The sequence below is a fragment of the Pristiophorus japonicus genome, chromosome 17 (assembly GCF_044704955.1).
Source record: "Pristiophorus japonicus isolate sPriJap1 chromosome 17, sPriJap1.hap1, whole genome shotgun sequence".
Classification (NCBI taxonomy): Eukaryota; Metazoa; Chordata; class Chondrichthyes; family Pristiophoridae; genus Pristiophorus; species Pristiophorus japonicus.
In genome coordinates, this window is record NC_091993.1 from 25,969,512 (window position 1) to 26,257,869 (window position 288,358).

At 44.9% G+C, this 288,358-nt stretch overlaps 1 protein-coding gene and 1 long non-coding RNA gene across 3 annotated transcripts; one reads left to right on the plus strand and one right to left on the minus strand.

The window, feature by feature from the left end:
* Positions 1-10,469: 10,469 nt before the first annotated feature.
* On the minus strand, positions 10,470-157,993 carry LOC139227620 (D-glucuronyl C5-epimerase-like). Of its 2 annotated transcripts, XM_070858502.1 has the most exons (5): positions 157,789-157,993; positions 98,751-98,889; positions 60,457-61,082; positions 14,738-14,983; positions 10,470-13,745 (listed from the first exon to the last, which is right to left on the minus strand). In XM_070858502.1, the coding sequence occupies exons 3-5, from the start codon at positions 61,067-61,069 to the stop codon at positions 12,721-12,723; spliced, it is 1,884 nt and encodes a 627-aa protein (XP_070714603.1). In that variant the 5' UTR covers positions 61,070-61,082; positions 98,751-98,889; positions 157,789-157,993; the 3' UTR covers positions 10,470-12,720. The 2 variants fall into 2 exon arrangements, with proteins under 2 accessions (XP_070714603.1, XP_070714604.1); XM_070858503.1 differs by lacking the exons at positions 98,751-98,889; positions 157,789-157,993 and adding an exon at positions 67,695-67,785.
* Positions 157,633-189,122, plus strand: LOC139227621 (uncharacterized). The gene is made up of 3 exons (XR_011587444.1): positions 157,633-157,736; positions 163,304-163,544; positions 189,097-189,122. It is a non-coding gene; the product is annotated as an uncharacterized lncRNA (long non-coding RNA).
* The last annotated feature ends 99,236 nt before the right edge of the window (positions 189,123-288,358 follow it).

Below are 288,358 nucleotides of genomic sequence, written 5' to 3' on the forward strand. Positions count from 1 at the left end.
TCTCCACCTCCGACACCCTGGTTATGTTATTGACACGTGCTCAGCACCTCTCCTGAATAAAATCCATATTTTCCCCCCTGCAGAGTTATATTTTCTAGGCTGCACAGCAGTCGACCAATGATCATATTCCCTGCATTCATTCCTATTGAAAATGCATAAGCAAGTCATGGCTTCTGACAGGCATATTATAAAAAGGCAGGGGTTTTGTGATAAGGTTTTGCATGAGTGCATGTGGAACCAATGGGCGAAAGGTCTTCGCTGGCTTGTTAAAGAGGTCTGGGTAATGTGCAATCATTTTGCAGTTGACGTTAGAACACTTTATAGAAGGCTAAAGAACTTGGACTGATTTTATACCTGGTCAAAATGATTAGGAAGAAAAACAGGTCTCAATGAAAATTGTGCAGACAGAAAACTGAGGTGATTGCAGACATCTGTGAAAGATTTGATTTTTAAAAAAACGGATAGTACATAGTACATTGGGCCTCATTATATAATGTGGGTTTCAGGCCATGGTTCATTACATGGTCGGTCCTTCATCTCAGTCATCCCATCATGAGAACATGCAGAGAAAAGGTCAGCCTTGAACCACAGACGGAACAGAAAGGTTCAGAGAGATAATCACAGGGGTGGCCACTTTTACTCACCTCCTTATTTCAGTTGTAGAGCGGTGCTTGTAATAAAAGACTTGCATTTATATAACACCTTTCATGACATCTCCAAGCACTTTACAGCCAATGAAGTACTTTTGGAGTGTAGTCACTGTTGTAATGTAGGAAACGCGGCAGCCAATTCGCGCACAACCATCTCCCACAAACAGCAATGTGATAATAACCAGATAATCTGTATTTGTTATGTTGAGTGAGGGATAAATATTGGCCCAGGCCAGCGGGGATAACTCCCCTACTCTTCTTCGAAATAGTGCCGTGGGATCTTTCACATCCACTTGAGAGAGCAGACTGGACTTCGGTTTAACATCTCATCTGAAAGACGGCACCTCCGATAGTGCAGTGCTCCCTCAGCACGGCACTGGAGTGTCAGCCGAGATATTTTTTTAAAACGGATAGTACATGGTACATTGGGCTTCATTATATAATGTGGGTTTCAGGTCATGGTTCATTACATGGTCGGTCCTTCATCTCAGTCATCCCATCATGAGGACATGCTGTACAACTGAAATAAGGAGGTGAGTAAAAGTGGCCACCCCTGTTATTAACTCTCCGAACCTTTCTGTTCCGTCTGTGGTTCAAGGCTGACCTTTTCTCTGCATGTCCTCATGATGGGATGACTGAGATGAAGGACCGACCATGGCCTGAAACCCACAACCTTCTGACTCCGAGACGGGAGTGCTACCCAGAGCCACAGCTGACACTGTAAGAGTAAGTCAGCCAGGTAGAATTGCAAGTATTGTGATGATTACTAGGCCAGAATACTGGTAAATTTTAAATTGGATTAAATCATACTCCAGCCATTCGCAAGATACAGGCCCAGCAGTGAGGTGCTGGCTAATCTGTGAATGGAATGTTAATTGCTGCACCAACACCAGAGCGTCTGGGAATCAGGAAGGAAGTGTGAAAGGAGAATGTGCCTCTCTGTAATAAATATCTAAAGGCAGTGAAGGCTGTGAAGGACATTTGTACTCATTTATGTGAAGAATGTCCGGAGAGCAATAAACAGATAGTGACATGAATGAGCCTGTGTGGGAGTAAAAAGTGGTCTATCTGACGACTGACACAGCAATGTATTAATCTTGTGTACTTGCACACTAACCGCACATAACACAAATCCACTTACATAATCTTCTCTTAGGCCGTCCCTCGGAGTCGAGGATGACTTGCTTCAACATGAATATGAGTGTTCAGGTGACGGATGAGACCAATACGAGACCCACAGTCTCTGTCACAGCTGGGGCAGGTGGTGGTTGGAGGGACGGGTGGGTGGGGGGGCACGAGTTGTCGTGTGCAACCTTCCGCTGTTTGTGCTTGGCTTCCGCGTGCTCCCAATGAAGAGACTCGAGGTGTTCGGTGTCTTCCCGGATGCTTCTCCTCCACTTTGAGCGGTCTTGGGCCAGGGACTCCCAAGTGTGGGGATGTTGCACTTCTTCGAGGAGTACATAATTAACCACATAAAAGTACTGCATACGTTAGGAACTCTACCTAGTCTTGCATAGGGCTAGCGTGATTGGTCAGGGATCGCAACTTACAAACCCCCGATGAGTTCTTTGTGTGTGTTATCGTTGTTGTTCTTGTGAGCACTGCATTAAGTTTGCTTATCAATAAAGTTGCTTAATCAGACGTCTCTCTCTAATCGCTCCAGTTTGGGTGTATATATTAAAAGTAAAGGATAGGGAATATCCTAAACTCAACCGTGCTGGCAAAGGCCTTGGAGCAGATCTCCAACTTATCCTTGTATCCAGATAAGATGCTGCACAGGGAAACTACAACAACTTGTATTTATATTGCACCTTTACCATAGTAAATTGTTTCAAGGTGCTTCACAGGAGTGTTAGAAGACAAAATTTGACACCGAGCCACATAAGAAGGAATAACGGCAGGTGACCAAAAGCTTGGTCAATGAGGTAGGTTTTAAGGAGCATGTTAAAGGAGGAAATAGAGGTAGAGAGGTGGAGAGGTTTAGGGAGGGAGTTCCAGAGCTTGGGGCCCAGGCAGCTGAAGGCACGGCCACCAATGGTGGAGCGATTATAATCAGGGATGCTCAAGAGGGCAGAATTAGAGGAGTGCAGACATCTTGGGGGTTGAGGGGCTGGAGGAGATTACAGAGAGAGGGAGGGGCAAGGCCATGGAGGGATTTGTAAACAAGGATGAGAATTTTGAAATCGAGATGTTGCTTAACCGAGAGCCAATGTAGGTCAGCAAGCACAGGGGGTGATGAGTGAGCAGGACTTGGTGCGAGTTAGGACATGGGCTGCCGAGTTTTGGAGAGGGGAATAAAGCAAGTTTAAAAATATTTTAAAAATAAAATTGATCAAATTTCAGCTCTAGTGTAGTGCCCTTTCGAAAGTCAATTACCATGAAGTATGACCATCATATTTTTCGCTGTATCCAATTTTCACTGATCTGGTATCAATCGTAGGCAGCTTGCAGCGAGGACGTCAGAATCAGGATGGGCTATACTTGGATTGTTCCAGAAAGCTATTTTCCTTCATTCATTACTCCTGCAGACTGAACTTTAGGAAACAATCTTTCAGTGAGCGAGTGGTCAATCTCTGGAACCGGGTCCCCAGGGAGATGCTGGAAGCAAAAGCAAAATGCTGCGGATGCTGGAATCTGAAATAAAAACAGAAAATGCTGAAATCTCAGCGGGTCAAGCGGCATCTGCGGAGAAACAGAGTTAACGTTTCAGGTCGATGACCCTTCATTAGAACTGGCAAATGTTCAAAATGAACATATTCTTTAGGAGCACTGAAAGGGGGAGGGGAGGAAAGAACAAAAGGGAAGGTCTGTGCTTGGGTGGAAGACAGGAGAGATTTGAGAGACAAAAGGGATGATGGGCCACAATGAGATGGTAATGGCACAAGTTAATCGTCAGCTCCATTATGGTTGTATCATGTGACTAGCAGATTTGTAGAAAGCAAACTAGATGGACTTTGATGCACTGAATTAAGTGCACAGTCCTTTCATCTCTGGGATCTTGGTTTTTGATTCAGTGCCAATCAATGGGATTAGTTTCCTTTCATAATGGCTTTAAACATACATCGGAGTTGGGCTGCCCCCTCAATTCTTGGTAAACATGGCCCGAGAGCACAAAATTACCCATAATGTAGCAAAAAAACTGGCAATCTCACTCACAGGTTGTAAGCCGCCTGCAGTGGCAAATAGAATCAGACTGAGATTGTAGGGAGTATCCTTCAGTGCTCGAGCTTAATGCCCATCAGAATAATATATCGGGTGGTTTGGTTTGCAGGTGATTGCAATATATCTTACGTGGTCTCCAGGAAAAAAGACTTGCATTTATATAGCGCCTTTCACGACCACCGGAAGTCTCAAAGCACTTTACAGCCAATGAAGTACTTTTGTAGTCACTGTTGTAATGTGGAAAACACGGCAGCCATTATGTGCACAGCAAGCTCCCACACACAGCAATGTGATAATGACCAGATAGTCTGTTTTGTTATGTTGGTTGAGGGATAAATATTGGCCCCAGGACAAATGAGAGCCTCTCCCATCAGTGGACAGTTGATGTAGGTCCAGGAGAATCTGGCTTCCGTGGCTATGTTCGTGCCCGAGTGTCCCTGGAGATGGAGCTCGCGGCCTTCTGCGAACGGTGGGACTGGAGTGCTCCATCATCCCCGAAAACAAAATTCTAATTTGATTTGTTAAGTTCCATTTAAAATTAGTTAATTTACAGTGTTTATTTGTTGTTCACCATTAAAACAACTTGGGTATTGACGAAGGATGGGGTAATTTGGTGCCCAAATTTGCATCTGCACTCGACCAAAAGGAAATAATGGCCTGATTAATGTTTTCCTTCAGTACGAGACTACCTCAAGGGATTTCTACTCTCTCAGTCTCAGTACTGAAGGTTCCTGTTGTTATCTGAAGCTTTGCAGGCTCTTTGTTGGAGCACGAGAATGTCAAAGGCAATAGAAATGTAGCTGGAAAATCAGCCATTACATCAGAATGCTTTAAATTGAACTGGGCTTGTTCTTTGATTGTACAGCTTTATACAGCTAAAACATACACAACTGAAGTTGCAGACGAGCATCCCAAACATTCAGACATTGGAGAATTTCAGACTCGTTGAAAGAATTTCCATTTAAATACAGGAAATGATGGGTCTCAAAGACATCACAAATTCAGATGTGTCACAAATTTATGCAGCTGAAAATTCTAATTCATCACCAAGACAACACACATATATTTTTCCCTGCCTTAACTCAAGACAATGTAAACAAATGTCACTGCGGAAGGGGATTTTTTTTTTAAAGCAAGCAAATCAACATTTGTTCTTGGTTGCCAAAAGGCATCTGTCACTGTAGCATTCATTTTTCTGCTGGCTTCACAGTACAAGAAATGCAGCCATATTGCCAGTATTATTAAAGGATAAATTGCCTGTTGAAGGATATTGTTTCCCCTTAATAGCATTGAACATTGGCTTGTCACTTTCCAGAGTCAAGAAAGTTACAATTTTATTTTACTTTACCGTTGAGAAGGGATGTGCTATGTAGTCCTCTCCATCACTGTTCTGTCTTCTCACAGGTCCCCTCCTTATACAGCGTACATTAGGTGCCGTCAATCAGTTTCTCCATACTTCGTAAAGAATAAAGCCTTCTACTAGTGCCCATTGCTTTGCCTAGAAAAACTAAATGGTTTAAACCTGCAAGTGTTAGATTCCTTTGGAGTCAGAAGATTGTGGGATCAAGTCCGATTATAGACTTAGAATGCAATCTAGTGCAGCACTGGAGGGAGAGCTGAATTGTTGAAGGATAAATCTTTTCAGATGAGACATTAAACAAAAAGCTCAGTTTGCTTGCGCAAGTGAATGGTAAAGATCCCATGGCACTATTTGAAAAGCAGTAATTTCATCTGCTGTCCTGGCCAACATTCTTCCCTCAACCTACATAACATATTTTCAAAAGGTCATTCATTTGCTGTGTCGTATCTTGGGTGTGAATAATTGGTTGTCCATTTGCCTACATAACAAGCAACTGTATATGAAAAAAAATTCATTTATGGGATGTGTGCAGTCGATGGCAAACCCAGCATTTATTGCCCATCCCTAATTGCCGTTTAGAAGGTGGCGGTGAGCCACCTTCTTGAACCGCTGCAGTCCGTATGGTGAAGGTGCTCCCACAGTGCTGTTAGGGAGGGGTTCCAAGATTTTCACCCACCGACAATGAAGGAACGTTCCATGGCACGTTGGACTACCCCGAGATAACTTTTGACAAATACTAAAACATCAGCCTGCATGTGAGTGATCAGAAAAAAACATACTTTGCCCAACCGTCCATAAAACACTGACATTGGCCATCCGGCCAAGGATGTCTCTGATCTGCCTCAGTACCACACTGGGCAGTGCATGCAGCACTCAAAATTCAGAAGTGCAAATTAAATGGATGCTCTACCTTGATCAAAAAGCATTTTGCAAAACTAATTTTCTGCAGAAAAGGAGCCTGGTCAGAAGAACAGTGTGCCATTTTAATCACGATGATGCCAGAGACATAGCACAGCAGCATTGTTGCATTAAAAGCTATTTATAACACTGCATCACATTTATAACAGAATAAGTGTTTTTGCTACTTGTACAAAGACAAGCATTTTTATCCTATACTACTATGCTTGGAGATTTATTGGAATAAGGATCAACTGTGGAGTTGCGAAGGGTTGGGGAAGCTAAGATCAGGAAACGTTTAGAAGAATGCAAGGTGATCTCATTGAAACATACAAGATTCTTACAGGGCTTGACAGGGTTAGATGCAAGGAAGATGTTTCCCCTGGCTGGAGAGTTTAGAACCAGGGGTCACAGTCTCAGAATAAGGGGTTGGCCATTTAGGACTGAGATGAGGAGAAATTTCTTCACTCAGAGGGTGGTGAGTCTTTGGAATTCTCTACCCCAGAGGGCTGCGGATGCCCAGTCTTTTGAGTATATTCAGGCACGGCGAGAGATTGTAGAGTGACGTGATCGGGGCCCAGGAGACGCAAATTCAGGGCCCAGGAGAAGCGAGAGCACAGGGGCAGCCCATACTGCGATATGTATGCGCACTAGGTCGTGCAGCTGAGCTGGGCTCCAGTCATCTTGGTTAATCTTTGCCACTGGACCAAGACCTAGCTCTGGCAAGCCCATGTGGTGGCTGGTTTGCAACGGCCACCACACGTTAAAAAAATCCAAGCACAGGCATCTTCCACCCTTCAATATGTAGTTCGGGACCTGGACTATCAGGACCCTTATTGTAACACCTGTGAACTTTTTGGTTGGAAGCAAGTCATCCTCGATATGAGGGACCGCCTAAGAAGATATTCAGGTCAGATTTTGATAGATTTTTGAACATTAAGGACATCAGGGGATATGGGGATAATGCAGGAAAGTGGAGTTGAAGTAGTTCAGCCAGATCTTATTGAATGGCGGAGCAAGCTCGAGGGGCCGAATGACCTAGTCCTGCTCCTAATTTTTATGTTCTTGAACCATGCTATACAAAGGATAAAAGTAATGTACATGCCGTCACTATAACAAACAATTACTCCTTTCCAAAGAAAGGGGACATTTTGTATTACTTTTAATACACCGCTCCATTATTCAATTACAGGGGTGCTTTGTTATTTTAAATGTAGTGGGATCCAGGTGGCAAACATTAGTTGTTCATACAAATCAGGCAATCAGAATAATCATGGTCAGTCCAAACCCAGTGAGGTAAAATACACCGATTAGTTTCTCTCAACAGTCGGTTTGGGTGGGAAAGTGTGTTAGGGAAATTGATGGGATTGAAGGCCGATAAATCCCCGGAGCCTGATAGTCTGCATCCCAGAGTACTTAAGGAAGTAGCCCTAGAAATAGTGGATGCATTGGTGATCATTTTACAACAGTCTATAGACTCTGGATCAGTTCCTATGGACTGGAGGGTAGCTAATGTAACACCACTTTTTAAGAAAGGAGGGAAGAGAGAAAAATTATAGACCGGTTAGCCTGACATCAGTAATGGGGAAAATGTTGGAATCAATTATTAAATATGAAATAGCAGCGCATTTGGAAAGCAGTGACAGGATCGGTCCAAGTCAGCATGGATTTATGAAAGGGAAATCATGCTTGACAAATCTTATAGAATTTTTTGAGGATGTAACTAGTAGAGTGGACAAGGGAGAACCAGTGGATGTGATGTATTTGGACTTTCAAAAGGCTTTTGACAAGGTCCCACACAAGAGATTGGTGTGCAAAATCAAAGCACATGGTATTGGGGGTAATGTACTGACGTGGATAGAAAACTGGTTGGCAGACAGGAAGCAGAGAGTCGGGATAAACGAGTCCTTTTCAGAATGGCAGGCAGTGACTAGTGGGCTGCCGCAGGGCTCAGTGCTGGGACCCCAGCTCTTTAATGTATATTGTAAAGATTTGAATGAGGGAATTGAGTGAAATATCTCAAAGTTTGCAGATGACACCAAGTTGGGTGGCGGTGAGAGCTGTGAGGGGGACGCTAAAAGGGTGCAGGGTGACTTGGACAGGTTAGGTGAGTGGGCAAACGCATGGCAGATGCAGTATAATGTGGATAAACGTGAGGTTATCCACTTGTGGCAAAAACGCGAAGGCAGAATATTATCTGAATGGCGGCAGATTAGGAAAAGGGGCGATGCAACGGGACCTGGGTGTCATGGTACATCAGTCATTGAAAGTTGGCATGCAGGTACAGCAGGCGGTAAATGGTATGTTGACCTTCATAGCTAGGGGATTTGAGTATAGGAGCAGGGAGGTCTTACTGCAGTTGTACAGGGCCTTAGTGAGGCCTCACCTGGAATATTGTGTTCAGTTTTGGTCTCCTAATCTGAGGAAGGATGTTCTTGCTATTGATGGAGTGCAGCGAAGGTTCACCAGACTGATTCCCGGGATGGCAGGACTGACATATGAGGAGAGACTGGATCGGCTGGGCCTATATTCACTGGAGTTTAGAAGGATGAGAGGGGATCACATAGAAACATATAAAATTCTGACAGGACTGGACAGGTTAGATGCAGGAAGAATGTTCCTGATGTTGGGGAAGTCCAGAACCAGGGGACATAGTGTAAGGATAAGGGGTAAGCCATTTAGGACTGAGATTAGGAGAAACTTCTTCACTCAAGAGTTGTTAACCTGTGGAATTCCCTACCGCAGAGAGTTGTTGATGCCAGTTCATTGGATATATTCAATTTAGATATGGCCCTTACGGCTAAAGGGATCAAGGGGTATGGAGAGAAAGCAGGAAAGGGGTACTGAGGGAATGATCAGCCATGATCTTATTGAATGGTGGTGCAGGCTCGAAGGGGCAAAGGGCCTACTCCTGCACCTATTTTCTATGTTTCTATGACTTTTCTCTACTTGCAGCACTGTGCTAGTGTTATTTTTCCTTGCATGAGAATATAATCCTCAATCCACGTTCATGCTAAAAGATTCTAGACCAGTAATCATCCTGTGACCTATTCAAATCGTGGAGCCATTTCTGGAAAGTGGCAAGGCTGATTGTGCTATTTTGCTTTAATTATTATTTTTTTTGCTAGTAACATTTTAGGAAACTGAAGGTTATTGCCCGGGAACAATGAACATAGAATTTTAGACACGCAGGAATAGGATTCAAAGCCAGTAACTGCAGATTTAACAGTAGTGTGAACACTCTACATTTATGTAACAGTGGCTTAACAAAACAAACCCAACTAGGAAGCCCCTTTTTAGAAAATGTTTTATTGTACAACTTCAGTAAGCAAAGATACTCAGCACAGCAAAGATTGATCCAATCAATATTTTATATAAACATAGTAGTATATAGTCACTTTATTTGAAAAAATTATGAATTCTTGCCGTGTACAAAATGGCAAAGCTGTACTGCTGTGTGCACATTGTGCTTAACAAATGCAAATCGGTACAGCTCTACAACACTGCCTCGCCCCGTCAACAGGCAACAGTGTTCAGTAAACAGTTTATTGCATATCCAACATATGGTTCAAATCCACATGTAAAAATACAAGTTAAAATGATAAAAAATACAGTGTGAATGAAAATAGCAGCTTTCAGTGAAAGTCTTGCACATTGTCCAGACCGGGTACATCGGCACAAAGTCTACTATTGTGCTTATGTGTCATCCGTTTGCATATACCCACCTGCAGCTTACATTCTAATGCAACCAACTGACCAGAATGATTTGTAATATTATGAATTATCAGCAAGGCCTGCTCAAGTGCAGAGCAGTCTGAAAGTTGTTTTTTGAATGCTTTGGTATTGACAACACTTAAGCTCAGAAAAGATGATGTAGGACTATGAAGAGAATTCCCTTGACATTGAGGAAAAGAAACAGAATACATGTTTTAATACAACACCTTCACCAATTTCTTTACAAATAGGGAATTGAACCAGGGTGCGGCGGTAAGAAAAAAAGAAAATGTGAGTCTGCTTAACGAGAACAGTTCAGCAACAAAAAAGCTTGGATAACAAATGACAAATTATTACCCTTTAATATTTCTATCCCATCTAATTGCCAAAGTGAACACCTCTCAAATATATACTGTATAGTCAGATCAAATAGATAGCAGTTTTGCAGCGAAAAGAAATTATACACTGGTTGGACAACATACTATCCAATATAACCTGCAGCTCGACTTGCAAATAATTTGTTTTCTGCATGTTTTTCCTTTTAAAGAAGAATCGGATTTGAGCAACATACCTATAAATATTGCACGACTGATCTTATTAACATCAGCCCGTATATTTTTGGCCACTGTCTTCCACACTTCTGGCTGAAGATTGGATAATCCTTAGTAGGGAGAGGTCAATGTAAAGGGGGGGGGGGGGGGAATTGTCTAGTTTCTTTTAACTCAGTCACTAACTGTACAGAAATTTGTTCCATGTTGGTTTCACTGACTTGGATCAACTACAATTACTCGGGAATAGCAAATATCAGATCTTATAAAGCCTGCTCCATTTGTGACTAGAAATAGGATTTGGCGAACTATTAGGAGAGCTGGAAGGTGCGACTTCCAAACAATCTCATCTGTGATTGAATCAAATGGCCAACACTGAAGCAAACTCTTCATTCTATGCATCAATGTTTGTCACATCCAAACATCGGTCTGGTCCCATATATGAAAAAAGTCACTGCAAAAATTAGGCTTAAAAAGAAATCTGGACAAGATTGCCATCACCTTAATTTAGTCCATTATCAAATGGCCAAATAGTAAGGAAATCCAATTCAAGCAGTTTCCTGGATTCTAAATATACTATCCCCTTTATCCCACACCCCAGTAACTATTTTGGATCTATTTCGAGAAGGCTATAATCAATGATAAATGCTAGGGGGGGAAAAAGTCACACGTTTTGAGCAGGGGAGATACTCTAGCAACCAAAATAGTTATGAAAATATCCTTAGGTGCCTTTCACATTATCCAAATGATTTTGGCATTCAAATCCATTTCTGGGCTGGTGATATTTTATTGTTGAATGCACACTACTTTAAAATACAGTAACAATATAGCTTCAACCTCCTCCCCCACCCCTTGCTGTTTTAGTCAAGCAGTCCAGCTTTCAAATAAAGAAAATAGAACGGACAATGCAAATCTAAAAATACGAATATAATATACTTGCAATACAAACAGGCCAGTCAGCACCTAGAGATAGTTATGCGATTACTGGCCTAAAGTAGCATTCATCAAAACCAACCCAAAATCAAAGCCAAAAATCTGCCTTTTCTCTTTAAGGATGCTGACCCACTTGCTGGGCATTTTCTGTTTTTAGTCCAGGCTGAGAATGTTTGCAAACTGCAAAAAGTGGACTAGGTCCCATACAGTTGTCTCCTTAAATCAACATTCCCATTACAAGATTATTTTATCACTAGTTATCGTGGGGTGGGTGGGAAGCAATGTCCAAATCACAAATTAATTGCAATCAAACAAGACCTAAAAAGAAAAATATCCTAATTGTATGAACATAAATCACAGTAATTATTACAATGTGCCCTCAAAACAAGGTTCAATCCTAGGTTGTTACTTCACAAATGAGCCACAAATGGAGAAAGAATTCTTTATGAAGGGGGTGGGGTAAAAAGTGGTGGGGAGGCAAAAGGGTGGAAATGGCACCAACCACCATTTTAAACTTAGTGATTCCATTGGAAACCAAATTCACCCCTTGCACTGTGTTACAAGATCCACTATACATATATATTACTATACTTGTGCAGTTACATTTGAACCTTTTTGTGTGTTGTGCTTTGCTTGTGCATCAAAAGCTAAATGAGCAATAAGCTTTGAAGGACTTTTTAAAAATATACAATGGAAAAATATTCTGTGCCAGTTACAGATGAACATTTAAATGGATAAATTTTACAAAGCTCGTGCTACTCGATGTAATGTAAAAAAAAAAAGAACAGCCTCACCCCTAAATGGAAAACAACATAAAAAAACATGCCCAAACCACCTTAGGGGTCATTCACAATTTTCAACATTTCATTACGCGCAGAAATCAATATATTAGTTAGTTGCTGGGGCTAGGGAGATGGACAAGGATACAGAGTCTGTTGAGACTGGTGCCATACTCGGAATACTAAGTGAATGTTAACATCTAAAAAAAAACAAGCAACAGTACTTTTCCTACTGTTGAAAAGGTACATGATTTGATATCATCACACGGTTGCAAAAAATAAAATCAATATGATAGAAAAAAAGATCATAAAAATCACAAAGGCAGAAATAAAAGCATATACCTGTAATGCAGAGAATACCGATGACATGGATGGACTGTTGGAAAGGGGTTGAATTGGCACACAGAATTGAAAGCTTACATCACCTCCAGTTAATGACAATGTCTCCACTCACAGAAAGGCAAAGACAAACAAACGGATGTTTAGGCAGGAATAATTCTTCGCAACCATTTGATTCTTTTTATATAGTCACTGATTGTTACACTCTTAAAGTGTGCCACTAGGGAGATGGCAGGGATACAAAAGGTACTATTTGTACACTTATAAAAATGTTTAAATTAAGGAACCTTCCCTTATATATTATATGTATGATTCATATTATAATTTGGCTTTCAGCTCTAGTTGTGCTTTGCCCTCCCTCCTTTTAAATAGGACTTCCATCTCTTTAAAAATTCCTTAAAGATAGGGGCATCTTCGAATGTGCTCAGCAGTTGTAGCTGGTTGATGTGGGTGGTGTGGTAGTCCCAACGTGCCAAGTTTGGAGCTGTACCGAGCATGAAATGGCGGAGATCATAGATTGTACCTGAGCCAGTGTCATACAATGGAAGCATGGCTTTCAAAGACTCCATGCCTCGCCCATACAGTCTTTTAGCTTCTTGTCCTCGTTTCTCACCTGCAGTTTCTTTCAGGTCATATAGACCCAGTAGAGAGTATATGAAACCATTCAGAACAAAAGAGCTGGGAACAGTTGGGTATTCTTCATACCAATCATATTTATTCATAAACACTGCTTTTACCCCATGATCCTCTGACTTGAGCGTATAGGGCACTACCGCCCGTAAGGCTGAATTGAGGTACACCTGTTCCTTTGTAAGCAGATAGGCCCTTACAAGTGTAGACATGGCTTGACCTTGTGCCATGGCTGAATACCAGCCAGGCTCCAAAGACTTAAAACCCTCACCTAGCTTACGTGTCACCATAATTGGCCAGCCACCCTTTTCATCCTGATTTTTTACCAGCCAATCGCTGGCAGCAAAGAAGGCAGGCATGTGTGCCGTGGTTGTTATTGTGATGTTGTCAATGAAGCCTTTTCCCTTGGCAACCATCTTTATTACTTTCTTGGGCATTATTTTAGTCTGCTTTACAGCCTTGGTGTTGGACAAGCCAACTCCTTTCTTCAGATCAGTTACTAGATCTCTAGTAATAGTACTCCAGCTAGTCCGTGGGCCTATGCCATAGTAAATGTCTTTGTCTTTGAAGGCTATAAGTTGTGTGTTTGTGACGTAGTGAATTGTAAATAGTTGGTTCTTTTCGGTTGTCTCCAGTACCACTGAAACACTCCCATTTGTTGAGAATTTAATATCAAATGAAATGATGAAATCTTTCGCATTACCGAGCATCAGGAAAACTCCTTCCGAAGATTCTGAAAAGAAAAAAAAAATTGATTTAGTATTCAGCTGAAACTTTTATATGATACTTGAAGTGTGACGAGAGAGTGCAGCAGCTGGCTTTCTATTGGAAAGTAAAATTAGATTTGTGAAATATTCATACTATCCGTTCTACTCTTAACTCCGATCTTCAGAGAACTATCACAGCAAATGCCATACCGATGCCACATTTTACACCAGCATTTTAATATACACAGCCCAATCATTGCACATTACAGCAAACAGATTGGATTGTGTTGGAAGGCTTAACTTTGATCTCAGTGCTCAGGGCTTTCTGTAGAGTTAGATGAGGGAGATGTAGGATTTTGTAGATGCCTGGTGTTTAAAATTATTTTATCTTTAAACACCTAGGCAATTTTCAATGTGGGGGATTCCAATTTCAAATACTGGATCATCCCAATCTCCTAATTACTGTGCGAGACCCTACATTATCAAATGACTCCAGCTTTCATGATTTACATCAATGGAAAGAACCTACATACTGCAATACAGCCTTGCAACAGATTCCAACCCAACATTTACTGCACGAGTCATTGTGAATTTAAAGCATGCAGTTGGAAATTATTTTGCTTTTAAGAAAAAAATCTTAGGTTTTTCAGGTCAGATAGCTTTGAGATGTTGCCCAACAAGGGAATTAGTCTTAAAATTTTCTTAAATTAAAAAAAAAAAATCAATGCATAAATCACTTGTAAATCCATTAGTTAAGACATCCCAAGTATAAGTGGATTTGTCTGTGGCCTGCAGGGTCTGGAAATTACTTTGCCATCAATACGAGGGGAGTCTGGAATACATTACAGACTTCATAACACAGTTTGTCCTCCCTCTCTACAATGTCAAAAGCTGGAAACCTTTTCACAGCTTTGCTATGAAGATCTGAGGCTTTGGTGCTGACAATAATTACTTCATTGTCTTTCTTCTGTAACAGACACATTAATTCTAACAAGTATCGACCAGTAAGATAAAATACCTGGGGTGGTGAACTGCTTTACGCTGCTGGATCTTGTTTTGTCAAAGACTGTAGAGACTGTGCAACCCTTTGGCACAATCCAGTCATTTTGCCTTGAGCTTTTGTCTCTCTTCTCTGCAATTTCATACACTTCGGCATGTGGTGGTTTTTCAGTGAGGTTTTTGCTGTAGTGACTTAGCCCGTATTGTGCTATCTGAATAGGGTAGAAATAACCCTGAGGTCCCCACTGAGTGGACAAAGGAACACCTAAAGAAAAGAAAAATGATTAGGTTTAAAAAGTTTAAAATAACCCATGGACGAAAAGTGTTTCTGAAATACAAAAGTCAAAAGGACCTGAACATTACAGCTATATCATACCTACTTGCAGCCTGCAACAGACTTAAAAAGTAAAAGCAAGTTGATATTAAATTAAAAAGAACCAAATAAGATGCAAAAAATGCAATTTTTCCTCAATTGTTGGTTTGAATTAGATATGGCATACTTCAACAGTCAAACAAGAGTTCTGTGGGACCCATTTTTAGGTTATTGTAATTTTCTCCTTTTACAAGGCCTTCAAGCCGCAATGTCACTAAGTCACCCACTCGGCGTGCAAGCATGTTCGGTAAACATCGCCTCAGTTTGTTCAACCCTGGAATGAGAGCGAGCAAAAGTGCTAGACCTCCACTCTCAACCTTTCCCACATTTGAGTGGCTGCACTCAAAGTACTTCGTTGGCTGTAAAGCACTTTGAGAGGTCGGTAGTCGTGAAAGGCGCTATATAAATGAAAGTCTTTCTTTCTATTGGCACTGTTAATATTACAGAGTTGATTCTAGGAAACTCACCTGCATTAACTTGGCATGCTGCGCCACATGACAATTTTTATCCAAAGTTTTGATAGTATAGTTAATTTTTCTCTCTGATAGATTAACGTCTTACAAAATCTCAATGTCTATTTAGTAATTGGTCATGTAGCCAACAGAAACTAGATGCTAGAATCAGATACCAGTGACACATAATTACTCTACAACCATTTGTAACATTCTGTACAGCAATCAAAAAGGAATTTAAAGCTGGCTGCTTAATCCATATTCAATTAATATAACAAAGAATGTTGGTACCATTACTTTACTTGGAAAACATGCACTTAAGTCAATAAGCTCTAATGTGCGATTTGCTTTGAGATTTAAGATTTTTTTTATAAATGAAGTGAACTTGGTAAAGCGCCCTGGGTTGTAGCATATTACTGGTTATATTACATGGTATTTTCAGTTCCACACTGGAGAGCTTAGAGTTTAGTACACTTTATTGAATAAAGAGCTTCCATCTATATAGAGATTTTTACAACCTCAGGATGTCCCAAAATGTTTCAAAGCCAATGACTGTTATACTATAGGTACAAGGCACCGAGAGTTGACAGGATTAGAGCCTTGGAACAGACAAGAAGTTTTTCTTGCTCTTAATTAATCATCTCAAAATTGCTCCCGCCAGCAGTGACAGATTTGTAACCAACAGCAGATCACACTAGTATTATACACCTCAAAATGCTCTCAAGATACAATCCCAGGTTTTGGAAAGTCAAAATCCATAACTGTACTACTGATTGTTCTTGGAAGTGGAAAAGTTACAAAAATTTCACATCACTGTGCATTACTAAAATCCTACTGACAATGCTGTTCTATGGAATCAAGAACCTGTGGATTACGACAAGAAATAGCTTTTTTGGTGAAGTTACCTGAAGTAAGGAATCAGCTGGTTAAGGCAATGGGTAGCTGAGTCATGGTCTCAGGTCTGCACTTAAGTTAGATGATCCCAGCAGGTGCGACAACAACAACAACTTTTATTTATATAGCTCCTTTAACGTAGTAAAACATCCCAAGGCGCTTCACTGTAGTGTTATAAGTGTTACAATCCCCTGGGAGGACAGACACACCAATGTTAGCGTCCTCAGAATCGAAGCACTGATCACACTCGACCAGCTCCATTGGGCGGACCACATTGGGAGCTTTGTCAGGCATACGACCAAACAAAGTGCTCTACTCGGAACTCCTATACGGCAAGCGAGCCCAAGGTGGGCAGAGGAAATGTTTCAAAGCCTATTTGATAAAATGGAACATCCCCACCAGCACCTGGGAGTCCCTGGCCAAAGACCGCCCCAAGTGGAGGAAGTGCATCCAGGAGGGTGCTGAGCACCTCGAGTCTCATCGCCAAGAGCATGCAGAAACCAAGCGCAGGCAGCAGAAGGAGCGTGCGGCAAACCAGTCCCACCCACCCTTTCCTTCAACAAGTGTGACAGAGACTGTAATTCCCGTATTGGACTGTTCAGTCACCTTTTGGAATGGAAGTCTTCCTCGATTTCAAGGGACTGCCTATGATGATAAGACAAAATAAATTTGACACCGAGTCACATAAGAAATTATAGCAGAAGAGTTGGGTTTTAAGGAGCGTCTTAAAGGACGAGAGAGAGGTAGAGAGGCGGGGAGGTTTAGGGAGTGAGTTTCAAAGCTTAGGCCCAGGCAGCTGAAGGCACAGCCACCAATGGTTGAACAGTTAGAATCAGGGATGCTCAAGGGGGCAGAATTTGAGGAACGCAAACATCTCGTGGGATTGTGAGAACATAAGAACACAAGTAGGAGGAGCTGGATTAGGCCATATGGCCCCGTGAGCCTGCTCCGCCATTTACTATCATGGCTGATCTGATCATGGACTCAGTTCCACTTCCCCACCCGGTCCCCATAACCCTTTACTCCCTTATCGCTCAAGGGTGAGGCTGAACGAGATTACAGAGATAGGGAGGGGTCGAGGCCATGGAGGAATTTGTAAACAAGGGTGAGAATTTTGAAATTGAGGCATTGCTTAGCCGGGAGCCAATGTAGGTCAGCGAGCACAGGGGTGATGGGTGATCAGGATTTGGTGCGAGTTAAGACACTGGCAGCCTGACTGGGGGGGGGGGGGGGGAGGAGGAGGAGAGAAAGAGTTACAATTGACTGACACCTGTGTTATGAACATGAAGGACGAAGGTCATCTCAGGTCCTAACTCCGAATCACAATACAACATTCCATGCTGGAAGCGCATGTGCATTGGATGAGAACAGACTGGGCTGGACTGCAATGTTGGCAATTATTGCATCACGCATGAAGAATGGCCACTTGGGTTATTTGAGCATTTCTGAGCCTCAAGCAACAACCCAACTCGGGAGCTGTAAAGCAACATTACAGACGGCTCAAGGCTGAGGTCCAACAAAAAACCCGGGATCTAAAGAACAGGTGGCGGATAGAGAAAGTACAGGAGGTACAACAACTGGCCGACAGCCACAATATGCGAGCGCACAATGCGCATGGGCTGAAAACCGGCTTTTCCGATCTGTCAAGGACAGATCTCACGCATATCGGGAGCGAGAGCAAGGGCAAGATTGCGGTATTTACCCATATCTTGCCCAGCAAATGTCCTCAAGATTCTTATGCCTGATAAAAGCATATAAAGGCGTATAGCTTACTTTTACAGGCATAAGAGTTTAAAAACATACAAAAATGTAATTAAATTAAATTTAAAAAACACATTTTTAAAAACCCTGCCCACCACATTACATTTATTTTTAACTATAATTAAAAAAACATTTTAAAAACTTGCAAATCTTTTTTTTCTCCAAGATATTTATTAATTAAAATTAATTGAAATTAAAGTTACGTGAGGTGTGTTTTTTTTTTGTGTTTAGTGCGTTTGTTTCTTCCCCTCATTAATAGCAATGAGAACTGGTGAATACGGAGCCCTCAATACTATTAATGAGAAAGTTGTGGAATACAGTAGCTGATTGGTTGAGCAGTCACGTGACTGCATCTTCTGCGTGGGAACCTGGAGGACGGGAGCGTGCTTCACGGCGCGGGAAGAGAAGGCCTCCCCAACGGAAACCCACGCTCCTCCCGGACCACCAGATAAATGTTTCAGGTCGGAGGCAATTGCCTGCAGGAAGCCTCCGACCACAATTTCAGCCCCAAAGATACAGGTTGAACCTCCCTTATCTGGAACCCTCGGGACCTGGCCTGTTCTGGATAAGGGATTTTTCCGGACGAGGGGTGGTCATGTTAAATTGGATGGTACAGGTACTGAGCAAGAGGATATCGGGGCTGGCTGGCTGGCTTGGGACTGGGAGTGCGGCAGAGAGATCATGGGGGGGGTGGCGGGGGCGGTGGATTGAGGGGTAAGGCCAGCGATTGCGGGAGTTGGCAGCGAGGAAGGACTTCAATATGTTGGAGTTCTGCGCATGCGCCACCGGGTGGCCGGGAATGGTTCTGGGCGAGGGGTGGTTCTGGATAAGGGAGATTCAACCTGTACCATGTTTGTAAGTCAGAAGAGTCTGTCAGAATAGTATTTAACCATGTTAGATTTCTTTTGAAATTATAGGCAGAACTAACGCCCAGTTTTTTTTCTAACACTATTCATTATATTTGCTGTGGATGCTAGATACAACACATGAATACATATATTCACTAGAAACTGTCACAAAATAAATCCATGAGTACACCAACTGCATGCTCCTGATGTTGACGACTGTGGCAAACACTAGCATATTTGTAATAAATGGCACTTGGCAGAACTTGTCAAAATACAGAATGGAGTAAGCATCTTTATCGAATTTCTGTATTGAGAAATGAAGTACCAACAACTGCTTCAACAGGACTTTAACTATGAAACAGTATCTAAACCCTCAAGAGGATCTAACCGGACCCAATCAATAGCTTTGTTTCATAACACTAATTCCAAACTCAATGTTGTTTATTACAGCACTTCTACAGAACATGCTGCATTTTTCAGTCAACCTGTTTTATCATTAGCCACAACAAGCAATTATACATGACAAATGGCTATGCTCCAAAAGAACTAAATTACTATTATAATAGATACAGAGAAGCCAAGAGGTGGTGGCACTCACTGTTGGTGTAGGAATTTAAAATGAGAATTTATTTGGATTCCCGGTCCAAAGTTCAGGAATCTAATATTGGCATCATAGAATCACAAGGAGAGAAAATGTCCATCGAGAAATGTCGTTTGCCCTCAGAACTGCTGCACACTGTCAGTTGAACAGAATGTCGGACTTAATAAATGCACATACTAGTGACCTCTAGTATTAGATAGGGCAGATCAAAGAAATAATGAAAATGGCACTTTCTTGGCCATTGAGTGAATGAGCATCAAAGAGCAGCCTCCAACTTGAAAAGGCCTACAACATACATGCAGGCAATGACCTGACATCAGAAATCACAGTGCAAGTGCATCCCTCCCCCAGCCAAAGTTCCTTCCTTACCCCAGTGAAGTGTTGCCTCACCCAGCGAAGTCCCTTACTGCACCCGGGGAGAGAGAGAGGAAAGAGTTGGGCGGAAGCATGCGCAGAAAGCTTTAATACAAATTTCGGGTGAGGGGGGTGGAGTCAGGAGGACGTATACGCAGAAAGCGCCAATACAAATAGTCACTTTGAATATTTATCCCTCAATCAACACAACAAAAAACAGATTATCCGGTCATTATCACATTGCTGTGTGTGGGAGCTTGCTGTGGGCACATTGGCTGTCGTGTTTCCCACATTACAACAGTGACTACACTCCAAAAGTACTTCATTGGCTGTAAAGCACATTGAGATGCCAAGTGGTCGTGAAAGGCACTATATAAATCCAAGTCTTTCTTTCTTACTTGTTGGTACCCTAAGCTCGCTTTCATGGATACGTGGCTTGTTTGTACACTTAACGTAAAAAAAATAGGTTTGTATTTATACACTAACTGTTCACAAGCCCATCTGTATAATACCTGCACAGATTGAGTGTCCGAAATCCGTAGTTCCGAAATTCAGAATGTTCTGGATTCCGGACCGATCCATGGTGGGGCCGTCCAGAAACCGAAAAATGTTCTGAAATCTGGACTCTCCCACTTCGGCCGCTCCACTCCCCCCCACCCCCCGTTACCTCAGCCGCCCAACCCCCCCCCCCCCAGCCCCGTCCAGGCAAAGACATTCCAAAATCTGGAAATACCCGGGATCCGGAACAGACTCGGTCCCGAGGTTTCCGGATTTCGGATGTCACACCTGTAGTTGTAATAAATGGCAGTCATCAGCTCCGGTCATGGCCCAAAGCAGAGGGGACAGCAGAAGTAGTTCCGCAAAAAAGTTAATGCCAGGGCACTTAGAGACCCAGCTAAGAGAGCCCGATGCAGCCAGCGCCTCACAGCCAATTTGCCATGCCTTGATGACTCTGAGATGCTGAATGCTCAGAGCGCTTGGTCTGCCCTCCAGGGCTCTATAACCAGTGCCTGTGAAGAGACACTTGGTCACTCAACCAGAAAACACCAGGGCTGGTTTGATGAAAATGATCAAGAGAGTGAAGAACTAATAGAAACATAGAAAATAGGTGCAGGAGTAGGCCATTCGGCCCTTCTAGCCTGCACCGCCATTCAATGAGGCTGAACATGCAACTTCAGTACCCCATTCCTGCTTTCTCGCCATACCCCTTGATCCCCCTAGTAGTAAGGACTACATCTAACTCCTTTTTGAATATATTTAGTGAATTGGCCTCAACAACTTTCTGTGGTAGAGAATTCCACAGGTTCACCACTCTCTGGGTGAAGAAGTTTCTCCTCATCTCGGTCCTAAATTGCTTACCCCTTATCCTTAGACTGTGACCCCTGGTTCTGGACTTCCCCAACATTGGGAACATTCTTTCTGCATCTAACCTGTCTAGACCAGTCAGAATTTTAAACGTTTCTATGAGATCCCCTCTCATTCTTCTGAACTCCAGTGAATACAAGCCCAGTTGATCCAGTCTTTCTTGATATGTCAGTCCCGCCATCCCGGGAATCAGTCTGGTGAACCTTCGCTGCACTCCCTGAATAGCAAGAATGTCCTTCCTCAGGTTAGGAGACCAAAACTGAACACAATACTCCAGGTGTGGCCTCACCAAGGCCCTGTACAATTGTAGTAACCACCTCCCTGCCCCTGTACTCAAATCCCCTCGCTATGAAGGCCAACATGCCATTTTCTTTCTTAACCGCCTGCTGTACCTGCATGCCAACCTTCAATGACTGATGTACCATGACACCCAGGTCTCTTTGCACCTCCCCTTTTCCAAATCTGTCATATTCAGATAATAGTCTGTCTCTCTGTTTTTACCACCAAAGTGGATAACCTCACATTTATCCACATTATACTTCATCTGCCATGCATTTGCCCACTCACCTAACCTATCCAAGTCACTCTGCAGCCTCATAGCATCCTCCTCGCAACTCACACTGCCGCCCAACTTAGTGTCATCCGCAAATTTGGAGATATTACATTTAATCCCCTCGTTTAAATCATTAATGTATAGTGTAAACAGCTGGGGCCCCAGCACAGAACCTTGCGGCACCCCACTAGTCACTGCCTGCCATTCTGAAAAGTACCCATTTACTCCTACTCTTTGCTTCCTGTCTGACAACCAGTTCTCAATCCACGTCAGCACACTACCCCCAATCCCATGTTCATTAACATTGCACATTAATCTCTTGAGTGGGACCTTGTCGAAAGCCTTCTGAAAGTCCAAATACATCACATCAACTGGTTCTCCCTTGTCCACTCTACTGGAAACATCCTCAAAAAATTCCAGAAGATTTGTCAAGCACGATTTCCCTTTCACAAATCCATGCTGACTTGGACCTATCATGTCACCTCTTTCCAAATGCGCTGCTAGGACACCCTTAATAATTGATTCCATCATTTTACCCACTACCGATGTCAGGCTGACTGGTCTATAATTCCCTGTTTTCTTTCTCCCTCCTTTTAAAAAAAAAAGTGGGGTTACATTGGCTACTCTCCACTCCGTGGGAACTGATCCAGAGACAATGGAATGTTGGAAAATGACTGTCGATGCATCCGCTATTTCCAAGGCCACCTCCTTAAGTACTCTGGAATGCAGTCCATCAGGTCCTGGGGATTTATCGGCCTTCAATCCCATCAATTTCTTCAACACAATTTCCCGACTAATAAGGATTTCCCTCAGTTCCTCCTTCTTACTAGACCCTCTGACCCCTTTTATATCTGAAAGGTCGTCTGTGTCATCCTTAGTGAATACCGAACCAAAGTACTTGTTCAATTGGTCCGCCATTTCTTTGTTCCCCGTTATGACTTCCCCTGATTCTGACTGCAGGGGACCTGCGTTTGTCTTCACTAACTGTTTTCTCTTTACATATCTATAGAAGCTTTTGCAGTCCATCTTAATGTTTCCTGTAAGCTTCCTCCCGTACTCTATTTTTCCTGCCCTAATTAAATCCTTTGTCCTCCTCTGCTGAGTTCTAAATTTCTCCCAGTCCCCGGGTTCGCTGCTATTTCTGGCCAATTTGTATGCCACTTCCTTGGCTTTAATACTATCCCTGATTTCCCTTGATAGCCACGGTTGACCCACCTTCCCTTTTTTATTTTTACGCCAGACAGCGATGTACAATTGTTGTAGTTTACCCATGCGGTCTCTAAATGTCTGCCATTGCCCTTCCACTGTCAACCCCTTAAGTATCATTTGCCAATCTATCCTAGCCAATTCACGCTCCTTCAACGTTACCCTTCTTTAAGTTCTGGACCATGGTCTCTGAATTAACTGTTTCACTCTCCATCCTAATGTAGAATTCCACCATATTATGGTCACTCTTCCCCAAGGGACTCGAGATTGCTAATTAATTCTCTCTCATTACACAACACCCAGTCTAAGATGGCCTCCTCCCTAGTTGGTTCCTCGACATATTGGTCTAGAAAACCATCCCTTATGCACTCCAGGAAATCCTCCTCCACCATATTGCTTCCAGTTTGGTTAGTCCAATCTATATGCATATTAAAGTCACCCATGATAACTGCTACACCTTTATTGCATGCACCCCTAATTTCCTGTTTGATGCTCTCCCTAACATCACTACTACTGTTTGAAGGTCTGTACACAACTTCCACTAATGTTTTTTGCCCTTTGGTGTTCTGCAGCTCTACCCATATAGATTCCACATTATCCAATAGATCGCAAGCGCAAAGCATTTCTGAGCATCAAGCAACAGCCCAACTTGGGAGCTGCAAAACAACATTACAGATGGCTCAAGGCTCAGGTCCAACAAAAAACTCGGGACCTAAAGAACAGGTGATGGATGGAGAAAGCACAGGAGATACAACAACTGGTCGACAGCCACGATATGAGAGGATTCTTCGCTGCAGTCAAGGCCACCTATGGGTCAAACTCCCAAGGTCTCACCCCACTCCTGGCCAAGAACAAGGAAACACTCATCAAGGACACCGAGGCTGTCAGGGCCCGATGGAAGGAGCATTTTGAAGATCTCCTCAATCGACACTCTGCCTTTGACTCGAGTGTTCTCGATTCCATCTCACAGCATGCGACCCGCCATCAACTCAGTGAAACTCCAACGTTGCACAAGGTAGGCAAAGCCATAAAATAACTTAACAAGGTGCGGATGGAATCCCTTCTGAGGCGCTAAAATATGGCGGAGTGGTGCTGTTGGCGCGGATACATGACCTCATCTCTCTCATCTGGAGGGAGGAGAGCATGCCGGGAGATCTGAGAGATCCAGTGATTGTGATCATTTTTAAAAAGGGGGACAAGTCCGACTGCGGCAACTGCAGGGGAATCGCCCTGCTTTCAGCCACTGGGAAAGTTGTCGCTCAAGTTCTACTCAATCGTCCTCTCCCTGTGGCCGAGGAGCTCCTCCTGGAATCACAATGCGGATTTCGTCCCCTACGGGACACAACAGACATGAATCTTTGCAGCACGCCAATTGCAGGAAAAATGCAGGGAGCAGTGCCAACCCTTATACATGTCTTTTTTCGATCTTACAAAGGCCTTTGACACTGTCAACCGTGAGGGTTTATGGAGCATCCTCCTCCGTTTCGGATGCCCCCAAAAGTTTGTCAACATCCTTCGCCTGCTTCACAATGACATGCAGGCCGTGATCCTTACCAACGGTTCCATTACAGACGCAATCCACATCCGGACCGGGGTCAAAGAGGGCTGCGTTATCGCTCCAACCCTCTTCTCAATCTTCCTCGTCGCTGTGCTCCACCTCACAATCAACAAGCTCCCCACTGGAGTGGAACTAAACTACAGAACCAGTGGGAAGCTGTTTAACCTACGCCGCCTCCAGGCCAGATCCAAGATCACCCCAACCTCTGTCGTTGAGCTGCAGTATGCGGACGACGCCTTACTCTGCACATTCAGAGGCTGAACTCCAGGATATAGTCAATGTATTCACTGAGGCATATGAAAGCATGGGTCTTGCACTTAACATCCGTAAAACAAAGGTTCTCCAGCAGCCTGTCATCGCCGCACAGCACTGCCCTCCAATCATCAAGATCCACGGAGCGGCCCTGGACAACGTGGACCATTTCTCATATCTCGGGAGTCTCTCATCAACAAAGGCAGACAGTGATGCGGAGATTCAGCATCGTCTCCAGTGCACCAGCGCAGCCTTCGGCCGTCTGAGGAAAAGAGTGTTTGAAGACCAGGCCCTCAAATCTACCACCAAGCTCATGGTCTACAGGGCTGTAGTAATACCCGCCCTCTTGTATGTAGCTGAGGCATGGATGATGTATAGAAGGCACCTCAAGTTGCTGGAGATATATCACCAACGATGTCTCCGCATGATCCTGCAAATCCCCTGGGAGGGCAGGCGCACCAACATCAGTGTCCTTGACCAGGCTAAGATCCCCAGTATTGAAGCACTGACCACATTCGATCAGCTTCGCTGGGCAGGCCACATAGTACGCATGCCAGATACGAGACTCCCTAAGCAAATGCTTTATGCGGAGCTCCTTCATGGTAAACAAGCCAAAGGAGGACAGCGGAAACGTTATAAGGACACCCTCAAAGCCTCGCTGGTAAAGTGCGACATCACCATTGACACCTAGGAAACCCTGGCCGCAGACCGCCCGAGGTGAAGAAAGTCCATCCAGGAGGGCGTTGAGCTCTTTGAGTCTCAACGCAAAGAGCATGAAGAGGCCAAGCGCAGGCAGTGGAAGGTGCGCACGGCAAACCAGCCCCACTGACCCCTTCCCTCGACGAATGTCTGTCCCACCTGTAACAGGGTCTGTGGCTCTCGTATCGGACTGTTCAGCCATCAAAGAACTCAGTTTGGGAGTGGAAGCAAGTCTTCCTCGATTCCGAGGGTCTGCCTATGATGATGAATAAATGCCAGTTTAATCTCCACATCCATCACAGTAAATACTGGAACTGCATTCTAAACATGCGCTACAATTCAGTCAAATTATACAAATGCGTTCCTTTTCTGATTACTTCAAAATCATGGTTTATCCTACTTGGCTGACTAGATTCAAATTTTTAGCATGTCCGTGTAATTGATATCATGTTTACTGACTTCATGGGGTCTAGTGTTTTATCAACGCATGAAGATTTTAGTCACAGATTGGCCAACCAATGTAGAGTTGATTTAGTTCTGGAATTGGTGTTTAAGTTTGGTTTCTTGTATAAATTAATGATGAAACATCTGCGTGTTGCTCAGTTTCCATAATTATAACCATGTTCAGTCAACAAAACTCAGCTAGGTTTGGCCACACTTCAGAATTTCGTTTAGAAAAATCCTCGATTTTATAGAATAAATGGTTGGGAGAGAGCAATTACATCATAAAAAAAGAGGTTCAGAAAACATTAAACTGCAAGTGAAGTTCCAATGGTTTGTCATTGTTGCTGTTTTGAAGTTTTTTTTAACCCCGACTGTTGTGTCACAGGGAGCATTAGCACCCAGGATGCTCCATTCAACTGATGCCCAATGACACATATACAGAAGGACCAAGTATGTCACAATCTCAGTGCAAGATAAGAATATAATCTACAGAGCAAGCTTTTGGGAAACAAGGTATTAAAAAATAACCACTCTGTATAACAAACCAACCCATGTTCCACCATTGCATAATTGAAACTACAAACCCAAGCAGTAAATCGGTTGCTATTTTGCAAATTCATGGTAATTGGGACAATGCAGTGCTTAGACCATATTGCAATTGCAATTAGTAAAACACTAATATTTGCACAAATTAGTCAGAGCTAACCTAGCAGCTGTAGTACTCACAATATGCATCCCTGCAATAAAATTATAAAAGTAAAGCCCAAGTAGGGGATGTTTGAGAGCCAGTTTAAAAACATGGATCAGTTTCTTTACAAAAGATTTACCATTCACAAAATCCTGGGAGTAGACGTTCAAAAATGCAGAATATTTGAATATAAGTGATTACACCAATTTGAGGTCACCAACAAACATGCAACTGCATTTATTCAATAAATTCATGCCTTAAACTCTCATTAATGTTTATTCTTTCAGTGAGACAGCTCAGCTTCATTATCCTACCTAGTAATTCCTAGTAATGCCATTTACAGAAAATAAATCAAAATGCACAAAGTGCTCAAAAAAACCCCCTTGAAAATACGAATAGGAATTGTAGATTTTTTTTAAAACTTCATTTTCTGACAAGTCTCAGAGGCAACTGTGCAAGCCTTTCCAGCTTTGGCACGCTTAAAAAAGATGGCAACGAACAGGTATGCATGCAACAAAGGGGGTCATTTTAACCCCCAAAAGCAGGTGGGTTTGGGTTGGGTGGGAGGTAAAAACGTTAAAAATTTCAAACAGCAACCCAACCCACACTCTTGTGGTTTTAGCTGAGACAGGACTTGCAAGGGCCAGGCAACAATCCGTTCTTGCGCTGGTCAGTCGTTGAAACCTTTTAAGGAGGCTGCATGCCTTCATTTTAACAAGGTTTGTATTTTTTTTTACTGCTGTTAAAGAATCATAGAATAGTACAACACAGAAAGAGGCCATTCGGCCCATCAAGTCTGCACCGGCTCTTTCGAAGAGCAACCCAATTAGTCCCACTCCCCCGCTCTTTCCCCATATCCCTGCAATCAAGTATTTATCGAATTCCCTTTGAAGCCTACTATTGAATCTTCATCCGCCACCCTATCAGGCAGTGCATTCCAAATCCTAACCACTCATTGTGTTTTTCCTCATGTCGCCTTTGTTTTTCTTGCCAATCACCACAAGTCTGTGCCCTCTGGTTAGCGACCCTTCAGCCATTGGAAATAGTTTTTTTTTTTATTTACTCTATCTAAAGCCTTCATGATTTTAAACACCTCTATCAAGTCTCCTCTTGGCCTTCTCTGCTCCAAGGAGAACAACCCTAGCATCTCCAGGTTATCCACATAACTTTAACCCCTCATCCCTGGAACCATTCTAGTAAATCTCTTCTGTACCCTCGCCAAAGACTTCACTACCGTCCTAAAGTTCATTTCTATCTTCCTCGGTGTTTACTACAGAGTCATCTGCAAATTTTGAAACGGTGTCCTATATCCCCAAGTCATTAATGTATATCAAAAACAGCTGTGGTTCGAGTACTGAACCCCGAGGAACTTCATTGTATACTGTTGTAAGGCTGACTTGCTCTTTTCGCTTCGTTGCTTTAAACATCGAATTGCACACACACTCAGTTGTAGTAAAGGCAGGATCGGGTCTTTTATTTAGACATTCATACTAAACAAACTCTCTGCTTGCAAAGGTAGCTCTCCAAGCAGCACCTTTCGAGATTCCAGTGTCACTGGTGTCCGTGTGTGTGTGTGTGAGAGAGATAAAAGCCAGTTCCATCCCTTTATACCTAAAAAGCCTTTCAACTCTTATTTCTTTGCATTTAGACAATCATGGCTAACTGATTTCTGAATTACTTTACACAAAACAGATTATTTAACATACAGATGTCATCAAATAGTAACAAGGTACTCAAATACAGAATGTCATGAATTCATCATCATATCATCACCATAGGCAGTCTCTCGGAATCGAGGAAGACTTGCTTCCACTCCTGAAGTGAGTTCTTTGGTGGCTGAACAGTCCAATACGAGAGCCACAGACTCTGTCACAGGTGGGACAGTCGTTGAGGGAAGGGGTGGGTGGGACTGGTTTGCCGCACGCTCTTTCCGTTGTCTGCTCTCGATTTCTGCATGTTCATGGCGTTGAGACTCGAGGTGCTCAGCGCCCTCCCGGATAAACTTCCTCCACTTAGGGCGGTCTTGGGCCAGGGACTCCCAGGTGTGAATGGGGATGTCGCACTTTATCAGGGAGGCTTTGAGGGTGTCCTTATAACCTTTCCTCTGCCCACCCGTGGCTCGTTTGCCGTGAAGGAGTTCCGAGTAGAGCACTTGCTTTGGGAGTCTCGTGTCTGGCATGTGGAATATGTGGCCTGCCCAGCGGAGCTGATTGAGTGTGGTCAGTGCTTCAATGCTGGGGATGTTAGCCTGAATGAGGACGCTGATTACTATTATAGTAACAAGGTACACTCAAATACACATCGTTTAACATACAGAGGATGCCATCAAATAGCAACAAGGTACTCAAATAATTAACATACAACTACTCATTTCAATGGCTAAAAGGCACCATATATTCTAGCAGCCTGTTTTAATCCAATCTTGAATCTTCCAACTTTTAACCCTTTCGATCTCCAGACCGCGCTGAAGCGAAGAGTTCAGAAATGCAGGCTTGTGCTCCCACATATACCTCCCTCCAATCCGAAAAACCAATTACAACTCTTTGTTTTCTATCCCTTAGCCAGTTTTGTACTCACACTGCTACTGTCCTTTTTATTCCATGGGCTTCAATTTTGCTAACAAGCCTAATATGAGAGACTTAAAAAAAAAAGCACCTTAATAAAGTCCATATACACAACATAACTGCACAGCACTTATCCACCATCTCTGTTACCTCAGCAGAAAAGTTAGTCAAATACAATTTGCCCGTAACAAATTTGTGCTGGCTCTCCTTTATTAGTCCATACTTGTCCAAGTGGCTGTTAATTTTCTCCTGGATTATTATTTCTCAAAGCTTCCCCACCAGACGTTAAACTGACTGGCCTGTAATTGGCAGGTTTATCCTTCTCCCTTCTTTGAACAAGGGTGTAGCATTTGCAATCCTCTAGTCTTTTGTATCCAAGGAGGATTGGAAGATTGTGGCCAGCACCTCCGCAATTTCTACCCTTACTTCCCTCAGCAACCTAGGGTGTATCCAATCCAGACCAGGTGACTTATCCACTTTAAATACCGTCTGCCTTCCTAGTACCTCCCGTCTAATCTTAATCTTATCCAGTATCCCGACAATCTTCTCGTTTACCATGGGCCTGAAATTGTGCTCCCCACGGGTGCGTACGAAGTGAGCAGGCGCCCGTGGGATCCCCGCAAGTTCCGGGTTTAAGCGCATGCGAAGCACATGTGCCTAAACCTGGCATTTGTGATCTGTCAATTTTTGACAGATCGCACGCATGCAAGAGAAAACTGCCTCCGCGGGCGGAGAGTTGAGCTATTTGCCCAACTCCTGTCCAACGAATGTTCTTCAAATTCTTACGCTGGTAAAAGCAGGCTTGCTTTTATACAAATGCTTGCTTTTGTCAGCGTACGAGTTTAAAAAAAAATAGAAAAATAAAATTTTATATTAAAAATCCTGTCCATTACGGAAAGTTTATTTTTAGCCGTTAAAACATTTACATTTTTTTCAAAAAAATACATTTGTATAAAATATTTAATTAAATTACATTTTAATTAATTTTAAATATGTAATGTGTATTTTCAGTGTTTGTGTTTTTGGAGGTATTCCCATTTATACTTATAGTAATTCCATATGTACGGAGCTGCCATAAGTATGAATGGGGATCCCCCTACTCCGATAGGTTGGGCCGGCCCACGTGATCCCAGAGATCCGTACGATCCTGGGATACGTGGGCCCCTATGCTGGCACTTTGCGTCGAGCCCCAGGAGCGCAAGTCACCGAACCTCCAGGTACTTTCGTAGAAATTATTGTGGTCGAAGGCATGCGATTCTGGGCCCATATCTTTGGCAAAAACCTCTTTCTTGGTAAACACTGATGCAAAGCACTCATTGAATACCTCGTCCAGGTTTCCCGGGCCTTTGGAAACCCGGAAGGCAAAAGGAGGCGAGAAGGACCGGATCCATAGGCAAGTGTCTTTACAGCATTGCTTATGGGCCTGGAGGAGGAATGTTTCTTCCAGCCCAACAAGCTTACCCTGCAAACCCCCAATCATCTGTCAGCTTCCCCGACTTCCACTGGTGCGTCAGCATTTCAGTTTTCATGGGCCCAAGTTTCAGCCTCAGTTGCTCCTGATTTTTTGGAGCAACTGATGTCGAACGGAGTATCTTAGGAATTCAAATTCTCGGTATTTAGTTTGCTCCAGTTCTAGTCAGTTAGAACAGTTTCAGTTTGGAACAGAATTTTTTTTTCAAAAGGGGGCATGTCCGGCCACTTACGCCTGTTTTCAAAGTTTTGGCAGTGAAAACTTACTCCAAACAAACTTAGAATGGAGTAAGTGAAGATTTTTGTATGCTCGAAAAAACCTTGTCTACACTTTAGAAAATCAGGCGTAGGTTACGGGGGGGGGGGGTTTAAAAGGGAAGTTTACAAAAATTAAACACTTCAGTTTTACAAATAAAGAGCCATCATCAATAATAAATGATAAAAACATCAATAAATCAACCAATAAATCAATAAAAAAAAATTAATAAGAAATAATTTATTTTTCAAATCAATAAATAAAACATTTTCTACTTACCGACTGCAGCACTGGGAGCTCTCCAAGTGTGCTGGGATGTCTCCCCCCTCCCCCCCCCAGTGTGTCTCTATCTCTGTCTGTGTTTCTGTCAGCGAGGGGAGGGGGGAGCAGGGGGATGGGAGGGGAGGGAGGGAGGCAGAAGGGGAGGGAGGGATGGGGGTGAGAAGGGGAAAGGAGAAGTGGGGGGAAAGGAGAAGGAGGGGGAGGGAAAAGGAGAAGGAGGGGGAGGGAAAAGGAGAAGGAGGGGGAGGGAAAAGGAGAAGGAGGGGGAGGGAAAAGGAGAAGGAGGGGGAGGGAAAAGGAGAAGGAGGGGGAGGGAAAAGGAGAAGGAGGGGGAGGGAAAAGGAGAAGGAGGGGGAGGGAAAAGGAGAAGGAGGGGGAGGGAAAAGGAGAAGGAGGGGGAGGGAAAAGGAGAAGGAGGGGGAGGGAAAAAGAGAAGGAGGGGGAGGGAAAAGGAGAAGGAGGGGGAGGGAAAAGGAGAAGGAGGGGGGGGGGGGGAGAGAAGAGAGGAGGCTGAACGGAGCGGGCCCAAGACTTCGGGCAGGGCCCGTCCCCAGCATCAGATTTACAGGTAGGTGGCGTTGGGTCAGGTCGGGTCCGGGGTCGGGAGCGCGGGTCGGGGTCGGGGCGGAGGGAGGTCGGTTCGGGTCGGGGGGGGAGGGGAGAGGGAGCGCGGGTCGGGTCCAGTCCGGGGGATCGGGTCCGGTCCAGTCCTGGGGCGGGCGAAGCGGGAGTCGGGTCGGTGTCGGGTCCGGTCCGGGGGAGCGGCAGTCGAGTCGGGTCGGGAGGAAGCAGGAGCTGGGCGTGGAAGGAGCCTTATGCACGCAGCCCCAGTGAGGCCATTCGGCCAGGCTAGGGGCTGCATGCTTCGGGCCCCTCCCACACAATTTTGGGCGCCTGGAGCTACTGTACATGCGCGCCCACTGTAGCACGCATGTGCAGAGGTCCCGGCACTGTTTTCAGCGCAGGGACCTAGCTCCGCCCCCCACAGCTCGTGCTGCGCCACGCTCGACTCAAGAGGACCAGCAGGGAGCCGGAGAATCTGTAAGTTTTTTTTGGCGCTCTTTGTGACGCGAAAAACGGGCGTCCAGGTCGGGGCTGTGCCGTTCTAGGCGCGGCCCGAAACTTGGGCCCATAGTTTATCATTTTCTTCAGTTCGAAAGGGTCCCGTTGAAATATCTTCTCTCTTCAGATGCTGCCTGACCTGCAGAGTATTAACAGCAGTTTCTGCTTTTATTGCGCTAAGTAGATTTCCTATTAGATAACACCCTCAGAGATCTGCTGGACCTTAACAGTGTCGAAAAGCAGCCTGAGGAGTAGTGAAGCAATGCATTTTAATACTATTTAACCAGAAGAAATTAATCTTTAAAAGCTCAACCAAGTTTCTGCCACCAGTCTAAAAAAATCTAAATTAATACTCAAGTAATTTTATATTTTTCCAGCAATGAGTCAGTTTGAAAATTAAAATTTTTCTAGATATGATTTAGAATAAATCTAATTATTCTGATTTATTTGTTTAAATGACTAATAATTAAATTCAAGATGTTGGCATGGAGAATTTCCCTTAGTAAGTATTTTGCCCATCTTTTGGGATTTGCTGCTAAAAAGTTTCAACCCGCTGAGCAAAATTGCAACATTTTTACATCAGGTATTCTCAACATCCCTATGGATATGAACCAATTAATTAGTTGATGCCAAATTATTCCTTTCAAGGCTTTAAAACGTTATATTTGGAATTGTGCAACATCGACTTCTATAAAACATTAACTGGAGTAATTGAAACTGAAGAAGAATGGATTGAAAAATAGGTTATGACTATATATTGCTTTAATTATTTCAAAATTATGCACTATTATTTTCAAATCTAGCTACAGGTTGAACCTCCCTTATCAGGAACCCTCAGGACCTGGCCTGTTCTGGATAAGGGACTTTTCTGGATGAGGGGTGGTCACGTTAAATTGGATGGTACAGGTTCTGAGCAAGGGGATATCAGGGCTGGCTGGCTTGGGGCTGGGAGTGCGACAGAGAGATCATGGGCGGGGGCGCGTTGGATCAGGCCAGCGATTTTGGGAGTCGGCAGCGAGGAAGGACTTCAATTTGTTCATGTCGGAGTTCTGCGCATTCGCCACCCGGTGGCTGGGAATGGTTCCGGATGAGAGATAAGGGAGTTCTGGATAAGGGACGTTCAACTTGTATTATAAAATGGGAGTTCAGAGTCATAGCCCTTTGAAATTATTTATATAAGGAACACGTTTTAGATGAAATGACTAACTTAAAAATAATTTATCTTGGGGCATAGGACATACACATGCAGAATTTAAATATTACTTGATGGAGAAAATTAGCAAATGTTGCCACTACCCAGGACTCGGGATATACATTACTGAGAATGGATTAGATTTGTTAATTAACCAGCCATATTAGGTTATATACACAAGATACTGCCATACAATACACTTAACTCAAGCTCATAATATTGTAAAATCAAACATAGAAAATAGGTGCAGGAGTAGGCCATTCGGCCCTTCGAGCCTGCACCACCATTCAATAAGATCATGGCTGATCATTCACCTCAGTACCCCTTTCCTGCTTTCTCTACATACCCCTTGACCCTTTTAGCCATAAGGGCCATATCTAACCTTTCTTTTTTAAATAAGATTTGCATTTATACATACAATCATTCAGCACAGAAGGTCATTCAGCCCATCATGCCTGTGCTGGCTTTCAGAAGGAGATAGCCGATTAGTCTCAGTCAACATTCTCTTTAAGCTGCGCAGTGTCTCAAAGTCCCGCGTAACTAGTGAGCCGGTTTGTATGTTTGAATGGGCTGCGCAGCCTTTAATAGCCCCCCCAAAAAAGGGGGAACATTGGTCTCACTCCTCTGTTCTTTCCCCATAGCCCTGCAAATATTTCCTTTTCAAGTATTTATCCAATTCTCTTTTGAAAGTTACTACTGAATCTGCTTTCACCACCCTTTCAGGCAGTGCGTTCCAGATCATCAATGGTTGCGTTAAAAAGAAATTCTTCTTGTTGGATAACAGATTTGGAAAGCCAAAGACCACGGGGGAGAAATTCGGCTGCTTAGCGCCTCCAGTTAGCGCCTTGGGTGGGGTGTGCTAAGGGCTCAGCGGCCGGGCTCAGCAAATTCAGTGACGCCCGTGAACTTCAGTGCCGGGTTAACGTTGGCGCCCACACTTACCGCCTGGGCCTCTAGCGCCTCGCAGATCGTGATGTCATGAAGTGCGCAGCTCCCCGTTACCGCCCCGGATGTGAAATTGCCTCCCATCCCTTGCTGTATCACCGGATGTCAACAACGGCAGGAACTGACTGCTTGGGGAGTGATAATTAAAAGGGATTGGTTTTCAGGTAGGGCAACCTTTATTATCTGGTGCCTGCTGAAAGTTTTTGCTGTTTCATTTCTGAGAGATGTCCGAGCCCTCCACTTGCTGATTGTGTTTGGGGCTGTAATGGCAGTCGCGCAGGTCGCGTGCCAATGCAGAACTGCTGAAAAGTAGGTTGTGCGCCATCATAGGGCCTTCCCTTAAAGCGAGGGAAGCAGCCTCTGATGCAGTTTGCATTGCACTCCACATTGTGCAGCGTTCTGTCACTACTGCCCCGCTCTCGGACTTTAGCGCTCTAAGAGAAGTGGTTAGCGCTCGATTTAGTGCTCCACTTCCCTCTTGGAGAGCTAAAGCAGAGTTTCTTGGCAGGAGAGAATCATTAGCACCTGTTACTTTTTCAAGTTTTCAAAAGTTGGCGCCCCAATTTCTAGCCCAATATGTCTGACAATTGCTTTTGCATCATTTATTATACGAGAGAGGCCTCATGTCCTGGTTAATATCTTGCTCTATATCCTGTTACATTGTCATTTTGACAATCTCAATCCCACTCTGACCTTGGCCTCCTAAACTGTTCCAATGAAACTCAACGCAAGCTCGAAGATCAGCACCTCATCTTTCGAGTAAGCACTTTACAGCCTTCCTGACTCATCACTGAGTTCAACAATTTCAGATCATAACCTCTGCCCCATTTTTTGTTTCAGGAAAAAAATATATTCCTTATCCCATCCTCAGGCCAACCTAAAGTCATATCCAAAGAATTATTTTGAACTGCAGTCACTGTTGATATAGGTAAACATGGCAGCAAATTTGGATATGTGACAAAAAAACAAAGCGATGAATGGCCAGTTAATCAGTTCTTGGTACAAAAGCAAAATACTGGGGATGCTGGAAGTCTGAAATAACAGAAAATACTCAGCAGGTCAAGAAAAATCTGTGGGCAGAGGAGGAGAGTTAACTTTTTCAAGGAGATGAAGTCAGCGACGGTCTGGGAAGCGATAGCTTGATGTTGGGTGGTGGGGTCATGGTCCGGGGGGAGGTAGGAGGTGTCAGCCTCCGCAACGAAGAGGCCCGGTCGCCAAACAACAAAAGCACCACCCTTGCCAGCAGGTTTAATGACAATGTCAGAGTTGGACTTGAAAGGACAGGGTGCAGCAAGTTCAGAGGGAAGTAGGTTGGAGTGAACGAGGGGATGAGAAAAATTATGGGCGATGTCACAGCTGATCATAGATTTCCTATATTATTGTGGGATATAGTACGAGTAATTCGAGACATGCCATATGGTAAGTGCAGCATGCTTGGAAGAAACAGATGACTTTGGTTGAAGGCCCAAATGTAAAAGCAATAGTATTGCTGATAGGAAAATCAGAACACAGAACACAGGACTAATTTGGGGCAATGGCTCTTGCAAGACTACAGGGATACTGCTCCTGTGATTGTCCCCCTGAAGAATGCCAAATGCAAATAAATTTACAGAACAAATGTTTTAAAAAAAGGACAGTACTAGATGAGTGCAATAGATTATGGATTACCCTCAAGCTTGCATGGTGAAAACAACATCTACAGCAGTGATGGAAGGTGTAATATTACTGTAAATCAAAATCTTAATTTCCTGCTATCCCAATCTTAGGATCTCAAGAGCTTGCGACTATATATTCCATAACCCTAATACTAATTGAGGTCACATTTTGGGCTATTTTTAATCTGAATGCTAATAAACCTCTACATATCACCTTTCTTGCTGAACAAAGACAGATATCTTTATTGCATTGATCTCTTACTAGGTCATCGAGATACAAAGTTAATGATAATTTATTATTTAAAAATTCTGAAAATGCAAGGAGCCAAAAATTCTCACTAAGTGCACAGCTACAAATTTAAAAGGCACAAGTACTAATGTTGGTTGTAATGATGTTTTATGGATTAATGTTACGACAATTAATACATCAACTTCCATTCATATTAAAAGTCGCTCATATACTCAGAATACAGAGTATTTGCACAGCCAAGTTTATAGCGGCACGCCAAAGAGAACATATGTAATTTGGAGTCCAACGACCCAAACTACATGCACCTCACCATAAGGCGTCAGTTTATTTTTCAAGAGCAGAACCACATTTTCTGGTGAGGTCCTGCCAATTCGCTTGACTGATGAGACTTTAAAAAAGAAGCTGTGATGTACATGTTTGTCTATTTGCGGCTTTTAGAATTTGGCACTGATTGAGCAATCCATTACTTTGAGAATACTACAGGAGCCGAGCTAGAAATAGAATGAGGGACAAGGTTCTATGGGAGGAATAGCCTTTTATCAACCTTGACTTTTCTTATGCTTATCACACATCAGAAAGTGGGATTAACATGATGAGGTACATTAAGCAAAACAGAAGTGCAACTTCCTTGTCTGAAAGTACCAATTACTTTCTGACAAATGCACCAATTTTTAATTAATTAGTGACTGAAATCCATAAAATGCTTACTACATCCAACCAAATGCTGATCTCCTGCATCACAGCACCAGACACAATCAGCAGTGAATACAAAATGTTTCTGCAGTAATATTTTCACATCAAAGTTTAACAGGCACTGCATGTTAATCCGCAGGTGCCAGTTTAAACTTCGTATTAAGAATATATAAATAGAAGCAATTAGATTAGTCTGACTTTCTGAAAGAACTGAAAAAAATAATTCCAGGAGGCCAGTTACATGAATCGTGCAGAATTGAGAAAGCTGCTTTGATGTTATACCATCCGTGGGACAATTTGGTTTAATAATTTTATTGCAGTCAAGCTAGTTCAGATCCCATGCTAAAGATTCAAAATCAAATTGAATCGAACTACATGCAGCAAAGCATAAATTCTAAACTAGATTTGAACAATCGGCTAAAATAGAAGATAGATGTTCTAGGGCACCCAAACTCAATTAGAGACAATTCAAAATACTTACTAGACCCTTTAGTGAATGAAAAATACCGCAACCCTTGCCATTGATTCCATTCTCCTCCCTGGCAATAGTCTGAGGTTGAACAAGACTGGTCACAGCCTTGGAGGCTGAAATTGCCCACCCCTGGGAAATGTGGCGCACCTACCCGGTTTCAGTTGTTTTTAACTGATGCGGTGGCCTCTTGAGCGAAATTCCACACTTTGAGGCTTTTTTTGCAGCGGACTGGAAGTCGGTCGTCATGGGGACGGATGTGTGGCGGTGAACTTAAGTTCGCACACGAGAGGAGCGGATGTTGGGGCGGGGGGAGTGTCCGCCACGGTCACTCATCAGCGTAGCGCTGATGACATCATCATGGTGCTGTACCATCACGTCTCTCCCCTTCACTTAAAGGGGAGAGCCTGCGTGATTCTTGAGGTTAGGTCCACTAAGCCACCAGGGAGGGTTTCAGCCAAGAGAGGCCGCCAGGCTGCCTGTTGGCGACCTGACCGAACCCGGGGGCATAATTGTTGGCCCGACACGGCAGTTGGCTATCAGAAAAAGATGGCGGTTCCGGTATTAGGTCCTCCCCTTCAATGGCAGCCGCACTGCCATTTTGCAAGTACGCCAAGCACAGTGCACCGGCAGAAAAAGTTGCCGGTGGCACCAAGTGGTGGGAGCAAAGATTTTCTCGCCGTAATTTTGCGATCGGGAGGGGAGGTGGAAACATCGGCGGTGCGTGCTCTAATGAAGCGCTTAGGACGGATCGGCAACAACGGAGCGGTAGTGGGGGGGTGGAGCGGAAGGAGCAGCGTGGCGGCCTGGCCCAGCAGTCTGCGCGGCCCCCAGCCTGCGAGCATCATCGGAGCAGGCCGGGGAGTGGAAGGAGCAGCGTGGCGGCATACCATTCCAGGGAGCAGTACGTGCAGGAACAGGAGAGCAATGGCAGTGAAAAGGGACGTCAAGGTCCAGGTCGGTGATTGGAGCGTGGGCAGGTACAGCAGGAGCGGAGGGGTCAGGTCGAAGAAGCAGCGAGAGATTGTAGAGGGACGTGATCGGGGCCCAGGCGAGGCGTGAGTTTGGGGCCCAGAAGAGGCAAGGGCCCAGGGGCAAGCCCACACTGCTATGTGTGCGCACTAGGTCCGTGCAGCAGAACTGGTCTCCAGTCGTCTTGTTAATCCTTGCTACTGGGCCAAGACCTAGCTCTGTCAAGCCTGTGTGGTGGCTGGTGTGCAACGGACACCACATGTTAAAAAAATCCAAGCACAGGTATCTTCCATCCTTCAAGATTTAGTTCGGACCTGGAATTTTAGGTCCTTCATTGAAATACCTGTGAACTTTTTGACGTGGAAGCAAGTCATCCTCGATTGAAGGGTTTGCCTATGATGATGAGTGGGGGGGGAGCGGATCACCACCAGGAAACCACAGGAGTGGATTTTTCAAAATGGCGCCCATTCCACAAAAAAAAAAATCGGCACCCATTGTACTCTGCAGCGTGGCCGCCGACAGGCCTTAAGGGAAGGGGCAATTTCGGCCCCTTGTGTCTTATCTGATCCCAAATTGTTCTTCCAAACCCATATTCTCTATCAAAGACTGCCGATATCCATCACCGTGACACTGTCTTCCTTGACACATGCCTCATCTCATCTGCTGCCAATTTTGCGATCGGGAAGGGAGGTGGAAACATCGGCGGTGCGTGCTCTAATGAAGCACTTAGGACGGATCGGCAACAATGGAGCGGTAGTGGGGGGGGTGGAGCGGAAGGAGCAGCGTGGCGGCCTGGCCCAGCAGTCTGCGCGGCCCCCAGCCTGCGAGCATCATCGGAGCAATCTCATCCATGGCTTTGCCACCACCAGACTCGACTATTCCCATTCTTTCCTGGCTAGCCTCCCTTCCTCCATGTTCCATAAACTTCAGCTTATCCATAACTCTGCTGTCCACATCCTTTCCTTCACCACATCCCACTCATCCATCACTCCTGTGCTCGCTGACCTACAATGGATCCCTGTCCCCGGATACCTCCAATTTAAAACTCTCATCCCAGTGTTTAAATCCCTTCATGACCTCAAGCCCTTCTATTTCTAAACTCCTCCAGCCCTACAACCTACCAGGAGTCTGTTCCCGACTCTGCCCTCTTGTAAATCTCCACCCCTCCCACCACCCCACTCCTTTGCCTCACCCACGGTGGCTGTGCCTGCAGCCATCTAGGCCCCATGCTCTGGAATTCCCTTCCAAAACTCCACCACTTCCCAGCTATTCTTCTCCTTTAAGAGAACCTTTAAAATTCACCTAGGTTTGTCTTGATTACGCCTTGGAAGTGCCTCGAGATTGTCTTCTACATTAAAGGCGCCATATAAATGCAAGTTATTGTATGTGAGCCAATACCAATCTGTGAGCCAGGACTTGGATTTGCTTGTGAATCATTACTACATGCACCACTCGGGTTGAATTTTCAGTAAAACAAAATTGTAGAAGATTACCACAAATAGTTTTGGCTGACAAGACAACGGACTCAATTTTCTCCAGGAATTTGCGCCTTTTTTTTGGCGTGCGCTGCTTTTTTTGTTCTGTTAAAAAATACAAGTTTCCCCAATCAATATACGCTAGCATAACTCAGTTACGATTTTTTTAGGTTAGTTTTTTGTGTGTCATAGGGGCCACCCATGCCAATTCTGGCTATTTAAGCAGGTTTGGCCAGCTCCAAATTACTCCAAAATGCCTGAAGTTTTCTGATTATAAACTTTCCATTTTATTGATTTTAAAAATGCACAGGGTTGGTTATGGTTATTTTCACCTGTTTTTAAATGCTGTTTCATGGAAATATAATGCTAATAGATAATCAGAAGGCCTAAAATAAGCATCTCTTCATGCATTTAAAAAAAACTTTAACATTCTCTATTTTTTTGATAAATCTAATTACTTACATTTGGTTAGAGGTTAGAGGCAGGAAGAATGTTCCTGTAGCTGGGGAGTTCCAGAACCAGGGGTCACAGTCTAAGAATAAGGGGTAAGCCATTTAGGATCGAGATGAGGAGAAACTTCTTCACTCAGAGTGGTTAACCTGTGGAATTCTCTACCACAGAAAGTCGTTGAGGCCAGTTCGTTAGATATATTCAAAAGGGAGTTAGATACAGCCCTTACGGCCAAAGGGATCAAGGGGTATGGAGAGAAAGCAGGAAAGCGTTACTGAGGTTGGATGATCAGCCATGTTCTTATTGGATGGTGGTGCAGGCTCAAAGGGCCGAATAGCCTGCTCCTGCATTTAATTTCTATGTTTCTGTGTTAGGATGGCTTATGTAGTGGCCTCTGTGGAAAAACCTTCTGGTGAGTAAATCAGTGCAGCAGATGCAGTTCCAGGGCCCGGACAGCAGAAGCAAAGAGGTTGGGAGGGGGAAGCCTTCTGGGCATAGTTCGGAGCGGGGACCAGGGAGGAAGGAGGCCGTTCAGATAGGGTTAGGAGCAGGGACTGGCATCAGGATGGGGGGGGGGGGGGGGGGGGGGAAGGAGGGAGGGAAGGGAAGATAGACTTTTGTTATTACACTCTAATAATTTAATTGCTGCAATGTGTAATCTGTTGTGCAGGTTGCTGTGAACTGGCTGTATGTTTTCACTTTCCAGCCTCAGCCCGCATTGTGTCCCTGGTTACTGTGGTAACCCGATCTTTTTGGCACAGATCTTGGGTTCCACCCCCAAAACTAAACGACAGGCTAGGCGGCGCCAAAATGAAGAATTCAAACGGGGAAACTTGGATGTATTTTTTTGGGCATATTTGGACTCCCAAAAAATCCGGCGTAACTCCAAGTTAACTTTGATTAAAATTGAGCCTAAAATATCAACATGTGCAACAGGAAAAAGCAGAACAACAGCATGCTTTCTCAGAACTTCAACATGTGCAAATTAATTTTTGTCAAGAATTTATTTTCCTTAATGCGGTGGTAATTCAGTCTCGATAAATGCAACACAATCAAGTTAATATGATGTGGTGTAACATGAGAGATTCTCATCATTAAAGTTGTTATATACACATTAGTTTTGAGGCAATGGAAAGTCAATAAACATACTTCACAGCTGTTTGCACATTTAATGCAAGAATGGTTTTCATTCCAAAGCTTAGCTAAGCAGATGTGGTTTTATTTCCATTCAAGATGGTAGCTGAGTGGCAACTTGCCAAACCAACCTGACACGGAGTGCTGTCGGAAAGGTCAGAGGTCAGTTATTGTCTGGAAGAGATAGTCTTGGGCAGTTTAAGTCTGGAACAGTCAGAGCGAGATAGCGAGGTCTCACTTTCCAAGGTTAGTGCCAGTCTGTTCAGGAACTGCTGACTTGTGACGTGAGTTTAGCTCATAATAAGGAGCAAAATGGAGTAGACAATTATTTTGATGGTACAAGGAGCGATACGAAAATGGACAAATCTTGCGGTGAACATTATTCTATTCATTCTTGTATTTAGTGTTTAAAAAAGTTTAATTTACAAACTTACTTTGTCTCAAGAGTGCTTTTCAGTCTGCCTTCTAAAAAGATAGAACACACATGGCTCGTGAACAATTGCAACATCTAGTACACACTGCAAGGAACCGTACTGTTACAATCCTCAGATTACTATTGTTTAACTAGATATCAGGCTGTAAAGGCACGCTCCAGACTGTAGAGTGGCAAGGTGCACTAACAGAAGTGAGCGGGGACAAAGTCTGAGAAAATATCTTGTAGACCTGAAACTTGTAGCACTTGGATATAATAATAAAAGGGCAAAATTATATCTTACAACATGATTAAAGTTACCAAGTCCTGAACATTGGGACAGTAGAACCACAATTGGAGCTTATTTCTTCCTGAGCTGTAATTCTCTTATTAAGCAGAAGTGCTGGAGCCCATTTTGCGTGCGAGATCAGCAAGGAAAGAGTCGAGAATAGTCTGGAGGTGTCAAAGGGGTGTACAGGTATAAAGATTTCAGCAGCAGCCGGGCTAAGGTAGGATCGAATGCAAAAATAAATGATGCCAGGTGGAAGCAAGTGGTCTCAATGAGATAGGATATTTGGTTTGTAGTTTAGTTCAGGGTCGAATAGGCTGTGCATGGTATGGTTCAAGCTGAGACCATGACTGGGAGGGGGCTGGAGATAATGGGGTCAATTTTCTTGGCGCTCCACTCCCGGGTACTGGACAAGAGCAACATAACTGGAGTGTGCAGTGCCTGTCCAGGTGGCACCCTAAGCACAGGCCTGTCCCTTGGCAGGACCTAGTGCGAGCGGTGGGATAGGGAGAAATTAGGACAAAAAAAAATTACATCCAGGATAGCTACTCCCTGCCTGATCCCAATTCCCAGCTCCAATATCATGTTGTGGACCCTGGCCGTTGAAAAAAATCAAATTCAGAGTACTTGGGTAAAAGAACATACTATATCAAAGCCACTGATGTAGTTTTCACAGAAGAAAAATGGTTAGCGATCACTGAATTGAACCCCCAAAACACCAGTGAAATACCTTGCAATAAAAAACATCTTGATTTATACATTCACTATAAAATCAGTGACCTTCGAAATGCTTTGGGTGTTACAAGGCATAACACCATTATAAAACCTATGCGGCAACTCATCATGATCAGCTAGTCTATATTAAAGGTCTTGAGAATAAAATGGTTACACTACTCCAAATGTGGGTGCAGTGCAACATATTTGTTAAACTTTTCTGATTGGCTCTCTCGAATGTCGCCAAGATCAGTACAAGTAGATTTTTTTTTTGGTTTAATTGATTTTTGGACTTCCAAAAAAAATCAATAACCGTGGAATTCTTGCCAGATTACCTTCAGGGTTCAAGAATGACCTGCTTCACAAAATGTGGAAAAGAATCCCTACCATTGCAAATGTCCAGGGGAATGAGTGGGCTTGATGCACCAAACAGCCCCGTTGAGTCTTTCATCCAGTTGTTGAACCTTAGCTTTCAACACAGTACGGTGTTGTAAAATATTTCAACTTTCAAATTACAAGGCTCCGCTGCCATTTATCTACAAGACAGCTCAAGGTAAGTACTCAGAGCAGTGAAAAGAAAAATAAATGAAACCCAATCCACGGTCAATGCAGTCATTTATCTTCAAATGCGATAAGCACACAGCACCATGTGAATGCACAACTGTACAAATGAAAGGGTACGTTATTCAGCCTGGCAGTAAGGAACACGCCCAGTTGCCTACAGATACCACTGGTAAACACTGCAGCATTTGAAGGAGGAAACTATTATTTTAAAAGAAGATGAATTGAAAATGTACTTGAATCTTCTGAACTACGCATTACATTTTGCTCAATCCAGCACTGTAACTGGGAGCATTGCTACTTCGGCTTCGTCTGATATTTGCTGGAGAATATTGATTGAGATGAAGAATTTGATATCCTTCCAAAAGCACCAACCCCACAGTCTGCAGATTAAAGTTTTTAAACATCTACCTGGACAGTACCTCAGTTTAACATCTCAATGAGATAGCACCTGCAACACTCCTAGATCTGGAGTGCCATCCTAGATTGTGCACTGAAGTCACAGTGTGGGATCATAAATATGCTGAGTCAGAGCTGAGAATGCTACAAACTCTGTCAATCAGATATCTGGCTAAAAACCGGATGGTTTAAAATCAATCGTGCGCCTCATGTACAAATAAAGTAACTTATTCCAATGAGAGTGAAAACACAGTTAAATCTCTCACACAAATTAAAAAAAAACAGCAGGCATCATTCAGGGGGCTTTAAAAATAGTTATGTGGTAGTTTAAATTTTAGAATTTTAACTGCACTAATTGTATGAATCACCATCAGCACGAGACAGGTTTTCTTTGCGCTGATTTGGAACCATGGAGAGCATTTAGTCAGAGATGTGAAATATGTGGGGCTGTGTAGAAGAAACTTTACTGAACGTCTAAATAGGAATATATTAATTCATGAAAAGTATAAGGGTTTCTACAGCAGTCATTCCACATCATTCAACTGCCCAGAAAGTGGATTGTGTTGAAGTCCAGAGAATTTCTTTATAGAAAGTGGAAATACCAACAGTCTGTCCATCACAGGCCAAAAACATTAACTTTAAAACTCACCTATGCTTAACTGTTCAGTTGATTTACTGAATTGTCAGACTTGACTAAGCTGTATTAAAAATTCACATTTTCCACTTTTTTCAGAAACATGGTCATCTCTGCCATTTTTAAGCCAGTTTGAGACTGATAAATTTTTGGTGAATTCAACTGCAAAACAGTACTCTATATAATCGGAGGGCTTTTGGAACCGAAGAAAGGCGCGGCTGGGATCTTAAGTGTAGTCTCTTCCTCCTTTTCCAACAATTTTGAAAGTTTTACACTCCAAATAAATTTAAGTTCTGCTACTGTGTGTATGCAGAAATCGACACTCCAGTGCAACAATAAACTTAGCAGGAAAAGCTGCCACTAATCAATACAGTGGAGCAGGACAGCTGAGCAAATGTTATGCAGCAACTCAATCCTTAATGACTATTTGGACCAGCATGACATTTCCAGTGGAATGTTCCATTTCTTGGCCATTAAAAGCCCTACCATACGATTGACAAGAGCAATGCACAACCTGTCCTTTGGGCACATTTTTTAAAGTTAAATTTTCAGAGATAAGCAAGAACTATGAAACACTCAAACAACAAAAGGTATGGGTAGCCCCAAGAGTCTCGCAAATTGCTGATGGTAGGATTACCAGTACAGGTTGAGCGTCTGAAATACGGAGTTCTGAAATTTGGAATGTTCCGGAATCCGGGTCGATCTATGGCGGGGTCGGCTGGAATCCGGAAAATGTTCTGAAATCTGGACCCATCGCCGCCGCCCCCACCCCACCCCTTTACCTTGGCCCGGGAGTTTCCAGATTCTGGACCTCAAAGACATTCTGAAATCCGGAAATAGCCCAACTCCGGAACAGCCTCAGTCCCGAGGTTTCCACATCTTGGATGCTCTACCAGTATTAGCGATTAACACAAGTATGGAACAAGAGAAGATAATTTAACTCATTGTGCAAGCTCCTTCGAGAGCCATCCGTTTAGTTCAGATGATTACGACTCTTCCTAATTTAATACGAGTGGTATGACTAACCACAGCCAAGTCTTACAAAAATAGAAATAAAAGTTCTTCCCAAACCACAAAGTTAATAAAAAGGACATTGGAGCTGAATAACAGATTATAATGTTGCACTGATGGCTGTCATTCTTACGGCCCCAAGAGATCGGGAGTTGCCCGTGTCCTGACTCGTTCATCTAACCCCCACCGTGCTCACTGACCTACATTGGCTCCTGGTTAAGCAACACCTTGATTTTAAAATTCTCATCCTGGTTTTCAATTCCATCCATGGCCTCGACCCTTCCCTATCTCTAATCTCCTCCAGCCCCATAACCCTCCGAGATATCCGCGCTCCTCTAATTCTGGCTTTTTAAACAACCTCAATTTTAATCGCTCCATTATTGGTGGCCGGGCCGTCACCTACGAAGACTCTAAGCGCTGGAATTCCCTCCCTAAACCTCTCCACCTCTCCTTCCTCCTTTAAGACGCTTCTTAAAACCTACCTCTTTGAATTAAGTTTTTAATCTGCCCCAATTTCTCCTTATGCGGCTCGATGTCAAATTTTGTTTTATAACACTACTGTGGAGCACCTGGGGCCATTTTACTATGTTAAAGGTGCTATATAAATACAAGTTATTGTTGTTGTAGTCCTAAAAATTACAGCATAGGAAGAGGACATCAGATCTGTGCTGGTGCCAGCTCTATTGGAGCCTAGATCTTTAATCTAATTTCCTTGCTATTTCCCCCTATCTTTTAATATTCTGAACATGTTAAATCCCTCATAACCTTTCCCCGCCCCCTGCAGTGAAAATATAAATTGTCATGCCTTTTTAAAAAACTATAACCTCTTATTCCAGTGAGTTTTCACTGTACCCTTCCCTTGGCTCCAATATCCTTCCTACAACATAATTGATAACAGTTGATCAGAAGTGTCCAAATACGATAGTCTTTAGCCAGATACTTTTGCAAAACTAAAAGTAGCTAATCAAGGCAGTAATAACTACTTTTGATGATATTTCTCTCCAAATATCCCATCTCTAGGTTTGCCAAGTTGCACTCATTAAAAGTGCCAATCACACATTTTGCTTTATAAATTGGAGCTATTTTGATGTACGACACTCAAATACACACAGTGAAAAAAAATTCTTCTGCTGAATGCCAAAGACTACCTCTGGCAATGTAGTGAGCCGCAACTCAATTATAATTTGCCTCCTGGATAGGTCAAGAGTCCCCTCACAATCTGCTAGATTTTGGGAAGCAGTAGAATAAAAATTCTATCAAACCATGATGCAGGCCACAAACTATGGATCAGGTTTATTAATAAAAGCAGTACGGTACCAATAAACAGTTCAGTATTCATGGAACTTTGCCGACACAACCTCAATATAAAAACAAATGGCATGACCCTATCAAGATTGGTTCAGAGTTGTAACACAACATATGGGTGGATTTTTGTCAGACCTACCAATTCTCCAGCTCCTAATGAACTCGAGCAAGATGGTCCAACACATATTTCTGTCCCCTTTTAAATTCAACCAACAACAAAGGAAATCATATATTCATCTTTTACAATTACATTCCTATAATATGCTTGATCTGTCTGGTTGAGCCACGAGGGAAGTCCTGCTTTTAGTGTCCTACTGTATTCTTCTAAGCTAATTGAGGATGACTTGCGTCCACGCCAAAAAGGAACGAGTTCACAGGTGTTTCCATGAAGGACCTAATATTCCAGGTCCTGAACTGCATGTTGAAGGGTGGAAGATGCCTGTGCGTGGATTTTTTTTTTTTTTTTTTTTTAAAAAGCGTGTGGTGGCCTTTGCACACCAGCCACCACATGGGCTTGACAGAGCTAGGTCTTGGTCCAGTGACAAGGATTAACCAAGACGACTGGAGACCAGCTCTGCTGCACGGACCTAGTGCGCACACATATTGCAGTGTGGGCTGGCCAGTGCTGCCCAAGCCCTCGCCTCTTCCGGCCCCGACCTGCAAGGACCATCGGCAGGTCCTTCAAAGGAGCATCCCACTTCAAGGTACAGCACGTGCTGGAGAGCGATAGGATTGGACGTCACCATAATCCAGGTTGCTGATTGGAGCGTGGGCAGGTATAGCAGGAGCGGCGAGTGATCGTGGAGCGATGTGATCGGGCCCAGGAGAGGCGTGAGTATAGTGTGCACAGTTTCGAAGACTATGCCACTCGGATCCTCACAGTTAAGGCAATACGCACTCTAACTCGGAGGCTGAGCAACCATAAACAAAACTACTTTCAACGGTTTGGAATGAGATGGAAATTTTTCCAAGTACATTTTATGGAGCCGAAAATGCTAATTTCTTTAAAATAATGAATGTTCATATTTTCTAATTAAGGCAGCGGTGTCATCACTGCATCAAAAGAACTCAAAGACGATCCTTAATTGAAGTGATTATAGGCAGTGGGTTTTGCAATTTCATATTTCCCTTATCACATTACCACTTCAGAAGTAAATGGTACCTCAGGGAGCCCTGTATAGAAGGAATGTTAGTGAAACCCATGGAACTATACAGCCTCACCGCAACAAATATTTTTGAATCCATGCCAATGAAATTAGTTGATACCATTACAAATTGCAAAGTACAAGTTCCTCCACTACTTAATATTCATGTTGTTATCCAGTACAGTCCGTTTGTGTGAAGAAACTCGCAATTCCATTTTAAGAGCAAGTACTTTACTGCAATTGTCATCTGTTCATTACAATTCAGTGAATTGTTGAGAATGCACAATTTATTTACTTCAATTTTAATGTTCCACAACTTACAAAGAAGTGCATCCCACATTATTCTTGGAATTAAAAACTTCATTATAACGACATTAAACAAAGTTCAGTGGTATTCTAGCTAACATAATCAGTCTTAAAACTTGCAAAATCACTGCTCACTTTGGAACAGAGATTTAAAATTTTTTATTTATTCTGGGATGTGGGTATCGATGGCAAGGCCAGCATTTTATTGCCCATCCCTAATTGCCCTCAAGAAGGTGGTGGTGGCCTTGGAGCTATCCAATCTTCACAGGCCGCAAGCGGGCTCCAGACGGAATGGACAGCTGGCCAATGAGATGTTAATGAGGCCCAGCAGTTAAATGGATCCGGTCCCCCCCCAGTGCAGCTCCTGGGCGGGTGGCCTGTGCGTCACACAAGCTCCCCATCCGGGAGTTAAAATTTTCCCAATAAAATCGATGTTGCAAAATCATTGAGTTGTTTGAAAGCAATAGCAAGATGTCTTCCTTTTTGATTTATGATAGGAGTTTGAACCAGTCTCCTGCAAGAAAAATTGCTTTGGAATGATGGCAGGAGGGACAAGGAGTTGGGACGTGGTCAACATGGTGACAATTCATTTTGTTCAGGATTGCAATGTAAAATTTTCAAGGCAGTCCTACAGTCTTTTCATTTCAACTGGAGTCTGCATGACAAGAAACAAGTCAGTTGCAGTTCAAAAGAAATGGTTGTGAAATCTACATTGAGGGTCGTATTATTTTCCAGTGCTTGGCTAGCATCCCTTTACTTTGCTATAACGTTCAACAAAGCAATATATTTCCACAAATAGATACATTAAGCATATCTGTTCCAAGTATGTGATAGAATACCGCAGTGCTTCAGCTTGACCAATTGATTCTACAGTTACATATTCAATATAAACTGTGATGACTTTCCCACAACACACTGTACATTTAATTGTACAAAGATCAAGCTGAATTAAATGATGCACATCATACTTCTCTTGAAATTAGATTAATATTTTAAAGAAACTGCAACCACTCATTCGTGGGGGAAGTTGGATAAGTCACTGAATCGGCTCCACAAACCCTACCTGAATCGCAACGGGAACAAAGCACATTTTTGTAATCTCTCAAAATCCAATCCCAGAATCATACAGAAACCAGGAATAGACATGATACACAACCAATTATTTCTACACGAGCAGTTTCCTAAAACCCAGATTAACAACGGCACATGATTATTTCTGCTTTTGCAGCATAAAGACAGGTTATGGAAAATGAGCAAGCTTCACATAACTAACTTAGTATCAGTCCCCACTTATTAGATTTTCACCCTCAACTTTGCTTTCTCAAAACATCCGAATAAAGCAACCAAATCACTGATCATATAAATCAACATTATACACTGATTTCACGGTGGCCAAGTTTGGATTAAAGCTTGCATGATAGTCATGTGGAACTCAAAACCACCATTGACATGTCAGTATATCAATTTAATGCCACTAACAGTACACTTGTTTTACATTTTTTTTTACAAAAACAGTATGTTAAATTACTGGTGCCATCATATATAGCCCTTTAATATTTTTATTGTTTCCCATTTTGTGTGATTATACTTGTGTGAAGCACTTTGGACCATTTTTCTATGTTAAAGACACTACAGAAATGCAAGTACAGGTAGTAGTTGCTTAAAAAGAGGGAAGCAATCAGTTTCTGTTTTAAAAGTAAAAAATGGTGGATGTAAATGGAGAAACTGGAGCTCAATACATAGTTGAGGCTGAACATCTTGGGTGACTGAGCACCACGGAGATCAAAGAAGTTCCCTTGCTCTAGCAGCCTTCCTAACCAGACCTGTATGAAGCCACCCGACCCTACTAGTGCTCCAGCAGGTTAACCAAGTTTAATTTTATTTTCAGTGAGGTACTGATAATTTGCAGTTAGTTCTGGCCATTCTGAACATTCACTTCCAGCTAAGGAAAACTTTAGGGTGAGAAAATGGCATGTGGCACCTTGAAGCTTGGCCCTCTAGTACCTTAGCGGTTCCATGATTGCATCCAGTTGCATTCTAAACATCTACATTTTTTGTCTCAATCATCCTGCCTGCCAGATTATTCCAAAAAATTATGTTTCCTCATATCTGATTTCCATTATTTCAAATTTACATCCCCATGTCATACTTGCCGAGCTTGCATTCCCTTGCCCCTTAAACCACCTTCTTTCTAGACTATACGGGCCCAAGTTTCGGGCCGCGCCGTTCCCTGGATGCCCGTTTCTCGCGCCACAAAGTGCGCCTAAAAAAAAAACTCACCTATTCTCCGGCTCCCTGCAGCTGAGCGCGGCACAGCACGAGCTGTGGGGAGCGGAGCCAGGTCCCTGCGCTGAAAACAGTGCCGGGACCTCTGCACATGCGCGCTACAGTGGGCACGCATGTGCAGTAGCTCCAGGCGCCCAAAACTGTGTGGGAGGGGTCCGAAACACGCAGCCCCTAGCCCTGGCCGAATGGCCTCACTGGGGCTGCGTGGATAAGGCTCACCTCCCACGCCCAGCTCCTGCTTCCTCCCGACTGGACCGGACTCGACTTGACTCCCGACCTCCGCTCCCCCGGACCGGACCCGAACCTGACCTCACACCACCCCCGAACTCGACCTGATCTCTCTCTCTCTCTCCCTCCCTCCCTCCCCCCCTCCCCCAGGCGACCCGACCTCCGCGGCCCCCCCACCCAGACGCCACCTACCTGTAAACCCGGTGCTGGAATCTTGTAAATCCAACCCGAAGTCTTGGGCCCGGCCCGTTCAGCCTCCTTCTCCCTTCCTCCCTCCCCTCTCCCCCACCCCCCCGCCCTCCTTCTTCTCTCCTCTACCCCCCCCTCCCGCTGTCAGAAACACAGACACTGACAGAGAGTGAGAGACACACACACACAGACAGAGAGATAGGGACACTTGCAGAGACACAACAGGGGGGGGGGGGTGTCCCAGCACACTGTTGGAGGACTCCCGGTGCTGCAGTTGGTAAGTAGAAAATGTTTTATTTATTGATTTTTAAATGTAAAAAATTTTTTAATTAATTTTTTTTGATTGATTTATTGGTTGATTTATTGATGTATTTATCATTTATTATTGATGATGGCTCTTTATTTGTAAAACTGAAGTGTTTAATGTTTGTAAACTTCCCTTTAAACCCCCCCATTCCCTACGCCTGATTTATAACCTACGCCTGATTTTCTAAGTGTAGACAAGGTTTTTCTGAGCGTACAAAAATCTACTTACTCCATTCTAAGTTAGTTTGGAGTAAGTTTTCACTGCCTAAACTTTCAAAACGGGCGTAAATGGCCAGACACGCCCCCTTTTGAAAAAAAAATCTGTTCCAAACTGAAACTGTTCCAACAGTTCTGAGTAGAACTGGAGCAAACTAAATGTCGAGAATTGCAATTTCTAAGATACTCCATTCTAAACCAGTTGCTCCAAAAAAACAGGAGCAACTCAGGCCGAAACTTGGCCCCTACGAGTTTGAGCTACTCCAAATCTTTCTCACGGCTTATCCCTTTTACACTTGGGATCAGTACTGACCTGCTCCAGAGCCCAACTCAGTTCTCCAAACATGGTTTAACTAGCGCATTGTAAGTCAGAAACACAGACACTGACAGAGAGTGAGAGACACACACACACAGACAGAGAGATAGGGACACTTGCAGCGCGAGTCCTGGGTCGGCGAGAGGCCTATAAAGGCCAGCGGGAGTCGAGCAGTTCGAGCAGTCAGTCGAGGAGGCGGGAGCTCGGAGCAGCGCGAGTCCGGGGTCGGCGAGAGGCGTACCGGTGCAGCTACAGGGAGAAGGCAAAGAAAGAAACAAAGGTGATGTCACAGCCTAGGGGGTAAGTGATTGGCTGGTGATTGGTGAGTAGTTTTTCTTTTTCTTCTTATATTAGTCAGTAACTTTTAACATTGTTGTTGCCAATTTAAGTGTATCTAAGGGTTAAGTCATGGCAGGAGAGCTCGGTCGGGTGTTATGCTCCTCCTGTACCATGTGGGAACTCAGGGACACTTCCGGTGTCCCCGACGACTACGTGTGCAGGAAGTGTATCCACCTCCAGCTCCTGACTGTCCGCGTTGCGGAGTTGGAGCCGAGGGTGGATTCGCTCTGGAGCATCCACGATGCTGAGAATGACGTGAGTATCACGTGTAGTGAGTTGGTCTTACCGCAGGGAAAGGGTCCACAGCCAGCTAGGGAATGGAAGACCAGCAGGAAGAGTAGTGCAAGGAAAGTAGTGCAGGGGTCCCCTGTGGTCATCCCCCTGCAAAACAGATACACTGTTTTGAGTACTGTTGAGGGGGATGACTCATCAGGGGAGAGCAGCAGCAGCCAAGTTCATGGCACCGTGGCTGGCTCTGCTGCACAGGAGGGCAAGAAAAAGAGTGGGACAGCAATAGTGATAGGGGATTCAATGGTGAGGGGAATAGATAGGCGTTTCTGCGGCCACGACCGAGACTCCAGGATGGTATGTTGCCTCCATGGTGCAAGGGTCAAGGATGTCTCGGAGCGGGTGCAGGACATTCTGAAATGGGAGGGAGAACAGCAGTTGTCGTGGTGCACATTGGTACCAACGACATAGGTACAAAAAGGGATGAGGTCCTACGAAACGAATTTAAGGAGTAAGGAGCTAAATTAAAAAGTAGGACCTCAAAAGTAGTAATCTCGGGATTGCTATCAGTGCCACGTGATAGTCAGAGTAGGAGTCGCAGGATAGCGCAGATGAATACGTGGCTTGAGCAGTGGTGCAGCAGGGAGGGATTCAAATTCCTGGGGCATTGGGACCAGTTATGGGGGAGGTGGGACCAGTACAAACCGGACGGTCTGCACCTGGGCAGGACCGGAACCAATGTCCTAGGGGGAGTGTTTGCTAGTGCTGTTGGGGAGGATTTAAACTAATATGGCAGGGGGATGGGAACCAATGCAGGGAGACAGAGGGAAACAAAAAGGAGGCAAAAGCAAAAGACAGAAAGGAGATGAGGAAAAGTGGAGGGCGGAGAAACCCAAGGCAAAGAACAAAAAGGGCCACTGTACAGCAAAATTCTAAAAGGACAAAGGGTGTTTAAAAAAAACAAGCCTGAAGGTGACTTTGTGTCTTAATGCAAGGAGTATCCGCAATAAGGTGGATGAATTAATTGTGCAAATAGATGTTAATAAATATGATGTGATTGGGATTACGGAGACGTGGCTCCAGGATGATCAGGGCTGGGAACTCAACATTCAGGGGTATTCAACATTCAGGAAGGATAGAATAAAAGGAAAAGGAGGTGGGGTAGCATTGTTGGTTAAAGAGGAGATTTATGCAATAGTTAGGAAAGACATTAGCTTGGATGATGTGGAATCTATATGGGTAGAGCTGCAGAACACCAAAGGGCAAAAAACATTAGTAGGAGTTGTGTACAGACCTCCAAACAGTAATAGGGATGTTGGGGAGGGCATCAAACAGGAAATTAGGGGTGCATGCAATAAAGGTGTAGCAGTTATAATGGGTGACTTTAATATGCACATAGATTGGGCTAGCCAAACTGGAAGCAATACGGTGGAGGAGGATTTCCTGGAGTGCATAAGGGATGGTTTTCTAGACCAATATGTTGAGGAACCAACTAGGGGGGAGGCCATCTTAGACTGGGTGTTGTGTAATGAGAGAGGATTAATTAGCAATCTCATTGTGCGAGGCCCCTTGGGGAAGAGTGACCATAATATGGTGGAATTCTGCATTAGGATGGAGAATGAAACAGTAAATTCAGAGACCATGGTCCAGAACTTAAAGAAGGGTAACTTTGAAGGTATGAAGCGTGAATTGGCTAGGATAGATTGGCGAATGATACTTAGGGGGTTGACTGTGGATGGGCAATGGCAGACATTTAGAGACCGCATGGATGAATTACAACAATTGTACATTCCTGTCTGGCGTAAAAATAAAAAAGGGAAGATGGCTCAACCGTGGCTATCTAGGGAAATCAGGGATAGTATTAAAGCTAAGGAAGTGGCATACAAATTGGTCAGAAATAGCAGTGAACCTGGGGACTGGGAGAAATTTAGAACTCAGCAGAGGAGGACAAAGGGTTTGATTAGGGCAGGGAAAATGGAGTACGAGAAGAAGCTTGCAGGGAACATTAAGGTGGATTGCAAAAGTTTCTATAGGCATGTAAAGAGAAAAAGGTTAGTAAAGACAAACGTAGGTCCCCTGCAGTCAGAATCAGGGGAAGTCATAACGGGGAACAAAGAAACGGCAGACCAATTGAACAAGTACTTTAGTTCGGTATTCACTAAGGAGGATACAAACAACCTTCCGGATATAAAAGGGGTCAGAGGGTCTAGTAAGGAGGGGGAACTGAGGGAAATCTTTATTAGTCGGGAAATTGTGTTGGGGAAATTGATGGGATTGAAGGCCGATAAATCCCCAGGGCCTGATGGACTGCATCCCAGAGTACTTAAGGAGGTGGCCTTGGAAATAGCGGATGCATTGACAGTCATTTTCCAACATTCCATTGACTCTGGATCAGTTCCTATGGAGTGGAGGGTAGCCAATGTAACCCCACTTTTTAAAAAAGGAGGGAGAGAGAAAACAGGGAATTATCGACTGGTCAGCCTGACCTCAGTAGTGGGTAAAATGATGGAATCAATTATTAAGGATGTCATAGCAGTGCATCTGGAAATGGTGACATGATAGGTCCAAGTCAGCATGGATTTGTGAAAGGGAAATCATGCTTGACAAATCTTCTGGAATTTTTTGAGGATGTTTCCAGTAAAGTGGACAAAGAAGAACCAGTTGATGTGGTATATTTGGACTTTCAGAAGGCTTTCGACAAGGTCCCACACAAGAGATTAATGTGCAAAGTTAAAGCACATGGGATTGGGGGTAGTGTGCTGACGTGGATTGAGAACTGGTTGTCAGACAGGAAACAAAGAGTAGGAGTAAATGGGTACTTTTCAGAATGGCAGGCAGTGACTAGTGGGGTGCCGCAAGGTTCTGTGCTGGGGCCCCAGCTGTTTACATTGTACATTCATGATTTAGACGAGGGGATTAAATGCAGTATCTCCAAATTTGCGGATGACACTAAGTTGGGTGGCAGTGTGAGCTGCGAGGAGGATGCTATGAGGCTGCAGAGTGACTTGGATAGGTTAGGTGAGTGGGCAAATGCATGGCAGATGAAGTATAATGTGGATAAATGTGAGGTTATCCACTTTGGTGGTAAAAACAGAGAGACAGACTATTATCTGAATGGTGACAGATTAGGAAAAGGGAAGGTGCAACGAGACCTGGGTGTCATGGTACATCAGTCATTGAAGGTTAGCATGCAGGTACAGCAGGCGGTTAAGAAAGCAAATGGCATGTTGGCCTTCATAGCGAGGTGATTTGAATACAGGGGCAGGGAGGTGTTGCTACAGTTGTACAGGGCCTTGGTGAGGCCACACCTGGAGTATTGTGTACAGTTTTGGTCTCCTAACTTGAGGAAGGACATTCTTGCTATTGAGGGAGTGCAGCGAAGATTCACCAGACTGATTCCCGGGATGGCGGGACTGACCTATCAAGAAAGACTGGATCAACTGGGCTTGTATTCACTGGAGTTCAGAAGAATGAGAGGGGACCTCATAGAAACGTTTAAAATTCTGACGGGTTTAGACAGGTTAGATGCAGGAAGAATGTTCCCAATGTTGGGGAAGTCCAGAACCAGGGGTCACAGTCTGAGGATAAGGGGTAAGCCATTTAGGACCGAGATGAGGAGAAGCTTCTTCACCCAGAGAGTGGTGAACCTGTGGAATTCTCTACCACAGAAAGTAGTTGAGGCCAATTCACTAAATATATTCAAAAGGGAGTTAGATGAAGTCCTTACTACTCGGAGGATCAAGGGTTATGGCGAGAAAGCAGGAAGGGGGTACTGAAGTTTCATGTTCAGCCATGAACTCATTGAATGGCGGTGCAGGCTAGAAGGGCTGAATGGCCTGCTCCTGCACCTATTTTCTATGTTTCTATGTTTCTATAACCTCAAGACCTGTATTCTACTGTTCTGATTATGTATTCGAGCATTCCAATAGCTTTAAAAATTGTTTTGCCATGTTGTCTAGTAAATGAAAGGGAGTCTATTCCTCTCCGGTTCTTTTCAAAGACTGCTTGTGATAAATTCAATTCCTTTCACAAAATTTTTAGATATGTTTTGAACAGCATGCTGTACTTTACATTTACTGTGGTTAAATTGCATTTACCATTTCTATGTATCCTCAGACTCTACTTCTTACTTGCGTTGTCAGCAAATTTGACAAGTTTTTGTTGGTTTCAGTATCCAAGTCGCTAATATAGATTAAAAACTGTGGTTTAAGCAATGATGCCGTAGGACACAACACCTCCCACACAATCTGACATTTCATTTTATGAGTATTTGGTCTCCCAAAATGTTTTTTTAATTCAACTTGTGATATGTTCTACACTAGATTCCTGTGGCTCTTTGTATAATTAGAGTCCTCCAGCGGGAATTTAGTCAGAAGCTTTCCTGAAAGCCCAAATAAATTGAATCGCAGGGAGTTCTGCTATCTACTTCATTTGCAATGACCTTAAAAAGTTTGCCAGGGATGAATTCCCCTTCTGAATCCAAGCTATTTATCAAGCTATATTGTACGAGTGCTCCTCCAGGGAACCCCTCAAGTACAGTTTCCATTATTTTACTTATAATGGTTATGCTAATAGGCATGCAATTACCTGGGTCAAATTTGTTTTCGCTTCTTAAATATATCGCTACTATATTTGCTCATTTCCCATTCTGCAGAACCTTATCAGTGTCTAATGAGTCCTTTATGAGAATAGTCAACGACCTAGAAATGTCCTCCCTAGTTTTCAAAACCCCTAGTCTATATGCCAATTGCCTCCAGGGCTTGGTTAGTCTCAATGCCCTTTACATTCATCAAATATTTCCACCATATTGACTTCAAAATTCTCTATTACTGGATAGCAAAGCAGCATTTTCTTATTTTAAAATATTAACCATTTTTCTTCTTCAGTTGCCGCACGGTTCCAACAAAGTAATCAAGTTGATCAATGTAACATATAACCCGAGGTTTTAATCACAGACCACTCAGGAAAACTTCTGTTTCCATGTTTCCATGGCCAGTTTCATATTTCTATTCACTGCACTAGCTCTCTAAGAGACAAGTATGCCAGATAAATCTGATCTACGTTTAAAGGTCACAAAATGCAGTACAATTTGGAGTTACAAAAGCTTTTAGGAAATGGGAACAGATAAATGCTTTTTGAAGTAAGACAGAAAATGCTGGAGATACAGGTAGGTTAACATTTTGGATTGAGACCTGTCATCAGTTCCAATTATAACTGAGCTTGATTCGTGTCTTTACCAGCTGCATTTCACACTTGTCAACCATGTAGTAGGAGTAATTGGGACAGAGGTTATAGTATGGAAACTCTAGCTGATATTTTTCTCTCCAGAGACAAACGAGTCCCCAATGAGATTGACTAACTGCAAATTCATCTGGGCATCACAATAAAGCCCCAATTTTAACTCTGGTGGGAGAGAGGAGAGTCCCTGCTGCTCCAAAAACATAAGTAATTTAACTCCTGGACCTCTTAACTCCCGCTGGCTAACTTCCCAGCCTTCCTGGGTGGAACTTGGCGTAAATGCGCAGCCCGGAGGTATAAGCTTCCCTTGTGGGGTTTTGAACATCCTGCTCTTCCTGGCCCGACAAAGAAAGTTAAAAGAAAAAGGAACTGTTTGGGGTTCTTCTGGCCCTGGCTCCTCCTCTTGCTGTCTTCACTCGGCGACAAAGTCACAGCAGCTTCCACACTCAGCTCACCAGTTAAACTTGCTATCGGGTCCCACTGTCATCAGGACCCGACCTACAAATGTAAAGAACGACCCTGCTGGCTCTGACCGGGTGTCCTAGTCAGCTGCTCAGTAAAGCAGATTAAAATTCAGAACAGTGGGCTCCTGGATGCTTTCCAGCAGGTAAGTAACCTGGGCAAATTTAACTGTCCATCTGCCCGGGTATGTATGGTTAAAATTAGCCAAGATTTCAGCTGGACAGATATCGGAGGTATCTGAACTTGTACACAATAGGAAACTTTTTGTTGGGCATTATAGCAGATATTAGTCGTGAAAAAATGGCCATTGTAAATCGTAAAAATGACCGAAAATTGGTATGTTTATTCAGGCCAAGGTGGTCCTAGGTTCCGTCTTTAAACAGCAGCAAGTTATATTAGGTGCACATTGGAACGGGAATCCTAGCCAGATTGCAATCCAGCGATCTTTCCTGGCAGGGCACATGTGGAGACGGGGACGAGGGCTGGATGATGCTAGTCTATGAAGCCCCCCCCTGAACTACTCCCAGAGGTTCAATAGCTTGCTGACACTTGCTGTCACGACTCACACATTGGTCATTGGGGCAAGATTCTGGAAGTCAACCGGCAGCTGCAGCACACCACCCCATCAAGGACTCAACACCTTTAGAAAATGAGGGAAAGAAATTAGAGCAGGGGTGGGGGAGAAACTAGTCCGATGATTGATTCACATTAAGCATGCAATATACAGAATAACTGTCACAAAAATTTAGACAGCATTACTATGAAAAATATGCATTTCCTGCATATTGTAAGTGCTTTCTTCACAATATTTGAATTGTTCAAATGTAAACAGCTTGTTGGAGGATTTCATGCATGAAGAACTTAGACTAACAATCATCTCCTGTTGTATTAGATAAAGACTTTTTCCACCTCCAAATCAAATTCTAACACTTATGAAAATGTCAAGTGTCCGGAAGTGTTGCATTCCAATCTTATGATGAAGATAATTGTGAGCAGAAGGCTCCACAAATTGGCTGCTGTTTTCCTACATTACAACACCCGACTACACTTCAAAAATACTTCATTGCATATAACGCACTTTAGGATGTCCGGAGCTCATGAAAGCATGTCCTTTGCTTCTTTTTCTTAAGCCCCCAACTCTTAGACAATTTGAATACATTCCAACCATCCGTTATTATACATGTAAAACCAATCTCCCGATCACAAGTGATCATGTATAGTCAAGAAATATATTAGAGCCGTACATAAAAATTATTCACAAATATATCATAAGCCTTTTGAAGCTATATTCAGGTGTCACAGCAATTGCATACTTGCAAATGTTCAACATTTTACAAAAAGCAACACATTTGGAGCTTGAATTAACAAGTCTAATGTTCAAAATTCTGTAATTTAAAAAGAAAATTACATAGAGCATGTCAAAATGAAGATTACTTGCAACACTGCAATTCTGAGCATACGAAAAGTCCAATGTTTTAAGAAAATAGCAGGTAGGGGGAAATCTATGTTTTAAGAATCAATGTTTTAAGAAAATAGCAGGTAATGGCAACCACTGGACTATAATTCATTCGTGATAAAAATCAGAGAGCAGGTCACAACTTCTCATTCTGGCAATCAAGCTAAATTATGGGGCCGAAATTGGGTTACGCCCCGTTTGGGGCGGTAACAGAGTCGGGGCAGGACTTTCCGGTCACGAAATTGGGGTTACCGCTCCTCACAGGAAGTATCCGGGGCACTATGCGAGTGGGATCGGCGGCGTTACGCTGCTTCTCCGTGTGTGGTACCGTGGCCGCATGATTGCGGCCTGGACCACATGACATCGAAGGAGCACGGGCCGACGGGCGAGTTGGTCGAAGAAACAAATGGCGGCACACGGCGCAGCACACCTCCTCTTCAACATCTGCTCCGGGAGCGGAGGTCGGCCCGGTTCGCGACCTGCGAGGAATTTCTGCCACATGGCGATGACGTCATCAGCAGAGGCGCTGTGGCCCAGGGAGCTACTAGCGGAGTGCAGCGCTACTGTGTTCGCGCCTCCGCTAACTTCCGCCGGAGTCAGTAGCACTCCTTCCCCCACCCCCTGGCGAAAATAGTTTCGCGCCAGTTAGCTCCCCCCCCCCGGAGGTGCAGAACAGGGCAATTTCGCCCCCTATGTATGTTGGTAAAAAATGGGTGGAATTTCTATTTGGGGTAGGGAAGAAGAGAAATTAGTGTAAATAATTTTGTATAGCAAGACCAACCTTCAACACCACTGATGCACTTCACACGGTCTCGGACTTCCACATTGTAGCCTTCAAAGGACATGAATACCCCATCTGGCCGATAAGTACCCCGTGGGGTATAGACTTTTGAATAACTGTGGGAAAACTCAAACCTGTCATAGCCGTCATATTGGGCAATCTTTCCATAAACCTCAAAATATTTCTCAATCCAGGTGAAAGGCAGATAAATTTCATTGCCTTCCTTCCGCCCTTTTATTGTGTAGTCATCATTTATTAAGCAATCCATCTCCTCATATTTAAGACCCAACAGTTTGTTGGCATTGTAATTTGGAAGACTGGCTACAGGAGGCGCTTTCTGCTGCTCTTGATGGAATGCATCTGCCGACGGCTGTTTTGGTGGAGACTTTCCCACTTGTAAAAGGCTATTCACATCGTTGTTACCTTCAGAGTCAACTTCCCGCTTTTCCAAACCTTCTCCCCTGAACAGGTCCTCCAGGTGGCTCAGATCTCTTGGAAATTGGATTGTTTTATCACTGGAGCACTTGTTCCACAAAAGTACAGTGACCAGTGTAAAGAGAGCGGAGATGACGATAAGAGTCTTGTAGTTAACTCGAGCTGCCAAGCAACGCATATTCACATCATACCTATAAACAAAAAACATAAAATACAATCAATCAACCTACAGCATTTCAGTATAGAACTATTTTATCGGCCTTCACATTCAAAATAATGGGTTTTCTTCAAATAGTGTTAAAATAGCATTACCCATACACTTTGTGTGCAAGCTATGCCCTCAAAATTACAGCAATCTAGAGGTTGTACTCCCTTAAAGAGATAAGATCCTACAATAATCACTGAGTGTTGATCTCCAAAATCATCTCGACATTTTCTGAAGCTGGGCACAGAAACAGAATATTACTGCATGGACTTGGTGCTCAGCATCTTCCCATTGCTCCATGGAAAACAATCAGCAGTAAGATGCAGGTGTCAGGACCTAAAACCAAATGATGAAAAGTCGCATTTCTGCACCAAGTTTCAAAAAAAATGCTGGCAAGATGTCAGCTTAACCACCACATCGCGAGATTGGGGTGGGGGGGAAAGATGATGACATTTTTTGCGCTCAATGGGACAGTTGTCAGCACTGGCGAATGGAAGATTTCTTCCATTTCAAGCATTCCCACATCAAGTATGGTATTGCCATATGCACAAGAATCCCTTTGCTTTGACCCAACCACATGCCTCAAAAGCTCAACCTCTATTTCACCCACTGAGGAATTTTCCCCCTTTGCCCAATAGCTGTCCTTATGGGCTCTGATACAAGACTACCAATTTAGCACTGAATTATGGGTGATTTGTTTGCATCATGTTCACTAGGAACTTGGATTAAGATCAATGTAAATCTTATTTTATGTTGGACCCTTATGGGTTGATGAGTTTAACAAAACCCACAATCTGGCATTAAAATGACATACAAGATGTACAAGCGATATGGGGTAATTCCACTGTAGGTAATTGTCAAAATAGTACTTTAAAGTAGGTTCAGCATAAACACAAAGATTTTTGCAATTCAAAGCAAAATAATGAACACCAGCCAATTATTCTTTCTAGAACCTTGAGCATTCTTCCTCATAGGACACAAACCATGCAAATTATGGATGCCAACAATACTGATGCAGTTTATGCAAATATTAGAATGCCACAATTTGAATTACAAAAGCAAGGATTTGAACTGTTACTGCTAACTGTGATTAAAGCTTATAATTATCTCTACAATACACTGTGGGTTTAATCATATACAAATCCCTGCACAAAAACAGGGTCCTCGAAAAGCACCATCATCATTTTATCAGCTTACACCACCCCTACTTCAGAAGACATGGATCATTGAACACTGTATTTAATCAATAAACACTGAAAACTGTTTGGAATATGTACAGTACTTCAGTACACAATGCTGCCATATCCATCAGGAATTCTGGGTTATGGAAAGTTAATGACACAGAACTTCAATGTATTAAGTATCAGAATTTTGCTTTGGAAGCTTAGAGACAAACAGGAAAGTCCGAACTTCAATCTATGTTGAGTTAATTCATCTCAGCTGGTGTCGTGACAGGGATGCTACAATTGGCCACAGTCCCCCAAGGTTCGGGATTAGAATTTTTCAGTGATTCTCGCTTGTTGTGTAGTGCCTCCTATTGGAAATATTTGCTTTATGGACATTGGAGGAAAAAGGAAAACAGGATCAGGCTGGCAGTAAAGCCTCTTGCAGCCAAATAGCTGGCACATACATGAATTAAAGGCAACTTGTGCAAGGTACTGGAGGGCAACCAGTACCCAAGGAATGAGTCAATGGTTCTAAAGAGAAAATAGGCAAATTATATTTCATATAGTAATGAAACATTTAGTTTAAAAAATACAATACAACGGAATTTCTTTGTAAAAAAATAAATGGCAATCACAATAAATAACAATCAGTTGTGATAGAGCACACATGCATCTGACCTTTTTATAAACGAATAAAATATTTTTTTTTATGTTTCTTCATGGGCATTTGTAGCCGGTCAATAACAGAATCTCTTTAGCTGGATTACTGAATGGCTAGAGAAGCCAGTCATAGGGGAGTATCTGGACCAGAATTCCTACCATCTCTTGGTCATAACTGAAGAGCGTGACTTACACACGATGGAAAAAGTATAAACAAGCTACGGAAGGAGGAAGTTTTTTCATCTTGTTTGCAGGAGAAAGAGGAGATAGAAGTAGCTACAACCAACAAGCTAGATTGCTTGATCTAGCATTTAAATCGGATAAGGGATATAGAACCAATAGGTAGCTGTTTCACACACACTTTCCCCAGAAAGATGTGATTGTTTGAAATAACTGATTGGATGCATTAATGCATTCCTCCCCACAGTACCATGCAATCAAAATGTACAAAAGCTTCATAAAATATGTATTAATGTACTTTCGTGAGAAGCCAATTTAAAAAAAAGCAATAAAAAATACTTGATTACCCGCTACAAGGAAAGCAAGCATATCCTTTGGGATTGCTGAGCCACCAGGAATGACGAGCCTGTTGGGTCAGGCGCCTCAGCTAGAATATGTGACCAACACTTCCATCCATATAGCTTCTCTGACAGAAAAATAAATCCTGGATCCTTGTCCCAGTTTGGCAGCTCTCAGTACAAGTGGAGGGAGGATATTTGGTTAATTCCAATTCATCCATCCAGATAGATCCTAATGTCCCCTGACTTTAGCATCCAATTGTTTCTTCAATGATTTCAGGGTTTTTTAACCTCCACTGCCCTATCCGGAAGTAATTCTTTGTGAAGAATTTCTCATCGGTGCGAAAATTACATTTTACTAGTTTGAACCCATGTGCCCGAGTCACACCCTAACCCTAAATGCACTGTAATGCAAACTTGGTGCACTCATGTCTTGGGCCAGACTGTTCTAGAACGATTCACTAAAAAGAAAGCAAAGTTTAACTGCAAAAACCTTCAAGGAAGCAAATGCTGATCTGTGAAGACCAAAGTACATGTCCATCAAGAGAACACAGCAAACTACATTTTACCAGAATTCTTGGCTAGCCTGGAACATAAGCAGTGTCAAATCAAGGTACCAATACATCACTTAAAGAAACAAAATAATTTAGATTAATCCATTCCCATCATAACCCCTAGACAGTCTAAACTGGTACACAGCAACACTTCCTTTTTGGAGAAATTGCTCCCCCCACCAAAAAAAAAATCAAAAATGGAAATAGACCTCCACCGATTTCAAACACACACACAAATTAATCTATGGGAGCATATGTTGATCTTGTTGCTTGTCCAAGCAATTATTCACTCAAGTACAATAAAGACAAAAAAATAGTGCATTGTTACAGTTCTCCAGATGTCAGCTTCAAACAGCATTCCAGAACCTGTTTATATCTGTACATTTGTCTCAAAGACGGAAGTAGAATGGTGAATGGTTTAGTTTGATGTTAAAAAACACCACTTACAGAAGCAAATAAAAATATTTGTCACTATCAATGGAACGAAAGGCTCCTTGCAATGCCCCAGTGGGCAAGTTCACTGCCTGGAACGGATCCACAAAGACCAGGAAATTTCCAGTTATGTTTCAACAATTGTGCCAAAAATCAGTGCAAATGCTAAGAAAAGACCATGGTACCTACACAGGTTGTTGCTAACACAATTATATATTTAAGGTAACATTGACTCAGAATGCAGAAGAGATGCTAGAGGATATACAAAAGCAAAATACTGCGGATGCTGGAATCTGGAATAAAAACAGAAAATGCTGGAAATCTCAGCGGGTCAGGCAGCATCGGTGGAGAGGAAGCAGAGTTAAAGTTTCGGGCCAACGACCCTTCGTCAGAACTGGAGAGTGGTTGGAAAGAACACATTCTTAACAAGCACTGAAAGGGGGAAGGGAAGAACGAACAAAAATGGGAAGGTCTGTGATCGGGTGGAAGGCAGAAGGGATTAGAGAGACAAAAGGGATGATGGGCCAAATTGAAATGGTAATGCCAGGAGTTAGAAAAACATTAGTCAAACTAGGGTGTGAATGGCGGGATAATGACCAGCTGCCATTAGAGACAAGGAGAAAAAAAGGAACGAGCGCGGGGGTGGGGGGGGGGGGGAACCAAAGATTGGCAGCGGTTACGGTCTGAAATTGTTGAACTCGATGTTGAGTGCAGAAGGCTGTAAAGTGTCTAAACGAAAGATAAGATGCTGTTCCGCGAGCTTGTATTGAGCTTCGTTGGAACAGTGTAGGAGATCGAGGACGGAGAGGTCAGAGTGGGAATGGAGCGGAGAATTAAAGTGACAGGCGGCCAGAAGCTCAGGGTCACAGTTACGGACTGAACGCTTTGTGGAGCACCTCCGGTCACCCAATCTACACTTGGTCTCCCCAATGTAGAGACCACCACATCGTGAGCAGCAAATATAGAAAACAGGTTGAACCTCCCTTATCCGGAACCACGCCCCAGCCGCCGGGTGGTGCGTGCACACAATGCAGCCAGTCAAAATCCTCGAAAAATATCAATGTTAAATAAATTTACCCAACTTCGGAGCAGACACCTCCAGGCCCGCCGGCCCATCAACACCACACTGACTGATTGGCTGACTGTCGTTCCAGCCAATCGGCGCACACACACACTGACCGGAAATATCCCTCATTCGGAACAGGTCAGGTCCCAAGGGTTCCGGATAAGGGAGGTTCAACCTGTACTAAATTGAATTAAGTACAAGTAAATCGCTGTTTCACCTGGAAGGAGTTTTTGGGGCCCTGGATAGTGGGTAGGGAGGAAGTTAAAGGGCAGGTGTTGCATCTCCTGCGCTTGCACGGAAAGGTGCCATGGGAAGGGGTGATTGTGGAATGAACCAGGGTGTCACGGATGGAGCTGTCCCTTCGGAATGCTGAGAGGGGAAGGGAGGGGAAGATGTGATTGGTGGTGGGATGACGCTGGAGGTGGCGGAAATGGTGGAGGATGATCCGCTGAACGTAGAGGCTGGTGGGGTGAAAGTTGAGGACAAGGGGAACCCTATCATGGTCCTGAGAGGAAGATGAAGGGGTGAGAGCAGAGGTGTGGGAAATAGAACGGACATGGTCATGTTAACCATGGCAGAGGGGAGTCCTCTGTTGAGGAAAAAGGAAGACATGTCAGAGGCACTAGTGTGAAAGGTGGCGTCGTCGCAGCAGATGCGCCGGAGACGGAGAAACTGGGAGAATGGAATGGAGTCCTTGCAGTATGCTGGGTGGGAGGACGTGTAGTCCAGGTAACTGTGGGCTTAGGTGAATACTATAGTGGTTCCCCTTGTCCTCACCTTTCACCCTACCAGCCTCCACGTTCAATGGATCCTCCTCTGCCATCTCCAGCACAATCCCACCAACAATCACATTCCCCCCCCCCCCTCTCAGCATTCCGAAGGGACCGTTCCCTCCGTGACACCCTGGTGCATTACGCTGTCGCCCCCAGCCCCCACACCCCTCCCCTTCCAACAGCACCTTTCCAAGCAAGCGCAGGAGATGCAACACCTGCCCTTTTCACTCTTCCCTTCTCACGATCCAGGGCCCCAAATACTCCTTTCAGGTGAAACAACGATTTACTTGTACTACTTTCAATTTAGTATACTGTATTCACTGCTCATGATGTGGTCTCCTCTACATTGGGGAGACCAAGTGTAGATTGGGTGACCGCTTTGCAGAGCACCTCCGTTCAATCCGCAAGTGTGACCCTGAGCTTCCGGTCACTTTAATTCTCCACTGCATTCCCGCTCTAACCTCTCCGTCCTCTATCTCCTACACTGTTCCATCGAAGCTCAATGCACGCTCGAGGAACAGCACATTATCTTTTGTTTAGGCACTTTACAGCCTTCTGGACTCAACATTGAGTTCCAACTATTTCAGAGCGCAACCGCTGCCAATCTTTAGTCCCCCCCCCGTGCGCTCGTTTCTTCTTTTCTCCTAGTCTCTAATGGCAGCTGGTCATTATCCTGCCATTCACACCCTAGTTTGACTAATGTTTTTCTAACTACTGGCACATTTCAATTCGGCCCATCATCCCTTTTGTTTCTCTAATCTCTTCTGTCTTCCACCCGATCGCAGACCTTCCCTTTTGTTCTTTCTTCCCCCTCCCCCTTTCAGTTAGTGCTTCTTAAGAATGTGTTCTTTCCAAACACTCTCCAGTTCTGACGAAGGGTCGTTGACCCGCAACGTTAACTCTGCTTCCTCTCCACAGATGCTGCCTGACCCGCTGAGATTTCCAACATTTTCTGCTAGAGGATATGCTACCCAAAACAGTTCTGCATTTGACAAAGGAGCCAAAAGACTATACAGGGAAAGAACTGCCTTTAAAAATAGCTATTTAAGGGTTAAACACGTTAATAGATTAATTACGATACATCTGTACACGTCTGAACAGCTTTGATTTTTTTTTACATTTCATGCAAGATTTAAGTGCTACTTCTTGCCCCACTGCCCAACAGTAAGTGGTTAGACTGGGGGGGGGTTAATTATACAAAAAACAAAAGCTCGAACTGGCATTTTGATCTGCATTTACAAAATACAATAAAAACACATGCCAAAATGACCTCTCACCATCGACCCCATCCCAAAATGCAGAAACAGATCGAACTAATGTGGTGAGCTAACTGCTATAAAGAAGCATTATCTTTATGAAATTATTTGGCAAGCCTTTTTAATTTGCAAACACAAGATTCAAAATCAAATATTTACAAAATGATAAATACCTGCTCTGCCGACTCCTTCCTGGTTTCAATTTTTTTTTAAGTTGCTCTGAGAGTTTTCATTTAGACATTTCGACAGCTCTATTTTACTTACAAGTAAAATGTTGTCTGGGAGCCAGCAATAGTGGACATTTCTGTTATCGCCACAAGACAGGATGAAAAATGTAATGTTATTCTGATTTGACAACACAACCAAGACTATGTAGTTTGATCAGTTATCAGTGCCAATCTGTTAGCTGTGGACTCATTTCAGTGAGCTAGTCATTCCATTAGACTTTGAAATCAATACATGATCACTGCTAAGGCTTTGCTACATGGCTAATTATACAGTGCAAAGAGTTCAGAAGCGGTCAATTCATATGCAGTTCAAAGATCAGGGATACCATAAAGAATTTTTGGTTTGAAATCTGCAACACTGCTAAATTATTTGCTTTTACTAACAGCAATCTACATGTCTAATCACAATTAGATACAGAAATGACAGGAAATGGTCCTGTACCAAGGTTAGCTCTTCAACTAGAGCTATCTACTCTAATTCTATTTCCCTGCTCTTGCTCACATCCTTTTCAAACACTTATCCAATTCCCTTTTAAATTATATTAGAGGCCCTGTCTCAATAACCATTTGCAGCAAAATAATCTTGTTCTTCTGGTCAGTAAAAGCCCATGGGATCCAGGGCAAAGAGGCAAGTTGGATCCAAAATTGGCCGAGGCAGAAAGCAAAGAGTAATGGGTGTTTTTGTGACTGGAAGGCTGTTTCCAGTATGGTTCCTCAGGGCTCAGTACAAGATCCCTTGCTTTTTGTGGTGTGTATCAATGATTTAGACTTGAATGTAGGGGGTCACCATCATTATGATGACCCCCTACATCTCTAATCACAATTAGATACAGAAATGACAGGAAATGGGCTTGAACTGAGATTAACTCTTCAACTAGAGCTATCTACTCTAATTCTATTTCCCTGCTCTTGCCTTTGATCAATGATTTAGATTTGAATGTAGGGGGTATGATTAAGAAGTTTGCAGAGGATACTAAAATCGGCTATGTGGTTGATAATGAAGAAGAAAACTGTAGAGTGCAGGGAGATATTAATGAACTGGTCAGGTGGGCAGAACATTGGCAAATGGAATTCAATTCGTAGACGTGTGAGGTAATGCATTTGGGAAGGGCTAACAAGGCAAGTGAATACACATTAAATGGTAGGACACTGAGAAGTGTAGAGGAGTGCATGTACACAGATAGCAAGTCAGGTAGATAAGGTGGTTAACAAGGCCTACGGACTACTGACCTTTATTAGGCGAAGCACAGAATACAAGAGCAGGGAGGTTATGCTTGAACTGTATAAAACACTAGTTAGGCCACAGCTAGAGTACTGCGCACACTCCAGGTTACATTATAGAAAAGATGTGATTGCACTAGAGAGGGTACAAAGCAGATTTAAGAGGATGTTGCCTAGACTGGAGAATTTTAGCTATGAGGATAGTTTGGATAGCAACATAGAAATTTACAGCGCAGAAGGCCACCATTTCAGCCCATCGTGTCCGCGCCGGCCGACAAATAGCTGCACGGCCCTCGGTCAGCAGCCCTAAAGGTTACATATAAACCTATGAACAATGACGGAAAGGCAAAGAGCACCCAGCCCAACCAGTCTGCCTCACACACCTGCGACACCCCTTATACTGAAACATTCTACACTAACTGGAGTCGTGTGATCTCCTGGGAGAGGCTGGGGTTGTTTTCTTTGGAACAGAGGAGGCTGATGGGAGATCTTATTGAGCTGTATAAACTTATGAGGGAGCGAGATAGAGTGGAAAGGAGAGACCTATTTCCCTTAGCAGAGGGGTTAACAACCAGGGGTTAAGGTAATTGGTGGGAGGCTTAGAGGGGATTTGAGGGGACATTTTTTCACCCAGAGTGTGGTGTGGTTCTGGAACTCACTGCCTCAAAGAGTGGTAGAGGCAGAAACCCTCACCACATTTAAAACGTACTTGGATGTGCACTTGAATTGCCGTAACCTACAGGGCTACAGACCAAGAACTGGAATGTGGGATTAGGCTAGATAGCTCTTGGTTGGCCGGCGGGGACACGATATGCCGAAATAAGAACATAAGAAAGAGGAGCAGGAGGTGGTCATAAGGCCCCTCGAGCCTGCTCCACCATTCACTAAGATCATGGCTGATCTGATCATGGACTCAGTTCCATTTCCCTGCCCGCTCCCCATAACTCCTTATCATTTAAAAAACTGTCTTTTTCTGTCTTAAATTTATTTAATGTCCCAGCTTCCACAGCTCTCTGGGGCAGTGAATTCCAGATTCACAACCCTCAGAGAAGAAATTTCTCCTCATCTCAGTTCTAAATGGGTGGCTCCTTATCCGAAGATCATGCCCTCTAGTTCTAGTCTCCCTCACCAGTGGAAACATCCTCTTTGCATCCATCTTGTCCAGCCCCCTTATAATCTTATATATTTCGATAAGGTCACCTCTCATTCTTCTGAATTCCAATGAGTAGAGGCCCAATCTACTCAACCTTTCCTCGTAAGTCAACCCCCTCATCCCCAGGATCAACCTAGTGAACCTTCTCTGAACTGTCTCCACAGCAAGTATATCCTTTCGTAAATATAGAAACCAAAACTGCACGCAGTATTCCAGGTGTGGCCTCACCAATACCCTGTACAGCTGTAACGAGACTTCCCTGCTTTTATACTCCATCCCCTTTGCAATAAAGGCCAAGATTCCATTGGCCTGCCTGATCACTTGCTGTACTTGCATACTATCCTTTTGTGTTTCATGCACAAGTACCCTCAGATCCCGCTGTACTGCAGCACTTTGCAATCTTTCTCCATTTAAATAACTTGCTCTTGGATATTTTTCTGCCAAAGTGCATGACCTCACATTTTCCAACATTATACTCCATCTGCCAAATTCTTGCCCACTCAGTTAGCCTGTCTATATCCTCCTGCAGCCTCTATGTCCACCTCACACATTACCTTTCCTTTACCCTTCCTCCCATCTTTGTATCGTCAGCAAACTTGGCTATGTTACACGCAGTCCCTTCTTCCAAGTTGTTAATATAGATTGTAAATAGTTGGGGTCCCAGCACTGATCCTTGCGGCACCCCACTTGTTACTGATTGCCAACCAGAGAATGAACCAATTATCCTGACTCTCTGTTTTCTGTTTGTCAGCCAATCTTCTATCCATGCTAATATATTACCCCCAACCCCGTGAACTTTTATCTTGTGCAGTAACCTTTTATGTGGCACCTTGTCAAATGCTTTCTGGAAGTCCAAATACACCACATCCACTGGTTCTCCTTTATCCACCCTGTTCGTTACATCCTCAAAGAATTCCAGCAAATTTGTCAAACATGACTTCCCCTTCATAAATCCATGCAGACTTTGCCTGACCAAATTTTGCTTTTCCAAATGTCCTGTTACCGCTTCTTTAATAATGGACTCCAACATCTTCCCAACCACAGATGTTAGGCTAACTGGTCTATAGTTTCCTGCTTTTTGTCTGCCTACTTTTTTTAAATAGGGGAGTCCCATTTGCAGTTTTCCAATCTGCTGGGACCTCCCGAGAATCCAGGGAATTTTGGTAAAATACAACCAATGCATTCACAATCCCTGCCGTCACTTCTCTTAAGATCCTAGGATGCAAGCCATTAGGATCAGGGGATTTATCTGCCTTTAGTCAGTCAGTCGAGGAGGCGGGAGCTCTGAGCAGCGCGAGTCCGGGGTCAGCGAGAGGCCTATAAAGGCCAGCGGGAGTCGAGCACTTCGAGCAGTCAGTCGAGGAGGCGGGAGCTTGGAGCAGCGCGAGTCCGGGGTCGGCGAGAGGCTTACCGGTGCAGCTGCAGGGAGAAGGCAAAAAAGAAACAGAAGGGTGACGTCACAGCCAAGGGGGTAAGTGATTGGCTTCTATAACAGTGAGTAACTTTTAACATTGTTGTTGCCAATTTAAGTATATCTAAGGGTTAAGTCATGGTACAGGAGGAGCATATCACGTGACCAAGCTCCCATGCCATGTGGGAATTCAGGGACGCTTCCGGTGTCCCTGACGACTACATCTGCAGGAAGTGTATCCGCCTCCAGCTCCTGACGGACCGCGTTGTGGAATTGGAGCTGAGGGTGGATTCACTCTGGAGCAACCACGATGCTGAGAACGACGTGAGTAGCACGTGTAGCGAGTTGGTCTTACCGCAGGAGAAGGGTCCACAGCCAGCTAGGGAATGGAAGACCAGCAGGAAGAGTAGTGCAAGGAAGGTAGTGCAGGCGTCCCCTGTGGTCATCCCCCTGCAAAACAGATACACTGCTTTGAATGCTGTTGAGGGGGATGACTCATCAGGGGAGGGCAGTAGCAGCCAAGTTCATGGCACCGTGGCTGGCTCTGTTGCACAGGAGGGCAGGAAAATGAGTGGGAGAGCGATAGTGATAGGGGATTCAATTGTAAAGGGAATAGATAGGCGTTTCTCCGGCCGCAACAGAGACTCCAGGATGGTATGTTGCCTCCCTGGTGCAAGGGTCAAGGATGTCTCTGAGCGGGTGCAGGACATTCTAAAAAGGGAGGGAGAACAGCCAGTTGTCGTGGTGCACATTGGTACCAACGACGTTGGTTAAAAAAAAGGGATGAGGTCCTACGAAACGATTTTAAGGAGCTAGGAGCTAAATTAAAAAGTAGGACCTCAAAAGTAGTAATCTCGGGATTGCTACCAGTGCCATGTGCTAGTCAGAGTAGGATAGCGCAGATAAATACGTGGCTTGAGCAGTGGTGCAGCAGGGAGTGATTCAAATTCCTGGGGCATTGGAACCGGTTCTGGGGGAGGTGGGACCAGTACAAACCGGACAGTCTGCACCTGGGCAGGACCGGAACCAATGTCCAAGGGGGAGTGTTTGCTAGTGCTGTTGGGGAGGAGTTAAACTAATATGGCAGGGGGATGGGAACCAATGCAGGGAGACAGAGGGAAAAAAAAAAGGAGACAAAAGCAAAAGACAGAAAGGAGATGAGGAAAAGTGGAGGGCAGAGAAACCCAAGAAAAAGAACAAAAAGGGCCACTGTACAGCAAAATTCTAAAAGGACAAAGGGAGTTAAAAAAACAAGCCTGAAGGCTTTGTGTCTTAATCAAAGAGTATCCGTAATAAGGTGGATGAATTAACTGTGCAAATAGATGTTAACAAATATGATGTGATTGGGATTACGGAGACGTGGTTCCAGGATGATCAGGGCTGGGAACTCAACATCCAGGGGTATTCAACATTTAGGAAGGATAGAATAAAAGGAAAAGGAGGTGGGGTAGCATTGCTGGTTAAAGAGGAGATTTATGCAATAGTTAGGAAGGACATTAGCTTGGATGATGTGGAATCTATATGGGTAGAGCTGCAGAACACCAAAGGGCAAAAAACGTTAGTGGGAGTTATGTACAGACCTCCAAACAGTAATAGTGATGTTGGGGAGGGCATCAAACAGGAAATTAGGGGTGCATGCAATAAAGGTGCAGCAGTTATAATGGGTGACTTTAATATGGGCTAGCCAAACTGGAAGCAATATGGTGGAGGAGGATTTCCTGGAGTGCATAAGGGATGGTTTTCTGGACCAATATGTCGAGGAACCAACTAGGGGGGAGGCCATCTTTGACTGGGTGTTGTGTAATGAGAGAGGATTAATTAGCAATCTCGGTGTGCGAGGCCCCTTGGGGAAGAGTGACCATAATATGATGGAATTCTGCATTAGGATGGAGAATGAAACAGTTAATTCAGAGACCATGGTCCAGAACTTAAAGAAGGGTAACTTTGAAGGTATGAGGCGTGAATTGGCTAGGATAGATTGGCAAATGATACTGAAGGGGTTGACTGTGGATGGGCAATGGCAGACATTTAGAGACCGCATGGATGAACTACAACAATTGTACATTCCTGTCTGGCGTAAAAATAAAAAAGGGAAGGTGGCTCAACCGTGGCTATCTAGGGAAATCAGGGATAGTATTAAAGCCAAGGAAGTGGCATACAAATTGGCCAGAAATAGCAGCGAACCCGGGGACTGGGAGAAATTTAGAACTCAGCAGAGGAAGACAAAGGGTTTGATTAGGGCAGGGAAAATGGAGTACGAGAAGAAGCTTGCAGGGAACATTAAAGGCGGATTGCAAAAGTTTCTATAGATATGTAAAGAGAAAAAGATTAGTAAAGACAAACGTAGGTCCCCTGCAGTCAGAATCAGGGGAAGTCATAACGGGGAACAAAGAAATGGCAGACCAATTGAACAAGTACTTTGGTTTGGTATTCACTAAGGAGGACACAAACAACCTTCCGGATATAAAAGGGGTCAGAGGGTCTAGTAAGGAGGAGGAACAGAGGGAAATCCTTATTAGTCGGGAAATTGTGTTGGGGAAATTGATGGAATTGAAGGCCGATAAATCCCCAGGGCCTGATGGACTGCATCCCAGAGTACTTAAAGCGGTGGCCTTGGAAATAGCGGATGCATTGACAGTCATTTTCCAACATTCTATTGACTCTGGATCAGTTTCTATTGAGTGGAGGGTAGCCAATGTAACCCCACTTTTTAAAAAAGGAAGGAGAGAAAGCAGGGAATTATAGACCAGTCAGCCTGACCTCAGTAGTGGGTAAAGTGATGGAATCAATTATTAAGGATGTCATAGCAGCGCATTTGGAAAGAAGTGACATGATAGATCCAAGTCAGCATGGATTTGTGAAAGGGAAATCATGCTTGACAAATCTTCTGGAATTTTTTGAGGATGTTTCCAGTAGAGTGGACAAGGGAGAACCAGTTGATATGGTATATTTGGACTTTCAGAAGGCTTTCGACAAGGTCCCACACAAGAGATTAATGTGCAAAGTTAAAGCACATGGGATTGGGGGTAGTGTGCTGACGTGGATTGAGAACTGGTTGTCAGATAGGAAGCAAAGAGTAGGAGTAAATGGGTACTTTTCAGAATGGCAGGCAGTGACTAGTGGGGTACCGCAAGATTCTGTGCTGGGGCCACAGCTGTTTACACTGTACATTAATGATTTAGACGAGGGGATTAAATGTAGTATCTCCAAATTTGCAGATGACACTAAGTTGGGTGGCAGTGTGAGCTGCGAGGAGGATGCTATGAGGCTGCAGAGTGACTTGGATAGGTTAGGTGAGTGGGCAAATGCATGGCAGATGAAGTATAATGTGGATAAATGTGAGGTTATCCACTTTGGTGGTAAAAACAGAGAGATAGACTATTATCTGAATGGTGACAGATTAGGAAAAGGGGAGATGCAACGAGACCTGGGTGTCATGGTACATCAGTCATTGAAGGTTGGCATGTAGGTACAGCAGGCGGTTAAGAAAGCAAATGGCATGTTGGCCTTCATAGCGAGGGGATGAGAGTACAGGGGCAGGGAGGTGTTGCTACAGTTGTACAGGGCCTTGGTGAGGCCACACCTGGAGTATTGTGTACAGTTTTGGTCTCCTAACTTGAGGAAGGACATTCTTGCTATTGAGGGAGTGCAGCGAAGGTTCACCAGACTGATTCCCGGGATGGTGGGACTGACCTACCAAGAAAGACTGGATCAACTGGGCTTGTATTCACTGGAGTTCAGAAGAATGAGAGGGGACCTCATAGAAACGTTTAAAATTCTGACGGGTTTAGACAGGTTAGATGCAGGAAGAATGTTCCCAATGTTGGGGAAGTCCAGAACCAGGGGTCACAGTCTAAGGATAAGGGGTAAGCCATTTAGGACTGAGATGAGGAGAAACTGCTTCACCCAGAGAGTGGTGAACCTGTGGAATTCTCTCCCACAGAAAGTTGTTGAGGCCAATTCACTAAATATATTCAAAAGGGAGTTAGATGAAGTCCTTACTACTAGGGGGTTCAAGAGGTATGGCGAGAAAGCAGGAAGGGGGTACTGAAGTTGCACGTTCAGCCATGAACTCATTAAATGGCGGTGCAGGCTAGAAGGGCCGAATGGCCTACTCCTGCAGCTATTTTCTATGTTTGTATGTTAGTCCCATTATCTTACTGAGCACTGCCTCCTGCCGTGTTGTAAATTTTTATGATTTTAACCCTCTGGGGGGGAAAAAAAAGAACTTTTCCCTTCCTCCTGTTAATAAGAATTTGGAGGCTATACCCAAGTTACTATTCATCAAAATTTGGAAGCAATTCTTTGTTATCTACCCTCTCAAAAATCAAATTATTAAATCAAGAGTGATTCAGCAATTATGCCATCTCATCAGTGTACACATGATCCTTCTGGCCTGTGTGCTCAAGAACTACACCTGCATCCACCTACTGAGCAACCAGGGGAGCCAACCAGTGACCAATTTCGAACGACTGTTCAAAGACACTGGACTGGATTTCCAATCTGGTGGGAAGAATAATCAGTGGCTGAGCAAGCTCTGCACACGCTCGTCTGCTGGAGTGTAGACTCTGGGATAGCACTGTTTGCACAATTTTGGCGATATTCCTATTTGCTCTTAATTATTAGACTTGACTGTATGTATAGAGTTTAATGGGCAATTAATGTGCAAATCCAGTACTTTAAAAAAAAAACATGGAGGTTTAGGGAGAGATGCTGTTTGTGAAAAGCAAACGGCGGAGCTGCGTAAACTAACCAGCAAGTTCTGAAGATTTGTAACTCACAGCACATCTCTTACTCCCAGAATTTGCTGGCCGAGTTGCATATTAATAATGGCATGCTTTGTTAACACACTGTTATTTTCCAAGTACGATCCGGCCCAATAGCTCTGCAATGGTCAAATTTCTTGGAGAGGCATATCACAGAGGTACATACACCATTTATATTCATCCATTGTCTTTCTATGGACAGACTAATCCATGACTTAAGTGCAACTCAATTCCTTGAAGGAAACATGTCTGTCCATTTGCATCTTGCTTATCCCTTTGTAAGCCACAGCACTTCCCATTTCCAGTGCAAACTGGGTTGGAAATTAGAGTAAATAAGTTCACACTTTTCCCTAATACTGGCTGCAGTTACATCTTTTGGTGTCCCATTATCTGTTTTCTTTTTTGGGGGGGTGGGGGGGGGGGGGGGAAGGGTTTAGCTTTTAATATTCTGATTTGTGCTTCATCTGTAAATAAAATGCCCAGAAATAAGACTAACTTGTGTAGGATGATCGGTTTTACACAAACATTTTCAAGGATCATAGTAATTAGAAAACGTTATTTATAAAATGGAGCATCATTGCCTAACTACATCACACAGGAAACCTACTTACAACAGGAATCCATTCATGTACGGGATTCATATCAGGATGAGTGAGTAAATGGCCAGCAAACTTGGCACCTAGTCAACAATCCACTCAATGCAAATCAGGACAGAATCAAATTTATCTCAAGTCACCCACTGCTGGAACAAACAACTACAGTACTGGATTAAAAAAATATATAGGCAAGGTGAATTAGTTCAAAATGTTGACAGTGCCTCTAAAGCCCCTCTCCGCATCCTAACTTTCAAAAGAATTTCAGCTGCACAAAAGTAGAATGGTGCCATCACAGCATTGAGATGAGTTAATCAGCAAGCACAGGAAAGACACATTATAGTATTTGGCACACTATGTTTGTAGCAGTCTGTCTGCCTGGGTCCATACATGTAGAAATCACACAATACTACAAAAGGACGCCAGTTGGAAAAGCAATGCATTAAACTACTCCTCGTGAGGTCCTCTACTGGCAGAAAGCAGAAACTCCAACATTGTGACCTACTGTTTAACTTCGGTTAAACATTTTCCACAGGTCCAAATGCCTTTTTCAGACGTACACAAAAAAAATCAAAGTATTTGTCTTTCAGTTCCATGTAAATCAATGAGACAGCAAGCTGTAGTGATGCATAAAATGCATTAAAAACAGACAGTAAGCTACATAATTAATGAGCAAGTTGTAGATAATTTATGCTAGTTATGCAGCATTGTCCATGTAAGGCTATGGTTGAGTGAAGTTACATATATATGCAAATGCTTAATTGCAAAGTGATGCAACTCGAGTTTTTTTCAGTATTAGGCAGGTTTTGAAAACAAAAAAAATAACCATCTGTGATGTAAGTTATCAGTTCAATCATATTTATATTTTTCTGTCCGATGAAAGGTTATCGACCTGAAATATTAACTGTTTCTCTCTCCACAGATATTGCCTGATCTGCTGAGGGTTTCGGTTTTTATTTATATTTTTTCTCATCCAATAGTCGATCACCCATGATATCACACATGGTGGGGTGTCAATTCAGTGCAGTCTTCAGGTGAACACAGAAGTAATTCAGTCATTACATTCAGAAATTGTGCCTTTTTCCACATACAGCAACTTAATTTAATGCCATTTATATTTAAATATACAGGGGGAGAAATTGGGTGCCTTTGTACCTCCTGTTAGTGCGATGGCATTGACTCCCGCCATATTTGGCAGGAGTTTAGCAGCGATGCTACAGCGTCGCATCCTGATCTTCTGCGCCCGGAGATCAGGACGTCATCACCATGCGCGTCGCCCTGTTAGCACCTCAGATCCAAAATTGATTTCCGCCCCCTGCAGCAGCGCGGACAAAAGTAGTAGGTGTAGGTCAGGCGGCCGGCCGCTTCGGGGGCGATAATTAAAGGCGAGGTGTCCGAGGTAAGGTAAAACTTACCTTTCTTGTTGCCGTTGAGTGCCTGGCTGATCGCGTTGCCTTGGTGGTCCAGGTAGGTGCCTTTTACATGGCAGAGCCTGCAACGATGGCCCTTCCCTTTCAGGGAGGGAAGGAGCCATTGAAAGCGGCAGCTCTGCATGGCCCAGTGTGCAGCACTGCTCCACTCATTGGCCCCACCTGCTGCCGTTAGCATTCCAAGAAGTGAAGTGCGTGATTTCGCACTTCATTTCCTTCTTGGAGTGCAAATGGTGATTTTTAAAAAAAGATTGAAATCATTAGCGCCTGGTGCTAGTTTTTCAAACTTTTAGAAATTAGCACCCCAAACAGGAAGATAGTGAATTTCTACCCCATAAACTTGTGGCAATTTCAGAATCGGACAAGTGGAGTTGGCTGGAAAGTAGTGTAATACAGACTGGGAAGCTGGGAGACGCAAGACTGATGTGCTGTAGCGCCACATTGGAGAGTGTAATTACAGTGTGACCAGTTCACATGGGCAGCTTCCATTATAAACGTGGACACAGGAATTTACAATGGAAAAAAAAACAGGACAGGAATTGCGAGATTTCCAACATATTATAGGTGGAGATAATGTCATAATTAAGAATAGGAAATGCCAAAATACTTTGCCATGACATCACAGGAATCACTCTGCAATCAGGGCATCATTTTAGCTCTCAATTAAAATTTACATCTTGTATCACTTCCTCAATCTGATCAAATGCCAAGCAATGTAGTCTACAATCCAACTCGGGGCACTGACCCAAGTAATAAAGTTATGAACAAAGAGGAACTTCAGCTGCATACTTAACGGCAGCTCCATTCCCCATAATCATATAAATAGGGTATGTAGGGCTTTATGCTGATGTTTAAAATTAGACGCTCATGATTGCAATTCATTTTAAGAGAGGGAAAGTTTCTATAAGTGACCTGAGCTTCACTCAGTTTAGAGCATCATCCAAATTACTCAATTGTTTACTTTCTTGCATTTTGTTCCAGGCAATTCATACTCTCCATCTATAATGCATTTACTAAATTTTTGTCTGCACTTCTACCATTCTTCTCCATGTAAAATCAGTTTACAAGTTGCTAAACAATTGTTTTGATGGTGGTAGTAGAGGGGGAACGAATTGACAGCAATCATGAAAGGTATTATGCTTAAAATAACCAAGCAGAGTTCAAAAGCAAGAAAGTTATGATGAACTTTTATAAAACACTGGGTTTGGTCTCAACTGTAGTATTGTATCTAATTCTGGACACCGCACTTTAGGAAGGATACGAAGTCCTTGGAGAGGGTGAGAAAAGATTTCCAAGAATGGTTCCAGGGATGAGGGACTTCAGCTGCATGGATACACTGGAGAAGGAGGGGCGGTTCTCCTTAGAGCAGAGAAGGTTGAGAGGTGATTTGATAGAGGTGTTCAAAATCATGAGGGGTCCAGACAGAGTAGATAGAGAGAAACTGTTCCATTGGCGGAAGGGTGGAGAACCAGAGGACACAGATTTAAGGTGATTGGCAGAAGAACCAAAGGTGACATGAGGAAAAACTTTACGCAGCGAGTGGTTAGAATCTGGAATTCACTGCCTGAGGGTGGTCTAGGCAGATTCAATCATGGCTTTCAAAAGGAAATTTGATAAGTACCTGAAGGAAAAAATTTGCAGAGCTACGGAGAAAGAGCGGGGGAGTGGGACTGACTGAAGTGCTCTTGCAGAGAGCCGGCACGGGCTCGACGGGCCGAATGGCCTCCTTCTGTGCTGTAACCATTCAATGATTTTATTCTATGATTCATTATCCCTTCGCCTATAGCCAGAACTGAAGAAAACGCAAGTTTTAAAATTCATTACATGCAACAAGGATCGGGTAGAGTTTAAGGGACAACAGAGGCTCTGGACTCAGTGCATCTCCAGCTTTAAAACAAATTTATAGGACTCATTTTTAATCCTGGTTAGCCATAGCCTTAGTTTGTTTAGCCAAATGTGGTCAGGTTCTGAGGGCCGCAGGAGCCGCCGCCTCAGCTTGTGGGACGTCGCCCGGTATCGGAGCAGAGAGTCTCCCTCTGCCGCCATCTTGCTTCTGGGCAGTAAGTACTCTCAGTAGAGCTGAGTTTTACGCATCATATATTAACTATTTGAATATTTACATTTTGTGCTCAACTGTCTGAAAAAGTCCTTAAAAAATTGGTGTTTAAATAATGGAAAATAACTGCTCACTTCCAAAATAAAACAGAATTAGGAGGAAGATAGAGCGCAGCTTTAAATGTTATTTCTATAAAAACTAGGAATTGAAAAAAAAATAGGTTACAAAAATGTTAGGATTGCAAACAAGTTGAGAAAAAGAATGGGGAAGAAACTACAAAGTAAGCAGCATTGAAATATATATATTTTTTAATTGCAATTAAAATTGTATTTAGTCCAAGGATATTACAGTAATGTTTCTATATGATTAATTTATTACGGTAAAATATTGCATTACATAACTAATAATCCTAAAACCAATAAAATTAATACTGTATTATTAACATGCGTGTCTGTGTATAAAGTAAAGCTTAAAATCACCTGGCATGGGAGACATGCATTTCCTTCAAGCTGGTGGCAGTCTACAAGAGTTTTTTTTAAATGATATCAAATTCTGGAGAATATCGTGGTACAATAGGATATCCATTAGCCTTCACCTCAAGTGTAGTAGCCCTTTTATTTTCAATCTGTCATGAGCTGAAGAAACACGTTCTTGGGTGACAGCTGCTAAACTATTGATTGCACAGTTGAATAATGAATGTCATCCAAATGCTGACCATTATTCTGGTTTCATGCAGTGGTAGGCAGACACCAGTAGCACTTGAAACTAATCACTGACATAATGTGAACAGAAATATCTCATATACATACATCATCTCCACTTCAGCTCCATATCCCCATATCCCTCAATTCCTAATAAAAACTCAATCTCAGTTTTGAATATATTCAACGACTGAGCATCTACATCCCTCTGGGGTAGAGAATTCCAAAGATTCACAACGCTCCAATTGAAGACATTTCTCCTCATCTCAGTTTTAAATTATCCCAAGTTGGTTACTCCTAGTTCTAGACTCTCCAGCCAGGGGAAACAGCCTCCCAGCATCTACCATCAAGCCCTCTAAGAATCTTATATGTTTCAATTAGATCACCCCTCATTCTCTAAACTCGAGAATATAGGCCCATTTGACTCAATCTCTCCTCATAGTACAGCCCTTTCATCCCAGGAATCAATCTAGTGAACCCCCTCTAAGGCAAGTATATCTTTCCTTAGAAAATTGTACACAGTTTTACATCTATCCTCTTATGCATAATATGATTTACTTTTATTAGTATTACTAACTTCTCATTTAAAATTGTACCATCCCACAATCTTTAGAAGAACTAGTTCCCCAGATGGACCAGCAAGTAGCTGAGCCAGATAGACCAGGAGGGACTCCAGATTCAACCTCGGATCCATAATGAATTAGCCAGCGTTTGGTAGGACACTGCAATTGACCCAACTATCCCTGGGTTAGGGAATGGGGAAGAAAAGTAGACAGACAGATTCCCCCAGATTGCAAGCCAGTCATCCCTGCTGGAAGTCTGCGTGTGTGTGTTAATGTTGGGCAAGGACAGAACGGGGCTTTGCTTTGATGCCCTGTGCATTCAATTAACCTGCCTTTACACATGAATACTTGAGGAAGGTACCAGATGACAACCCATGCCTGTGGAACTATAGCAAACTGTCAATACCTGCAGGATAAGAAGGAACTTTAAAAACAATTCTAAATAATTGCTATCTAGACTCATCTTTTGTTTCTTAACTTGTCCTATTACCATCTCCTTTTGCCTCGCACCATCATCCCTTTTGTCTCTTAATCTCTTCTGCCTTTCATCCAATCACAGACCTTCCCATTTGTTCGCTCCTCCCCTTCCCCTTTTCCCTGCCCCTACACTTGCTTACAGGTTATATCTAAATTTTTCCAGTTCTGACGAAGGGTCATCGACCTGAAACATTAACTCTGTTTCTTTCTCCACAGACGCTGCCTGACCTGCTGAGTATTTCCAGCATTTCCTGTTTTTATTTCAGATTCCAGCATCCACAGTATTTTGCTTTTGTCTAAGTAACTGCAGTTTGGAACAAACAACTCCAACACTTTATGCAATATTAGAAAGGAATGGAATTGTTTACATTTGAAGCTCTCCAACCAATATTCATGACTCGGGTCACAGGCTCCAGTCAAGTGCCAATCCCATACTGTTGGCTTGTCATTTCTAAATGGAAAAATAATCAAATATAACTAGATTCATTTTAGGCTTATTTTACCAAGTAGTTCAAGAAAATTGTGAAATGATGCAACTTTGATGTCAGCAATAAAAGACAGAATTAATGTTGCACTAAATTGTCAAATCTCGTTAATGACTGAAATACACAAGCTGATTTAAGGTTCTAATCCAACTACTCTATTTCAAAAGCTGATAGTAGGATACTGGACCAGAGATATCAACATGGAAAAACAATGCACTGATGATATCCTGCACTAATGATATCCTGCCCCGAGAAACCTTCAGCATAGTTTTAAACAGAATTAGCATTTCCTAAATGTTGACCTCCAGTGACAGAGCATTATCATTTTTATTGATTTGTTTAGGTCAGAAATTATTTTCATTAATGTGCCAAAAATTCAAGGTAAAAATGATATGGACTATATCATTATGAAGCTATGGTCTCAATAATTAAGTATTTTGGATTTTGCTTCATCGGAAACAGCTGCAATGTCCGAAATTGGATCCTTGCACGGTATATATTATAAAACTGTTCAATCATTTTTCTTTGTGCATCTCGTAACACTTGTGCACTCTACTATACATCAAGAACAAATCATGGATCTAGCTTAAGACTTGGAAGCATTGCATAAGGAGTTATAATTTCGCATTTTGTTAGATGAAACAAGATGGTCATCCAGCATGTTTTTTTGTGCACATATGTCCTACACACACACACACACACACACACACACACACGCTCTGTGACTTTACTTACTAAATTGGATTATGAACAAGTGCAATATTATAAGCCTCAAACAAACACTGCAATTATTCATAAAATGCTGAACCGAAATGCAGTGGTCTGCCACCATATGGCTTTTACTGACAATTAAGAGTTCTAACAGCGAACGAATTTCATGGGATTCAGTCTGTTTCCCACAGCTAGCTACTTGGCACATCACTCAAATAGTGAACAGCCTCTGTGAAAATTGCTGTCATAATTACAAGTCCATTTAAGGTACGGTCCAATAAATCTAACTAATCACCAGATGGGTACCCTTATTAAAATCTTTGCTAATGGCACAAATAATAACTTCAAACTGTGGCAGCTGCTGACAAGTGTGCAATAATATTTTTTCAACCAATGCCATGCAGTTGAGTGATCGTTATTGTGGAAGTTTGGAGCACAGCCTACATAAAATGATTTTATATATCTTATAAAAGCATGGTGCTTTTCTCTGAAGTTTTACAATTTTAATCGAAAGCTACTGACTAGATGAATCAACTAGAGCTTTTAAATTAAATTTCTATTGTTTAGCCTTATGCTTGAATATTACCACTAAAAAGTAAGCAACGTCGGGTCATCACAAACAATGCTATGAATGGAAGAAACTAAATAGTTCAGAGTTCCCCCCCCCCCCCCCCCACACTCTCAGTCAGACTGCTTAATCAAACATCATTCGTAAGGCTCTCAAGTTTTAAAATCACTGCAGACTCTTTACAGCCAAGGACACCTCGTTAACAGCAAGTTTTGCGAGCATGCCCATTCTAATAACAGCCGTCTGTGGTGTGTGCCCATTCTCAATTCAATTAGTGTACCAACCAGGAATGAAAGAATCAAACACTGAAGGCCTATAATTATTATCTACCCTTTTTTTGCTCCCATCACCCCACCAGCATTTTTCTTTAATGGGTTAGAATACTGAGCCAAAACTACATTAATTTAATTTGGTCACTCCCATTTGATTGTTTTGGCAGTAATCACAATAAATTCACACGTGTTAAAACATGGTACATCATTTTGCACATGAATGCATTACTAACTATTGGATGCATTGCTTATTGGAAATTTTATGCAAGAAAAATCAATGCCAGTTTGAGACTGTTAAACACACTGCCACAAGTGTGACAACAATTTGCATTTAAAAATAATTTACTTTAGCAGTGGGAATGAGATTTATTTTAATTTTTCAACTGCCTTTCCTATTTTGGTCCTGAGAATTTTGTTGGTCCCTTATGAGTACTGTTGAGTTTTACTGAAGAAAACTTGTAGGGAAATACAACTTTGAAATTAGTGTCTTGGGACGCATTTTTCAAACATGAAAAAAATAGATGCAACCCAAAAATACTTTAAATTCTCAGCTATAAAATTGATTTGAAGGTGCGAATTACAAATGTATGCTTCAATATTAATACTATAAAAGGAAATGAAAGTACAGGTATGAGAGAGAGAACTTTCAGTTCAGTGTATAGTACTCGTCCATCCCATATAAAATTTCAAGTTTCCACATGATTCGCGCCTGATTTTTAGGAGCAACTGGTGGAGAACGGGCTATTTTAGAAATCGCAATTCTCCACATTTTTTTTTCTGCAGTTCTAGTCAGGTAGAACAGTTCTAGTTTAGAACAGAATTTTTCTTCAAAAGGGGGCGTGTCCGGCCACTGACGCCTGATTTGAAAGTTTCCACAGTGAAAATGTACTCCAAACTAAAGTAGAATGGAGCCAGTGAAGATTTTTGTAGAACTGAAAAAACCTGTTCTACACATTAAAAAATCAGGCGCAGGTTACAAATTAGGCGTCCAGAACGAGGTGGGGGGGGGAGGGAAGGGAACTCATTAAATTTGACAATAAATCCTTATTTATACTTCTACAAATATTATACAAATAAATCCAACCTGAATAAACATTTATAAGCCAAGAAAAGATTAAATAAACCATCTTCCTACCTGTGTGAAAGTGCTTCAGCCAGGGAGAATTCTGCAGCCGTTCGTGCCGCTGAGCGGGAGGGGGAGAGAGAGAGAGAGAGAGAGAGGGAGGGAGAGAGAGAGGGAGGGAGAGAGAGAGGGAGGGAGAGAGAGAGGGAGGGAGATAGAGAGGGAGGGAGATAGAGAGGGAGGGAGATAGAGAGGGAGGGAGATAGAGAGGGAGGGAGATAGAGAGGGAGGGAGATAGAGAGGGAGGGAGGGAGGGAGGGAGGGAGGGAGGGAGGGAGAGAGGGAGATAGAGAGAGAGGGAGGGAGGGAGATAGAGAGAGAGGGAGGGAGGGAGGGAGATAGAGAGAGAGGGAGGGAGGGAGATAGTGAGAGAGGGAGAGAGAGAGGGAGAGGGGGAGGGGGGGAGGGAGGGAGGGAGAGAGGGGGGCGTCGGGTCGGGGAACAGGAGCGCGGGTCGGGTCAGTCGGGGGTGGGGGGGGAGCGGGTCTCGGGTCGGGTCGGAGCGGGTGTCGGGTCGGGGCGGGGGGAGAGCAGGTGTCGGGTGGGGTCGGGGAGCGGGTGTCGGGTGGGGTCGGGGAGCGGGTGTCGGGTCGGGTCTGGTCGGCGGGGGGGGGGGGGGGGGCGGGGGGAGCGAGTGTCGGGTCTGGTCGGGCGGGGAGCAGGAGCTGGCCGTGGGAGGAGCCTCATTCACGCAGCCCCAGTGAGGCCATTGGGCCAGGGCTAGGGGCTGCGTGCTTCGGGCCCCTCCCACACAGTTCGGCGCCTGGAGCTACTGCACTTGCGTGCCGACTGTAGCGCGCATGTGCAGAGGTCCCGGCACTGTTTTCAGCGCCGGGACCTGGCTCCGCCCCCCCACAACTCGTGCTGACTGCGCCGAGGGCCAGAGGACCTGTAAGTAGGTGGAGAATACCGAGGATTTTTTTAGGCGCCGTTTTAGGCGCGAAAAACGGGCGCCCAGCTCGGAGGGGCGCCCGTTATTTTTCTTGTGGAAACTTGGGCCCATGGTGTCATGGTTAGAAATTTTGTGCGAGACCAACAATATAGTTTCCCATGAGCTAAGTTACGCTGTGCAGCCTATGCAGATGTTTTACTTAGCTGGTGGGGGTGGAGGAGGGAGAGGGAGATAGTTAAGTATTTCACACCAAAAGTCCTTTTCCAGCACTTCAGTATCCGGTCTCAAATTATAGTAGATTTGACTTCAAATTATATATTCATACACTGACAAGATTAGAACAAATTTAATTTCAATTCAAATCCCCATGGCTGTAGGTTGTATAGTTTTGAATTTCTTTCAAAAAAAATCTTTTGTCCAAAACAAAGTCATGTTTGCCCAACTCAATTTGCTGCCATGTTGACTGCCCAACTATAGCAACAGCTGGCTATCACATTCATGCATGATCTACCTACAGCATGCAAGCTTTTTGTCTTCAAGGGCCATCTATATGGATGCCGTGGAACCACAAGGCCATATACGGCTGTGTATTTGCCCAGTCCTGGTTCTCTGGCTACAGACAGCAGGCTGCGAGCTTTGCACCTGTCCACTCACTGGCCCTAAGTTTTGGGCCCCGAGCTGCACGCCTGTTCTTCGCGCCTAAAAGTGCGCAGGAAAAAAAAGTTTAATTCTCTGGCTCCTCGGAGCTCGAACTCAGCTTGGCGCGGCGCGCACATCACAGCGGGGGGCGGAGCCAGACACTCGCGCCGATTCTTTAAGCAGTGGGAGGCGGGTCTAATTCAAATGAGCCAATGTCGTGGCGGCATGTGTGCGCGCAGTGTGAAACAAACATTGGCACTCGGCTGCCGGACAGCCACTGACGCTGCTCCTATCCCATGGCCGAATGGCCTCAACCCCCTTGGAAAGCTGCTTGCGTCCGGTGTTGATTCTTCGGCTGCCGGCCAGCCACTAACAGAATGAAGGCCTGCATGAAGCACCGCAGCTCAGCTCGAAGGCTGCTTGATGCCGCTGCCGTCGAGACACTGACGCCACACCCCTGCCTGTCTCCAACATGAAAGGCCTGCCTGAAGCACAGCAGCTTCACACAGGTAGGAACATGAATTATTTAATCTTTTCTTTGCTTATAATTTTTTATTCAGGTTAGATTTAATTGTATAATATTTGTATAAGTATGACTAAGGATTGATTGTAGAATTTAATGACATCCCTTCCCCCCCCCCCCCCCCCCCCCACCTCGTTCCCTACGCCTAATTTGTAACCTACGCCTGATTTTCTAAAGTGTAGACAAGGTTTTTTCGAATGTACAAAAATCTTCACTTACTCCATTCTAAGTTAGTTTGGAGTAAGTTTTCACTGCCTAAACTTTGAAAATAGGCGTAAGTGGCTGGACATGCCCCCTTTTGAAAAAAAATTCTGTTCCAAAGTGAAACTGTTCTAACTGACTAGAACTGGAGCAAACTAAATGCCGAGAATTTAAATTTCTAAGATACTCCGTTCTAAACCAGTTGCTCCAAAAAAAACAGGAGCAACCCAGGCCGAAACTTGGCCCCTCAGAACGGTTGATCCCGCTATAAATTCCAGGGTCGGGTCAATTATTTACACAGCCTGAGCTAACGGTGCGAGATGTGGGAAGAAAGAGACACTGTTGTCTTCACGTATATGCCTAAAACATCCATTTAATGGGGAAATGACCTATATGAAAGGAAAAAGATTGTTGGCAGCCAAAACTAATGAGGACTGCAAAAACAAAGGCTGGCAGAACCCTCTGGCTGACCAGAGGGAAAAAAAATTGCAGGAAGGAAAAATTATAGAGGCATCAACCAAGTTTTGGATTGGCAAAACCATCTCTTCCTCCCATTTGATGGATAGAAAATGGTGGATGGGGTGGTGGGCTGCTCTAGTTGACTAGAGATCACTCTCACCAGAGGAAAACAGTTTGCCTTGCAGGAGTTTGTGATCAAGGTCAATGTGACCACTGCCTGCAGGATCTCAGTGATGCTGAAGATGATGATAGCAGTCCCCAAGAAAGCTATCCAATTCAGGCAGTTTCTGAAAATGGCTTTGCATAGCATCACTGCAACAGAACTTACCTGTATGCTTAAGTACTGATGCATTGCTGTCTGTCTTTCACTGTGAATGCTTCTTCAACCTCTATCTCAAGATAGCACATCATACAAGGGAGCAGATCCAAACTAGAGGGTGGCCCAGAAATACAAGTTCATGACTCCCATGAGGGAATCTACCTTTGAGATCCTTGCCTAGAAGATCATAGAGTTGAAAGTTGAAAGCAAGAGGCCTCCCTCTAACATAGGCTAGTATCATCCTAATTTTATGTACTCCGCAACCTGCTCACACACATCATAGGCGGTCCCTCGAACAAGAATGACTTGCTTCCACACCAAAAGGGAGGAGTTCAGATACTTCAATGAAGGATCCGACGTTCCAGTCCTGAACTCCAGGGGTGGAAAATGCATCTGCGTGAATTTTTTTTAACGTGTGGTGACCATTGCACATCAGCCACCACACGGGCTTGACAGAGCTAGGCCTTTATCCAGTGGCAAGGGTTAACCAGGACGACTAGAGACCTGCTCTGCTGCACGGACCTAGTGCGCACACATATCGCAATGTGGGCTGGCCCGTGCTGCTCCTGGGTCCTCGACTCTTCTGGGCCCCATACCCCCATATGCCACACCTCTGCTACGACTTCCCCGCTCCTCCGCTGTGCCTGGGCTCCGCCGATGTTCCAGTCCATGCTCTAGCCTGCGACCTGGGTCTTGATCACGTCACCCAGTCACCCACCTCAAAAGTCATCACACACTTGGGACGACTCGTGCTGGAAGCCGCAGTGGCATGCTCCAGCTCTTTATACTCCCGACCTGTGGTGGGGCCCTCTCGCAGGTCGGTGTGGTACCTGTTCTATCGCCCTGGGAAATACTGGCATTTTCCTGTGCGGATGTCATATAAAGCCATTGAGCCATGTCGAGCTCCGATTGCTATTCTGTTACTCCGCTCACAGTAGCTTGCCATGTAGATGGGAAACATTCTTGAAGTTCCTTTTTCTTGACCAAGGATCCTTCTAGGCAACACATGATGTCCATAACCTCTACTAGAAGGTTCACTACATCTGTGGGCATCTTTTCGACCAGTATCTCAACGACTCGCAGAATTTCACTCTTTGCACGAGCCAAGGTGCTGTGTGCACATTTGGCTGGGACTGCGTATTGGCTGCCAAAGCTGTGTCTGTGGACCTCACGTGCTGTGCTGATGGGACTTCTAGAGCTCTGTGCTGATGCTGAAAAACATCTCACTAGCATTACAATGGGGCTGCCGCTCAGCCCAGCAGCTGACTCTGCCCGCTCAGCACGTCACGCTCTTTCACTCATTGCCACAGCTAGACCACCAGTCTTCACACACATCATCATAGGCGGTCCCTCGAACGAGGCTGACGGGCTTCCAGACTATTATAAGTTGGAGAACTTGCAGAATAGAGCGTGTGAAATAATACAAACCTAAGGGGGTGATGATATATTAAGCCCAATATCCCACCAGTGTGAGTTGCCCCTATGCTATCTGTTCTCGAGTTGTCTTGCTCCAAAACATAAAAATACTTTAGGGAGGAGTTCAGTTGCATCACCAGCTCACTGAAGCCCTCAGACAACAGGGGAATAATCGTAACCAATTGCAGCTCATACTCAAGTATCTCATACACTGTTGGTTTCACTTGAGCGTAGGTTTTGATGTGGAGTAAAACGTGTTGGTTGATGGTTGTGGGTGGATGTGGTGTGAAGCAGAAACTGGGGCTATTAATGGGACAGGTCCTGTTAGACCTGTAAAGCATGGTAGTTGTGACACGGGAGGCTCCACCAAAACCGCCTCATACTGGGTTCGCACTGGCTTTCCCCAGGCTCGGTTATCTTTTTGCTAAGCGCACATGGTGAGATGTTCCGACATGCTGCGTCAGTGGCTGGTCAAACACAGGTTTTCTCCGTGAATCCCCGGAGGGCGGGCGGGGGGGGGGGGAAAAGAGGAGACGGGACGGCGACCAACATACATACATACACACCAACCAACAACTTGCATTTATATAGCACCTTTTAAATAGAAAAAACATCCCAAGGTGCTTCAGAGAGGTGTAATCATACAGAAATGGATGTCGAGCCAAAGAAGCAGATATTAGGAGGGGTGATCGATTGCTTAATTAAGAGATGGGGTTTTTTTTTTTTAAAAAGGTGTGGGGGTGGTTCAGGGAGAGAATTCTAGAGCATGGGGCCTAGATGGCTAAAGAGATTGAAATGACCCATCACTTTGGCTCTCATCTCCTTCAGATAACTCGGGGTAAAATTACTGGCAGGAAAATGCCAGGAGGCAGCCAATGCACCCTGGAGCGAAAATTTATTGGAATGTGAGCCGTGATTTCAGACTGTCTTGGCAGTTGAATCCGAGCTGTTGGATTACAGGAAAACAGGTTATTGGCTCAGTCGATATGCTCTCCACAGTTGAATAGCTTGCTGACACACAGAGCAAGTACTCAAGGTATAAGGCAGTCAGAAGTCCTTGGGACTGTATCTCAACATTCCAATACCCGTAGAAGGGTGAAAGTGGTTCAAGAGGAAATTTCTTTTAAAAATGTACGGTGTATAAATGTTAATTTTAATGAATTTGAAGGCTACACTTTGCAGAATGTTCTGCAAATACAAGTGCAGCTTCTAAAGTTTTTTTACTTGCTCTATATTTACAGCAAATTATAGATCACTGTAAGCTTGTTCTCGACTCCAACACACAGATTTAGAAGTCAATTAAATCTATTTAAAATCCCGAGAGAGCAAGGCATATACACTAGTTGTACTCTTCCAGAGTTGGTGAATTCTGCAGAAAATGCAAGCCAATGTGTCAAGGGACTGTATTTTGTCAGAAGTACAATATATACACAGATTGGATTTGATTTTCTGTAAACTCACAAAAGCATCCGAGGGAACACAAAGCCATTCAATATACTGCTCAAGTGAAAGAGCGCACACACAGGGTTGACAACAAACCAAATTAGCCAAAGGGAGGCAAAATGCGAACTAAATGCTGCCTTATACCTTATGTACTCAGTGTGTGTCATTGTCACATTGCTGTTTATTGCAGCTTTTGGTGTGTAAACTGGTTGTCGTGTTTCCTACATTGCAACGGTGCCTACACTTCAGATGTACTTCATTGGCTGTAAAGCGCTTTGGGATGTCCTGAAATCCTATATAAAATGCAAGTTTTTCTTCCTTTCTTTGTTTAGATGAAAAGCTTGATTAAAGTCATCATCATCATAGGCAGTCCCTTGGAATCAAGGAAGGCTTGCTTCCACTCTTAACATGAGTCCTTAAGATGGCTGTACAGTCCAATACGAGAACCACAGTCTCTGTCACAGGTGGGACATATAGTCGTTGAGGGAAGGGGTGGGTAATTTGCCACAGGCTCTTTCCGCTGCCTGCTCTCGGCGACAAGACTCGAGCTGCTCAGCGCCCTCCCGGATGCACTTCCTCCACTTAGGGCGGTCTTTGGCCAGGGACTCCCAGGTGTCAGTGGGGATGTTGCACTTTATCAGGGAGGCTCCCCAGTCTCTTCCCCACTCCCCAACCCTTCATGAAGTGATTCAAAGCCACAGTTAGTGCCTCCTCAAAATAAACCAATAAACTCCATTCTTTCTAACTACCATCCCACCTCCAACCATCCATTTCCCTAACGTTCTGGCCATCACTTGTATTCCACCATTCTTGTTTGAGTTGGTCTGATCAGCCTTTCCACTCCACCAAAAGCACGGAGACTACATTAGTCAAAATCACTAAAGGTTAAAGACACGGCTCACTGTCACTCATTCTGTTGCAAAAATATTTTCTTCCACCTCCATGGCACTGCTCCCTCATAGTTTAACTAACACCTGTTATTTCATTGGCATTATATGGCCAACTGTTTCTTCCTCCTGTGCTTCCACAAGGGTTTTCACTGCTGATCACGCTCCAGGAATCCCTCTGAGGACATCAGGGGAGAACAGGATCTGTCTCAGCTGATGACTGCGAACGTTCACTTGTCAAGGCTCAGAGATGAACAGCCAGTCATTTGGATTCGGTACCCGATGAGGCAGCAGATCACGAGTAAACCTGTACTCGGCCCAACAGCATTGTGGGAGCACCTTCACCACAGGAACTGCATCGGTTCAAGAATAAGGCCCATCAAGTTCTCAAAGGCAACTTACAATCAACAGTGAGCACAAGCAGGTTATTTGACTTGAGACCATCACAACTTAGCCCAAATTGGTCAGCAGCCAGCAGCAAACATGTATACATTCAACAGGGTAAATGGCAAACAGGTGCTGGAATCTTAGTTGATTATACCTCTCTTAACAACCCAAAGGACACAGAGGTCAATTGCTGGCATCCTGCTCATCGTGGATTTATTAACGCCAAAGATTAAGACTAACTCAGGACCTTCCTGCTCTGTTACACTAGACAGGCAAATTCCCATGGAGCAGAGAAGTAAAGAGCTTTACTCTGTTTTTAATCTACCAGCAGGTGACATAAAAATGTTTTTTTTCCTGCTAACATTTAGTTGTCTTTGATTGTAGATAGGTGGCTTGCTGCAGCAAAATCGTATACCAGTTGCTACATTGTGTGCATAAATAAGCCAGAATAATTCTTCAAAAATTAAAACACAGCAGATGCTGGAAATCTGAAATAAAAAACAAACAGAAAATAGCTCTTCAGGCAACATCTGTGGAGAGTGTATAGGGTTAATCCCAGATATGTGTTTTTATTTCAGAATAATTCTTCACGTTTTCCTCTTGTGGCCTCTAATCAGCACCTACCCTACAGCATAGCCGAGACTGGAATTCCTGCGTATAACCCACAGTTTTCATTTTGCCAACATGAAAATTTCTCTATCTTAAGATGCAAGCCCACAGCTGGAAATGTTAAGATAAGCAATGCCAAGCATATATTATAAAATCAAAAGGCAGGGATTTTGAGATAGTAATCTTATCTAGGTTCAAGTGACATTCATAAATTGCTATAGCTTTGTTCTTGTGCTTTATGATGCCGCCTGAACACCTCAATCAGATTACAGCTTTACAACACGATCAATTGTGAAATTGTTGTTCTACAATTGAGGGAAGAATTGAAACCAACTATCCGCCAAACTGGAATTTTTTTTCTCCTCATAAGGAATTCTCGGAAGATTAAACTCCGAAAACAGCTACAGAAGAAACTATACTGAAGCAGCAGATTTTGCACCCTCCAAAGCAAAAAGTATTATCCTTTGCCATCACAGACCTCTGCACTTCAATTTATTACCAGATTGAATTGCGCAGTGACATTTCACTCTTTGAAGTGATGATCTGACTCAAAGGTTTTACCTTTGGCAACAGTTCAGCTGAGAAGATAAATGTACAGTTTACTTATTTATTCTTACTATCTAAGAAAACCTTAAATAGGTTTGGACGAACTGTACTGCAAACTACTGTAAAAACCCAAGTAAAATCAGGCAATAGTTCCCAAGACTACAATTTTTTTAGCAGCACACAACTCATTTTAATAAAGAATTTGCAAGGTAAAAGTACCCCCCATCAGATCAAAAGGTACAATTACAACTTGCAAAATGGGGGGGGGGGGGGAGAACATGTAAAAAGATAAAAAGGGAATAAAGTAGCAGACATCATGTCAAGATTTCCTACTTCTTTCTTCTTCCTCTTAGGCGGTCCCTCATATCGAGGATGACTTGCTTCCACGCCAAAAAGGGACGAGTTCACAGGTGTTTCGATGAAGGACCTGATATTCCTGGCCCCATTACAACAGTGACTATACGCCAAAAAGTACTTCATTGGCTGTAAAGCATTTGGAGATGTCTGGTGGTCGTGAAAGGTGCTATATAAATCCAAGTCTTTCTTTTTATAGGAGGTGAGTGAAAACTGCATCAAAAAGATGGGTTTTGAGCAGGTTTTGTTTTATAAATGGCTGTAGGATTTAGGGATGGAGTTTAGAGTATGGGCTGAGGCAGCTGAAGGCATTGCCACCAATTGGTGGGCAAAAAGCAAGGGAGATGGGGGTTGTAAGAGTATTTGTGGGGAATGCACATATAGCAGAGTCAGCAGACTGGAGAGCACAGGAGAGAACACAAAGCTGCCAGAGGTTGCAGAAGGCTTTGCAGATAAAGATTTTTAATTCAGTGTATTGAGTCAATGTAGATTAGCGAGGGCAGTGATGAAAGGTGAGCGGGACTTAATGCAGAGCATGATATGCGTGGTTGAGCTTTTGAACAAGTTGGGAGCTTACAGAGGGTGGAAAATGGTTTCCTGACTAGGATGATGCTGGAGAATGAATCTAATGGTTTCAGCAGCAGTGCTGATGGAAGCAAAGTAGTGGTGGAATTGAACAATCTTGGTAATGGATAGGATGTGGGTTTTGAATCTCAGCGCTGGGTCGTACAGTACACCAAGAAAAAAATAACGCGTATTTATAATAGCACCTTTCATGATCTCAGGGTGCCCCAAAGCGATTTACAGTCAATGAAGTACTTTTTGAAGCGTTGAAAAGTAGTAAACATAATAGCCAATTTGTACATATCATGTCCCCACAAACAGCAATGAGGTCATGGTCAAATTGGTTTTGTGATGTTGGTTGAGAGATAAATATTGGCCAGGACAATCAGGTGAACTCCCCTGCTCTACTTCGAATAGTGCCATAGAATTATTTACATCTACCTGAGGGGGCAGACAGGGCCTCGGTTTCACATCTCATCTGAATGACTGCACCTCCCTATACTCTGGCATTCCTCACTTTAAAAAAAAAACTACCAGCCACTTTCTTAAAGAGCACACCTTCAATGTCTCTAAATTATCTAATTACCAATCTCTTTGCAAGGTTCTTGAATAAGTGGTTGCCGCCAAACTCACCATTCCCTGCTCCATCTGGTTTCTACCCCACTTACAGCCTGGTCAAAAACACCAATGATATCCTGCAAGACGGATTGTGGCTCATTGTACCTTCTCTGCCATCATAACCACCGTTATCCACACCAAGCTCCTTCACAATCCATCTCTATCATAGCATGCTCTCATGCTCATCTCTTAAAAACAGAAAAGGCTGGAAACACTCAGCAAGTCAGGCACCATCTGTGGGAAATAGCAGTCAACATTTCAGGGCTTTGGCCCCTTGACAATACTAATCTTGAGGAAGGGCCAAAGGCCTAAAGCATCAACTGCTATTTTCCCCACAGATGTTCCCCACAGAGTATTTCCAGCTTTTTCTTGTTTATATTTTCAGATTCCTGGCATCTGTATTTTGTTTTTTTAATTTTTGCAACAGTCTCTTTGCCACCCTCCCCACTTCCAAATGTCAGCTACCCCAGAACTTCGCAGCACATGTCCTCTGCAACAAACCCATTACCCCAGTTCTTCTAGCTCCTGATGACTTAAAGATCCTAACCTTCATGCTCAAATCCTTCTATGGCTTTGCTCCAACCCATCAGAGCAACTGCTCCAAGTCACATATCCACATCAACAAATTCCACTGCACTGCAACTCGATTCTTTCACTATTGGAGACCAGTCATCACTTGACTACTATGCAATACTTTCACCATACTAAGGGCCCAAATTTCCCCAGCCGCCTAGAGCGGCATAGTTAGCCACGGTACGCCGACTTTGTGGGGCAAAAATCGCGCTGAAAGTTTACCTCGTAATTTGGCCGCTCCTTCATCATTCTGGTCCTGTGGCATGGCGCTGCACAGCCTGCGGGGAGCGGAGCTTCGGCTGTGCTGCGGGGCTTGGGCTCAGCGCAGCCGGCATAGGGGCAGGGCTTGGGCCCAGCGTCTCCGAGTGCCAGCAAGGGGACGCATGTCCGTTTCAGCTTGAATGCGCAATGTACGTTTAAGCGTGCACGCATGCGCAATGGAGCAGGAAGCTTGGCGATCGGTCAATTAAAGGGAGAGTGTCCTCAGTGCCTCGGCAGCATTGGCAATGGGCCATATATAAAGATACGGTGTGAATAGTGATGTTTGGGTGGCTGAGGGAGTGGAAAGGAGTGCTGCATAGGCGCAAGAAAGGTGAGAACTGTGATTTTTGAACATTACCTGAGTGTAAGTCCAATACACCAATGACACAAGAGTGTGCAACAAGAACAAAGAATTTCTTCCATGAGGAAGTGGAGAAACTAGTCACTGTCATCGAGGACAAATGGCTGGAGCTGGATATCAGTAAGAGTGGTCCCACAAAAGTCCCACCAAAGAAATGGCAAGACGATGGAACCTAGTTGCAGAAGAATACTGCGCAGGGGTGAATACCGCAAGATCTGGAAGCCAGTGCAAAAAGAAATGGCAGGACATTGGTCAAGTAGTGAGTGTAGTAATATCACCAACTTTAAATGGAATTGCAATTGTAAATGTGACCATCTGTATTTGTCCCACCCATCAGAAGCGCACCATGTGTGAAAAGTTATATTTTCATCTTTGCAGAAGAAATTGGCTCACAACAAAAGGGAAAGACAGAACAGGAGGAGGGCCGCCAAATCTGCACCAACTATCACCCCTGGAACAGAGGGTTGCTGAGTCGCACCTGCAGAAAAAGAATCAGCTCTGCACAAGCTGGACCCACATGTGAAGGCGAGTCAATAAAATGCATCGTTGCCCTTCAAATCAACCTGCTGACTGGCCTGCTACGCGTGAGACTACTCATGCCACCCATCCTGCCCCCTCCTGTGCTGCTAACCATTTGATTGTTCTGCTGTATTTTGCAGAAGACGACGACAATCCTGAACATCCTGAAGATCCACCAGAAGATCCAGATGCGTGCGCTCCAGACCAAGGCGGGTGGGAGGAGGAGGGGTCCATGGAAATGTGTTCACGGAAATGTGTTCACGGGAGAATGCTGATCGTGATATGGATCCATAGTGCAGGGCATCACATGGCCAGAAACTTTCATGAGCTCCACGGTAACATTCCATGGTTTCACACCTTCCAAGATTGTGGGTCCCAGTGGCGGTGGTTAAATGCATGTTGGAACACCTAGTGCCCCACCATCCCAGCCTACGCCTCGCATTGGAGGGGTGCCACTAGGCAGACCAACGCCAAGGGGAAGGAGAAGCCGACGAGTCTCTCCTGAGATGCAGCCTTCATCAGATGTTAACCAGGTTATGTCATTGGGTGAGGAGACCAATGCCCTTACAAGATCACTCATGGCGACCGTCAGTGGGGTGTGTGATGAGGGAGGTAGCGACACTGTCGGGAGAAATATCAGCACTGAGACGGGAACTGAGGGCGGGCATTTCATTGGGTGTGCAAATGACGGCAGATCCCATGAGGGAGCTAGCTGCTGCAATAAGGGTACAAAGGTCGGATACTCAAATGCCACTCCCACTTCAATCCACGCACCAGCCACCGGTGAGACCCAAGCCGGGCCCCCCAATCCCTCCCCCACCAACATCACCGACCCTATGAGAGAAAGTGCACTTTCCCCGAGATGTGGGTGAGGGATGGGTGCAGCCTTTCTTTGTTGTTGTTGAAGTGTATTGTAAACTTTCCAATAAAATATATTTTGCATTAAGGCTGAATCATATTCCATTTTCACCGCAAAACATTTAGGAACTGTTTTTAAAAAAAAAAACATCCCTCACCCCTACAGTCATGCGTGCCTGCCGCCCCTAGCCGAAGGGCTAGCCGGTGCATTCTGCAGTCGGCAAGATTGGACTGCTCTATTTTCAGTCGCTGATTTATCTTTCCTTTATTTTTGATGTTGTGGTGAAAATATTGTGCTGAAGATGTTGTGCTGATGCTGTGAAGGTGTTTAGTGCTTTAGAATCCTCTAACTCACCTTCCCCCCACCCCATCTTTGGCTACCTGCGTTGATTTCTTAAATGTAGGTCAGGTTTTTCTGTGCCTACAAAGTGGCCACATATACTGGCCTAAGCTAGTTTGGAGTAACTTTTAGCTGGCCAAATTTGCTTCTATGGCCAAAAGAGGTGTAAGTGGCTGGTAACGCCCCCTTTTGGAGAAAAAAAAACCTAAAAAAAAACCTAAGTGACTTACATTGGAGCAAGTTAAATGGGAAATTTGCGATTTTTAAGTTACTCCAAAAAATGCTACTTGCTCCAAAAAAAGCGGGGCAACTCCTGGGGAAATTTGAACCCTAACTCTCTCCCTGCCTTTAAAGACCTCCCAAAAATTGTGCAGTCTTTTTCTCCACACCTGAATAAATTCCTTCCCTTCAATGACCACGATTGACTCCGGTATATTCAATCACTGCAGAAATTAGAGATAAATATAAATCAAAATGAACTCAGTACTCATGGTTTTATGAAGGTATGCCAAGTTTAGAATTGTACTACTGTACATGGTCCATTCAAGTCTCATACGGTTATCTGCATATTGTATGGTCTCTTATTCCACCCTGAATCAAGAGTTTAGACTCAAATTACAAGAGGGGTATTTGTAAATTCAATTTTCTACCAATGGTTTCTCTTTTAGCTTTGTGCTAGAGACGAGAGGAAACTTGAACTCACCTTTTTCACTTTATTGATAGATCAGCTCCATAAATCGTCATTAAGCTTCACTGATGACCTCCAAAGCAATATTCATCTTCTACTGCAGAAAAAGGATGTCTAAACTTGGTTTAGTATCCTGATGTCTGACAGGTGAACACTGGAATAAAAGAAAAAGAATGATCACATTCAATAACAATTCTGAGATTTTGTGTTTGACATGTCAGAATGAACAAAGTCCTCTTCCCAATAATAGAATAAAACCGTGTGCGTGCCAAAATTGGAGGAGCGCAGAGGTTGGCAACCAGTAAGTGGGGTGCCACAGGGATCAGTGCTGGGACCCCAACTGTTTACAATCTATATTAACGACTTGGAAGAAGGGACAGAGTGTAACATAGCCAAGCTTGTTGACGATACAAAGATGGGAGGAAAAGCAATGTGTGAGGAGGACACAAAAAATCTGCAAAAGGACTAAGTGAGTGGGCAAAGATTTGGTAGATGGAGTATAATGTTGGAAAGTGTGAGGTCATGCACTTTGGCAGAAAAAAAATCAAAGAGCAAGTTATTATTTAAATGGAGAAAGATTGCAAAGTGCCGCAGTACAGCGGGACCTGGGGGTACTTGTGCATGAAATACAAAAGGATAGTATGCAGGTACAGCAAGTGATCACCATTGGCCTTTATTGCAAAAGGGATGGAGTATAAAAGCAGGGAAGTCTTGCTACAGCTATACAGGGTATTGGTGAGGCCACACCCGGAATACTGCATGCAGTTTTGGTTTCCATCTTTACAAAAGGATATACTTGCTTTGGAGGGGTTGACTTATGAGGAAAGGTTGAGTAGGTTGGGCCTCTACTCATTGGAATTCAGAAGAATGAGAGGTGATCTTATCGAAACGTATAAGATTATGAGGGGGCTTGACAAAGTGGATGCAGAGAGGATGTTTCCACTGACTGGGGAGATTAGAACTAGAGGGCGTGATTTTAGAATAAGGGGCCGCCCATTTAAAACTGAGATGAGGAGAAATTTCTTCTGAGGGTTGTAAATCTGTGGAACTTGCTGCCTCAGAGAGCTGTGGAAGCTGGGATACTGAATAAATTTAAGACAGAAATAGACAGTTTCTTAAACGATAAGAGGTTATGGGGAGCGGGCGGAGAAGTGGAGCTGAGTCCATGATCAGGTCAGCCATGATCTTATTGAATGTCGGAGCAGGCTCGAGGGGCCGTATGGCCTACTCCTGGTTCCTATTTCTTATGTTCTTATCTCTGGGGGGGGGGGGGGGGTTGGGTTGTAAGGCTGGAGGTGATTACAGACAGAGACAGAGGCCATGGAGAGATTTGAAAATGAGGATGAGAATTTTAAAATTGAAGAGTTGCTGAACCAGAAACCAACGTCTGTCAGCGAGCACAGGGGTGATGGCTGAAGGGTGAATGGGACTTGGTGCAAGGTGGGATACGGGCATCAACAAGGTAACATGGTTAATAGTTTTATAGAACTGCAATTATCTGTAGGTTTGTTGCATTGATTGGTATTTCAAAGGCCTTTAATTTGATTGGCAGGGAAAGGGGAAGAACATTTTCATGATGCAAGACAGAAAAAAGTTTAGACTAGTACAATCAAATCGCATCTGATGAATTCAATAATTACCAGTATACCACAACATTAATGCCATAAAACACGAGCGGCATATAAATCATACATACCAACTGCAATGAGCAATTATTTCATAACTGTGGCTGTGTAGTCAATTTGTCAGACCTATAATCTAGCATGCCTGCTAATTCATCAGGATTTGAATTCACACACAGTAATTTGATTATAACCACCAACAGAAAATACAATCACAGATTCCAAGTTATTTGATACATCATGCAGCCACACAGAAACACATGTACTGGCTTTATAAGACATTAAATTACGGGGGTGGTTACTGGAATTGACTTCCAATATTATAGATTTGCACTAAGGCCATAAATAATAGGCAGCGACAATACATATTTAAAATTCTTGAAGGCACGGTCGCACCTAATCAGCAACACTGTATTCCCATCAGTGATGTAATAAATGGAAGAAAACCTTGCTAAAACAAAAGTAAAGTGCTATGCAGTCTTCATCAATTCCCGTACCCTGAAAAAAAGTTACTGTAGGCAATAACGATAAGCGTCATGGAGACAAGGCGTGCGTTAAATCAAACTACAAATGGAGCTCAATCGATCACTTTCACAATGCTTTATCGACAAAGCACTTTAAATAGCTATCTGAAACTTTACATTTCATAAAAAATCTACTGCGCCCATTATAATGGAGTTTAATGGACACATGGGGCTGCCTCAGGCATTAGAATATTAAAAAATGATGGCAAGGAAAGGAAAAAAAGAGTTCCATTTATGTAGTACCTTTTACAACCTCAGAACATCCCAAAGCCCTTTACGGTCAAGGAAATACATTTGAAGTGTAGTCACTGTTGTAATGTAGGAAATGCGGCAGCCAATTTGTGCACAGCAAGCTCCCACAAACAGCAAGGAGATGCAGGACCAGATATCTGTTTTAACGATGTTGGTTGAGGTATAAATATTGGTCAGCACAACGGGAGGGTCCCCTGGCTCTTCTGCAAATAGCGCATGGGATCTTTTATGTTCACCCGAGGGGGAAGACAGGGCTTCAGTTTAACAGCTCATCCGAAAAAAAGGCAGCAACAGTGCAGCAGTGAAGTGGAAATTATCCTTGCGTGCTTTAATTGTGGCCCAGGGCCAGTCTGCTCTCATGGTGTTTGGAGGATGCACAAATCATTACTGTTCAAATAGTATAGGATGCTAAAGCCAGACATTCCAGTATATCCAAGGCATGGTAAACAGCTAAAGTTATGAAAATTTTATATTGAAAAATTCTTCACGTGCACCTAGTTGATCACATTTATACTACATTTAAATGCCCTAGAATATTTGTCAAGGTTTTACTGAATTGGAACAGATTTATTGTTACAGACGTTGACTGATCTACAAGATATGATCCCTTGCACTGCTTGAGTGATGTTGAGATAATGATACAGATCACAGAAGAGGGTTACAACAGTATGCCAGTTTGAGGAGCTGGGTTTGTGAACAACAAACAAGATCTGCATGGTTCTCGAATTTATCAGGCACATTGGTAACATGCAAAAGCTACCAGCTGTTCCATTTGGCTAGGGCTTTAAACTGTTCCAAAGATGTGTAAGTGTTGCACTAATATTTTCTGACCCTCTCAATAGCAATGTTCATCATAGGTCGCTAATAAAAATTAAGTGAAAAATCACTTTTCCCATTCAAGAAATTCAAATAGATATTCTTTTGCTGAAATCAGTCCCAAAATCCACCACACCTCAGAGGTGCGGGCCTCAATTTTAACTCCCCTCCACACTGGTGTGTGTGTGGGGGGGGGGGGGGGGGGGGCGGAGGTTTAAAATATCACAATCGAGCAACCAGACCCCCGTAATATTTACCTCGGCTATTCAGGCCCTGGATAAGGCTCCTGCTAAAAGCAGGCAGGGGCCTACTTATCATGCACTCCGATGATGTCATCAGCAGCGACTTATTTTTAATCTCAACATTGGGGGGGGGGGGGGTGGGGGGAGGGGAGGGGGGGGGTAGTAGTTTTGGAGTGTAGTCACTGTTGTAATGTAGGAAACACGGCAGCCAATTTGTGCACAACATGCTCCCACAAACAGCAATGTGATAATGACCAGATAATCTATTTTCATTATAAGAACATAAGAACATAGAATTAGGAACAGGAGTAGGCCATCTGGCCCATCGAGCCTGCTCCGCCATTCAACAAGATCATGGCTGATCTGGCCGTGGACTCAGCTCCACTTACCCGCCCGCTCCACGTAACCCTTAATTCCCTTATTGGTTAAAAATCTATCGATCTGTGACTTGAATACATTCAATGAGCTAGCCTCAACTGCTTCCTTGGGCAGAGAATTCCACAGATTCACAACTCTCTGGGAGAAGAAATTCCTTCTCAACTCGGTTTTAAATTGGCTCCCCCGCATTTTGAGGCTGTGCCCCCTAGTTCTAGTCTCCCCGACCAGTGGAAACAACCTCTCTGCCTCTATCCTGTCTATCCCCTTCATTATTTTAAATGTTTCTATAAGATCACCCCTCATTCTTCTGAACTCCAACGAGTAAAGACCCAGTCTACTCAATCTATCATAAGGTAACCCCCTCATCTCCGGAATCAGCCTAGGGAATCGTCTCTGTACCCCCTCCAAAGCTAGTATATCCTTCCTTAAGTAAGGTGCCCAAAACTGCACGCAGTACTCCAGGTGCGGCCTCACCAATACCCTATACATTTGCAGCAGGACTTCCCTGCTTTTGTACTCCATCCCTCTCACAATGAAGGCCAACATTCCATTTGCCTTCCTGATTATCTGCTGCACCTGCAAACTAAATTTTGGGATTCATGCACAAGGACCCAGCTCGCGACTTTCCGTCTTCAGACCCTGCAGAGATACCTTTACATCGAGCCCCCTCAGAGGTGGCGTGCTCTGGCGACGTATTTCTTCCGCCAGCAGCACGGCCTCAATTACGACACGCAGCTCCTGTTTGTGAGTGTGGGGGGCGTCAGGACCGCCCTCCGGGAGCTGCCTGTCTTTTACAAGGAACTCATCAGGGTCTGGAACAAAGTCTCCACCAAGCGCAGCTCTCCACCGGCTGGAGTGGCGGCTGTCCTGCAGGAGCCGCTGCTCGGGAATCCGTACCTCCACGACCAAGGTTTTAGGTGGCGTTCGGACGAGAGGGTGTGGCTGGTGAGGTGACCAGGGTCAGGGACCTGCTCGATGGCGGAGGAGCGGGCTGAATGGCACCAGACACGCTGGCGCGGCGCCTAAATTCTGCCAACGTCCGCCACGCGGCCGATGCCATCGAGTCGCTAAAAAGAGCTCTGGGCCCCGATTCTGTTAGGTGCATCGAGGAGGCTCAAGCACGTGGGGAGATCCCGTCCGAACTGACCCCCGTCCGGACGGAATTCCTCATCGGCGCCAAACCCCGGAACCTCCCTCGGGGGCCGGCGCCTCACAACTTGAGCCGCCTCGGGGAAATCCCCTCCGTGCCTTTCAGTTCCGCGCGGAGGGGTTTCCTGTACGGGCTGCTCCTGCACACTCTCAACTGTGCCATCCTCGCCTGCCGTCCGGACACGCCATGGCGTACCATCTTGCCGTCCGGAGGAGGCGGGGGTCCCCGATGGAGGGCACTCTACGCAGGAGTCCTCCCAGTATTTATCGGGGACTTGGCCTGGAGGGTGGTGCACGGAGCAGTCCCGTGCAATAAATTTTTAAGCCGGTTCACGGGCTCCCAGGCCGCCTGCAATTTCTGCGGTCTGGAAGAGTCCGTGTTCCATGTTTTTATGGAATGCACGAGGTTGCAGCCCCTGTTTTATTATTTAAAGGGGCTGCTCCTGAAATTCTGGCTGCACTTCAGTCCCACACTCCTGATCTTTGGACACCCTGTGCGGAGGGGAGCGGGTAGGTCCGAGGGCCTCCTCGCAGGACTGCTCCTGGGCACGGCCAAGGGTGCCATCAGCCGGTCCAGGCAGCGGGTGGTCGTTCAACCTGACTGCCTGCCTCTCTTCCGCGCGTACATCCGCGCCAGGGTGTCCTTGGAGATGGAGCACGCGGTGTCCACCGGTACGCTCGCGGCCTTCCACGAGAGGTGGGCACCGGAGGGACTGGAGTGCATCGTCACGCCCGGCAACCAAATTTTAATTTGATTTTATGTTTTAAAGTTTAATTTGTTTTAATTGCCGGTGCTTTTAGTGTCCCCCCTCCCCTTTTATAGGGGGCACTTAAAAAAAAATGGCATTGTAAATGTTGGTGTTTCCCCCAGATCGGGGGGCACGGTTTAATGTTTTTCTGTTAACTCCTAAAAGAGTTTCATGCACAAGGACCCCCAGGTTCCTCTGCACCACAGCATGTTGTAATTTCTCCCCCCATTCAAATAATATTCCCTTTTGCTGTTTTTTTTTCCCCCCAAGGTGGATGACCTCACACTTTCCGACATTGTATTCCATCTGCCAAACCTTAGCCCATTCGCTTAACCTATCTAAATCTCTTTGCAGCCTCTGTGTCCTCTACACAATCCGCTTTCGCACTAATCTTTGTTTCATCTGCAAATTTTGTTACACTACACTCTGTCCCCTCTTCCAGGTCATTTATGTATATTGTAAACAGTTGTGGTCCCAGCACCGATCCCTGTGGCACACCACTAACCACCGATTTCCAACCCGAAAAAGGACCCATTTATCCCGACTCTCTGCTTTCTGCTAGCCAGCCAATTCTCTATCCATGCTAATACATTTCCTCTGACTCTGCGTACCTTTATCTTCTGCAGTAACCTTTTGTGTGGCACCTTCTCGAATGCCTTTTGGAAATCTAAATACACCACATCCATCGGTACACCTCTATCCACTATGCTCGTTATATCCTCAAAGAATTCCAGTAAGTAAACATGATTTCCCCTTCATGAATCCATGTTGCGTCTGCTTGATTGCACTATTCCTATCGAGATGTCCCGTTATTTCTTCCTTAATGATAGCTTCAAGCATTTTCCCCACTACAGATGTTAAACTAACCGGCCTATAGTTACCTGCCTTTTGTCTGCCCCCTTTTTTAAACAGAGGCGTTACATTAGCTGTTTTCCAATCCGCTGGTACCTCACCTTGAGTTCAGAGAATTTTGGTAGATTATAACGAATGCATCTGCTATAACTTCTGCCATCTCTTTTAATACCCTGGGATGCATTTCATCAGGACCAGGGGACTTGTCTACCTTGAGTCCCATTAGCCTGTCCAGCACTACCCCGCTAGTGATAGTGATTGTCTCAAGGTCCTCCCTTCCCACATTCCTGTGACCAGCAATTTTTGCCATGGTTTTTGTGTCTTCCACTATGAAGACCGAAGCAAAATCATTATTTAAGGTCTCGGCCATTTCCACATTTCCCATTATTAAATCCCCCTTCTCATCTTCTAAGGGACCAACATTTACTTTAGTCACTCTTTTCCGTTTTATATATCTGTAAAAGCTTTTACTATCCGTTTTTATGTTTTGCGCAAGTTTACCTTCGTAATCTATCTTTCCTTTCTTTATTGCTTTCTTAGTCATTCTTTGCTGTCGTTTAAAATTTTCCCAATCTTCTATTTTCCCACTAACCTTGGCCACCTTATACGCATTGGTTTTTAATTTGATACTCTCCTTTATTTCCTTGGATATCCACGGCTGGTTATCCCTTCTCTTACCGCCCTTCTTTTTCACTGAAATATATTTTTGTTGAGAACTGTGAAAGAGCTCCTTAAAAGTCCTCTACTGTTCCTCAATTGTGCCACCGTTTAGTCTGTGTTTCCAGTCTACTTTAGCCAACTCTGCCCTCATCCCACTGTAGTCCCCTTTATTTAAGCATAGTACGCTCGTTTGAGACACTACTTCCTCACCCTCAATCAGTATTACAAATTCAACCATACTGTGATCACTCATTCCGAGAGGATCTTTTACTAGGAGATCGTTTATTATTCCTGTCTCATTACACAGGACCAGATCCAAGATAGCTTGCTCCCTTGTAGGTTCTGTAACATACTGTTCTAAGAAACAATCCCGTATGCATTCTATGAATTCCTCCTCCAGGCTACCCCATGCGATTTGATCAATCGATATGTAGGTTAAAATCCCCCATGATTACTGCCGTTCCTTTTTCACATGCCTCCATTATTCCCTTGATTAATGCCCGCCCCACCGTGAAGTTATTATTTGGGGGCCTATAAACTACGCCCACCAGTTACTTTTTCCCCTTACTATCTCTAATCTCCATCCACAATGATTCAACATTTTGTTCATTAGAGCCAATATCGTCTCTCACAACTGCCCTGATATCATCCTTTATTAACAGAGCTACCCCACCTCCTTTCCCTTCTTGTCTATCTTTCCGAATCGTCAGATACCCCTGTATGTTTAATTCCCAGTCTTGGCCACCCTGCAACCATGTTTCTGTAATGGCCACCAAATCATACCCATTTGTAATGATTTGTGCCGTCAACTCATTTACTTTATTTCGAATGCTGCATGCGTTTAGGTAGAGTGTTTTAATACTAGTTTTTAAACCATGATTTTTAGTTTTGATCCCTCCTGCAGCCCCTATATATTCAGTGGCCCTTTTTGTTTTTTGCCTTGGGTTTCTCTGCCCTCCACTTCTACTCATCTCCTTTCTGTCTTTTGCTTTTGTCTCCTTTTTGTTTCCCTCTGTCTCCCTGCATTGGTTCCCATCCCTCTGCCATATTAGTTTAACTCCTCCCCAACAGCACGAGCAAACACTCTCCCTAGGACATTGGTTTCGGTCCTGCCCAGGTGCAGACCGTCCGGTTTGTACTGGTCCCACCTCCCCCCAGAACCGGTTCCAATGCCCCAGGAATTTGAATCCCTCCCTGCTGCACCACTGCTCAAGCCACGTATTCATCTGAGCTATCCTGCGATTCCTACTCTGACTAGCACGTGGCACTGGTAGCAATCCAGAGATTACTACTTTTGAGGTCCTACGTTTTAATTCAGCTCCTAGCTCCTTAAATTCATCTCGTAGGACCTCATCCCTTTTTTTTTTTTTAAAACCTATATCGTTGGTACCAATGTGCACCACGACAATTGGCTGTTCACCCTCCCTTTTCAGAATGTCTTGCACCCGCTCCGAGACATCCTTGACCTTTGCACCAGGGAGGCAACATACCATCCTGGAGTCTCGGTTGCAGCCGCAGAAACGCCTATCTATTCCCCTTACAATCGAATCCCCTATCACTATTGCTCTCCCACTCTTTTTCCTGCCCTCCTGTGCAGCAGAGCCAGCCACGGTGCCATGAACTTGGCTGCTGCTCCCTCCCCTGATGAGTCATCCCCCTCTACAGTACTCAAAACGGTGTATCTGTTTTGCAGGGGGATGACCGCAGGGGACCCCTGCACGACCTTCCTTGCACTGTTCTTCCTGCTGGTCTTCCATTCCCTAGCTGGCTGTGGACCCTTCACCTGCGGTAAGACCAACTCACTACACGTGCTACTCACGTCATTCTCAACATCGTGGATGCTCCAGAGTGAATCCACCCTCAGCTCCAATTCCACAACGCGGTCCGTCAGGAGCTGGAGGCGGATACACTTCCCGCACACGTAGTCGTCAGGGACACCGGAAGTGTCCCCGAGTTCCCACATGGTACAGGAGGAGCATATCACGTGACCGAGCTCTCCTGCCATGATTTAACCCATAGATACACTTAAATTGGCAACAACAATGCTAAAGTTTACTCATATTATCGAAGAGAAAAAAGAAAAAGAAAAACTACTCACCAATCACCAACCAATCACTTATCCCCTTGACTGTGACGTCACCTTTCGATTTCTTTCTGCTTCTTTTTTGCCTTCTCCCTGTAGCTGCACAAGCATGTCTCTCCACGCACCTCCTCGACGCTGCTCCCGACCTCACAGCCTTTTATAGGCCTCTCCACGCATCTCCTCGACGCTCCGCCCGACCTCGCAGTTGATTGAAGGATAAATATTGGCCAGGACACTGGACATAACTTCCCTGCTCTTCAAAATAGGGTCATGGGATCTTTTACATCCACCTTAGAGAGCAGATGGGGCCTCGGTTGAATGCCTCATCTGTAAGACGGCACCTCTGGCAATCAGTACTCCCTCAGTACGGTACTGGAGTGTCAGCCTACATTCATGTGTTCAAGTTTTAGAACTTTGCCTAGTTTTTAAGCTCCTTGTGGGCTCGGAGCAGAAGTGTTCTCCCAAGAGGCTTCCCACCCCAGTGACTGCCAAGAACTGTTCCCACGGGTGTCCGGCTACGGCCTCCTGCTAAATTTTCGCTCATACCCACAGGCAGTCAATCTGGCTGGCTATCGGGCGGGAGACTGCACAGAATTATTTAAACAAGGCCCAGCCTTCATGTCCCTGTCCTAGCCAGGATCTTCGCCCGTTATGGGACTTCCCTGCACCCTTCCTGCCTCCGTTACTTGAGAGTATACTTTTCCAAGCACTGACATTTTTTTTTGTTACCTTATCCGAGTAGCCATTCTTCATAAATTTGAGTCTGGGTGGTATGCAACAGTTTTTTGGCAGCGTGAAAAAAAATATCAGTGGGCTCGATCCAATGCTTAGTTGATATCCATACATCCACTGTTTCCCGTACTGGTTGCAACCAGGAGTGGAATCCCTAGCTGATCTTTCCCTTCCTAAAGCAGGGGTGTCAAGACCACTTTTAGCACTCAAAATATTACCCTGTTGAATTAGCTGACCTCAGCCACAAATAAGAAATGGAGTCTGGAACTTTTTGATTTGTATAGTTCTTTAACTACTAGCGTGGCTTTTCATTTCCCTCTGCACATTGTTCACAAAAAAGTAATTTTCGGGAAACAAAATGGGGGGGAAAAAAACAGCTGCATCAATGTGAAGAGGAAAATATTATAGTATGTAATTTTAAATCTAATTATTTTCAGAAAGGAGTAGTTTTAAAAAAGAATGATTTTAATGTTTAGCTAAAAAGGCTGTAATAATACTCAAGGCATTCATTCTTTCCACACTTCATAACCTTCCTGCAGAGTTTGTAATTGAATATTGTATAATTTCAGCACATTGAAAATGAACACCAAGTGCAAGGATCCTAAAATGGCCAATTCAGTTTTCTCTACATGTACTAGCAAATGCCTTCAGCCTCAACAAAATACAATGGGGCAGAATTTGTGGTGAGGGTAATAACGGTGAACTAACAACGTTCACTGCTGTTACACCGTTAAAACAGACTACAATTTCAGGATGTAGCACATGGGCACCTAAACACAGAAATTCTGAAGTTGCGGTCAGTCGTTCACTGCTCCGACACTGGCTGTGCTGTGGACCAATGCTCCCCTTAATTTTCTTTGGATGCATGGCCGCTTTAAGGTATGAGTGAAACTTAGCATTGAAAAAGCTGGTCCTGGGCTAAAATAATTAAGGCTCAGAACTTACAAGGATCTAGCTGCGTCACTAAAAAAAAAGATTACTCTTTTGACTTTTTTGCTGTAATGCAAGTTACATCACTCCTTTGACAACTGATTGTAGCAGTGTCTGTTCCATTATGTCACCATCAAATTCTTACAAGCAGTGCCTTGGGGCTCAAATAAAATGAGCTTGGGCAGTCTCAACAGAGGTTCCTTATGGGTACAAGTCTCTGTCATAAACTCCCCAGATACCAGAAGCAGAGAACCATTTCATTTCCGAGCAGGGACATCTGTATTACAAACTCAAGTTCAACATCATTATTTCTGCCCTACATAAGTATTGATTATTGGGGAAACGAGCTTGAAGCGGTTATTAAGCCAGATAGTGGGAGAGTGCTGAACTAAAACACTCAAGGCACTCCTGGGTTAACAATTATTGGCATTGATAATTTACAGCCCTTATTAGTTACTCAAAGCCAGTACCTCTGATGTAATCCATAGTTTTTTTTTAAAATATAATAAACAAAATATATATATTTTAAATAGAGGCAATAGCTTTCAACTTTATCACCAGTTGCACACATCCAATAAGCAATAGTTTCTTTCTTCCAATAGCGTAAAGAAAGAAAAAGTCAACCGAGACTTCAAAGTAAAAAATAAATTGGTGGAGTTGAATTACCTTTAGTACCTACTGCGAAACCCTGCAACTTTCCACATTAGACTAAAATAGTAATGAATGCAAAAAAAGTCAAGATTCTGTCACCATAGATGTAAATTATTTGAGTGCAATTAAATAGTTGAATAAATAACCAGTAAGTGAGGAAGGTTAAGACATATTTCTGCTTTCCACCAAATTACTACTGTACCCATTCTCAAAACATCTAATCTTGTCCCTCCTCCGACACAAGTTCAGATACATGTTCTTTTTTAATGAAAAAAATGCAAAGATTTTGATGAAAATATAGAAAGAATGCTGCAGTACTGTAGCAATCACCAGTCACAAGGGCATTAATGGAACCATTCACAAGCTTACAGATGACAATGCATAAGGGTTGAGAATTTAGACCAAATCAACAGTTTGAGGTGAGATTTAGAGAAGTTAGATGATTGAGCCCACAAGTCCACATTGATGCATATCCGCCACAAGTGCAGTGTTATGCATTTGGGTGTGGGAAACCTCAGCCATGGTTATACTATGCCAGGATAACCGTTTAGCCTCAATTTGTGGAGACTGCCCCACCAACTAAAAGCCACAAGATATAATTTTGGTCATTCTCGTTTGTACCTTCTCTAAGGGGTTGGGCTTGTGTGTAGGGGGCCAAAACTGGACACAATATGCCAAGCGCAGCCATGTATTCCAAGCAAGACAGCCAAGGGTCATAATTGATAAATCATTAAAAGGTCCACAAGCAGCGTGAAGAGGCCATTGAGAAGACAAGTAGGGTTATAGATTGTTTTGCTGGAGCGCTATGCAATACAAAACCAAGAACACTATGCTTAGGCTACACAAGTCTTTACTTATAGCAAGTCTATAAAATAAAACTTGGGGGGCGGGGGGGGGGCGGTGTAGGGAAGAAGAAATAAATCATCTTGGAATGGCACAGACAGCACGATATTAGTTCAATAGCCAATTCAAACTCAAGGAGCTAGAAGATCAAATCATAGCTTCAATTGGTTTCTAACTTGAATAAATATACTCTTATTGGCTAGATCGCCTGGGTAGCAGAAGGTACTACAAAGGTAGGCCTGAATTACAGAGCCAAATGGACCATAAGTCATAAAAAGGAGTCAGCAGTAAGCAACCACTTTTCCCTACTGGAAGGAGAAGAAGTAGAACTAGAGGCAATATAATTATACTGCAGAAGTATTTTGTAAAGGAAGGTTTTACAGCGTAAAAATATTATGGGTAGTACAACTGGAATATTGAACAAAATAGACTATTGCTGAAAAACAGTTGCAAAAAAACATCTTAGACACATTCCTTGACTTGCATCAACTAATAGGCTTTCAATTTTCCAGTTTTAATCAAGTCGAATGGTATGCCATCATTGAATGGCAGCAAGCATTCTTTTGTACTCAAATGATTACCAGCACAAGCACATTTTCTTCCTGCCCCCCTCTCTAATTTATGTATAGCCACTTTATTGGTGGCTCAACTTAATGAACAAAGCTAGCTTTAATAATTCAAATGTTACTAGGCAAAGACGATATGCTTGTCAGAAGCTTTCAGCTAGTAGTCAGTAAATGGTGCAGTTTCATTTGGGCTTTGCATACATTTAAATTTCCACAGATACTCTTTTCAATGCAGTTTTCTGCAATATTACTTTGCTTAAATAGGTTTCAACACAATTTTCCTACCCAGGTCCATCAATATCCATAGCAGACAATTACTCTCTCATCCTACTAACCACGCATTTTTAAATATAAAAGTTAATCTAGAATAAAAACCAAAATGTGACGAGTACACCGTTGATATGCAAGCCTTCTCTTAACATGCCCCCCACTCAGTTTTCTGGGGTTCAAGAATACACTTGCTATTTCAACTATCCAGATACAAGCATAAAACTCTCAGCTGTTGGAACCAAGTATTTCTTGGTCGAATAAAAAAGTGATCAAATCTATGTTATTATATAACTGCCATTATCTTGCAACTCTGTTTTAACTGGCAATTGCACCTCTCAAACTGGAGGTCAGACAAACCTGTCCTTTTTTGAAGTGGAAAATTGACAATCTGATTAAAATTAAAAATAGGAGGCAAGAAATTCCATATTCATATTTTCCTGTCACATATACAAAATTTAAAATTTTCAAAAATAGAGGCATTCACTAATCAGGCTTTGAGGGGGGGGGAATACATTCAAGAAACGTATATGGTCATTAAGATTGCTATGCAAGTAAACTGCACGTACTGTTATAACACTCGTGTTATGTGAGAAACTCGGATATAAACTGTAACCCTTATATGAAGGCAAAGGGAAAAAAGCTAATGAACTCTTCCAAACAGATTACATGAACAGAATATGACTTTTGCATAGTATAGAAAGTAGTGTAGGTAACAGTGAACATTTTAGTCAAGTTTTGTTTTTTCAAAAAGCAGCCATCAAATTCCCCCCTACCCTCCCTTTCAGGCCAATAAACCTTATTAAAATCAGTAATGTAACAAATCATTTTCACTGCACAGGTTTTCAAATGGGTCTGCAAGGTCATCAGTTTTCCGATGATCAGGGGCAGAGCTGAACACAGTATCTCAAAATTCCCTGCCCTACTCTCTCCTGTATTTGTTACTTATTTGCATGTTACAGTCTTTCAGAATACAGGACTACCAATAAGTGTAACTAAATTTGCAGAGGATGCCACAAACAAATTTGAAAAACATTGTTTTACTAAATTTTAAGGCTTGGTTTCCTGCGCATTTGAATCTTAGAAAGAGTACACGGCGAGAATAAGCCGAGGCCAATAATGTAGCTTCAAGTCAGTCAGGGGTATCAAAAAAGTGATGTCAAGTGAAGGGTTCTGAAACTGTACAGTCTTTTTACAATTCTTATTGTGCACCATTGCACATGCTACACTGCTGCCAAGTTAGTGGTGGATTCTGACATGCCTGGGTTGAGAAGGTTAAATGCAAGAAAGCAACACAGAAATAGGATAAAATAAGACTGGCACTATGCTGTGTCTAGTAATTTCAAGTAGTTTCTCCCCCTAACCGTCCAAGATTGCTTCTGAAGTAATATTTACCCCGCAAATAGATTTAAATCCCAGCTCAAATTCAAAAATCATGGAAGCTGATTTGCTCAAATAATGCTAAAAATCAAACTATTACAACTAGAAGTAAAGGTTCTTGCAATCAACGTGTTACAGAAGCAACTTTAAGTTCTCGTACCACTCCCACTCACTAACTTTAAGACATCCAGGCTGAGATCTTCACCTCACCTCCCCCTCGCAATCAATTTTTTGGCACAGCCACAGACAGTGTTCCTGTCTCCCTGATGGGGGAAAGAGAGTCCTATCAGGGCAAAGTGCACCATCCCATATGGTCAGCAGATGCAGGTTAACCGATTGCAAATGAAAGATAATTCCAAGTCCAGAAGTCCAGAACCAGAGGTCACAGTCTAAGGATAAGGGGTAAGCCATTTAGGACCAAGATGAGGAGAAACTTCTTCACCCAGAGAGTGGTGAACCTGTGGAATTCTCTACCACAGAAAGTTGTTGAGGCCAATTCACTAAATATATTCAAAAAGGAGTTGGATGTAGTCCTTACTACTAGGGGGATCAAGGGGTATGGCGAGAAAGCGGGAATGGGGTACTGAAGTTGCTTGTTCAGCCATGAACTCATTGAATGGCGGTGCAGGATCAAAGGGCCAAATGGCCTACTCTGCACCTATTTTCTATGTTTCTATTCCAAACATTTGCACTCTTAGAATGTTAATTGCCAGGGCTGCTATTAGCACCTAGCATTTAGAGATGACTGCCTCAGTTCAAAAACTGGAAGGCGGGGGAGGCGACCTGCAAGCACTTTGAGCACTGCCATACACAATACCCCATTAATAAAAAGTAGAGATTCCTTTTAAAAGAGAATTTTTGTTTTCAAACAGGCAGCTTGCTAACCACCTTTTGCTTCTTCTGCAGGCCTGGCAGAAGCAGGGGAGCCTGCATACCATATGCAAGTAACTTCAGAGCCGAAAACATGCCTATGGCTGGGGTTGGTTGCATACAGAGCTGCGCCTCAAACTAAAAGGTGGAGGGGAATACAGAAATCCTAGGGCCCAATGTCAAACAGCAGTTCCACTGGTACGATGATAATCTTAACCATGCTACTTACAAAAAGCCATTAAAATATTGCATATTTATATAAAAACATTGAATTGGTGACACAGTAACAATCTCCATTAACTTCTGCTATCCTTGGTTCTTCCATGGGGTGGTGCTATTAGCTGTTATCCTGGATTGCTCCATGATTGGCACTGTAACCTCTCGCCACCTACAACAGAGCCAAAAGACATAACATTTCCCTTATCTTATGCGCAAAGCCACATGAGATTGACTATGGCAAATAATATCCATTTTGTTTTAAAGTCGACACATGGCATTTTGGGAGCTTAGAGGAAGTTTACTCTTTAAAAAAAGAACTTTATAAAAGATTAAAATTAAAGCACAATTTCAAATTTGGCAGATTCCAAATTTACTAAGATTCTAGAGTAAGTTTTTAAAACATATACGGTAGGAAACAGGCATCAGCAATTTATGTACGATTAAAAAGACATCTAAATGGTCACGTAATAATGCAATGGGCCCCACCAACCATTTTGTTTCTCCCATCAAGTCCCATATCCAAAGACAGAATGCCACTTACTTCATTTGATTTAAAAACTACATAGTTCAAAAGGTCATTAGGAATTTAAAAAGTAGTTCATCTCAAATCTCACCTCATTATGCTCAGTTTTAAAAAAAAAGACTTGCCAGGATTAATAGCACATAAAAGACCAACCTACAATTATTTCAGATATGGGCCATATTCAATGTTAAATTAATTCAACCATCGATTTTTGCTTGAAAGATTCAAAAATGGCAAGGGAATCAAGTCGTAACATTTAATTGATGACTACAAGAAAAATTTACAAAACCCATTTTAGACTCCAATTTTCAAAAAGTACAATTAAGCAATTAAAAAGAGAAGCCCTCTAGCAGGTTACACTTCAGCACCAGCCTCCCACCACTGCTGAAATTTGGTACCCCCATACCACCACCGCACTCCAAACAATACCCAAGACCTCAGAACTCTACTTCAACATCACCCCAGTAATGCCATACACCAAGATCACTCTGCCACCATTGTTCCCCGTCCCACACCTACGAGGAACACAGGAACAGGCCAATCAGCCTCTTAATTACATCATGGCTGAGTTATACCTCAACTCTATTTACTTGCCTTTTCTCCATATCCCTCGCTAGCCTCAAGTCCCAAACACCAAAACCCAAGATCACAACCCAGAACCACCACTCTCATCAATTCCCCCTCCCCACTAGTCACTGCCTGCCATTCTGAAAAGGACCTGTTTATTCCTACTCTTTGCTTCCTGTCTGCCAACCAGTTCTCTATCCACGTCAATACATTACCCCCAATACCATGTGCTTTAATTTTGCACACTAATCTCTTGTGTGGGACCTTGTCAAAAGCCTTTTGAAAGTCCAAATACACCACATCCACTGGTTCACCTTTGTCCACTCTACTAGTTACATCCTCAAAAAAGTCTAGAAGATTCGTCAAGCATGATTTCCCTTTCATAAATCCATGCTGACTTGGACCAATCCTATCACTGCTTTCTAAATGCGCTATTAAATCTTTAATAATTGATTCCAACATTTTCCCCACTACTGATGTCAGGCTAATCGTTTGGTCTATAATTCCCTGTTTTCTCTCTTCCTCCTTTTTTAAAAAGTGGTGTTACATTAGCTACCCTCCAATCCATAGGAACTGATCCAGAGTCTATAGAATGTTGGAAAATGACCACCAATGCATCCACTATTTCTAGGGCCACTTCCTTAGTCTGCATCCCAGAGTACCTATCAGGCCCTGGGAATTTATCAGCCTTCAATCCCATCAATTTCCCTAACAAAATTTCCTGACTAATAAGGATTTCTTTCAGTGTGTCACTCTCCATCTTAAAATGAAGAATTCTACTATATTATGGTCACTCTTCCCCCAAGGGGCCCTCGCACAACAAGATTGTTAATTAATCCTCTCTCATTACACAACACCCAGTCTAGGATGGCCAGCTCTCTAGTTGGTTCCTCGACATATTGGTCGAGAAAACCATCCCTTATACACTCCAGGAAATCGTCCACGTATTGCTACCAGTTTGGTTAGCCCAATCTATATGTAGATTAAAGTCACCCATGATAACTGCTGTATCCTGATAAGATCTGTATTAGTTGTTGTGAAGGTATTTAGTGCTTTGCAAGGTCCTAACTTCCCTTCCCCCCTACCCCCCAAATCTCTGGCTACCTGCGCCTGATTTCTAAAGTGTCTGCAAGGTTTTTCTGAGTGGATACAGACGCTGGCCTAAGTTAGTTTGGAGTAACTTTTCACTGTCTAAACTTGCTTAAATGGCCAAAACAGGCATAAATGGCTGGTAACGCCCTCTTTTGGAAAAAAAACAGAACTAAAAAGCTGAACTCAGTGAAACTGGAGCAAACTAAACGTGGAGAATTGCGATTTTTAAGATACTCCAAAAAAAACTAGTTGCTCCAAAAAAAATAAGAGCAACTCCTGTCGAAATTTGGGCCTAATGTATCCCACAAATCGCCTTGAACGACACACAGGGAAAATATAAAAGTCACCTTTATAAACCATGCCAGTAAAACAAAAATAGCAAGCAATAATCACCAGATCAATTAACTAGCTAAAGAGGACAAGCAGGGTAGACGGAGGCAGATTATGCACCTTTCTAGAAAACGAATCTTGGTACAGAAGCACTAGCAAGGAAGGGTGGGGAGTACCTTAATGGAACAAAAGAATCCTCCTTCCCCCAAAATTGTCCTGAAACCACAAGTCGAGGAGCAAATAATCCTGAAATATCAAATTCTTCACACCCACTGCTGATCTATCTCACAACAACCCTTCTCGAGGTCATTCAGGCAAGTTGCAAACTATGGCAGGATGAGAAACTCAATTATTTGCAATACTCCAGTCAAGGACACCAGGTCCACAGAAAGCTAGTTTGGTTAAGCTGAAAAGAACACAATCTGTTGCTTGGCAAACTTCAAAAATGACTGGACCCAAGGAAATCATGATGGCATCCCCCTCTGGCAGCTGAGTACTACAGTGTTAAATAAACCTGCCCATTCCAGGAACAAATGTGATATTTGCTGAAAGTGCACAGGAGATCCATTCTCTGGGTGCATACATGTACTGATGCCTAGAATGGGGGGGTTTTAAGAAAGATCTACAAAAAGAGACATGGACATTGCTCACTCCTCCCCTTCAACATCTCAGAAACTGAGGCATTCCAACATAGATGTTGCAGCTATGTTAATTCTTATTTGCTCCCGGAGACAGAATAAAAGGTAAATTTTAAAAACGTTTTCATTTTCTACTACTTTCCAATGAGCTGATGCTATAACATTACTGACTATTTTCCTATTTGGTAGAGATCTTTATACTATTAGTTGATCTTCCAGATAATTGCTCAGAGAACTTTTTTTTTATTATTTAAAAATGCATCCCAGCTTCTATTTCACTTTTTATTTCTTTGCCAGTGTACGTGCTTTAAAAAAAAAACTGTTCTTGGGACTTGGGCGACATCGGCAATGCAGTATTTATTGCTCGTCAAGTTGACCGGAGGGCACGAAGAGTCAACTATATCATAGGCAGTCCCTCGAAACGAGGATGACTTGCTTCCACGCCGAAAAGTGATGAGTTCACAGGTGTTTCAATGAAGGACCTAATGTTCCGAATCCCGAACTACATCTTGAAGGGTGGGAGATGCCTATGCATGTTTTTTTTTAAAAAAACGTGGTGGCCGTTGCATACCAGCCACTAAATAGGCTTGACGGAGCTAGGTCTTGGTCCAGTGGCAAGGATTACCCAAGACAACTGGAGACCAGCTCTGCTGCACGGCCCTAGTACGCACACATATCGCAGTGTGGGCTGGCCCGTGCTGACCCTGGGCCCTCGGCTCTTCTGGACCCCGAACTCACGCCTCTCCTGGGCCCCGATCACATCCGTCTATGAGCTCCTGCCGCTCCTTTGCCCTGACCTCACCACTCCTGCTGTACCTGCCCGCACTGCAGTCAGCTGTTGCTCTCCTGCAGCAGCACACGCTGCTCCCTGCAGTGGTATGCCGCTGCACGCTGCTCCCTCTAATGGCCCCGGCCTGCTGATGGCCACTACATAGTGTAGGACTGGACTCGCATATAAGCCAGATCAGGTAGGGATTCCCTCCCCTGAAGGACATCAGTGAATCAGCTGTGTTTTTAACAATTTGGTAATTGTCTATGAGAGAACACACACACACACAGGGAGACACAGAGACACAGAGATATATTACGGGACAGTACTGGATTAGCAAACCAGAGCCCATGAGTTCCCATCCTATCATTGCAGGTGACCCCTATATAATCAGTTGGTCATCTCTGTACCGGCAATTCTTTCTCCCTTTTTCTGAAAGTCTCCCGTTCGCCTCTGTACATCTCCCACTCTTTCTGCATTCCTCTCATGCACTGGGTCAAAATCCGGGAACTCCCTCCCAAACAGCACTGTGGGAGTACCTTAACCACATGGACTGCAGCGGTTCAAGCCGGTGGATCACCACCATCTTCTCAAGGGCAAATAGGGATGGGCAATAAGTGCTCACATTGCCAGCGGTGCCAACATCCCATGAATTAATTTTAAAAAGCACTCAACTTTGTTTTAATAATCAGTATTCAACATGCAAATTACTTAAAACCTTGACTTTCTTTCATACTGATCTTACTACAGCTACTGAAATGCCATATTTTCCATTATAGTGCATTGTACCCATACATGCAAATATTATGGGTGCATACAGGAGGGGTAAAACTACACATCCCATTTTCTAAAAAAGCTTCCTGCCACAAACTGTTGAATTGTGTATTCACCCTCACCACTAAATGAGGAAAACCTATACCTGTGATTTAGATGTGCTGTAATCATATTTATACATTACTGTGTGCCAACTAATCCACATACATCAAAGGCCATCTGTGCCAAATTAATATTCCAATGGCTTAGTTTTAATCTATATGACAATATGATCTTTACAGCTTTCAGTAGAGTGAAGTATGCGTGGAAGACACTTGTGTTCTCTATTTCTGTCAGTGAAATAAATGGTTATTTCAACCTTTTTTCTAATATGGAACATATGGTTTACATTAATAGAATACATAATTTATTAACAATTGCAAGGAATCTTGCTAAAATGCACTTTTGTTTCAATTTGTATCTAATGAAAGCATAGAAGGTAATGAAGTGAATCTTACAAATGAGCCATACAGCCTAATGGCTTCAATTGTTCTATCGATTGAAAAATGAGCAAAATAATGTGCTTATGTAAACTGCAAGAATGCTGGTTAATGAAACCAAACCGTCAGTGGTCCACAACTTGAAACGTTCTCCAAAACAAGAGGTTTCAGTATTTATACAGTTTCCTTCAATATATTTGAGAATAAAAAATATTTCCTCCACAATTACCTTTTATTTTGATATAGCCAACAGGTAGACCCTCCTTAAGAAGTTTGACAAAAACCGAGTTTGTAGAATCCAGCACACTCATCACTTTCAAAAGACACATCTTAAATTACATATAGCATTACAAAACACTAAGTTCACAAAGATAAAGATACTTTGTCAAGCTAAACATACAGATCATACATGAATAGGCAAGGACAACTCTGCTTAAAATTCCTGTGCAGTTATTGAAACATGAAGCTGGAGCCGATTTAAGCAGTTTTATTTTAAAGTACTATCTTCAAAGCAAGCAATCTTTCCCCCTCAAAAAACCCCACACATACATCAAACCTATAAAAGGTGATAAATGTTTCCTCTCCCTGCTATTCAACGACATAATTTAAGACCCCATACAAAAATCACAATTATTCAAACTTATATTAAGTTCTCAAACATCCATCGGACACTGGAATAAAATTCCACGTATCCGAGGTTCAGGATCCACACACATTTTCCCACCTCGGTCGCAAAAGGTGGATATTTAGAATTTTGGACATTTTCCCAAAGTAAATGCAAATATTTACACAAAGCTGTTACAACAAAGCTGCTTTCATCCAAAAGACATCAGATTCTCCAAGTGGAGAATCACAGAATAGTCTTAGTCATTTTAAATGAACCAGAAAATGTACACCAGATTTAACTTTTTTTTTTAAATGAGTCAAGCTAGTGTTGCAAATATGCTTTTATAAAATTAAATACAAAGTTGCCAAACCCTTGCCTGCAAGTGGAGTGTTGCCCAGCATGGCCTATTTTGAGTGAGAGGACAAAAATGGGATTTTGGATGGGAGAGAAAAATTCTGAACTGGATTCCTATTGCCGTAACTTGATATGGGCCATTTTGTAACATACATTATCAGGGTTTGAAATTCCTTGCCTTTTATCACTCAGTCTGTAGCTCAACAAAGAAACTGCTAACAGATTTTAAAAGGATACAGTAACATTTTAATCACCAAATTTTTGTTAAACAAATGGGTTAGGAGGAGGTTGATACAATATAAACTTAATTCAGGCAGCACTTAACATTTGGAACCTTCAAAATTATGCTCATTGTTCAGTAATACAGTCCTTTGCTCACAGGTTTGTAATAAAGACACATTTAACAATGTAATAGCATTGGTCCACTGCAGCATTTAATTAAAAAAATATAGATAAATTGCATGGTATAAAAGTAGCCCCAAAATTATGTCTTTGGGATGTTCTCGCTTTACTTGTGCTGGGACTACAACTGTTTAAATATACATAGATGACCTGGAAGAGGGGACAGAGTGTAGTGCAACAAAATTTGCAGATAACACAAAGATTAGTGGGAAAACGGGTTGTGTAGAGGGCACAGAGAGGCTGCAAAGAGATTTAGATAGGTTAAGCGAATGGGCTAAGGTTTGGCAGATGGAATACAATGTTGGAAAATGTGAGGTCATCCACCTTGGGAAAAAAAAACAGTAAAGGGAATATTATTTGAATGGGGAGAATTACAACATGCTGCAGTGCAGAGGGACCTGGGGGTCCTTGTGCATGAATCCCAAAAAGTTAGTTTGCAGGTGCAGCAGGGAATCAGGAAAGCGAATGGAATGTTGGCCTTCATTGCGAGAAGGATAGAGTACAAAGGCAGGGAGGTCCTGCTGCAACTGTACAGGGTATTGGTAAGGCTGCACCTGGAGTACTGCGTGAAGTTTTGGTCACCTTACTTAAGGAAGGGTATACTGGCTTTGGAGCGGGTACAGAGACGATTCACTTGGCTGATTCCGGAGATGAGAGGGTTACCTTATGATGATAGATTGAGTAGACTGGGTCTTTACTCGTTGGAGTTCAGAAGGATGAGGGGTGATCTTATAGAAACATTTTAAATAATGATGGGGATAGACAGGATAGAGGCAGAGAGATTGTTTCCACTGGTCGGGGAGATTAGAACTAGGGGGCACAGCCTCAAAATACGGGGGAGCCAATTTAAAACCGAGTTGAGAAGGAATTTCTTCTCCCAGAGGGTTGTGAATCTGTGGAATTCTCTGCCCAAGGAAGCAGTTGAGGCTAGCTCATTAAATATATTCAAATCACAGATAGGGGTTGACTGTGGATGGGCAATGGCAGATATTTAGAGACCGCATGGATGAATTACAACAATTGTACAATCCTGTCTGGTGTAAAAATAAAAAAGGGAAGGTGGCTCAACCGTGGCTATCAAGGGAAATCAGGGATAGTATTAAAGCCAAGGAGGTGGCATACAAATTGGCCAGAAATAGCAGTAAACCCGGGGACTGGGAGAAATTTAGAATTCAGCAGAGGAGGACAAAGGGTTTGATTAGGGCAGGGAAAATGGAGTACGAGAAGAAGCTTGCAGGGAACATTAAAGGCGGATTGCAAAAGTTTCTATAGGTATATAAAGAGAAAAAGGTTAGTAAAGACAAACGTAGGTCCCCTGCAGTCAGAATCAGGGGAAGTCATAACTGGGAACAAAGAAATGGCAGACCAATTGAACAAGTACTTTGGTTCGGTATTCACTAAGGAGGACACAAACAACCTTCCGGATATAAAAGGGGTCAGAGGGTCTAGTAAGAAGGAGGAACTGAGGGAAATCCTTATTAGTCGGGAAATTGTGTTGGGGAAATTGATGGGATTGAAGGCCGATAAATCCCCAGGGCCTGATGGACTGCATCCCAGAGTACTTAAGGAGGTGGCCTTGGAAATAGTGGATGCATTGACAGTCATTTTCCAACATTCCATTGACTCTGGATCAGTTCCTATCGAGTGGAGGGTAGCCAATGTAACCCCACTTTTTAAAAAAGGAGGGAGAGAGAAAACATGGAATTATAGACCGGTCAGCCTGACCTCAGTAGTGGGTAAAATGATGGAATCAATTATTAAGGATGTTATAGCAGTGCATTTGGAAAATGGTGACATGATGGGTCCAAGTCAGCATGGATTTGTGAAAGGGAAATCATGCTTGACAAACCTTCTGGAATTTTTTGAGGATGTTTCCAGTAGAGTGGACAAGGGAGAACCAGTTGATGTGGTATATTTGGACTTTCAGAAGGCTTTCGACAAGGTCCCACACAAGAGATTAATGTGCAAAGTTAAAGCACATGGGATTGGGGGTAGTGTGCTGACGTGGATTGAGAACTGGTTGGCAGACAGGAAGCAAAGAGTAGGAGTAAATGGGGACTTTTCAGAATGGCAGGCAGTGACTAGTGGGGTACCGCAAGGTTCTGTGCTGGGGCCCCAGCTGTTTACATTGTACATTAATGATTTAGACGAGGGGATTAAATGTAGTATCTCCAAATTTGCGGATGACACTAAGTTGGGTGGCAGTGTGAGCTGCGAGGAGGATGCTATGAGGCTGCAGAATGACTTGGATAGATTAGGTGAGTGGGCAAATGCATGGCAGATGAAGTATAATGTGGATAAATGTGAGGTTATCCACTTTGGTGGTAAAAAGAGACAGACTATTATCTGAATGGTGACAGATTAGGAAAAGGGGAGGTGCAACGAGACCTGGGTGTCATAGTACATCAGTCATTGAAGGTTGGCATGCAGGTACAGCAGGCGGTTAAGAAAGCAAATGGCATGTTGACCTTCATAGCGAGGGGATTTGAGTACAGGGGCAGGGAGGTGTTGCTACAGTTGTACAGGGCCTTGGTGAGGCCACACCTGGAGTATTGTGTACAGTTTTGGTCTCCTAACTTGAGGAAGGACATTCTTGCTATTGAGGGAGTGCAGCGAAGATTCACCAGACTGATTCCCGGGATGGTGGGACTGACCTATCAAGAAAGACTGGATCAACTGGGCTTGTATTCACTGGAGTTCAGAAGAATGAGAGGGGACCTCATAGAAACGTTTAAAATTCTGATGGGTTTAGACAGGTTAGATGCAGGAAGAATGTTCCCAATGTTGGGGAAGTCCAGAACCAGGGGTCACAGTCTAAGGATAAGGGGTAAGCCATTTAGGACCGAGATGAGGAGAAACTTCTTCACCCAGAGAGTGGTGAACCTGTGGAATTCTCTACCACAAAAAGTAGTTGAGGCCAATTCACTAAATATACTCAAAATGGAGTTAGATGAAGTCCTTACTACTCGGGGGATCAAGGGGTATGGTGAGAAATCAGGAAGGGGGTACTGAAGTTGCATGTTCAGCCATGAACTCATTGAATGGCAGTGCAGGCTAGAAGGGCTGAATGGCCTACTCCTGCACCTATTTTCTATGTTTCTATAGATAGATTTTTAACCAATAAGGGAATTAAGGGTTATGGGGAGCGGGCGGGTAAGTGGAGCTGAGTCCACAGCCAGATAAGCCATGATCTTGTTGAATGGCGGAGCAGGCTAGAGGGGCTAGATGGTCTACTCCTATTTCTAATTCTTATGTTCTATGAAAGATTGGATCAACTGGGCTTGTATTCACTGGAGTTCAGAAGAATGAGAGGGGATCTCATAGAAAGGTTCAAAATTCTGACAGGTTTAGACAGGTTAGATGAAGGAAGAATGTTCCCAATGTTGGGGAAGTCCAGAATCAGGGGTCACAGACTAAGGATAAGGGGTAAGCCATTTAGGACCGAGATGGGGAGAAACTTCTTTATCCAGAGTGTGGTGAACCTGTGGAATTCTCTACCACAGAAAGTTGTTGAGGCCAATTCACTAAATATATTCAAAAAGGAGTTAGATGTAGTCCTTACTACTCTGGGGATCAAGGGGTTATGGAGAGAAAGCAGGAATGGGTACTGAAGTTGCATGTTCAGCCATGAACTCATTGAATGGCGGTGCAGGCTCGAATGGCCTACTCCTGCACCTATTTTCTATGTTTCTATGTTTACTCCTCTCACTCATGTTGTGGGACAGACCTCCAACCGAGTATCTTACTCAAGCAACCGTCTGAGTGTTAGCCAAAACAATGTTAAGATACTAGGAAGACAACTTGCATTTATATAGCACCTTTCACGATCACCGGACGTCTCAAAGCGCTTTACAGCCAATAAAGTACTTTTGGAGTCTAGTCATTGTTGTAGTGTGGGAAACGCAGCAGCCAATTTGCACAGAGCAAGCTCCCACAAACCTCTCTTCTTAGGCAGTCCCTCGTATCGAGGATGACTTGCTTCCACGCCAAAAAGGGATGAGTTCACAGGTGTTTCAATGAAGGACCCAATATTCCAGGTCCCGAACTAAATCTTGAAGGGTGGAGGATGCCTGTGCGTGGATTCTTTTAACGTGGGGTGGCCATTGCACACCAGCCACGACATGGACTTGACAGAGCTAGGTCTTGGTCCAGTGGCAAGGATTAACCAAGATGACTGCACGGAACTAGTACACATATCGCAGTGTGGGCTGGCCCGTGTTTCTCCCTGGGCCCTCACCTCTTCTGGGCCCCGAACTCCCGCCTCTGCTGCGCTCCGATCACGTCGCTCTGCAATCTCTCGCCGATCCTTCGCCCTGACCTCACCGCTCCTGCTGTACCTGCCCATGCTCCAATAACCAACCTGGATTATGGGGATATTGAATCCAGTCGCCCTCTTCATTGCCGTTGCCCTCCTGCACAGCTTGCGCTGCTCCCCAGAATGGTATGCTCCTTTTAAGGCCCCGACCTGCCGCAGATGTTCCTTGCAGGTTGGGGCCATGGTGGATGCTGGGCCGCCACACTCGTCGCTCTTTTTAAAGGTAATGTGATAATGACCAGATAATCTGTTCTAGTGATGTTGATTGAGAGATAAATATTGGCCAGGACACCGGGGATAATTCCCCTGCTCCTTTCGACATAGTGCCATGGGATCTTTTACGTCCTTAGAGGGCAGACGGGGCCTCGGTTTAACGTCTCATCTGAAAGACGACACCTCCGACAGTGCAGCACTCCCTGAGCACTGCACTGCAGTGTCAGCCTAGAATTGTGCGCTCAAGTTCCTAGAGTGGGACCTGAACCCACAACCTTCTGACTCAGCGGCGAGTGTGTTACCCACTAAGCCACAGCGGATACTATTTAACTAAACTGGGGGAGGAGGGAAAGGAAAGAGAAATAAAGAAATTAAATAGTCACACCTAATCCTGTTATCAAACATCAAGACATCTTCAGCAGCTGTCACTGGACAGTAATATGAAAACCTCAAAATTACTCACCCCATCTCATTCCTGATTTAGGAAGACAGAAATGAGTTGTAGTGACCCAATGTAACCCAGATCAGATCAGTTAATTCAGCATGAGACAAGTGATCAGAACAGGGACCTTCCTGATCTATATCTCTCAAATCGACCACATAACGCACTTACAATAGAGCACTCTGATGGCAAACAGCAGTGTGATTCTAATTAAGTTTTCATACACCGAACACTATATTCCAGGTATGAATAAAGAAAAATTCAATTCCTCCTCTTCACATTCCTCGTATTCCCAAATCCATTCCTGTGACGAGGGCCCAAATTTCCCCATGAGTTGCACCGTTTTTTTTGGTGTAACTTGTTTTTTCTGGTATATCTTTTTAGTTGCAAATATGGCCATTTAATTTGCGCCAGTGTAATTGAGTTAGTTAGGTTTTTTGTTGGGTCATTTTTTTTTCCCCCAAAGGGGCGTTCCCAGCCATTTGCACCATTTATGCCAATTTGGCCAGAAAAATGTTGTACTAAACTAACTTAGGGCAGCGTATGTGTCCACTTTTGTCTGCACAGAAAGACCTTACAGTTAAGGAATTGGCGCAAGTAACTACATTTAAAGCACCACCAAACAAACAAAGCACAAAAGTAATAAGCAATTAATTAACAAATAAAATAGAAGGAACCCTGCCCCTAAAGCACCAAGACCAAAGTAATAAGCAATCAATAAATAATAAAAAAAATAGAAGGAACCCTGCACCTAAAGCCCCCAAATCAATCAGTAAACAATAAAAGATAGAACTCCTACCTTAGGGAACGCAGCAGGCCGCCGATGAGGGAGCCCATTTGGCCAGGGCTAGGGACGGCATGCTTTCATTAGCGATTGTGAAATGGGAATTTTCATTCCCTGTACATTGGAATACCTGACCTCCACTCAGCCTGTTTCGTCACCAACCCCCCAAAATGTGGCAGAGGTCAGGAACTACAACGAACCAAGAGAATGGTTTCCATAGGTACACACGGATGCAACACAGCTCCCAATGACAATGCGCACAGAATCATACTTGCCACTCCCAGTAGCTATGTTTTCTGGTAATTAGTGGGTTAAGCAACGTGTACTTATATAGCGCCTTTAACGTAGTGAAATGTCGCAAGGCGCTTCACAGGAGTATTATGAGGCAATAAATTTGGTACCGAGCCATTTAAGGAGCAATTAGCGCAGGTGACCAAAAGCTTTTAAGGAACATCTTAAAGGAGGAAACAGAGGTAGAGAGGCAGAGAGGTTTAGGGAGGGAGTTCCAGATCTTAGGGCCCAGGCAACAGAAGGCACGGCCACCAATGGTTGAACGATTATAATCAGGGATGCTCAAGAGGGCAGAATTAGAGAAGTGCAAACATCTCGGGCGGTTGTGGGATTGAAGGAGATCAACACACTGGAACAAGCCAGCAAAGCAGTTTTTGGACTTGCTGGCTTTGTTCCTGTACCTCATTGGTCAGCTAGACAAATAGCGACTTTAAAACTAACATGTATAGTTCTTGAAATATTGTTCTGGCTACTCAGAATATTCCCACATAATACAAATGTGTTTTTCTGATATTGCAAAACCGGTTCCCAACACAGAAAGGGACAGACACAGGTGTACTTAGTCTCACTTAAAACAAAACATTGCAAATTTAGGAGGACTCATAAATGAAGTTAGCTTTTTGGGGGAAGAGGAGTCCATAACTCAACTTACTAAAAATATTCTAAAGTAAGATCTCCTCTTCCAAATGCCAAGTAGACAAGATTAGTTTATTAAAATAAAATTCCCAATAGTACAATGATGATCCAAACTGAGAGTTTTGAATTAGAGATGGTGCCAGTTCGCTCAGCCACCTATATAGGAGAGAAATGGACAGGGAGACAAATACCAAAGAAACACATGATATTTGGTTCACTTTCATTTTTCTTATTATAAACAGGTACATTAAAAGATTAGAGGAGATGCATTAGCAGCCAGTTAAAATACTGAATCACTAGCAATCCAACAAATTTGAGTTTTAATTGAATTTTCAATTCTGTAAAAATAAAATGTTCTAATGTCTGCCCAATTTTTGGCCCAAAATAATCTACATTATTTTTTTAAAATGGAAGTAAGTTAGATTGTTGAGCTGAGTGGTCTTAACTTCTAGCTGTCCAGTTATTTTCATCAGAAACTGAAACTTTTAAAAAATCCAGCTAGAATGCCAGGCAGTTTGCGTTCTTTTTCCAGCTGAAATGACGTTAGTTTCTTTCATAAACGAGGAGAAATATGGCACCACACTGTCTCCTTTCTCTTCCCCCCGCAACTCCCCCTCAATGTCTAACAGAAAACAAAAAGAAAACAATGTACTTTTTCATTACCTTTCTGAAACAAACATGAATGATCTTAAAATGATTTTACAGCAGCCACTTCGAGTATAAAAGTGATTACTGTGCCACATGCCACGTTGTCTCACCAATACTCACAAAAATAAAACATTTATAAGTTATGCAAAGCCTGCTTTGTATTAAAAACACGTGTGCAAGAAGGAAACCATGACAATTTAGTAAGACTGCTTAGATTAAGTTGCAAAAGGACACTTACAACTTTAGCGCTTGTAAATATTTATAAAAGAGCAAGAAAAAAAAATAAAGAGCAAGCGAGAGATTAAACACACGCACACGTACCAAATATGGGTAAAGCTGGACAGCATTTGGGTCCCTAATTTTATTCTCCTGCTAATTTCCATTTAAGCAGACTAGGGATATCACAAGTAGCTAGACATGCTCACATGTACACCCATTCATATTGAAAGCTACTGCCTTTTGGATAATTGCGGATGAGAGATCAAGTAACAAAACTACAGAAAAAAATACACTGCCTTATGCTTACAAGCAGCTGAGTTCAGGGCAGCATTACTGGAAGGCCACCTATGCTGTCGCACGGTGATAAACGTAGGATGCCACTTCAAAAAATAGGGACGGAGTCTCATTTGCAAAAATGCCCTTTTTGCGTTAATTGTTCAAACATTGACCATCCTTTGTCAAAAGAAATACAAAAAGAAAGAAGACATTGAGCTTTATTGAAAGGACTATTATTAAGCAGATATCCAACAAGAGAGATTGGTTGAGGCATTATCTTAAAAGCCCCTATGGAATCTGCTGAAAGCACAGCTGGAAGCACTTTCAAAGAATGAAGTGATGTCCCAATTCAAACAGGCATGCCTTTGGGAGTTCTTATAAAACGGCTTTGTTTTATGTAAACAAGTAAAATAAGGAAAAACATTAATGTAAAAGTCAAGACACGACTTCAAGGTCAAAATATGTTGCACCATCTTTTCAAACCGAAATGACGAGAAATTTAATCATTCTGCTCATCAAATGCTCCACAAGACAGTACATGTTTAAAACCATGACGAGTTTACCTTATTTTACTTAAGAGTCAGGAACAGAACAGAAAGCCTTAATGAAAAAAGGAAAAAAATTGCATCTCTTAATTCAAAATACTGAATAATTTTTAAAAATTGAATGAAGAATGATACAAAAATTTATGCAGTTGATTGATAATCAAAAAAATTACTTCCATAAGAAATGTTAAGATAGAAGCCAAGGAATGATTTTTCTGTGTTGTACTTAACATTAATGCAAGGGAAAATGGGAAGACTTCTCCTCCCATGAGCGGGCCCCCTGATATAGAGGGTCGACGCTCGCCCCAAACCGCGTAACAGCCCCCGGAGTTAGCAGACAGAGACGAATGGCAAGGTATAACGATCTTTTATTACGAACGTCCGGGAACACCGCTCATCACAGCCGCCTGTGAGTGGAGATGCTCCCTGAACAGCACAATCATACAACTTTTATACATTTCAAAAACCCCTCCGTTCCCTGGTAAGACCTCCCTAGATCTCTAATTGGACTACCTTATCAGTGCTACTTCTCTAATTGGACGACCTTATTAGTGCTATTTTGGATTGACAGGCCAAGACCCTTGTGACCACCTTAGGACGTGACTAGAATGACTTCATTAGGTCAGAATTTGTTGATTCTCCTTGATGCCCGTGATCTGCCTCGAGCCTCTTCGCAAGGTCTTATCAATGTCTGTTTAGGTTCTCACATCGTATCCTGTCAGAATATTATTGAATTGATAACTTCTGGAGCCTTGGTACTGGAATGTACAAGGCTAATGGGTCCGGTGCAGGAACCAGCACTTTAACCCTTGTCCTGCTGGTACCCGTAATGCCAAATTTTTCTCTTACATTTCCCCCCTTTTGGCCCTTGGCTATATGCCAAGCTGGCCATATTCCCTGATAACTATCTCCCTATAGGCAAGTTCCAGATAGGTCCATTCACCTGGATGGCCATCTCCCAAATTTCGGGACCTCCCGAGACCTTTCCCGCAGAGTTATATAAGGTAAGTCCTTCCTGTAGGACTGCTTAAATTTTCATCCCTTGTGGCCTTAATCATAGTGCGTGCCCTGACGTATCGTTTGGCCTGTTTAATTCGTGCACAGGTTAGCCCTACCAGTACCATCAGGACCAGGCCTTGTATTACTACAAGTGCATGTGATATAATTCTTATCCATGGGTGGATCTGAATATTAAGTCCAATGTCCCACAGCTTTGAGTACCAGGGCTGATCAGCCAGCATCGCGTTAGTGTCTCTTTGTAGGTTTGTCTATTTCTTCCATCAGCTGGATATAGTGTCGTCTTTGGTTTTGGATTCATTGCACCAATCGTTCCTCACTTAATTCAGGTATCTGTTTTTCTTGCAGTTCCCATACCGCTTCCTTGTACCCTTCTCGGAAGGTATCCGTGACCGTTCCGTGGATAATTTCCATTGTCTCGAGATGTATGTGGTATCCATGTATGTCTATTTTTCCCATAGGCCTGAAACAGAAGACAGGGTTGGTGATGACACAGGGGGTGACACCTCCCCTGGTCTTAATCGTCGGGTTGGCTGCTCCTGTGCTCACGCACCAATCTCCATTCCCTTGTGGAGCAGCGATTGTGCTACTTTGGATTGACAGGCCAAGACCCTTGTGACCACTTTAGGACGTGACTAAGGAGAGGAGTGATACTCAGCATGCATCCGTTTGTTTGGTGGAATCGGCAATCATCATTCGTGGCGTACCTCGACATAAAATCACTTTGATTATTTTAATAGCAATCGGTTATGTCAATGCCTTTGGTACTAATTTAATCACCTGTCTGGGGGGGGTTGATGGTAACGTAACTGTGTTCGGTCCTTCACCGATACTGTTGGTTTGGTATAAGGGGTCTCCCTTTGTTACGTCATACTGTGGTATTGCGTCTGTAGGGCTTGGTTATCCACGTCCCTTCCCAATAAACCCCTTAAGATTTGCGTTAAGTTGTTAACCCGGTCGTCTATTGCATACAGTTCTATGGAATTCATCGTCGTAACCTCTGCCGCATAACATGTGCCTAGTGTTTCCAGTATTCCCCTTTTTGTTCGACCTTGTCCTGTTCCCTTTGACATTAAATCTCAGGGTCGTGGATTCCGGGCCTTTGAGGATCCGTTGTCAGGTTCTGGGAAAGTTTCATTCCCACAGAAGTTAGGAAGAATGAGTAGTCGCCGACGCACCCCAAATTTTATCCTTTCTTTAGATTCTTTTATTATTAGCCTGCCTTTGGCTCCAGTCTTTATGGACGGGCTTATGGGGGGGACTTGCGTAGTTATGCTGGGAAGAGTTGTTGTCCCCAGGGTGGTTGTCGGGGCTGTGGTAGGGCTTCCCAGGGTCCCTTTGGGCGTGTTTGGTGTCCCAGCCGGACCTTTATTCCGGGTCCACTACATCTTTCCTCCACACTCCATCCGCCCCTTTTTAGGTTGTATTCCTTCTTGTTTGCGCTGCGCACGATCAATACCGGCTTTTCCGTGTTATTACCGTGTCACGCTTCGGGACATACACCTTATATTCCAGAGACCTCCCTTGGTCTTCATCGTCCACCCCCCTTTTTGCTTCGTTCGGTTCCCACTCTTCTGTTTCTTGCAGGGTGGATTTGGCTGCTTGTTTTGCAGCTTCGTCAGGACGTGCATTAGCTTCTGGAACTGAAATTCCATCCAGTTGGATTTCTGCGTCCTTCCCCTTTTGGTCCTATGAACTTCCTCCTGTCCTCGGAATCTACTGGCGCCCTGGCATCGGCAGCCTGCTGCATTACAACCTTACTTAATGACACTATACATAGCCATGGGAATGTATATAGCAAGGCAGCGAACGTGTATCGAAGGAGAAGAGGCAATAGGAGAATAGTTTATGAAGAATAGTTTGTGTAGAATGGCTTTTAGAAAGAATCATGGGTAAATGGCTGACCAAAGATGTCAAGCTGTGATAACTACAATGTCAGCACAAAAAGGGGTTACTCAGAGTTGTGGTCAAACACGAGTTATGCGAAAAAGCAAAAGTCAGACATGAGTCAGATGAGGGGCTGCTATAAACAGCCGTAAAATAGGGAAATGTGATGAAAATCGAAACGATAAACACATCCCTGGAGCCCGCCCTATTTGGAGAGTTGTTAGCCTGCAATTGGGTATGCCAAGGGGGAAATCGACCAATGATTGTATAAACTGAGTGTCACTCAAATGTGTTCTGCTGTAACAATGTATAAGTGTTAAGCTTTTGTACTGTTACGTAACTTGTCAGGAGAAAGGTGGACAGGCTCGAATCGAGAGTGTTCCCTTTATCTTAACAGGTCCCAGCCGGAGAATCTCTAATAAAGGTCTTATGTTGCTAAGACTAAAAGTGTTCGTGTGTCAGTGAATTCGCTGAAACAGATTGAAGGGAAAAGAATCCAGTATCTACAGCCATGCATTAAAATAAGTTCTGTCCTTGCTCCAGTCCTTGGCTACTGGGATGCATATTTCGTCAGTTAAATTAAACAAAGCCCCATCTCATGTAGTTGTGTCTTTCCTGCGTGTGCTATATCTCTCGTAGTCCGTCTGCGTTATCCAGTGCTTGCGTGGGCCTTAAGGTTCCCAGTATCCTGAGTCTCCAGAGTCGAAGTAGCCGCTGCAGTCCCATCTCGGTGAGTATTTTAACTGCAAATTTTAAACAGATAGCCTGGTCGTCACCAGGTGTTAGGTTCTGGTCTACTCATCTTTTATCTATGCATGTCGAGGTCACTCTGTGAAATCGGAGGTAAGGTTAGGTTGGGTTTGTGGACAACACTTATCCACCGTGGGGTACATTGGCTCTATTGTCATAGGTGATGGTGCTATGGCTGCACACTGCACTATCCGTCCGTCCCATTTAAAAAAAAATCTCTTCCAGCTCATTTATCTTAGCTTTTAACTCTTGAATTTGTTTTGTTTGTATCAGGCGAGTATTATTACATAGGCTAGTTCTGTTTTTATTTTTATTCTGACTATCCCACCATTTTCTCTATCTGTCAGGTGAGTCTTTTTTATTCTATTAAGAAATCCAAATTAATAATGTCCAGTATAAAACAGCTGTCAATGGAAAGGGTTAACTCCTCTACAGGTTTGTAAGAAGGCCTGATGTCATTATATGACTTCGCGTAATCATCCGAAATTTTTTTTTTTAAGTCTTTGTGCCTTCAAAACTTGCTTAGAAATTAGGAATCCGTTAAAACAGCAGAAATCATTAGTAAAACCGTCATAATAAAAGTCTTCTCATCAGGAAAGACAGCATTTTAGATTAAACTCCAATTTTTTCTTAACTTCTAATTCAAATACTTGACAAAGATTTTTTTTTTTTAAATTGATTTAAAACGAGACCACACATTTTAATAGCTATTTTGTTTACTGAAATCCAATTTTAAAATTCAGTAAGATTTTATAATTCCCAGTTTTTTCTTTCTGTGCTGAGTTCGCATAGCTTAGATCTTTTCTCCTTGTTATTTTCAAAACCCTCCTGCTTGTTTAGATTGTTCAGGACTTTTCTTGATGAACAACGTCCATTTTGGAAATCTTTCAAACTGCAGTGAAACTTTCTCGTAATTTAAAATCATCATCAATGGAGAGTGTCTTTTACCTCTTCAAATTCTTTTTTTTCCAATTAAACCAATATCTTTTTCACAGCCAATATCAACTAGTATTTAGTAAGTTATGTCTTTTTCCATCGCAAACGCCCCTTTTTTTTTCCAGCACCTACTTAGTACGTTACGTCTTTTTTTCCAGATCTCCTTTCTTTAAATTAGGTTTTGTATTTTACACGGAGGGCTCGTGTCTCCATAAATTTGTTAATTTAAAATCATCAGACAATCGCAGACACTTTTTCTTTCAAATTCGTTCAATTTGTTTTCTTTCAAAGTTGCGTCTTTATCTTTTTTTTCATAACTAGAACGGAGTCTAGCACATAGGCTTTGAGGGCTGCTTTTCGTTATCTCAAATGTTCCAGTTTCAAGGCCGTTACAATGTCCTTTTTTCTAAACTGCTGAAGCTTGCCGTTTTAACATTTTTTCAAAAATCCCTTTTTTTCCCACCCTGCCTGAAAAAGTGGGTGGAGCTAAAACAAACATACAGACAGCTCCCCCATTTTTCCAAACAGGCTTTCAGACACAGGAAAAATTCAATCCACAGTCAAAAAAAAAACACAAGGATTCTCACTCAACGACAGACATTCACAAAAGTCTCTTTTTATTCAACAAAGCTTATTAATTGTTTGGCCGGCTCTCTTTTTTGGGATCCATAAGTCACTTAAGATAGTCACTATCAGCTTTTTTATGGCATTACGTAGTTACGCAAGTCACAATTAATGATTGGTTTTATTCGCCTTTTTAATAGCCGTGTTACCCATCTTTTTCGGGGCTATGAGGGTCTTGGGCACTCCCTTTAATTCGTGTTAGGTATGCAGGACGTTATTTATATCTATATATCTTCCCTTGGCGCCGTACACTCGTACTGCCACGCTTTGGGTCAATATATCCCGTCACTGCGGGGACGTTGTCTCCATGTCCTCAATATCTATATGTCTTCCCTTGGCACCGTATACTCGTACTGCCACACTTTGGGTCAATATGTCTCGTCCCTGCACCGTGCGCTCGTACCGCTTCGGGTCAATAGACCTCCCTCTATATCTTCCCTTGCGTTGTACCCTCGCACTGCCGTGCTACCTCCACGCGCGCATTTTAGGATGCACCTGTTGACCCCCTTGCACCTCTAGATCGTCCCTGTCCTCCGTCTCCGTCCCTCCTGGACCTGCTACAAATGGTTCTTTGTACAGATGTCCGTCCCTTGCGGTTTACAATGCCACAGCTCGAACTTGAAGGTGGTAAATCAAAACATACTCACCCCAACAGCTGGGTCATTGTTCCGTTCGGGAAGTCCGTACGCTGCTCGCAGCGCCAAATGTAAGGGAAAATTGGAAAGCTTCTCCTTCCATGAGCTGGCCCCCCGACATAGAGGGTCGACGTTCGCCCCAATCGGCGTAACAGCCCCCGGAGTTAGCAGACAGAGACGAATGGCAAGGTATAACGATCTTTTATTACGAACGTCCAGGAACACCTCTCATCACAGCCGCCTGTGAGTGGAGATGCTCCCCGAACAGCACAATCATACAACTTTTATACATTTCAAAAACCCCTCCGTTCCCTGGTAAGACCTCCCTAGATCTCTAATTGGACAACCTTATCAGTGCTACTTCTCTAATTGGACTACCTTATTAGTGCTACTTTGGATTGATAGGCCAAGACACTCGTGACCACCTTAGGCCGTGACTAGAATGACTTCATTAGGTCAGAATTTGTTGATTCTCCTTGATGCCCGTGAGTCTGCCTCGTGCCTCAAGCCTCTTCGCAAGGTCTTATCAATGTCTCACATTGTATCCTGTCTGAATATTATTGAATTGATAACTTCTGGAGCCTTGGTAATGGAATGTACAAGGCCAAAGAGAGGCCTTTTACCTCCTTATGGCTACACGGTGCAGGAACCAACACTTTAACCCTTGTCCTGCTGGTACCCCTGCCAAATTTTTCTCTTACAATTAAAAACCTGTTTTTCCTCTTAAGTGCATGATGAGATTATTGCATTGCAGCTTACTCTTGCTTTAATTCAGCTGTCCTGTATCCAAGGCCTGCAAAATGGTTGGCTCAACTGTGGAACCAACACAACACCTCAGAATCCAATACACATCATGACACACATCTAATGTGATCAAGGGCAGAATTATTTAATGCAGCTCAGAGGTTCCAACAGTTTAAGAAACCATTGCATGCACTCCCTGCCTGCCATATGTATACCAAATTTCAAAAACTCACTGTCCTGGCCAATATTTATTCCTCAATCAACATAACAAAAACAGATTATCTGGTCATTATCACATTGCGTTTGTGGGAGTTTGCTTTGCGCAAGTTGGCTGTCGCGTTTCCCACATTACAACAGTGACTACACTTCAAACGTATTTGCATTCGAGGCAGTTCAGAGAAGGTTCACTAGGTTGATTCCCGAGATGAAGGGGTTGTCTTATGAAGAAAGGTAGAGCAGGTTGGGTCTTATACCGTTTGGAGTTTAGATGAGAGGGAGGTGATCTTATTGAAATGTGTAAGATTCTGAGGGGGCTGGACAGGGTAGATGCAGAGAGGTTTCCCCTAGTGGGGAATCTAGATCTAGGGGGCATAGTTTCAGAATAAGGGGTCGCACATCTTTGAAATTCTCTACCCCAGAGAGCTGTTGAGGCTGGGTCATTGAATATATTTAAGGTAGAGATAGCCAGAGGGGTGTCAAGGGTTATGGGGAGTGGGCAGGGAAGTGGAGGTGAGGCCAAGATCAGATCAGCCATGATCTTATTGAATGGCAGAGCAGGCTCAAGGGGCCAAATGGCTTACTCCTATTTCTTATGTACTTCATTGGCTGTAAAGCACTTCGAGACGTCCGGTGGTCAGGATAGAAGCTATATAAATGCAAATCTTTCTTTCTTTGTAGAGCAGACATAGCAGCACAACTTAACTGGGACCAAAGGCCAACAAAAACTTTAAACTCATTATTGATGGATTGCTTCTTGAAAAAATGTATGCATCAGCAATAAGACCAATTTTGAGACATCCAGATTTTGGTTCCTATATCTTTTTTCACTACAGAACACTTAGCTCTTCGTGATGGGTAAATTACCTCCAGCACAGCCTTTGGGCACACAAAGAAACACTTGAAGCATTTTTATCTCAATATCAACAAGAGGTTCATTCATAGGACCTGGAGCCTGGAAAATTTAAAAAAGGACAGGTTGTGATTCCATCTAACTTCAGATCCAACAGAGTTGTTTTTGTTCAATCTCACATGCACTCATTTTGAGAGCTTTGAGCACTTCAAATCATTTTACACTGACCAGAACCGAAGCAATTTGAAAAAGAGGGAACAGATACAAGAATATTCCATCCCAGATAAGTACCAATTTTAAAAAGGGGAATGTTGAGGGATTTCAAACCAGGAGGCCCTGTGGCAGTACTTTTGGACCTGCCCTCATATAGGCTTCTGAGACATGGATTATATACAGCAGACACATCAAAGCACTGGAGAAGTACCATCATCGCTGCCTCCGGAAGATCCTGCAAATCCATTGGCAAGGATAGGTATACCAACGTCAGTGTTCTCACCCAGGCCAACATCCTCAGCGTCGAAGCATTGACAACGCTCGATCAGCTCCGATGGACAGGCCACATCGTCTGTATGCCCGATACGAGACTCCCAAAACAAGCGCTCTATCGGAGCTCCGACACGGCAAGCAAGCCCCAGGTGAACACCCTCAAGGCCTCCTTTAAGAAATTCAACATCCCCATCGGTACCTGGGAATCACTGGTGCAAGATCGCTCAAAAGTGGAAGAGAATAATCCGGGAAGGGGCTGAACACCTAGAGTCTCTTCGCTGGGAGCAAGCGGAGACCAAGTGCAAACGGCAGAATGAGCGCATAACAACCCAAGCACTTCAACCAACATCCTTTCAACCACTGCCTGCCCAACCTGCCACAGAGATTGTAGTTTCTGCATCTGAGAACTCATTTTTAATGTGGAAGCAAGTCAACCTCGACTCCGAGGGACTGCCTATGATGATGATGACTTTGGGACACATTTACTCACGGTCAGCACCAGATTTCAAAATCAGAAACCGATCGGTTTTGGCATGGTTACGCATTTAATATTGGAATACATTCGTACTACTGAAACTTAAAACTTAAGGGTTTAAAATCAGAATACTTTGTAATAGTTTGAACTGGAGAGAAGGTACACATTAAAAACCTGGTCCAATAGTCAGGGTACTGCTTTGAACATCAATACTTGTGATAGAATGTGATTTTACACCGACATTTCCCCACTCTCAGCAGTGCCAAAAAAGTGCTATTCAAGCATTCTCCATTGGAGTGGAGTGGGGTGGTGTGGAAATAGAAAAGAGGTCAGACAACTCCTCCTCATGTGACCCAGACATATACAGGGAGCAATTTTCCTATGCAGCTTTCATTGGGAAGGGCATCTACACCACAAATGCAGTGAGAGGGAGTAGAGATCTATTTTCGTTGTTAAGCCTCATTTAAATTGGCAAAGTTCTGTATGTAATCCTGTTCTCTATAGACAGCTTGCCGATTGGGATGGTGAGAAATTCGTTGGGTGGCCACTACTTCAAGGTGGCAGGCAGTCCCTTAAAAGGAGAGATGTCTGCACTCCTCTAATTCTGCCCTCCTGAGCATCGCTGATTATAATCGCTCAACCATTGATGGCCATGTCTTCTGTTGCCTAGGCCCCAAGCTCTAGAACTCCCTGCCTAAACCTCTTTTTCCTCCTTCAAACATACCTCTTTGACCAAGCTTTTGGTCACCTGCGCTAATTTCTACTTCTGCAGCTCGGTGTCAATTTATTTATTTTTTTTAAATCGCATAATACTCCTGTGAAGCGCCTTGGGATGTTTCACTACGTTAAAAGCGCTATATAAAAACAAAGTTGTTGTTGTTGACACAGTTTTCAAGTGATTAGTAGAAAGTAATTTTCTGAAACAGCAGGCACACGATGTCGTCCAGATCTAATTCTCAGTAGGAGCCATAGAAAAGGTGGGCAACATGATGAAGGGCCACTTTTCCTCCGATCGATGATGGGCCCCATCAAATGCATCAACAGCAATGGAGAGGTGCAGGAAGAAATTTAATGACCTCACTAAGACTACCAAGGCAGAAGTGCCCTTCACATCACTTTCTCTCTACACAATCCTGCACTGCCCTACTTTAGTCCCATCATCAGTCCTTTCCTCCCCCACTTCCTATGGCTCTCCTCCAAACACAACAGGATACTTAATTATACTTTCTCCTGCTTGCACACACGCCCTCAATACCTGCTACCACCCTCACTTATTTCTCCCACTTGGCCACACTTCAGCTTCTTGAAGAATTGGCACAGTTTAAAAGCATAACAGCATCTGCTAGCAAAGGATGCACAATATGCAGCTGATCACACACCAGTTGTACATTAATAGAGTGGATGCCCTTGCAATTCATGAAAGCAGTGGGGCTAATTGAAGGAGTCCGTAGGCAACGACACCCTGTACTTGAGAAAGCTTGCAATCTATGGGAATCTCAGAGCTCCATCCTACTTTTTCCGATTGCCCATGGGAAATATAGTGAAAGTGCTTTTTCCTCCGCAAAGATGGCATCAGTCACATGCTTAATAGAAGAATGGGAACTGCAGACTGACTGATGTCACAGATATCCCCAGTACCTCCTGCTCTTTCCAGGCTGCCAAAGAATTTGAGGGCTGCAGTGACTCAGACTACAATGAGCAATGTTGTACCAGCTGTGACAGTTGGTTGCAGGTCTTGGTTCAGGGGGCAACAACTCAGAGCCTCCTGAGAGAAACACAGCCTTCTTATGCACTGCTCCTCAAAACTGCAGATATATTGTCCTGGGTATAGACATTCTGTTGGGAGGATAAGGATTCCTGCAAGCACCCCTCCCATCTATTTAGTCCCCTGGAACTGTAATTTTGTTTGCTCCTTGCTCGTCTGCCTCTGGCCAGAGTGCAATTGTGAGAAGGACCCTCATGATTAAAAAAAAATTGTGCTGCCAGAAGTCCCTTCAGAGATTAGATCATTGTACAACCACTGCAAGCACTTTGAAATAGTCCAAGTAGAAAAAAACACAATGTAAAACAAGCAAAATGTCTCCCAAAACTGAGTGGAGATGAGGATCCTTTAAATACCACTGGAAATGGTCGCCTCCTGACTTGTACTGTCCATCGTTTGTGGGCAAGTTGAGGGAATGGTAAGCATGAGTAACTAGTTTTGTGTTAACAAAAGAAATTAGCTTGGTTTTCTAATTTAGGATTTGTGCTTGGTGTTCTGTTTTAGGATTTACTTTAGCATCAGCGAGACTACAGTCCAAGAGCTCCTTTTCCCAAAATTCAACAGAACAAAAATAGCAAGAAATAAGTGCAAGTAGAAATATAATAAAGGTGTCAACACAGTGCTTGTGCTGCAGGATAACAAAGCACAGTCCCACCTAGCCAATGGCATCCTCACCGCAAATTTGCCATATCCACTTATGCTGGCATCCAGGAAAATGCATTTTTAATCTGGCTTTCCTGGGCAATGGTTGCTTAGTTTGTTGCTAGTTGTAAGAACTGTCAGAAGAGAACACCACAAATACTCCACTGACAAATTTTAAAGCTATTGAAGTTGTCAGGGCTTTGTGGGCTAGAATGCCAGGGCCTGTGGGGTGCATTTATCAAACAAGCTGGAGTTTGAACACCTTAGCCATCAAATCAAAAAGGTACATTAAAAATGCCTCAGCCGATATTTTCATAAGATAAAAGGAGAGCTTCAGATGATGAAAGCCCCTCTTCCCTATTGATCTCAGCTACCCAGAGTATTAACCCTAACTTCCAGATATAGCATCTATCAGTTTCTTAAATGTGTCCGGTATCTTGGCCTCAACCAGCCTTCCAGGCAACTCATTCCAACCTTGAGTTTCAATTCTTTTGCAGCAAAGCAACTAGTCTGCAACTCTGCATTGTGCCAGTAGCAAATCCAAGATTATCAACTCATTGGAGAAAACTGCAGACAGACATAGGGCCCAAAGTTTCCCCGAATAAAAAATAATGGCATTCACTCACCTGGACGCCTGTTTTTTTTTGGCCCCTCTGCGCTGAAAATAAAATTCTAAGTTTTCTTCCAGCATGTGCACCTTCTGGTGCCGGCACTACCCGAGCCGATCTCGCAGGGCATGGCTTCCAGTGTGCACCTGAAAAGCATAGTGCATGGGCTCCAAATTTTTTTTTTTAAATCTGCACATGTGCAGTACAAAGGCTGGGGGTTAGCAGCGGCTGCAGTCAATGGTGTGGAGAATCGGGAGAAGGCTTTACTTGATGGTTAAAGAAGACGACTCCAATTTGCCTGCTGCTTTTTATACCTGGTGGATGTAAAAGGCTTCCTGCACTTTTTGGAAGATTTTGGGCAGTGAGAACATCGCTGGAAAAAGGTGAAGATTTTTTCTTTTATTGCCAGCTTACATTTATCATCGTAGGTGCAGTATTATTGGTAAGTTTAGATTTATTTTTATACTTGCATATAGGTCATGTTCGCTTTTTAAATTCCCTGAAAGTTTATTTCTAAGAGACAGGGAGTCCCTTTTGCCGGGGATAGGAGTGGAACAGTACGGATTTCTCTAACTGCAGGCAAGGGTTTTTCCTACGGTGCTTCTAGGATCTGTGCACAGGTTTGAAAAATTTTGTTCATGGGGAAAGTTGGCCTTATGCCCAGAAATGGCGCACAACCTTCTTTTACAGGCACACCAGCATGTATGGTACCAAACATTCTGGCGCTGGTAGTAGACGCCATCGCCCAAACAATGGGGAATCTTTCAACTGAACTTCAGCGCCAAAAAAAACAGTGCCCAGTGCTGGGCAAAATTGGGGCCATAATCAGGTCTCTACTATACTATGGCATATAACAGAAAATCTATTGCACCAAGCTAGATGTATTGCATTTCAATACAAATACCTTCAATAACCCCAGAAAGACAGTTTAGTGAACATGCAAGGGTCTCAAGTTGACTTTAAGAAAGCTCAAACCTTTGTTTCTTGCTTGATTCTGCTTTGTCGAATGGGGCTATAACTATAGGAAAATGTTATAACAATTCTTTAAAAAAAAAAGACAATTCAGAATGATGACCTTAATAGGCTACAAAGCAAACTGATTAGTCGCTTTGAGTTTATGGTATTCACAGATGAAAAATGACTATCACTCGACAAATTGCAAATGAATTACAATACAACAAGAAGAAATGCTTGCAACTTGACACTGGTGAGAAACAACTCACTCATTCCACAGGCATGCTCGATCTGGCAAAATCTTAAATACCAATGAAAATTTCTAGCACAGCAGATATTCACAGATGTTCCTTGCCCTTTTGCACTCGCATACAGTAGCAGTTGATTACCACTGATCACTTAAAATGCAGCCTACAAAACCGTATAAAATAAATCCTTCAATTCCAATTTCTTTCCACAAGTCTTTTGACATTACTTGAACCACATTTAGAATCAACTACATCTCCTCATCCCAGCAAAAGTATTTTAAATTGGAACATTAAAAATATAGATAACGACTCATGGTGCAATGAACCAGTCTGCCTAACAGCAGCCGGTGGGTACATCCCTACAATTCCTCACAGAGAAAGTCCCCAAACTGAAAAGTTGTTAAGCGCATCTGGAACGAGAGAACGAGGCCATGACTTGAAAATGAGGAGGAGAATTTTTTTTTTTTTTTTTTTTAAATCGAGGCGTTTCTGAACCAGGAGCCAATGTCGGTTAGTAAGCACAGGGGTGATGGGTGAATGGGACTTGGTAAGAGGTAGGATTTGGGCATCAAAAGATGACATGGTTAATAGTTTTAAAGAACTGCAATTATTTGTGGGTGTAGTGGCATTAATTGGCATTTCAAAGGAAATGGATATGGCTTGAGGGGAAAGGGGGGGGGGGGGGGGAGGGAGAAGAGAAAAAAGATAAGCAGAAAGAATATTTTCATGATGCAAGACATTTAGATACAATCAAATCTCATCTGATGAACTCTATAATAGCATTATACCACAACATCAATGGCATAAAACACTAGCGTATATAAATCAACTGCAAAGAGTAATTAAAGAGGCTGGAACCGGCTCAACTGGGGGATAGGGGACAACACACGGAATCCAAACATAATGCCTCTAAAATCACCAAGTGATGTTGAAAGCTAAATTTTATTTTTGTAACTACAATAAACTGTTTGAAAAGTCAATGTCCTTGACAGCCTCCTACCTTCAAAAACTTCAGCAAATCTAATGTCCCAATTCTCTCCAATACTCAGCCCCATTTCTTTGATCTCCATGACTTGCTGTGCCCCTGCAAATCAAATTCAACATTACTCCACCTTATTGAAGTACATTTCTCCAGCTACAAGTCCCTGCTTGTAGCTGGAGAAATGTTGACTCCCCATGTCCATTCCTCACTTCCCTCTGCTCTGCCATTGGAAGCTAATCTTTTAGCTATTACACCCTTCCCTTCTGAATTCTCTGAAAAACATCACTTTGCTACCTTCAAAACCTCGAGCAGTGAATTCAACTTCTTCCCTCCCCATTCCTACTTTTTTGCTCAGCATAAAGCACCGCACATTCTTTTGCATGCTAATCGCTTTATAAATGCACATTGTTTTCACAGTTGATCTACATAGGCTGGAGAAAATAAACCAGAGATGAGAAAAAATGTGTTGAACAGCCAAATGATATGGGCAGCTGTATCAGAAGGACAAAAGCTATTCACTGCAGCACTTTGAACACAACTCTATACTAAAAATGCTGCACAGCATTCCATACAAGCCATCCATTAAATTTAAATGGTGTTCCTTTGAAATCTGGGAATGTAGATATCAAGCCAAATTTACAATTCTGCACACACTTCAATTCAAATTCCTGTTCAGCTCTATCCCTGCAGTACACATATCACGTCAAATCTGCAATATGATTAGTGCACATAAAAAAGAAAACCAAGCCCATCCCATAAAGAAAATTAATTTCATATTTACACAATTTGAATGAAATCCAACCATAAACATCAACAGTGCTTCAACGGACAGGATTTCCAATTCTACCTCCTTACGCTTCTTCAGCCAAGAGCACGAAGTAGAACTATGGAGAGAAGCTACAGAGCCAAATGTTAATATTTTTAAAGTCCAATTTGTGTAAGTGCAAAATTTAGCACTTGAATGAGAGATTATGGTTGAGTTATTGGTTTTCAGCAGAAAGCAATTAGTTATCACGCTGTCCTTAATTTCAGGGCCTGTAAATCAGAAATCTGCTGTTAGACTACAAGAAGAATTTCTCTTAATGGCTTGCCTTTGAAGTCTTCTGGAGGTTCGCTCCGGTGCTCTAAAGAGCAGTCAGTCATCAGCTACTGTACTGTAGTACATACCTTTGTCCATGCACTAAATCCACAAAACAAAGCCACTCGCTCCCAAAAATTATTCATTACAGTATAAGGACTCTTTTGGGATACAAAATCTAATTCGTCAGATTTTCTGCCAGCAGAATCTATTATTGATCCAAGTTTCTAAAATTTGTTATGATTAACCTCTGCTGTCCAATATTCAGCACTTTCATGATAGTTGCATAACTCAAGCTTTCTTTTACATGGTTAGTATTGTGAAGAACTTTTGCACTCAAGGCTGTATCGCTCAGATAGATTAAATATGTATATAGTAAAGCTCCCCGTACTTCACCCCAATGTCATAAATAAGTACCCCTGCCTGCATCACTGAATTGTTTCCACCCTCCAGCCATCCGTACTGCCTCAGAGTAAAGTTACCAGTTCAGTCCCAACGACACTACCCAAACATCAGGTCACATTACTCCACTCTAAATTTGAAATACAACAAAAATAGTAGAAGTTCCACTTTTTTTTCCTTGTAAATTAAAAGAAAAATGAATCATTATTTGGATTCAATGAAATTGGAAATTGAAGTGCTGCTGTGCACCACAGAATTTCATTTATATTTCAGATCTCCTTACAAAGTGTGCAGAATTATTCCCAAGAATACACATCAGCATCCTGAACATTCATTATTTATTGGATCACATTCAACAGATGTCCACCAGAAGAATTGCCTACTACCATTACAGCGAGAACCGCATCAAAGATAAGAGCATTGCGGAAAGGAATCATAAAAGACTTCCAGCATCTAAAATTACTACACTGAGGAAATAAATATTTTACTGAATGAGTAGTAATTAAAATATGGAATGCATTACAATAGTTATTTACAACATTTAAGAGAGAATTACAAGCGGAGCAGGAAAATGGGATTAAAATGTACAGGCATATTATATTATATGATGAGCCAAATGGCATTGAGAGATAACATTTCAATGAAACCAAGTAACTGCAGAAGCAGTTAGACCCAAGAGACCAAATGCAGGAATCAAAGATCATGTTTTGAAAATTTTAAATGATCATCTCAAAACTAAAAGAAGATTTTTTTTTAAATGTCAAATCAATTATCTGCCAGGACAATTATCAGTTGTCTACTCCTGCAGTTCCACTATTCAAACCTGGCTAGTTGCATACATGCTTGAGATTTCAGCAGCGAGGGTCTACAGATTGGGGCACCATATACAACAGTTTAAACTCTTACCATTGGTACCTGTACTTTATTTTGGTGAATTTTCTGTTCAAAGTGAGGGATACTAGCACTGGGAAAAAGAACCATTTCAGGCACCTACTAGCATCATCAAGCACTGTAAAGTCAGATGCAGCATTGTAGGATGCAGTTTAAAGATCTTTGTACTGTATCACAATGTGCCTCAGTCACAATCTCTGAACAAACTCCACCTGAACATTATGCACTTTTCATAGTAGCCATCTCTGCAGGAAATTGACAATTAGGTTTGTTCTGTCGGCTCATGCTCGCCAGGAAATGGGTTCACATTGTAAATTATCATTTTACAGGCACAGCAAACAGGAGAGACAATCCATCCAAGGCAAGGCTTGCAATGTAATAATTTTTCAAGCCAACTTCAAATCTGGATCGCAATCTACTAAATATACTGCAGATTTGTTTTGAAAATTATTGTTCACACACTTTCAACTTTTGGAGTTGCAAGCTTTAGAGAGAGAAAAATTTACATAGGATAACAGCCTCCAAGCAGACCGGGAAAACTGCAGGCAACAACCAGTGCTCACTTTCGATACAACTCCTCCTTCCCTAGGTAGCCCCCTCAATACCACCCAAGCAACTGCAACTCTGCCAAGGAACTGCATCTACCAATGTGCAAACATATTGGAACACAATGTAGTGACTCAACCAAGCATGTTAAATAAACAGCCCTGCTGCTTTATCTCTGGAATGTCATTATTTGAAAATAAAAACAATTTTTAATTATATTCAGAAATCTAGTAAAAAATAAAAAGACAAGATCTGGAGAAACGCAGCATGACTGAATGTGGAGAGGCAATCTAAACTAAAGGGTACAATCCTAAAGGGGGTGCATGAACACAGAGACCTAATCAAATTGTTGAAAGTGGAAGGGAAGGGAAGGTTGAGAAAGCGATTAAAAACACATACAGGATCCTGGGCTTCATAAATAGAGGCATAGAATACAAAAAGCAAGGAAGTTATGATGAAACTTTTTAAACATTGGTTCGGCTTCAACTGGAGTAGTGTGTTCAATTCTGGGCACACACTTTAGATGGGATGTGAAGGCCTTAGAGAGGAAGCAGAAAAGTTTACAAGAATGGTTCCAGGATTGAGGGACCTCAGTTACGTGGATAGACTGGAGAAGCTGTGGTTGTTCTCCTTAGAGCAGAGAAGGTTGAGAGGAGATTTGATAGGTGTTCAAAATCATGAGGGGTCTAGACAGAGTAGAGAAAGAGAAACTGTTCGCATTGGCGGAAGGGTCGAGAACCAGAGGACACAGAGTTAAGGTGATTGGCAGAAAAACCAAAGGCGGCACGAGGGAAATCTTTTTTTAAATAAACGCAGCGAGTGATTAGGATCTGGAATGCGCTGCCTGAAAGGGTGGTTGAAGCAGATTCAATTGTGGCTTTCAAAAGAGATTTGGATAAGTAACCGAGGAAAAACATTTGCAGGGCTACGGGGAAAGGGCTAGGGAGTGGGTCTAGCTGAAGTTCTCTTGCAGAGCCGTCACGGGCTCGACGGGCCGAATGGCCTCTTATGCTGTAACCATTCTATGATCAAACTAAGAAAACTTTTTGGCATCAGTGAAACATGCCATGAACAAGTTCAGACACAAATGGTTTCTGAAATTCAGTGCTTTAAAATGTTGAACTTTCTCTAGCTCATCAGCCAATTCCTTCACCCTCCCCGGATGCTCACTCAAAATTGAATCCATAAGTGCACAACTCATCCTCTGTATGACTAAGTTAAACTTCAAATGTGGCATACGGTCTATTAGCAAGACCATTAACTTCTACCTCCAAAGCACTGTTTACAAACCTAACTCACGGCTTGGCAATTTTGTGACCCAAAAACCCAATTTCTTCTAAGCTGCTGACTAGTCTCATCTTCCCCCAACACAAAAGCCAACACTACATCCTTCACAAAGGCTGCATACCCACTCTCCAGGTCCTTATTCATCATTGCCTCCCTATCTTGTATTTCCATTACATCCCAGCTGTTCGTGACTGGCTTACAGTGAGATCATCGACTTCACCATCATGGAGTAGCCTTTGTCCATCGCACCTTTGTACAATTTTCTTCCTAAACCTACTTTTCCACCTTTTTAAAATCCTCCTCAGAAAAACATACCATATTGACCGTGCCTTTAGTAATTTCCCTAAACTTTCTCTCTTGTTTCCTGTTTGGTCTCCGCTACTCCTCCTGTAAAGTGCTTTGGAACATTTCATTATGTAAAAAGCACCATATAAAATGGAGTTTGTTATAAATGTTAGGTACTGTTTGTGCTCTGCCTGCAAATGGGACTCTCTTACGAGTTACAAAGTCCTCTAAATTGTAAATCATGCACTGAACCTTGATTAGACCACACTTGGAAGTGCTGCGTACAATTCTGGTCATATCATAAAAAGATATAAAATATTGACAAGGGTGATAACAGAAATGCAAGAGTATACCTATCAGAAAAGGATGAACAGGCTGGGTCTCTTTTTAATGATGGGTAAACACAGAGTGTGTTTTCACTTGTGGGGAAAAACAAAACTAGAGGGTACCAACATAAGATAATCACCAAGAAATCAAATAGGGAATCCAGAAGAAACTTCTTTACCCAGAGAGTGGTGAGAATGTGGAACTCGCTACCACAGGGAGTGGTTGAAGCAAATAATATAGATGTATTTAAGGGGAGGCCAGACAAGCATATGAGGGAGAAGGGAATAGAAGGTTATGCTGATAGAGTTGGATGAGGAAAGACAAGAGCAGAAATGCCAGTATGGATTTGTTGGGCCGAATGGCCTGTTTCTGTGCCGTATATCCTATGTATGTGGCATCAGTTCATTTGTACCATCTTTATCAATTTACTAATCTTGGGCCCAAGTTTCCACACGATAAAAAACGGGCGCCCCTCCGAGCTGGGTGCCCGTTTTTCGCGCCTAAAACGGCGCCGGAAAAAAAACGCGCGATTCTGGAGCGCCCTGCAGTTCCTTGTCTGTTTGGCGCGGCGCCCAGGGGGGCAGAGCCTACACGCACGCCGATTTTGTAAGTGGGAGGGGGCGGGTACCATTTAAATTAGTTTTTTTCCTGCCGGCAACGCTGCGCGTGCACGTTGGAGCGTTCACGCACGCACAGTGTGAAGGAAACAATGTGGAGAATTGCGATTTCTAAGATAGTCCGTTCTCCACCAGGTGCTCCTAAAAATCAGGCGCAAATCATGTGGAAACTTGGGCCCCTTATGTGGGAATACCTTGAAGCAATTGTTAGATTATTTTTAGCCAATCTTATAATAGACTTAGATTTCACATTTCCAAATTAAACTATGTTGCACTGCATTTTGTTCTACATAGAATGTTCTGGAAATTGGGTGGGGTGGGGGAGGAGAATATCAAGCCAACTCAATTTACACACTACAAACTTGACCATCACAGTAGCACTGCATACAATCACGGTCAATCTTTCTACTAGTTTCTTCTGTTGTGAAAAGACTCAGCCAACTGAGGTAAGTCAATTTTGAGTGGCATGTAAACTCATTTGCAACATTCTGATTAAATGTTGCACTTCCAACCACTTACGCAGCTCACTCCAGCACCTGCTAAAAATCTAAAATGAAGTTTGTTTAATTGTCAAAACTATTTATAAGTTGTGCAGAAGGATATAAATATTTATTTAATTAAATGCAAGCATTCATTTATCAATAGGCTTTTCATCCCTCAATTGCCTCGGCCCCTGAACATGGCTGAAATCACTCGAAGGCTTTTAGACCCATTTCACTAGTGCTACAGAGCATGGTGGGGGTGGGGAGGAATATTACTACAGGTATTATAATTAGGTATGAATAAAAATTGAGACGAACTTTAATTTTATAAATGCTGTATTACCTGCATTGCAATCCCATTTGGCATGTAGCAATTCCAAACCTCTGCAGTGCTACCGATTTCATTAAAAATATCTAAATTGGTTAATGCATAGGCTGGATTAAAAATGTAACCGGTTATTTCTATAGAACTCAGCTAAAAATAAACCTCTTTATTTATATGATTTTCAATATTTGAAAGCACTAATGGTCAACTAATCATCTTATAGCTAGCATAAATATTTCTGAACATTCAAGCAGTTTCATTGTAAATAATGAAATGTTTCTCCAAAGAAGATACCTTTTATACTGCTGTAGTTTATAGAATGAATTAATGATTTTTGACAAGTGGCAGCAGGTCTTCCACACATAACTAAAACACCATGAAGTCATTAAAAAAAAAGTGCCACTATGGTTAGATACCTGTACTTGATATTTCAGCAGCAGCTTCTCTGGTTCTATATTTGTACACGTGATGCGCATCAAAAAGTATCCTCTAACCTCTGAAGCATTTTAATAAATGGACTATGTTTGTACAGTAGAATAGTGACATACCATTTGAGGAGTGCAACCCTAGAATTAATTTATTTTTGTTCCAGAACACAAGGGAAGTGTTAAATCAAAGATAATTTTAAACATGCACAAATGTTGTATCTCAGATTTAATCCTTTGCAATGCCAAGCAGAAAACATTCCAGCCCCTGAAGTCAAAATAGCTACATGCAAAATTTAAAAAATAAATAAATTAGGCTGGAAGATCCTGCCTGCTTGAGTGGCTTTGGATGCGTTTGGAGGTTGTTAAAAAATATATAAGCGTCGTCTCTGTACATCAATTTAAAAGCAGGTAATCATGTTGAACTCTGCCCAAAGGGAACATTCCAGATAAAAACCTGCTTACTTCAATACAACATTTATTCCCCATCATCTCACTTAATCTGTTTGCAAATAACTAGTATTCAAAAGAATGAGAGATGGTTAGCAGAGTTCACAGTAGATAGGGCCAAGGGATAAAACAATATGCATTATCAGAAGAATATTCTACTTGGATGGGTCTGACTAAGTGGCATTTTGATTAGCATTTTAAAATCTGACTACAGGGTTTTATTTTAAAACAAAACATTTTTTGCTATAAACACTAATTGGTACAGAACAATCCTCATTCAAGTTTAACAGCAACGTTTCAACAAAATTTGTATGGCACTCCTGACAATACAATCTCTGGCAACTAAATCGGTTGCAACTCCAGCACTTCCTTCTTGCTTTGTCATTGTTTTCCAAAATATGTACTATTATGTAATCCAGAAAATGGAGGATCCGACAGAAGTAAAATTTAATGGGGTGGGGTTGGGGGCTGCCGTGTGGTGTTATCGTAAATGCATTCAAAAAGGAACACATTTACAATTTTCTTGCACAATCAGAGCAATTATTCACGAATGGCAGTAATAATGGTGGAAACGGATGATGGATCGGATCGGATGTTTGAAGCAACGTTCAGGGACAAATCAATGAAGTCATAGTCTATTAGTTTCCATCGAAGTGGAAAGCGGGAAGAATTTGGTGGCTGAAAGGTGAAGTTACTGGAAAGAACTAAAGAGGATGGCTTTGACCTTGGCAATGCTGAGCTGCAGAAAGTTCCAGGCCAGCCCCAATTTGAGGCCAAACAGACAGTCGTGGAATGGAGTGGGTGGTGGCAAAGATAAAACTGGGTTTCGTCAATGCATACAGAAGTCAACTGCATTCTTAGATAACTTTGATGAGGAATAGAAGAACCTATGGACACACTGGAGGTGGCTGTGTTAGTACTGAAGGATGGTGCGTTGGCTACTCTAGCTATGTTAGGAATGGAATCAGGAAGGGGCAGTGCTACCCAGAAGAGGTAGTTCCATTATAGCCAGGTCCAGTACTTCATCATTTTAGCTAGTGATAGTTTAAGTACTGCTAATGAATTCTCACCAAGAAAAATGTATTGGCGATACAGGCCATGTTTCGCATGTAACTCCTAAATCTTGATGCACATTAAAAACAATTTTTACGACAGAAAAATGATGCGCAAAAACATAAGTAGCTTTAATCCATCAAGTTACTGCTGTTTGGTACTACAGGTACTTGAATATAGTTACACACATATCTTGATTAACAGAAAGTACAAGACAAAAGGTAAGCCACCTCAGCAATACCTCAGCCACCTACGGCCCAAACACCCAAAGTCCCACCCTACTGTTGGCCAAGAATGGGGAAAACACTCAATAAAGACACCGAGGCAATCAGGGCCGCTGGAAGGAGCACTTCGAAGATCTCCTCAACCAAGACTCTGCCTTTGATTCGAGTGTTCTCGAATCCATCCCGCAGCATGCTACTCGCCACCATCTCAGTAAAACCCCAACACTGCATGAGGTAGAAAAAGCCATAAGGCAGCTTAAGAACAACAAGGCTTCAGGAGCGGATGGAATCCCTGCTGAGGCACTGAAGTATGGTGGAGAGGCGCGAATAAATTACCTCACCGCTCTCATCTGGAGGGAGGAGAGCATGCTGGGATATCTCAGATGCAGTGATCGTGACCATCCTTAAAAAAGGGACAAGTCCGACTGCAGCAACTAGAGGAATCTCCCTGTTATCAGCCACTGAGAAGGTTGTCGCCAGAGTCCTCCTCAACCGTCTTCTCCCCGAGGCTGAGGAGTTCCTCCCGGAGTCACAGTGCAGATTTCGTTCCCTATGGGGCACAATGGACATGATTTTTGCTGCGCGATAGTTGCAGGAGAAATGCAGGGAACAGCATTAGCCCTTATACATGGCCTTCTTCGACCTTACAAAGGCCTTTGACACTGTCAATCGCAAGGGTCTATGGAGCGCCCTCCTATGTTTCGGATGCCCCCAAAAGTTCGTCACCAACCTCCGCCTGCTCCACGACGACATGCAAGCAATGATCCTCATCAACGGATCCATTACAGACCCAATCAATTCATGTCCGGACCAGGGTCAAACAGAGCTGCGTCATCGTCCCAACCCTCTTAATCTTCCTTGCTGCCATGTTCCACCTCACAGTCGACAAGCTCCCCGCTGGAGTGGAACTAAACTACAGAACTAGTGGGAAGATGTTCAACCTTCGCCGTCTCCAGGCCAGGTCCAAGGCCACCCCAACTACTGAAGCGTACGAAAGCATGGGCCTTACGCTAAACATCAGCAAGACAAAGATCCTCCACCAGCCCGTCCTTACCGCACAGCACTGTCCCCCAGCCATCAAGATCCACAATGTGGACCATTTCCCATATCTCGGGAGCCTCCTATCAACAAGAGCAGGCATTGACGACGAGATCCAATGCTGCCTCCAGTGCAGCCTTCGGCCACCTGAGGAAAAAAGTGTTTGTAGAGCAGGCCCTCAAATCTGCCACCAAGCTCATGGTCTACAGGGCTGTAGTAATACTCGCCCTCCCGTATGGCTCAGAAACATGGACCATGTATAGCAGACACAAGTCGCTGGAGAAATATCACCAACGATGTCTCCGCAAGATCGTACAAATCCCCTGGAAGGACAGACGCACCAACATTAGTGTCCTCAACCAGACCAACATCCCCAGTATCGAAGCACTGACCACACTTGATCAGCTCCGCTGGGCAGGCCACATAGTTCGCATGCAAGACAGGAGACTCCCAAAGCAAGCGCTCTACTTGGAACTCCTTCACAGCAAACGAGCCAAAGGTGGCAGCGGAAACATTACAAGGACACCCTCAAAGCCTCCCTGATAAAGTGCCACATACCCACCGACACCTGGGAGGCCCTGGCCAAAGACCGCCCTAAGTGGAGGAAGCACATCGGGAGGGTGCTGAGCACCGAGTCTCGTCACCGAGAGCATGCAGAAATCAAGCGCAAGCAGCAGAAGAGCATGCGGCAAACCAGTCCCACCCACCCTTTCCCTCAACAACCATCTGCCCCACCTGTGACAGAGACTGTGGTTCTCGTATTGGACTGTACAGCCACCTAAGAACTCACGCTAAGAGTGGAAGCAAGTCTTCCCCGATTCCGAGGGAGTGCCTATGATGATGACCTCAGGAGTGGCATCCCAGTTGTAGTAAGAGAATAATAATTAAAATGAGGGCTTCAGTTCAACCCTGGTTGTAACTGGATAAACTAATTAAGGGACACTGTGGAAAGGGAAAAAAGAAAAGAAAAACACACAGACCTGTGTAGTTACTTTGAGAATTTGCAGTCATTCATCCACAGTCATTGAGGTTAAGAAAAGTCGAAGTAAATACTTCACAGAATTCATGGATTCTCAAATGCTACCATTCAGATCGTTGTTGGGTCGCAAGTAGCACAGAAGACAGCCTAGAAATTTGGTGGTTTCTTTTTTAATATCTGCCCCCACCCCCATTTTTCAGAAGACATTAAACTGAGACCCCGTCTGCCTGTTCAAAAGGGAGTAAAAGATCTCATGGCACTATTCAGAGAAGAGATGGGGAGTTCACCCAGTGTTAAACTGAATGACTGATCATTTCATTTCATTTGCAGTATGCACAAATTAGCTGCCACATTTACCTACATACAACAGTGACTACACCCCAAAATAATGTGCTGCAAAGCTCTTCGAGGACACGAAAGGCACTATATAATGTAACTTACTTCTTTACAGAAACACATTTTGGAACTTTAGAAAGCATACTGCACATTAGATTGGGGGCTCATTCCATAAATTTTTGCCAGTAGAAAGAAAATTAAAAAAACAGAACTATTTGAATAATGTCTATTCTATTGCAGAACAAGGATACGGCTGGGGAGAGAGGTGGGAAAGAGAACGCCGCAAATCATAATGCTCAAGTGATTCATTTTGATTTTACAGTAACTTGGCTGTTCGAGGCATTTACAAAACAGCAAATAGCACTACAGCATGGACTCGCCACCAGTTTGTTATTGAATCAAAAGCAGCAAAGATGTATTAAAGCATCACGGGGCTAGGGGGAACTACCAATGACAGCCACCTTGCATCAATCTTCCCCGTGCTTCACACAACTTACCTGGAATATGCGTAGATCTGGTGGTTATGATACTGGACTAGCAACCCTGTTGGGGGAGGGGGGGGGGGGGGTCATGAGTTTAAATCCCATTGTGGCAAAAAAAATCTAGTAATTTGTGTACTAGCACCAGCAACTGAGCTCACAAACATCCTTCAGGGAAGGGAGCCTGCCACCTGGTCTGAACTACCTGCGACTCTAGCTCCACACTACATGCTTGACTCAATGCCCTCAGGGCACCTAGTGACCAAGCAATAGTTATTGCTCCATCCCAAGAACAAACAACAAAAGAATAAGACACAGGTGCAACATGCACAGATTTTGCATGTGTGAACCTGTCCATGCACGATGAGAGATTTATTTCTTTACAAGTGTCTGAAAACAGATTCTAGAACATGGGAAGAGAAACATGCCCAAAAGCAAGTTGTGTGAAAACCACAAGAGGAAGAAGATAATTTAAAAAAAAGACAATTAACACTTTATGTTGCCACAGCAATGTTTTAAAATTCCCTTATTTGATAAATAGGATGGCTTCAACAGGAGGAAGAAACTCCAAATACAACTTAGCAGTACCAAGGTATGAAACAATTAAAACGATTATTGGAATGAATTTATACAATCCATTGAAATAATAGGAATACATTACCTCATTAATCCTACACGACAATAAAATTATATTGATTTGCTTGGTTACTAAGATTTGCATTCTCATCAAAGCACAGCTTTATAATTTCAATAAATTAATAATTATTCATTTTTACAAAAAAAGACCCAAATTTTAAATAAATATTTGAAAACCCCCAGATATTAATACATTTATAAAACATATAGGTAATGGAATAATTCACTCAAGACTTGTCCACTCAAGTTAATAGGTCAACCAAACACATCTTTTGTTAGGTATTTGTGATCTAAACATTTAGTCAGGCAAAGCAATAATGAAGAGAAGGTTGTAATGATTTAAACCATGTCTCACAAATTATACATTTCATCCAAAGCATTAAGCCAGTATGAAATATAATTTTAATTTATGAAAGCATTCAAATGATATGACAAATGCTTTGATTTCAAAAATTATGATAATGAGAATCCTCCAATACAATTAATATGTTACTATTGCAGGATGAGAGAAAACTGAAAACAGATTAATGCGCGATATATTACCCTTCATATTAAATTAACAGTCTCCCTGTTGCATGGGTATTGAATGTGGTACAATAAACAGATAAAACAAAATCCCTTTCACCACATGAATACCAACATCCGATTATCCATTTCCCGATCTTAATATTGTCTTTCTTCCCCTTCATCCTTCTCCAAAGCACACCACATAAACACGCATGCTGCATTTACAGTTTAAAATCCAGAACACATACACCTTTTCCCATGAATAAGTTCAGAACGCCTCCTTTGCCAGTCTGTACTATAACACCGCTCTAGCCAGGCTGATGTTAAAATGGATCTAAATTTAACTAAATTATCTCCATACAGAGGACACTCCACATACCACGTTACAACTGTCCATTATCACTTTGTGAACAGTGTTATCTAGAGGTATATTTAGCATATTGGTAGCAACGCATTTCAGGAGAAACTGCACATAAGCAAATATGCTTAAACGTACCAATAATCTTCTTGTATGCTACTCATCCATCTCAAGTTGCTCCCACAACCAGTGAGACCTGCAACCAACACGTACCTCACCTCACCAATAATATTAAGTATTTCAAAATGATTACAATCACAACTCACGACTTGAAGGTCAAAATCTGGTGGTTGTTTTGTCACAGTTCAAATGGAAATTGGACAAATATTTCACACATGCCTAGTTATGCATTACTGAAATCCTAATGACATTAAACGGACCTTAGATAAGGTAAACCAAATCCCACAGATGATAAAAATGATAACTACTTATGAATATGATTTTACAGTATTCTACTTTAAGCAAACCAAAATAAGTTAACAGGAGTTACTATTGTAAAAACAGGCAGCAACTGTTGTGTGTCCAATCTTTAAATATGAAGATTGAGGAACTTTAACTTGTGTGGACTTATACTGATAGTGTAAAACTGTGTGCATTTTCAAAATCTGTCAGAAAGCTAACATTTTCAAATCAGATTTGGTTATACACGAGTTCAGCCTTTTGCCCATTTAAACTCTAAGCACAGATTTTCAAAGACGCGTAGAAACCATCAGACGAAGCAACAAAAGAGAAGTTAGCATATAGTAAACAAATGACACTGGTTTCGGCAGCTTTCATTAAAGGCCACAAAAAAATCCCATTCTTGGGCGATGGCCTCGATTTGCATACCTGTTACTTCCTTACTAAATGCCTGTACTCGTCCAACGATTTGGAGCACGATTCCATACAGAACTTGAGATTTTGGTATTCCACATGCACCATCTTAAAAAAAAATCTAATCCCACTGCACTCGGTAGACCACGCATAGCAGTTAAATACACACCATTATATTTTATGCAGGGAAGGGGCAAATGCAAAGAGGGCGCACGTTGAACTACTGGTCTACAGAGAACTTGATTTTAAACAGATCAAACGTCTTGCATTTCATTCCCACAGGATGTGTTCAGTCATCACAACTGATTTGAACACCCAAAATAAAATGGGTTTGTTGCACTTCAGGATTTAAATAAATAAAAACATACAATTAGTTTCCGCCAATATAAATTTTGCAGGATTACAAAATGAGGCATGCACATACACATGATGTGAACAGCAAAACACCCCTATCCCTTCCCAACTCTGTATGCATATATATACACACACACATATATATATGCTATGCATGCACATACATACATACATACATACATACATACATACATACATACATACATACATACATACATACACCTACCTACCTACCTACCTACCTGGTCAATGCAGGCAGACAGATAGACAAGAGCAATGCTTGCCACGCAACTCCAGCCAGACCCAGATATAAGGGAGGGCGGAAACCAGAGAGCGAGCGTGCACGCGCACTCTGGGCAACACCAGGCCGATTGACAGCCGTGGGCAGCCAATCGGCAACTGGGGACCGAGCCGGCGCCAGCCAATGGGGGGGGGGGAAAGAGAGGGAGGCAAGCTGACGTGCGCGTGCGCGTGCGCGATCTCGGTTGAGAGAGCGCGCGAGAGAAACGTTAAACACAACAGAGAATAAGAGGAGGAAAGAGAATAATAAAAAGCAATCGCACACCATTCGCCCCGTCGAAGCGGCCTACCTGAACCGAAGGTAAATACCCTCCCCCCCCAAAGAACAAATTCTTTAAAAAAAATTCTCTCACATGAGGTAAATAATAAATAATTTGCCGTGAGCGAAGCCGGATTTCTTTTCTCTCACGACGTGCCGAGTTGGGTTAAGGTGGATTTTTTGCGTGCTGCATTCACACCAAGCCGCCACCCCCCCCCCCCGGGTTTTTTTTAGTATTTTCTAAAAATTAAAAAAATGTACAAGCTGCGACTCAACCCAACTTGACGAACGGTCGTCGTCACGCGGCGCAGGTGTGAGTGACAGCAGCCGCGGGGAGAGGGGGAAGGCGGGGCGTGGCGATCCAGCCAATCGGAGCCGAGCGATTGCCTCGAGTGGGCGGGGCCGGCGCGCAGGAGCGGGAGGAGGCGGCGGCGAGGTAGGCGGGGCCCACAGGGGGCGGGGCTCTGCTCGGTTGCCCGTCCTGTCAATCAACGTCAGTCGGAGGCACAGGATTGGTGAGAGTGGGCGCCGCTGAGTGGCCAATGGGAAGGCGCGCCGGGGGTTGAGGGGGCTGAGTGTTCATTGGCCAAGTAGCATCTAGTTACAGCATAAGGCAGGCAGGTGGCGTTTTGATGGTGGCCACTTCAGTCTATGCAAAGGATGCCATTAGCCAAAGAGAGAAATTTTGTTTCACAAGGGGAGGTCAAGCAAAAAAAAAAACCCACTGCAGATGCTGGGAATCTGTAATGGCAAGACAAAATGAAAAGAAAGACTAATATAAATGACAAAATGCTGGAAATACTCAGCAGGTCAGGTGGCATCTGTAGAGCGAGAAACAGAGTTAACGTTTCAGGTCGATGACCTTTCGTCAGAACTTGCATTTCTATAGCGCCAATCTCGACTACCAGATGTCCCAAAGCGCTTTGCAGTTAGTGACGTACCTTTTGAAGTGCTTCAATACTGGGCAGGTCACATGGTTCGCATGCCAGATACAAGACTCCCTAAGCAAATGCTTTACGCGGAGCTCCTTCATGGTAAGCGAGCCAAAGATGGGCAACGGAAACGTTACAAAGTCTCCCTCAAAGTCTCCCTGGTAAAGTGCGACAACATCACTGACACCTGAGAGACCCTGGCCGAAGACCGCCCAAGGTGGAGAAAGTGCATCTGGGAGGGCGTTGAGCTCTTCAAGTCTCAATGCAAAGAGCATGAAGAGGTCAAGCGCAGGCAGTGGAAGGAGCCCGCGGCAAACCAGCCCAACCCACCCCTTCCCTCGACGAATGTCTGTCCCATCTGTAACAGGGTCTTTACCACTCGTATTGGACTGTTCAGCCATCAAATAACTCACTTTGGGAGTGGAAGCAACGCTTCCTCGATTCCGAGGGACTATCTATGATGATTTTGAAATGCAGTCACTGTTGTAATGAAGGAAACACAGCAGCCCAATTTGCACACAGCAAATTCCCACAAACAGCGATGTGATAATGACCAGATAATCTGTTTTTGTTATGTTGATTGAGGGATAAACATTGGCCAGGACACCAAGGAGAACGCTTCTGTTCTTCGAAATAGTGCCATGGAATCTTTTACGTTCACCTGAGAGAGCACCTACGACAGTCCAGCATTCCCTTAGTACTGCACTGGAGTGTCAGCTAGATTTTTGTGCTCATCCTTGGAGTGGGACTTGAACCCACAACCTTCTGACTCAGAGGCAAGGACGAGGGTGCTACCAACTGAGACACTGTTTCAAATGCACAGCATGTTCAATGAGGAAATGCAGATTACTGTTTATGATTGATGCTGTGCTAGGGGCACCATTGGTTTTCATGAAGACATGAGCTAGTTGGGCCAATTAGCCTTTCATAAGAACATAAGAAATAGGAGCAGGCGTAGGACATTTAGACCCTCGAGCATGCTCCGCCATTCAATAAGATCATGACTTATCTGATCATAGATTCAGCTCCACTTCCCTGCCCGCTCCCCATAATCCTTTATTCCTTTATCCTCAAAACTCTGTCTATCTCCGCCTTAAATTTATCCTCCACAGAATTCCAAAGATTTACAACACTCAGAAGAAATTCATCCTCATCTCAGTTTTATGGCGGCCCCTTATTTTGAGACTATGCCCTCTAGTTCAGCTTTTCTGAATTTAATAAGAAAATAAGAACCATTTGGCTATTCTTCAGCTACAATTATACCATGCTTGTACCATCTTGCATATTGAACAAGAATGTTATGGATTGGAAGAATATATCCTGTCTCAAAGCACCTCACATCGAATAAGGTAGTGTGGTGGTCACACTACTGGACATAAGTTCAAATCTCCCCATGGCAGTTTACGAATATGAATTCAGTTTATTTTAAACTGGAAATAAAAAGCTGGTACAGGCAACTCTCGATTATCCGGGTCCCTCGGGGATTGGACTATGCCAGGTAAACGATTTCTCCGTTAGAGCGAGTTGACATTACAGTTAATGCTTACAGTACTGCAGGTGTGCTCTATCCAATAGCTGTAGCGTATCTTCTAATCCTTGAATTCTAGTCCTCTAGATCTAAAGACCATTAGGCTTGTTGATTACCTCCTGTAACTGTTCATGGCATTTTAATGAATTATGAGAGGCAGTGGACCTGTGTGCGAGCAGCAGCGGGAGCTGAGGCAGGGTGGAGCGCTTAAAAGCAGCGCGGCAAGTGCAGGCTCACCCATCATCCCTGTGCTCACTGACCTACATTGGCTTTCGGTTAAATAATGCCTCGATTTCAAAATTCTCATCCTTGTTTTCAAATCCCTCTTGTCTCGCCCCTCCCTATCTCTGTAATCTCCTCCAGCTCCACAACCCCTTACCTCCGCCGAGATATCTGCGCTCCTCTAATTCTGCCCTCTTGAGCATTCCTGATTATAATCATTCAACCATCGGTGCCGGTGCTTTCTGTTGCCTATGCCCTAAGCTCTGGAACTCCTTGCCTGAACCTCTCGACCTCTCTTTCCTCCTTCAAGATGCTACTTAAAACATACCTTTTTGACCAAGCTATACTAATTTATACTTATGCAGCTCGGTGTCAAATTTTTTATCTCGTAATACTCCTGTGTTAAAGGTGCTATATAAATACACGTTGAGTACTGAAGGAATGCTGTAAAGACAGATGCCATCTTTCAGACAAGGCATTAGCCTGATTGTTCAAGTGGAAGTAAAGGTTCCATCGGCATTCTTCAAACAACAGATAATTGTCCTCCACAACATTTCTCCCTCAAGAGATTAACTAATTCCCTCATCGCACTTGCCCTTCGTGGAACCTTCTGTGCAACTTGTTTGTTGTGTTCACCTGTGTTATGTATCGATGTGTGTATCGTCCTGCGTCCTGGGGGGAAAGTGAGATGTTATGTTGATGTATGTATCGTCCTGGTATCTTAAATGTATAATAAGCAGAATGTTACACCACAGAGGGCGCTGTGGTGGGAGACCTGAAAGTACCTGCAAGGGGGAGTATAAAAGCTGACCACCACGCCTGAGGTGCACTCTGGAGCTGTTCAATAAAGGACGAAGGTCACAGCAGTTAGATTAACACCAGACCGTGTGGAGTCAGTGATTTGTGTGCTACATGCACAACAACCTGCATAACAACAGTGATTATACTTCAAAAAGCAACCCTATGGTTGTAAGTGCTTTGAGATGTTCTGAGGACAGAATAAGTAGAAGTTCTTATTTTCTTTTGATAATTTGAGTATAGTATTAGCAGGTAATGTGAAATGAAAGAAAGATTTCTATTTCTATAGCAGCTTTCACAACCTTAGGATCTCCTAAATCATTTTGCAACCAATGAAATACTTGTGAAGTGTAGTCACTGTTGTAATGTAGGAAACGAGGCAGCCAATTTACACACGGCAGCAATGTGATAATGTTTTAGTGATGTTGAAAAACACCCCTGTTCTTTGAATAATGTTTTGGGATCTTTTATGTCCATCTTAAAGAGCAAATGGTGTCTCGGTTTGACATCTCTTCTGAAAGAAGCACCTCCAACAGTGCTGCACTCCCTCAGTAGTGCACTGAAGTGTCAGCCTGTATTATGTGCTTAAGCCTCTGGTGTTGGACTTGAACCCACAACTTTTTGACACAGAGGCTAGAGTGCTACCCACTGAGCCAAGGCTGATACCTAAATGAAATGGATGATTGCATTCCATGTTTTGGATCTGTAATAGAGTACTGTCAACCCATAAAAAAAAGTATTAGAAATATTTCTGAGTGTTCCGCCCCCATGACTCAGTGAGTAGTCATACCTGATCCATTCTCAGTAGCTAATCCCAGGGGTGCTACAATTGTCCACAGTACCCTTGGGAAGGGAGGAGAAAATTGGCCAGAATCTGCCTGTTGTGCGTAGCACCATACCCACAGCAAGGAGGCAGCATATTTAGGAGAGGATGGGAAGGAAATTAGTCAGAAAGGAGAATTATGTTCTAAAGAAATATTCCTAATCTGTATGTGAATCCCATTCCTAGATTAATGATATCCTAAATGAATAACATTTAGAAATTAAACCCATTAAAGGTGGATCCGATGGTGTTGTATTTCTTAAATTTAAAAAAATTGCCCTCATCTCTCCTGAGGGCACTGACTTTTGAAGAGGTACAGTTACACAGATGCCTCTAGCTAGCAAGTACTTTGTCTCTGACCATTCTTCGTGCGAGCTCAGATAATGAGTGTCAGTGACTGTTTCAGAGCAATGGAGCAAAGGTGTGCTTCCTTGCTGGGGTATTTGATCGTGAAGGGCATCACGGCAATCCTATCATCACCCAGCCTCCATGGACATGCATTTTCCAGCAAGAGTCACCACTTAATAATCAAGAAAAATGACTAGTTGATTTTTTTTCATCCCTACCCCCCCAGAGTTGCTGAAGTCAATTGCAGAGCCCCAACTGCCGCCTCAGATAAATTCAGCTAACTCAGCACACAGAGAGGGAATTGAATCTTCAACCTTCCAGGTCTGCGTGGCTCAGTACCACATCACCGTGTGCATTTATCATTGTCATCAAGGGAGTTGGTTTTATATTTCTATTTATTAAAACAATTTTACAGAGTTGGAACCTCTTCGCAATATAAACAGATGATGAAGTGATATGCCATTCAAAGAGCATATTTGTATTACACCATGTGTGAACTGAATATTAACTTCTAAAATTGCACAACACACAAGATGACACACGCACATGTATATATCCCAGCCTTTTCAGCTGTTGTTTTTGGTGCCAACATTTTGCACCAGGCGTAATTGTCTAATGTTTGCTGCACCATCCAATTGTTGAAGATTACGGTTTTATTTCAAAAGAACAAAAATGGTGACCACCATTTTCTGCTGCTCCATGACAAGCAGTCAAGGTATTACTGCCTGCATCCAGAACTCATCGACTGCCATTTGACCATATAACACAGTAGCAAATTTGTGTCCGGGTGCATGAATAGGTCTTCCACAATGCTAAGTCCACATGTGCGGTACAGGTATAAATAACCTCCCAGTGAATTAGGTCTAAATAAATCCCGTCCAGCATTATTCAGTGGTTTATTTTTTTTGCAAAACCACCAGTTCCTGATTTGTATTCTCTTTCTGCATCTCTCCTCCAGCAGAGGAATAGGAAGTTGATATACTGGGAACCTGGGAATTAATGGATGTTGGTGAATCGGGTGCAGAATAGGATAAAAGCCTCAAAATTCTGGAGGTGTTCGAGTTTATGTAAGGTTCAGCAAGAGCAGCCAGCGTGGAGAATTGTTGAAAAGTCAAGCCTCGAGGTGATGAATCTGTGATGAAGCTGTGATTGAGCACTTCAAGTGGTGGGCATAAGCAGGCGATACTCTGGAGCGAGAGGTGAGTAGTCTTAACATGGGACCAGATGTGAACTTTGAAGCTCTAGATCAGGGTTGAAAGGAACACTAATGTTGCAAACCTTTGGTTTCAGTATGAGCAAGTAACTGGGGAAGGAAACTCAATTGGTGTCTGAGGCATAAAATGTCTGGCTGGAGCTGAACAGGGTGGTTTCAGTCTTGCGAGCGTTCTGGGTTAACATTTAAAACATTTTTCTGATTATACAGAAATTGTTGGAGTTTTGTGCTCAGTGGAGCAGGATTATTTGGGTATGATTGACGTGCATTAACTCAAAGAACTCATTTCAGGCATTTGTAGTGAGCCTTATTTCCCCATGGTGTTGCTTGTTATGTAGTGGCCACGGACCAGTTGGAACATAAGAAATAGGAGCTGGAGTAGGCCATTCGATCCCTCGAGCCTGCTCCACCATTCAACAAGATCATGGCTGATCTGATCCTGGCCTCAACTCCACTTCCCTGCCCGCTCCCCATAACCCTTGACTCCCTTATTGTTCAAAAATCTGTCTATCTCCAAGCAAACAAGGTCCCCGGTATGTTGGGCAGCAACAACGATTGATAGGGACATGGTCCACAGTGATGAGGGAGACTAATGAAATCAATATGTGACCAATTGTGCAGAGTAAGGGTGGTAACCATTCTGGCAGTAACAAAACTTGTGCCTTTAACGTAGTAAATCATCCCAGGGCGCTTCACAGGAGCGTTGTCAAACAAAATTTGACAAACAGATTTGAGATTTTAGGACAGGTGACCAAAAGCTTGGTCAAATAGGTAGGTTTTAAGGAGTGTCTTTAAGGAGGAGAGAGAGGTAGAAAGACGGAAGAGGGAAATCGGATCTTCGGGCCAAGGCAGCTGAAGACATGGCCTCCAATGGTGGAGCGATGAAATTGGGGATGTGCAAGACGCCTGAATTGGAGGAATGCAGAGAGTGTTGTCCTGGAGAAGGTTACAGAGATAGGGAGGGGTGAGGCCATGTAGCAATAAATATCACCTCAAAACTGAACAATAAATAATGGCAGCATTGTCAGAAAAATTACTCGTCCTTGAGTTTTATTCAATTTTAGTTTTGGCAAAATGGCTGTTTCCTCCAAGTGACACATGCACACATAATCTACTAAGCTGGAGTAAACACTTAAATCAGTCGGCTCTACAACACCGAGTACTCACAAGAAAATAGGTTAAGATGAGCTGCAGGCAGTCAGTCTTAAGCAGCTTGGGTTATCAGCTTATTGAAATAAATCGGTTTACATATCTTCCTGTTGTGGCCAGCTCATGCAATGAAGAGGTGGATGGAAAATAAACAGGAAGCCGAGGTCGCTCCGATTCCCTCTCACCCTGAGCACCTGTGGCAGATGTTATTGCTGTGCACGTTGAGCCTCATTAAAATATCGACTCCTTGCTTATTCACGACAGGATGCACTGTTATTGTAACTTCAGGCAATGCAAGTAAGTATGGTGCCCTTTCTGTGAAATAATTGTCACTGTTCAGTGCTCAAAAATCAACATAGGTATCGATAGCTGTTCTGTGTACCCTCCAGGCAAATGGAATAAACAGCACAAGATATGTTGTTTACTGCTATCCCTCAACTTCCCATTTGCAAGCTTTTTGCATCTTTATATTTTATCAATGTTATTATAGTAATTGCTCCTGTGAGCATTCCTCTCTTGTGTCCCCCAACCTCTAAACATAGCAAACTTTATTCTCCCTGGATCCTCATTGTGTTGACTCACCGCATTGCCTCTTTGTCTAACATTGTTTCACAGCACCTCAAAACTGAAACTCCTTACCTCTCTGGCTTTCTTTCCTCCTACAATCTACAAGCTGTTATAACTGCTTCAAAGCTGTCTTTCTCCAGGACCCGTCATTCTTCCTTTAAAGCTTGGCTCTGATGGATCCTGCAGCCATGTTGTCCAAGGATCACGACACCAACACGGCTACAATATTGTACCTGCCCCGATGCTGACAACACAGCAACTGCTGCTCCCTTCACTGCAGCACGATTTTACTATAGGGATTAATTTTTAAGCTTGATTCTTCTAATAGAAGAATCTGTAGAAGGATATGCTGATAGGGTTAGAAGAAGAGGGGTGGGAGGAGGCTCGTGTAGAGCATAAACACCGGCATAGATGGATTAGGCCAAACAGCCTGTTTCTGTGTTCTGCTATGTAATAGAAACATTACAAATACAAGCAGAAAAATAAGTTCTGTAGTAACATCGGGGGAAATTTTAACTGCCCAAAATGGGGGGTTAAAAATTCAAAAATAGGAAACCGGTCTCCAATGACCCACGTCCGATTTTAATGGAGATGGGGTGGGGGGGGGGGCGGTGTTGCAGGTGACTAACCTCGAGGCATGTCCCTAATTTGAATATTTTAATGAGGCTGCCAGGCTCAAATTTTAGCTGTGTTTACATTTTTAAAGAGGGCTGGGTTGGGGTTTCCCAGGGCTCGGAAAACCCGCCAGCCGCAGGAAGGCAGTAACAGCCTGAATCCAACAGCTAAGTGCTTATTCAGCTCTGCTTGTGGGCCAGGAGGAGCAGGAGCGCTTCTCCATGCCCCCAAGAAAACTTGCGATCAAGCGATCAGAATTTACCCACCTCCCATTCCCAATATATCCAGCCCCCAACCGACCTCTCTAGCCCGCGATCTATACACTTCCTCCCGACCTGCCCACAGCCTCCACCCCCACCCCCGAGATGTTCTCACGATCTCTCCCTATCTCCCTCCTCCCCACTCTTTGGCTGCAGCCTGGTGCCACAGCCAAGCCAGCCTCTCAATCTGGCTGATCCCATTACCATCTCCTTTTTCTTTGTACTATCATACCTTTTGTCATTAATCACTCCTGCCTTCCACCGTATCTCAGACCTTACCTTTTCTTCCTTCCTCCCCTCCTCCCTTTCCCTGCACTTGCTTAAAATATGTTACATCTCTAACTGTTATGTATTAATGCTTGAGGGTCACCAGACACCAGAGGGCACCGCGGTCGGAGGTCATCGGGCTGTACACATATGGCATGTGTGCTGGGTCACCTGTATATAAACTGGGTGTCTTTGTCACGCTGGCACTTTTAGGCCAGAATAAAGATGGATCAGGTTGCACTTGAGTGAGTTTACAGTAACCAGACTCTTGAGTCATTACAATTGGCGACGAGGTAATTTAAGAACCTTCGCATGCACAATGGGCACTGTTGGAATCCTGGAGAGATTTGTGGAGGGCGAGGACTGGGCGGATTTTGTCGACCGCCTGGATCAGTATTTTGTGGCCAACGGCATGGAGGCAGAGGCCTACGCAGTTAAGCTCAGGGCAGTTCTCCTCACCGTTTGTGGTCTGAAAATTTACAGCCTCATGAAGAATCTTCTCTTGCCTGTCGTCCGGCAGAAAAAGGGTACAAGGAATTGTGTACGTTGGTGGGTAACCATCTGAAGCCAAAAGAGGGGGTCATATTTCGATACGGATGTTCGTGCTGAGGGCCAGGACGTAACAGGATTTGTCACCGACCTGCGACATCTTGCTGAGCTGTGTAAGTTCAGGAACATGCTGGAAGACATGCTGTGTGATGTTTTCGTGATAGGCATCAGCCACGATGCGATCCTCGGGAAGCTGTTGGCTGCAGAGACGCTGGATTTGAAAAAGGCCATCACGACTGCCAGGCATGCATGATGACGGATAATTTGAGGCAGATATCATCGACGATTCAGAGTTCCACAGTAAGTACTGTAAACAAGATGGCGTTGTCTTCGGGCAGAGCTCGCCAATTGGTTCGATCCAGATTTCACCCTGTTGGCGTTTGGCAGCAATCATTGGCCTCATCAGTGTCGGTTTAGACAATACTCATGTAATGGATGTTCAAAAGTGGGACATCTTCACAGGATGTGTCCACCACGGAGTAAGCGTGGTCCTGCCCACCACGTGGTTGATGAGGACTGGTTCAGTGATGGCCTGCATACGCAACCCGAGGAGGAAGTGAATGGACTGTATTCGTTCATGAACAAGAGCCAGCCGATAGTCATTAATGTGAAGCTGAATGGGTGCCTGTATCAATGGAGGTGGACACGGGTGCGAGCCAGTCGATAATGAGCCAAAGGACATTCGACAAGCTGTGGGACACTAAGGCTGCGAAACCGAAGCGGAGTCCAGTCAATGCCAGGTTGCGTACTTACACTAAGGAACTCATACCGGTGCTCAGCAGTGCAGCAATCGAGGTGTCATATGACGGTGTGGTTCATGAGCTACCATTATGGATTGTCCCAGGTAATGGTCCAACGCTGTTCAACAGGAATTGGCACGAGAAAATCAAGCTGAACTGGAATGATGTCAAGATGTTGTCCTCGGTGGGTGATACTTCGTGCGCTCAAGTATTAAAAATGTTTCCTTCGTTGTTTGAACCGGGCATTGGTAATTTTATGGGAGCCACGGTGCAGATTCATCTGGACTCCAATACAAGGCCTGTCTATCACAAAGCTCGGTCTGTTCCGTACATGATGAGGGAGAAGGTTGAAATTGAGCTTGACAAACTCCAGAGTGAAGGGATCATATCACCGGTTGAGTTTAACAAGTGGGCTAGTCCCATTGCGTTGAAGAGTGATGGTGTTATGTCCGGAATAAAGTAACGTGATTGAGTACTGTAGAAGTGAGTAAGTGTGACCTTAGTCTCTTTATTCTAACTTCAGAGTGTTGGTACAGCATGGGAGGCCTGCTTATATACAGTGCTCCCAAGGGATGCTGGGATCCCTTTGGACTCCAACAGATATGCTCTCTGGTGGCGGTAGAATGCTGGTTACATAGGGTTGCATACATAGCATCACTCCCTCCCAAAGTCAATAGTACACTTATTTACAGGGTGAAACGATCTGGGGCTTTTCGCTCCCTGGTTGATCGTCTTGGTACAAATGCAGGTGCAGGTGAGTTGGTTGGTTCTTCGCTGGGCTGCTGCGCAGCTAACCTTGCTGGCCTGCTGGGGATGATGAGTTCAGCTTTGTGGTCAACCGTGATGTCGGTTGCCACTTGTGTGTGTGTGTCGGAGGGTCGATGGCTGTCTATGAATCGCAGTTTGGTTTGGTCGAAATGCTTTCTGCAAGTTAGTCCATTTGCGAGTTTGACCTGAAACAGCCTGCTCCCTTTGGCTATGACAGTGTCAGCAAGCCATTTGGGACCATGTCCATAGTTGAGTACAAATACAGGGTCATTGACTTCAATATCGCATGACAAATTTGCGCGATCATGGTACATGCTTTGTTGATGCCGCCTGCCCTTGACGTGATCATGGAGATCAGGGTGGACGAGAGAGAGCCTTGTTTTGAGCGCCCTTTTCATGAGCAGCTCGGCTGGGGGAACCCTGGTGAGCGAGCGGGGTCTGGTGCGGTAGCTGAGCAGGACTCAGGACAGGCGGATCTGCAGGGAGCCTTCCGACACGCGTTTCAAGCTTTGCTTGATGGTTTGGACTGCCCGTTCTGCCTGGCCGTTGGATGCGGGCTTGAACGGGGCAGATGTGATGTGCTTGATCCCATTACGGGTCATGAATTCCTTGAATTCAGCACTGGTGAAGCACCGCCCATTGTCGCTGACAAGGACATCAGGCAGGCCGTGCGTGGCGAACATGGGTCGTAAGCTTTCGATGGTGGCAGTGGACATGCTTACCGACATTATTACACACTCAATCCACTTTGAATAAGCATCCACAACAACCAAGAACATTTTGCCTAGAAATGGGCCAGTGAAGTCAACGTGGATCCTAGAAGTTTGGAGGGCCATGACCACAAACTTAGCAGTGCGTCCCTGGGTGCATTGCTCAGTTGAGAGCAAGTGTTGCACTGGCGCACGCAAGACTCCAAATCTGAGTCGATGCCGGACCACCACACGTGGGATCTGGCTATAGCTTTCATCATTACTATGCCTGGGTGAGTACTGTGTAAGTTGCATATGAACGTTTCCCTGCCTTTCTTGGGCAGAACCACGCGATTACTTCACAAAAGACTATCTGCCTGTATGGACATTTCGTCTTTACGCCACTGGAATGGCTTGATCTCTTCATGCATTTCCACTGAGTCGCTGGACCAGCTCCCATGGAGGACACAGTTTTTTTACAAGGGACAGTAAAGGATCCTGGCTGGTCCAGGTCCTGATCTAGCGGGCCATAACGGGTGACTTTTCGTTTTCAAATGCATCCATCACCAAGAGCAAGTCTGCAGGCTGTGCCATTTCCACCCCAGTGGTGGGCAACGGTAGCCGACTGAGGGCATCAGCGCAGTTCTCTGTGCCTGGCCTGTGGTGAATTACATAGTTATATGCAGACAACATCAGCGCCCATCTTTGGATGCGAGCAGAGGCATTGGTATTGATATCTTTGCTCTCTGAGAATAGCGATATGAGTGGCTTATGATCAATTTCTAACTCGAACTTAAGCCCAAACTGATACTGATGCATTTTTTTAACCCCGTAAACGCATGCCAGAGCTTCTTTTTCAATCATGCTGTAGGCCCTTTTGGCCTTGGACAAGCTCCTGGACGCATACACGACCGGTTGCAATGTTCCCGATTCATTTGCTTGTTGTAACCCACACCCGACCCCGTACGAAGACGCCTTGCAAGCTAGCACTAAACGTTTACAAGGATCATACAGGACAAGCAGTTTATTGGAACATAACAGATTTCAGGCTTTCTCAAAAGCAGTCTCTTGTGATTTCCCCCATACCCAGTCATTTCCCTTGCGTAGCAACACATGTAGAGGTTCTAGCAAAGTGCTTAACCTGGGTAAGAAATTACGAAAATAATTGAGGAGTCCCAAGAACACAGCTCCATCACATTCTGTGGTCTCGGCACGTACATTGATGGCCTCCGTCTTGGTGTTGGTGGGTCTGATGCCATCTGCCGCGATTCTTCTCCCTAAGAACTCGACCTCTGGCGCCAAGAAAACACACTTCGAACATTTCAACCTGAGTCCCACACGATCTAGCCGACTTAGAACCTCTTCCAGGTTCTGCAAGTGTTCGATGGTGTCCCGATCTGTGACCAGTATGTCGTTCTGGAAAACCACGGTGCGTGGAACTGACTTTAGCAGACTCTCCATGTTCCTTTGAAAAATAGCCGTAGCCAATCGAATCCCAAACGGGCATCGATTGTAGATGAACAGACCTTTGTGCATGTTGATGCAGGTGAGGCCTTTCGAAGATTCCGCCAGCTTCTGCGTCACGTAGGCCGAGGTCCAACTTGGTGAACGTCTTTCCTCCTGCCAGCATCGCAAATAGGTCGTCTGCCTTGGGTAGCAGGTACTGGTCCTGCAGCGAAAAACGATTAATCATTACTTTATAGTCCCCGCAAATTCTGACCGTGCCATCGCCCTTGAGAACCGGAACAATCGGACTGGCCCACTCGTTGAACTCCACCGGTGCAATGATGCCCTCTCGTTGCAGCCTGTCTAGCTCGATCTCCACTTTCTCTCGCATCATGTATGGCACTGCATGTGCCTTGTGGTGGATGAGTCGTGTATCGGGAATCAAGTGGATCTGCACCTATGCCCCCGAGAAGCTTCCGATGCCTGGCTCAAACAATGACGGAAACTTGCTCAGAACCTGGGCACATGAAGTGTCGTCGACGGACGAAAGCGCTCGGATGTCGTCCCAGTTCCAGCGGATTTTTCCCAGCCAGCTTCTGCCGAATAGTGTGGGGCCATCTCCTGGTACTATTCATAGTGGTAGTTCATGCACTGCTCCATCATAGGAGACTTTTACTGCTGCGCTGCCAATTACAGGGATAAGCTCTTCAGTGTAAGTTCTCAGCTTGGTGTGAATGGGGCTCAGCTTGGGCTTGTGTGCCTTGTTGCACCACAGCCTGTCGAAGGCCTTTTTGCTCATGGTGGACTGACTCGCACCTGTGCCCAATTCCATGGATACTGGAATTACATTTAGTTCAACTTTTAACATGATCGGTGGACCTCTCGTGGTGAAGGTGTGTACCCCGTACACTTCTGCCTCCTCGGTTTGAGTCTCTAGTTCAGTTTGATCCGCCATTGATCGGTCTTCCTCTGCAACATGATGGTTTGCAGGGTTTGCAGCTTGTCTGCACACTCGCTGGAGGTTTCCCATTATTCCACAGCCTTTGCACGCATAGTGTTTGAAGCGACATAAATGGGCTCGATGATCACCTCCGCAGCGCCAACAAGGTGTTAATGCGAGGCAGTTAACACTTGATGGCGGACTCTGAGTCATCCGAGGTCGTGCAGCTGCAGACGTGTACATTCTGCCATGTGCATTTCTGCCTGAAAACGACGTAACCTTGTGTACAGTACTTGCTGAAACATCTATATGCTGCAAAATTTGTTTGGTGTTATCACTGGTGGTATCGCCCAGGCCGAAGGGACCCCGCAACGGCCACTTCTGTCCCGAGCCGAAGGGACCTCGCGCCGGCCGTTTCTGTCCTGGGCCGAAGGGACCCCGCAACGGCCCGCTTCTATCCCGGGCCAAAGGGACCCCCGCGACAGCCCACTTCTATCCCGGGCTGAAAGGACTCCACACCGGTCCCGGGCCCCAGTGGGACAACACACAGCGGGCCCTGAGCAGCCCACCGGGTCCTGAGCAGCCCCAGCGGGATAACAAATAAACATTACCTTGCAATTGCCAAAGGGACCCCGCACCGGCCATTTTTGTCCTGGGCCAAAGGGACTCCACACCTGCCCACGCCTGTCCCTGTGGTCGCACACCAGGTATTTATTGTGCTGACAGATTCGGGGGGACGTGGAACCAGCCGAAGGGACTCCGGGGACGTCGAACCAGCCGAAGGGACTCCGAGGCCGGCGTTCAACCGGCTGAAGGGACTCCAGGCCAGCGCTGAACCGGCCGAAGGGACCACGGCAGTGGCGTTCAACCCAAAGCCTTAAACTCCTAACCAACTTTTAATTAATTTTTAAACTTTTAATCAACTTTTAAACTTTGTAAACAATTTGGGAGAACTTTTAAAACTTACATTTTTGACTTTTAATCAAAATACTTTTAACATCTATTATTGATCTACATCTTTGACTTTTTAACAACCTTTAAAACATTTTTAAACTGGGGAAACTTTTATAACCTATTATTGATTTACATCTTAGACTTTTTCACAACTCTTAGAAATTTTTAAAACAAATTGGGAATCTTTATCAACTTTTAACTATTAAAATAACTTTGGAAGTCACCTTCCTAATGCCTGCCCCCCCAACCTAGCCTCGGACCATCTACCATCAATGGCGCTACTCAGCGCCGAGCTTGCGGCCAACACTTCACCGTAGGCAATTAGGCTTATCGAGCTGTGCCTGGTCTCCAGTTGTCTTGGACCCCCTTGCCACTGACCAAGACCTTGTTCAGCTAAGCCCGTGTAGTTGCCGGTGTGCAGCGGCCATCTCACGTTAAAAGAACTCGAGCACAGGCATCTTCTACTTCATCAGTATGAAGTTCGGGACCTGGAACGTCAGGACCCTCATGGACAATCGCAACAGCAACAGGCTGGAACGTCGCACCGCCATAGTTACCCGGGAACTCAGATGTTTTGACATTGACATCGCCGCCCTAAGCGAGATCTGCAGGGCAGGGGAAGGCCAGTTGAAGGAACATGGTGGAGGTTACACTTCTTCTGGAAAGGGAAACTAGAGGCAGAATGCTGCCTTCATGGAGTCGGCTTTGCCGTCAAGAATGAGCTGGTCGACTGCCTCAAAGATTCCCCCTGTGGCGTTAAAGAATGCCTCATGATTCTTCGTATTACCCTATTCCGGAACCAATGCGCCACAGTCATAAGTGCGTACACCCCTACACTCGATGCAAGGGATGAGGCTAAAGAGAGTTTTTATTCCAACCTCGAGACATCCTTGTCCCACGTCCCCACGGGCGACAAATTGATCCTCCTGGTTGATTTTAATGCCAGGGTCGGCAAAGACACAGCCCTCTAGGGAGGCATGATTGGCAGAGAGGGAATAGGGAAAGCCAACTCCAGTGGTATCCTACTCCTGACAAAATGTCTAGAGCATGAACACCCTGTTCCGCCAGAGGGACAAATACAAGGCATCGTGGCAACACCCTCGCTCCAAACACTGGCACCTGCTTGACTATGTCATTGTCCAAGCCAGGGATCGCAAGGATGTGCGCATCACCGGCATCATGACAGGAACTGACGACTGCTGGACGGACCACCGCCTAATCATCAACATTAACATTGCCCCAAAGCAGAGGGGACAGCAGAAGCAGTTCCGCAAAAAAGTTAATGTCGGGGCACTTAGAGACCCAGCTAAGAGAGCCCTATACAGCCAGCGCCTCACAGCCAATCTGGCATGTCTTGATGATCCTGAGATGCTGAATGCTCATAGCGCTTGGTCTGCCCTCCAGGCCTCTATAACCAGTGCCTGTGAAGAGACACTTGGTCACTCAACCAGAAAACATCAGGACTGGTTTGATGAAAATGATCAGGAGATCGAAGAACTAATAGATCGCAAGCGCAAAGCATTTCTGAGCCTCAAGCAAAAACCCAACTCGGGAGCTGCAAAACAACATTACAGACAGCTCAAGGCTCAGGTCCAACAAAAAACCCGGGACCTAAAGAACAGGTGGTGGATGGAGAAAGCACAGGAGATACAACAACTGGCCGACAGCCACGATATGTGAGAATTCTTCGCTGCAGTCAAGGCCACCTACGGTCCAAACTCCCATGGTCCCACCCCACTCCTGGCCAAGAGCAGGGAAACACTCATCAAGGACACCGAGGCTGTCAGGGTCCGATGGAAGGAGCACTTTGAAGATCTCCTCAATCCAGACTCTGCCTTTGACTCGAGTGTTCTCGACTCCATCTCGCAGCATGCGACCCGCCACCAACACAGTGAAATTCCAATGTTCCACGAGGTAGGCAAAGTCATAAAACGGCTCAAGAATAACAAGGCTACGGGTGTGGATGGAATCCCTGCTGATGTGCTAAAGTATGGCAGAGAGGCGCTGTTGGTGCGGATACATGACCTCATCTCTCTCATCTGGAGGGAGGAGAGCATGCCGGGAGATCTCAGAGATGCAGTGATTGTGACAATTTTTTTTAAAAGGGACAAGTCCACCTGGCAACTACAGGGGAATCTCCCTGCTATCAGCCACTGGGAAAGTTGTCGCTAGAGTTCTCCTCAATCGTCTTCTCCCTATGGCCGAGGAGCTCCTCCCGGAATCACAATGCGGATTTCGTCCCCTACGGGGCACAACAAACATGGTCTTTGCAACGCAACAGTTGCAGGAAAAATGCAGGGAGCAGCGCCAGCCCTCATACATGGCCTTTTTCGAACTTACAAAGGCCTTTGACACTGTCAAACGTGAGGGTCTATGGAGCGTCCTCCTCCGTTTCGGATGCCTCCAAAAGTTTGTCAACTTCCTTCGCCTGCTTCACGATAACATGCAGGCCGTGATCCTTACCAACGGATCCATTACAGACCCAATCCACGTCCGGACCGGGGTCAAACAGGGCTGCGTCATCTCTCCAACCCTCTTCTCGATCTTCCTCGCCGCCTTCTCCAACTCACAATCAACAAGCTCCCCGCTGGAGTGGAACTAAACTACAGAACCAGTGGGAAGCTGTTTAACCTACGCCGCCTCCAGGCCAGGTCCAAGATCACCCCATCCTCCGTCATTGAGCTGCAGTATGCGGATGACGCCTGCGTCTGCACACATTCAGAGGCTGAACTCCAGGATATAGTCAATATATTCACTGAGGCATATGAAAAGCATAGGCCTTACGCTTAACATCTCTAAGACAAAGGTCCTCCACCAGTCTGTCACCGCCGCACAGCACTGCCCTCCAATCATCAAGATCCACGGCGCGGCCCTGGACAACGTGGACTATTTCCCATATCTCGGGAGCCTCTTATCAACAAAGGCAGACATTAATGTGGAGATTCAACATCGCCTCTTGTGCGCCAGTGCAGCCTTCGGCCGTCTGAGGAAAAGAGTGTTTGAAGACCAGGCTCTCAAATCTACCACCAAGCTCATGGTCTACAGGGCTGTAGTAATACCCACCCTCCTGTATGGATCTGAGGCATGGATGATGTATAGAAGGCACCTCAAGTCGCTGGAGGTAGATCACCAACGATGTCGCCGCAAGATCCTGCAAATCCCCAGGGAGGACAGGCGCACCAAAATCAATGCCTTCAACCAGGCTAACATCCCCAGTATTGAAGCACTGACCCCACTCAATCAGCTTCGCTGGGCAGGCCACATAGTTCACATGCCAGATACGAGACTCCCTAAGCAAATGCTTTATGCGAAGCTACTTCATGGTAAACGAGCCAAAGGAGGACAGCGGAAACGTTATAAGGACACCCTCAAAGCTGCGCTGGTAAAGTGTGACATCACCACTGACACTTGGGAGACCCTGGCCACAGACCGCCCGAGGTGGAGAAAGTCCATCCGGGAGAGCGTTGAGCTCTTCGAGTCTCAATGCAAAGAGCATGAGGAGGCCAAGCGCAGGCAGCAGAAGGAGCGGTGGCAAACCAGCACCGACCCCTTCCCTCGACGAATGTCTGTCCCACCTGTAACAGGGTCTGTGGCTCTCGTATCGAGCTGTTCAGCCATCAAATAACTCACTTTGGGAATGGAAGCAAGTCTTCCTCGATTCCGAGGGACTGCCTACGATGATGATGGTGGGCATAAGTGCCTGGGCTATCGTTATGGCTTTGCTCAGGTTCGGTGTTTCAACAGTCAATAGTTTGTGAAGGATAACCTCATGGCCAATGCCAAGCACAAAAAGGTCTCTTAGCATTTGCTCGAGGAATCCTTCAAATTCGCAATGTCCTGCAAGGCGTCTTAGTTCGGCGACATAGCTCGCCACTTCCTGGCCTTCAGACCATTGACATGTAAAATCGATCCCTTGCCATCAGAACGCTCTCCATCGGATTTAGGTGCTCCCGGTACACAGTTCTTCTTACGATTTGATTGTTGGTTTCACCGGAGCAAGAAGATTCTTCTTGAGGCCATAGGTTGTTGCTCCACAGATGGTGAGGAGGATCGCCCTTCGTTTGGTAGCGTTCTCATTCCCTTCCAGCTCGTTGGCCACGAAGTATTAGTCGAGTCACTCCACGAAGGCCTCCCAATCATCCCCTTCTGAGAATTTCTCCAGGATACTAGCAGTTTTCTGCATTTTCGCATGATGGTTCATTATCTCATTGCCAGTTGTTACGTGCATAATAAAGTAATGTGATTGAGTACTGTAGACATGAATAAGTATGGCCTTAATCTCTTTATTCTAACTCCAGAGTGTTGGTACAGCATGGGAGGCCTGCTTATATACAGTGCTGGGATCCCTTGGGACTCCAACAGATACGCCCTCTGGTGGCGGTAGAATGCTGGTTACATAGGGTTGCATACATAACAGATGGCACTGTCAGGATTTGTGGAAATTACAAGGTTATGATTAACCGATTTTTGAAACAGGATCAGTATCCGTTACCAAGGGCTGATGACCTGTTCGCCATGCTAGCTGGTGGAAAATCGTTCATGAAACTGGATCTGATGTCGGTCTATATGACCCAGGAGCTTGTCAACACTTTGAAGAAACTCACCTGCATCAACACCCATAAAGGATTGTTCGTCTACAACAGGTGTCCTTTTGGGATTCGTTCAGCTGCAACCATATTTCAGAGGAATATGGAGAGTTACTGAAGTCCGTTCCTAGAACTGTCATGTTTCAAGATGACATTCTGGTCACAGGTCGCGATACTGCTGAACATCTGAACAATCTTGAAGAAGTCCTACAGCGTCTGGACAAAGTGGGACTCAGGCTGAAATGCGCGAAGTGTGTATTCATGGCACCTAAAGTCAAATTCCTGCTGATTGCATCAGGCCCACTGCTGCGAAAACTGAGGCCATCAAAAATGCACGCAGGCCTCAGAATGTGACAGAGCTGCGTTCGTTCCTTCAGCTACTCAACTACTTTGGTAATTTCTTACCCAGATTGAGCACTTTATTAGAGCCACTGCATGTGTTACTAAGAAAAGGCGACAACTGGGTCTGGGGTGCATCTCAAGATAGAGCCTTTGAGAAAGCCAAGAATTTGCTATGGTCAAACAAGTTGCTTGTTCATTATGATCTGCGTAAGCCTCTTGTATTGGCCTGTTATGCTTCATCATATGGGGTTAGCTGCGTACTCCAACAAGCAAGTGAATTGGGCAAGCTACAACCTGTTGCATATGCTTCGAGAAGTCTGTCTAAAGCAGAAAGAGCTTACAGTATGGTAGAGAAGGAAGCTTTGGCCTGTGTGTATGGGGTAAAAAAAATGCACCAGTACTTGTTTGGTCTTTGTTTTGAACTAGAAACGGATCACAAGCCACTCATTTCATTGTTTGCGGAAAACAATGGTATTAATACCAATGCATCGTCCCACATTCAAAGGTAGGCGCTGACATTGTCTGCCTATGATTACGTCATCCATCATAGACCTGGTACTGAGAATTGTGCCGATGCACTGAGTCGTCTGCCCTTACTCATAACTGAGATGGAGACGCCTCAACCTGCAGATCTACTGTTAGTAATGGATGCTTTTGAAACTGAAGGAACCCCTGTCACTGCTCAACAAGTTAGGATCTGGACCAGCCATGACCCTATTTTATCGGTTGTGAAAAGGTGTGTACTCAGTGATGATTGCTCTGCCATACCCATGGAGATGCGCGAATTTTACAACCGTCGCAAGGATGAGCTGTCCATTCAGTCAGATTGTTTACTGTGGAGTAATCGTGTACTCATGCCTAAGAAAGGTAGAGAAAAATATGTGAACTTCATAGCACTCATCCTGGTATTGTCATGATGAAGTCCATTGCTAGGTCTCATGTATGGTGGCCTGGAATTGACTGATCTGGAATCATGCGTGCATCAGTGCAATACTTGCATGCAGCTAAGTAAAGTACCAGCGGAATCTCCGCTGAGTCTTTGGTCGTAGCCATCCAAACCATGGTCGAGGATTAACATTGCTTTTGCGGGCCCGTTCCTGGGAAAGATGTTTTTTGTCGTAGTAGATGCATATTCTAAGTGGATAGAGTGTTATTATGTCATCCAGCACGTCTACAGCTACCATTGAGAGCCTTTGTGTCATGTTTGCCACTCATGGTTTGCCTGACATTGTTGTGAGCAACAACGGATTTTGCTTCACAAGTCTTGAGTTCCAGGAGTTCATGAAACTCAATGGCATCAGACATGTGAGATCAGCTCCATTCAAGCCTACTTCTAATGGTCAAGCAGAGTGTGCCACTCAAACAATCAAGCAAAGTATGAAACGTGTAACTCAGGGCTCACTGCAGAGACGGTTGTCATGTATATTGCTCAGTTAAAGGTCAAGACCTCATACGCTTACTGGGGTTCCTCCTGCTGAACTACTGATGAAGAGAAATCTCAAGACCAGGCTTTCTCTTGTTCATCCTGATTTGAATGATGGTGTTGAAAACAGACATCAAAGTCAGCAATGGTGTCATGATCGTGTTGCCGTGTCACGTGACATCTCGGTCAACGATCCGGTTTATGTACTGAACTATGGTCAAGGTCCAAAGTGGATCGCCGGTACTGTTACAGCCAAGGAGGGTAACAGAGTGTTTATTGTCGTGCTCAAAATGGGCAAACATACAGGAAACTCCTTGACCAGGTTAAACTGCGGCACACGGATGAACTGGAAACGAGTGAGAAAGATGCAGTCAGTGACCAACCAACCATTGTTCACTCATCAGAGGACTCTGCTGACATTACAGACTCTGAACCTTCAGTCTCTGATGTGGTCATGACCACTCCCATCAGATCGGCTATTCAGCCCTCAATCTCAACGGACTCAGAACGCTCGCCCAGAGCCAAAGTTGAACTGAGACGATCAACTCGTGAGAGGAAAGCCCCAGACTGTCTTAATTTGTAAAATGACTGTTTTTAAGTGTTTTTAAAGGGGGATGTTGTTATGTATTAATGCTTGGGTGTCATCAGACACCAGAGGGCGCCATGGTTGGAGGTCATCAGGCTGTACGCATGTGGCATGTGGGTTTGGTCACCTGTATATAAGCTGGGTGTCTTTGTCACGCTGGCACTCTCGGGCTGGAATAAAGATGGATCAGGTTGCACCTGAGTGAGTTTACAGTAACCAGACTCTTGAGTCATTACACTAACCTTTTCCAGTTCTGATGAAAGTTCACCGACCTGAAATGTTAACTCTGTTTCTCTCTCCACAGATGCTGCCTCAGCCGCTGAGTATTTCCAACATTTCCTGTTTTTATTTCTCAATCTGGCTGGCTGCCGGCTGGGAAACAAAATCCAAAAATTTAAAGCAGGTCCTGCCGGTAAATCCAGTAGGACCTCCAGGAAATCCATACTTCCCGGTTTCCCGCTGCTGCACCCTCACCGCCCCCTTCCCGTAACTATCAGGGCCATGGCCAATGTTCCCCCTAATTTTTTGGGGGGGAGTGGGGGATTCACGTTCCCTTTAACGGGCCGCGTGGTCCATTCAAAGTTTCGCACATGTGTGAAATTTCAAAGTTGAAAAGCTGATCACGGGCTGTGTGGGACCAGCAGATAGCTGCATGACCGTGTGGCTTACAGGGGACATTGGCCATAGTGTTCCACAATAAATACAACTAAGTATTGATATGGGAGATGTCATGACAGGGCAATATTTTTATTTTCCATCTATATATACAGGTTGGACCTCTGTGGTCCGGCACCCTCAGGACCTGACCGGTGCCAAAAGAGAATTTTTCGAACCACGGGAGGTCACGACAGCGCTCGGGCTCCTCTCTGTGTGTGTGTGTGTGTGTTTGTGTGTGTACGTGCTGGAACCTGTGGGCGGCTCCCTCAGCACCCGCGCACAAACTCACTGACTGACAGTTGCTCCAGCCAATCGTCGCACACACTCACTGACTGACAGCCGCTCCCAGCCAATCGCCACACCACAGCAGCAACCGAGCCCACTTTCTGAAACACCGTTTAAAGTTAGAGACCCTCAGGCCCAACTAATGCCGAACCACGGATGTTTCCAGACCAGAGAGGTCCAACCTGTGCTAATTACCTAGTCCAACTTTAATCTTGTCATTTCCAAGTCTTTGTCTTCAGTGACGACCACACACCGTTCAGCATAACTTCGAAAACCAAGCAGGGGAGACATTTGCAAACATTAAACAGTACTTTTTAATGTACCATTTTATGCTCAGGAGAATATGAAACAACCAGATTCATCAAATAACTGAAAGCTGTTTGAAATGGAAATTTGTGCTCTGAGATTGTCAGAGTACACCTCAGTTTATAATGTCCACGTGACAACAGAGGATCAAAGCAAAATGTGTTTCTCAGCTGGATAATTTACAAGCTTTGGTTTGAAATTTTGATTGTGTTTTCAAAATATTGTTACAGATATTCATGAAACAAAATGCAGTAGAGCTACGAGCTCAAATATAATTTAATACAAGTCGTACATTGAGCAGGTCTTATGTAGGCTACCTCCCCCCAGGGGACCATCAGGAACAACGTCAGCACAGGCTCACCATTGACCAGAAACTTAACTGGACCAGCCATTATCACTAACATGTCTATAAGACCACTGCAGAGGCTGGGTAATTTGTGATGCGTGGCTCAGCTCCTCATCTCCTCAAAGCCTCTCCACGGTCTACAAAGCTCAAGTCTGAGTGCAGTGGAATACTCACCACTCACTTGGGCAGATGCAGCTGCAACAACAATCGAGTAACTTGACTCCATCCAGATCAGAACAGTCTGCTTGATCAGCGCCCCTGCCACTATATCAATTCCACCCCTTCCACCACCGCTAGCTGCAGTATATACCAGCTACAGAATGCAGCGCACAACTTACTTCAACAGCACCTCGACCACTGAGAAGGAGAAGAGCAGCAAGATCATGGAAACACCATCACCTCCAAGTTGCAAACCAGCCTGACTTGGATATATATTCCACTCCTTCACTGTCGCTCATGTCCCAAGAATATATTATTTTGCAAGCCTCAACCCAATTCAAAGTCAGCATGGGCACATAGCACGAAACTGCTCCAGGCTCTGAAATAATTGGCAGTCTCATTCAGAGAGACCGCAAGGTAGTGGATTGCTGTGGCTGCGTGGGAAATTGAAAAATCTCACATTGGTGCAACAAGAGGTGCATCTCTGAGGTACCTTGCTGGGTAGAGCGGAGGTTATACTATACTATGATGTACCTGAACTGCAAGTACTTGATGCTGACAACTGGGCGCTTGAAAATGAAACATGTTCCATTCCTCACCACTGGTGTCCCTCAAATTGATGTGGACATAATTCCTTCAATCAATAAAAATATACTTGTAGTCTTTGTATTTTCATTACTTGCACAGCGCTAGTAATACATTTTAAACTAACTACATTTTGATGAAATTAAATGTTCCTGATCTCAGAGAATTAACATATCACCAGTCAAAATAGTATGACTTGTGTGAGTATAGCTGGAGATTGCTTGAAATAAATGTATATAAATGATGATGTGAGAGCCAAAGTGAACCAACGTGTCTATCCAGAGCATTCCTCTTCTTGTCATCTGCTCGGAGGTGGAGATGAAAATTTGTGAAAATCTGCCAACATTTTCCAATCCATAGTGTAGTCTGTTACATGCTCCAAAAAAATAATATTTTACCACAGTCGGAATAAATAATTTGGAGAAAACGAACGGCAGTGTCAGTTCGGAGTTATCAATTCATGTTCTAAGAAGAGCCCTTTATCTGGCCATGAGCACAGACAGGGCAACACAGTAACATACTGTACCTGCAGTGCATTGCCTTGGTGAGGGAACTTATAATTACATTCTTACAGGGCCCTGAGCACAAAAATCCAGGTTGACACTCCAGTGCAGTGCTGAGGGAGTGCTGCACTGTTGATGGTGCCGTCTTTCAGGTGAGACATTAAACTGAGGTCTGCTCTCTCAAGTGGACGTAAAAGATCCCATTGTACTATTTCGAGGAAGAGAAGTGGAGTTATCCCAGGTGTCCTGGCCAATATTTATCCCTCAATCTGGTTACTATAACATTGCAGTTTGTGGGAGCTTACTGTGTGCAAATTGGCTGCCGCGTTTCCCAGATTACAACAATGACCACACTCCAAAAGTACTTAATTGACTGTAAAGCGCATTGAGACATCCGGTGGTCATTAAAGGCGCTTCATAATTGCAAGTGTTTATTTTCTGACCCACAAGGAGTGCTATAAAAAGCTCTTGCCTTCTGGAGCCGTCAGCTTCCATCTCCCTTTCACTGCGAAACCACCACAGCAACTGTAAAATTTAAATCGGGCTCCCAATTGCATGATGGGAGCCTTATTTAAATATGTTAATGAAGTGTCTCGACTCTCTAAGATGGGACACTCGCACAGCTCGAGGCAAGTGCTTTTTATAGCATTCCTGCGGGCCCGGAGGAGCAGGAGTGTTCCCCCGACCCCTTGAGGAAAACTTTGGCTTCCCTTCTGATGATAGCGGCCTCTCTTTAGCCGTAAAAGTGGCAACGGGTGTGTAAATGGCGAGTTGGGGATGTGTTCCCTCTTGTTTAGATATTAATCCACTCTCTGCCTCGAGGGTATTAATATCATCATCATCATAGGAAGTCCCTCGAAATCGAGGAAACATAGAAACATAGAAAATAGGTGCAGGAGTAGGCCATTCGGCCCTTCTAGCCTGCACCGCCATTCAATGAGTTCATGGCTGAACATTCAACTTCAGTACCCCATTCCTGCTTTCTCGCCATACCCCTTGATCCCCCTAGCAGTAAGGACCTCATCTAACTCCTTTTTGAATATATTTAGTGAATTGGCCTCAACAACTTTCTGTGGTAGAGAATTCCACAGGTTCACCACTCTCTGGGTGAAGAAGTTCCTCCGCATCTCGGTCCTAAATGGCTTACCCCTTATCCTTAGACTGTGACCCCTGGTTCTGGACTTCCCCAACATTGGGAACATTCTTCCTGCATCTAACCTGTCTAACCCCGTCAGAATTTTATATGTTTCTATGAGGTCCCCTCTCATTCTTCTGAACTCCAGTGAATACAAGCCCAGTTGATCCAGTCTTTCTTGATAGGTCAGTCCCGCCATCCCGGGAATCAGTCTGGTGAACCTTCGCTGCACTCCCTCAATAGCAAGAATGTCCTTCCTCAGGTTAGGAGACCAAAACTGTACACAATACTCCAGGTGTGGCCTCACCAATGCCCTGTACAACTGTAGCAACACCTCCCTGCCCCTGTACTCAAATCCCCTTGCTATGAAGGCCAACATGCCATTTGCTTTCTTAACCGCCTGCTGCACCTGCATGCCAACCTTCAATGACTGATGTACCATGACACCCAGGTCTCTTTGCACCTCCCCTTTTCCTAATCTGTCACCATTCAGATAATAGTCTGTCTCTCTGTTTTTACCACCAAAGTGGATAACCTCACATTTATCCACATTATACTTCATCTTCCATGCATTTGCCCACTCACCTAACCTATCCAAGTCGCTCTGCAGCCTCACAGCATCCTCCTCGCAGCTCACACTGCCACCCAACTTAGTGTCATCCGCAAATTTGGAGATACTACATTTAATCCCCTCATCTAAATCATTAATGTACAGTGTAAACAGACTTGCTTCCACTCTTAAAGTGACTGTACAGTCCAATACGGGAATTACAGTCTCTATCACAGGTGGGACAGTCGTTGAACGAAAGGGTGGGTGGGGAGTCTGGTTTTCCGCACGCTTCTTCCGCTGCCTGCGCTTGTTTTCTACATGCTCTCGGTGATAGACTCGGGGTGCTCAGCATTCTCCCAGATGCTCTTCCTCCATTTTGGCCGCTCTTAGGCCAGGGACTCCCAGGTTCCAGTGGGGATGTTGCACTTTATCAAGGAGGCTTTGAGTGTGTCCTTGAAATGTTTCCTCTGCCCTCCTGGGGCTCGGTTGCCATGTAGGAGTTCCGAGTAGAGCATTTGCTTAGGGAGTCTCGTGTCAGGCATGCGGACGATGTGGCCCGCCCAGTGGAGCTGGACGAACGTGATCAGTGCTTCGATGCTGGGGATGTTGGCCTGAGCGAGAACACTGACGTTGGTGCGTCTATCCTCCCAGTGGATTTGCAGGATATCAAGGCTTATGTCTTCTCCTGTCCTGATATCTCCTAATGTGGCTCGGTGTCAAATTTTGTTTGATAACGCTCCTGTGAAGCGCCTTGGGATGTTTTACTAACTTAAATGTCCTATATAAATACAAGTTGTTGTTGTTGATGTAGTTCCAGTGGTGTGACCAAGTGGCAATTCTTCATATGTGAGCCTAAACAGTGAGTGTCAGAAGGCTATTTAATCATGGGAGGCATCACAGCCTTGCCCAATCCTCACCACAGATTTGCAGTTTGTCACTGGACAATAATCAGCAGTGCGAACTCTGACCTTTTTTTCCCCGAGAAAAGTCAGGGTTGAGAAAAGTTAATTCTGCACAATAAGGATTATCTTCCTACCGAAAATCCCATTTCTCCATGGCACTAAATACCAACTGCTGCTCCAGCTAACTCAAGACAGAATTTAATCACTAGAAATAATGAACTTGCATTTTATACACAGCCTTATCACATCTCTCAAAAAGAAATCCTTAAGTGCTTCACAGACAATTAATTGCAGTATGCAATTGTTATTTGAATAAACACTTTGAGTCTCTTCGCCGGGAGCACACGGAAGCCAAGCGCAAACAGCGGAAAGAGCGCACAACAAATCAAACACCCCAACCACCTGTCCCTTGAACCACCATTTGCCCCACCTGTGACAGAGACCATAGATCCTGCATTGGTCTCATCAGTCACCTTAGAACTCATTTAAGTGTGGAAGCAAGTCATCCTCCGGGGGACTGCCTAGGAAGACTCCCTCTGTACTGCACTGAAGTGTTAGCCCAGATCTCCAATAATGGAGGATACTGGATGACTAATTGAATTATAAGTAAATAATCAAAATTATGGGGTTCAGGTGAAGGGTTTTGCTTGTCATTTGAACTGAAAAATTAAATTACAGATTAAACCTCCTTTATCCAGAACTCCCTTATCCGGAACCACCCCTTGTCCAGAACCATTCCCGGCCACCGGGTGGCGCATGCGCAGAACTCCGAAATGAACAAATTGAAGTCCTTCCTTGCTGCCGACTCCCGCAATCGCTGGTCTGACCCCGCGATCCACCGCCCCCCGCCCTCTCTCCCCCCATAATCTCTCTGCCGCACTCCCAGCTTCAAGTCAGCCAGCTCCAATATCCCCTTCTCAGTACCTGTAACATCCAATTTAACGTGACCACCCCTCGTCTGGAAAAGTCCCTTATCCAGAACAGGCCAGGTCCCGAGGGTTCCGGATAAGGGAGGTTCAACCTGTATTGTCTTAAATTCATTAACAACTACTAATCTACAAAATATTGCAGAGTCAATGCTATCCATTTGAACTCGAGACTCAATATTTTCTATATACACTCTCCCACCGCTTCTGACACAGGATCATTGACCTGAAATGTTAACTCTGTTTTTCTCTCCACAGATGCTGCCTGACCCGCTGAGATTTCCAGCATTTTCTGTTTTATTTACCCCCACCACTTATAGTGGCTGCGTTGGTACTAATGCGATTTGCCTGTTATATGCGTTGAGCGGTTTATACTTTCAAGTATTCCATTCAAAGCTGGTTAATCTCTCCTGTCGTTGACCTATGAGGCGCTGATGTGACTCGGCGCTCTATAATTCTGACCCGCTCATACCTTTCCCTGGTGCAATGCACACCATAGCTATTTTGCGCGATTTTAATGATGACCCAAAGTGTGAATTGGTTGGGTTCAGTGCTAATATTTAAATGGGATCAATAATCTGACACCAGAAATGTTCAAATATTGACCAAGACTCATTATTATAATAAAACGATGTAGAAGTACACAGATGTGAGGTGTCTTTTTGTTCCTGTTGGTACCGAGTGCTTTCAGCTGTAGCAAATCTAACAGAGTTTTATTCTTGTGTTTAAGATGACAACCCTTGCCATAAACAACTCAGCTGATTAAGGCAGTGAATAGCAGAGCTCTACAGATTAGGATGATCACAGGTTCAGTCCCTAGTCTCTGTTGCATTAAATGATCTTAGTCGAGGCAACAGCTGGGGGAATCGCGACTCCCCCTGAGGGATGGGATAATTCATCCAAGGGTCCTATTCAGGAGTATTTTTTTTAGGGCAAGATTTTCCTTTACTGTGTGTTTTATCTGCACCATGTACCATCCTTGGATAAGGGGGGAGCGAAAGCTCCCAGGTCTCCAAACAAAGCTGCTCTGAAACTACCCACTGAGAAACCACAAGAGCTGCCTTCCACATACCATGCCTGCAGTGTTGTTTGTAAGATTTAGAGATCATTGGAGATTTGGCCACCTGCTCTCCTCTCCCTTCTTGGAGGTTGGTACATCAACAATATTTTGAATAAGATCAATAGTCCAGCATTTAGCAAGATTCAAGTATTTTCTTAATTCTGTTTTTATTTTATTTTCTGAAGGTGATGATTCTTGCTGGGTTATGGTCCCACATGTTTCCAGCTAAACTGACTGTATAGCAATGAGAAATAGGAACTCTGGCTGATTCTTCCCCGCCCTAAGGCCATCGAGAGTCCCCCAACTGCTGCTTGAATAAGATAATCTAACTCCGCACAGACCAGGGATTGAGCCTGTGATCTTCCGACTGTCTACAGCTCTGCTACTGAATGTCTTAATCAGTGAGCCTTGGGGTGATGGACTTTCAAAATGTTGTCTTAACACAAGGCTAAAATCCTCTTCGGTTTGTTGCAGCTGAAAGCACTCTGCACAAACGGGAACAAAATTACACCTGACGTGTGTACCTTTACATCATTTATTGTAATAATATGATATTTGGTGCTAAATTAGAACAATTCTAGAGTTGGACTACTGATTCTGGTTTAAATATTAGCACTACACCCAACATGTTAACACTTTCCAAGTCAGCATTAAAGTACATAGAAAATAATTATGTGAATTTAAAGCACTGGCTCCACACTATTTTGTAGATTAGTGGTGGCAATGAAAGCAATGCATCGATCTAATTAAGACTTCACCCTAATTGTACATTTTCACATTTATTATAAGGACAGGGTAAATTTTTGATGGTTAGAAAATGTGCATTTTTAGAAAGCATAAGAAATAGGATCCTCGAGCCTGCTCTGTCATTCAATAAGACCACACCTTGTGTATTGTGTGCAGTTTTGATCTCCTAATCTGAGGAAGGACGTTCTTGCTATTGAGGGAGTGCAGCGAAGGTTCACCAGACTGATTCCCGGGATTGCAGGCCTGACATATGAGGAAAGACTGGAACGGTTAGGCTTATACTCACTGGAATTTAGAAGAATGAGATGGGATCTCATAGAAACGTATAAAATTCTGACAAGACTAGACATGTTAGGGATGAGTTTGCATGATAAGCCATGATCATAATGAATGGCGATGCAGGCTCGAAGGGTTGAATGGCCTGCTCCTGCACTTATTTTCTATGTTTCTATGTAAGATCATGGCTGATCTTTTATTTTTATTTATTTGTTCGTTCATGGGATGTGGGCGTCGCTGGCAAGGCCGGCATTTATTGCCCATCCTGGATAGGTTAGATGTAGGAAGAATGTTCCCGATGTTGGGGAAGTCCAGAACCAGGGGACATAGTCTAAGGCTAAGGGATAAGCCATTTAGGACTGAGTTGAGGAGAAACTTCTTCACTCAGAGATTTGTTAACCTGTGGAATTTCCTACTGCAGAGAGATGTTATTCCCAGTTCATTGGATATATTCAAAAGGGAGTTAGATATGGCCCTTACGGCTAAAGGGATCAAGGGGTATGGAGAGAAAGCAGGAAAGGGGTACTGAGGTGAATGATCAGCCATGATCTTATTGAATGGTGGTGTAGGCTCGAAGGGCCGAATGGCCTACTCCTACACCTATTTTCTATGTTTCTATGTCTATGTTTCATCCCTAATTGCGCTTGTGGTGTTGAGCCGCCTTACTGAACCGCTACAGTCCGTGTGGTGAAGGTGCTGAATTTGTTGCAGCGGTTTGCTACAACTGAGTATCTCGCTGGGCCATTTCAGAGAGCAGTTAAGAGTCAACCACATTGCTGTGGGTCTGGAGTCACATATAGGCCAGACCGGGTAAGGGCATTAGTGAACCAGATTTTTTTTTACAACAATCCAGTAGTTTCATGTTCACCATTACTGATACTAGCTTTTAACAAAACATTCCAGGTTTATTTAATTAACTGAATTTAAATTCCCCAGCTGCCGTGGTGGGATTTGAACTCACGTCTCCAGATTATTTGTCCAGGCCTGTAGGTTATTAGTCCAGTGACATAACTACTATGCTACCGTACCCCAACCCCGTACTTCAACCTCATCTCTACTTTCCTGTCCGATCACCATATCCCTTGATTCCCTTAGAATCCAAGAGAGATATAGAGCGATAGGCTTGTGCTTCTTTGTCGAGACCTGACTACCCAACACAGTTTTCAAAATAAAGTTTGTACCAATTAAGCTTTAATTTGTCTTCTATTATCTCTTTTTAGAACATGCTTCAACACGTACACCATTGGTAAGACAAGAAGTTGGCAGGCAACTCTCCTTCACCAACAATATTTTGGCTGGTAATTGCAGCTATGCTTCGGTAAAGTGAATTGACTTCAGTTCTGATGTTCTCTTCCTTTTGCTGGAAGCATCTTATCTCCACTATACACTCTCTCCCAATAGCTTCACTTAGATTTGAAATTCTGCATGACCTTGAAATTACACTGCACAATATTAGTGCGTGAATACTTAATGCATGCATATGTAATTCCTTTGCTATTTTAATGGAGGAAGCAATCTTAATTTTGAATGGTTTAATACCTCAATTATAAGATCAGAGACAGGAGTTCCCTACAGTTGCATTATGTGTACATTGCAGGGTGAGGAGTATGTGTGCGCACTAGGTCCGTGCAGCAGAGCTTGGTCTCCAGTCATCTTGGTTAACCCTTGCCACTGGATCAAGACCTAGCTCTGTTGAGCCCGTGTGGTGGCTGGTGTGCAACGGCCACCACATGTTAAAGAAATCCACGCACAGGCATCTTCCACCCTTCAATATGTAGTTCGGGACCTAGAATGTCAGGTCCCTCATTGAAACATCTATGAACTCATCCCTTTTTGATGTGGAAGTGGGTCATCTTCAACACGAGGGTCTGTCTAATACGATATAATTTCAGGGCCCTTATAAATGGGAAGCATGATCACTCAGTGGCCTGCTATTTTGATTCATCAGTAAGGGACAGATTTGTTGGGCCTAATGTTTTTCTGTTCCCAAAAATCCTAATGTTCTAATGCATTATACAGCACTGATATTCCAGGTCACTTAGCAACTTTTCTCGATTCTTCAAAGTAACAGGAGTAATGGTGTCTACCTTAGACCAGAGGAGCCCACTTGTTGACTTTGTGTGCTAGTTTGGTAGGGGCATTATATGGAGTTTTAGGGGCCACAAATAAGGTTTGAATCAATATATCGCCATTCATTTCCATGTCTCTCAAGTTGCTGACAGTACAGTTTCAAGTGTTCTGATGTAGGTTTACTCCACCGATTGAGGCAACGGCACTCAGAAAACTGCTTTTCAAAATTCCAAGTCCATAAAATTCAAGCACAATAAACAGGAAGAAATATTAGGATAATTCTGCACTCCCAGCAGGGAACCCACTTGCAGAATGTGTGAGTCAGAGAATCAAGGCTACAATGATTTAGCCCCATCTCTGACTCAGGTTGCCTGGAGCATGGGAGTGCAGTACTACCCTTAACAAATGTAAAAAAGACTGCGTTATCTGGGCTTCGCTGGCGTGATTTTCAACACTGAAGTGCTGTAAATGGCAAAGAACTAGAGGTTGGACACAGAAACAGAAAAGGCTGGAAATACTCAACAGCTCTGTTTCTCTCTCCACAGATGCTGCTTGACCCGCTGAGTATTTCCACCATTTTCTGTTTCTATTTCAGATTTCCAGCATCTGCAGTATTTTGCTTCTGTCTTTGAGTTTGGACACCCCTGCTTTAGACTAATGTTGCTCATTGCGCAGAATTTACACCACAGACAGTGTTTGTGCTCCACATGAGTCTTCTGCCACTTTACTTCATCTCACCCTATCCACCTATCCTTCTATTCCTTCCTCATGTGCTTATCTAGTTTCCCCTTAAATGCATCTATGCTATTTGCCTCAACTATTCCATGTGGAAGCGAGTTCTCTCCACTATGTGAGGAAAGAAGTTTCTCTGAATTCCTTATTGGATTTATTAATGACTATCTTATATTTATGGTCCCTAGTTTTGGGTTCACCACAAATGGAAACATCGAAACAATGAGATTCCAGGAGTGCACCATCCATATAACATTTCTATTTACTTTTCGCTATATGAACACTACAACCTGTAAGCACCTTTAGTCTGAATCGGCTAGTTTCTATCGCTCCAAAATAGCTGTGCTCTGCCAATCACTCTTGTCCAATTTTTTTCCCAAAGGTGCTGAGTCATGTTGGCATACAGCTCGATAGGTACTGGCAGCTCTTTGGTACCTTAACCAAGTGGCCGTTCTTCTAGTATGGAGTAGACCTTGATTGTTGGCAGATTACTTGACTGCAGGGGGTATCATCCTTCAGCTCAACCCTTTACTAACCTGACCTTCACACACCCGCAAGGTCACTACATCGTAATCAGGAGTCTGAACCCCGGTTGATTTTCTCCTCCCTGGCCCAGATGCGCTGAGGTGGATTATAGTGCTTTCCGAATGTTTATGGCTTAACACCACACTGGATGGTGTGTGTACCAACGGAGACGGGAGCATTCTGTCAAACACGGAAGTCTGTCAAATTCAGGGCCGATCGGTCGACACACTAATGGAACTATAGGGCTTATTAGAATTCAACTTTCTTTTCAAAGTTATTCACCCCTTGATCAGTTTTTGGCAGTACTGTGGTACAGACAGTGAAATATCTGGTGCTCAACTTGATGGCGTGGGTCCAAATTCTATGACGGCCAGATACTCTAATCTGCTTGCTACTGTTGGGAGAAAGGCTAGTCATCTTTTGAAAGTGTAAAAAATCTTTAAAACCAAAGATATTGCAAATTTTAAAAGAAATAATGATTTTATAAAATAAATACTTGTGCCAGTTCAACAGACACAGAGAACTAAGGTCACAGCAAGACAAGACAAAAAATAGGCTTTTGAAACATAGAAAAATAGAAAATAGGTGCAGGAATAGACAATCGGCCCTTTGAGCCTGCACCACCATTCAATATGATCATGGCTGATCATGCAACTTCAGTACCCCATTCCTGCTTTCTCTCCATACCCCTTGATCCCTTTAGCCATAAGGGCTATCTAACTCCCTTTTGAATATATCTAACGAACTGGCCTCAACAACTTTCTGCGGTAGAGAATTCCACAGGTTCACAATTCTCTGAGTGAAGAAGTTTCTCCTCATCTCGTCCTAAATGGCTTACCCCTTATCCTTAGACTGTGACCCCCTAGTTCTGGACTTCCCCAACATTAGGAACATTCTTCCTGCATCTAACCTGTCTAATCCCGTCAGAATTTTCTATGTTTCTATGAGATCCCCTCTTATTCTTCTAAATTCCAGTGAATATAAGCCTAGTCGATCCAGTCTTTCTTCATATGTCATCCCAGGAATCAATCTGGTGAACCTTTGCTGCACTCCCTCAATAACAAGAATGTCCTTCCTCAGATTAGGAGACCAAAACTGTACACAATATGTGGCCTCACCAAGGCCCTGTACAACTACAGTAAGACCTCCCTGCTCCTATATGCAAATACCCTCCCTATGAAGGACAGCATGCCATTTGCCTTCTTCACTGCCTGCTGTACCTGCATGCCCACTTTCAATGACTGATGTACCATGACACCCAGGTCTCGTTGCACCTCCCCTTTTCCTAATCTGTCACCATTCAGATAATATTCTGCCTTCCTGTTTTTGCCCCCAAAGTGGATAACCTCACATTTATCTACATTATACTGTATCTGCCATGCTATGGCAATAAAGGATTTAGCAAGGAGCCTTAACGATAAACAAGCTGTCTCATGAAAGGGAAACACGACATTCTGACAGAGATTAGGAAGAAAATGACATCATAAGTACACTTTACCCTGTAATTGGATGGGTAAAAGATGATTGACACCAGGTATCCATCAGCCCGTTGAAAAAAAGTATAAAAATGGGGGGGCCAAGCCCAGTTAGGGGTGGTGGCTTTCTCAGGGTGGATGACTGCTGGCTGAATAGTCTAACACCTTGGTTAAGTCTTAACCTCTGAGGTGGATCAATGCTGGCTGATTGTCTAACATCCCCTGCAACTCGAGGAACAACCCAACAGAGGTGACTGACGCCGCAGGCAGCAGGAATCCATCAATCCGAGACCACCGCTGTGCCTCATCGTCTGTCTGTCCGGCGGTCGTTTCGCTCTGCGTAGACCACCCTCAACTGTCACGGCTTTTATGTCTATACCGATTTTAACCGTATGTAGGATATGATTATGCTTTAAAGCTGTAGCTCTTTAATAAAATAACTTACAAATACCCTTTGGGTATCTGTGTGTGACCTGTGATCCTAATCTTACAAAATGGGTCACTGAATGGATCTTCTCCCTCCCCACCACAGCAGGGTTTTTAATCTGGAAAGGCCACTTGGTCTCCATGCATGTTTACCTCCTGTTGGTCAACTATTGAGGAGCGTAACAAGTTTTCCCACCCTCCCAAACTGTCGGAAAAAAGGTATAGAGAAATAAAAATAACTAAGGAGAAAAGGAACCACAAAAATAAAATAACAATTATAGTCCGCCTGCTTAATTGCACGAGTCTTAATTCCAGATCTTTCTACTTCTATTAATTTAACCTAACTTGCAGAATTAAATAAATTATGTGCATAACCTATTGATGAACCTACAAATTTATCTGTTTTATCACAGGCTTGCTCTTCCGATCTGACTGTCAGATCAATGAGATTTAGGGACAGCTGACTGTACTATTTTGTGAGATGTAAAAGTTAAAATGCAGAATGAAAAATTGATTGATTAATTTGAAGAGTTATGAATCAACCAGATCCACTGCCACATTGCCAAATTGATCCTGTCTTTTTAGTGCTCGTCAGTTCCTGCTTAATTTTATAGCGTTGGCACTGGAGACTTTAATACAATTAAGACAGTTAAAGAAAGGCAAGGCTTGCATTTATATAGCGCCTTTCATGACCACCGGATGTCTCAAAGCACTTTACAGCCAACAAAAGTACTTTTGGCGTGTAGTCACTGTTGTAATGTTGTAAAATCAGTTGTAAAATTAGTCAATCTTCAGTGAAATGAGTGGGGAGACTAGTTTCACATTAGAATCATAGAAATTTACAGCACGGAAGGAGGCTATTTCGGCCCATCGTGTCCGCGCCGGCCGACAAAGAGCTATTCAGCCTAATCCCACTTTCCAGCTCTTGGTCCGTAGCCCTGTAGTTTATGGCACTTTAAGTGCACATCCAAGTACTTTTTAAATGTGGTGAAGGTTTCTGCCTTACCACACTTTCAGGCAGTGAGTTTCAGACCCCCACCACCCTCTGGGTGAAGAAATTTCTCGTATCTCCTCTAAACTTCCCCCCAAATACTTTAAATCTGTGCCCCTTGGTTGTTGACCCCTCTGCCAAGGGAAACAGGTCCTTCCTATCCACTCTGTCCAGGCCCCTCATAATTTTATACACCTCAATCAGGTCTCCCCTTAGCCTCCTCTGTTCCAAAGAAAATAAACCCAGCTTATCCAATCTTTCCTCAGAGCTAAAATTCTCCAGTCCAAGCAACATCCTGCATTGCAGCCCGTTAATGCAAGCATTTGCAGTCCTATACTTCTAAACCAAATCAGGCAAAACAGGACAAAATATTTAAGCTAGCTGCTTTTATATTGATTTTCATGGTGATCTAACGCTGCCAAAGGCCAGCGGACAAGTCCCATGGAGCTGGGAGCAAGCTCAGAGTAAGCCAGCTGGATGTGCTTAGGCAGGACCCAGTGAAAACAAAATGGGTCTTCCCTGCAGCTGACCATAGCCTAATTCACTGGAGTTTAGAAGGATGAGAGGTGATCTCATAGAAACATAGAAAATTCTGACGGAACTGGACAGGTTAGATGCAGGGAGAATGTTCCCAATGTTGGGGAAATCCAGAACCAGGGGACACAGTCTAAGGATAAGGGGTAAACCATTTAGGACCGAGATGAGGAGAAACTTCTTCACTCAGAGAGTTGTTAACCTGTGGAATTCTCTATCGCAGAGAGTTGTTGATACCAGTTCGTTGGATATATTCAAGAGGGAGTTAGATATGGCCCTTACTGCTAAAGGGATCAAGAGGTATGGAGAGAAAGCAGGAAAGGGGTACTGAGGTGAATGATCAGCCATGATCTTATTGAATGGTGGTGCAGGCTTGAAGGGCCGAATGGCTTACTCCTGCACCTATTTTCTATGTTTCTAAAGTGTCTCACCAGATGCTTTTATGTTGGTTTTAGTGGGCATTAGTGTCACCAGCTCTCAACACATGAGCTTTGCACAGCCAAAGCAAACCAACAACAACTTATATTTATATAGCGCCTTTAACATTGTAAGACGTCACAAGGTGCTTCACAGGAGTGTTATCAAACAAAATTTGACACCGAGCCACATAAGGAGATATCAGGACAGGTGATCAAATGCTTGGTCAAAGCTGTAGATTTTAAGAAGTGTCTGAGAGGAGGAGAGAGCTGCGGAGAGGTTCAGAGAGGGAATTCCTGAGCTGAGGGTCCAGCTAGCTGAAGGCACGGCCGCCAATGGTGGAGCGACTAAAATCAGAGGTGCGCAAGAGCCCAGAATTGGAGGAACGCAGATATCTCGCAGGGTTGTGGGGCTTGAGGAAATTGCATGCTAGGAAGGGGAGAGGCCTTGGAGGGATTTGAAAACAAGGATGAGAATTTTGAAAGCGAGTGGTTGCTTAATCGGGAGCCAATGTAGGTCAGCGAGCGCAGGGGTGATGAGTGAATGGGACTTGGGTGCGAGTTAGCACATGGGCAGCAGAGCTTTGGATTACCTGAAGTTTACGTAGGGTAGAACGTGGAAGGCCGGTGTTTGAACAGTCAAGTCTAGCGGTAATAAAGGCATGGATGAAGATTTCATCGGCAGATGAGCTGAGGCAGGGGCAGAGTCAGGCAATATAACGGAGATGGAAATAGGCGGTCTTAGCGATGGCACGGATACGTGGTCGAAAGCTCATTGTGGGGTCAAATATGACACCAAGGTTACGAACAGTGTGGTTCAGCATCAGAAGTTGGCAGGGAGAGGGATGGAGTCGGTGGCTGGGGAACGGAGTTTGTGTTGGTTATGAATAAACTTGCAGATTTGCTAAAGCCAGCCGCTGTGGAGACCTCGGTCCTGCCTATGGTTGGCTTTAGAACATCCAACAGTTTTACTCTGGGCTTTCTCCCAGCTCCGTGTGTTGAGATCCGGCAGCAACAGATCTCCACGAAAACCAATAGAGAAGCAGCTAGCTTCAATAGTTTGTCCTGTTTTTCCTGGTATGGTTTAGGATTATAGGAATGTAAATGCTTGCGCTAACGAGCTGCAGACTGATTTCCGCCTGCCTCCCCCACCACTCATTTCTTTGAAGATTGCCTAATTTTACAACTGACTTAATTGCATTAAAGTCTCCAGTGCCAACACTATGGAATTAAGCAGGAAATAGCATGCACTAAACAGACAGAATCAATTTGGTCCTGCAGAATTCGACCGGGTTGATTCACAACTCTTCAAATTACAGGCTTGAACCGGCAGTAATGAAGGGGCATGTTACAAATGCAGACAGACCAAGAGAATCTGAATTGGAACAGGCAGAATCATGTTTCATATGGGACCCATCATCACTCTTCTTTCAGATGCTGACAGACCTGCATTTCAGACTTCCATCATGATCGTTGACTCATTGGGCTGGATTTTTGTCCGTCGCCACCTCTGTTTTCGTCCCAGCTTCCAGTGCCCCGCCGGGACATTCGGTGCCGGGTTTGCGGCGGGGCACGGAGCAGTACCGCCCGGGAGAGGCGAACCGGTGTGCAATGCCGCTGGTTGCGATGCCGACTCAAAATTTGAGACCCGCCCGATCCGTAGCGCCCCACAGCGCCCCCTAGTGGGACCGCCTGGATTCCAGCTGTAGTGGCCACAGTGAGGGAAGGAATGCGGATCTGAGGTAAGTGTGATTGTATTTTATTTTTGCGATTCACGTGGATTTGTCAGTAAAATATTGGGAATGTTTCTGGTGGGTTTTTTTTTCAGATTTTTTTTTCATGGAAGCCTCTCTTAGGGTGCTTGGAGGCCGTCTGTTTACCTCGGGATTTTCAGTTGCTCAGCCGGCCTAGCGCCCTTAAAGAGGTGTGGAACGCCTCCCTTAGCGCTCCGTTCCACACTCAGGGCCCAGCTGGTCAGGTTTGCGGCTGGAGACGCAAACCAATGTACCTTCAATCAGAGCTAAAATACTAGCCCTGCTCATGGATTGTGCCTTCAGCTGCCGGGGCTCCAAGCTCTGGAACTCCCTCCCTAAATCTCTCTACCTCTTTTTCCTCCTTTGAGACGCTCCTTAAAACCTACCGTGGTGTATGTAGCACACAAATCACTGACTCCACACGGTCTGGTGTAAATCGTAACTGCTGTGACCTTCGTCCTTTATTGTTCAGCTCCAGAGTGCCTCTCAGGTGTGGTGGTCAGCCTTATATAGCACCTGTTGCAGGTACTACCAGGGTTTCCCAACACAGCGCCTTCTGTGGTGTGGCATAGTGCTTACATTACATTTAAGGTACTGGGACGATACACACATCATTACATAACATCACCTTCCCCCCCCCCACCAGGACGCAGGACAACGATACACACATCATTACATAACATCACACTTGTCCAACGGAAGGCAGGTGGGCATAGACAGTGTGTTAGTATGGTACATATTATCTGGTACATTAACTGGTTATTGACTGGTAACGGATCCTTGATTTCCTTGTTAGCCATTATCATTAATTGTACTTCATCCATTATTTTACACAAATACAGTGGCCATTCAGCATTAAAAAAGTAATTCTTATTATAAATTCACTATCTCACATTAACATAGCTCATTTTAGACTCGCTCTACCTGACAGAAGTCCTTTGTGGGGACCACCTCTTGGTAAGGCCCTTTTAAGACTCCCGGGTGCATTTCTTTTTTAAGGCGCCATCTTTGATGCAGGAGGATTCCACGAGGCTTCTCCTTGGGCGCCGCCATCTTTGATGCTCTGCTGCTCCGACACGATGCCGCCTCCATCTTCTTCTCCGCTGCTCCGGATGCCCTCGGCCGTCGCAGCCTCTGCTCCCCTCCGCTGCCACCTGACTTGCTGCCTCTCCTGCAGCCGTCATGGCCTCTCCAGTGGCCACACTTGCCGCGGCCTCCGTAGCCACCGACCTCCAGCTGCTGCTGCTGCTGCCCGACACCCTAACAGCTCCTCGGCGGGGCTCTTCCGAACCGCCGGCCATCCTGGATCCCTCGCACCCCGCCGGCTCACTCCCCACCCACTAGGCCCCTCTGTGCAGGGCTGCTTGCCTGTGGGGGCTGAGGCTGCAGGATCTGTGTGTGAGGTCCGGGGCTGGGGCTTGCTTGTGGGGGCTGGGGCTGCAGGATCTCGGTGTGAGGTCCAGGCCTGGGACTTGCCTGTGCGGGGATTGAGGCTGCAGCTCCAGCTCGGTTGGCGCTGCTCTCTGGGGACCCGGGGCACGGCAGCACCCCGGGGAGCAGCAGCCTGTGGAGTGATGAAGTCTTCCCAGCTCCCACGGACCGTCCCCATCCATCTCCGGCCGAGGAGTGTCGGCCCATCGCCTGCAACGACCCACAAAGGTAAACCGTGCGTCTCGTCCCCGTGGGATACCTGCACCATCGCTCTGCCAAGAACAGGTATCAGTTACCTGGTGTAGGTACACAGCTTCGCCGTGACCGGGACCAGCTTGGGTCGTGCAGCTGGGTTAATCCACAGTTTATCAAAAGTTCTCCGACTCATCAACGACGGACCCGAGCCCGTGTCCACTTCCATACTCACAGGGACTCCGTTGATTTTTACTTCCCTTATCACCGGGGCGAATCGTCAGTACACGTGTGCAGTCCAAACACCTCATCATCTTCTACCTGCTCCTCGCTGAACAGTAGATCATCCCCCATCTCCTCAGCCACATGGTGAGTCTGATTTCTTTTACACATACGCTGAAGGTGGCCTTTCAGGTGGCAGGTATTGCACGTGTATTCCGCAAACCTGCACCGGTGAGCCCCATGGCTTCCTCCACAACGCCAGCATGGTGCTGCTTGATTGGCCCCCCTCAGCGGACTCTGAGTTCCAGGATCCCGAGATCCGTGCTCTCTGCCCCGGGCAGAGCCACGTTCTGCAGTTTTGTCCGTGGTGGGCGCTATCCTGTGGACAGTGCCTGCCGGGTTCGAGACTGTGTGGATTATTTGCTTGGTGCTGCAAGTCGAGGTCATATATGCCCGGCTGATGGTGATGGCCTTTGTCAGAGTGACTGTGGGTTCCGTGGCCAACAGCTTGTGAAGGAGGCCCTCGTGGCCAATCCCCATGACGAAAACGTCCCGCAAAGCCTCGTCAAGGTGTGCACCAAAATCACACGGCGACGCAAGTCTCCTGAGGTCCGCAGCATATTTGGTGATATCCTGGCCCTCGGGTCTGTAGTGATGGTAAAATTTGTATCTGGCTGTGAGGATGCTCTCCTTTGATTTCAACTGGTCATGAATGAGTTCAGTCAGCTCCTCGTATGACTTGTCCCTGGCGCTCCCGGGTGCCAGCAAATCCCTGACGAGACAGTAAACCTCATCTCCACAACTGGAGAGCAATATCGCCTTACGTTTATCTCTCATTGCGTATGTGTCCTCCGTCAGGTCGTTTGCTGTGAAGTAGTACTCGAGCCTTTCCGTAAAGGCCTTCCAATCATTGCCCACGGTAAAATCCTTTAGCGAGCCCAGAGTAGCCATGGTTGCGTGGAGTTCGTCCGCTTCCTCGTTGCCAATGTGGTGTATGTAGCACACAAATCACTGACTCCACACGGTCTGGTGTAAGTCTAACTGCTGTGACCTTCGTCCTTTATTGTTCAGTTCCAGAGTGCCTCTCAGGTGTGGTGGCCAGCCTTATATAGCACCTGTTGCAGGTACTACCAGGGTTTCCCACCACAGCGCCCTCTGTGGTGTGGCATAGTGCTTACATTACATTTAAGGTACTGGGACGACACACACATCATTACATAACACCTACCTCTTTAACCAAGCTTTTGGTCATCTGCCTTAATTTCAGCTTATGTGTCAAATTTATCTGTTTTGTCTTGTAACACTGCTGTGAAGCACCTTGGGACATTTTACTATGTTAAAGGTGTTAAAAGTTGTTGTTGTTACGTATTCAAGGAGGGGGAATGGGAAAAGAATCATTTTCTTATCTTTCCCTGTGTCGGCACATGCTAACCTTACCCAGTCCTTAAAGCAGAATTGGTGTGGGAATCTGTGGAAGAGTTTAAGGCTAACTACTTACTAGTTGTCCTCTAATACAAGGAATGTGCAGAGATATTAAAAAGAGGAATGAGAAAAAAAATGGCAAAAATCTTGAAATAAGATTAAAGTTCTCCATTTACAATTTCCACCAATAAATTGCTGCACTTCTAAATCATTCCTAATCAGCTTTTAATAATTTAACTTGCAACTTAATAGATTTATGGTTTCACAAAATCCTGCCTTTTACGGGAGCCTCATGAGGTTTGGTCCATGTTCCTCATTCACTTACACCTGCAGAGAGCATCTGGTGTGGTCCGTAGATCTTCTTCTCATATCATTTCCATAAAACATGATATAGCCTCAATAAATTTTATTTTTAAGAATATATAACCAATAAATGAGATGAAACTAGCGAATTTTAACATCTGTTCCACCCCCCCCCCCCACCAATCATTTTTAGCACTATATATATATTTTTATAGGAATTAAATGAATGCACTTTTCCTCCAATTATTTCCCCGTCCTATCCTGAATTATGGCCCTTAACCCTGTGAGTGCCAGCAGCCTCTCAGACACCTCCTCATCCGGGTGGTCATTCTTCCTGTGTGAGCATAAGAAATAGGAGCAGGAGTAGGCCATTGGCCCCTCAATCCTGCTCCGCCATTCAATAAGATCATGGCAGATCTGATCCTGGGCTCAGCTCCACTTCCCTGCCCGCTCCCCATAACCCTTCACACCCTTATCGCTCAAAAATCTGTCTACCTCCGCCTTAAATATATTCAATGACCCAGCCTCCACAGTTCTCTGGAGCAGAGAATTCCACAGATTTACGACCCTCTGAGAGAAGAAATTCCTCCGCATCTCAGTTCTAAATGATCGATCCTTTAGTCTTAAACTATGCTCCCTAGTTCGAGATTCCCCCACGAGGGGAAACATCCTCTCTGCATCAACCTTGTCGAGCCTCCTCAGTATCTTATAAGATCACCTCTCATTCTTCTAAACTCCAATGAGTATAGGTCCAACCTGCTCAACCTTTATTCATCAGTAGGACATTATATTTGGAGGTGGAACATCTGAACGAAATCCCGTCCGCGCTAAACATCCAAAGACATGCACGTGTTAGCAATGGTCATCAAATAGCAATCTGGAGCTGAAACACTGGCTGATGGATTTTTTCACCTCACTAGTTGAAGAGTCACTGGTCAGTTGTAGTGCCTCTTCCACATACCCCGCCTGAGATCTTTGAGCCTGCGACTCTCTTGGTCCATATGGCTTGGTTTCACACTGGGTTTTTTCAGCAACCTACAGAGCCATTAGGAAATCAGCAAATAAATAACTCTAAATAATACTAAAATGCATGAAAGAAAGTAGGAAAAAAAACGCAAAAGCAATTGGCTTGTACAGTTCTTTACTGCAATATGTAATTATTCCAAATGTACGTGAGGATGGATCATATTGCACATTATACCCAAAGTTATTTGCATAATTTTGTAATAAGATGCTAATCACAATTCAAAACTGCAATTATGTTCTGGTCCTTGTCCTTTAATGAATGCTGACAGCAGTACACATTTCCAGAGTCCATCATGATTCTCATAAATAATTGTACCATACAATCGAATTTCATCTTTGTACACATTTTGAACATTCTCTAAGTATAGCCGATTGATTCATCCATTAATGCAATCTTATTGTTAAAATATAGGAGCAATTTGTGTGATTTACTATATGGATTTTCCAGGAAAACAAATCCTTCTGTTCCACATCTTGCTGGAGTACTATTTACTGGCATCTGCTAACTTTAATATGCACATAGATTGGGCCAGCCAAACTGGAAGCAATACGATGGAGGAGGATTTCCTGGAGTGCATAAGGGATGGTTTTCTAGACCAATATGTCGAGGAACCAACTAGGGGGGAGGCCATCTTAGACTGGGTGTTGTGTAATGAGAGAGGATTAATTAGCAATCTCATTGTGCAAGGCCCCTTGGGGAAGAGTGACCATAATATGGTGGAATTCTGCATTAGGATGGAGAATGAAACAGTTAATTCAGAGACCATGGTCCAGAACTTAAAGAAGGGTAACTTTGAAGGTATGAGGCATGAATTGGCTAAGATAGATTGGCTAATGATACTTAAGGGGTTGACTGTGGATGGGCAATGGCAGACATTTAGAGACCGCATGGATGAATTACAACAATTGTACATTCCTGTCTGGCGTAAAAATAAAAAAGGGAAGGTGGCTCAACCGTGGCTATCAAGGGAAATCAGGGATAGTATTAAAGCCAAGGAAATGGCATACAAATTGGCCAGAAATAGCAGCGAACCTGGGGACTGGGAGAAATTTAGAACTCAGCAGAGGAGGACAAAGGGTTTGATTAGGGCAGGGAAAATAGAGTACGTGAAGAAGCTTGCAGGGAACATTAAAGCGGATTGCAAAAGTTTCTATAGGTATGTAAAGAGAAAAAGGTTAGTAAAGACAAACGTAGGTCCCCTGCAGTCAGAATCAGGGGAAGTCATAACGGGGAACAAAGAAATGGCAGACCAATTGAACAAGTACTTTGGTTCAGTATTCACTAAGGAGGACACAAACAACCTTCCGGATATAAAAGTGGTCAGAGGGTCTAGTAAGGAGGAGGAACTGAGGGAAATCTTTATTAGTCGGGAAATTGTGTTGGGGAAATTGATGGGATTGAAGGCCGATAAATCCCCAGGGCCTGACGGACTGCATCCCAGAGTACTTAAGGAGGTGGCCTTGGAAATAGCGGATGCATTGACAGTCATTTTCCAACATTCCATTGACTCTGGATCAGTTCCTATGGAGTGGAGGGTAGCCAATGTAACCCCACTTTTTAAAAAAGGAGGGAGAGAGAAAGCAGGGAATTATAGACCGGTCAGCCTGACCTCAGTAGTGGGTAAAATGATGGAATCAATTATTAAGGATGTCATAGCAGCGCATTTGGAAAATGGTGACATGATAGGTCCAAGTCAGCATGGATTTGTAAAAGGGAGATCATGCTTGACAAATCTTCTGGAATTTTTTGAGGATGTTTCCAATAAAGTGGACAAAGGAGTACCAGTTGATGTGGTATATTTGGACTTTCAGAAGGCTTTCGACAAGGTCCCACACAGGAGATTAATGTGCAAAGTTAAAGCACATGGGATTGGGGGTGGTGTGCTGACGTGGATTGAGAACTGGTTGTCAGACAGGAAGCAAAGAGTAGGAGTAAATGGGTACTTTTCGGAATGGCAGGCAGTGACTAGTGGGGTACCGCAGGGTTCTGTGCTGGGGCCCCAGTTGTTTACATTGTACATTAATGATTTAGACGAGGGGATTAAATATAGTATCTCCAAATTTGCGGATGACACTAAGTTGGGTGGCAGTGTGAGCTGCGAGGAGGATGCTATGAGGCTGCAGAGTGACTTGGATAGGTTAGGTGAGTGGGCAAATGCGTGGCAGATGAAGTATAATGTGGATAAATGTGAGGTTATCCACTTTGGTGGTAAAAACAGAGAGACAGACTATTATCTGAATGGTGACAGATTAGGAAAAGGGAAGGTGCAATGAGACCTGGGTGTCATGGTACATCAGTCATTGAAGGTTGGCATGCAGATACAGCAGGCGGTTAAGAAAGCAAATGGCATGTTGGCCTTCATAGCGAGGGGATTTGAGTACAGGGGCAGGGAGGTGTTGCTACAGTTGTACAGGGCCTTGGTGAGGCCACACCTGGAGTATTGTGTACAGTTTTGGTCTCCTAACTTGAGGAAGGACATTCTTGCTATTGAGGGAGTGCAGCGAAGATTCACCAGACTGATTCCCGGGATGGTGGGACTGACCTATCAAGAAAGACTGGATCAACTGGGCTTGTATTCACTGGAGTTCAGAAGAGTGAGAGGGGACCTCATAGAAACGTTTAAAATTCTGATGGGTTTGGACAGGTTGGATGCAGGAAGAATGTTCCCAATGTTGGGGAAGTCCAGAACCAGAGGTCACAGTCTAAGGATAAGGGGTAAGCCATTTAGGACCGAGATAAGGAGAAACTTCTTCACCCAGAGAGTGGTGAACCTGTGGAATTCTCTACCACAGAAAGTAGTTGAGGCCAATTCACTAAATATATTCAAAAGGGAGTTAGATGAAGTCCTTACAACTCGGGGGATCAAGGGGTATGGCGTGAAAGCAGGAAGGGGGTACTGAAGTTGCATGTTCAGCCATGAACTCATTGAATGGCGGTGCAGGCTAGAAGGGCTGAATGGCCTGTTCCTGCACCTATTTTCTATGTTTCTATGTTTCTATGTTTCTACTCTTGATAACCACTTCCTTGATGTTGGGAAGTGCAATACCCAATGTGAAACTCAATCAGACAACAGGAAGGCCCCAGGTTCAGCTCCTGCTCTGTGCTAAGTCAGATAATCTGAGCCAGGATGATCACTGGGGTGTTACAATTGGCTTCAGCTCCTTTGGCCTCAAAGGGGAAAAAGTTGGCCCCATGATCAGGCTTAGCAGTGATGCCTTCCACTCTTAAATAGCCCGCCAACACTCGCTGCTTGGCCTCACACATGAAGATTGTCCATGTGCAAGATCGTGAGAGGTATACTGACTCTTTCCATTCGTGTAATGTGCCAAAAGCCATCGCTGTCGTCTTTCCTGGATGTTCTGCGTAAGCGTCGTTTCTTATCTAAGTTATGAAACAAAAGCAAAATGTTCGAAATCTGAACTAAAAACAGAAAATGCGGGAAATACTCAGCAGGTCAGGCAGCCTCTGTGAAGAGAGAAACAGAGTTAACGTTTCAGGTGGATGACCTTGCCAAAGTGGCAATCTTCGCTTGTCATTTTAATTCCCTGCCCCACTCGCACTCTGACCTCAGCCTCCTACACTGTTCGAATGAAGATCAGTGGAAGCTCAATTACAGCTCCTCATCCTTCGATTAGGCAGCTTTCCAGATTCGACATCGAGTTCAACAATTTCAGTCCAGAGCCTCTGCTCCCATTTTTTCAGGCAGCAGGTGTTGGAAATGATCGCTATTTACAGCTCCTGTAGACCCAACTTTTTATTTATTTTTACTTGTCCCATGATGACCTCCTTTTGACTAGCACCAGCATCCCATTTTGTCTTTTAATCTCTGCTGCCTTCCACCTTATCACAGACCTTCCCTTTTGTTCTTTCCACCCTTCCCACTCTTTCCCTGCCTCTGCACTTGCTTAAAACCTGTTACATCTCGAACATTTTTCAGTTCTGATGAAAGGTCATCGACCTGAAACACTAACACAATTTCTCTCTTCACAGAGGCTGCCTGACCCGCTGATTATTTCCCGCATTTTCTGTTTTCATTTTAGATTTCGAACATTTTGTTTTGTTTCATAACTTAGTTAAAAAACGACGCTTACGTAGAACACCCAGGAAAGGTGACAGCGATGGTTTTGGGCACATTACACGAATGGAAAGAGCTGGAATACCTCTCACGGTCTTGCACATGGACAATCTTCATGTGCGAGGCCAAGCAGTGAGTGTTGGCAGGCTATTTAACAGTGGAAGGCATCACAGCTAAGTCTGACCATGGGTCCTCCAATACATTCAAGCAGGGATTACTGGCTGATGATCAGAAGCAGCAATCCTGGCTGAGGGCATTACGGCCAGTTGCAGCACCCCTACTGCCAGGCTAGCTCGGCACAGTCTAAGAATTAAACACGAACTACGGCTGAACTGCATGTTGCCTTCGCCTAGTGAGCCATTGGGAGTCTCATATTTTTCCTTTAGTTTAGCTGCTCCAACAATTGCTTATCTGTAGACATCACTCATAGGCCGAACTCTGTCAAGCTGTTTGCGACATCGCTGAAGGAGAATCATCATTCCATGATTCTATGAAAGGATGCTGCTACAAGGCCCATGAGGGGTGCTTGGGGCCGTCCCCGCCACCTACCCCATGGTGGCCTCCCAGGAAGTGACAATAACTGCTGTGGACAGAAGGGAAATCCAGGCTAGCAATGCTAAAAATGTACCGATGGCTTATATGAGAGGGGAGATGTTGGCACTTTTAGTTGGGGACAGGGAGCGAAAACCCAGGAATTTTATTGCCTCCAATGACTAGATGAAACTGAATTAGAATACAAGAACATAAGAAATAGGAGCAGAAATAGACCATACGGCCACTCGAGCCTTCTCCGCCATTCAATAAGATCATGGCTGATCACCGACCTCAACTCCACTTTCCCATCCGATCTCCATAGACTCCAAAACTCTATCCATCTCCGCCTTGAATATATTCAGAGACTCAGCATCCACAGTCCTCTGATTCCAAAGATTCACAAACCTCTGAGTGAAGAAATTCCTCCTCATCTCTGCCTTAAATGGCCGACCCCTTATCCTGAGAATGTGCCCCCAAGTTTTAGAATCTCCAGCCAGGGGGAAACAAGCTCTCAGCATCTACCCTGTCAATCCCCTTCAGAATCTTGTATGTTTCAATGTTTCATGAACATGCACGAGGTTGAAATGACACGATCGTTGGTATAAAGGGAGCATCAATCCAGCTCTTAGTGGTCATGTGTTTAGAGCACACAACTGCCTTTAATGTGACACTATACTGTGTGTCTTACTCTGAGAAATTGTAAAATAACAAACATGTTCTGAGCTTAGAGCTGAGGCATATTGTGGGAGAGAGTGGAGGAAACTTTACTCAAAAGGTCAAATTCAAAACTAATTATTCACTCCAATCCCACGACGCTGTCTGTCCATGATTTTTTTTGATAATTATATTTTTTTGTTTAAATGCAATTTAAAAAAAAAACATTTAAATGGAAATCATGAGTGGCGCTGCTATCATCATGGAAACTGGCTCGCAGCAATGTCCTGAGGCATGACAGCATGATGGAGCAGAATTAACATGCACACAGTTGAAATGACAGAATTGCTGAAGCACCCTGGCTTAATGGTTACATCTACTCAAGGTTAATCAGCTCCCTTGTGTTACTGGGTTCAGGAGGTCCCGTTCCTCACTTGACTTCCCCCACTGAGATCATCTTTGCTCACGAGTTAAGCAACTTGCATTTTGAGAGCAAAATGATATAAACCAAACTATTCACATAAAAAAAAGATGCTAAAGCTGATTATCATCTTATTTCTAAAAGGATCACAATTGCTAAGACCCCCCCTCTTTAACCACACCTGAAGCTTAAGTGCAGGCACAACATAAGAACATAACATAAGAAATAGGGGTAGGCCATTTGGCCCCTTGAATAAGATCATGGCTGATCTGATCTTGGGCCTCAACTCCATTTTCCTGCCCGCTCCCCATAACCCTTGACTCCCTTATTGTTCAAAAATCTGTCTACTTCCACCTTAAATATATTCAATGACCCAGTCTCCACAGCTCCCTGGGGTAGAGAATTCCAAAGATTCACGACCCTCGAGAGAAGAAATTCCTCCTCATCTCCGTTTTAAATGGGCGTCCCCTTATTCTGAAACTATGCCCCCGAGTTCGAGATTCCCCCACAAGGGGAAACATCCTCTCTGCCTCTACCCCATCAAGCCCCCTCAGTATCTTAAACGTTTCAATAAGATCACCTCTCATTCTTCTAAACAAGATGAAGTTTCCCACTGTCATGTGATAAGCAGCATCTTAAATATTCCACTCTAGAATTTTGGGCCTTTTATTTCTATTTGTCGCCCCAACTGTCCTGAAAGCATTGGTTTGTGCCGAGGTATGTTTCCACAGGTGCTGGCAACCCCAGATACTTCACTCAAATGGCGGTACGTCGAGTGCGTGCCTAGCCAGTGTTGGAACATGTTTCAACCTGTGCAGGGGGAAGGGGAATGGTATCGCCACAAAACCAGATCCTGTTCTCGCCCAACATCCACGTGTGCGCTTTCCAGCGTGGATCACTGGATAAAGGTCACGCTGGCCGATTTCTACCAGCAACCCCACCCCTAGCTGGCACAGAGGTTCTGAGGCCAACTGTTACCCTGGCTGATCCCACTCTTCAATCTTTCTCAAGCTGGGCAGAACAAGCCTCAGACATGTCAGAATCTTTAACACTGCAGTGTGAAAAATGGCATCTTGGAGTACTGTAACAAAACCCACACCAAAACTCAGATCGATATAAAAAAAAATCCATAATTCATTCCTTTATTCCCCCAAGCCATCTCCCCAACTTTCAAAGTTTCTTTGCGATACTATGTTGATAGCCAAGAGAATTTTATACAGTCGCTTACATGGCAAACTCTTTTATCTGCATTTGGAAAAATGACTCACAATAAATGGACGTTCTTAATAACACAATCAGTAGACACAGTTGCATGACAGATAGCCGCAGCATAACCCTCATAACCTCCTTCTTTTAAAGGCCCTTAGGCTGCAAGAAAAAAAAAGCCCGTAATAAATATTCAACGGAGGAGGACTGATTTTATCCCATTTTCTTATTGCATAGATCATTTACAGTGGAGTTAGGAAGTGATCCTAATGCTCAGTCTGAGCTTTGTAGGCTGTCAGGAAAATGATAAACGAGTCGGAGAGAGAGAATGCAAAAATCCAGTGGATTGGTTTGAAGTCTATCGGGCTGCCGGCGATTTGTATTCAGGAAGGGTTTCTAATTGTCACATTGTGATGTGTTGCGGTGCCAAGCTTTAACTTATTAGGTCCTGTATCTGTTATTAACCTCTCTGTCATGCTTGAAGCCACCGGAATGAGGAAAACAAAGAATCTGATGGAATCATTTTAGCAGAGTGTTTGGCAACTAAAACATGCGACTAGGAGCAACAGTGCTCCGGACAGCTCACAGATTTATACCTTGTTCTACATATCGTTTGTGCTTTGAAGGAAATTCTGGTGTCGTACCATGATTTAAAAAAAAAATCCCTAACGGCTAATGGATTATTTTTCTTTCAACGTGCCTGGCACAGCACGATATCAATCTTTATTTTCCACTGATTTTCTCCCTTTTGCTCCTGAAGGTTCAAAGAATCATCATCATCATAGGCGGTCCCTCATATCGAGGATGACTTGCTTCCACGCCAAAAAGGGATGAGTTCACGGGTGTTTTAATGAAGGGCCTAATATTCCAGGTCCTGAACTGCATATTGAAGGGTGGAAGATGCCTGTGCGTGGATTTTTTTAACGTGTGGTGGCCATTGCACACCAGCCACTACACGGGCTTGACAGAGCTAGATCTTGGTCCAGTGACAAGGATTAACCAAGGTGACTGGAGACCAGCTCTGCTGCACGGACCTGGTGCGTGCTGCCCCTGGGTGCTCGGCTCTCCTGGGCCCCGAGCTCACGCCTCTCCTGGGCCATGATCATGTCGCTCCATGATCTCTCGCTGCTCCTGCGTTCCAACCTTGTCGCTCCTGCTGTACCTGCCCATGCTCCAATCAGCAACCTGGACCTTGGCGATGCACACATTCACATGCACACAAACACAGATACTCACTACAAATACAAATGCAGGCACTCACACAAACACACACACATACACTCGCACTCACACACACGCACTCTTGCACACATGTACTCACACACACAAACACAAATGCAAACACATTTCCAGAAAGAACATGATGTTGGACTTTAAGCCCTGCATAGAATCATACAGCACTGAAGGAGGCCATTTGGCCCATCATGCCTGTGCAAACTCACTGCAAGCGCTACCACTCCCTTATCTCTTTCCCCTTAACCCTGCACATTTTTCCTTTTCAAGTATATATTCAATTGGCTTTTGAAAGTTACTGTTGAATCTTCTTCCACCGCCCTTTCAGGCAATGCGTTCCAGATCACAACAACTCGCTGTGTAAACAAATCTCCCCCTCTGGCTTTTATGCCACTTGCCGTAAATCCTCTGATTACCGATGTAAAGTCCTTACTCTACAGCATGAAACCACACGAGGCACATTCCAGGGACAAGGCCATTCAGTGACCTTAACTCTTTATTACAGCACTCCCAGCAGTGATGACCCTGCGTGGGACCTCCCTTTATATACCTGAGTGATCAGGTAAGGAGTATCTCCCACAAGTTCACCCCCTGTGGTCAAGATGTGCATCTGAGTTGAGTGTATACAGTAAAACAGTGGTGTTACATTGTAGTTACAAACATGACATCACCTTCCCCCCCCCCCCCCCCCCCGCCAAAGTTTTATTGGGATCATAGGTTTAGTTTTTCAGGTGGTCTGCGCTCCCTCGTGGAGCGCCGCAGTTGGGGCTCTGGTTGTTGGACACTGACATGAGTGTCTGTCACCTGTGGTGATTCCGGCCTGTCCGGACTGACCTCAGGAACTGGGCATTCCTCTGATTGCTTTTGTTGCACGTTCACTGGCTGTAGTGTGAGCTCCATCTCATGGTCTTCTTCAGGTTCCTCCGTGTCATTGCTGAACCTTTTTTTTACTTGGTCCAGATGCTTACGGCATATCTGGCCATTGTTGAGTTTTACCACAATGACCCTATTCCCTTCTTTGTCAATTATATACCCTCGAGCCATTTGGACCCCTTGGCTAGATTGAGGACGAATACAGGATCATTTATTTCTATACATCTCCCCCTCGAATTACGGTCATGGTACTCGTTTTGTGACTTGCGCTTGCCCTCAACTATGTCGGTCAGGACTGGGTGAATGAGGGACAACCGAGTTTTGAGTGTCCGTTTCATGAGCAGCTCTGCAGGCGGGACCCCCGTGAGCGAGTGCGGTTGGGATCTATAGGCCAGCAGGAGACGCGATAGGCGGCATTGTAGGGAGGGTCCTTGAATTCTGAGCATACCTTGCTTAATGATTTGGATCGCACGTTCCGCCTGGCCATTGGAGGCCGGCTTGAACGGCGCAGTCCTGACGTGGTTGATGCCATTGCCCGACATAAACTCCTGGAATTCATAGCTCGTGAAACACAGCCATTATCACTAACCAGGATGTCCGGCAAGCCATGGGTTGCGAAGATCGCACGTAGGCTTTCCACGGTGGTGGGTGACGTGCATGAATTCAGGATGATGCATTCAATCCACTTCGAGTACGCATCTACAACGATAAGGAACATCTTCCCCATGAACGGGCCCGCGTAGTCAGCGTGAATGCGTGACCACGGCTTGGTGGGCCAGGGCCACGGGCTGAGCGGGGCCTCCCTGGGGGCATTGCCCAGCTGGGCACATGTCGTGCACCTGCGAACACAGTGTTCCAGGTCTCAGTCAATTCCCGGCCACCAAACTTGTGACCGGGCAATAGCCTTCATCATCACAATGCCTGGGTGCTCGCTGTGGAGTTCCCTGATGAACGCCTCCCTGCCCTTCTGGGGCATAACTACCCAGCTGCCCCATAGTAGGCAGTCGGCTTGGATGGAGAGCTCATCCATCCGTCTGTGGAACGGTCTGACCTCTTCAGGGCATGCTCCGTGTGCAAGCACCCAATCCCCAGTCAGGACATATTTCTTAATCAGAGATAGGAGGGGAGCCCTGTTTGTCCAGATTTTGATCTGGCAAGCTGTGATAGGGGAGCTTGCACTGTCGAAGGCATCGACAGCCATGACCATCTCAGTGCTTTGCTCCGCTGCCCCCTCAGTGGTGGCCAGTGGAAGCCTGCTGAGCGCGTCAGCACAATTTTCAGTGCCGGGCTGGTGCCGGATGGAATAGTCATAAGCCGCTAGCATGAGAGCCCATTGCTGTATGCGAGCTGATGCGTTGGCATTGACAGCCTTGCTGTCTGACAACAGGGATGTTAATGGCTTATGGTCTGTCTCTAATTCAAACTTCCTACCAAAGAGGTACTGGTGCATTTTCTTTACACCATAGACACATGCAAGCGCTTCCTTCTCAACCATCCCATAGCCCCGTTCTGCTTGAGAGCGCGACCTGGAGGCATACGCCATAGGTTGTAGCTGACCCTCAGTATTACTCTGCTGTAACACGCACCCAACCCCATAGGACAATGCATCACATGTCAGAACTAAACTTTTGCAAGGGTCGTACAGGGTCAACACCTTGTTTGAACACAGTAGGTTTCGCGCCCGATCAAAAGCCAGTTCCTGACCGTCCCCCCAAAACCAATCGCAACCCTTACGCAGGAGCACGTGTAGCGGCTCCAACAACGTGCTCAAGTTCGGCAGAAAGTTCCCGAAATAGTTCAACAGTCCCAGGAATGAACGCAGCTCCGATGTGTTGCAGGGCCTGGGTGCTCGTCGAATCGCCTCTGTTTTGGATTCAGTGGGCCGAATCCCATCTGCAGTAACCCTCCTGCCCAGAAACTCAACCTCGGGAGCTAAGAACATGCATTTAGACTTCTTGAGTCGCAGGCCTACCCGGTCCAGTCGGCGTAGCACCTCCTCCAGGTTGTGGAGATGTTCCTCGGTGTCCCGACCCATGATGAGGATGTCGTCCTGGAATACGATAGTTCCAGGGATGGATTTAAGCAGGCTTTCCATGTTGCGTTGAAAGATTGCAGCCGCTGATCGAATGCCAAACGGGCACCTGTTATACGCAAACAGTCCCTTGTGCGTGGTGAAGGTGGTCAGTAGTTTAGATTCGTCGGCCAGTTCCTGGGTCATATAGGCTGAAGTGAGGTCCAACTTGGTGAACAGCTTGCCACCTGCCAGCGTGGCGAAGAGGTCCACCGCTCTTGGGAGCGGGTATTGGTCTTGTAGGGATACCCAATTGATGGTGGCCTTGTAGTCGCCACAGATCCTGACAGAGCTATCCGCTTTAAGAACGGGGATGATGGGGCTCACCCAGTCGCTGAATTCAACAGGTGAGATCATGCCCTCTCGCAATAGCCGGTCTAATTCACTCTCGATTTTCTCCCACATCACATACGGCACCGCTCTGGCTTTATGGTGCACTGGCCTGGCGTCCGGGGTGATGTGTATCACTACTTTAGTGCCTTTGAAAGTCCCGACGCCCGGTTGGAAAAGTGACTCGAATTGTTATAGGACTTGTGAGCACGAACTTCGCTCCACCGAGGACATTGCGTGAACATCCACCCATTTCCATTTCATCTCGGCTAACCAGCTCCTCCCCAACAGTGCGGGACCATTGCCCGGGACAATCCAGAGCGGCAGCCGGTTCACTAAGCTATCGTGCGTGACAGCCAACATTGCACTGCCTAGCACCGGAATGATTTCTTTGGTATAAGTCCTTAATTGTGTCTCGATACGTTCTTATTTGCATCTGCTGGCTTTGAGTGGCCATAGCTTCTCGAATTGTTGAGCGCCCATGAATGACTGGCTGGCCCCCGTGTCCAGCTCCATGCATACTGGGATACCGTTTAATAAAACCCTCATCATCATTGGTGGCGTTTTAGTGCATGAACTGTGAATATTTGCAGCATGGACCGCTGAACCTCGGCATCCATCGGTTTGCCCCAAAAGTCATCCTGCCTCACAGAACTCTCTTCTGATCCATCTGCCTCGTATATTAGTCTGGTTGCAGGCTTTCTGCACATACGAGCTAAATGGCCACTGAGGTTGCAGTTTCTGCAAACAAACTGTTGGAATCTGCAAGATCTGGCTGTGTGTTTTTCCCCACACCTCCATCACGAGTTAAAGTTTCCATTGTTGTGGACAAAAGGGCTGTGGCCAGGAATTCCACGCTGACTGTCCCTCTGACTGCTCTTAAGTACCCTATTAGTGGGTGTTAATGGCCCCATCCCGGGCCGCATTGCCCACTGTGATGGCGTGAACGTCCGTTCAGCCTGCCATTATCTCTGTTGAGGTCCTACTCTGGGGTCTATTACTGCCTGATGAATGTCGGACTGCCCCTGCTTTGAGGAGCATTGAGGACATTGACTCCCTGATCCATTGTCGCGTTGGAGGCGGAGTTGGAGGCATAAATCATTTTTGTCTCTTCCTCCCCCGCCATGAAAATCTGAGCCAACAACGCCGCCGCTTCCATGGTCAAGTCCTTGGTCTCAATTAACTTGCGAAAAATTCCCACATGACCGATACTCTCGATAAAGAAGTCCCTTAGCATCTCCCCCTGCAGGCGTCTGTGAACTTACAGAGGCTGGCCAAGCGCCTGAGGTCCGCTACAAAGTCCGGTATGCTCTGTCCTTCACGACGTCGGTGAGCGTAGAATCTGTGTCGAGCCATGTGTATGCTGCTTGCCGACTTGAGGTGCTCCCCAATCAACTTGCTAAGCTCTTCAAAGGTTTTGTCCGACTGCTTTTCGGGTGCCAGTAAGTCCTTCATGAGCGCATAAGTCTTTGGCCCGCAGTTGGTCAAAAGATGAGCCCGACGCTTGTCGGCCGCTGCATCGCCCAGCCAGCCTTTCGTGACAAAGCTCTGCTGAAGCCTCTCAACAAAATCGTCCCAGTCTTCCCCAACACAGTACCGTTCATCTATGCTACCGGTGGCCATTCTCGTGGGTCGTGAATTCCCGTTTTTCGTCGCCAATGTAAAGTCCTTACTCTACAGCATGAAACCACACGAGGCACATTCCAGGGATAGGGCCACTCAGTGACCTTAGCTCTTTATTACAGCACTCCCAGCAGTGATGACCCTGCGTGGGACCTCTCTTTATATACCTGAGTGATCAGGTAAGGAGTGTCTCCCACAAGTTCACCCCCTGTGGTCAAGGTGTGCATCTGAGTTGAGTGTATACAGTAAAACAGTGGTGTTACATTGTAGTTACAAACATGACAACCGTCCCTCCTTTTTTTCCACCCTATCTCTCTATCAAAAGCCCTCATGTGGTTCCGCAGGGGCCAGTACCTCTCTCAACAGGTCATCCTTCATGTCTGACCAACGACAGTGAGTGTCAGCAGGCTGTTAGACCATGGAAGGCATGTCAACCGACCCTGCCCTCACCTGGCACGGAAACCCATGGCAATTATTTTCTTATCCTGAGGCCAGTTGTAGCTCTTCCACTGACATGCAGCCAAGGCAACTCTGCAAAGTCCAGGCAGTGAATCTAGGATTTTCCTGGTCTATATGGCACGGCGCCTTTGCCTACTGAGCATTGAAAGGAGGAGAGCGGGAGCTCTATGAATGGTGTTAGCGTGTTCTCCAATCTGCTCCATGTAATATATTCACCAACGCACAAGATACCTCGACAGGAACTTATCACATGATGCTTTTATTATATACATCAGCAGTTGCATTACCACATTAGTCCACTAGGTGGTGCAGTAGTCCACTAGTTGGAGCTATATTACACCGCAAGCCTCTGAGATGGGCACTCAACGGTGTGCAAGAGCAGCCCTAGATGTCTAAGCGTGTGATTTTTCCTAGATCCCTGTAGATTATTGCCCAGCCCTTGATCGGCATTACCGTGGTGGTAGGACCACGGTCAAGAACCGAGATGAAATTGCAGAACTGAACCATATGTCCTGCCCCTCTCTAGAAGAATGCATTGGGCATTAATGTGCCTGTTTCCAGGGTGTCTGAACGTAATAATTTATATTACTAGCTTCAATAAAAGCATCAGCCGTGACTCAGTGGGCAGCACTTTCACCTCTGAGTCAAAAGGTCATGGGTTCAAGTCCCAACACCAGGGACTGAAGCACATAAATCTAGGCTGACACTCCAGTGCAGTGCTGAGGAAGGGTTGCACTGTTGGAGGTGCCGTCTTTCGCATGCGACATTAAACCGAGAACACGTCTGCTCTCTCGGTCGGTTGTAAAAAAAATCCTGCGGCACTATTTCAAAGAGCAAGGGTGCTCTCCCTGGTGTCCTGGTCAATATTTATCCCGCGACAAACACCTCCAAAACAGATCATCTGGTCACATCCCACTGGTGATTGTGGGAGCTTGCTGTGTAAAAGTTGGCTGCCATGTTTGCCTACACAGCAACAGTGACCACACTTAAAAAGTAATTCATTAACTGCGCTTTGGGATATTCTGTGGTTATAAAAGACACTTTCACAATGCGTGTTTTTTTTTACCCTGTCTTTGCCATTTATGCTGCATTTTTGGTTTATTTTAAATATTGACATTTTTAACCAGAATGCATGAATGTTTCTATACATCTCACCTCACTAGGCCTGCGAGCATTGAGCAATATTGGGCAGGAAGGTGCCAGCTTTGATCCCTGTTCTGCACTGATTTAGCTCATCTCAGCTAACTCAGAAATGCTGCAATTGGCCACACCAGGCCTGGGCTCGGGAGGGAAATACCAGTATCCTGATTTTTGGATACTAAGGGAACCAAGAGATATGGAAATAGTGTGGGGAGGTGGAGCTGAGGTAGAAGATCAGCCATGATCTCATTGAATGGCGAAGTAGGCTGAAAGAGCTGAATGGCCTACTCTGGCTCCTATTTCTTATGTTCTTATGAGTGCTGTCCAGTGAAGGCAGCATTGGGCTTGGTTTTAACAGCTCCCATAGAGAATAGCCTGCCAACTCATTCTTAAAGAATGACTATTTTGATTGCAGCAAGGCCGATAGCACCTGTAGAACCACATCCTGGTATGACACTTTGTTATACAGGTATGACGTCCGAAATCCGTAAACCTCGGGACCAAGGCCATTCCGGATTCCGGGTATTTCAGAACGTCTTTGCCTGGGCCGAAGCAGGTGGGGGGGGGGGCGCGGGGAGAGGGAGGTCGGCCACCGAGGTAAGAGGAGGGGAGGGAGGGCCGAGGTGAGGTCGGGCCAGGGTGAGGTCGGGCCGCAGAGGTAAGTGGGGTGGGGGAGGTCGGGTTGCCAAGGGCCGAGGTGAGGGGCCGAGGAGGGGGAGTCCGGATTTCGGAACATTTTCCGGTTTCCGGACGACCTCGCTATGGATCGGCCCGGTGTCCGGATTCCGGAACATTCCGAATTTTGGAACTCCGGATTCTGGAGGCTCAACAATATTTAATATTATGTTACAAGACAGCTCGAATGCACCTGCATTTCATTACCTTGCTTCAGGGTGGGATGGGACTAGCAGGGAGTGCAAGCCGTGCAGCTCCCTTCAGCAGTCCAATGGATTCTCAGAGCAACAGCAGCTCCAAACCAACATGTCTGATGTCCACCAGGCTCCATGAATGTCTTGTTAATAGGGGTTTCTGACCAAATATATCATACATGTTACCAACAACCAGGACCCTTTTTAGTAAAAAAGACTTACATTTAGAAATAGCTATGTGCTGTGGCCTCCGATATGATAGAAAGAAAGAAAGACAGACTTGCATTTATATAGCGCCTTTCACGACTACCGGATGTCTCAAAGCACTTTACAGCCAATGAAGTACTTTTGGAGTGTAGTCACTGTTGTAAATGTAGGAAACGCGGCAGCCAATCTACGCACAGAATGCTCCCACAAACAGCAATGTGATAATGACCAGATAAACTGTTGTTATTATGTTGATAGAGGGATAAATATTGACCAGGTTATAACTCACCTGCTCTTATTCAAAATAGTGTCATGGGATCTTTTACATCCACTTGAGAGGGCAGACAGGGCCTCAGTTTAACATCTTATCTGAAAGATGACACCTCCAACAGTGCGGTATTCCCTCAGCTCTGCACTGGAGCATCAGCCTCGATTTATGTGCTCAATTTCCTGGAGTGGGACTTGAACCTACAATCTTCTGCTTCAGAGACAAGTGTGCTCCCCACTGAGCCACAAGTAAATACATTGATGTGCCCTTATCAGTAATCTATAATCATATACCCTTTTTTTTAAAGTGTTTAAAATTTTCATCCAAGACACTTTAATTTTTATCCTATTAAGTGTCAAATAATGAAGGTTACTTTCATTAACGTGCAGTATCGCACTTCTATGGATGTTTAAGCAACAGATTAATTAATTCGATTTGACCGGTGCAAATCAACAGTTTCCCTAAACAAGTCAGTTTTTTAATACTTCATTATCAAGTGCCAGTCGGTTCAGGTGAAACTCTGGCTTTCTGAGCTAATTAAGCAAAGCTTTTCACTGACTAAACTTACAGCTGAAGGCGATCACTTGGATGAGATACCAGAGGGTTGTCGGCTCTTGAGTTACCATAACTCAGCACCTTCTACAGAATAGAAAAGGTGAGAAAATTGGAAGCAAAAGTTGTCCCCTTTAAAAAGCAAATCTCTCAAAGAATCATGATAATCTTTAAAATCCTAATATCCTTTTCCATCTGGTCCCATTGATATTCTTTCCATATTTTGGTTGACGTAATTAGTGCTATTGATGATATTGTGGGAGCTGGCTTGACGAAGCTTGTGTGTTTGAGGACAGTGAATTAGTAAACTGCAGTTGAATTTATTTAAGGGGTTGGCCTTTTAGGACTGCGTTGAGGAGAAATCTCCTCACTCAGAGGGTTGTCAATCTTTGGAATTCTCTACCCCAGAGAGCTGTGTATGCTCAGTCGATGAGTATAGTCAAGGCTGAGATCGATATATTTTTGGACTCGAAGGGAATCTGGGGATTGGGGGATATGGCGTGAAGGTGGAGTTGAGTTCAAAGATCAGCCATGATCTTATTGAATGGCGGAGCAGGCTCGAGGGGCCGTATGGCCTACTCCTGCTTCTATTTCTTATGTTCTTATTTCTGTTGAGGAACACCAATGAAAAGGACAACTTCTGTAGTGGAGGAATCACCAAGGTTCGAGTAAGAGGGAAGATGAGACAAATCAAGAAGTACTGGTTGGTGATACCAAGATGGCGTTTTAAAAGCTCGTTGATTGCAGAAGGAAGGTAAGACTTAGAGGCTCCATACGTTATGGTCCAAGGTGTAATGGGGTGGTCCCTATGAGGGGGTCAGGTTCCCTTCGTTCCCTTCTGACCAACTTGAGCACTTCGAATCGCTGCCACTCCCTTGGGTTCTAGACTCTGGATTTATTTGGGGGGTGACAAAAGTGCAAAGGACACTGGTTTGATGCAAAAGAACTTTGTTTTTATTACAGTCAAGGTAATACAAGCTTATTACTCGAGTAAGAAAATATAAGGCCAAACTTACAATCGTTCTGATAAGGGACAATACAAGGAAAGTGTCATGTATCTTACATTATTATATATAACTGTATCCTAACATGCTATACATGACTGTAATAAGATATGACCTGTAACCACCAGCATACCTTACCACCAGGGGTGCACTTGCAAGAGACAGGTATATAAGGACAGGTCTCAGGCAAGTGCAGCATTCCAGAGCTGTGAAATAAAGGTGCAGGTCCAGAGTGACCTTGACTTCACTACATGCCTCGTGTGAATCTGTACTGAGGGAACAGGACTTTACAGTGGCGACGGGTTACGGGATTACATAATCTACAGAATGGCGAACAACGGATCAGATGAAAAGTACAATGCGGGAGACAATTGGGAGGACTTTATAGAAAGGCTCCAGCAAAGCTTTGTAACCAAAGACTGGTTAGGCGACGATAAGGCAGACAAGAGAAGAGCCCATCTCTTGACCAGCTGTGGCTCGAAAACATACGCTTTAATGAAGGATCTGTTGGCACCCGAGAAACCAGCAAGCAAGTCGTTTGAAGAATTGAGCACACTGGTAAGAGACCACCTGAATCCAGCAAGCAGCCTACACATGGCCAGACATAGGTTCTATAACTACAGACACTGTGTGGGCCAGAGCATACCCGACTTCGTGGCGGAACTTCGGAGGTTGGCTAGTTTATGTGAGTTCTCCGATGAACTGAGGAGAGAAATGCTGAGAGACTTTTTCATTGAAGGAATAGGCCACGCAGGCATATTCCGAAAGCTCATAGAGACCAAGAACCTGACCTTAGAGGCAGCAGCACTGGTTGCACAGACATTCTTGGTAGGGGAAGAAGAAACGAGGTTGATTTACAATGCAGGTACGACAACTAACGAAATATCGGAACAAGAAGTTCACAGCACTAAACAAGCTGCTACCCCCACACACAGACAAAACCGGGAGAACAGGCTCTCGACAGCAGGCAGAAGCCTTCAAGGACCACAGGAAATGCCATTCACACCTCATCAACCCACAATGCGAGCAATCAACTACAAACTGAGAGAAGCTCAAGAGAGATCAGCCAGACGCAGCTCATTCTTTGGGAACACTTTGAACAATGGAACAGGTCTGTGCTGGAGGTGTGGGGGTGGGCACTCATCAAGGGGATGTCGATTTCAGCAGGCTGTTTGCAGAAATTGTGAATATACAGGGCATTTGGTCCGCATGTGCAAAAAAACGGAAGCTCGGCTGGTATACGAATTGGATGGGTCGGAAAGCGGACCAGAAGATAGTGGGGACAGTACCCAGAACACCGATGTATAGCGGGTCAACACGATCAATGGCCGCTGCTCCTACAATAGGACGCCTCCTATAATGATGAGGGTCCTACTCAACGGGGTATCTGTCAACATGGAGCTGGATACGGGAGCAAGTCAATCTCTCATGGACGCTCAACAATTTGAACAACTGTGGCCGCATAAAAGAGACAGACCAAAACTCACAAGGGTCGACACCAAACTAAGGGCCTATACCAAAGAAATCGTACCAGTCCTCGGCAGCGCCATGCTCTCTGTCACACACAAAGGGACAGTGAACCGACTTCCCCTGTGGATTGTCTCCGGAGACCCCCCAGCACTGCTGGGGAGAAGCTGGCTGGCAAAACTAAACTGGAAATGGGATGATGTCCATGCCATGTCATTAGAGGAACGGACCTCCTGCTCAACAGTTAAAGCGATTTGAACATCTCTTTCAGCCAGGTGTGGGCACTTTCAAAGGGGCCAAAGTCAAAATCTACATCACACAGGATGCTAGACCGGTCCATCACAAGGCCAGAGCTGTACCCTATTTGGTGAGGGAAAAGATTGAACATGAACTAGACAGGCTTCTGTGGGAAGGCATTATATCACCTGTGGAATTTAGCAACTGGGCAAGTCCCATCGTCCCAGTCATGAAGCCTGATGGATCTGTACGAATCTGTGGTGACCACAAATCTACCATAAACAGAGTCTCCCTACAGGACCAGTACTCGCTGCCCAGAGCGGAGGACTTATTTGCCACATTGGCTGGAGGTAAACTTTTCTCAAAATTAGACCTCACATCTGCGTATATGACGCAAGAATTGACCGAGGAATCCAAGCTACTCACCACCATCAACACACATCGAGGCCTTTTCATGTACAATCGATGCCCATTCTGCATCAGGTCGGTAGCTGTCATATTCCAGCGCAACATGGAGAGTCTGCTCAACTCTATCCCGGGGACGGTTGTATTTCAAGACGACATACTTATCACGGGCAGGGACACCGACTCCCATCTCCGTAATTTGGAGGAAGTACTAAAGCGGTTGGATCAGGTCGGCCTACGAGTCAAAAAATCCAAGTGCCTGTTTCTCGCACCCGAGGTTGAATTTTTGGGCAGAAGGATTGCCGCTGATGGAATCCACCCAACAGAGTCCAAAACAGAAGCAATTCGCCAGGCACCCAGGTCCCGGAATGTCTCAGAACTGCGCGCCTTTCTCGGGCTACTCAATTACTTTGGGAACTTTATGCAGAACTTAAGCACGCTGCTGGAGCCTCTCCACGTGCTACTCAGGAAGGGGTGCGATTGGTTTTGGGGGGACGCCCAGGGACGTGCCTTCAATAAGGCACGCAACCTTCTGTGTTCCAACAGTGTTTTGACTTTCTTTGACCCAGGTAAAAAGCTAGTTCTCACATGCGATGTGTCAGCGTATGGGGTCAGGTGCGTTTTGCAACATGTCAATAGTGTGGGCAAATTACAACCCATAGCTTATGCCTCCAGGTCACTTTCGCGGGCAGAGCGCGGGTACGGAATGGTAGAGAAGGAGGCGCTCGCGTGAGTGTACGGTGTCAAAAAGATGCACCAATACCTTTTCGGGGCCAAGTTCGCATTAGAAACCGACCACAAGCCCCTCACGTCCCTCCTATCCAAGAGCAAGGCAATAAACGCCAACGCCTCAGCGCGAATTCAACGTTGGGCACTCATGCTGGCGTCCTACGACTATACCATAAGGCACAGACCAGGCACAGACAACTGTGCCGACGCGCTCAGCAGGCTACCCCTGGCGACCACGGAAGGGTCTGACGAACAGGACTGTGAGATAGTCATGGCAATCAATGCCTTTGAGTCCACAGGTTTGCCCATGACGGCTCGCCAAATCAGAGCCTGGATGGCCAGCGACCCCACGTTATCCTAAGTAAAAAATGTGTCCTAACCGGTGACTGGACACAGGCTCGCGATGCCTGTCCCGAGGAATTAAAACCCTTTCACAGGCGCATGCATGAGCTATCACTACAAGCAGACTGCCTGATGTGGGGCAGCCGAGTAGTCATGCCTCTGCGAGCCAGAGAGGCATTTATCCGGGAGCTCCACCATGAGCACCCGGGGATCGTTCTCATGAAGGCCATAGCCAGATCCCACGTCTGGCGGCCTGGTATTGACGCGGACTTGGAGCTCTGCGTCCGAAGGTGCACCATTTGTGCCCAACTCAGCAATGCCCCCAGGGAAGCTCCACTGAGCCCCTGGCCTACCAAACCGTGGTCGCGGGTGCATGTAGACTATGTGGGCCCATTCATGGGCAAAATGTTCTTCGTAGTTGTAGATGCATTTTCAAAGTGGATCGAATGCATCATTTTAAACTCGAGCGCAACCTCCACCACTGTGGAGAGCCTCGCAACCATGTTTGCAACGCACCGCATTCCTGACATGTTGGTCAGTGACAATGGTCCGTGCTTCACCAGCGCAGAATTCCAAGACTTTATAATTGATCATGGTATAAATCACGTCAAGACAGCACCGTTCAAGCCGGCCTCCAACGGCCAGGCGGAGAGAGCAGTGCAAATCATTAAACAAGGCATGCTTAAAATCCAAGGACCCACGCTGCAGGGTCGCTTGTCGCGACTGCTGCTGGCATACAGATCTCGTCCGCACTCACTGACTGGGATCGCCCCCCATGCAACTGTTGATGAAAAGGACTTTAAAAACAAGGCTCTCATTAATCCTCCCAGACATGCACGAAATTGTTGAGGCAAAGCGCCGTAAGCTGACTGAGTACCATGACAGAAATTCGAGGGGGAGATGGAATGAGATAGGGGACAAAGTGTTTGTACTAAACTATGGCAGGGGTCCCAAATGGCTTGCAGGGACAGTAACGGGCAAGGAAAGAAACAGGCTACTGGTAGTACAAATGGACAATGGCAAAACCTGCCGGAGGCATGTCGACCAAGTCAAAAGCAGATTTACCAACAACACTGCGGAACCAGAGGCAGACTACAATGTGGAACTCGCACCACACCTGGTGGACAGACAGAGGGAACAACCTGAGGAAAGGGCAATCCCAACTGACAGCCCAGGCGAGTCAACAACAATCACACCAATCGAAACAGACAGCCCAGGCGAGATACCAGCAACCACACCCAAAGAAAAACAGACACCAAGGCAAACAACTGAATCACAACTCAGACGCTCCACGCGAGAGCGTAGACCACCTGTGAGACTGAATCTATAAAGACAATAAGACCTTGGGGGAGGGTGATGTCATGTATCTTACATTATTATATATAACTGTATCCTAACATGCTATACATGACTGTAATAAGATATGACCTGTAACCACCAGCATACCTTACCACCAGGGGTGCACTTACAAGAGACAGGTATATAAGGACAGGCAAGTGCAGCATTCCAGAGCTGTGAAGTAAAGATACAGGTCCAGAGTGACCTTGACTTCACTACATGCCTCGTGTGAATCTGTACTGAGGGGACAGGACTTTACAGAAAGGTACAAGGTCAAACTTATAATCACTCTAATAAAGAACCATACACTACACATTCAAAGGGTGTTGCAGTAAAATTATAACTCCCACCTCCCAATGCCTAATTCTAGCTGGTTGGACTCCAGGGCAGGCAGGGACTATGCTTACCAATCCTTTTGACAGTTAACGGTAGATCGCAGTTTCGGGGTTCGCTGGATGCGGTAGGTTCTGCTTGCCGTACCCCGAACGTCGGAGAAGACTTTCTGCTGTGCAATCTTCAGCTGGGTTGAGTCTGCTGATGCGGTAAGGCGTGTTTTGGATCTGTGGGGTAAGTACCCGTTTTCTTTGGCTAGAAATAGGTTTCTACAGTCTTTTAGGTAATGTTTTACCTGCTGGTAGGTCAGGATCAGATTGTACAGTGGAAACGTTTTGATTCTTCAGTTTTTCCTGTTGGAGTTTTGGTTCGAGTTTGGTCAATCGCGGTGGTTTTCCGTTGATACCATGTTGACTGTGGTCGGTTGCTGCCGTGATGGTGATGTTCTTCCTTCAGGACTTCGAGGCTGGAGAAGTTAGTTTACAACTGTCGCGTTGGTTTCTCTCCTTGTCTTGATGACATCAGCTTGGTCTCGGTTGTATGGCAAAGTGTGTCATACCCTCTGTTGGAAAAAGGGGCCAGTTATACGATTTCAGTGATTCTAATCTTGCCGCCAAATCTGTTCAGAATTCTTTGTTTAAATTTGCCGGCTTGGTTCTTTTTTGTAATATTTTGGCGGGCTCGTTAAAAGTTGATATGTTTTGGGTGGGTTGATGTTCGAAAACTGTTTCCTGATGGAAATATTAGTTTGGTAATTGTAATGTCCTTTTGTGCTTAAGTTTTCGCATACAGGCTGGATAGTGCCTCTTTGTGATGCATATGCTGATATGGTTTTTCCAGATCCATGTTGATGGGTAGCTATCTCTGGGTGATTTTGTAATGTTAATGTCTCTTGTGGAGAAGGATTCTCGAATACTCATTTCTCTCGACAGGTTAACTTAGTCCTCACACCCAGGTTGTCTCCTGCTAGTTCTTTAGGCCAGCCCACAGCCTTGAATTTGTCTTTTAAAATCCAAAATTCGATTATAGTTCATAGTTTCTTCCATAAGCACTTTAGGGTTCCAAACTTTTCGGTAGGTAGTCCCAAATTAAATTTCCTTTCGAATGAGCCCAAACACTTGGGGGGCTCTTGTGAATTTTGCATCCCCCTTCAAAGGAAAGAATGAGTTAAAGTACTTTACTGTCTGAATTTCAACATCTAAGTTGCATCTTAGGAAAAGTAAGAGAGGAAGGTTCAGAGGAGCAAGGACCCAGGAGTGTCAATAAAATAGACAAGAGAGGTTCTGAGAGAGAGAAAGGTTGGAGGCTAGAAGTGAGAAGTATTGTTTATCTGATAACAAGCTGTAATACGCTTGTCGAAGTAAAAAAGACTTGTATTTATATAGCACCTTTCACAACCACTGGACGTCTCAAAGTGCTTTACGGCCAATGAAGTACTTTTGAAGTGTAGTCACTGTTGTAATGAAGGAAGCAAGAACCTTGGGTCATTCCAAAGTATCTTACAACCAATGGATTACTTTTGAAGGGCAGTCACTGTCGTCGCGTAGTCAAATGCAGCGCACAGCAAGCTCCCACAAATGGCAAATAATCAGCATTTGCTGGTGGTGGTTAAGTGAGGAATGCTGATCAGCTCACTGGGAAAACAAGGTTACTGCTCAAGTGGTGCTTTTGGGGGCATAGAAATTTGTCTCGGGCAATGGCGCAAACCAGGCGGTATCAGATTGACTGCTCGTGATACGCGGGACCCGATACTCAGCTCATTGGCTGTCATGGAATTGAACATCAGGTGCTGCATATAATAGACGGCCAAACCGATATTGCCCGTATTGCGCCACCTCTCAAGATGAATTTCTAGTCCCGGATCTTTTACATCCACAACAGCAGGTAGCCAGGCCTCAGTTTAGCATCTCATCCAAAAGACAGTTTAGCATCTCATCCAAAAATACTGTACAACACTTAGGTGCCAACCTAGATTACGTAAATGGTGAAACCTCTCTTACAGAAGCCGCAGTTGCTTTTATAGTGCAGTCAGACCTTGGGAGAGCGAGCTAAGTGTGCCACTCACCAGCATTTGTAATTGCAGTGTCAGCTGTGGCTCAGTGGGTAGCCCACTTGCCTCTGGGTCAAAAGGTTGTAGGTTGAAGTCCTACTCCAGCGACTTGAACGCATAAATCTAGGTAGTGTTGAGGGAGTGCTGCGCTGTCGGAGGTGCCGTCTTTTGGATGAGACATTGAACCGAGGCCCCGTCTGCTCTCTCAAGTGGATGTAAAAGATCCCATGGCACTATTTCGAAGAAGAGCAGGGGAGTTCTCGACGGTGGTCTGGGGCCAATATTTATCCCTCAATCAACATAACAAAAGTGATCTGATCATCATCACGTTGCTGTTTGTGGGAGCTTGCTGTGCACAAATTGGCTGCCACATTACACTCCGAAAGTACTTCATTGGCTGCAAGGCGCATTGAGACGTCCAGTGGTCGTAAAAGGCGCTATATAAATCCAAGTCTTTCTTCTTTCAGTTACCTTTCTAACGTGCAGCCAGCTTTCTTTGTAAGCTGCACGTTCTCAATTTCCAGCGCACACGTCGACTGATGATGACATTTATGGTCAGAGCACAGAACGGTGAAGTCACTGCATGTATGATGGAGTCAAGACATCAGCGCCAAAGTACAGTGCAACTGTTGGAGCGGGGCGCTTACTGCCCAGGAAGACAGATTGCTGTCATGAAGGCCTCATAACAATTGGGCTTCCAGCCACCGATCTAAAAAAAAACCCAGCAGTTTTATTTTTAAGTGGCTGCTATGGGAGTCGGCAGCCAAATACCAACATAATAGCAGCTTGAATTCTCGTCGTAGTGTGGGTTTGTAATAGAAGTAAAGATTTACTCATTTCTGTTCATAGGCATATAGGACAGGATTGGGCCATTCAGCCCCTCCAGCTTGCCTTGCCAGTCAATTAGAGCGTGACTGATCTGTACCTCAATTCCATTTCCCTGTCTCAGATCCATATCCCTTGATTTCCTTATCTATCAAAAATCTATCGATCTCAGTCTTGAAAGCTCCGGTTGTCCCAGCCTTCTGGGAGAGAGAATTCCAGATTTCTGCTGCCCTTTGTGTGAAAAAGTGTTTCCTGATTTCCCTCCTGAGCGACCTGGCTCTAATTTTAAGATGATGTCCCCCTCGTTCTTTATTCCCCCATCAGAAGAAATAGTTTCTCAGTGCCTGAAGGATGCAAGAAGCAAGATACGAACAAGTAAAGATCCTGTGATCCATAGAGCCTGCCCCCCCACACTTGTGGTATCATTCACAGGATGTGGATGTCACTGGCAATCCCTAATTGCCCTCGAGAAGGTGATGGTGAGTCGCCTTCTTGTATCATCATCATAGGCCGTCCCTCGAACGAGGATGACTTGCTTCCACATGAGTTCACAGATGTTTCAATGAAGGACCAGCTGTTCCAGTCCTGAACTCCAATTGAGGGTGGAAGATGCCTGTGCATGGATTTTTTTTAACGTGTGGTGACCGTTGCACACCAGCCACCACATGGGCTTGATAGAGCTAAGCCTTTATCCAGTGGCAAGGGTTAACCAGGACGACTGGAGACCTGCTCTGTTGCATGGACCCAGTGCGCACTCATATCGCAGTGTGGGCTGGCCCGTGCTGCCCCCTGGGCCCTCGGCTCTTCTGGGCCCCGTACCCTCATTCGCCGCACCTCCGCCATGATCTCTCGCCGCTCCTCCGGCCGCATGGGTGGCTCGCTAGGCCATTTCAGAGGGCAGTTAAGAGTCAACCACATTGCTGTGGGTCTGGAGTCACCTATAGACCAGATTGGGTAAGGATGGCAGATTTCCTTCCCTAAAGGACGTTAGTGAACCAGGTGGGTTTTTACGACAATCCGGTAGTTTCATGGTCACCATTACTGATACTAGCTTTTTGTTCCAGATTAACTGAATTTAAATTCACCAGCTGCCGTGGTGGGATTTGAACTCACGTCTCCGGATCATCAGTTCAGGCCTCTGGATTACTAGTCCAATTACATAACCGCTATGCTACTTTGTGTCATCATTAATACTTTCCACCCCACCCGAAACAACGTGATCTCCTGACAGAGGCAAAAAAAATGATTTAAAAACCCAAGCCAATTTGGGGGGGGAAAATCTGGGAAATTCCTCTCCAACCCATCTGGGTGATCGAAACTAGTCCAGGACATCACTCTGGCCCTGAATTCCCTGCAGTACCTATGCTTCTGTAGGAGGTGAACTCCGCCACAGCCGGAAACAGGTCCAGCTCTTGCTTGAAGGGATTCAGCGAATCAGCATCCAACGCACGAGGCGGCAGCCTGTTCCATAATAGATGTGAAAGGTAGTTATTCTAAGACAGTTTCTGCATTATGCACTCGCACAGCTGTGCCTTCTTTCCTTTAGTGTACATAGACCAAGAGAGAACTTCGGGCTAGGAATCTGGCCATTCACCCATGGGCCCCGGGAGCTGTGATCAACACACAGTGACATCCATTATAAATTGACGCTGAATTCTGACTGGGAACTTTTATTCCATCCCAATGAATTGAGCTTGTCGAAACGTGTTGAGGATGTCTGACTCTACAGTTCTCCAAGATCAGCTAAAACAAAATAACAAATGTAACTGTTTAAAAGTGCAGCCCATGAAACACGACCAAGCTTAATTTCCCACTTGCTGGTTAGTCTTCACCTGTTAAAGTCCCATCAGCACTATTTCATGGGCCTTACGCTAAACATCTGTAAGACAAAGGTCCTCCACCACACAGTACTGCCCCCCCCGGTCATCAAAATCCACGGCGCGGCCTTGGACAACGTGGACCACTTTCCATACCTCGGAGCCTACTATCAGCAAGGGCAGACATCAATGACGAGGTACAACGCCGCCTTCAGTGCGCCAGCGCAGCCTTTGGTCATCTGAGGTAGAGAGTGTTTGAAGACCAGGATCTCAAATCTTGCACCAAGCTTATGGTCTACAGGGCAGTAGTGATACCTGTCCTCCTATATGGCTCAGAGACGTGGACTATATACAGCAGACACCTCAAAGCGCTGGAGAAGTACCACCAGCACTCCCGCCGCAAGATCCTGCAAATCCATTGGGAGGATAGACGCACCAATGTCAGTGTTCTCGCTCAGGCCAACATCCCCAGCAGAGACCACATTCGACCAGCTTCGTTGGGCGGACCACATCGTCCACATGCCCGACACGAGACTTCCTAAGCAAGTGCTCTACTCGGAATTCCTACACGGCAAGCAAGCCCCATGTGGGTAGAGAAAACGCTTCAAGAACACCCTCAAAACCACCTTGATAAAGTGCAATATCCCCACCGACACCTGGGAGTTCCTGGCCAAAGACCGCCCAAAGTGGAGGAAGAGCACCCGGGAGGGCGCTGAGCACCTCGAGTGTCGTCGCCGAGAGCATGCAGAAATCAAGCGCAGGCAGCGGAAGGAGCGTGCGGCAAACCAGACTCCCCACCCACCCTTTCCTCCAACCACTGTCCCACCTGTGACAGAGACTGTAATTCCCGTATTGGACTGTACAGTCACCTGAGAACTCACTTTGAGAGTGGAAGCGATTCTTCCTCGATTCCAAGGGACTGTCTATGGTGATGATGACTATTTCAAGACAGCAATGAATTCGCTCACATCAGAGCATCAATGTACAAATTTAGAAACTATTATCAGGGATATCAGCAGGTGAACGCCTAGCACTTTGAAGGTAGGGACCTCCCTATTAACATAAAAAGCATAAAGTTACATGCTATTCAAAGTAGCATGCTCAACTTCAACATGAGTGTTATATGGTAAGATTGTAACTATTGTTGGGCTGCTAAAATATGAAAGAAAGACTTGCATTTCTGTAGCGCCTTGTCCCAAAGCGCTTTAAAGCCAATGAAGTACATTTTGGAGTGCAGTCACTGTTGTAATGTAGGAAACGCGACAGCCAATATGCACACAGCAAGCTCCCACAAACAGCAAAGTGATAATAACCAGATAATCTGTTTTTGTCACGTTGATTGAGGGATAAATATTGGCCAGGGACACTGGGAGAACTCACATGCTCTTCTTCGAAATAGTGCTGTGGGATCTTTTACTTCCACCTGAGAGAGCAGGTTTAACATCTCATCTGAAAAACTCCACCTGCAACACTCCCTCTGCACTTGAACCCACGCCCTTCTGACTCAGAGATGAGAGTGCTATCCACTGAGTTACAGCTGACACTGACAATGACACACTGGCATCCATTATAAATTGACGCGGAGTTCTGACCTGGAATTTTTATTTCCTGCCAAAGAATTTAGCTTGTCGAAACATGTTGAGGGTGTCTGACTTCACAGTTTTGGACTCCAAGATCAGTTAATACAAACATTAAGCTAGTACAACATTCCCTTATTTTAGAATTGACATTTATACTAAACAGGTCTGCACTACAACAGTAAACAGGTTAAGCACTCAACAACAACTTGTATTTATATAGTGCCTTTAATGTAGTAAAATGCCCCAAGGCGCTTCACAGGAGTGTTATAGAACAAATAAATTTGACACCGAGCCACATAAGAAGAAATTAGGGCAGATGGCCAAAAGCTTGGTCAAAGAGGTAGGTTTTAAGGAGCATCTTAAAGGAGGAAAGAGAGGTAGAGAGGCGGACAGGTTTAGACAGGGAGTTCCAGAGCTTAGGGCCCAAGCAGCTGAAGGCACAGTCACCAATGGTTGAGTGTTTTTAATCAGGGATGCTTAAGAGGGCAAATTTGAGGAGTGCAGACATCTCGGGGGGTTGTGGGGCTGGAGAAGATTTCAGAGATAGGGAGGGGTGAGGCCATGGAGGGATTTGAAAATAAGGATGAGAATTTTGAAATTGAGGCGTTACTTAAGCAGGAGCCAATGTAGGTGGGCGAACACAGGGGGTGATGGGCGAGTGGGATTTGGTGCGAGTTAGGACACGGACAGGCCATTTTCGGATCCCCTCTAGTTTACGTAGGGTTTACTAGGCCAGTACAATCAGCTTTCTAGACTGTATCTCACAAACACATTACTTTCTTTATAAAGAAAGGAGGTGTGATGATGCAATAGGGAAATGAGGACAATATTAGGCTGACATAATTGTTAATGCAATCATTTACTTTTTTAAAAACAAGTTCGTACAGCAGCAGGAGAAGCGAAAAAAGGGCCAAGGTCCATAGTACATAGATCGGGCCGCCAACTATACAGGATTGCCTTGGATTCATCAGAAATTAAAGATTAATTGCCTGGACGCTGCCGCAAGCAAAAACCCAGGAGAAAGATCATGGGGCATTAAAAAAAAGTGTATATTTTCATCTGATAACTTTAGTTTATTAGTTATAAATATATTGGAGATATGGGGGAAAAAAGGCTGTTTGACCGGGTGGAGTGGTTGGAGGCAGGAGGTCATGTGAAGAAATCTCCAGGAATACGTCCATTCAGAGTTGGCAATCCTATTAGTACAGGATGTCACTGTGGTTAGAGAGAGTAGGAGTCACGATTAATCAAGAAGCAGTGGTTAAGTGAAACTTCAGAGGTGCAATGACAAACGTAGTAATTTTTGGGCCTGAATTTGCAGTCGGTGGTCTCCTACGTGCAGATTCCTCCGACAGGTTAAAGATCAATGAACTTACCTTCTGCTTTGGGATCCACGGCGACTTGTGCTCCAGGGCGTAGATCCTGGGATCTTGTGGTCCGGCCCAACCAATGACAGAAGGGAATTGCCATTCATGCTTGTGGGGATTCCATATGTACGGCATCCTCATAAACATGAGTGGGAATACCCCCAAAATACATCTATCTATCAAATTAATATTTTAAAAATTATATATTTAAAATGAATGAGAATGCCATTTAAATAAATATTTAAAACAAAAATTAAATTTTTTGAAAATAAATGTAAATGTTTTAAAAGGGCTAAAAGTAAACATACTTTATTGTGCAAGTTTTTTAATGTATAAATGTTTGACATTTTTTTAATGTTTTTTTAAAAATCTTGCGCTGTTGTAAGAATTTCATGGGCATTTGCTGGGCAGAGGTTGGGCAAACCTGCGGAGGCCCTTTTCCTGGGGATGTGTGCGATCTGTCAAGAGAATACTTGACAGATCGCAAGTTCCGGGTATAATGTATTTGCTTCATGGGTTCTTTGCTTAAGAATTCATAGCAACACATTGCTATTAAGAACTAGTTGGTTTATTAGCAAAAGGTTTAACAATCACACTACACATTACCAGTTCATCCACTGGGCTCACAACCACCTGCCTCATCGTGGATCCTCCGAACCCAACTGGTTGGGGTTTTATTGAGCCTTATGAACATCACGTGACTGGCTAAACCACTCACAATGCAACAGCTCTACAACTATTTTGAAAAATAACTTTAAAATCAACTTTAAATCAAGTGCCCCTTTCTTTTTGGAGGGCACCAAAAAACACAGTTTAATAATTGGAAATTAAAGGGAACCCTTTTCAAATTAGATCAAATTAAAATTCTATTCCCTGTTGAAATGATGCACTCCAGTCCCTCCGGCACCCACCTCTCCCGGAAGGCCGCGAGCGTACTGGTGGACACTGCGTGCTCCATCTCCAGGGAGACCCTGGCTCGGATGTAACCGCGGAAGAAAGGCAGGCAGTGGGCGGTTGGAGAGGCAAGCAGTCGGGCTGAACGACCCCCTCGACCGCCCGCTGCCTGGACCGGTTAATGGCCACCTTGGTCATGCCCAGGAGCAGTCCTACGAGGATGCCCTCCGACCTGCCCGCTTCAACAGCTCTACAAACTTCTGAGCATGCTCACAGGGGCATACGTTACACTGGGTTTTAGCGCATGTGTGGCACATGCGTAAACCCAGAACTTGCGCGGCCCCACGGGTGCGTGTGCTGCTCGTATGTGCCTGTAGGGGCCGTAAATTATGGCGTAATAATAAAATAAAGACAAGGGAGGTTATGACAGAAACAGAGAGCTTGGAGGTTACAAGAAGAGAGAAGGATCGATTATCAGATGGCAAGCTTTTCCTTGTATCCTCTCTGCCTCCACTAGCATGGTGGGACCACAGCGGAGATTTGGTTTCCATATTTACGAAAGGGTATACTTGCATTGGAGGCAGTTCAGAGAAGGTTCACTAGGTTGATTCCGGAGATGAGGGGGTTGGCTTATGAGGAAAGGTTGAGTAGGTTGAACCTATACACATTGGAATTCAGAAGAATGAGAGGTGATCTCATCGAAACATATAAGATTATGAGGGGGCTCGACAAGGTGGATGCAGAGAGGATGTTTCCACTGATAGGGGAGACTAGAACTAGGGGGCATAATTTCAGAATAAGGGGCCACCCATTTAAAACTGAGATGAGGAGGAATTTCTTCTCTCAGAGGGTTGTAAATCTGTGGAATTCGCTGCCTCAGTGGAAGCTGGGTCATTGAATAAATTCAAGGCAGAAATAGACAGTTTCTTAAATGATAAGGGAATAAGGAGTTATGGAGAGCGAGCAGGGAAGTGGAGCTGAGTCCATGATTGGATCAGCCATGATCGTATTAAATGGCGGAGCAGGCTCAAGGGGCCGTGTGCCCTACTCCTGCTCCGATTTCTTATGTTCTTATTTCAGAGCAGGCTGTGACCGACTATTTTAGAATATGCGTCTGCCTGAAGCATTCCCCACTGTGATAGCGGCACTCTTTCAAACCCATCACTCTTTCACTTTTAGCCGTTTCGCGAAATTTGTAACACCTCAGCAGCATTTTTCGTTATCAGTGCGAGAGAATATTGTCTCGTGTAAAGCCTCAGATCTGAAAGAGACAGGGCAATCTCATTGTTAAGATGTGTCTGTAGCCAAGTCCTTTTGGTTGTTTGACTCCAGAAATGAAGGGAAAATGACTTTTCCACGTCCATACGCAGTGTGGGGGAGTGTGAGTTGCCATCAACCCTCCAGAATTGCCCCAGAGTCTCCAGGAATTGAAGATTAATCTGCCGGAAACTGCCACGAGCTGGACAAAAATCATAGGGGCGTTACAAAATGCTGTGTTTTTCCACATTCTTTGAACACTTTTGTTAATTAGTTCTAGAAATAGTAACATGAGAAAATAAGGCGAGTGGAGGCAGGAAGTTCCGTGATGAAACCCCCAGGAAAAGGTCCAACCAGAGATGGCAACTCTAGGAACGAGGATGAAGAGAAGGAGAGAAGGAAAATTTGAGAATGACCACACTCAAATATCTCCAAGCACCAGCAACTTTGACAGAGGCACTTTGTTTGGGCTATGTTAAAGAAAGAAAGATTTGCTTTTATATAATGCCTTTCATGGCCACTGGACATCCCAAAACGTTTTATAGCCAGTGAAGTACTTTTGAAGTGTAGTCACTGTTCTAATATGGGAAATGCGGCAGCCAACTTGCGCACAGCAAGCTCTCACATTTACAACAATGTGATAAAGACCAGGTTATCTGCTTTAGTGATGTTGATTGAGGGATAAATATTGATCAGGACACCAGGGAGAACTCGCCTGCTCTTCTTCAAAATAGTGCCAAGGCATCTTTTACATCCACCTGAAAGAGCAGACGGGCCCTCGGTTTAACATCTCATTCGAAAGACGATAATGCAGCACTCCCTCAGCACTGCACTGGAGTGTCAGCCTAGATTATTATGCTCAAGTTCCTGGACTGGGACTTGAACCCACAACCTTCTGACTCAGAGGCAAGTATGCCATAGCTGACACTATTGCATGGGTAGAGAGACAGAAAAAAATACATTTTAAAAATGAGAAAAAGAAAGGTTTAGATTTGGTTAATTGCCCGATGTGTAGCTGAGCCACACGGAACAGGAAGGTGCCCGGTTTTCTCTCTACCATGTGTTATGTCAGCTGATTTCCAACAGGGCATTGGCAGAGGAGTTACAACTAACCTCGGCCCCCAGAGTTAAGGAGAGGACAAGTCATCCAGGGTTTCTGCCCCAAGTCTAGTGATTCCCAGAGAAGTGTTTGTGTGTGCCTGCATGTGTATGCGTGTTTGTGGTATGTGTGTGTGCATGTGCGTGTTTGTGGTGTGTGTGTTTGTGGTGTGTGTGTTTGTGTATACATGTGTGGTAAGATTAGCACCAAGCTGGGCTGCGATGACCCCCAAGGTTGAATAAATGCTGGCACTCAAATCACAGATTCACACAAAAAAGCATGGCTATTTGGAATTGAATATATAGTTAAAAAGGAGAAATTTGGGAAAAAAGGGACTGGGCAGGGGAGTGGGCCTAAGTGGACAGTTCTTTCAAAGAGTTGACATGGCCATGATGGGCCGCATAGCCTCCTCCTCTGCCGTATGATTCTATGTTAGCACCTTCAGAAGGTAATAAAATTGGAAGGGAGGAATGTGAGGCTTTACAAAAATTGGTTGAGTTTTACTTTGTATTTGAGACTCTGAAGAATAATGTAGGCTGGAGTGACGTTTCAAGGCAGTTGTTTTGGGATGTTGTTCATAAACTGCGTGAGTTAACTAAGCTATTGCAACTCTTTAATGTGTTACTGTCTCAGAGCACACTTCAGGTTATGTGTTACTACCATTTGCGAGTGTTAACACTACACTCGATCCTTGTTATAAATTGGTCCTTGAGAGCCAAGATTTTTGTGTGGAAGTTTTACAAATTAACTACATTAAACATAACAAGAAAAAGTCAACTTCAAGGAATTCTTATGACATTGACAATGTTATTTGCCTGAAACCTTTTTTCTGTTCTTTACCCCCATTTGTCTCCCCTTCTTTCCTGAAGATGCTGCCCTATTGCTGAGGTGTGGTCCAACATGTAACAGTTATCCTGTACCTTGCTTCAGTGAACACTCATTGAGCTGGATTTTCGGTCCGTCGCTGCCTCTGTTTTCTCGTTCCGAAGGTGCAGTAATGGTGGCGGGAAGCATTTCCGGGCGGGTGGCCAGCTTCCAGCGCCCTGCCGGGACATTTAAAACTGAGATGAGTTGGGAATTTCTTCTCTCATAGGGTTGTAAATCTATGGAATTCTCTGCCCCAGGGAGCCGTGGAGGCTGGATCATTGAATATATTTAAGGCGGAGATAGACAATGTTTGAGCAGTAAGGGAATAAAGTGTTATGGGGAGCGGGCAGGGAAGTGGAGCTGAGTCCATTATCAGATCAGCCATGATCTTATTAAATGGTGGAGCAGGCTCGAGGGGGCAGGTGGCCGACTTCTGCTCCTATTTCTAATATTCTTATGTTCTTAAAAGTCCTGAAGGTCTTGTTACATCTCGATGACCTCTACGTGTGATTTTTCCAATTCTCCACTCTGGTACAGGATGTGATTTACCAAGATATTCCCCAACATCAGGTAGCTTTAGAGAATGAACTAATTTGCATTTATATAGCACCTTTCATACCCTCAGAACTGTCCCAAATAGCTATACAGCCAATGAATTAGCCACCATTAGGCTAGTTGTCATCATCATAGGCCGTCCCTTGTGTTAAGTCCTGACTCTAATGTACAGACTCACATGAGACACATGCTGAAGTCACTCAGGACCTGCACCTTTAATTCCAGCTCTCCAGTCCTGCACTTGCCTGAGACCTCCCTTTATATACCTCCGTGGGACAGGTATGGAGTGTCTCCTGCAAGTGCACCCCTGGTGGTAAGGTATGCTTATTGTTACAGGTCATATCCAGTTACAGTCATGTATAGCATGGTAAGATACAGTTATATACAGTAATGTGAGATACATGACATCACCCTCCCCCAAGGTCTTTTTGCCTTTATAGATTCAGTCTCTCAGGTGGTCTGCGCTCTCGCGTGGAGCGTCTTAGTTGTGATTCAGTTGTTAGTCTTGGTGCCTGCTTTTCGTTCGGTGTGATTGCTTATATCTCGCCTGGGCTGTCTGTTTCGTTCGGTGTGATTGCTGGTATCTCGCCTGGGCTGTCTGTTGAGAGTGCCCTTTCCTTAGGTTGTTTCACCTGTCTGTCCACCAGGTGTGCTGTGAGTTCCACATTGTAGTCTGCCTCTGGTTCTTCAGTGTTATCAGTGAATCTACTTTTTACTTGGTCTACCTGCCTCCGGCAGGTTTGACCATTGTCCATTTGTACAACCAGTAGCCTGTTTCCCTCTTTGTCTGTTACTCTCCCTGCAAGCCATTTGGGACCCCGGCCATAGTTTAGCACAAACACTTTGTCCCCTATCTCATTCCACTTCCCCCTCGAATTTCGGTCATGGTACTCAGTTAGCTTTTGACGCTTAGCCTCAACAATTTCATGCATGTCTGGGAGGATTAACGAGAGCCTGGTCTTTAAGGTTCGTTTAATCAATAGTTGCGCGGGGGGATCCCCAGTCAACGAATGCGGACGAGATCTGTATGCCAGCAGCAGTCGCGACAGGCAGCTCTGCAGCGTGGGACCTTGGATTCTTGTTTAATGATCTGCACTGCTCGCTCTGCCTGGCCATTGGAGGCCAGCTTGAAAGATGCCATCTTAACGTGATTTATATCGTGGTCAACTATAAAATCGTGAAAGTCTGCGCTGGTGAAGAACGAGGTATATACGCTCTATCTCATCAAATTATACTTATTGATTGAATATTTTGTTGTGTGTTAATTTTTTTTTTAACTTTGGAGTAAAAACATGTATCAATATGTCAGGAATGCCGTGCGTTGCAAACATGGTTCTAAGGCTCTCCACAGTAGTGAAGGTGGTGCTCGAGTTTAAAATGGTGCACTCGATCCAGTTTGAAAATGCATCAACGACTACGAGGAACATTTTGCCCATGAATGGGCCCGCATAGTCTACATGCACCCGCGACCACAGTTTGGTGGACCAGGGTCAGGGGCTTAGGGGGGCCTCCCTGGGGGCATTACTGAGTTGGGCACAAATGGCGCACCGACGGACGCAGAGCCCCAAGTCCGCATCAATGCCAGGCCACCAGACATGAGATCTGGCTATGGCCTTCATAAGGACGATCCCCGGGTGCTCGCGATGGAGCTCCCGGACAAACGCCTCCCTGCCCCGTAAGGACATAACTACTCGGCTGCCCCACATCAGGCAGTCTGCCCGTAGTGAGAGTTCATGCATGTGCCTATGGAAGGGTTTGACCTCCTCGGGGCAGGAATCGCGAGCCTCTGCCCAGTCACTGGTTAAAACGCATCTTTTAACTAGAGATAATGTGGGGTCACTAGTCTTCCAGGCTCTGATTTGGCGAGCCGTCATGGGCGAACCTGTGGATTCAAAGGCATTGATTGCCATAACCATCTCACAGTCCTGTTCGTCGGACCCTTCTGTGGTCGCCAGGGGTAGCCTGCTCAGCGCGTCGGCACAGTTGTCTGTACCTGGTCTGTGCCTTATCGTGTAGTCGTAAGCCGCCAACATGAGTGCCCACCGCTGAATGCGCGCCGAGGCGTTGGCGTTGATTGCCTTGCACTCGGATAGTAGGGACGTGAGGGGTTTGTGGTCGGTTTCTAATGCAAACTTGGTCCCGAAAAGGTATTTGTGCATCTTTTTGACACCGTACACGTACGCGGGCACCTCCTTCTCAACCATACTGTACCCGTGCTCCGCCCGCAAAAGTGACCTGAAGGCATAAGCAACGGGCTGCAATTTACCCGCATCATTGACGTGCTGGAAAACGCACCCGACCCCGTACGCTGACGCGTCACACGTAAGGACTAACTTTTTACTTGGGTCAAAAAAGGCTAAAACACTTTTGGAACATAGAAGGTTGCGTGCCTTATTGAAGACGCATTCTTGGGCGTCCCCCCAAAACCAATCGCATCCCTTTCTGAGTAGCACGTGGAGAGGCTCCAGCAGCGTGCTCAAGTTCTGCATAAAGTTCCCAAAGTAATTGAGTAGCCCGAGAAAGGCGCGCAGTTCCGAGACATTCCGGGGCCTGGGTGCCAGGCGAATTGCTTCAGTTTTGGATTTGGTTGGGCAGATTCCATCAGCGGCAATCCTTCTGCCCAAAAATTCAACCTCAGGCGCGAGAAACAGACACTTGGATTTCTTAACTCTTAGGCCGACCTGATCCAATTGACTTAGAACTTCCTCAAGATTGCGGAGGTGAGAGTCGGTGTCCCTGCCCGTGATGAGTATGTCATCTTGAAACACAACCGTCCCCGGGATGGACTTGAGCAGACTCTCCATGTTGCGCTGGAATATAGCAGCTGCCAACCTGATGCCGAATGGGCATCGATTGTACACAAAAAGGCCTCGATGTGTGTTGATGGTGGTGAGTAGCTTAGACTCTTCGGTCAGTTCTTGCGTCATATTCGCAGATGTGAGATCAAGTTTCGAGAAAAGTTTTCCTCCAGCCAACGTGGCAAATAGGTCCTCCGCTCTGGTCGGCGGGTATTGGTCCTGCAGGGAGACTCTGTTTATGGTAGACTTGTAATCCCCACAGATTCGCATGGATCCATCAGACTTCATGACAGGGACGATGGGGCTTGCCCAGTCGCTGAATTCCACGGGAGAAATTATGCCTTCTCGCAGAAGCCGGTCCAGTTCATTTTCAATCTTTTCCCTCATCGCATAAGGCACAGCTCTAGCCTTGTGATGGACCGGTCTGGCATTCTGTGTGATGTAGATTCTAACTTTAGCCCCTTTGAAGGTGCACACACCTGGCTGAAAGAGATGTTCAAAACGGCTTAGAACTGTTGAGCAGGAGGTCCGTTCCTCTGACGACATGGCGTGAACATCATCCCATTTCCAATTAAGTTCTGCTAGCCAGCTTCTCCCCAACAAGGCTGGGAGATCCCCGGGGACAATCCATAGGGAAAGTCGGTTCACCATCCCTTTGTGTGTGACTGAGAGCATGGCGCTGCCAAGGACTGGGAGGATTTCTTTAATATAGGCCCTTAGTTTGCTGTCGATCTTTGTGAGTTTTGGTCTGTTGCTTTTGTGCGGCCACAGCTGTTCAAATTGTTGAACGCTCATGAGGGATTGACTGGCCCCCGTGTCCAGTTCCATGTTGACGGGTATCCCATTGAGTAGAACCCTCATCATAATTGGAGGCATCTTGGTGTAAGAACAGGGGACATTGATCGTGTTAACCCGCTGTACCTCGGCGTCCCGTGCACTGTTCCAACCGTCTTCTGGTCCGCTTTCCGACCGTTCCGATTTGTAAACCAGCCGAGCTGTTGTTTTTCTGCACATGCGAGCCAGATGCCCTGTGTAGTTGCAGTTTCTGCAAACGGCATGCTGAAATCGACACACCCTGGTGTTGAGTGCCTTCCCCCACATCTCCAACACAGACCGTTTTCATTGTTTCCGAAGGATGAGCTGCGTCTGGTTGATCTCCTTTGAGCTTCTCTCAATCTGTTGTTGATTGCTCGCATTGTGGGTTGATGAGGTGTGATCGGCCGTTCATGTGGCCCTTGATTTTGATGGCTTCTGGCGCCACTGCCTGCTGTTGAAGGCCTGCTCTCCTGCCTTTGTCTGTGTGTGGGGGGAGCGGTTTGTTTCACAATGTGAACCCCTTGTTCCGATGCCTCGTTGGTTGTCGTACCTGAAGTATAGATCAGCCTTGTTTCTTCTTCACCTGCCAAGAACGTCTGTGTGACCAGTGCTGTTGCCTCTAGAGTCAAGTTTTTAGTCTCTATAAGCTTTCGGAATATGCCTGCGTGGCCTATTCCTTCAATAAAAAAGTCTCTCAGTACTTCTCTCCTTAGTTCATCGGGGAACTCACATGAACGAGCCAACCTCCAAAGTTCCACCACGAAGTCGGGTATGCTTTGGCCTACACAGCGTCTGTAGTTGTAGAACCTGTGTCTGGCCATGTGTAGGCTGCTCGCTGGCTTCAGGTGGTCTCTCACCAGTGTGCTCAACTCTTCAAACGACTTGCTTGCTAGTTTCTCGGGTGCCAGCAGGTCTTTCATTAAAGCGTATGTTTTAGAGCCACAGCTGGTCAAGAGATGGGCTCTTCTCTTGTCTGCCTTATCATCGCCCAGCCAGTCTTTGGTCACAAAGCTTTGCTGGAGCCTTTCTATAAAGTCATCCCAATTGTCTCCAGCATTGTATTTCTCATCTGAGCTGTTGGTAGCCATTCTGTGGATTCTGTGATCCCGTAACTCGTTGCCACTGTTAAGTCCTGACTCTAATGTACTGACTCACACGAGACACATGCTGAAGTCAAGGTCACTCAGGACCTGCACCTTTAATTCCAGCTCTCCAGTCCTGCACTTGCCTGAGACCTCCCTTTATATACCTCCGTGGGACAGGTATGGAGTGTCTCCTGCAAGTGCACCCCTGGTGGTAAGGTATGCTTATTGTTACAGGTCATATCCAGTTACAGTCATGTATAGCATGGTAAGATACAGTTATATACAGTAATGTGAGATACATGACATCACCCTCCCCCAAGGTCTTTTTGCCTTTATAGATTCAGTCTCTCAGGTGGTCTGCGCTCTCGCGTGGAGCGTCTTAGTTGTGATTCAGTTGTTAGTCTTGGTGCCTGCTTTTCGTTCGGTGTGATTGCTTATATCTCGCCTGGGCTGTCTGTTTCGTTCGGTGTGATTGCTGGTATCTCGCCTTGGCTGTCTGTTGAGAGTGCCCTTTCCTTAGGTTGTTTCACCTGTCTGTCCACCAGGTGTGCTGTGAGTTCCACATTGTAGTCTGCCTCTGGTTCTTCAGTGTTATCAGTGAATCTACTTTTTACTTGGTCTACCTGCCTCCGGCAGGTTTGACCATTGTCCATTTGTACAACCAGTAGCCTGTTTCCCTCTTTGTCTGTTACTCTCCCTGCAAGCCATTTGGGACCCCGGCCATAGTTTAGCACAAACACTTTGTCCCCTATCTCATTCCACTTCCCCCTCGAATTTCGGTCATGGTACTCAGTTAGCTTTTGACGCTTAGCCTCAACAATTTCATGCATGTCTGGGAGGATTAACGAGAGCCTGGTCTTTAAGGTTCGTTTAATCAATAGTTGCGCGGGGGGATCCCCAGTCAACGAATGCGGACGAGATCTGTATGCCAGCAGCAGTCGCGACAGGCAGCTCTGCAGCGTGGGACCTTGGATTCTTGTTTAATGATCTGCACTGCTCGCTCTGCCTGGCCATTGGAGGCCAGCTTGAAAGGTGCCATCTTAACGTGATTTATATCGTGGTCAACTATAAAATCGTGAAAGTCTGCGCTGGTGAAGAACGAGGTATATACGCTCTATCTCATCAAATTATACTTACTGATTGAATATTTTGTTGTGTGTTAATTTTTTTTTTAACTTTGGAGTAAAAACATGTATCAATATGTCAGGAATGCCGTGCGTTGCAAACATGATTCTAAGGCTCTCCACAGTAGTGAAGGTGGTGCTCGAGTTTAAAATGGTGCACTCGATCCAGTTTGAAAATGCATCAACGACTACGAGGAACATTTTGCCCATGAATGGGCCCGCATAGTCTACATGCACCCGCGACCACGGTTTGGTGGGCCAGGGCCAGGGGCATAGGGGGGCCTCCCTGGGGGCATTACTGAGTTGGGCACAAATGGCGCACCGACGGACGCAGAGCTCCAAGTCCGCATCAATGCCAGGCCACCAGACATGAGATCTGGCTATGGCCTTCATAAGGACGATCCCCGGGTGCTCGCGATGGAGCTCCCGGACAAACGCCTCCCTGCCCCGTAAGGACATAACTACTCGGCTGCCCCACATCAGGCAGTCTGCCCGTAGTGAGAGTTCATGCATGTGCCTATGGAAGGGTTTGACCTCCTCGGGGCAGGAATCGCGAGCCTCTGCCCAGTCACTGGTTAAAACGCATCTTTTAACTAGAGATAATGTGGGGTCACTGGTCTTCCAGGCTCTGATTTGGCGAGCCGTCATGGGCGAACCTGTGGATTCAAAGGCATTGATTGCCATAACCATCTCACAGTCCTGTTCGTCGGACCCTTCTGTGGTCGCCAGGGGTAGCCTGCTCAGCGCGTCGGCACAGTTGTCTGTACCTGGTCTGTGCCTTATCGTGTAGTCGTAAGCCGCCAACATGAGTGCCCACCGCTGAATGCGCGCCGAGGCGTTGGCGTTGATTGCCTTGCACTCGGATAGTAGGGACGTGAGGGGTTTGTGGTTGGTTTCTAATGCAAACTTGGCCCCGAAAAGGTATTTGTGCATCTTTTTGACACCGTACACGTACGCGGGCGCCTCCTTCTCAACCATACTGTACCCGTGCTCCGCCCGCAAAAGTGACCTGAAGGCATAAGCAACGGGCTGCAATTTACCCGCATCATTGACGTGCTGGAAAACGCACCCGACCCCGTACGCTGACGCGTCACACGTAAGGACTAACTTTTTACTTGGGTCAAAAAAGGCTAAAACACTCTTGGAACATAGAAGGTTGCGTGCCTTATTGAAGACGCATTCTTGGGCGTCCCCCCAAAACCAATCGCATCCCTTTCTGAGTAGCACGTGGAGAGGCTCCAGCAGCGTGCTCAAGTTCTGCATAAAGTTCCCAAAGTAATTGAGTAGCCCGAGAAAGGCGCGCAGTTCCGAGACATTCCGGGGCCTGGGTGCCAGGCGAATTGCTTCAGTTTTGGATTTGGTTGGGCAGATTCCATCAGCGGCAATCCTTCTGCCCAAAAATTCAACCTCAGGCGCGAGAAACAGACACTTGGATTTCTTAACTCTTAGGCCGACCTGATCCAATTGACTTAGAACTTCCTCAAGATTGCGGAGGTGAGAGTCGGTGTCCCTGCCCGTGATGAGTATGTCATCTTGAAACACAACCGTCCCCGGGATGGACTTGAGCAGACTCTCCATGTTGCGCTGGAATATAGCAGCTGCCAACCTGATGCCGAATGGGCATCGATTGTACACAAAAAGGCCTCGATGTGTGTTGATGGTGGTGAGTAGCTTAGACTCTTCGGTCAGTTCTTGCGTCATATTCGCAGATGTGAGATCAAGTTTCGAGAAAAGTTTTCCTCCAGCCAACGTGGCAAATAGGTCCTCCGCTCTGGTCGGCGGGTATTGGTCCTGCAGGGAGACTCTGTTTATGGTAGACTTGTAATCCCCACAGATTCGCATGGATCCATCAGACTTCATGACGGGGACGATGGGGCTTGCCCAGTCGCTGAATTCCACGGGAGAAATTATGCCTTCTCGCAGAAGCCGGTCCAGTTCATTTTCAATCTTTTCCCTCATCGCATAAGGCACAGCTCTAGCCTTGTGATGGACCGGTCTGGCATTCTGTGTGATGTAGATTCTAACTTTAACCCCTTTGAAGGTGCACACACCTGGCTGAAAGAGATGTTCAAAACGGCTTAGAACTGTTGAGCAGGAGGTCCGTTCCTCTGACGACATGGCGTGAACATCATCCCATTTCCAATTAAGTTCTGCTAGCCAGCTTCTCCCCAACAAGGCTGGGAGATCCCCGGGGACAATCCATAGGGAAAGTCGGTTCACCATCCCTTTGTGTGTGACTGAGAGCATGGCGCTGCCAAGGACTGGGAGGATTTCTTTAATATAGGCCCTTAGTTTGCTGTCGATCTTTGTGAGTTTTGGTCTGTTGCTTTTGTGCGGCCACAGCTGTTCAAATTGTTGAACGCTCATGAGGGATTGACTGGCCCCCGTGTCCAGTTCCATGTTGACGGGTATCCCATTGAGTAGAACCCTCATCATAATTGGAGGCATCTTGGTGTAAGAACAGGGGACATTGATCGTGTTAACCCGCTGTACCTCGGCGTCCCGTGCACTGTTCCAACCGTCTTCTGGTCCGCTTTCCGACCGTTCCGATTTGTAAACCAGCCGAGCTGTTGTTTTTCTGCACATGCGAGCCAGATGCCCTGTGTAGTTGCAGTTTCTGCAAACGGCATGCTGAAATCGACACACCCTGGTGTTGAGTGCCTTCCCCCACATCTCCAACACAGACCGTTTTCATTGTTTCCGAAGGATGAGCTGCGTCTGGTTGATCTCCTTTGAGCTTCTCTCAATCTGTTGTTGATTGCTCGCATTGTGGGTTGATGAGGTGTGATCGGCCGTTCATGTGGCCCTTGATTTTGATGGCTTCTGGCGCCACTGCCTGCTGTTGAAGGCCTGCTCTCCTGCCTTTGTCTGTGTGTGGGGGGAGCGGTTTGTTTCACAATGTGAACCCCTTGTTCCGATGCCTCGTTGGTTGTCGTACCTGAAGTATAGATCAGCCTTGTTTCTTCTTCACCTGCCAAGAACGTCTGTGTGACCAGTGCTGCTGCCTCTAGAGTCAAGTTTTTAGTCTCTATAAGCTTTCGGAATATGCCTGCGTGGCCTATTCCTTCAATAAAAAAGTCTCTCAGTACTTCTCTCCTTAGTTCATCGGGGAACTCACATGAACGAGCCAACCTCCAAAGTTCCACCACGAAGTCGGGTATGCTTTGGCCTACACAGCGTCTGTAGTTGTAGAACCTGTGTCTGGCCATGTGTAGGCTGCTCGCTGGCTTCAGGTGGTCTCTCACCAGTGTGCTCAACTCTTCAAACGACTTGCTTGCTAGTTTCTCGGGTGCCAGCAGGTCTTTCATTAAAGCGTATGTTTTAGAGCCACAGCTGGTCAAGAGATGGGCTCTTCTCTTGTCTGCCTTATCGTCGCCCAGCCAGTCTTTGGTCACAAAGCTTTGCTGGAGCCTTTCTATAAAGTCATCCCAATTGTCTCCAGCATTGTATTTCTCATCTGAGCTGTTGGTAGCCATTCTGTGGATTCTGTGATCCCGTAACTCGTTGCCACTGTTAAGTCCTGACTCTAATGTACTGACTCACACGAGACACATGCTGAAGTCAAGGTCACTCAGGACCTGCACCTTTAATTCCAGCTCTCCAGTCCTGCACTTGCCTGAGACCTCCCTTTATATACCTCCGTGGGACAGGTATGGAGTGTCTCCTGCAAGTGCACCCCTGGTGGTAAGGAATGCTTATTGTTACAGGTCATATCCAGTTACAGTCATGTATAGCATGGTAAGATACAGTTATATACAGTAATGTGAGATACATGACACCTTGGAATCGAGGAAGACTTGCTTCCACTCTTGGCATGAGTTCTTCGGTGGCTGTACAGTCCAATGCGAGAACCACAGTCTCTGTCACAGGTGGGACAGATACTCGTTGAGGGAAAGGGTGGGTGGGGTGTCTGGTTTGCCGCACGCTCCTTCCGTTGCCTGTACTTGATTTCTACATGCTCTCGGCGACGATACTCGAGGAGCTCAGCGCCCTCCCGAATGCACTTCCTCCACTTAGGGCGGTCTCCCAGGTGTCAGTGGGGATGTCGCACTTTATCAGGGAGGCTTTGAGGGTGTCCTTGTAACGTTTCCTCTGCCCGCCTTTGGCTCGTTTGCCATGGATGAGTTCCAAGTAGAGCGCTTGCTTTGGGAGTCTCGTGTCTGGCATGCGAACTATGTGTTACACCCTGAGTGCCACGCAGACACCAAGTAGTAATAGCTATAGTGTCAGCTGTGGCTCAGTGGGCAGCGCTCTCGCCTCTGAGTCAGAAGGTTGTGGGTTCAAATCCCACTCCAGGGACTTGAGCACATAAATCTAGGCTAACACTCCAGTGCAGTGCTGAGGGAGTGCTGCACTGTTGGAGGTGCTATCTTTCGGATGAGATGTTTAACCAAGGCCCCGTCTGCTCTCTCAGGTGGACTTAAAATATCCCATGGTACTATTTTAACGAAGAGCGGGGCGAAGTTATCCCTGGTGTCCTGGCCAATATTTATCCCTCAATCAACACAACAAAAAACAGATTATCTGGTCATTATCATATTGCTGTTTGTGGGAGCTTGCTGTGCGCAAGTTGGCTGCCAAGTTTCCCACCTTACAACAGTGACTACACTCCAAAAGTACTACATTGGCTGTAAACCGCTTTGAACTGTCTGGTGGTCATAAAAGGCGCTATATAAATGCAAGTCTTTGGTGCCGAAATTGCCCTCCGACCGAAAGGGGGCGCACTCACCGTCTTGCAGATTTTTCTCCGCTTCAATCCATGAGGCGGAGAGTGGAGCGAAATTCAGCTCTTTCCATTTTTGATTTTCTTCCATGCGGTGTTCGGGGCGGACATCGATTGGTGTCATCAGCACCGCGTCACAACGTCCCTCTCCTTCAGTTAAAGGGGAGGGCCGCTGTGAAGTCTGCAGTTAATTTAGTTTGGCCACCAGACAGGGTTTCGGCCGGGGCTGTTGGCGCCATTGTCGAGCTGACCTCGGAGTCAGGCGACAATTAAAAGAAAATGGCGGCCACGGCGGCGTGTCCTCCCCTTTAAGGGCGGACAGGCCGCCCAGCCACACACAGCTCCCTACCGGGGAAAGCTATTGAGGGCACTGAGCGGCGGCAGCTGATCAGTTCCCGTGGGGCGATTTCCCACGCCGCCGGTCGGGGGGGAGGGGGGGGGGCGGTGGGGGGTCAGCAGTGCTCGACCGGGCGGCAGCAACACGAGCGGTGCGGTGACGCGCACCGCGGGGAAAAAAAGGAAGTCAATTTATGAAATGTCGCGACTCTGTGCCGACCAGGCAATGGGTCCTTACCGAATCATGTCCGCCTCTTTGTGGCAGTCACGGCTCTTACAGAAAGGGCCAATTTGGGCCCCTTTATTACTTTCTAGCTGGTGCACCATTGCATATAGCTGACATTTCATTAGCCGTGCAATAATACTTTAATCTCCCAACTTTAGCCGCAGTGTTGCAAGGTAAACAACGTGAAACGTGGGGTAATTTGAACCTATCCCGGTGGACGGCAAACTGACCAGGTTGCGTCCTACGTCGCTTTCACGCGCTAACTGCCTTTGATCTCCGTTGACTTTGAAGGAGAGGAAAATCACGGGGGCGGGGGGTGGGGGGGTGAGGGGTAAATCCAGTTTTTACCCCCACCTGTTCAGTTTCCCGTTGGGCAGGTTATGTTAAAATTGGCAGTAAGTAGCTGTGGCGTGTTTTTGGTGTAAAGCACTCAGGATCCAACCTTCTTGCACTTAACCTGGGGTTGCTTGACGCCTGCACTGGGTGCCCAAAATGGATCATCTTCTATTTTCCAACCTCCCTCACCCTGATGAGCACAAAAATTCACACTAAAATAGATACATTTTTTAAGCCTGGCTTATTTACACATTTCTTTCACATAACTGAGTGGACTATAATTGGGTGTGTGGTTGATAATGAAGAGGAAAGCTGTAGACTGCAGGATGATATCAATGAACTGGTCAGGTGGGCAGAACAGTGGCAAATTGAATTCAATCCCGAGAAGTGTGAGGTAATGCATTTGGGGAGAGCTAACAAGGCAAGGGAATACACAATAAATGGTAGGAAACCGAGATGTGTAGAGGAACAAAGGGACCTTGGAGTGCATGTCCACAGATCCCTGAAGGTAGCAGATCAGGTAGATAAGGTGGTTAAGGAGGCATACGGAATACTTACCTTTATTAGCCAAGGCATAGAACACAAGAGCAAGGAGGTTATGCTTGAACTGTATAAAACACTAGTTGGGCCACAGCTAGAGTACTGCGTGCAATTCTGGTCATCACATTACAGGAAAGATGTGATTGCACTAGAGAGGGTACAGAGGAGATTTACGAGGATGTTGCCTGGACTGGAGAATTTAGCTACGAGGAAAGATTGGATAGGCTGGGGTTGTTTTCTTTGGAACAGAGGAGGCCGAGAGGAAACCTTATTGAGGTGTACAAAATTATGAGGGGCCTAGATAGGGTGGATAGGAAGGGCCTATTTCCTTTAGCACAAGGGTCAACAACCAGGGGAACAAAGATTTAAAGACATTGGTGGGAGGTTTAGAGGGGATTTGAGGGGAAATTTTCACCCAGAGGATGGTGTGATTCTAGAACTCACTGCTTGAAAAGGTGGTAGAGACAGAAACCCTCACCACATTTAAAAAGTACTTGGATGTGCACTTGAAGTGCCGTAACCTACAGGGCTACGGACCAAGAGCTGGAAAGTGGGATTAGGCTTGATAGCTCATTGTCGGCCGGTGCGGACACGATGGGCCAAAATGGCCTCCTTCTGCGCTGTAAATTTCTATGATTCTATGACACAGCGTATTTGCTGCAATTGTTCAAAGTGCACTTTATGCTCACCTTGATGCTTCCCCTTAACATTAGGAAGAAAATGTGAGCCAATGCGTGGGAGGGAAAGGCACCGACGGAGTATCTGAACATCTCTCTTCAATCTTTATTCTCCGCAAATGAAGATGTTACAAGAGGTCGGGAGCTTCCACATGATGTGAAAAGTACAGATGGTGGAAGAAGGAAGTTGCCAGGAGGGGTCCCCGGGGATGGGGTTAGCGATGGCTGCTGTTCAACATGCAGTGTGTTGCTTGACCTTGAAGTTTGCAAACTGTTGATGCCTCAATTTCTGTTCTGATGTGAGGAGTTTGTGTATCCTTTTCGAAACACCCTGCCAGTTTCAACCACAGCATTTAAAATATATATAGCGCAATAATACAAATAGGTGCCATTCTGAAGGATAGGGTTTTCCTGTTTGCAATTTAGTTGGTCTCTAACTACCATCTCGGAGTTACTTACTGTCCCTTTTAATGGGCTGTTTAAAGATGATTAATTAATTCAAATTCTCTTGGTGTTGGCCAAAGCACTTACACTCCACTGCTTTTGCTAATTAGTTGAATTTCTACATATCCAGTGTCAATCCATAGGAGTTATTCAGATTTCACCATCTGTTATGATTCAAAAATTAAATGGCATTTTATTTTTTTTTCTCAAAAATTTAATTTCCTGATCTTGTTGACTTTAGGTGTACAATAGTTCAGCTTACGATTAAGCTCGACAGTTGTCAGCAACATGATTGAAGAGAGACGCTCGGTCAGGGCAGGCCTGGACCAAGGAAATGCAGCTCAATCATCCAGTTCAATGATGGAGCTGAAGTGGATTCTAGAACATTCTGCATTCTGAGGCGGGGGGGGGCTTGACACGGTAGATGCCAGGAGGATGTTTCCCCCCAGGCTGGAGTGTCTAGAACCAGGGGTCACATTCTCAGGATAAGGGATAGGCCATTTAGGACTTAGGAGAAACCTCTTCACTCAGAGGGTGGTGAATCTTTGGAATTCTCTACCCCAGAGGGCTGTGGAGGCTCAGTCGCGGAGTATATTCAAGACTGGGATCGATAGATTTTTGAACAATAAGGGAATCCAGGAATTATGGGGATCGGGTGGGCAAGTGGAGTTGAGGTGGAAGATCAGCCATGATCTTATTGAATGGAGGAGCAGGCTGGAGGAGCCGTATGGTCTACTCCTGCTCCTAATTGTTATGTTCTTAAACACTGGCGATTTTAGAATATTGGGTGCGAATCTGATTTCTCCATGTCCATACATTTCAGTTCTGATAAAAGGTCATTGACTTGAAATGTAAAAGGTTGGTGGGGTGGGGGGAGGGGGGGGCAAGAGGGGTGTTTTGCAAGTCCGGATATCCCTGCATGCTATGCAGTTTTAACTCCACATGGTGTGTCTTTTCTTTTTGACAGGTTTCCCACCCGGAAGTCGGCCTGGATTATAGGCTCGGCTTCCAGTCAGGCTGGGGGGGGGGGAAACACCAGAGCAGACTGCAGGGGTACGTAGGCTCGATCCTCGACCTCAAGGGTGGTCCGATCCCTGACCCCGGGGATGCAATCCCAAGGGGGATCTGATCCCCGATCTCGGGTTCTTTCTATGAGAGAAGCCCAATGGTGGTTGTGAAGGGCGCTAAATAAATGCAAGTCTTTCTTTGTTTATTTCAGATCCCAGAGATGGAAAGATAATATCACCAGAAATGCATCATCAACAAGGAAAGCCTGATAATTATCTCGGAGAACTGTTGCAAAGACTGCTGCCAATGCCATTGTCGGACCTGTCTGGACATGCCAAGGTACCCACATGCCAAGCCAGAATGAGCTTCACTGGGATTCTCAATCAAATAAAAATTAAAAAGCAGCTTTTAATTAGCTGTTATATGGGGCATGATTATAATTTGATCATCAATTAGAGTCCTTGGACCTAACTAGTAATTTATTTAATAATCTATTTTTAACTTATCAAAAATGGAGCCATTTATCGTGGAACTCATACACTAGATATAAAATGCCAGGGTACCCTCTCATCATCTGCTGCACCGAGACTATTAGTCCGCCTTGGAGAGATTTTCTGATTTATTATTCATGTCTGGAGTAGATTAATATCTATATCGGTCGAGCTCCCTGCTTTTATGCTATCTGACGCTTTTGTGCCGAGAGGCCTCAATAAAACATCCCCAAACTGCTCCCCGTCACAGTCGACTTAACTTTAATGACACTGTCCCACTTAGACTTGTGTGGCCACCAACCCCTTTTTCCACAGCCCAGACTCCGTAAAAGAGGACACATCGTGGTAAGTTAAAGGAATAAGGTTATCAGCCCGCTGGGGATAAAGGCGCTTGTTCCAATATAGCACCGAATCACGTCAGACTGCTTCAAACAATGAACTCCTTGCGGAGTGCAGTGACTGCTGTTATACAGGCAAATGCATCAGACGTTCTGTGCCAGCAATATCCTCCACAAAAATGAGATGAAGGGCCCGTCAGTCAGGTTTTTTTAATGGTATTGGTTGGTAGAGATATGTTGACAGCTGAGCTCAAGCTTATCATTTCATCCAAGCAATGCCCAGCGCTGGAGTTTCAGCCTACATTATCTGCTGTTAAGGGACTCAAATCCATAACTTCTAACCAAGAGGCAAATAGGAATGTAGGAACAGGAGGAGGCCATTCAGCCCCTCAAACCTGTTCCGCCAGTCAATGAGATCATGGCTCATCTGCAATCTAACTCCATTTACCTGCCTTTGGCCCATATCCCTTAATACAAAGCTTAATACAAAGTTAACAGAAAGCTATCAATATCCGATTTAAAATTAACAATTGATCTGGCATCAATTGCAGTTTGCGGAACAGAGTTCCAAACTTCAACAGCCTGTGTGTGTAGAAGTGTTTCCTAATTTCACTCCTGAAAGGTCTGGCTCTAATTTTTAGACTGTGCCCCCTAGTCCAAGAATCACCAATCAGTGGAAATAGTTTCTCTATCTACCCTATCCGTTCCCCTTAAAATCTTGAAAACTTTGATCAAATCACCCCTTTATCTTCCAGATTATCGTGAATACAACTCTAATTTGTGTAATCTCTCCTCATAAAGTGCTCCTAACTGAGGCAATCTGCTGTACAATGCATAGAAGGATGTGATTGCCCTGGAGAGGGTACAGAGGAGATTCACGAGGATGTTGCCTGGACTGGAGAATTTTAGCCATGAGGAAAGATTGGAAAGGCTAGGTTTCTTTTCTTTGGAACAGGGGAAGCTGAGGGGTGACCTTATTGAGGTGTATACAATTATGAGGGCTCTAGATAGAGTGGATAGAAAGGACCTATTTCCCTTAGCAGAGGGGGGTATAGAATTAAAGTAATTGGTAGGAGGCTTAGAGGGGATTTGAGGGGAAATTTCTTCACCCAGTGGGTGGTGGGGGTCTTGAACTCACTGCCTGAAAGGGTGGTAGAGGCAGAAACCCTCACCACATTTAAAAAGCACTTGGATGTGCACTTGAAGTGCCGTAACCTGCAGGGCTATGGACCAAGAGCTGGAAAGTGGGATTAGGCTGGATAGCTTTTGGTCGGCCGGCGCGGACACGATGGGCCGAAATGGCCTCCTTCCATGCTGTAAACTTCTATGATTCTATAAAAGGATGCAAAAAGTCTGCAAAGGGATATAGATAGGCAAAGTGAGTGGGCAGAAATTTGGCACATGGAGTATAATGTGGGAAAATGTGAGGTTAAATAAATTTCTGTCGCATTGTTTGCATCTTCAGGTTCCATCTATTGGAGGCACAACCACATATTCAGCTGGGGTGCACATCAGGGAAGTTCCAAGATTTGGAACTTGGATGGGAGGAAAAAGAGGAGAAAGTAACCGTGAATTTATTTTCTCTTCCTTACTGTTCCAAACATAAATGCATACACCCACACGCACACACACGCAAACACATACACTCACACAAACACACACACTCACGCAAACACAAGTGCACAGACTCACACTAACACACACACAGACACACCATCATCATCATAGGCAGTCCCTCGTATCAAGGATGACTTGCTTCCACGTCAAAAAGGGATGAGCTCACAGGTGTTTCAATGAAGGACGTAATATTCCAGATCCCGAACTATATGTTGAAGGTTGAAGATGCCTGTGCGTGGATTTTTTTAACATCTGGTGGCTGTTGCACACCAACCACCACACGTGCTTGACAGAGCTAGGTTTTAGTCCAGTGGCAAGGATTACTCAAGACGACTGGAGACCAGCTCTGCTGCACGGACCTGGGTGCTCGCCTCTTCTGGGCCCCGAACTCAAGCCTCTCCTGGGTCCTGATCACGTCGCTCCATGATCTCTCGCCACTCCTTCGCCCCGACCTCGCTGCTCCTACTGTACCTGCCCGTGCTCCAATCAGCAACCTGGACCTTGGTGACGCACACTCACACAAACACTGACACACACTCACACAAGCACTCACTACAATCACAAATGCAGGCACTCACACAAACACACACACATACACTCGAACACTCACATTCTCGCACACACGCACTCTTGCACACAAACACAGACACACAAACACAGGCACACACAACAAACACAAATGCAGGCACTCACACAAACACACACACATACACTCGCACTCTCACACTCTATGCACACATGCACTCTCTCACACACACAAACACAAATGCAAACATATTTCCAGAAGGAACATGATGTTGGATTTTAAGCCCTGGGTGATTTTTCAACCAGCCCTAACCCAGCAATTCTGAAGCTGATTATTTTCATCCTATCAAGTCAGCTAATTCATTGATAGGAGCTCGGAGCAGTGGGATTAGGTGGCAAAGACATGTGGATAGGCTCCCAGAACATGGAGTCAAAGACCTTGGACAGGTAACCAGGACACAGGCACGGGGTCTTTTGCCTGAGGAAAGGCATCTTGAACACAGAAATGACAAAATAAGCTTCCACAAGAGGGATAAAACCAGCTGTCTTGAATTACATTAGTTACAAATGAATTACATTACTATGTACAGCACAGAAACAGGGCATTCATCCCGTGCCAGTGTATATGTCCCACACAAGCATCTCACCGTTCTTAATCTCACCCTATCCTTCTATTCCTTTCTCCCTCATGTGTTTATCTAGCTTCCCCTTTGTAATGTATTTGCTTTATGGGTTCTTTGCTTAAGAATTCATAGCAACACATTGCTATTAAGAACTAGTTGGTTTAAGAATCACACTACACATTACCAGTTCATCCATCAGGCTCAGAACCACCTGCCTCTTCGTGGATCCCCCAAACCTAACTGGCTGGGGTTTTATTGAGTCTTGTGAATATCACATGACTGGCTAAGCCACTCCCTACTCAACAGCTCTACAACTATTTTAAGCGAACATAAAATCAAGCGTCACCTTTTGGCAAGGGTAATAGAACCCACAAATTTCCAAATAAACTTTATCGGAAACTTAAATCAAATTAAAATTTGGTTGCCGGGGGTGATGATGCACTCCAGTCCCTCCGGCGCCCACCTCTCGCGGAAGGCCCGAGCGTATAAGGTTATATAACACCTTTCATGCCCACTGGATGTCTCATAGCGCTTTACAGCCAATTAATTACTTTTAGAGTGTAGTCACTGTTCTAATATGGGAAACGCGGCAGCCAATTTGCGCACAGCAAGCTCCCACAAACAGCAACGTGATAATGACCAGATAATCTGTTTTTGTTATGTTGATTGAGGGATAAATATTGGCCAGGACACCGGGGATAACTCCCCTGCTCTTCTTCATAATAGTGCTGTGGGATCTTTTACATCCACCTGAGAGAGCAGACGGGGCCTTGGTTTAACGTCTCATCCGAAAGACGGCACCTCCGACAGTGCAACACTCCCTCGGGAGTGTCAGCCTAGATTTATGTGTTCAAGTCTCTGGAGTGGGACTTGAACCCACAACCTTCTGCCGCAGAGGCGAGTGTGCTACCCACTGAGCCATGGCTGACATTGTCAACCACGTTGCTGTGGGTCTGGAGCCACAGAGGCCAGACCGGGTAAGGGTGGCAGATTTCAATCCCGAAAGGACATTAGTGAACCAGATGGGTTTTTATGATAATCTGGTAGTTTCATGGTCACCATTACTGATACTAGCTTTTTATTCTAGTTCATGCTGGTAATCTTATCCCTCCCACATGATTCTCTTCCTCAAATGAATTTCTCCCCCTTGAGATTTGAAGGTGGCAGTACAAGTTGAGAAGGCCGTTAATAATCATACGGGATCCTTGGCTTTGTCAACAGAGGCATCGAGTACAAAATCAAGGGAAATATGCTAATCACTAGTTAGGCCCCAGCTGGAGTATTTTATCCAATTCTGGGCACCGCACTTTAGGAAGGATGTCAAGGCCTTGGAGAGGGTTGCAGAGGAGATTTAAGAGAATGGTTCCAGGGATATGGGACTTCAGTTACATGGAAAGACTGGAGAAGCTGGGGTTGTTCTCCTTGGAGCAGGGAAGGTTTAGGAGAGATCTAATAGAGGTGTTGAAAATTATGAAGGGTTTTGATAGAGTAAATAAGGAGAAATTGTTTGCTGTGGCAGAAAGGTCGGTAACCAGAGAACACAGATTTAAGGTGATTAGCAAAAGAACCAGAGGCGAGGGTAGGAGAACTATTTTTGCCCAGCGAGTTGTATGATCTGGAATGCACTGCCCGAATGGGTGGTGGACGCGGATTCAACAGTAACTTTCAAAGGGAAAGTGAATATATACTAGAAGAGGAAGAATTTGCAGGACCGTGGGGAAGGACAGGGAGATGGGACTAATTGGATAGCTGATTCAAAGAGCCGCCACAGGCACGATGGGCTGAATGGCCTCCTTCCATGCTGTATCATTCTATCATTCCTCCCAAAGTACACATTGGGACTCTCTTGCTCCTTAGTTCATGCTGGCGCTCTTTGCCAATTTGCCTATCCTGGTTTCTACGGGCTGCTTGTTTTATCTGGACACCGTACTCTGCTGTACACAGTGGGCGGAATATAAGAACATAAGAAATAGGAGCAGGAGTATTCCCACCCACAGGGGTCGGCAGAGCTCAAACCCTTGGATTTATTCGTGACTATCTTCTATTTATGAGCCCTAGTTTTGACCCCCACAAGTGGAAACATTTTCTCTACGCCTATTAAACACCATCATCATTTTAAAGACTTCTATAAGAACATAAGAAATAGGAGCAGGAGTAGACCATCTGGCCCCTGGAGCCTGCTCCGCCATTCAATACGATCATGGCCGATCTGATCATGGACTCAGCTCCACTTCCCTGCCCGCTCCCCGTAACCCTTTACTCCCTTATCGCTCAGGTTGCCCCTCAGCCTTTTCTCTTCTAGAGAAAAGAGCCCCAGTCTGTTCAGTCATTTCATTGATTTTCATCTTCAACTGTAGATGAGCAAGCATCGGGTCCAACTGCTGACTTAAAATGGCTGGCACATATGACCGAACAGTTTATTTCCTCCAATATTTTTGCTCGCTCAGTACTGGCAGATTCTACAGAATTCATAAATGGATTAATACCTGCTCGTCTGGCGAGCTGTAAAGCAGCAGCATTTACATTGATCCCCCTACCAGTCTACTGCCCAGAATAATGACTGAACTTTAACGGAGAGAAAAATGCTCCCTTAGACAAGAGTGGCAAGTATTCTGATAAATAGATATACTCAGCTAATCCAGTCCCATTATCTGATTCTACAATTTCTCAAACATGACGCCCGCCTCGTTCTCTGCTGGCTGTCCATAACTTCACAATCCACTAAAAGTCCCAAGGACTGTGGTGGCCCGAATAGCGATGAAATAATCCAAAGCCGCTCAGCCAGTGCAAGAGCGCAAGGCGATGAACTTGACCTAAGGAGCCTCAGAAACCATCCAGTGTCGCCGTGTGTGTACAGGACAGAGCACACTAGGATGCTCATAGGAGATCTCAGGTCAGTGCCAGAGGTTAAATCCCGTGCTAATCTTTATTGGAAAACTTTGACAGGAGGCCACTAGGTTAAAAACACTGATAGCAGTTGGCATAGGTGCATTCATGTCGAGCGAACTTTATGTCCCTCCTGACCTGACCTGACTTTGAAGTACTCAGGAGCTTAGAAACACTGGGTGCCCAAAATGGATAGTGTTCCATTCTCCATGTACTAACATTGTTCAGCTTAATGAGCACAAACATCACACCAAAGATAGATGCCCTTCCAGTCTTCCAAAATACCAGCAATTTGGCACATTGGGGATTGGGAGCACTTCTCCCTGTCTCACCATTCAATGCTGCACCATCACATTGTTCATCTCCACAGCTTGGTACATGTGACAGGCACCTCTGGAACAGTGTACGCCCATCGCCACAGCTTGGTACATGTGACAGGCCCCTCTGGAACATTGTACGTCCATCTCCACAGCTTGGTACATGTGACAGGCCCCTCTGGAACAATGTCCGCCCAATTCCACTGCTTGGTACATGTGACAGCCCCTCTGAAACAATGTGCGCCCATCTCCACTGCTTGATACATGTGACAGGCCCCTCTGGAATGTTGTACGCCCATCTCCACTGCTTGGCACACGTGACAGGCCCCTCTGGAACATTGGGCAGGGCAGCTTCACAAGGTTAGATATCCCCACCCACAGGGGTCGGCAGAGCTCGAGTCCTGGAACAAAGCAGCATCAGATACAAGCTGGAAGGGGTGACGAGGTGGAGCCGGGTCCAGCACCCAGAGGTCAATCAGGCAGCAGCACAAGACCTTTGGAACCGAGCCTTGGTGGCTCCTGGGCAATCTCCGCTGTGAGTGGGATTTGAGCCCGAGCTTGTCTTCACCTAACTTCTACAAATGTGCGCTTCCCAGCTGGGGCCTCCAGCTATTGAATGAAGAGCAGGAACCCTTGCTGGGTTTTTTACTCCTCTTTGACCAATTACAATGACCCCAATTGGAGCTCCCTCCATGACCTCTTGGCGGAGGTCAGCTATCTCAAGACAGGCATGAGACTGAATTGAGGGACCTTCTTCCGTGTGGCTCAGTATCACGCTACACACTGCACTCACCAACTAGGTGTGTGCACAACAATCTCATTCAGATGATTTCCCTCATCATCGGTACCAGCCAGAGTGATGGATCTTCCATCTAACTGGGCAAAGGGGGTACACCAAAAGGAAATACTGGCCTTATCGAGCTGGTCAATCGTGGACCTTCACTGATGACAACATTCGTAGAATGGCTGTCCCTTCCCTCTGCTTGCCACCAAGTCAGAGTCTGGGGGGGTAAACAGCCAGTAAAGTACAGCTGGCTCCCCAACTCCCCTAAAAGTTGTCTAAACAGCTTATAACGCAAGGGCAGCAGTGGAAAGGTTTACGATTAGCTTTTCTTAACTGTATAAACATACCTAACTTTTACTTACTTTTTTCACTGATTACTTATTAAAGAAGAAGCTGTTTTTCACCGCTTCACTGAATTCTATTCTTATATCCCAGGTTACTGTAAAGTTCTAATGGAGGCTGTGCTGCCAGGTTGCCGTGCAGAAAGAGCTTCCCAAAGCAGCCTGTCACATGTACCTCTGAGGGCCTCAGATCTGTACTGAGTGCATGTTTATCTTGGTTCAGGTAATTCATGGATTCATTCTGATAGGAATCCATTTGCTCCGAGCAAATATTGGTTACCGCTCCTTTAAGCAAACTGCAGAATGTGCTTTCATCAGCATAGCAACATTATAACAATAAGAGATTGTTTACGAATCCTAAAACGCCTGGATACTGCTAATGATTACCGATAGTAACATAAATCCCAGCACTTCTGTGTGTAGCAGGAGTATGTGAACAATTCACCAGTTACAATCTCCTTTGTGGAGTAATTGATCTTAAACCATAGATCAAGAGAGCCTTCATATTGCCCATATCTAAAGGGGCCATCGGAAAGTCTTCGCTGTCTATTGGGTGTATTAATTCTGTCAGTGGAGAAAATGTTTCCACTTGTGGGGAAGACTAAAATTAAGGGCCATATATATAAGATAGTCACTAATAAATCCAATAGGGAATTCAGGAGAAACTTCTTTACCCAAAGACCGGTTAGAAAGTTGAACTCGCTGCCACAGGGAGCAGTTAAGGCAAACAGCAAAAAGGTATTTAAGGGGAAGCTGGATAAACCCGTGAGGGAGAAAGGAATAGAAGGATGTGCCGATAGGGTTCAATGAAGTGAGGTGGGAGGAGGCTTGTGCAGAGCATAAACACAGGCAAGTTGGGCTGAATGGCCCGTTTCTTTGACGTGCATTCAATATATTATATGAGATGAGTTTGGACAGTCTCAACCTGATTCTTAATGAGCATGGTCGCACAGCACAGCACAAAACTGCCTATAATATAGACCTAATTCACGTACAATTGTCCATCTCACTCAAAGGGGCCATAATGATGCGTGTCTGGGAACTGTAAAAATTCATACTGGTTCTGTTTGCTTCATGGGTTCTTTGCTTAAGAATTCATAGCAACACATTGCTATTAAGAACTAGTTAGTTTATTAGCAAAGGTTTAACAATCACACTACACATTACTAGTTCATCCACCAGGCTCACAACTGCATACCTCATCGTGGATGACCGAGACCCAACTGGCTGGGGTTTTATTGAGTCTTGTGAACATCATGTGATTGGCTGAGCCGCTCACAATGCGCCAGCTCTACAAACCTGTGCAGTGCTCACAGGTGCATACATTACAGGTCCAGTGGTGGATGCTCTTCTGAGGTGGCAGTAATGTTGACCTTACGTTGGAGCTGGCTGTGCAATACCTGACTGAGTAAAGCTTCATGCTGATTCTGAGTGACAGAGAGGGGGTTAAGATCCCCTTTAACTGTTGTACGTGTTAAAGTGAAGGATGTCTATTTCCCCTATATGGATATCCTTCACCTTAACGAGTACAACAGTTAAAGGGGACTTCATGAAGATATTTGGTAAAGTTCCTGTCATTCACGTATTTACAAATTACACAGCACAATCCCATGGCCATGTGCACGTTGAAGTGATTATGCCGAAAATAACATACAGCATTACTGCCTCATCCTTTCCCCTCTCAAACAAAATAAGTTTTACTAAACGTGCTTTCATGAAAGCAGTCAACATAAAAAGAAGCATGAAATTACACGCTTTTCAAAGTGGCATGCTCAACTTCAACGTGAGTGTTGTATGGTAAGATTGTAACTATCAGAGTTGGGCTGCTAAAATATGAAAGACTTGCATTTTTATAGCGCCTTTCACACCTCAGGACGTCCTAAAGCGCTTTTCAGCCAACAAAGTACTTTTGAAGTGTAGTCACTGTTGTAATGTAGGAAATGCAGCAGCCAATTTGCACACGGCAAACTCCCACAAACAGCAATGTGATAATGACAAGATAATGTTTTTTTTTAAAGTGATGTTGATTGGCCAGGACACCAGGGGAGAACTCCCCTGCTCTTCTTCAAAACAATGCCATGCTTTTACATCCACCTGAGAGAGCAGACGAGGCCTCGGTTTAACATCTCATCCAAAAGACGGCACCTCCGACAATGCAGCACTACCTTGGTACTGCACTGGGAGTGTCAGCCTAGATTTTTGTGCTCACGTCTCTGGAGTGGAACTTGAACCCACAACCTTCTCACCCAGAGGCCAGTGTGCCACCCACTGAGCTGTGGAAGTCACAGGCATTGTTGGAAGGCACAGATTAAAGCCCTGGCCTTATTTTTCATTTTTTCTACCCCTCCTATCAGTTTAGCCCCTAACATCCTCCGCAAGAACTATTAGTTCTTTCTGCTTGGCTGTAGAATGAGACAAGCTACAAAGGCAATGAGCTACTTGGTCTGTTTCCAGGGTGCAGCCTCAGCACATGTTGCGACCAGCAAAGAAAATGGAAATTTACTGACCTGAAAAGATAATCCTGTACCTCTGATTTATACAGTACTTCAGAGCATCCAAGTATTGAAGATTTAGAATAGATTCATAGGAGAGACAGACAATGTACCTCCAAGTGTGTAATTCCCTTGTATGAGTACGGGTCATCATCCTACTTTAGTACAAATATCACAGCACAGTCACAACCAATCCACTTCGACATTATTATTCTGCCTCCCTCGCTCCAATCTCGTCTTGCTCACCATTAATACCTTCATCTACAGTTCACTTCACTACATCCTCAACTGGGAGAAATAAACTTTCTGCTACATCACAATTTTCAGGAACTGCAGAAACTTTCTACTTATAGCGAGTTACGTCACGGTCTACCCTTGCATTACAGCCTTCTACATGACTGCTAAATATCCTCATTATTCCCAGGCTAGAATTAGGATGGTTATAAATCCATTGAGCTCCTTATGCTAGCCAAATGCCGCAGGATCGGCCTCCGTTCTTCGGGCCCGAAATTGATCACCTTACCGCCGACTGCTGCCGACATTCCTCATGAAGATCTGCCCAGAGCCACTTTTGATGTGGGCTGGAGCGGGCGGGAGGGGAGAGCCGCTGGGAACCGCCCACTGACGTCAGCGGACGGCCGAGTGGCGTAAGTGGAGTCCCGCCTGCCGAGATCCCAGATTCATGCGGGCGGGAGTCGGTGCCAGCACAGGGGTGGACCGCTGCGAGGAGGCTGGTCTGTCCCCGATGGTAGGTATGAAGATCCTGAAAAAAAGGTTAGTAAGCTGTTTTAAAATTTTTTTTCCCATAGCGACTTACCTCAATGGGGTCCCCTGAAGATCTTCCAATGGATTTTTTATTTCTGATGATTTTAATTTTCAGGTCTTTGACCCTCTGTGGGCCCCGACTCCATCCTCGGTGGCACTTGGGCGGCAAGCGCCTCTGCCACCGAGAATGGGACCTGCCGCCCAGATTGGCGGCGTATGTCGTAGATTTGCCACCCACCGAACTTCGAGGGACCTGGGTGATGAAAACCTCACCCAAAGAGTTAGGGACCTCGCCGGCCATCGGTGGGCCTTGGGGCAGCACTTGGGCGGGCGGAGGCCTTCATCAGATTCGGGCCCTTAGACTCTGGCAATGATTATTCTGGTCCGTTACCTTTTTTCCATAATTTCTACCAGCACAGCACTGAGCTTGTACCTGGCAATGTGGGCCAAGTGGAATGCCCATACAAAAAAAAATTCTTCCTACTTTCTTTCAGATGTGCATCCAAAGACGGCAACAACTGGGTCCCTACACAATTAGGTCAGAATAATAATGTTTTTTTTAAAGTTGGTTAGGTGTCAGCCGTGGCTCAGTGGGCAGAACTCTCACCTGGGAGTCAGAAGGTTGTGGGTTCTTGAACACAAAATCCAAGCTGACACTCCAGTGCAGTGCTGAGGGAGCGCTACACTGTTGGAGATGCCGTCTTTCGAATGGGACGTTAAACCGAGACTCTGCACGTCTTCTCGGGTGATTCCAATGTACTTTTTGAAGAGGAGCAGGGGAGTTCTGGTGTTCTGGCCAACATTTACACTTCAACCAACATCACTAAAACAGATTATCTGGTCATTATCACATTGCTGTTTGTGGGAGCTTGCTGTGCACAAATTGGCTGTCGCGTTTCCATACCTTACAACAGTGACCTCACTTCAAAAGTACTTAATTGGCTATAAAGCGCTTTGGGGGCATCCTGAGGTCATGAAGTCTGCTATATAAATCCAAGTTCTTTCTTAAAGTCTGTTGCCCACTTCTGGTCTCGTACCACCCACCCTTTCCCTCAATGACTGCCTGTCCCACCTGTGACAGAGACTGTAATTCCCGTATTGGACTGTTCAGTCAACTGAGAACTCACTTTTAGAGTGGAAGCAAATCTTCCTCGATTTCGAGGGACTGCCGATGATGATGAGTACTGAGGACTGATAACTCCAATGCTCGGCAACAAATCCCCGTAAGAGTTTACTCAAGGTTTGGAGAGAACATTATACTGAGTTGCCATCTGACCAAACAGGCCTTAGTAAAGATCTTAACTGCATGGGGATTGAATAAGCTGGTGCATTTGGTGATCAAATCGAAGACCACAATGAACCCAGTTTGATGGAAGTAGTTTCTGAGCTGTGACGCCTGGGTAATCGTGGAGTGGCCCGCGCCGGTGGTAGACATGCCAAATTCATAAACGTTGCAGCAGCTGAACGGAAAGGCCTCGGAGAACAATGCTCAGAACCACCAACTTATCTTGAAGCTATCCTTCCGAGGCTGATGAATAGCATTATTTCCTGAGACACAGGAGTGTTACAGAACAGAGTTATGGTCTCTATCCCCAAGAAGGGGGACGCTGTTGAGAATGAGAAGTACTGAGGAATCTCGGCCGATTTCAGTGGCTCTTAAGATGGTTCTTCTGTTTGTCGTGGCATTCATATCAAATGCTCTGGAAAATTGGCAGGGCAATGAGAGAGAAAGAGGCAGGATTTCACTCCTGTGAAAGAGAATTGTTTACTTGAATGGGAGCAGAGTGTGCGCTTGTGAGTATGCTCACAGGTTTATAGAGCTCTTGAGTTGGGAGTGGCTTAGCCAGTCACGTTATGTTCACAAGACTCAATAAAACCCCAGCCAATTGGGTTCGGGGGATCCACGATGAGGCAGGTGGTTGTGAGCCTGGTGGATGAACTGGTAATGTGTAGTGTGATTGTTAAACCTTTTGCTAATAAACCAACTAGTTCTTAATAGTAATGTGCTGCTATGAATTCTTAAGCAGAGAACCCATGAAGCAAATACATTACACAGAGGATCTAAGGGTCTCTATGGGTCTCGCTCCTCCGCCATTAGAATGGCATGGCACCGCTCCGACATTCCCGTTGGCTGTTTAGGCTGCGCACCCATGATGGCCTTCATAGCGAGAGGATTTGAGTATAGGAGCAGAGAGGTCTTTCTACAGTTGTACAGGGTCTTGGTGAGGCCACACCTTGAATATTGTGTACAGTTTTGGTCTCCTAATCTGAGGAAGGACATTTTTGCTATTGAGGGAGTGCAGCGAAGGTTCACCAAACTGATTCCCGGGATGGCAGGACTGACATATGAAGAAAGACTCGATCTACTAAACTTATATTCACTGGAATTTAGAAGAATAAGAGGGGATCTAATAGAAACATATAAAATTCTGACGGGATTGGACACGTTAGATGCAGGAAGAATGTTCCCAATGTTGGGGAAGTCCAGAACTAGGGGTCACAGTCTAAGGATAAGGGGTAAGCCATTTAGGACCGAGATGAGGAGAAACTTCTTCACTCTGAGAATTGTGAACCTGTGGAATACTCTGCCACAGAAAATTGTTGATGCCAGTATGTTAGATATATTCAAAAGGGAGTTAGATGTGGCCCTTACGGCTAAAGGGATCAAAGGGTATGGAGAGAAATCAGGAATGCGGTACTGAAGTGCATGATCAGCCATGATCATATTGAATGGTGGTACAGACTCGAAGGGCCAAATGGCCTACTCCTGCATCTATTTTCTATGTTTCTATGTGCCCTTGCAACCACAACACATCCGTCCCAGCAATGCAACTGACTCATTCTAGGGATTTGAGATGGGGGCTCCAGCTTGGGGCTAGGGATATCGCTCTCCTGCACTTGAGCTGGCAGGATGGACTGGACCCCGAGGGATTTCAGGGTAGTAATCTTAAATTTTCATAATGCATATTGTAGAAAAGATAAAAATGACATAACATATGAAATAGGACCAGGAGTAGGCCATTGTCCTTCGAGCCTGCTCCGCCATTCAATCAGATCATGGCTGATCTTCTACCTCAACTCCACTTTCCCGCACTATTCCCATATCCCTTGATTCTCTTAATATCAATAAATCTATCGATTGCTGTCTTGAATATACTCAATGACGTAGCATTTACAGCTCTCTGGAGTACAGAATTCCAAAGATTCACAAATCCTTTGATTGAAGAAATTTCTCCTCATTTCAGTGCTAAATACCCGACTCCTTATTCTGAGACTCTGACCTCTGGTTCTAGACTCCCCAGCCAGGGGAAACATCCTCCCTGCATTTATCCTATAAAGCCCACTAAGAATGTTACATGTTTCAATGAGATCAACTTTCATTCTTCTAAACTCCAGGGAATATAAGCCTAGTATGCTCAATCTGTCCTCAAAGGACAATACCCTCATCCCAGGAATCAGTCTAGTGAACCTTTGTTGCACACAATATAAGTCAAGTATATCCTTCCTTACCCAGTTCTGACGAAGGGTCATGGACCCAAAACATTAACTCTGTTTCTCGCTCCACAGATGCTGCCTGACCTGCTGAGCATTTCCTGCATTTTCTGGTTTTATTTTATATCCATCCTTAGGTAAGGAGACCAAAACAGTACACAATACTCCAGGTGTATAATTCCAGGAAGACTTCTTTACTCTTCTCCTACCATAACTTTGCAATAAAGGCCAACATACCATGTGAAATTCCAAAGATGGAAGGTTTTCCATATGTGCCACATAGTGGTGAAGATGTCACATTATTAGCTCATGGCTAAGGACTTTAGAGCATTGAATAAATCCCTTAGATCAAACAGTTTTTTTTCCCTTCCTCTTATAATCCAGTGCTCAAAGCTTAAATTGTGTAAAAAAAAATTGCCTCTGACACGAAAGCAGTTCCTAATCATAGTGTCTCCAAGTCAAATTCCACTCGAACTGTCAGATCAGATGCAATCAGCAATTTCTGATATGACAAGAGTGCAACTTTGAAGTAGATAGTCTTGAATATTTTATAGGCTGTGGAGTTATATAACATGCTTATGTAACAGGTACAGCATTTAAAGTGTGTAATCTTCTAACTTATTGATGAGGAAGCGTCTCTTGTGCTTAAACCTTAAAAGCAAAGAGGTTGAAAGTCTTCAATGAATGTGTTAAACATGTTTATATAAGATTCCCTCTTTCTCTTGGTTTAACCCCCTTGTAAAACCAGGTAATGAGTTCCTTAAGCTGCTGAACGAAGAGATTCCAAACCAAGTTACGAATACCGCAGTGTGATTTCAACCCAATGTGTTATTGAAGATTTTCAGGTTCCAGTCTGACTGCTTAATGACTTGGACAAAGGGACCGAGTGTAATGTAGCTAAGTTTGCTGATGATACCAAGATGGTTGGGAAAGCAAATTGTGAGGAGGACACAAAAAATCTGCAAAGGGATATAGACAGGTTAAGTAAGTGGGCATAAAATTTGGCAAATGGAGTAATGTGCGAAAATTGGCAGAAATAATAGAAAAGCAAATTATAATTTAAATGGAGAAAAATTGCAAAGTGCTGCAGTACAGAGAGACCTGGGGGACCCGGTGCATAAAACACAAAAAATTAGTATGCAACTACAACAAGTAATCAGGAAGACAAATGAAATGTTGGCCTTTATTGCAAGGGGGATAGAGTATAAAAGCAGAGAAGTCCTGCTACAACTGTACAGGATATTGGTGAGGCCATACCTGGAGTACTGCATACAGTTTTAGTCTCCGTATTTAAGGAAGGATATACTTGCATTGGAGGCTGTTCAGAGAAGGTTCACTAGGTTGATTCCGGAGATGAGGGGGTTGACTTATGAGGATAGTTTGAGTAGTTGGGCCTGTAAACATTGGAGTTCAGAAGAATGAGAGGTGATCTTATTGAAACCTATAAGATAATGAGGGACTCAACAAGGTGGATGCAGAGAGGATATTTCCACTCATAGGGCTAGAACCTCCACTTTTGTGCTTGGGCGATATTTCCAGTGTGGGCGGTAAAAAAGGATTTACAGATTGCCGGCTTCTCGTCCATTCTCAAAAGCACCTAGTCTCCATTTTTGAAAATGGGCATTACCGCAAGCGATCTGAAATGGGCGGTAATGTTACATTTTTTTGACCTTCTGCTGTAAAGTGTCGCCATCCTTAGCAACGGCATGGCAACGCTCGATTCCTGTGATTCAGAAGGTCAAGGATCATCATGACATGCGCAGGAGAGGAGACAGAGAGGGAGGAAGCTGAGAGACACTGAAAGCGTGTGTGGCTGTGGTGTATACTTGTCTTACTGTTGTAGGAAGCACGAGGGAGATTCACCAGTCGCAAAAAGCCTACTAAGCACCAAGAACATAGTTGGCACCGAGTTTTTGTCCAACAAATAAAATATAACATGGAAGGGATGGAGGTGACCCTGGAGCTGGTAGCCAGGAACACTGGTGGCAGAGGGCTCCCCGTGGTTCCGGAGCGCGGTGCTGCACCCAAAGGTGCCGCATTCCCATTGCCAACGGCACATGATAGCCAGCAGCAACATCATGCTTCTGGCTCGGAGCACGTTCTCACATCGGGACCGCCCTCTCCCGTATCCGTCCAAGCAGCATTTTGGCCGTCATCTCTCCCTCCCTCCCTCCCGCAATGAAGTATCGCCTGAGGACCTCCTCATCCAGGCGGCTTGGAGTCAGGAGGGGAAGAGGAAGGGGTAGAGGTGTGGAGGAGAAGCGGCGGGGGGTGGGGGGGAGGGTTGGTTTGTACAGAAATATTGATGATTTCAGACTAATGTTTGGTTGAAATGTTTTTTATTTAACAAAACCTTACATAGAAACATAGAAAATAGGTGCAGGAGTAGGCCATTCGGCCGTTCTAGCCTGCACCGCCATTCAATGAGTTCATGGCTGAACATGCAACTTCAGTACCCCATTCCTGCTTTCTCACCATACCCCTTGATTCCCCTAGTAGTAAGGACTTCATCTAACTCCTTTTTGAATATATTCAGTGAACTGGCCTCAACAACTTTCTGTGGTAGAGAATTCCACAGGTTCACCACTCTCTGGGTGAAGAAATTCCTCCTCATCTCGGTCCTAAATGGCTTACCCCTTATCCTTAGACTGTGTCCCCTGGTTCTGGACTTCCCCAACATTGGGAACATTCTTCCTGCATCTAACCTGTCTAACCCCATCAGAATTTTAAACGTTTCTATGAGGTCCCCTCTCATTCTTCTGAACTCCAGTGAATACAAGCCCAGTTGATCCAGTCTTTCTTGATAGGTCAGTCCCGCCATCCCGGGAATCAGTCTGGTGAACCTTCGCTGCACTCCCTCAATAGCAAGAATGTCCTTCCTCAGGTTAGGAGACCAAAACTGTACACAATACTCCAGGTGTGGCCTCACCAAGGCTCTGTACAACTGTAGCAACACCTCCCTGCCCCTGTACTCAAATCCCCTCGCTATGAAGGCCAACATGCCATTTGCTTTCTTAACCGCCTGCTGTACCTGCATGCCAACCTTCAATGACTGATGTACCATGACACCCAGGTCTCTTTGCCCCTCCCCTTTTCCTAATCTGTCACCATTCAGATAATAGTCTGTTTCTCTGTTTTTACCACCAAAGTGGATAACCTCACATTTATCCACATTATACTTCATCTGCCATGCATTTGCCCACTCACCTAACCTATCCAAGTCACTCTGCAGCCTCATAGCATCCTCCTCGCAGCTCACACTGCCACCCAACTTAGTGTCATCCGCAAATTTGGAGATACTACATTTAATCCCCTCGTCTAAATCATTAATGTACAGTGTAAACAGCTGGAGCCCCAGCACAGAACCTTGCGGTACCCCACTAGTCACTGCCTGCCATTCTGAAAAGTACCCATTTACTCCTACTCTTTGCTTCCTGTCTGACAATCAGTTCTCAATCCATGTCAGCACACTACCCCCAATCCCATGTGCTTTAACTTTGCACATTAATCTCTTGTGTGGGACCTTGTCGAAAGCCTTCTGAAAGTCCAAATATACCACATCAACTGGTTCTCCCTTGTCCACTCTACTGGAAACATCCTCAAAAAATTCCAGAAGATTTGTCAAGCATGATTTCCCTTTCACAAATCCATGCTGACTTGGACCTATCATATCACCTCTTTCCAAATGCACTGCTATGACATCCTTAATAATTGATTCCATCATTTTATCCACTACCGATGTCAGGCTGACCGGTCTATAATTCCCTGTTTTCTCTCTCCCTCCTTTTTTAAAAAGTGGGGTTACATTGGATACCCTCCACTCCATAGGAACTGTTCCAGAGTCAATGGAATGTTGGAAAATGACTGTCAATGCATCCACTATTTCCAAGGCCACTTCCTTAAGTACTCTGGGATGCAGTCCATCAGGCCCTGGGGATTTATCGGCCTTCAATCCCATCAATTTCCCCAATACAATTTCCCGACTAATAAGGATTTCCCTCAGTTCCTCCTCCTTACTAGACCCTCCGACCCCTTTTATATCCGGAAGGTTGTTTGTGTCCTCCTCAGTGAATACCGAACCAAAGTACTTGTTCAATTGGTCCGCCATTTCTTTGTTCCCCGTTATGACTTCCCCTGATTCTGCCTGCAGGGGACCTACGTTTGTCTTTACTAACCTTTTTCTCTTTACATATCTATAGAAACTTTTGCAATCCGTCTTAATGTTTCCTGCAAGCTTCTTCTCGTACTCCATTTTCCCTGCCCTAATCAAACCCTTTGTCCTCCTCTGCTGAGTTCCAAATTTCTCCCAGTCCCCGGGTTCGCTGCTATTTCTGGCCAATTTGTATGCCACTTCCTTGGCTTTGATACTATCCCTGATTTCCCTTGATAGCCACGGTTGAGCCAACTTCCCTTTTTTATTTTTACGCCAGACAGGAATGTACAATTGTTGTAGTTCATCCATGCGGTCTCTAAATGTCTGCCATTGCCCATCCACAGTCAACCCCTTCAGTATCATTCGCCAATCTATCCTAGCCAATTCACGCCTCATACCTTCAAAGTTACCCTTCTTTAAATTCTGGACCATGGTCTCTGAATTAACTGTTTCATTCTCCATCCTAATGCAGAATTCCACCATATTATGATCACTCTTCCCCAAGGGGCCTCGCACAACGAGATTGCTAATTAGTCCTCTCTCATTACACAACACCCAGTCTAAGATGGCCTCCCCCCTAGTTGGTTCCTCGACATATTGGTCTAAAAAACCATCCCTTATGCACTCCAGGAAATCCTCCTCCACCGTATTGCTTCCAGTTTGGTTAACCCAATCGATGTGCATATTAAAGTCACCCATTATAACTGCTGCACCTTTATTGCACGCACCCCTAATTTCATGTTTGATGCCCTCCCCAACATCACTACTACTGTTTGGAGGTCTGTACACAACTCCCACTAACGTTTTTTGCCCTTTGGTATTCTGCAGCTCTACCCATATAGATTCCACATCGTCCAAGCTAATGTCCTTCTGAACTATTGCCTTAATTTCCTCCTTAACCAGCAATGCTACCCCACCTCCTTTTCCTTTTATTCTATCTTTCCTGAATGTTGAATACCCCTGGATGTTGAGTTCCCAGCCCTGATCATCCTGGAGCTACGTCTCCGTAATCCCAATCACATCATATTTGTTAACATCTGTTTGCACAGTTAATTCATCCACCTTATTGCGGATACTCCTTGCATTAAGACACAAAGCCTTCAGGCTTGTTTTTTAACACCCTTTGTCCTTTTAGAATTTTGCTGTACAGTGGCCCTTGTAGCGCATTGGCTCAGATAGCTGCACCGTTACACGCTGGTGATTCCTTAACATCAAAGGGTATAATTACACGTAACTTCAATCAACTTAAACTTTAATTGTCACCAAGGTGATTCCCACCATTGATGTATAATCTGCACACCCAGCAGTGTGTCAGCCTTGTAAATAACACCAACATTCTTTCAGGCAAAGCGATCATTCATGAGCTCCTGACGTAAGATTCTTGCAGCTATCATGCCACCAAGGGCCCTTTCATGTGGTCTACAGGGGAGTGGGGGGGCATGGCTTCAGCGTCAGCCTGATTGGGCTGATGTCAGCGTCCGCCTCCTTGTCCTCCTCTTCCTCTCTCTGGTGAGGTGGACTGTCAGACTCATCAGGCAATTCTTGTCCCCTCCTGATAGCCAAGTTGTGTAGCATGGAGCACACCACCACGAATTGAGCTACCTGCTCAGGGTAGTATTGGAGCTCGCCTCCTGAGTGGTCCAGGCATCTAAAGCGCTGCTTCACCACTCCAATGGTTTTCTCCACAATATTGCGAGTTGCTTTGTGGCTCTCGTTGTATCGCCTCTTGGCCTCGGTGTGGGTGTCACACAGGGGAGTCATCAGCCAGGTGGCGAGGCCATATCCTTTGTCACCAAGCATCCAGCATTGACCTTGTGGCTGATTGTTAAACAAGTCAGATACAGTGCTCTCACGCAGGATATGAGCATCATGGATGCTGCCCGGAAATTGAGCATTCACTGCCAGTATAGTTTGCTGGTGGTCGACAACCAGTTGGACATTCAGGGAGTGGAATTCCTTGTGGTTCCTGAAAGCCTCTGCATCCTGAAAAGGTCCCCGCATCACGATGTGCGTACAGTCTATTGCTCCCTGCACCTTGGGGAAGTTTGCAATTCTGGAGAATCCTAGAATCCTAGAGCTGGCATACCTCAGTGATAACCTCTTTGTGGAGGTGCATTCTCCGAAGACAGGTGGTGTCGAGGTAAGAATGCTTCTCCTTGTACTTGTGGGGGGGTATAACGTCTTGTCTTCCTCATCAGTCTGTCACGTCTTACATTGGGCACATAATGCAGTGGAGCGTACCTTCGGCGATCTCGAGTCTGCTGTATATAATTGGTCACCAAGAGAGGGTGAGAAAGGACAGGCCCCATTGCAGTAGCTCTCTGTTTTCCACCGATTGGTCACAAACAAGGAATGTCCCGAAAAAGACACCTATTTAATTCCAATTGGTCACAGTATGGTCAAGATGTTTGTAGAGATGGTCACATCAACTCCAACGACTTGCAGAAGTTGAAGCACAGCAGCCTTTTAAAGACGTGACATGTGATCTACAACATGGCGTCCATAACGCTGTGATTAGTTCTGGTTAGTTCCACTTTTTGTGGGCGTTTTTTTGGGCGAGCGATATTGTGGGCGATGTGTGCGTGAGGTGGTGAAATTGACGCTGTGCGATCTCATGGCCGCTAGTTTGGGTAAATATGCTCTTTACAACAACAAAAAAATGGGTGGGCGGTATTATTGAATCTCGGCGTTAAATCAGTGCGTAAATTAACGCTGGGCGATATTATGGGTGTTGATTTCGCCCATTCTGCTGATTCCGCCCAAACAAAGTGGGCGGGAGGTAATATTTTTTCCCAGCGTTAAGCACATGGGGAAAGTAACGCTCGGCGCTAAGTTTCCTAAAACTGCCCATGTTTCCATTTTGTGCCAAAATGGGCGATATATGTGCGTTATACGTCATTTCAGCGGTAAAATGGGCGTTAAGTGGACATTAAGCATGCAACAAAAGTGGAGGCTCAAGCCCATAGTCTTAGAATAAGGGGTCACCCATTTAAAACTGAGATGAGGAGAAATTTCTTCACGCAGAGGGTTGTAAATCTGTGGAATTCTCTGCCCCAGAGAGCTGTAGGCTGGGTCATTGAATATGTTTAAGACGGAGAAAGACAGATTTTTGAGTGATAAGGGAGCAAAGGATTATGGGGAGCGGGCAGGGAAGTGGAGCTGAGTCCATGATCAGATCAGCCATGATCTTATTGAATGGTGGAGTAGGCTCGAGGGGGCAAATGGCCTACTCCTGCTCTTATTTCTTATGTTCTTATGCTTGCCTGACATCCAGTTCTGGATGAGCAGAAATTTTCTCCAATTGAATATTGGGAAGACCAAAGCCATTGTTTTCGATCCCCGCCATAAACTCCGTTCCCTTGTCACTGACTCTATCCCTCGCCCCAACATCAGAGGCTGAACCAGACTGTTCAGAACCTTGGTATCATATTTGACCCTGAAATTAGCTTTCGACCACATATCCGCAGCGTAACTAAGACTGGCTATTTCCACCTCCGTAACATCGCCCGTCTCCATCCTTGACTCAGCTCATCTGCTGCTGAAGCCCTCATCCATGCCTTTGTAACCTCTAGACTTGACTATTCCAATGCACTCCTTGCTGACGTCTCACATTCTACCCTACATAAACTAGAGGTAATCCAAAGCTCGGCTGCCTGTGTCCTAACTCGCACCAAGTCCCGCTCACTCATCACCCCAGTACTCGCTGACCTACATTGGCTCCCGGTTAAGCAACACATCGATTTCAAAATTCTCACTTGTTTTCAAACCCCTTCCTATCTCTGTAATCTCCTCCAGCTCCACATCCACCCCCCCGAGATGTCTGCACTCCTCTAATTCTGCCCTCTTGAGCATCCCTGATTATAATCAGCTCAACCATTGGTTGCCGTACCTTCTGTTGCCTGGGCCCTAAGCTCTGGAACGCCCTGCCTAAACCTCTCTGCCCTCTCTACCTCTCTTTCCTCCTTCAAGACGCTCCTTAACCTACCTCTTTGACCAAGCTTTTGGTCACCTGCCCTAATTTCTACTTGTGTGGTGTCAGTTTTTACAAATCTCATAATACTTCTGTGAAGCGCCTTGGGACGTTGCAATACGTTGAAGGCGCTATATAAATACAAGTTGTTGTTGTTGTACTCAAGTTGTGATACTGACTTCACCCTGTACAGCGAGGGTTCGGAGATTGTCTGCCAATAGGAGCACCCTATTTGATTCAGTAATTTTTTTGTATTCGTTTAAGGGATGTGGGCATCGCTGGCAGTGCCGGCATTTATTGTCCATCCCTAATTGACCTTGAGAAGGTGATGGTGAGCTGCCTTCTTGAACCGCTGCAGTCCGTGTGGTGAAGGTGCTCCCACACAGCGCTGTTGCGGAGGGTGGTCCAGGATTTTGACCCAGCAATGATGAAGGAGTGGCTGATATGTTTCCAAGTCGGGATGGTGTGTGTGACTTGGAGGGGAACTTGGAGATGGCGGTGTTTGAATGATTCCAGGAGGCTATCATCAAAAAGCACAAAATTCAATTGATCGCAGTCCAAGCCTTGGCCCCGGGGGGTGCAGGGGTGGGATGATTTCTGATGGCTTGGCATAGCATCAGCAATCAAGGCAAGCAACAGAACTGTTGGAACACTGACAACTTTGAAAGCGGTGCCACCATAGCGAAAAAAGATCTGGAAACTTGCACGAAAATGGTTTAAAACTTAAAAAAAACAGTGCCATTGCAGTTTTGACTGGTTCTGATCACTAAACATAGGAATGGTAATTTCATTTTGTTTGACCATTATAGCCATTACCAGCCCTAGCTTTATCTCCAGCCGACTAACGAGCATCTCAGGGCTGGTAATGAGCATAGTTGCTGTCGACATCCATTGCTTTATTACTTTGAGACCGATCAGTGCTTGCGTCAATGTAAAAGCCAGCCAGGATTCAGAGTGTGGAGATCTAGAGAGATGTAAACGCTCATCAAAGGGATTGACATTTGGGCTTCTGATACTTTGAACTAGAAAAATTCCCTTTGAGCCCCATAATCTCCATTAGCCAAACATCTTGATTATTAACTCATTCAGAAATATGCTGCTACATAGTACTCTGCAGAATCTTTATATATAGCTGTTCCTAAAAATTACAGATCGACAGATATTTCTCAGTTCACTTTCATCTGAATAACCCAACGGGGAGGACTGAGGTTCTTCTCACACTCTCGCAGCATTGGACGAGCTGATTGCCGTGAGTCGATTATTGCAGTCAGTGTGTGGAGGGAGGGGGGGTGGGGGGGGGGGCGGGGCGGGTGGAGGGGGAGAAAATCGGTTGGGGGCGGAGAGAGAAAGTTGGGTGAGGGAGGGGAGAAAACTGGGAAGTGGGGAATTGGTTGGGGCAAAAATTTGGGTGAGAGAGCGGAGAAATTGGGCGGGGGAGAAAATTGGGGCAAAATTGCCCTGCGCCCCGATTGGTTGCGGTACCCTTCCAGGGCCAGGACTTTGAGCGCTGGATGTGGAAGTCCCAGCCCCTGACGCGGAATTAGGCTTACCGCCCCTCAAAGGAAGCAGAACGAAATCTCCGGCGCACCACTTCCTTTGGGGGCAGGTCCCGGGGCGTTACTGGGGCGGTGAGTCATTGTTATGAGGATGCTCTGCCCCTTCGATCAAAGGGGAGGGCCGCTGCGCACTCTGCATGGCCGCTGATGGCTGCCACTGGGCCACCAGGGCGGAGTGCCAGGCTGCACGATGGCGGCCCGGACCACGCTCGGGCCCACCGTGGTCGAGCTGACCCGAGAGTCGGCTGACAAAAAAAGATGGCGGCTTGGGGCGCTGGCGCCCTGCCCTTTAATCACCGCCCCGAGAGCGGATGTCCGCCCGGCCTTGTGGCTCGCGGGCCAATTTCCCCTGCGGGGTGTTAAGGGGGTCGGCGCGCGGCGGTGAACGGGTGCCGCACACACCGATGACGTGATCGCCGGCTGTGCAGTGGCCTGGGGTGCTAACTGTGGGGCGTGGTGCTGCAATGGCAGCACCTCCGCAAACTCCCGGGCAATTTTCCGAGAGGCGGTAGCGCTTCCCTCCCCCGGGCCGAAAACTGTCCAGCCCCCCCCCCCCCCCCCTCCCCCACCGGAGGTGCTAACAGAGCGATAAAAAGGGGCAATTTCACCCCCAATATTTCTCAAATGTGACACTGTTTCACAGTTGTACGTCTTTTTAACAATAATTTGAACTTGTTTGTGGATTCAGCCGCTGGATAAAGTGGGTCAGATCAAATTCTCGTTCTGAATTAAATGTTAAACAAAACATTTTTGTTGATTACTAGCCAGACATCAAAAGAATTAACTCAGAGGGCCAGAGAGAGAGAGCCACCCACTGGCATCTGCAGGGAGTAGGAGGAGAAGGCAAAATATGCAAAAACATTTTCGATCTAAATCTGCCACATGCCGGGAAGCAACATAATTAGTGCCACTTTTTGTACTGACTCTCTCCGGAGCCGATCCATGGCGTGCTGGGGGCTCCTCCTCAAATATTTAAGAAAAGAATCATTGCTTTCAACACAACAAAAGCAATGCCACTCGAAACAAAGAGGCAAAACATTTTGTTCGCAGAATACACTGTTCACTTGGAAATGTTCCTTGATTTCATTAGCTTTTAAAATTCTAGCTCATAGTATTTGACATTCATAATTTACAGCATCAATCTTCTTAGATGGTTTAGATGGCAGAAGCTCCACAGATATTTCAAAAGTTACCAGGGCAACACAATATCCAGAGAAAAGGATAACTGCTAGGTTGAACGAGCTGCACCAACAATACAATTATATATTATTGTATTAGTCTGTTGGGTTATATAAGTGTTGTAGAACCTGCCCCCTGATCTGTTCCATGCATCTATGTTTGCCCTGTGGTCGTGTTATATGGAGGGTTCCTTTATTTGGTTCACTGCATTAACTCGATCCATCGCAATAAATGCAGGAGCCCTGAGAGTTGTATTTTAAGCCAGGTTTCCTCTCCCCTTGTTTTCTGTCTATAAGACATTGGGGCCAAATTTGGTCAAGGCCTCTGCCCGCCCAAGTGCCGCTGAGGTACCGGACGGTACTTTGGGCGGGATATTCAGCGTTGAGGTCCCCCGAAGGTCGGCGGGCAGCAACTGAACGACGTACGCCGCCAATCTGGGCGGCAGCCGACGGGAGCTCTCATTCTCGGCGGCAGAGGCGCTTGCCGCCCAAGTGCTGCCGAGGATGGAGTCAGGCCCACGGAGGGTCGAACAGCTGAAAAAAAAACCCAGGAAAAATGTTTTAAAACTATGGGAAGACCTTCAGAGGACCCCATCCAGGTAAGTCGCTGTGGAAAAAAATATATAAAGTGTTCACGAACCTTTTTTTCAGGATCTGCAGACTTACCGTCGGGGACAGACCAGCCTCCAGCCAACGGTCCACCCCCGTTCTGGCACCGACTCCCGCCGACTCCAGCCCGCAGGAATCTGGGAGCTCGGCGGGTGGGAGCTCAGTTGCGCCACTCGGCCGTCCGCTGACCTCAGCGGGCGCTTCCCGGCGGCTCTCCACACCCGTCTGCTCCAGGCCACGTCGAAAGTGGCACCGGGAGGATGTTGCAGAGGAATGATGGTTGATCAATTTCAGCCCCCTAGTTTATCAGGACAGAAAGAGTGGTGCAGTGGATTTGTTTGTCGGTGTACAGGTTTGTTTACTCAGGTTTGTGTCCATAGGTCTCCACATGAAGAATTACTGATCTTGGTCGAGCCAAGTGAGCAGGAGCCAAGTGGCTTCCTCATGGGTGGTGGTATTTGCTTCATGGGTTCTCTGCTTAAGAATTCATAGCGACACATTGCTATTAAGAACTAGTTGATTTATTAACAAAGGTTTAACAACCACACTACACATTACGGGCCCAAGTTTCGGGCCGCGCCTAGAACGGCGCAGCCCCGACCTGGACGCCCGTTTTTCGCGCCACAAAAGTGCGCCTAAAAAAAACTTACCTATTCTCCGGCTCCCTGCAGGTCCTCTGGAGCTGGGCGCGACGCAGCACGAGCTGTGGGGGGCGGAGCCAGGTCCCTGCGCTGAAAACAGTGCCGGGACCTCTGCACATGCGCGCTACAGTGGGCGCACATGTGCAGTAGCTCCAGGCGCCGAAAATTGTGTGGGAGGGGCCCGAAGCACGCAGTCCCTAGCCCTGGCCGAATGGCCTCACTGGGGCTGCGTGGATAAGGCTGCCTCCCACGGCCAGCTCCTGCTTCCTCCCGACCCGACCCGACCCCCGCTCCCTCCCCCCCACCCGACCTCCGCTCCCTCCCCGCCGACCCGACCTCTGCTCCATCCCTCCCGCCGACCTCCACTCCCCCCCCCCCCCCCAACCCGACCCCGGCTCCCCTCCCCCGACCCGAACTCCACTCCCCCCCCCCCCCCCAGCCCGACCCGACCTCCGCTCCCTCCCCCCCCGACCCGACCCGACCTGACATCTGCTCCCCCCCCGGACCACGGACCCCGGACCCGACGCCACCTACCTGTTAATCCGGTGCTGGGCCGAAGTCTTGGGCCCGGCCGGGCCCGGCCCGTTCAGCCTCCCTCTCCCTTCTCTCTCCCTCCCTCCCTCCCTCCCTTCTCTCTCTCCTTCCTCTCCCTCCTTCCTCTCCCTCCCTCCCTCCTTCCTCTCCTCTCTCCTTCCTCCCCCCTCTCCTCCCCCTCCCCTCCCCTCTCCCCCCTGCCCCCCTCTCTCCTCCCTCTCTTCCCCCTCTCTCCCTCCACCCCCCCTCCACCTCCCTCTCCCCTTCCACCCCCCTCCTCCCCCTCCCCTTGCTGTCAGAAACACAGACACTGACAGACAGAGAGTGAGAGACACACACACAGACAGACAGAGAGATAGAGACACTGACAGAGACACACTGTGGCGGGGGGTGGGGGGGGAGCATCCTAGCACGCTGGAGGACTCCCGGTGCTGCAGTCGGTAAGTAGAAAATGTTCTATTTATTGATTTTTTAATTTTTTTTATTTTTTATTAATTTTTTTGGATTGATTTATTGGTTGATTTATTGATGTATTTATCATTTATTATTGATGATGGCTCTTTATTTGTAAAACTGAAGTGTTTAATGTTTGTAAACTTCCCTTTAAACCCCCCCCCATTCCCTACACCTGATTTGTAACTTACACCTGATTTTCTAAATGTAGACAAGGTTTTTCTGAGCGTACAAAAATCTACACTTACTCCATTCTAAGTTAGTTTGGAGTATGTTTTCACTGCCTAAACTTTTAAAACGGGCGTAAGTGGCCGGACACGCCCCCTTTTGAAAAAAAAATCTGTTCCAAACTGAAACTGTTCTAACTGACTAGAACTGGAACAAACTAAATGCTGAGAATTGCAATTTCTAAGATACTCCATTCTAAACCAGTTGCTCCAAAAAAACAGGAGCAACTCAGGCCGAAACTTGGCCCCTACCAGTTCATCCACTAGGCTCACAACTGCATACCTCATTGTGGATGACCAAGACTCAACTGACTGGGGTTTTATTGAGTTTTGTGAACATCACGTGACTGGCTAAGCCACTCATAATGCAACAGCTTTACAACTATTTTTGTAAAACATAAAATCAAGTAGAACCAACAAGTTAACAAATTAAACTTTGGAACATTAAATCAATCAAATTAGAATTTGGTTGCCGGGGGCGATGATGCACTCCAGTCCCTCTGGTGCCCACCTCTCGCGGAAGGCCGCGAGCGTACCGGTGGACACCGAAATATACAGGCCATTGAGGGGACACCTGGATTTAAACTAGCAACCTTTGTGATGTGCAGTCCTGTGAGCATACATTACATTGGGGAAGTCACAAAGGTCACCACAACCGGAGTAAAGAAGCCTTTGGGTCACTTACTAGATTTCTTGGCCACAACGAGTTTTCCAGACAAGCAGAATGTATTGTGTTTGGTCATAAAGTGCCCTAATCCTTTTCTGTGCGGTGTCCAATATTTTAAATCTTACTTTCTTCGGGAACATTTTCACCTCCAAGTCACAAGGTTCAAGCCCTGCTCCAGCATACATTCCAGGTAGACAGTTCCCAGCAGTACCGTGGGATGCTGAATTGTCTTTCAAATGAGATGTTAAATCGAAGTCCCGTCCGCCTCTTCAAATGGCCCTATTCCAAGAAGAGCAAGGAATTCTTCTGTTGTCCTGGCCAATAATTATCCTTCAAACTAATAATAGATTTACAGGTCATCTATCTCATGGCTGTGTGTGGGACCTTGCTGTACACAAATTGGCTGCTGCGTTTTCTTATGAAACAACAGCGCCTACACGTCAGAAATTGTCTGCAAAGTGCTTTGGGATGTCCTGGGAGCATGAGAGATGTCATATAAATGCAAGTTATTTCTTTCTATAAAATGTAATGTGGTGCTGGGGCATTGAATACTTTTATATTTTGACACAGCATGCTATCAACTAAGCATTCCCAAATCAGGTATAGCATAGTTATATCAGAAACAAAGCTCACTCTCTTTGGCCACAATTTTAGCCACAGAAGAGCATTAAGTGCACCAGCGCCACATACCATTTTCCCACGCTAGCCATCTCTGGCTGCTCTGAATGAGGCTGCCAATTTGCACTGTGGGCCCATGGCCATTAAGAAGTGGGTTGAGACCGTCCAACCAGGAGCCTCACACAGATAGGAGGAGGCCTGACCCCGGGCAGCCCTCAAACACTAGTCCCAGGGATCGAATGGCGATGCCCAATCCCAGTCCCCCTTTAATTCCGCTTCTCAAAAATATTGACTATTCCACCTTGTCTACAACACTAGTTAGGCCACAGCTAGAGTACCGCATGCAGTTCTGGTTACCACATTACAGGAAGGACATGATTGTACTGGAGAGGGTACTGAGGAGATTTACGAGGATGCTGCCAGGACTGGAACACTTTAGCTATGAGGACAGATTGGATAAACTGGGGTTGTTTTCCTTTGAACAGAGGAGGTTGAGGGGAGACCTGATTGAGGTGTATAAAATTATGAGGGGCCTAGATAGAGTGGATAGGAAGGACCTATTTCCCTTAGAAGGGCCAATAACCAGGGGGCATAGATTTGAAGTAGTTGGTAGAAGGGTTAGAGGGGAGATGAGGAAACATTTCTTCACCCAGAGGGTGGTGGGGGTCTGGAACTCACTGCCTGAAAGGGTGGTAGAGGCAGAAACCCTCAGCACAGGTAAAAAGTACTTGGAAGTGCACTTAAAGAGCCGTAACCTACAGGGCTATGGACCGAGAGCTGGCAGGTTGGATTAGGCTGGGTAGCTCTTTTTCGATTGACACGGAAATGGTGGGCCGAATGACCTCCTCCTGTGTCGTATTTGTTTTATGATTCTATTCTTTGCAAGAAGTAGTCCCAGAATCAAAATTTCATTTCTAGCAGAGTACACTGATGGTGTTCGGAGAGACTTGCAATCTGAGCAAACAGTCTTCTGCGTAGGCTTTGGATCACAGACACTCTCTGAATCTCTTTGAAGCAATGCCAGGAATTCAGCAAATTTGGGCCGGAGCTGACAGCACAGTGGGTGAACATGACCTGGCCACTTCCTCTGTCATCAATACTCAGCCTATCCACTGGTACCGAGTCCTGATACTGTGTTCTCAGCAGCTGTTATTGTGATTTAGAAGGGGAAATTCACTTATCCCACACCCCCTATGGCTAGCTACATTCAAAGGAAGCTTGGGTCGGAGAATTGGTGCTGCGTGGAATCCGTGGATGGGATTAGCTGTATCTCTAGCCCACACTCCCTTTGCACAGTGGGAGTGTAGGACCGGTACATTTACCAGGGATAGACAGAGCACAGATATAATGTATGCACCTGTGAGGATGCTCACAGCTGTGTAGAGCTGTTGCTAGTTTCAAAAAATGTAATTTGTTGGTTTATTGTCCCTTTAATAAGGGGGCACTTGTATTAACATGACTTTTAAAATAGTATAGAACTGTTGCATTTGGAGTGGCTTAGCCAGTCACGTGATGTTCACAAGACTCAATAAAACCCCAACCAGTTGGGTCGAGGTCATCCACGATGAGGCAGGTGGTTGAGAGCCTGATGGATGTACTGGTAATGTGTGGTGTAATTGTTAGACCTTTGTTAATAAACCAACAAGTTCTTAAGAATTCACAGCAACACATTGCTATTAAGCAAAGAACCCATGAAGCAAATACATTACAATAGGAACACCAATTTAGTTTTTGTTTACTTTTTCAAAGGCGTTTTTCTGGTTCCCCTCCCCACACCCCCGCCAGTTGTCATTGTTATTTGCTCCTTTCTCCTCCCATCCTAAAGGCGTTGACTCCTTGCTGGGTACAGTTCCAAGGCTCCTGGGACTCCCCACCCAACTGAGCGAGAGTGAGGTCGGACAGCATCTGCAGCTCCTTGATCATAGAACTTTACGACATTGAAGGAGGCCATTTGGCCCATCGTGTCCGCGCCGGCTGACAAAGAGCTATCCAGCCTAATCCCACTTTCCAGCTCTTGGTCCGTAGCCCTGCAGGTTATGATTCTTCAAGTGCATATGTATGTACTTTTCAAATGTGGTTTCTGCCTTTCCCATCCTTTCAGGGAGTGAGTTCCAGATCCCTACCACCCTCAGTGAAAATACTTCCCCTCAAATCCCCTCTAAACCTCCCAATTACTTTAAATCTATGTCCCCTGGTTGTCGACCCCATTGCTAAGGGAAATAGGTCTTTCCTCTCCACTCTATCTAGGCCCCTCATAATTTTATACACCTCAATAAGGCCTCAGCCTCCTCTGTTCCAAAGAAACCAACCCCAGCCTATCCAATCTCTCCTCATTGCTAAAATTCTCCAGTCCAGGCAACATCCTCGTAAATCTCCTCTGAACCCTCACATCTTTCCTGTAATGTGGTGACCAGAATGGCACGCAGATCTGTTCCTCATTCAAAGGCACACATCTGCATTTTTCCAACTTGGCAGTTAGGAGGAGGAACCCGGCCCAGTTTTGAAACCCCTAACTCAAAGGTGCTGAGGCCAATTGTAGTCTCTCCAGCCCTCCAGCCTGTCTGAGATCAGCTAACTCAATACAGACCAGGGATCAAATTTGGGATCCTCCTGGTCTGTACAGCTCGGCTATTCACAGTTGACTTGCAGATCTATTAGGGAACTCCTTATATCTATATGTTATTTTCCCTTTTGTTCTTTGTATTAACACAAGAACATAAGAATTAGGAGCAGGAGTCGGACATTTGGCCCCTTGAGCCTGCTCCGCCATTCAATGAGATCATGGCTGATCTTCTACCTCAACACTTTCCTGCATATTGCTTGATTTCCTTACAGTCCAAAAATCTATTGATCTCTGTCTTGAATATACTCAACGGCTGAGCCTCCACAGCCCTCTGGGGTAGAGAATTCTAAAGATTCACCACTCTCTGAGTGAAGAAGTTTCTCCTCATCAGTCCTAAATGGCCAAGCCCTTATTCTGAGACTGTGACCCCTGGTTCTAGACTCCTCAGCCAAAGGAAACATCCTCCTTGTATCTACCCTGTCAAGCCCTGTAAGAATTGTGTATGTACTCTGGCCCATCGCCATGATGCCACAGGACCACTGTATTATACACTTTGCAAGACCTCTGCACCTTTAGCCATTGGAATTGGAGCAGCCTGGAGTGAGTTTGGTTGCATGCAGGGCAGACACTCTCACTTGAACGGAATGATTGCAAATGTTATCAGTGTCCTTTAATGATTCTCAATGCCCAAGCCAGGTCCTCTCAATCTGCACCTCCCAGGTCCATTGGCCAGCGATCAGCTCCCGCTGCCCGTCTCTGTCCCCCTTGCGAGAGCCACGGGGGCCGATTCCCGGATGTAGCTGCAAGACTGAAGAGGCTGTGGCTCTTTCCTCTAGAAAAGAGAAGGCTGAGAGGTAACCTAATAAAAGTCTATAAAATTATGAAGGAGGGTAGACATAGAAAAAATGTTTACGCTTGTGGGTGAGTCAAAAACTAGGGGCCATAATAAATTCAATAAGGAATTCAGGAGAAATTTCTTCACTCAGAGTGATGTGAATGTGGAACTCGTTACCACATGGGAGTGGTTGAGGCGACTAGCATAGATGCATTTAAGGGTGTGATATATGCAGGCTATAGATATACTCTCTGCGTAGTCACTGTATAGTTGCATAAGATGGAGACTTGTTTACCTGATGCACTATCAATAAGGTTTACACTGTGTATATACTGTGCTGGCACCACTAGAGGGTGCAACTGGTGGAGACCGGGGTTTCCTGCCCTGGTGGCAGAGGCTGTATAAAAGGGAATCCTCCATGCGGCTAGCTCATTCTGGAGTTACGAATAAAGGACCAAGGTTATTACAGTTTGAGTACAACACATTGCCTCGTGGAATCATTCATAAGTACATTGTAGACATAACAAAGGGGAGGCTAGATAAATACATGAGGGAGAAGGGAATAAAAGGATGTTGATAGGATTAGATGAAGTGAGGTGGGAGGAGGCTTGTGTGGAGCATAAACACAGGCACGGACCGGTTGGACCGAATGGCTTGTTTCTGTGCTGTACATACTCTGCAATTCTATGAATAGATCATGATATGTGCTGGAACACATGCGCATTGAAAGGGTTAATCAACATCAGTGTAGAATTGGATTGTTGCAAACAGGCAGATGGTACATCTGTGCAGAATGTAAACTATCAAGACTACAAGCAGGAGCTTTTACTATATTGCTGACTTTAATCCATAATTCTTAAAAGAAACAAATTAAATACAATTGCACAACATGTACCTCATTTTTCACAGACACTGTTGCCAGAACATTTCAGTGACCTGCAAACTATTATTTTAATGGGTGTCTGTAGTCAAATTCTGCTATTGTACATTAAGGGGACTTTCAGTCAGTAACTGAATTACCATCTATAGTCTTGTCAGGATGAATTTGTTTAACCACCACATTCCAGAACCAGTAATTGAATGTAAGCATTTTAAAACTCTAAACTAAAAGATTGAAATGTTTAAAGACTTTAACCCTTCGCCAGCACCTCTGCCTGCTGGACAGAAAGATTGGTGCCACGTTACACCCTGAAGCACTTCATATATAATCAATCACTTTCCGGTGCAGTGGCTGTTGTTATGTCGGCAAACACAGCAGCAATTGTGCACAGAGAAAGATCACACAACACAGCAATGAGATAATAAAGTTGATCCATCTATCTTTTGGCGGTTTTGGTTGAGTAAAACTATTCCTCAAATAGTACAATGAGATTTTTAATGTTCACCTGAAAGCCTTGATTTCATGAGGACTCCCCCTTCCGACATTGCAGCACTCTCCCAGGACTGCGCTGGTGTCATCGTCATCATCATCATAGGCAGTCCCTCGAAACGAGGATGACTTGCTTCCACACCAAAAAAGGGATGAGTTCACAGGTGTTTCAATGAAGGACCTAATATTCCAGATCCCGAACTACATCCTGAAGGGTGGAAGATGCCTGTGTGTGGATTTTTTTAACGTGGGGTGGCCGTTGCACACCAGCCACCACACGGGCTTGACAGAGCTAGGCCTTGGTCCAGTGGCAAGGGTTATCCAAGACGACTGGAGACCTGCTCTGCTGCACGGACCTAGTGCGCACACATATCGCAGTGTGGGCTGGGCCCCTGGCCCCAAACTCGCGCCTCTCCTTGGCCCCGATCACATGCCTCTAGTCTCTCACCGCTCCTTCGCCCCAACCTCGCCGCTCCTGCTGTATCTGCCCACGCTCCAATCACCGACCTGGACCTTGATGACATCACTCCTCGCTGCCATCACCCTCCTGCACCAGCTCGCGCTGCTCCCTGAAGTGGTACGCCTCTACGTTGCTCCTGGGCCACCGCACCTCCGCTCCTTTTATGGCCCCGACCTGCCGCTGGTGTATCAGCCTGAGGTATGTGCTCAAGTTCTAGAGCGGGGCTTAAACCCACAATCTCCTGAATCAGAGATGAGAGTGCAGCCATCTGGAATGCACTTCCAGAGAGGGTGGTGGAGGCAGACTCGATTGTGGCTTGCAAAAGGGAGTTGGATAAGTACCAGAATGAAAGACATTTTTGCAGAACTATGGGGAAAGGGCGGGGGATGGGGGTGGAACTAGCTGAGATGCTCTCGCAGAAAGCCGGCACGGGCTCAACGGGCCAAATGGCCTCCTTCTGTGCTGTAACCAATGATTCTATAACCCATCCATTTAAAAAAATGAAGTTGTGTTAAGAAATTCAGAATATTGTGTGTATTATTGATCCCACAGAGCTAGAGAAATACCAAGCAATTTGGATCCCAGTCTTGGAGGGTGTGATATATGCACCAATGAGTATGCTCACAGGTTTGTAGAGCCGTTGCATTGTGAGTAGCTTAGCCAGTCACGTGATGTTCACAAGACACAATAAAATCCCAGTCAGTTGGGTCTAGGTCATCCACGATGAGGTATGCAGTTGAGAGCCCAGTGGATGAACTGGTAATGTGTAGTGTGATTGTTAAACCTTTGTTACTAAATCAACTCGTTCCTTATAGTAGTGTGTCGCTATGAATTCTTAAGCAAAGAACCTATGAAGCAAATACATTACAGGGGCTCACTCGACTTAGTTCTCTCCCTAACCCCCAGCAGCACAGCAACTCATTCATAGGCAGGGAAGGTCAAAGACCCTAACCAACATTAACTAGTAGGTACACCCCTGCCCCCATCCCCTAACACAACTGAACCCAAAAACAAGAGCAAACAAATTATCTGGAGCCTTAAACCTGCAGTACTTGTCCCTTAAGTCCCGAGATGTCTGCGCTCCTCTAATTCTGCCCTCTTGAGCATCCCTGATTATAATCGCTCAACCATTGGTGGCCATGCCTTCTGTTGCCTGGGCCCCAAGCTCTGGAATTCCCTCCCTGAACCTCTCCACCTCTTTTTCCTCCTTTAAGACGCTCCTTAAAACCTACCTCTTTGACCAAGCTTTTGGTAACCTGCTGTAATTTGTTCTTATGTGGCTCGGTGTCAAATTATATATTTTGTTTTCTAACACTCCTGTGAAACGCCTTGGGGCATTTTACTACGTTAAAGGTGCTATATAAATACAAGTTGTTGTTGTTAAGTAACCTATGATACAAATGTGCATTGGCTTCAAGTAGTATCTGTGTGCATGTAAACTCCTGAAAATCCAATTAAAAATAATGGCCCTGAAATTCTGCGACCCCTTCCCGCCACTGTAACCATGATTGGGGGGGCTCTGCCCACTGGCCTTAGGGGCACCAATCCCAGCAGAATTCCTGGGGTTAGGATATCAGAATAAAGCGTGCGGCAACTACACCTGTAACCTGCTCGATCTGTGCAAGGGGAAGGAAGTAATTGTTCAGCCGATGGGTCAGGGTGCTGGCAGGTCTAGTTGTAAAAAAACCTTTGGGCTTTAAACAAATGGACCCATTTGAAGAAGGCCACTTTCCTTCAAACGCCTCATTGCTTCACTGAGAAAGCAACTCAGCTTAGGGAGAGAGGGAGAGAGAGTGAGTGAGTGAGTGAGTGAGTGAGTGAGTGAGAGTAGAGTCAGGCCAATATTTATTGCTCAATCAACATAACAAAAACAATTTATCCGGGTCATAATCACATTGCTGTTTATGGGAGCTTGCTGTGCGCAAATTGGCTGCCGCGTTTCCCACATTACAAAAGTGACGACACTCCAAAACTACTTCATTGGCTGTAAAGGCGCTTTGAGACGTCCAATGGTTGTGAAAGGCACTATATAAATGCAAGTCTTTCTTTCTTACATCTATAGACAGACTCCAGGCTTTGCTGTGAGCTGTTAATCAAAGCCAATCGGGACAGTTCACAAGATGGCTGCAATCCCTTCCTATGAGATTGGCAGCAGATGGTAGTTGCCCTCGATAGTGGCCTATCAATTGCCCCAACTGAAAGAATTGGTTCATTGTTCAGTGAAACCTACCCATTAATACGTCAATTTCCGGGGGTTATGAGCGAGATCCAACACTTATTCTCACGGATTAAATTTAAAGTGCCACTTTTTTGAAAATAGTCGTCTTTTACCAGTTCAAGATTTATTGCGTAGTCTTAAAATTCTGATATTTCTTAACTTTCTTATACCACGGAGACTCACTGTCACATGGAGCAGGGCACCCATATCCTGCCCATTAATTTTAGGGATTTGGGATTCTGCAGGGGCAAAAAATGGATTTGCTCTTCAGACTCAACCAGTTGGCAAACAATATTCGGTCAGCAAGGGGATATAAACTTTGCAAAACACTCAAGTTGCCGATGCTGTCAAGTATCATGATGAATCCTACACTTAGAAACGCCGTGTTTTATATTTGTTTGCCCCAGAGTAGATCAGATGGGGAAGGATATACTTGCCATTAAGGGAGTGCAGCGAAGGTTCACCAGACTGATTCCTGGGATGGTGAGATTGTCCTATGAGGAGAGATTGAGTAGACTAAGCCTCATCATCATAGGCAGTCCCTCGGAATAGAGGAAGACTTGCTTCCACTCCCTAAGTGAGTTCTTTGGTGGCTGAACAGTCCGATACAAGAGCCACAGACTGTCACAAGTGGGACAGACATTTTGTCGAGGGAAGGGGTGGGTGGGGCTGGTTTGCCGCTCGCTCCTTCCGCTGCCTGCGCTTGGCCTCTTCACGCTCTTTGCATTGAGACTCGAAGATCTCAACGCCCTCCCGGATGCACTTTCTCCACCTCGGGCGGTCTTCGGCCAAGGACTCCCAGGTGTCAGTGGTGGTGTCACACTTTACCAGGGAGGCTTTGGGGGTGTCCTTATAACGTTTTCGCTGTCCTCCTTTGGCTCGATTACCACGAAGGAGCTCCGCATAAAGCATTTGCTTAGGGAGTCTCATATCTGGTATGCGAACTATGTGGCCTGCCCAGTGAAGCTGATCGAGTGTGGTCAGTGCTTCAATACTGGGGATGTTGGTACGCCTGTCCTCCCAGGGGATTTGCAGGATCTTGCGGAGACATCGTTGGTGATATATCTCCAGCGACTTGAGGTGCCTTCTATACATCGTCCATGCCTCAGAGCAATACAGGAGGCCTATACTAGAGTTTAGAAGAGTGAGAGGTGATCTCATTGAAACATACAAAATTCTTACAGGGCTTGACAGGGTAGATGCAGGGAGCATGTTTTCCCTGGCTGGGCAGTCTAGAACACGGGATCGCAGTCTCAGAATAAGGGGTCAGCCATTTAGGACTGAGATGAGGAGAATTCCTTCACTCAGAGGGTGGTGAATCTTTGGAATTCTCTACTGCAGAGGGCTGTGGATGCTCAGTCGTTGAGTATATGTAAGACAGAGATCGCTAGATTTTTGGATATTAAGGGAATCGAGGGACATGGGAATAGTGCAGGAAAGTGTTGA

Bases quoted from the DNA above. Each gene is read 5' to 3' on its own strand.
- LOC139227620 (XM_070858502.1), bottom strand. From the start codon at position 61,069: ATGCGTTGCTTGGCAGCTCGAGTTAACTACAAGACTCTTATCGTCATC. The intron at 14,984-60,456 runs GTTGGTCTTGCT...TCTTTTCTTTAG, and splicing joins GTGCATCAGTGGTGTTGAAG to GTGTTCCTTTGTCCACTCAG. The intron at 13,746-14,737 runs GTATTTTATCTT...TTTTCTTTTCAG, and splicing joins AAAGCAGTTCACCACCCCAG to AATCTTCGGAAGGAGTTTTC.